The 288,358-nt window shown below is 43.3% G+C and overlaps 8 protein-coding genes across 19 annotated transcripts; 4 read left to right on the top strand and 4 right to left on the bottom strand.

Annotated features, from left to right (window-relative positions):
* Positions 1-100,986: 100,986 nt before the first annotated feature.
* Positions 100,987-117,015, bottom strand: LOC129187911 (ras-related protein Ral-B). 2 transcript variants are annotated; one of them, XM_054787725.1, is made up of 6 exons: positions 116,851-117,009; positions 114,256-114,347; positions 107,269-107,449; positions 105,660-105,868; positions 102,054-102,231; positions 100,987-101,977 (listed from the first exon to the last, which is right to left on the bottom strand). In XM_054787725.1, exons 3-6 carry the CDS (start codon positions 107,380-107,382, stop codon positions 101,855-101,857), a joined length of 624 nt encoding a protein of 207 aa, XP_054643700.1. In that variant the 5' UTR covers positions 107,383-107,449; positions 114,256-114,347; positions 116,851-117,009; the 3' UTR covers positions 100,987-101,854. The 2 variants fall into 2 exon arrangements, with proteins under 2 accessions (XP_054643700.1, XP_054643699.1); XM_054787724.1 differs by lacking the exon at positions 114,256-114,347 and having other exon boundaries at positions 116,851-117,015.
* A 1,074-nt stretch (positions 117,016-118,089) lies between these two features.
* On the bottom strand, positions 118,090-123,240 carry nepro (nucleolus and neural progenitor protein). Of its 2 annotated transcripts, none has more exons than XM_054787301.1 (9): positions 123,135-123,240; positions 122,807-122,961; positions 122,603-122,691; positions 121,178-121,306; positions 120,998-121,072; positions 119,448-119,746; positions 119,207-119,268; positions 118,910-119,121; positions 118,090-118,834 (listed from the first exon to the last, which is right to left on the bottom strand). In XM_054787301.1, the coding sequence occupies exons 1-9, from the start codon at positions 123,217-123,219 to the stop codon at positions 118,507-118,509; spliced, it is 1,434 nt and encodes a 477-aa protein (XP_054643276.1). In that variant the 5' UTR covers positions 123,220-123,240; the 3' UTR covers positions 118,090-118,506. The 2 variants fall into 2 exon arrangements, with proteins under 2 accessions (XP_054643276.1, XP_054643275.1); XM_054787300.1 differs by having other exon boundaries at positions 118,093-118,834; positions 118,910-119,124.
* A 2,151-nt stretch (positions 123,241-125,391) lies between these two features.
* Positions 125,392-166,266, bottom strand: LOC129188078 (transmembrane protein 163-like). The gene is made up of 8 exons (XM_054788086.1): positions 165,725-166,266; positions 159,648-159,767; positions 138,673-138,716; positions 137,613-137,704; positions 135,256-135,352; positions 133,018-133,129; positions 129,725-129,866; positions 125,392-129,241 (listed from the first exon to the last, which is right to left on the bottom strand). Exons 1-8 carry the CDS (start codon positions 165,924-165,926, stop codon positions 129,181-129,183), a joined length of 870 nt encoding a protein of 289 aa, XP_054644061.1. The 5' UTR covers positions 165,927-166,266; the 3' UTR covers positions 125,392-129,180.
* acmsd (aminocarboxymuconate semialdehyde decarboxylase) lies at positions 165,728-179,046 on the top strand. Its single transcript, XM_054788084.1, has 10 exons — positions 165,728-171,536; positions 172,639-172,683; positions 173,356-173,452; positions 173,542-173,591; positions 174,713-174,949; positions 175,067-175,160; positions 176,880-176,975; positions 177,055-177,227; positions 177,447-177,545; positions 178,754-179,046. Exons 1-10 carry the CDS (start codon positions 171,339-171,341, stop codon positions 178,814-178,816), a joined length of 1,152 nt encoding a protein of 383 aa, XP_054644059.1. The 5' UTR covers positions 165,728-171,338; the 3' UTR covers positions 178,817-179,046.
* A 275-nt stretch (positions 179,047-179,321) lies between these two features.
* On the top strand, positions 179,322-185,881 carry LOC129188079 (cyclin-T2-like). 2 transcript variants are annotated; one of them, XM_054788088.1, is made up of 7 exons: positions 179,322-179,586; positions 180,091-180,172; positions 180,245-180,373; positions 180,671-180,731; positions 181,221-181,283; positions 182,820-183,250; positions 185,733-185,881. In XM_054788088.1, the coding sequence occupies exons 1-6, from the start codon at positions 179,429-179,431 to the stop codon at positions 182,897-182,899; spliced, it is 573 nt and encodes a 190-aa protein (XP_054644063.1). In that variant the 5' UTR covers positions 179,322-179,428; the 3' UTR covers positions 182,900-183,250; positions 185,733-185,881. The 2 variants fall into 2 exon arrangements, with proteins under 2 accessions (XP_054644063.1, XP_054644064.1); XM_054788089.1 differs by lacking the exons at positions 180,671-180,731; positions 181,221-181,283.
* LOC129188077 (cyclin-T2-like) lies at positions 185,697-190,731 on the top strand. The gene is made up of 4 exons (XM_054788085.1): positions 185,697-185,896; positions 185,990-186,060; positions 187,523-188,831; positions 189,454-190,731. The coding sequence occupies exons 3-4, from the start codon at positions 187,595-187,597 to the stop codon at positions 189,525-189,527; spliced, it is 1,311 nt and encodes a 436-aa protein (XP_054644060.1). The 5' UTR covers positions 185,697-185,896; positions 185,990-186,060; positions 187,523-187,594; the 3' UTR covers positions 189,528-190,731.
* On the bottom strand, positions 189,865-226,078 carry map3k19 (mitogen-activated protein kinase kinase kinase 19). 9 transcript variants are annotated; one of them, XM_054788078.1, is made up of 18 exons: positions 216,732-217,683; positions 216,582-216,650; positions 214,605-215,020; positions 213,931-214,125; positions 210,070-210,227; positions 207,730-207,845; positions 204,304-204,479; positions 202,208-202,262; positions 200,623-200,719; positions 199,984-200,106; positions 196,923-197,077; positions 196,669-196,703; positions 194,462-196,564; positions 194,287-194,385; positions 192,064-192,302; positions 191,723-191,975; positions 191,306-191,514; positions 189,867-191,193 (listed from the first exon to the last, which is right to left on the bottom strand). In XM_054788078.1, exons 3-18 carry the CDS (start codon positions 214,764-214,766, stop codon positions 191,055-191,057), a joined length of 4,314 nt encoding a protein of 1,437 aa, XP_054644053.1. In that variant the 5' UTR covers positions 214,767-215,020; positions 216,582-216,650; positions 216,732-217,683; the 3' UTR covers positions 189,867-191,054. The 9 variants fall into 9 exon arrangements, with proteins under 9 accessions (XP_054644058.1, XP_054644053.1, XP_054644055.1 ...); XM_054788080.1 differs by lacking the exons at positions 216,582-216,650; positions 216,732-217,683 and adding an exon at positions 225,804-226,078; XM_054788081.1 differs by lacking the exons at positions 216,582-216,650; positions 216,732-217,683 and adding an exon at positions 225,804-226,078 and having other exon boundaries at positions 214,605-214,808.
* LOC129188080 (receptor activity-modifying protein 1-like) lies at positions 219,193-284,330 on the top strand. The gene is made up of 3 exons (XM_054788090.1): positions 219,193-219,600; positions 252,425-252,560; positions 278,751-284,330. Exons 1-3 carry the CDS (start codon positions 219,444-219,446, stop codon positions 279,004-279,006), a joined length of 549 nt encoding a protein of 182 aa, XP_054644065.1. The 5' UTR covers positions 219,193-219,443; the 3' UTR covers positions 279,007-284,330.
* Positions 284,331-288,358: the final 4,028 nt, after the last annotated feature.

Raw genomic sequence — 288,358 nt, 5'->3', positions numbered from 1 at the left:
TCAAGTTGCTGAAACAACACTTTTCCGCCCCGGGAGGTGGGCCAAACCCCCCAAACATTCATCGGGGGTCCCGGCAGGACCCAAAGATGGCAAAAAACCCAACTTTTCCGAGGGGTCGATTTTCACCCGTTTCGACAGTGCCGGCACTGTCGCGAAATCGCATTTTTTCAAGTTGCTGAAACAACACTTTTCCGCCCCGGGAGGTGGGCCAAACCCCCCAAACATTCATCGGGGGTCCCGGCAGGACCCAAAGATGGCAAAAAACCCAACTTTTCCGAGGGGTCGATTTTCACCCGTTTCGACAGTGCCGGCACTGTCGCGAATGCGAAATCGCATTTTTTTCAAGTTGCTGAAACGACACTTTTCCGCCCCGGGAGGTGGGCCAAACCCCCCAAACATTCATCGGGGGTCCCGGCAGGACCCAAAGATGGCAAAAAACCCAACTTTTCCGAGGGGTCGATTTTCACCCGTTTCGACAGTGCCGGCACTGTCGCAAAATCGCATTTTTTCAAGTTGCTGAAACAACACTTTTCTGCCCCGGGAGGTGGGCCAAACCCCCCAAACATTCATCGGGGGTCCCGGCAGGACCCAAAGATGGCAAAAAACCCAACTTTTCCGAGGGGTCGATTTTCACCCGTTTCGACAGTGCCGGCACTGTCGCGAAATCGCATTTTTTCAAGTTGCTGAAACGACACTTTTCCGCCCCGGGAGGTGGGCCAAACCCCCCAAACATTCATCGGGGGTCCCGGCAGGACCCAAAGATGGCAAAAAACCCAACTTTTCCGAGGGGTCGATTTTCACCCGTTTCGACAGTGCCGGCACTGTCGCGAATGCGAAATCGCATTTTTTTCAAGTTGCTGAAACGACACTTTTCCGCCCCGGGAGGTGGGCCAAACCCCCCAAACATTTATGGGGGGTCCCAGCAGGACACAAAGATGGCAAAAAACCCAACTTTTCCGAGGGGTCGATTTTCACCCGTTTCGACAGTGCCGGCACTGTCGCGAAATCGCATTTTTTCAAGTTGCTGAAACAACACTTTTCCGCCCCGGGAGGTGGGCCAAACCCCCCAAACATTCATCGGGGGTCCCGGCAGGACCCAAAGATGGCAAAAAACCCAACTTTTCCGAGGGGTCGATTTTCACCCGTTTCGACAGTGCCGGCACTGTCGCGAAATCGCATTTTTTCAAGTTGCTGAAACAACACTTTTCCGCCCCGGGAGGTGGGCCAAACCCCCCAAACATTCATCGGGGGTCCCGGCAGGACCCAAAGATGGCAAAAAACCCAACTTTTCCGAGGGGTCGATTTTCACCCGTTTCGACAGTGCCGGCACTGTCGCGAATGCGAAATCGCATTTTTTTCATGTTGCTGAAACGACACTTTTCCGCCCCGGGAGGTGGGCCAAACCCCCCAAACATTCATCGGGGGTCCCGGCAGGACACAAAGATGGCAAAAAACCCAACTTTTCCGAGGGGTCGATTTTCACCCGTTTCGACAGTGCCGGCACTGTCGCGAATGCGAAATCGCATTTTTTTCAAGTTGCTGAAACGACACTTTTCCGCCCCGGGAGGTGGGCCAAACCCCCCAAACATTCATCGGGGGTCCCGGCAGGACCCAAAGATGGCAAAAAACCCAACTTTTCCGAGGGGTCGATTTTCACCCGTTTCGACAGTGCCGGCACTGTCGCGAATGCGAAATCGCATTTTTTTCAAGTTGCTGAAACGACACTTTTCCGCCCCGGGAGGTGGGCCAAACCCCCCAAACATTTATGGGGGGTCCCAGCAGGACACAAAGATGGCAAAAAACCCAACTTTTCCGAGGGGTCGATTTTCACCCGTTTCGACAGTGCCGGCACTGTCGCGAAATCGCATTTTTTCAAGTTGCTGAAACAACACTTTTCCGCCCCGGGAGGTGGGCCAAACCCCCCAAACATTCATCGGGGGTCCCGGCAGGACCCAAAGATGGCAAAAAACCCAACTTTTCCGAGGGGTCGATTTTCACCCGTTTCGACAGTGCCGGCACTGTCGCGAAATCGCATTTTTTCAAGTTGCTGAAACAACACTTTTCCGCCCCGGGAGGTGGGCCAAACCCCCCAAACATTCATCGGGGGTCCCGGCAGGACCCAAAGATGGCAAAAAACCCAACTTTTCCGAGGGGTCGATTTTCACCCGTTTCGACAGTGCCGGCACTGTCGCGAATGCGAAATCGCATTTTTTTCAAGTTGCTGAAACGACACTTTTCCGCCCCGGGAGGTGGGCCAAACCCCCCAAACATTTATGGGGGGTCCCGGCAGGACACAAAGATGGCAAAAAACCCAACTTTTCCGAGGGGTCGATTTTCACCCGTTTCGACAGTGCCGGCACTGTCGCGAATGCGAAATCGCATTTTTTTCAAGTTGCTGAAACGACACTTTTCCGCCCCGGGAGGTGGGCCAAACCCCCCAAACATTCATCGGGGGTCCCGGCAGGACCCAAAGATGGCAAAAAACCCAACTTTTCCGAGGGGTCGATTTTCACCCGTTTCAACAGTGCCGGCAGTGTCGCGAATGCGAAATCGCATTTTTTTCAAGTTGCTGAAACGACACTTTTCCGACCCGGGAGGTGGGCCAAACCCCCCAAACATTCATCGGGGGTCCCGGCAGGACCCAAAGATGGCAAAAAACCCAACTTTTCCGAGGGGTCGATTTTCACCCGTTTCGACAGTGCCGGCACTGTCGCGAAATCGCATTTTTTCAAGTTGCTGAAACAACACTTTTCCGCCCCGGGAGGTGGGCCAAACCCCCCAAACATTCATCGGGGGTCCCGGCAGGACCCAAAGATGGCAAAAAACCCAACTTTTCCGAGGGGTCGATTTTCACCCGTTTCGACAGTGCCGGCACTGTCGCGAATGCGAAATCGCATTTTTTTCAAGTTGCTGAAACGACACTTTTCCGCCCCGGGAGGTGGGCCAAACCCCCCAAACATTCATCGGGGGTCCCGGCAGGACCCAAAGATGGCAAAAAACCCAACTTTTCCGAGGGGTCGATTTTCACCCGTTTCGACAGTGCCGGCACTGTCGCGAATGCGAAATCGCATTTTTTTCAAGTTGCTGAAACGACACTTTTCCGCCCCGGGAGGTGGGCCAAACCCCCCAAACATTCATCGGGGGTCCCGGCAGGACCCAAAGATGGCAAAAAACCCAACTTTTCCGAGGGGTCGATTTTCACCCGTTTCGACAGTGCCGGCACTGTCGCGAAATCGCATTTTTTCAAGTTGCTGAAACGACACTTTTCCGCCCCGGGAGGTGGGCCAAACCCCCCAAACATTCATCGGGGGTCCTGGCAGGACCCAAAGATGGCAAAAAACCCAACTTTTCCGAGGGGTCGATTTTCACCCGTTTCGACAGTGCCGGCACTGTCGCGAATGCGAAATCGCATTTTTTTCAAGTTGCTGAAACGACACTTTTCCGCCCCGGGAGGTGGGCCAAACCCCCCAAACATTTATGGGGGGTCCCAGCAGGACACAAAGATGGCAAAAAACCCAACTTTTCCGAGGGGTCGATTTTCACCCGTTTCGACAGTGCCGGCACTGTCGCGAAATCGCATTTTTTCAAGTTGCTGAAACAACACTTTTCCGCCCCGGGAGGTGGGCCAAACCCCCCAAACATTCATCGGGGGTCCCGGCAGGACCCAAAGATGGCAAAAAATCCAACTTTTCCGAGGGGTCGATTTTCACCCGTTTCAACAGTGCCGGCACTGTCGCGAATGCGAAATCGCATTTTTTTCAAGTTGCTGAAACAACACTTTTCCGCCCCGGGAGGTGGGCCAAATCCCCCAAACATTCATCGGGGGTCCCGGCAGGACCCAAAGATGGCAAAAAACCCAACTTTTCCGAGGGGTCGATTTTCACCCGTTTCGACAGTGCCGGCACTGTCGCGAAATCGCATTTTTTCAAGTTGCTGAAACAACACTTTTCCGCCCCGGGAGGTGGGCCAAACCCCCCAAACATTCATCGGGGGTCCCGGCAGGACCCAAAGATGGCAAAAAACCCAACTTTTCCGAGGGGTCGATTTTCACCCGTTTCGACAGTGCCGGCACTGTCGCGAAATCGCATTTTTTCAAGTTGCTGAAACAACACTTTTCCGCCCCGGGAGGTGGGCCAAACCCCCCAAACATTCATCGGGGGTCCCGGCAGGACCCAAAGATGGCAAAAAACCCAACTTTTCCGAGGGGTCGATTTTCACCCGTTTCGACAGTGCCGGCACTGTCGCGAATGCGAAATCGCATTTTTTTCATGTTGCTGAAACGACACTTTTCCGCCCCGGGAGGTGGGCCAAACCCCCCAAACATTCATCGGGGGTCCCGGCAGGACACAAAGATGGCAAAAAACCCAACTTTTCCGAGGGGTCGATTTTCACCCGTTTCGACAGTGCCGGCACTGTCGCGAATGCGAAATCGCATTTTTTTCAAGTTGCTGAAACGACACTTTTCCGCCCCGGGAGGTGGGCCAAACCCCCCAAACATTCATCGGGGGTCCCGGCAGGACCCAAAGATGGCAAAAAACCCAACTTTTCCGAGGGGTCGATTTTCACCCGTTTCGACAGTGCCGGCACTGTCGCGAATGCGAAATCGCATTTTTTTCAAGTTGCTGAAACGACACTTTTCCGCCCCGGGAGGTGGGCCAAACCCCCCAAACATTTATGGGGGGTCCCAGCAGGACACAAAGATGGCAAAAAACCCAACTTTTCCGAGGGGTCGATTTTCACCCGTTTCGACAGTGCCGGCACTGTCGCGAAATCGCATTTTTTCAAGTTGCTGAAACAACACTTTTCCGCCCCGGGAGGTGGGCCAAACCCCCCAAACATTCATCGGGGGTCCCGGCAGGACCCAAAGATGGCAAAAAACCCAACTTTTCCGAGGGGTCGATTTTCACCCGTTTCGACAGTGCCGGCACTGTCGCGAAATCGCATTTTTTCAAGTTGCTGAAACAACACTTTTCCGCCCCGGGAGGTGGGCCAAACCCCCCAAACATTCATCGGGGGTCCCGGCAGGACCCAAAGATGGCAAAAAACCCAACTTTTCCGAGGGGTCGATTTTCACCCGTTTCGACAGTGCCGGCACTGTCGCGAATGCGAAATCGCATTTTTTTCAAGTTGCTGAAACGACACTTTTCCGCCCCGGGAGGTGGGCCAAACCCCCCAAACATTTATGGGGGGTCCCGGCAGGACACAAAGATGGCAAAAAACCCAACTTTTCCGAGGGGTCGATTTTCACCCGTTTCGACAGTGCCGGCACTGTCGCGAATGCGAAATCGCATTTTTTTCAAGTTGCTGAAACGACACTTTTCCGCCCCGGGAGGTGGGCCAAACCCCCCAAACATTCATCGGGGGTCCCGGCAGGACCCAAAGATGGCAAAAAACCCAACTTTTCCGAGGGGTCGATTTTCACCCGTTTCAACAGTGCCGGCAGTGTCGCGAATGCGAAATCGCATTTTTTTCAAGTTGCTGAAACGACACTTTTCCGACCCGGGAGGTGGGCCAAACCCCCCAAACATTCATCGGGGGTCCCGGCAGGACCCAAAGATGGCAAAAAACCCAACTTTTCCGAGGGGTCGATTTTCACCCGTTTCGACAGTGCCGGCACTGTCGCGAAATCGCATTTTTTCAAGTTGCTGAAACAACACTTTTCCGCCCCGGGAGGTGGGCCAAACCCCCCAAACATTCATCGGGGGTCCCGGCAGGACCCAAAGATGGCAAAAAACCCAACTTTTCCGAGGGGTCGATTTTCACCCGTTTCGACAGTGCCGGCACTGTCGCGAATGCGAAATCGCATTTTTTTCAAGTTGCTGAAACGACACTTTTCCGCCCCGGGAGGTGGGCCAAACCCCCCAAACATTCATCGGGGGTCCCGGCAGGACCCAAAGATGGCAAAAAACCCAACTTTTCCGAGGGGTCGATTTTCACCCGTTTCGACAGTGCCGGCACTGTCGCGAATGCGAAATCGCATTTTTTTCAAGTTGCTGAAACGACACTTTTCCGCCCCGGGAGGTGGGCCAAACCCCCCAAACATTCATCGGGGGTCCCGGCAGGACCCAAAGATGGCAAAAAACCCAACTTTTCCGAGGGGTCGATTTTCACCCGTTTCGACAGTGCCGGCACTGTCGCGAAATCGCATTTTTTCAAGTTGCTGAAACGACACTTTTCCGCCCCGGGAGGTGGGCCAAACCCCCCAAACATTCATCGGGGGTCCCGGCAGGACCCAAAGATGGCAAAAAACCCAACTTTTCCGAGGGGTCGATTTTCACCCGTTTCGACAGTGCCGGCACTGTCGCGAATGCGAAATCGCATTTTTTTCAAGTTGCTGAAACGACACTTTTCCGCCCCGGGAGGTGGGCCAAACCCCCCAAACATTTATGGGGGGTCCCAGCAGGACACAAAGATGGCAAAAAACCCAACTTTTCCGAGGGGTCGATTTTCACCCGTTTCGACAGTGCCGGCACTGTCGCGAAATCGCATTTTTTCAAGTTGCTGAAACAACACTTTTCCGCCCCGGGAGGTGGGCCAAACCCCCCAAACATTCATCGGGGGTCCCGGCAGGACCCAAAGATGGCAAAAAATCCAACTTTTCCGAGGGGTCGATTTTCACCCGTTTCAACAGTGCCGGCACTGTCGCGAATGCGAAATCGCATTTTTTTCAAGTTGCTGAAACAACACTTTTCCGCCCCGGGAGGTGGGCCAAATCCCCCAAACATTCATCGGGGGTCCCGGCAGGACCCAAAGATGGCAAAAAACCCAACTTTTCCGAGGGGTCGATTTTCACCCGTTTCGACAGTGCCGGCACTGTCGCGAAATCGCATTTTTTCAAGTTGCTGAAACAACACTTTTCCGCCCCGGGAGGTGGGCCAAACCCCCCAAACATTCATCGGGGGTCCCGGCAGGACCCAAAGATGGCAAAAAACCCAACTTTTCCGAGGGGTCGATTTTCACCCGTTTCGACAGTGCCGGCACTGTCGCGAAATCGCATTTTTTCAAGTTGCTGAAACAACACTTTTCCGCCCCGGGAGGTGGGCCAAACCCCCCAAACATTCATCGGGGGTCCCGGCAGGACCCAAAGATGGCAAAAAACCCAACTTTTCCGAGGGGTCGATTTTCACCCGTTTCGACAGTGCCGGCACTGTCGCGAATGCGAAATCGCATTTTTTTCAAGTTGCTGAAACGACACTTTTCCGCCCCGGGAGGTGGGCCAAACCCCCCAAACATTCATCGGGGGTCCCGGCAGGACCCAAAGATGGCAAAAAACCCAACTTTTCCGAGGGGTCGATTTTCACCCGTTTCAACAGTGCCGGCACTGTCGCGAATGCGAAATCGCATTTTTTTCAAGTTGCTGAAACAACACTTTTCCGCCCCGGGAGGTGGGCCAAACCCCCCAAACATTCATCGGGGGTCCCGGCAGGACCCAAAGATGGCAAAAAACCCAACTTTTCCGAGGGGTCGATTTTCACCCGTTTCGACAGTGCCGGCACTGTCGCGAATGCGAAATCGCATTTTTTTCAAGTTGCTGAAACGACACTTTTCCGCCCCGGGAGGTGGGCCAAACCCCCCAAACATTTATGGGGGGTCCAGGCAGGACACAAAGATGGCAAAAAACCCAACTTTTCCGAGGGGTCGATTTTCACCCGTTTCGACAGTGCCGGCACTGTCGCGAAATCGCATTTTTTCAAGTTGCTGAAACAACACTTTTCCGCCCCGGGAGGTGGGCCAAACCCCCCAAACATTCATCGGGGGTCCCGGCAGGACCCAAAGATGGCAAAAAACCCAACTTTTCCGAGGGGTCGATTTTCACCCGTTTCGACAGTGCCGGCACTGTCGCGAATGCGAAATCGCATTTTTTTCAAGTTGCTGAAACGACACTTTTCCGCCCCGGGAGGTGGGCCAAACCCCCCAAACATTCATCGGGGGTCCCGGCAGGACCCAAAGATGGCAAAAAACCCAACTTTTCCGAGGGGTCGATTTTCACCCGTTTCGACAGTGCCGGCACTGTCGCGAATGCGAAATCGCATTTTTTTCAAGTTGCTAAAACGACACTTTTCCGCCCCGGGAGGTGGGCCAAACCCCCCAAACATTTATGGGGGGTCCCGGCAGGACACAAAGATGGCAAAAAACCCAACTTTTCCGAGGGGTCGATTTTCACCCGTTTCGACAGTGCCGGCACTGTCGCGAATGCGAAATCGCATTTTTTTCAAGTTGCTGAAACGACACTTTTCCGCCCCGGGAGGTGGGCCAAACCCCCCAAACATTCATCGGGGGTCCCGGCAGGACCCAAAGATGGCAAAAAACCCAACTTTTCCGAGGGGTCGATTTTCACCCGTTTCAACAGTGCCGGCAGTGTCGCGAATGCGAAATCGCATTTTTTTCAAGTTGCTGAAACGACACTTTTCCGACCCGGGAGGTGGGCCAAACCCCCCAAACATTCATCGGGGGTCCCGGCAGGACCCAAAGATGGCAAAAAACCCAACTTTTCCGAGGGGTCGATTTTCACCCGTTTCGACAGTGCCGGCACTGTCGCGAAATCGCATTTTTTCAAGTTGCTGAAACAACACTTTTCCGCCCCGGGAGGTGGGCCAAACCCCCCAAACATTCATCGGGGGTCCCGGCAGGACCCAAAGATGGCAAAAAACCCAACTTTTCCGAGGGGTCGATTTTCACCCGTTTCAACAGTGCCTGCACTGTCGCGAATGCGAAATCGCATTTTTTTCAAGTTGCTGAAACAACACTTTTCCGCCCCGGGAGGTGGGCCAAATCCCCCAAACATTCATCGGGGGTCCCGGCAGGACCCAAAGATGGCAAAAAACCCAACTTTTCCGAGGGGTCGATTTTCACCCGTTTCAACAGTGCCGGCACTGTCGCGAATGCGAAATCGCATTTTTTTCAAGTTGCTGAAACAACACTTTTCCGCCCCGGGAGGTGGGCCAAACCCCCCAAATATTCATCGGGGGTCCCGGCAGGACCCAAAGATGGCAAAAAACCCAACTTTTCCGAGGGGTCGATTTTCACCCGTTTCGACAGTGCCGGCACTGTCGCGAATGCGAAATCGCATTTTTTTCAAGTTGCTGAAACGACACTTTTCCGCCCCGGGAGGTGGGCCAAACCCCCCAAACATTTATGGGGGGTCCCGGCAGGACACAAAGATGGCAAAAAACCCAACTTTTCCGAGGGGTCGATTTTCACCCGTTTCGACAGTGCCGGCACTGTCGCGAAATCGCATTTTTTCAAGTTGCTGAAACAACACTTTTCCGCCCCGGGAGGTGGGCCAAACCCCCCAAACATTCATCGGGGGTCCCGGCAGGACCCAAAGATGGCAAAAAACCCAACTTTTCCGAGGGGTCGATTTTCACCCGTTTCGACAGTGCCGGCACTGTCGCGAATGCGAAATCGCATTTTTTTCAAGTTGCTGAAACGACACTTTTCCGCCCCGGGAGGTGGGCCAAACCCCCCAAACATTCATCGGGGGTCCCGGCAGGACCCAAAGATGGCAAAAAACCCAACTTTTCCGAGGGGTCGATTTTCACCCGTTTCAACAGTGCCGGCAGTGTCGCGAATGCGAAATCGCATTTTTTTCAAGTTGCTGAAACGACACTTTTCCGACCCGGGAGGTGGGCCAAACCCCCCAAACATTCATCGGGGGTCCCGGCAGGACCCAAAGATGGCAAAAAACCCAACTTTTCCGAGGGGTCGATTTTCACCCGTTTCGACAGTGCCGGCACTGTCGCGAATGCGAAATCGCATTTTTTTCAAGTTGCTGAAACGACACTTTTCCGCCCCGGGAGGTGGGCCAAACCCCCCAAACATTCATCGGGGGTCCCGGCAGGACCCAAAGATGGCAAAAAACCCAACTTTTCCGAGGGGTCGATTTTCACCCGTTTCGACAGTGCCGACACTGTCGCGAAATCGCATTTTTTCAAGTTGCTGAAACAACACTTTTCCGCCCCGGGAGGTGGGCCAAACCCCCCAAACATTCATCGGGGGTCCCGGCAGGACCCAAAGATGGCAAAAAACCCAACTTTTCCGAGGGGTCGATTTTCACCCGTTTCGACAGTGCCGGCACTGTCGCGAAATCGCATTTTTTCAAGTTGCTGAAACAACACTTTTCCGCCCCGGGAGGTGGGCCAAACCCCCCAAACATTCATCGGGGGTCCCGGCAGGACCCAAAGATGGCAAAAAACCCAACTTTTCCGAGGGGTCGATTTTCACCCGTTTCGACAGTGCCGGCACTGTCGCGAATGCGAAATCGCATTTTTTTCAAGTTGCTGAAACGACACTTTTCCGCCCCGGGAGGTGGGCCAAACCCCCCAAACATTCATCGGGGGTCCCGGCAGGACCCAAAGATGGCAAAAAACCCAACTTTTCCGAGGGGTCGATTTTCACCCGTTTCGACAGTGCCGGCACTGTCGCAAAATCGCATTTTTTCAAGTTGCTGAAACAACACTTTTCTGCCCCGGGAGGTGGGCCAAACCCCCCAAACATTCATCGGGGGTCCCGGCAGGACCCAAAGATGGCAAAAAACCCAACTTTTCCGAGGGGTCGATTTTCACCCGTTTCGACAGTGCCGGCACTGTCGCGAAATCGCATTTTTTCAAGTTGCTGAAACGACACTTTTCCGCCCCGGGAGGTGGGCCAAACCCCCCAAACATTCATCGGGGGTCCCGGCAGGACCCAAAGATGGCAAAAAACCCAACTTTTCCGAGGGGTCGATTTTCACCCGTTTCGACAGTGCCGGCACTGTCGCGAATGCGAAATCGCATTTTTTTCAAGTTGCTGAAACGACACTTTTCCGCCCCGGGAGGTGGGCCAAACCCCCCAAACATTTATGGGGGGTCCCAGCAGGACACAAAGATGGCAAAAAACCCAACTTTTCCGAGGGGTCGATTTTCACCCGTTTCGACAGTGCCGGCACTGTCGCGAAATCGCATTTTTTCAAGTTGCTGAAACAACACTTTTCCGCCCCGGGAGGTGGGCCAAACCCCCCAAACATTCATCGGGGGTCCCGGCAGGACCCAAAGATGGCAAAAAACCCAACTTTTCCGAGGGGTCGATTTTCACCCGTTTCGACAGTGCCGGCACTGTCGCGAAATCGCATTTTTTCAAGTTGCTGAAACAACACTTTTCCGCCCCGGGAGGTGGGCCAAACCCCCCAAACATTCATCGGGGGTCCCGGCAGGACCCAAAGATGGCAAAAAACCCAACTTTTCCGAGGGGTCGATTTTCACCCGTTTCGACAGTGCCGGCACTGTCGCGAATGCGAAATCGCATTTTTTTCATGTTGCTGAAACGACACTTTTCCGCCCCGGGAGGTGGGCCAAACCCCCCAAACATTCATCGGGGGTCCCGGCAGGACACAAAGATGGCAAAAAACCCAACTTTTCCGAGGGGTCGATTTTCACCCGTTTCGACAGTGCCGGCACTGTCGCGAATGCGAAATCGCATTTTTTTCAAGTTGCTGAAACGACACTTTTCCGCCCCGGGAGGTGGGCCAAACCCCCCAAACATTCATCGGGGGTCCCGGCAGGACCCAAAGATGGCAAAAAACCCAACTTTTCCGAGGGGTCGATTTTCACCCGTTTCGACAGTGCCGGCACTGTCGCGAATGCGAAATCGCATTTTTTTCAAGTTGCTGAAACGACACTTTTCCGCCCCGGGAGGTGGGCCAAACCCCCCAAACATTTATGGGGGGTCCCGGCAGGACACAAAGATGGCAAAAAACCCAACTTTTCCGAGGGGTCGATTTTCACCCGTTTCGACAGTGCCGGCAGTGTCGCGAATGCGAAATCGCATTTTTTTCAAGTTGCTGAAACGACACTTTTCCGACCCGGGAGGTGGGCCAAACCCCCCAAACATTCATCGGGGGTCCCGGCAGGACCCAAAGATGGCAAAAAACCCAACTTTTCCGAGGGGTCGATTTTCACCCGTTTCGACAGTGCCGGCACTGTCGCGAATGCGAAATCGCATTTTTTTCAAGTTGCTGAAACGACACTTTTCCGCCCCGGGAGGTGGGCCAAACCCCCCAAACATTCATCGGGGGTCCCGGCAGGACCCAAAGATGGCAAAAAACCCAACTTTTCCGAGGGGTCGATTTTCACCCGTTTCGACAGTGCCGACACTGTCGCGAAATCGCATTTTTTCAAGTTGCTGAAACAACACTTTTCCGCCCCGGGAGGTGGGCCAAACCCCCCAAACATTCATCGGGGGTCCCGGCAGGACCCAAAGATGGCAAAAAACCCAACTTTTCCGAGGGGTCGATTTTCACCCGTTTCGACAGTGCCGGCACTGTCGCGAAATCGCATTTTTTCAAGTTGCTGAAACAACACTTTTCCGCCCCGGGAGGTGGGCCAAACCCCCCAAACATTCATCGGGGGTCCCGGCAGGACCCAAAGATGGCAAAAAACCCAACTTTTCCGAGGGGTCGATTTTCACCCGTTTCGACAGTGCCGGCACTGTCGCGAATGCGAAATCGCATTTTTTTCAAGTTGCTGAAACGACACTTTTCCGCCCCGGGAGGTGGGCCAAACCCCCCAAACATTCATCGGGGGTCCCGGCAGGACCCAAAGATGGCAAAAAACCCAACTTTTCCGAGGGGTCGATTTTCACCCGTTTCGACAGTGCCGGCACTGTCGCAAAATCGCATTTTTTCAAGTTGCTGAAACAACACTTTTCTGCCCCGGGAGGTGGGCCAAACCCCCCAAACATTCATCGGGGGTCCCGGCAGGACCCAAAGATGGCAAAAAACCCAACTTTTCCGAGGGGTCGATTTTCACCCGTTTCGACAGTGCCGGCACTGTCGCGAAATCGCATTTTTTCAAGTTGCTGAAACGACACTTTTCCGCCCCGGGAGGTGGGCCAAACCCCCCAAACATTCATCGGGGGTCCCGGCAGGACCCAAAGATGGCAAAAAACCCAACTTTTCCGAGGGGTCGATTTTCACCCGTTTCGACAGTGCCGGCACTGTCGCGAATGCGAAATCGCATTTTTTTCAAGTTGCTGAAACGACACTTTTCCGCCCCGGGAGGTGGGCCAAACCCCCCAAACATTTATGGGGGGTCCCAGCAGGACACAAAGATGGCAAAAAACCCAACTTTTCCGAGGGGTCGATTTTCACCCGTTTCGACAGTGCCGGCACTGTCGCGAAATCGCATTTTTTCAAGTTGCTGAAACAACACTTTTCCGCCCCGGGAGGTGGGCCAAACCCCCCAAACATTCATCGGGGGTCCCGGCAGGACCCAAAGATGGCAAAAAACCCAACTTTTCCGAGGGGTCGATTTTCACCCGTTTCGACAGTGCCGGCACTGTCGCGAAATCGCATTTTTTCAAGTTGCTGAAACAACACTTTTCCGCCCCGGGAGGTGGGCCAAACCCCCCAAACATTCATCGGGGGTCCCGGCAGGACCCAAAGATGGCAAAAAACCCAACTTTTCCGAGGGGTCGATTTTCACCCGTTTCGACAGTGCCGGCACTGTCGCGAATGCGAAATCGCATTTTTTTCATGTTGCTGAAACGACACTTTTCCGCCCCGGGAGGTGGGCCAAACCCCCCAAACATTCATCGGGGGTCCCGGCAGGACACAAAGATGGCAAAAAACCCAACTTTTCCGAGGGGTCGATTTTCACCCGTTTCGACAGTGCCGGCACTGTCGCGAATGCGAAATCGCATTTTTTTCAAGTTGCTGAAACGACACTTTTCCGCCCCGGGAGGTGGGCCAAACCCCCCAAACATTCATCGGGGGTCCCGGCAGGACCCAAAGATGGCAAAAAACCCAACTTTTCCGAGGGGTCGATTTTCACCCGTTTCGACAGTGCCGGCACTGTCGCGAATGCGAAATCGCATTTTTTTCAAGTTGCTGAAACGACACTTTTCCGCCCCGGGAGGTGGGCCAAACCCCCCAAACATTTATGGGGGGTCCCGGCAGGACACAAAGATGGCAAAAAACCCAACTTTTCCGAGGGGTCGATTTTCACCCGTTTCGACAGTGCCGGCACTGTCGCGAATGCGAAATCGCATTTTTTTCAAGTTGCTGAAACGACACTTTTCCGCCCCGGGAGGTGGGCCAAACCCCCCAAACATTCATCGGGGGTCCCGGCAGGACCCAAAGATGGCAAAAAACCCAACTTTTCCGAGGGGTCGATTTTCACCCGTTTCAACAGTGCCGGCAGTGTCGCGAATGCGAAATCGCATTTTTTTCAAGTTGCTGAAACGACACTTTTCCGACCCGGGAGGTGGGCCAAACCCCCCAAACATTCATCGGGGGTCCCGGCAGGACCCAAAGATGGCAAAAAACCCAACTTTTCCGAGTGGTCGATTTTCACCCGTTTCGACAGTGCCGGCACTGTCGCGAATGCGAAATCGCATTTTTTTCAAGTTGCTGAAACGACACTTTTCCGCCCCGGGAGGTGGGCCAAACCCCCCAAACATTCATCGGGGGTCCCGGCAGGACCCAAAGATGGCAAAAAACCCAACTTTTCCGAGGGGTCGATTTTCACCCGTTTCGACAGTGCCGACACTGTCGCGAAATCGCATTTTTTCAAGTTGCTGAAACAACACTTTTCCGCCCCGGGAGGTGGGCCAAACCCCCCAAACATTCATCGGGGGTCCCGGCAGGACCCAAAGATGGCAAAAAACCCAACTTTTCCGAGGGGTCGATTTTCACCCGTTTCGACAGTGCCGGCACTGTCGCGAATGCGAAATCGCATTTTTTTCAAGTTGCTGAAACGACACTTTTCCGACCCGGGAGGTGGGCCAAACCCCCCAAACATTCATCGGGGGTCCCGGCAGGACCCAAAGATGGCAAAAAACCCAACTTTTCCGAGGGGTCGATTTTCACCCGTTTCGACAGTGCCGGCACTGTCGCGAATGCGAAATCGCATTTTTTTCAAGTTGCTGAAACGACACTTTTCCGCCCCGGGAGGTGGGCCAAACCCCCCAAACATTCATCGGGGGTCCCGGCAGGACCCAAAGATGGCAAAAAACCCAACTTTTCCGAGGGGTCGATTTTCACCCGTTTCAACAGTGCCGGCAGTGTCGCGAATGCGAAATCGCATTTTTTTCAAGTTGCTGAAACGACACTTTTCCGACCCGGGAGGTGGGCCAAACCCCCCAAACATTCATCGGGGGTCCCGGCAGGACCCAAAGATGGCAAAAAACCCAACTTTTCCGAGGGGTCGATTTTCACCCGTTTCGACAGTGCCGGCACTGTCGCGAATGCGAAATCGCATTTTTTTCAAGTTGCTGAAACGACACTTTTCCGCCCCGGGAGGTGGGCCAAACCCCCCAAACATTCATCGGGGGTCCCGGCAGGACCCAAAGATGGCAAAAAACCCAACTTTTCCGAGGGGTCGATTTTCACCCGTTTCGACAGTGCCGACACTGTCGCGAAATCGCATTTTTTCAAGTTGCTGAAACAACACTTTTCCGCCCCGGGAGGTGGGCCAAACCCCCCAAACATTCATCGGGGGTCCCGGCAGGACCCAAAGATGGCAAAAAACCCAACTTTTCCGAGGGGTCGATTTTCACCCGTTTCGACAGTGCCGGCACTGTCGCGAATGCGAAATCGCATTTTTTTCAAGTTGCTGAAACGACACTTTTCCGACCCGGGAGGTGGGCCAAACCCCCCAAACATTCATCGGGGGTCCCGGCAGGACCCAAAGATGGCAAAAAACCCAACTTTTCCGAGGGGTCGATTTTCACCCGTTTCGACAGTGCCGGCACTGTCGCGAATGCGAAATCGCATTTTTTTCAAGTTGCTGAAACGACACTTTTCCGCCCCGGGAGGTGGGCCAAACCCCCCAAACATTCATCGGGGGTCCCGGCAGGACCCAAAGATGGCAAAAAACCCAACTTTTCCGAGGGGTTGATTTTCACCCGTTTCGACAGTGCCGACACTGTCGCGAAATCGCATTTTTTCAAGTTGCTGAAACAACACTTTTCCGCCCCGGGAGGTGGGCCAAACCCCCCAAACATTCATCGGGGGTCCCGGCAGGACCCAAAGATGGCAAAAAACCCAACTTTTCCGAGGGGTCGATTTTCACCCGTTTCAACAGTGCCGGCACTGTCGCGAAATCGCATTTTTTCAAGTTGCTGAAACAACACTTTTCCGCCCCGGGAGGTGGGCCAAACCCCCCAAACATTCATCGGGGGTCCCGGCAGGACCCAAAGATGGCAAAAAACCCAACTTTTCCGAGGGGTCGATTTTCGCCCGTTTCGACAGTGCCGGCACTGTCGCGAATGCGAAATCGCATTTTTTTCAAGTTGCTGAAACGACACTTTTCCGCCCCGGGAGGTGGGCCAAACCCCCCAAACATTTATGGGGGGTCCCAGCAGGACACAAAGATGGCAAAAAACCCAACTTTTCCGAGGGGTCGATTTTCACCCGTTTCGACAGTGCCGGCACTGTCGCGAAATCGCATTTTTTCAAGTTGCTGAAACAACACTTTTCCGCCCCGGGAGGTGGGCCAAACCCCCCAAACATTCATCGGGGGTCCCGGCAGGACCCAAAGATGGCAAAAAACCCAACTTTTCCGAGGGGTCGATTTTCACCCGTTTCGACAGTGCCGGCACTGTCGCGAAATCGCATTTTTTCAAGTTGCTGAAACAACACTTTTCCGCCCCGGGAGGTGGGCCAAACCCCCCAAACATTCATCGGGGGTCCCGGCAGGACCCAAAGATGGCAAAAAACCCAACTTTTCCGAGGGGTCGATTTTCACCCGTTTCGACAGTGCCGGCACTGTCGCGAATGCGAAATCGCATTTTTTTCAAGTTGCTGAAACGACACTTTTCCGCCCCGGGAGGTGGGCCAAACCCCCCAAACATTTATGGGGGGTCCCAGCAGGACACAAAGATGGCAAAAAACCCAACTTTTCCGAGGGGTCGATTTTCACCCGTTTCGACAGTGCCGGCACTGTCGCGAAATCGCATTTTTTCAAGTTGCTGAAACAACACTTTTCCGCCCCGGGAGGTGGGCCAAACCCCCCAAACATTCATCGGGGGTCCCGGCAGGACCCAAAGATGGCAAAAAACCCAACTTTTCCGAGGGGTCGATTTTCACCCGTTTCGACAGTGCCGGCACTGTCGCGAAATCGCATTTTTTCAAGTTGCTGAAACAACACTTTTCCGCCCCGGGAGGTGGGCCAAACCCCCCAAACATTCATCGGGGGTCCCGGCAGGACCCAAAGATGGCAAAAAACCCAACTTTTCCGAGGGGTCGATTTTCACCCGTTTCGACAGTGCCGGCACTGTCGCGAATGCGAAATCGCATTTTTTTCATGTTGCTGAAACGACACTTTTCCGCCCCGGGAGGTGGGCCAAACCCCCCAAACATTCATCGGGGGTCCCGGCAGGACACAAAGATGGCAAAAAACCCAACTTTTCCGAGGGGTCGATTTTCACCCGTTTCGACAGTGCCGGCACTGTCGCGAATGCGAAATCGCATTTTTTTCAAGTTGCTGAAACGACACTTTTCCGCCCCGGGAGGTGGGCCAAACCCCCCAAACATTCATCGGGGGTCCCGGCAGGACCCAAAGATGGCAAAAAACCCAACTTTTCCGAGGGGTCGATTTTCACCCGTTTCGACAGTGCCGGCACTGTCGCGAATGCGAAATCGCATTTTTTTCAAGTTGCTGAAACGACACTTTTCCGCCCCGGGAGGTGGGCCAAACCCCCCAAACATTTATGGGGGGTCCCGGCAGGACACAAAGATGGCAAAAAACCCAACTTTTCCGAGGGGTCGATTTTCACCCGTTTCGACAGTGCCGGCAGTGTCGCGAATGCGAAATCGCATTTTTTTCAAGTTGCTGAAACGACACTTTTCCGACCCGGGAGGTGGGCCAAACCCCCCAAACATTCATCGGGGGTCCCGGCAGGACCCAAAGATGGCAAAAAACCCAACTTTTCCGAGGGGTCGATTTTCACCCGTTTCGACAGTGCCGGCACTGTCGCGAATGCGAAATCGCATTTTTTTCAAGTTGCTGAAACGACACTTTTCCGCCCCGGGAGGTGGGCCAAACCCCCCAAACATTCATCGGGGGTCCCGGCAGGACCCAAAGATGGCAAAAAACCCAACTTTTCCGAGGGGTCGATTTTCACCCGTTTCGACAGTGCCGACACTGTCGCGAAATCGCATTTTTTCAAGTTGCTGAAACAACACTTTTCCGCCCCGGGAGGTGGGCCAAACCCCCCAAACATTCATCGGGGGTCCCGGCAGGACCCAAAGATGGCAAAAAACCCAACTTTTCCGAGGGGTCGATTTTCACCCGTTTCGACAGTGCCGGCACTGTCGCGAAATCGCATTTTTTCAAGTTGCTGAAACAACACTTTTCCGCCCCGGGAGGTGGGCCAAACCCCCCAAACATTCATCGGGGGTCCCGGCAGGACCCAAAGATGGCAAAAAACCCAACTTTTCCGAGGGGTCGATTTTCACCCGTTTCGACAGTGCCGGCACTGTCGCGAATGCGAAATCGCATTTTTTTCAAGTTGCTGAAACGACACTTTTCCGCCCCGGGAGGTGGGCCAAACCCCCCAAACATTCATCGGGGGTCCCGGCAGGACCCAAAGATGGCAAAAAACCCAACTTTTCCGAGGGGTCGATTTTCACCCGTTTCGACAGTGCCGGCACTGTCGCAAAATCGCATTTTTTCAAGTTGCTGAAACAACACTTTTCTGCCCCGGGAGGTGGGCCAAACCCCCCAAACATTCATCGGGGGTCCCGGCAGGACCCAAAGATGGCAAAAAACCCAACTTTTCCGAGGGGTCGATTTTCACCCGTTTCGACAGTGCCGGCACTGTCGCGAAATCGCATTTTTTCAAGTTGCTGAAACGACACTTTTCCGCCCCGGGAGGTGGGCCAAACCCCCCAAACATTCATCGGGGGTCCCGGCAGGACCCAAAGATGGCAAAAAACCCAACTTTTCCGAGGGGTCGATTTTCACCCGTTTCGACAGTGCCGGCACTGTCGCGAATGCGAAATCGCATTTTTTTCAAGTTGCTGAAACGACACTTTTCCGCCCCGGGAGGTGGGCCAAACCCCCCAAACATTTATGGGGGGTCCCAGCAGGACACAAAGATGGCAAAAAACCCAACTTTTCCGAGGGGTCGATTTTCACCCGTTTCGACAGTGCCGGAACTGTCGCGAAATCGCATTTTTTCAAGTTGCTGAAACAACACTTTTCCGCCCCGGGAGGTGGGCCAAACCCCCCAAACATTCATCGGGGGTCCCGGCAGGACCCAAAGATGGCAAAAAACCCAACTTTTCCGAGGGGTCGATTTTCACCCGTTTCGACAGTGCCGGCACTGTCGCGAATGCGAAATCGCATTTTTTTCATGTTGCTGAAACGACACTTTTCCGCCCCGGGAGGTGGGCCAAACCCCCCAAACATTCATCGGGGGTCCCGGCAGGACACAAAGATGGCAAAAAACCCAACTTTTCCGAGGGGTCGATTTTCACCCGTTTCGACAGTGCCGGCACTGTCGCGAATGCGAAATCGCATTTTTTTCAAGTTGCTGAAACGACACTTTTCCGCCCCGGGAGGTGGGCCAAACCCCCCAAACATTCATCGGGGGTCCCGGCAGGACCCAAAGATGGCAAAAAACCCAACTTTTCCGAGGGGTCGATTTTCACCCGTTTCGACAGTGCCGGCACTGTCGCGAATGCGAAATCGCATTTTTTTCAAGTTGCTGAAACGACACTTTTCCGCCCCGGGAGGTGGGCCAAACCCCCCAAACATTTATGGGGGGTCCCGGCAGGACACAAAGATGGCAAAAAACCCAACTTTTCCGAGGGGTCGATTTTCACCCGTTTCGACAGTGCCGGCACTGTCGCGAATGCGAAATCGCATTTTTTTCAAGTTGCTGAAACGACACTTTTCCGCCCCGGGAGGTGGGCCAAACCCCCCAAACATTCATCGGGGGTCCCGGCAGGACCCAAAGATGGCAAAAAACCCAACTTTTCCGAGGGGTCGATTTTCACCCGTTTCAACAGTGCCGGCAGTGTCGCGAATGCGAAATCGCATTTTTTTCAAGTTGCTGAAACGACACTTTTCCGACCCGGGAGGTGGGCCAAACCCCCCAAACATTCATCGGGGGTCCCGGCAGGACCCAAAGATGGCAAAAAACCCAACTTTTCCGAGTGGTCGATTTTCACCCGTTTCGACAGTGCCGGCACTGTCGCGAATGCGAAATCGCATTTTTTTCAAGTTGCTGAAACGACACTTTTCCGCCCCGGGAGGTGGGCCAAACCCCCCAAACATTCATCGGGGGTCCCGGCAGGACCCAAAGATGGCAAAAAACCCAACTTTTCCGAGGGGTCGATTTTCACCCGTTTCGACAGTGCCGACACTGTCGCGAAATCGCATTTTTTCAAGTTGCTGAAACAACACTTTTCCGCCCCGGGAGGTGGGCCAAACCCCCCAAACATTCATCGGGGGTCCCGGCAGGACCCAAAGATGGCAAAAAACCCAACTTTTCCGAGGGGTCGATTTTCACCCGTTTCGACAGTGCCGGCACTGTCGCGAATGCGAAATCGCATTTTTTTCAAGTTGCTGAAACGACACTTTTCCGACCCGGGAGGTGGGCCAAACCCCCCAAACATTCATCGGGGGTCCCGGCAGGACCCAAAGATGGCAAAAAACCCAACTTTTCCGAGGGGTCGATTTTCACCCGTTTCGACAGTGCCGGCACTGTCGCGAATGCGAAATCGCATTTTTTTCAAGTTGCTGAAACGACACTTTTCCGCCCCGGGAGGTGGGCCAAACCCCCCAAACATTCATCGGGGGTCCCGGCAGGACCCAAAGATGGCAAAAAACCCAACTTTTCCGAGGGGTCGATTTTCACCCGTTTCAACAGTGCCGGCAGTGTCGCGAATGCGAAATCGCATTTTTTTCAAGTTGCTGAAACGACACTTTTCCGACCCGGGAGGTGGGCCAAACCCCCCAAACATTCATCGGGGGTCCCGGCAGGACCCAAAGATGGCAAAAAACCCAACTTTTCCGAGGGGTCGATTTTCACCCGTTTCGACAGTGCCGGCACTGTCGCGAATGCGAAATCGCATTTTTTTCAAGTTGCTGAAACGACACTTTTCCGCCCCGGGAGGTGGGCCAAACCCCCCAAACATTCATCGGGGGTCCCGGCAGGACCCAAAGATGGCAAAAAACCCAACTTTTCCGAGGGGTCGATTTTCACCCGTTTCGACAGTGCCGACACTGTCGCGAAATCGCATTTTTTCAAGTTGCTGAAACAACACTTTTCCGCCCCGGGAGGTGGGCCAAACCCCCCAAACATTCATCGGGGGTCCCGGCAGGACCCAAAGATGGCAAAAAACCCAACTTTTCCGAGGGGTCGATTTTCACCCGTTTCGACAGTGCCGGCACTGTCGCGAATGCGAAATCGCATTTTTTTCAAGTTGCTGAAACGACACTTTTCCGACCCGGGAGGTGGGCCAAACCCCCCAAACATTCATCGGGGGTCCCGGCAGGACCCAAAGATGGCAAAAAACCCAACTTTTCCGAGGGGTCGATTTTCACCCGTTTCGACAGTGCCGGCACTGTCGCGAATGCGAAATCGCATTTTTTTCAAGTTGCTGAAACGACACTTTTCCGCCCCGGGAGGTGGGCCAAACCCCCCAAACATTCATCGGGGGTCCCGGCAGGACCCAAAGATGGCAAAAAACCCAACTTTTCCGAGGGGTTGATTTTCACCCGTTTCGACAGTGCCGACACTGTCGCGAAATCGCATTTTTTCAAGTTGCTGAAACAACACTTTTCCGCCCCGGGAGGTGGGCCAAACCCCCCAAACATTCATCGGGGGTCCCGGCAGGACCCAAAGATGGCAAAAAACCCAACTTTTCCGAGGGGTCGATTTTCACCCGTTTCAACAGTGCCGGCACTGTCGCGAAATCGCATTTTTTCAAGTTGCTGAAACAACACTTTTCCGCCCCGGGAGGTGGGCCAAACCCCCCAAACATTCATCGGGGGTCCCGGCAGGACCCAAAGATGGCAAAAAACCCAACTTTTCCGAGGGGTCGATTTTCACCCGTTTCGACAGTGCCGGCACTGTCGCGAATGCGAAATCGCATTTTTTTCAAGTTGCTGAAACGACACTTTTCCGCCCCGGGAGGTGGGCCAAACCCCCCAAACATTTATGGGGGGTCCCAGCAGGACACAAAGATGGCAAAAAACCCAACTTTTCCGAGGGGTCGATTTTCACCCGTTTCGACAGTGCCGGCACTGTCGCGAAATCGCATTTTTTCAAGTTGCTGAAACAACACTTTTCCGCCCCGGGAGGTGGGCCAAACCCCCCAAACATTCATCGGGGGTCCCGGCAGGACCCAAAGATGGCAAAAAACCCAACTTTTCCGAGGGGTCGATTTTCACCCGTTTCGACAGTGCCGGCACTGTCGCGAAATCGCATTTTTTCAAGTTGCTGAAACAACACTTTTCCGCCCCGGGAGGTGGGCCAAACCCCCCAAACATTCATCGGGGGTCCCGGCAGGACCCAAAGATGGCAAAAAACCCAACTTTTCCGAGGGGTCGATTTTCACCCGTTTCGACAGTGCCGGCACTGTCGCGAAATCGCATTTTTTCAAGTTGCTGAAACAACACTTTTCCGCCCCGGGAGGTGGGCCAAACCCCCCAAACATTCATCGGGGGTCCCGGCAGGACCCAAAGATGGCAAAAAACCCAACTTTTCCGAGGGGTCGATTTTCACCCGTTTCGACAGTGCCGGCACTGTCGCGAATGCGAAATCGCATTTTTTTCAAGTTGCTGAAACGACACTTTTCCGCCCCGGGAGGTGGGCCAAACCCCCCAAACATTCATCGGGGGTCCCGGCAGGACCCAAAGATGGCAAAAAACCCAACTTTTCCGAGGGGTCGATTTTCACCCGTTTCGACAGTGCCGACACTGTCGCGAAATCGCATTTTATCAAGTTGCTGAAACAACACTTTTCCGCCCCGGGAGGTGGGCCAAACCCCCCAAACATTCATCGGGGGTCCCGGCAGGACCCAAAGATGGCAAAAAACCCAACTTTTCCGAGGGGTCGATTTTCACCCGTTTCGACAGTGCCGGCACTGTCGCGAAATCGCATTTTTTCAAGTTGCTGAAACAACACTTTTCCGCCCCGGGAGGTGGGCCAAACCCCCCAAACATTCATCGGGGGTCCCGGCAGGACCCAAAGATGGCAAAAAACCCAACTTTTCCGAGGGGTCGATTTTCACCCGTTTCGACAGTGCCGGCACTGTCGCGAATGCGAAATCGCATTTTTTTCAAGTTGCTGAAACGACACTTTTCCGCACCGGGAGGTGGGCCAAACCCCCCAAACATTCATCGGGGGTCCCGGCAGGACCCAAAGATGGCAAAAAACCCAACTTTTCCGAGGGGTCGATTTTCACCCGTTTCGACAGTGCCGGCACTGTCGCAAAATCGCATTTTTTCAAGTTGCTGAAACAACACTTTTCTGCCCCGGGAGGTGGGCCAAACCCCCCAAACATTCATCGGGGGTCCCGGCAGGACCCAAAGATGGCAAAAAACCCAACTTTTCCGAGGGGTCGATTTTCACCCGTTTCGACAGTGCCGGCACTGTCGCGAAATCGCATTTTTTCAAGTTGCTGAAACGACACTTTTCCGCCCCGGGAGGTGGGCCAAACCCCCCAAACATTCATCGGGGGTCCCGGCAGGACCCAAAGATGGCAAAAAACCCAACTTTTCCGAGGGGTCGATTTTCACCCGTTTCGACAGTGCCGGCACTGTCGCGAATGCGAAATCGCATTTTTTTCATGTTGCTGAAACGACACTTTTCCGCCCCGGGAGGTGGGCCAAACCCCCCAAACATTCATCGGGGGTCCCGGCAGGACCCAAAGATGGCAAAAAACCCAACTTTTCCGAGGGGTCGATTTTCACCCGTTTCGACAGTGCCGGCACTGTCGCGAAATCGCATTTTTTCAAGTTGCTGAAACGACACTTTTCCGCCCCGGGAGGTGGGCCAAACCCCCCAAACATTCATCGGGGGTCCCGGCAGGACCCAAAGATGGCAAAAAACCCAACTTTTCCGAGGGGTCGATTTTCACCCGTTTCAACAGTGCCGGCACTGTCGCGAATGCGAAATCGCATTTTTTTCAAGTTGCTGAAACAACACTTTTCCGCCCCGGGAGGTGGGCCAAATCCCCCAAACATTCATCGGGGGTCCCGGCAGGACCCAAAGATGGCAAAAAACCCAACTTTTCCGAGGGGTCGATTTTCACCCGTTTCGACAGTGCCGGCACTGTCGCGAAATCGCATTTTTTCAAGTTGCTGAAACAACACTTTTCCGCCCCGGGAGGTGGGCCAAACCCCCCAAACATTCATCGGGGGTCCCGGCAGGACCCAAAGATGGCAAAAAACCCAACTTTTCCGAGGGGTCGATTTTCACCCGTTTCGACAGTGCCGGCACTGTCGCGAATGCGAAATCGCATTTTTTTCAAGTTGCTGAAACGACACTTTTCCGCCCCGGGAGGTGGGCCAAACCCCCCAAACATTCATCGGGGGTCCCGGCAGGACCCAAAGATGGCAAAAAACCCAACTTTTCCGAGGGGTCGATTTTCACCCGTTTCGACAGTGCCGGCACTGTCGCGAAATCGCATTTTTTCAAGTTGCTGAAACGACACTTTTCCGCCCCGGGAGGTGGGCCAAACCCCCAAACATTCATCGGGGGTCCCGGCAGGACCCAAAGATGGCAAAAAACCCAACTTTTCCGAGGGGTCGATTTTCACCCGTTTCGACAGTGCCGGCACTGTCGCGAAATCGCATTTTTTCAAGTTGCTGAAACGACACTTTTCCGCCCCGGGAGGTGGGCCAAACCCCCAAACATTCATCGGGGGTCCCGGCAGGACCCAAAGATGGCAAAAAACCCAACTTTTCCGAGGGGTCGATTTTCACCCGTTTCGACAGTGCCGGCACTGTCGCGAATGCGAAATCGCATTTTTTTTCAAGTTGCTGAAACGACACTTTTCCGCCCCGGGAGGTGGGCCAAACCCCCCAAACATTCATCGGGGGTCCCGGCAGGACCCAAAGATGGCAAAAAACCCAACTTTTCCGAGGGGTCGATTTTCATCCGTTTCGCGAATGCGAAATCGCATTTTTTTTCAAGTTGCTGAAACGACACTTTTCCGCCCCGGGAGGTGGGCCAAACCCCCCAAACATTCATCGGGTGTCCGGGAGGACCCAAAGATGGCAAAAAACCCAACTTTTCCGAGGGGTCGATTTTCATCCGTTTCGCGAATGCGAAATCGCATTTTTTCAAGTTGCTGAAACGACACTTTTCCGCCCCGGGAGGTGGGCCAAACCCCCCAAACATTCATCGGGGGTCCCGGCAGGACCCAAAGATGGCAAAAAACCCAACTTTTCCGAGGGGTCGATTTTCACCCGTTTCGACAGTGCCGGCACTGTCGCGAATGCGAAATCGCATTTTTTTCAAGTTGCTGAAACGACACTTTTCCGCCCCGGGAGGTGGGCCAAACCCCCCAAACATTTATGGGGGGTCCCAGCAGGACACAAAGATGGCAAAAAACCCAACTTTTCCGAGGGGTCGATTTTCACCCGTTTCGACAGTGCCGGCACTGTCGCGAAATCGCATTTTTTCAAGTTGCTGAAACGACACTTTTCCGCCCCGGGAGGTGGGCCAAACCCCCCAAACATTCATCGGGGGTCCCGGCAGGACCCAAAGATGGCAAAAAACCCAACTTTTCCGAGGGGTCGATTTTCACCCGTTTCGACAGTGCCGGCACTGTCGCGAATGCGAAATCGCATTTTTTTTCAAGTTGCTGAAACGACACTTTTCCGCCCCGGGAGGTGGGCCAAACCCCCCAAACATTCATCGGGGGTCCCGGCAGGACCCAAAGATGGCAAAAAACCCAACTTTTCCGAGGGGTCGATTTTCACCCGTTTCGACAGTGGCGGCACTGTCGCGAAATCGCATTTTTTCAAGTTGCTGAAACGACACTTTTCCGCCCCGGGAGGTGGGCCAAACCCCCCAAACATTCATCGGGGGTCCCGGCAGGACCCAAAGATGGCAAAAAACCCAACTTTTCCGAGGGGTCGATTTTCACCCGTTTCGACAGTGCCGGCACTGTCGCGAATGCGAAATCGCATTTTTTTCAAGTTGCTGAAACGACACTTTTCCGCCCCGGGAGGTGGGCCAAACCCCCCAAACATTCATCGGGGGTCCCGGCAGGACCCAAAGATGGCAAAAAACCCAACTTTTCCGAGGGGTCGATTTTCACACGTTTCGACAGTGCCGGCACTGTCGCGAAATCGCATTTTTTCAAGTTGCTGAAACGACACTTTTTCGCCCCGGGAGGTGGGCCAAACCCCCCAAACATTCATCGGGGGTCCCGGCAGGACCCAAAGATGGCAAAAAACCCAACTTTTCCGAGGGGTCGATTTTCATCCGTTTCGCGAATGCGAAATCGCATTTTTTTTCAAGTTGCTGAAACGACACTTTTCCGCCCCGGGAGGTGGGCCAAACCCCCCAAACATTCATCGGGGGTCCCGGCAGGACCCAAAGATGGCAAAAAACCCAACTTTTCCGAGGGGTCGATTTTCACCCGTTTCGACAGTGCAGACACTGTCGCGAAATCGCATTTTTTCAAGTTGCTGAAACAACACTTTTCCGCCCCGGGAGGTGGGCCAAACCCCCCAAACATTCATCGGGGGTCCCGGCAGGACCCAAAGATGGCAAAAAACCCAACTTTTCCGAGGGGTCGATTTTCACCCGTTTCGACAGTGCCGGCACTGTCGCGAAATCGCATTTTTTCAAGTTGCTGAAACAACACTTTTCCGCCCCGGGAGGTGGGCCAAACCCCCCAAACATTCATCGGGGGTCCCGGCAGGACCCAAAGATGGCAAAAAACCCAACTTTTCCGAGGGGTCGATTTTCACCCGTTTCGACAGTGCCGGCACTGTCGCGAATGCGAAATCGCATTTTTTTCATGTTGCTGAAACGACACTTTTCCGCCCCGGGAGGTGGGCCAAACCCCCCAAACATTCATCGGGGGTCCCGGCAGGACCCAAAGATGGCAAAAAACCCAACTTTTCCGAGGGGTCGATTTTCACCCGTTTCGACAGTGCCGGCACTGTCGCGAATGCGAAATCGCATTTTTTTCAAGTTGCTGAAACGACACTTTTCCGCCCCGGGAGGTGGGCCAAACCCCCCAAACATTCATCGGGGGTCCCGGCAGGACCCAAAGATGGCAAAAAACCCAACTTTTCCGAGGGGTCGATTTTCACCCGTTTCAACAGTGCCGGCACTGTCGCGAATGCGAAATCGCATTTTTTTCAAGTTGCTGAAACAACACTTTTCCGCCCCGGGAGGTGGGCCAAATCCCCCAAACATTCATCGGGGGTCCCGGCAGGACCCAAAGATGGCAAAAAACCCAACTTTTCCGAGGGGTCGATTTTCACCCGTTTCGACAGTGCCGGCACTGTCGCGAAATCGCATTTTTTCAAGTTGCTGAAACAACACTTTTCCGCCCCGGGAGGTGGGCCAAACCCCCCAAACATTCATCGGGGGTCCCGGCAGGACCCAAAGATGGCAAAAAACCCAACTTTTCCGAGGGGTCGATTTTCATCCGTTTCGCGAATGCGAAATCGCATTTTTTTTCAAGTTGCTGAAACGACACTTTTCCGCCCCGGGAGGTGGGCCAAACCCCCCAAACATTCATCGGGGGTCCCGGCAGGACCCAAAGATGGCAAAAAACCCAACTTTTCCGAGGGGTCGATTTTCACCCGTTTCGACAGTGCCGGCACTGTCGCGAATGCGAAATCGCATTTTTTCAAGTTGCTGAAACGACACTTTTCCGCCCCGGGAGGTGGGCCAAACCCCCCAAACATTCATCGGGGGTCCCGGCAGGACCCAAAGATGGCAAAAAACCCAACTTTTCCGAGGGGTCGATTTTCACCCGTTTCGACAGTGCCGGCACTGTCGCGAAATCGCATTTTTTCAAGTTGCTGAAACGACACTTTTCCGCCCCGGGAGGTGGGCCAAACCCCCCAAACATTCATCGGGGGTCCCGGCAGGACCCAAAGATGGCAAAAAACCCAACTTTTCCGAGGGGTCGATTTTCACCCGTTTCGACAGTGCCGGCACTGTCGCGAATGCGAAATCGCATTTTTTTCAAGTTGCTGAAACGACACTTTTCCGCCCCGGGAGGTGGGCCAAACCCCCCAAACATTCATCGGGGGTCCCGGCAGGACCCAAAGATGGCAAAAAACCCAACTTTTCCGAGGGGTCGATTTTCACCCGTTTCGACAGTGCCGGCACTGTCGCGAAATCGCATTTTTTCAAGTTGCTGAAACGACACTTTTCCGCCCCGGGAGGTGGGCCAAACCCCCAAACATTCATCGGGGGTCCCGGCAGGACCCAAAGATGGCAAAAAACCCAACTTTTCCGAGGGGTCGATTTTCACCCGTTTCGACAGTGCCGGCACTGTCGCGAATGCGAAATCGCATTTTTTTTCAAGTTGCTGAAACGACACTTTTCCGCCCCGGGAGGTGGGCCAAACCCCCCAAACATTCATCGGGGGTCCCGGCAGGACCCAAAGATGGCAAAAAACCCAACTTTTCCGAGGGGTCGATTTTCATCCGTTTCGCGAATGCGAAATCGCATTTTTTTTCAAGTTGCTGAAACGACACTTTTCCGCCCCGGGAGGTGGGCCAAACCCCCCAAACATTCATCGGGTGTCCCGGGAGGACCCAAAGATGGCAAAAAACCCAACTTTTCCGAGGGGTCGATTTTCACCCGTTTCGACAGTGCCGGCACTGTCGCGAATGCGAAATCGCATTTTTTTTCAAGTTGCTGAAACGACACTTTTCCGCCCCGGGAGGTGGGCCAAACCCCCCAAACATTCATCGGGGGTCCCGGCAGGACCCAAAGATGGCAAAAAACCCAACTTTTCCGAGGGGTCGATTTTCATCCGTTTCGCGAATGCGAAATCGCATTTTTTTTCAAGTTGCTGAAACGACACTTTTCCGCCCCGGGAGGTGGGCCAAACCCCCCAAACATTCATCGGGTGTCCCGGGAGGACCCAAAGATGGCAAAAAACCCAACTTTTCCGAGGGGTCGATTTTCACCCGTTTCGACAGTGCCGGCACTGTCGCGAATGCGAAATCGCATTTTTTTCAAGTTGCTGAAACGACACTTTTCCGCCCCGGGAGGTGGGCCAAACCCCCCAAACATTCATCGGGGGTCCCGGCAGGACCCAAAGATGGCAAAAAACCCAACTTTTCCGAGGGGTCGATTTTCACCCGTTTCAACAGTGCCGGCACTGTCGCGAATGCGAAATCGCATTTTTTTCAAGTTGCTGAAACAACACTTTTCCGCCCCGGGAGGTGGGCCAAATCCCCCAAACATTCATCGGGGGTCCCGGCAGGACCCAAAGATGGCAAAAAACCCAACTTTTCCGAGGGGTCGATTTTCACCCGTTTCGACAGTGCCGGCACTGTCGCGAAATCGCATTTTTTCAAGTTGCTGAAACAACACTTTTCCGCCCCGGGAGGTGGGCCAAACCCCCCAAACATTCATCGGGGGTCCCGGCAGGACCCAAAGATGGCAAAAAACCCAACTTTTCCGAGGGGTCGATTTTCATCCGTTTCGCGAATGCGAAATCGCATTTTTTTTCAAGTTGCTGAAACGACACTTTTCCGCCCCGGGAGGTGGGCCAAACCCCCCAAACATTCATCGGGGGTCCCGGCAGGACCCAAAGATGGCAAAAAACCCAACTTTTCCGAGGGGTCGATTTTCACCCGTTTCGACAGTGCCGGCACTGTCGCGAATGCGAAATCGCATTTTTTCAAGTTGCTGAAACGACACTTTTCCGCCCCGGGAGGTGGGCCAAACCCCCCAAACATTCATCGGGGGTCCCGGCAGGACCCAAAGATGGCAAAAAACCCAACTTTTCCGAGGGGTCGATTTTCACCCGTTTCGACAGTGCCGGCACTGTCGCGAAATCGCATTTTTTCAAGTTGCTGAAACGACACTTTTCCGCCCCGGGAGGTGGGCCAAACCCCCCAAACATTCATCGGGGGTCCCGGCAGGACCCAAAGATGGCAAAAAACCCAACTTTTCCGAGGGGTCGATTTTCACCCGTTTCGACAGTGCCGGCACTGTCGCGAATGCGAAATCGCATTTTTTTCAAGTTGCTGAAACGACACTTTTCCGCCCCGGGAGGTGGGCCAAACCCCCCAAACATTCATCGGGGGTCCCGGCAGGACCCAAAGATGGCAAAAAACCCAACTTTTCCGAGGGGTCGATTTTCACCCGTTTCGACAGTGCCGGCACTGTCGCGAAATCGCATTTTTTCAAGTTGCTGAAACGACACTTTTCCGCCCCGGGAGGTGGGCCAAACCCCCAAACATTCATCGGGGGTCCCGGCAGGACCCAAAGATGGCAAAAAACCCAACTTTTCCGAGGGGTCGATTTTCACCCGTTTCGACAGTGCCGGCACTGTCGCGAAATCGCATTTTTTCAAGTTGCTGAAACGACACTTTTCCGCCCCGGGAGGTGGGCCAAACCCCCCAAACATTCATCGGGGGTCCCGGCAGGACCCAAAGATGGCAAAAAACCCAACTTTTCCGAGGGGTCGATTTTCACCCGTTTCGACAGTGCCGGCACTGTCGCGAAATCGCATTTTTTCAAGTTGCTGAAACGACACTTTTCCGCCCCGGGAGGTGGGCCAAACCCCCCAAACATTCATCGGGGGTCCCGGCAGGACCCAAAGATGGCAAAAAACCCAACTTTTCCGAGGGGTCGATTTTCACCCGTTTCGACAGTGCCGGCACTGTCGCGAATGCGAAATCGCATTTTTTTCAAGTTGCTGAAACGACACTTTTCCGCCCCGGGAGGTGGGCCAAACCCCCCAAACATTCATCGGGGGTCCCGGCAGGACCCAAAGATGGCAAAAAACCCAACTTTTCCGAGGGGTCGATTTTCACCCGTTTCGACAGTGCCGGCACTGTCGCGAAATCGCATTTTTTCAAGTTGCTGAAACGACACTTTTCCGCCCCGGGAGGTGGGCCAAACCCCCAAACATTCATCGGGGGTCCCGGCAGGACCCAAAGATGGCAAAAAACCCAACTTTTCCGAGGGGTCGATTTTCACCCGTTTCGACAGTGCCGGCACTGTCGCGAATGCGAAATCGCATTTTTTTTCAAGTTGCTGAAACGACACTTTTCCGCCCCGGGAGGTGGGCCAAACCCCCCAAACATTCATCGGGGGTCCCGGCAGGACCCAAAGATGGCAAAAAACCCAACTTTTCCGAGGGGTCGATTTTCATCCGTTTCGCGAATGCGAAATCGCATTTTTTTTCAAGTTGCTGAAACGACACTTTTCCGCCCCGGGAGGTGGGCCAAACCCCCCAAACATTCATCGGGTGTCCCGGGAGGACCCAAAGATGGCAAAAAACCCAACTTTTCCGAGGGGTCGATTTTCACCCGTTTCGACAGTGCCGGCACTGTCGCGAATGCGAAATCGCATTTTTTTTCAAGTTGCTGAAACGACACTTTTCCGCCCCGGGAGGTGGGCCAAACCCCCCAAACATTCATCGGGGGTCCCGGCAGGACCCAAAGATGGCAAAAAACCCAACTTTTCCGAGGGGTCGATTTTCATCCGTTTCGCGAATGCGAAATCGCATTTTTTCAAGTTGCTGAAACGACACTTTTCCGCCCCGGGAGGTGGGCCAAACCCCCCAAACATTCATCGGGGGTCCCGGCAGGACCCAAAGATGGCAAAAAACCCAACTTTTCCGAGGGGTCGATTTTCACCCGTTTCGACAGTGCCGGCACTGTCGCAAAATCGCATTTTTTCAAGTTGCTGAAACAACACTTTTCTGCCCCGGGAGGTGGGCCAAACCCCCCAAACATTCATCGGGGGTCCCGGCAGGACGCAAAGATGGCAAAAAACCCAACTTTTCCGAGGGGTCGATTTTCACCCGTTTCGACAGTGCCGGCACTGTCGCGAAATCGCATTTTTTCAAGTTGCTGAAACGACACTTTTCCGCCCCGGGAGGTGGGCCAAACCCCCCAAACATTCATCGGGGGTCCCGGCAGGACCCAAAGATGGCAAAAAACCCAACTTTTCCGAGGGGTCGATTTTCACCCGTTTCGACAGTGCCGGCACTGTCGCGAATGCGAAATCGCATTTTTTTCAAGTTGCTGAAACGACACTTTTCCGCCCCGGGAGGTGGGCCAAACCCCCCAAACATTTATGGGGGGTCCCGGCAGGACCCAAAGATGGCAAAAAACCCAACTTTTCCGAGGGGTCGATTTTCACCCGTTTCGACAGTGCCGGCACTGTCGCGAAATCGCATTTTTTCAAGTTGCTGAAACGACACTTTTCCGCCCCGGGAGGTGGGCCAAACCCCCCAAACATTCATCGGGGGTCCCGGCAGGACCCAAAGATGGCAAAAAACCCAACTTTTCCGAGGGGTCGATTTTCACCCGTTTCGACAGTGCCGGCACTGTCGCGAATGCGAAATCGCATTTTTTTCAAGTTGCTGAAACGACACTTTTCCGCCCCGGGAGGTGGGCCAAACCCCCCAAACATTTATGGGGGGTCCCAGCAGGACACAAAGATGGCAAAAAACCCAACTTTTCCGAGGGGTCGATTTTCACCCGTTTCGACAGTGCCGGCACTGTCGCGAAATCGCATTTTTTCAAGTTGCTGAAACAACACTTTTCCGCCCCGGGAGGTGGGCCAAACCCCCCAAACATTCATCGGGGGTCCCGGCAGGACCCAAAGATGGCAAAAAACCCAACTTTTCCGAGGGGTCGATTTTCACCCGTTTCGACAGTGCCGGCACTGTCGCGAAATCGCATTTTTTCAAGTTGCTGAAACAACACTTTTCCGCCCCGGGAGGTGGGCCAAACCCCCCAAACATTCATCGGGGGTCCCGGCAGGACCCAAAGATGGCAAAAAACCCAACTTTTCCGAGGGGTCGATTTTCACCCGTTTCGACATTGCCGGCACTGTCGCGAATGCGAAATCGCATTTTTTTCAAGTTGCTGAAACGACACTTTTCCGCCCCGGGAGGTGGGCCAAACCCCCCAAACATTTATGGGGGGTCCCGGCAGGACCCAAAGATGGCAAAAAACCCAACTTTTCCGAGGGGTCGATTTTCACCCGTTTCGACAGTGCCGGCACTGTCGCGAAATCGCATTTTTTCAAGTTGCTGAAACGACACTTTTCCGCCCCGGGAGGTGGGCCAAACCCCCCAAACATTCATCGGGGGTCCCGGCAGGACCCAAAGATGGCAAAAAACCCAACTTTTCCGAGGGGTCGATTTTCACCCGTTTCGACAGTGCCGGCACTGTCGCGAATGCGAAATCGCATTTTTTTCAAGTTGCTGAAACGACACTTTTCCGCCCCGGGAGGTGGGCCAAACCCCCCAAACATTTATGGGGGGTCCCAGCAGGACACAAAGATGGCAAAAAACCCAACTTTTCCGAGGGGTCGATTTTCACCCGTTTCGACAGTGCCGGCACTGTCGCGAAATCGCATTTTTTCAAGTTGCTGAAACAACACTTTTCCGCCCCGGGAGGTGGGCCAAACCCCCCAAACATTCATCGGGGGTCCCGGCAGGACCCAAAGATGGCAAAAAACCCAACTTTTCCGAGGGGTCGATTTTCACCCGTTTCGACAGTGCCGGCACTGTCGCGAAATCGCATTTTTTCAAGTTGCTGAAACAACACTTTTCCGCCCCGGGAGGTGGGCCAAACCCCCCAAACATTCATCGGGGGTCCCGGCAGGACCCAAAGATGGCAAAAAACCCAACTTTTCCGAGGGGTCGATTTTCACCCGTTTCGACAGTGCCGGCACTGTCGCGAAATCGCATTTTTTCAAGTTGCTGAAACAACACTTTTCCGCCCCGGGAGGTGGGCCAAACCCCCCAAACATTCATCGGGGGTCCCGGCAGGACCCAAAGATGGCAAAAAACCCAACTTTTCCGAGGGGTCGATTTTCACCCGTTTCGACAGTGCCGGCACTGTCGCGAATGCGAAATCGCATTTTTCATGTTGCTGAAACGACACTTTTCCGCCCCGGGAGGTGGGCCAAACCCCCCAAACATTCATCGGGGGTCCCGGCAGGACCCAAAGATGGCAAAAAACCCAACTTTTCCGAGGGGTCGATTTTCACCCGTTTCGACAGTGCCGGCACTGTCGCGAAATCGCATTTTTTCAAGTTGCTGAAACAACACTTTTCCGCCCCGGGAGGTGGGCCAAACCCCCCAAACATTCATCGGGGGTCCCGGCAGGACCCAAAGATGGCAAAAAACCCAACTTTTCCGAGGGGTCGATTTTCACCCGTTTCGACAGTGCCGGCACTGTCGCGAATGCGAAATCGCATTTTTTTCAAGTTGCTGAAACGACACTTTTCCGCCCCGGGAGGTGGGCCAAACCCCCCAAACATTTATGGGGGGTCCCAGCAGGACACAAAGATGGCAAAAAACCCAACTTTTCCGAGGGGTCGATTTTCACCCGTTTCGACAGTGCCGGCACTGTCGCAAAATCGCATTTTTTCAAGTTGCTGAAACAACACTTTTCTGCCCCGGGAGGTGGGCCAAACCCCCCAAACATTCATCGGGGGTCCCGGCAGGACGCAAAGATGGCAAAAAACCCAACTTTTCCGAGGGGTCGATTTTCACCCGTTTCGACAGTGCCGGCACTGTCGCGAAATCGCATTTTTTCAAGTTGCTGAAACGACACTTTTCCGCCCCGGGAGGTGGGCCAAACCCCCCAAACATTCATCGGGGGTCCCGGCAGGACCCAAAGATGGCAAAAAACCCAACTTTTCCGAGGGGTCGATTTTCATCCGTTTCGCGAATGCGAAATCGCATTTTTTTTCAAGTTGCTGAAACGACACTTTTCCGCCCCGGGAGGTGGGCCAAACCCCCCAAACATTCATCGGGTGTCCCGGGAGGACCCAAAGATGGCAAAAAACCCAACTTTTCCGAGGGGTCGATTTTCATCCGTTTCGCGAATGCGAAATCGCATTTTTTCAAGTTGCTGAAACGACACTTTTCCGCCCCGGGAGGTGGGCCAAACCCCCCAAACATTCATCGGGGGTCCCGGCAGGACCCAAAGATGGCAAAAAACCCAACTTTTCCGAGGGGTCGATTTTCACCCGTTTCGACAGTGCCGGCACTGTCGCAAAATCGCATTTTTTCAAGTTGCTGAAACAACACTTTTCTGCCCCGGGAGGTGGGCCAAACCCCCCAAACATTCATCGGGGGTCCCGGCAGGACGCAAAGATGGCAAAAAACCCAACTTTTCCGAGGGGTCGATTTTCACCCGTTTCGACAGTGCCGGCACTGTCGCGAAATCGCATTTTTTCAAGTTGCTGAAACGACACTTTTCCGCCCCGGGAGGTGGGCCAAACCCCCCAAACATTCATCGGGGGTCCCGGCAGGACCCAAAGATGGCAAAAAACCCAACTTTTCCGAGGGGTCGATTTTCACCCGTTTCGACAGTGCCGGCACTGTCGCGAATGCGAAATCGCATTTTTTTCAAGTTGCTGAAACGACACTTTTCCGCCCCGGGAGGTGGGCCAAACCCCCCAAACATTTATGGGGGGTCCCGGCAGGACCCAAAGATGGCAAAAAACCCAACTTTTCCGAGGGGTCGATTTTCACCCGTTTCGACAGTGCCGGCACTGTCGCGAAATCGCATTTTTTCAAGTTGCTGAAACGACACTTTTCCGCCCCGGGAGGTGGGCCAAACCCCCCAAACATTCATCGGGGGTCCCGGCAGGACCCAAAGATGGCAAAAAACCCAACTTTTCCGAGGGGTCGATTTTCACCCGTTTCGACAGTGCCGGCACTGTCGCGAATGCGAAATCGCATTTTTTTCAAGTTGCTGAAACGACACTTTTCCGCCCCGGGAGGTGGGCCAAACCCCCCAAACATTTATGGGGGGTCCCAGCAGGACACAAAGATGGCAAAAAACCCAACTTTTCCGAGGGGTCGATTTTCACCCGTTTCGACAGTGCCGGCACTGTCGCGAAATCGCATTTTTTCAAGTTGCTGAAACAACACTTTTCCGCCCCGGGAGGTGGGCCAAACCCCCCAAACATTCATCGGGGGTCCCGGCAGGACCCAAAGATGGCAAAAAACCCAACTTTTCCGAGGGGTCGATTTTCACCCGTTTCGACAGTGCCGGCACTGTCGCGAAATCGCATTTTTTCAAGTTGCTGAAACAACACTTTTCCGCCCCGGGAGGTGGGCCAAACCCCCCAAACATTCATCGGGGGTCCCGGCAGGACCCAAAGATGGCAAAAAACCCAACTTTTCCGAGGGGTCGATTTTCACCCGTTTCGACATTGCCGGCACTGTCGCGAATGCGAAATCGCATTTTTTTCAAGTTGCTGAAACGACACTTTTCCGCCCCGGGAGGTGGGCCAAACCCCCCAAACATTTATGGGGGGTCCCGGCAGGACCCAAAGATGGCAAAAAACCCAACTTTTCCGAGGGGTCGATTTTCACCCGTTTCGACAGTGCCGGCACTGTCGCGAAATCGCATTTTTTCAAGTTGCTGAAACGACACTTTTCCGCCCCGGGAGGTGGGCCAAACCCCCCAAACATTCATCGGGGGTCCCGGCAGGACCCAAAGATGGCAAAAAACCCAACTTTTCCGAGGGGTCGATTTTCACCCGTTTCGACAGTGCCGGCACTGTCGCGAATGCGAAATCGCATTTTTTTCAAGTTGCTGAAACGACACTTTTCCGCCCCGGGAGGTGGGCCAAACCCCCCAAACATTTATGGGGGGTCCCAGCAGGACACAAAGATGGCAAAAAACCCAACTTTTCCGAGGGGTCGATTTTCACCCGTTTCGACAGTGCCGGCACTGTCGCGAAATCGCATTTTTTCAAGTTGCTGAAACAACACTTTTCCGCCCCGGGAGGTGGGCCAAACCCCCCAAACATTCATCGGGGGTCCCGGCAGGACCCAAAGATGGCAAAAAACCCAACTTTTCCGAGGGGTCGATTTTCACCCGTTTCGACAGTGCCGGCACTGTCGCGAAATCGCATTTTTTCAAGTTGCTGAAACAACACTTTTCCGCCCCGGGAGGTGGGCCAAACCCCCCAAACATTCATCGGGGGTCCCGGCAGGACCCAAAGATGGCAAAAAACCCAACTTTTCCGAGGGGTCGATTTTCACCCGTTTCGACAGTGCCGGCACTGTCGCGAAATCGCATTTTTTCAAGTTGCTGAAACAACACTTTTCCGCCCCGGGAGGTGGGCCAAACCCCCCAAACATTCATCGGGGGTCCCGGCAGGACCCAAAGATGGCAAAAAACCCAACTTTTCCGAGGGGTCGATTTTCACCCGTTTCGACAGTGCCGGCACTGTCGCGAATGCGAAATCGCATTTTTCATGTTGCTGAAACGACACTTTTCCGCCCCGGGAGGTGGGCCAAACCCCCCAAACATTCATCGGGGGTCCCGGCAGGACCCAAAGATGGCAAAAAACCCAACTTTTCCGAGGGGTCGATTTTCACCCGTTTCGACAGTGCCGGCACTGTCGCGAATGCGAAATCGCATTTTTTTCAAGTTGCTGAAACGACACTTTTCCGCCCCGGGAGGTGGGCCAAACCCCCCAAACATTCATCGGGGGTCCCGGCAGGACCCAAAGATGGCAAAAAACCCAACTTTTCCGAGGGGTCGATTTTCACCCGTTTCGACAGTGCCGACACTGTCGCGAAATCGCATTTTTTCAAGTTGCTGAAACAACACTTTTCCGCCCCGGGAGGTGGGCCAAACCCCCCAAACATTCATCGGGGGTCCCGGCAGGACCCAAAGATGGCAAAAAACCCAACTTTTCCGAGGGGTCGATTTTCACCCGTTTCGACAGTGCCGGCACTGTCGCGAAATCGCATTTTTTCAAGTTGCTGAAACAACACTTTTCCGCCCCGGGAGGTGGGCCAAACCCCCCAAACATTCATCGGGGGTCCCGGCAGGACCCAAAGATGGCAAAAAACCCAACTTTTCCGAGGGGTCGATTTTCACCCGTTTCGACAGTGCCGGCACTGTCGCGAATGCGAAATCGCATTTTTTTCATGTTGCTGAAACGACACTTTTCCGCCCCGGGAGGTGGGCCAAACCCCCCAAACATTCATCGGGGGTCCCGGCAGGACCCAAAGATGGCAAAAAACCCAACTTTTCCGAGGGGTCGATTTTCACCCGTTTCGACAGTGCCGGCACTGTCGCGAATGCGAAATCGCATTTTTTTCAAGTTGCTGAAACGACACTTTTCCGCCCCGGGAGGTGGGCCAAACCCCCCAAACATTCATCGGGGGTCCCGGCAGGACCCAAAGATGGCAAAAAACCCAACTTTTCCGAGGGGTCGATTTTCACCCGTTTCAACAGTGCCGGCACTGTCGCGAATGCGAAATCGCATTTTTTTCAAGTTGCTGAAACAACACTTTTCCGCCCCGGGAGGTGGGCCAAATCCCCCAAACATTCATCGGGGGTCCCGGCAGGACCCAAAGATGGCAAAAAACCCAACTTTTCCGAGGGGTCGATTTTCACCCGTTTCGACAGTGCCGGCACTGTCGCGAATGCGAAATCGCATTTTTTCAAGTTGCTGAAACGACACTTTTCCGCCCCGGGAGGTGGGCCAAACCCCCCAAACATTCATCGGGGGTCCCGGCAGGACCCAAAGATGGCAAAAAACCCAACTTTTCCGAGGGGTCGATTTTCACCCGTTTCGACAGTGCCGGCACTGTCGCGAAATCGCATTTTTTCAAGTTGCTGAAACGACACTTTTCCGCCCCGGGAGGTGGGCCAAACCCCCCAAACATTCATCGGGGGTCCCGGCAGGACCCAAAGATGGCAAAAAACCCAACTTTTCCGAGGGGTCGATTTTCACCCGTTTCGACAGTGCCGGCACTGTCGCGAATGCGAAATCGCATTTTTTTCAAGTTGCTGAAACGACACTTTTCCGCCCCGGGAGGTGGGCCAAACCCCCCAAACATTCATCGGGGGTCCCGGCAGGACCCAAAGATGGCAAAAAACCCAACTTTTCCGAGGGGTCGATTTTCACCCGTTTCGACAGTGCCGGCACTGTCGCGAAATCGCATTTTTTCAAGTTGCTGAAACGACACTTTTCCGCCCCGGGAGGTGGGCCAAACCCCCAAACATTCATCGGGGGTCCCGGCAGGACCCAAAGATGGCAAAAAACCCAACTTTTCCGAGGGGTCGATTTTCACCCGTTTCGACAGTGCCGGCACTGTCGCGAATGCGAAATCGCATTTTTTTTCAAGTTGCTGAAACGACACTTTTCCGCCCCGGGAGGTGGGCCAAACCCCCCAAACATTCATCGGGGGTCCCGGCAGGACCCAAAGATGGCAAAAAACCCAACTTTTCCGAGGGGTCGATTTTCATCCGTTTCGCGAATGCGAAATCGCATTTTTTTTCAAGTTGCTGAAACGACACTTTTCCGCCCCGGGAGGTGGGCCAAACCCCCCAAACATTCATCGGGTGTCCCGGGAGGACCCAAAGATGGCAAAAAACCCAACTTTTCCGAGGGGTCGATTTTCACCCGTTTCGACAGTGCCGGCACTGTCGCGAATGCGAAATCGCATTTTTTTTCAAGTTGCTGAAACGACACTTTTCCGCCCCGGGAGGTGGGCCAAACCCCCCAAACATTCATCGGGGGTCCCGGCAGGACCCAAAGATGGCAAAAAACCCAACTTTTCCGAGGGGTCGATTTTCATCCGTTTCGCGAATGCGAAATCGCATTTTTTTTCAAGTTGCTGAAACGACACTTTTCCGCCCCGGGAGGTGGGCCAAACCCCCCAAACATTCATCGGGTGTCCCGGGAGGACCCAAAGATGGCAAAAAACCCAACTTTTCCGAGGGGTCGATTTTCACCCGTTTCGACAGTGCCGGCACTGTCGCGAATGCGAAATCGCATTTTTTTCAAGTTGCTGAAACGACACTTTTCCGCCCCGGGAGGTGGGCCAAACCCCCCAAACATTCATCGGGGGTCCCGGCAGGACCCAAAGATGGCAAAAAACCCAACTTTTCCGAGGGGTCGATTTTCACCCGTTTCAACAGTGCCGGCACTGTCGCGAATGCGAAATCGCATTTTTTTCAAGTTGCTGAAACAACACTTTTCCGCCCCGGGAGGTGGGCCAAATCCCCCAAACATTCATCGGGGGTCCCGGCAGGACCCAAAGATGGCAAAAAACCCAACTTTTCCGAGGGGTCGATTTTCACCCGTTTCGACAGTGCCGGCACTGTCGCGAAATCGCATTTTTTCAAGTTGCTGAAACAACACTTTTCCGCCCCGGGAGGTGGGCCAAACCCCCCAAACATTCATCGGGGGTCCCGGCAGGACCCAAAGATGGCAAAAAACCCAACTTTTCCGAGGGGTCGATTTTCACCCGTTTCGACAGTGCCGGCACTGTCGCGAATGCGAAATCGCATTTTTTTCATGTTGCTGAAACGACACTTTTCCGCCCCGGGAGGTGGGCCAAACCCCCCAAACATTCATCGGGGGTCCCGGCAGGACCCAAAGATGGCAAAAAACCCAACTTTTCCGAGGGGTCGATTTTCACCCGTTTCGACAGTGCCGACACTGTCGCGAAATCGCATTTTTTCAAGTTGCTGAAACAACACTTTTCCGCCCCGGGAGGTGGGCCAAACCCCCCAAACATTCATCGGGGGTCCCGGCAGGACCCAAAGATGGCAAAAAACCCAACTTTTCCGAGGGGTCGATTTTCACCCGTTTCGACAGTGCCGGCACTGTCGCGAAATCGCATTTTTTCAAGTTGCTGAAACGACACTTTTCCGCCCCGGGAGGTGGGCCAAACCCCCAAACATTCATCGGGGGTCCCGGCAGGACCCAAAGATGGCAAAAAACCCAACTTTTCCGAGGGGTCGATTTTCACCCGTTTCGACAGTGCCGGCACTGTCGCGAATGCGAAATCGCATTTTTTTTCAAGTTGCTGAAACGACACTTTTCCGCCCCGGGAGGTGGGCCAAACCCCCCAAACATTCATCGGGGGTCCCGGCAGGACCCAAAGATGGCAAAAAACCCAACTTTTCCGAGGGGTCGATTTTCATCCGTTTCGCGAATGCGAAATCGCATTTTTTTTCAAGTTGCTGAAACGACACTTTTCCGCCCCGGGAGGTGGGCCAAACCCCCCAAACATTCATCGGGGGTCCCGGCAGGACCCAAAGATGGCAAAAAACCCAACTTTTCCGAGGGGTCGATTTTCACCCGTTTCGACAGTGCCGGCACTGTCGCGAATGCGAAATCGCATTTTTTTCATGTTGCTGAAACGACACTTTTCCGCCCCGGGAGGTGGGCCAAACCCCCCAAACATTCATCGGGGGTCCCGGCAGGACCCAAAGATGGCAAAAAACCCAACTTTTCCGAGGGGTCGATTTTCACCCGTTTCGACAGTGCCGGCACTGTCGCGAATGCGAAATCGCATTTTTTTCAAGTTGCTGAAACGACACTTTTCCGCCCCGGGAGGTGGGCCAAACCCCCCAAACATTCATCGGGGGTCCCGGCAGGACCCAAAGATGGCAAAAAACCCAACTTTTCCGAGGGGTCGATTTTCACCCGTTTCAACAGTGCCGGCACTGTCGCGAATGCGAAATCGCATTTTTTTCAAGTTGCTGAAACAACACTTTTCCGCCCCGGGAGGTGGGCCAAATCCCCCAAACATTCATCGGGGGTCCCGGCAGGACCCAAAGATGGCAAAAAACCCAACTTTTCCGAGGGGTCGATTTTCACCCGTTTCGACAGTGCCGGCACTGTCGCGAAATCGCATTTTTTCAAGTTGCTGAAACAACACTTTTCCGCCCCGGGAGGTGGGCCAAACCCCCCAAACATTCATCGGGGGTCCCGGCAGGACCCAAAGATGGCAAAAAACCCAACTTTTCCGAGGGGTCGATTTTCATCCGTTTCGCGAATGCGAAATCGCATTTTTTTTCAAGTTGCTGAAACGACACTTTTCCGCCCCGGGAGGTGGGCCAAACCCCCCAAACATTCATCGGGGGTCCCGGCAGGACCCAAAGATGGCAAAAAACCCAACTTTTCCGAGGGGTCGATTTTCACCCGTTTCGACAGTGCCGGCACTGTCGCGAATGCGAAATCGCATTTTTTCAAGTTGCTGAAACGACACTTTTCCGCCCCGGGAGGTGGGCCAAACCCCCCAAACATTCATCGGGGGTCCCGGCAGGACCCAAAGATGGCAAAAAACCCAACTTTTCCGAGGGGTCGATTTTCACCCGTTTCGACAGTGCCGGCACTGTCGCGAAATCGCATTTTTTCAAGTTGCTGAAACGACACTTTTCCGCCCCGGGAGGTGGGCCAAACCCCCCAAACATTCATCGGGGGTCCCGGCAGGACCCAAAGATGGCAAAAAACCCAACTTTTCCGAGGGGTCGATTTTCACCCGTTTCGACAGTGCCGGCACTGTCGCGAATGCGAAATCGCATTTTTTTCAAGTTGCTGAAACGACACTTTTCCGCCCCGGGAGGTGGGCCAAACCCCCCAAACATTCATCGGGGGTCCCGGCAGGACCCAAAGATGGCAAAAAACCCAACTTTTCCGAGGGGTCGATTTTCACCCGTTTCGACAGTGCCGGCACTGTCGCGAAATCGCATTTTTTCAAGTTGCTGAAACGACACTTTTCCGCCCCGGGAGGTGGGCCAAACCCCCAAACATTCATCGGGGGTCCCGGCAGGACCCAAAGATGGCAAAAAACCCAACTTTTCCGAGGGGTCGATTTTCACCCGTTTCGACAGTGCCGGCACTGTCGCGAAATCGCATTTTTTCAAGTTGCTGAAACGACACTTTTCCGCCCCGGGAGGTGGGCCAAACCCCCCAAACATTCATCGGGGGTCCCGGCAGGACCCAAAGATGGCAAAAAACCCAACTTTTCCGAGGGGTCGATTTTCACCCGTTTCGACAGTGCCGGCACTGTCGCGAAATCGCATTTTTTCAAGTTGCTGAAACGACACTTTTCCGCCCCGGGAGGTGGGCCAAACCCCCCAAACATTCATCGGGGGTCCCGGCAGGACCCAAAGATGGCAAAAGACCCAACTTTTCCGAGGGGTCGATTTTCACCCGTTTCGACAGTGCCGGCACTGTCGCGAATGCGAAATCGCATTTTTTTCAAGTTGCTGAAACGACACTTTTCCGCCCCGGGAGGTGGGCCAAACCCCCCAAACATTCATCGGGGGTCCCGGCAGGACCCAAAGATGGCAAAAAACCCAACTTTTCCGAGGGGTCGATTTTCACCCGTTTCGACAGTGCCGGCACTGTCGCGAAATCGCATTTTTTCAAGTTGCTGAAACGACACTTTTCCGCCCCGGGAGGTGGGCCAAACCCCCAAACATTCATCGGGGGTCCCGGCAGGACCCAAAGATGGCAAAAAACCCAACTTTTCCGAGGGGTCGATTTTCACCCGTTTCGACAGTGCCGGCACTGTCGCGAATGCGAAATCGCATTTTTTTTCAAGTTGCTGAAACGACACTTTTCCGCCCCGGGAGGTGGGCCAAACCCCCCAAACATTCATCGGGGGTCCCGGCAGGACCCAAAGATGGCAAAAAACCCAACTTTTCCGAGGGGTCGATTTTCATCCGTTTCGCGAATGCGAAATCGCATTTTTTTTCAAGTTGCTGAAACGACACTTTTCCGCCCCGGGAGGTGGGCCAAACCCCCCAAACATTCATCGGGTGTCCCGGGAGGACCCAAAGATGGCAAAAAACCCAACTTTTCCGAGGGGTCGATTTTCACCCGTTTCGACAGTGCCGGCACTGTCGCGAATGCGAAATCGCATTTTTTTTCAAGTTGCTGAAACGACACTTTTCCGCCCCGGGAGGTGGGCCAAACCCCCCAAACATTCATCGGGGGTCCCGGCAGGACCCAAAGATGGCAAAAAACCCAACTTTTCCGAGGGGTCGATTTTCATCCGTTTCGCGAATGCGAAATCGCATTTTTTTTCAAGTTGCTGAAACGACACTTTTCCGCCCCGGGAGGTGGGCCAAACCCCCCAAACATTCATCGGGTGTCCCGGGAGGACCCAAAGATGGCAAAAAACCCAACTTTTCCGAGGGGTCGATTTTCATCCGTTTCGCGAATGCGAAATCGCATTTTTTCAAGTTGCTGAAACGACACTTTTCCGCCCCGGGAGGTGGGCCAAACCCCCCAAACATTCATCGGGGGTCCCGGCAGGACCCAAAGATGGCAAAAAACCCAACTTTTCCGAGGGGTCGATTTTCACCCGTTTCGACAGTGCCGGCACTGTCGCAAAATCGCATTTTTTCAAGTTGCTGAAACAACACTTTTCTGCCCCGGGAGGTGGGCCAAACCCCCCAAACATTCATCGGGGGTCCCGGCAGGACGCAAAGATGGCAAAAAACCCAACTTTTCCGAGGGGTCGATTTTCACCCGTTTCGACAGTGCCGGCACTGTCGCGAAATCGCATTTTTTCAAGTTGCTGAAACGACACTTTTCCGCCCCGGGAGGTGGGCCAAACCCCCCAAACATTCATCGGGGGTCCCGGCAGGACCCAAAGATGGCAAAAAACCCAACTTTTCCGAGGGGTCGATTTTCACCCGTTTCGACAGTGCCGGCACTGTCGCGAATGCGAAATCGCATTTTTTTCAAGTTGCTGAAACGACACTTTTCCGCCCCGGGAGGTGGGCCAAACCCCCCAAACATTTATGGGGGGTCCCAGCAGGACACAAAGATGGCAAAAAACCCAACTTTTCCGAGGGGTCGATTTTCACCCGTTTCGACAGTGCCGGCACTGTCGCGAAATCGCATTTTTTCAAGTTGCTGAAACAACACTTTTCCGCCCCGGGAGGTGGGCCAAACCCCCCAAACATTCATCGGGGGTCCCGGCAGGACCCAAAGATGGCAAAAAACCCAACTTTTCCGAGGGGTCGATTTTCACCCGTTTCGACAGTGCCGGCACTGTCGCGAATGCGAAATCGCATTTTTTTCAAGTTGCTGAAACGACACTTTTCCGCCCCGGGAGGTGGGCCAAACCCCCCAAACATTCATCGGGGGTCCCGGCAGGACCCAAAGATGGCAAAAAACCCAACTTTTCCGAGGGGTCGATTTTCACCCGTTTCAACAGTGCCGGCACTGTCGCGAATGCGAAATCGCATTTTTTTCAAGTTGCTGAAACAACACTTTTCCGCCCCGGGAGGTGGGCCAAATCCCCCAAACATTCATCGGGGGTCCCGGCAGGACCCAAAGATGGCAAAAAACCCAACTTTTCCGAGGGGTCGATTTTCACCCGTTTCGACAGTGCCGGCACTGTCGCGAAATCGCATTTTTTTCAAGTTGCTGAAACAACACTTTTCCGCCCCGGGAGGTGGGCCAAACCCCCCAAACATTCATCGGGGGTCCCGGCAGGACCCAAAGATGGCAAAAAACCCAACTTTTCCGAGGGGTCGATTTTCACCCGTTTCGACAGTGCCGGCACTGTCGCGAATGCGAAATCGCATTTTTTTCAAGTTGCTGAAACGACACTTTTCCGCCCCGGGAGGTGGGCCAAACCCCCCAAACATTCATCGGGGGTCCCGGCAGGACCCAAAGATGGCAAAAAACCCAACTTTTCCGAGGGGTCGATTTTCACCCGTTTCGACAGTGCCGACACTGTCGCGAAATCGCATTTTTTCAAGTTGCTGAAACAACACTTTTCCGCCCCGGGAGGTGGGCCAAACCCCCCAAACATTCATCGGGGGTCCCGGCAGGACCCAAAGATGGCAAAAAACCCAACTTTTCCGAGGGGTCGATTTTCACCCGTTTCGACAGTGCCGGCACTGTCGCGAAATCGCATTTTTTCAAGTTGCTGAAACAACACTTTTCCGCCCCGGGAGGTGGGCCAAACCCCCCAAACATTCATCGGGGGTCCCGGCAGGACCCAAAGATGGCAAAAAACCCAACTTTTCCGAGGGGTCGATTTTCACCCGTTTCGACAGTGCCGGCACTGTCGCGAATGCGAAATCGCATTTTTTTCATGTTGCTGAAACGACACTTTTCCGCCCCGGGAGGTGGGCCAAACCCCCCAAACATTCATCGGGGGTCCCGGCAGGACCCAAAGATGGCAAAAAACCCAACTTTTCCGAGGGGTCGATTTTCACCCGTTTCGACAGTGCCGGCACTGTCGCGAATGCGAAATCGCATTTTTTTCAAGTTGCTGAAACGACACTTTTCCGCCCCGGGAGGTGGGCCAAACCCCCCAAACATTCATCGGGGGTCCCGGCAGGACCCAAAGATGGCAAAAAACCCAACTTTTCCGAGGGGTCGATTTTCACCCGTTTCAACAGTGCCGGCACTGTCGCGAATGCGAAATCGCATTTTTTTCAAGTTGCTGAAACAACACTTTTCCGCCCCGGGAGGTGGGCCAAATCCCCCAAACATTCATCGGGGGTCCCGGCAGGACCCAAAGATGGCAAAAAACCCAACTTTTCCGAGGGGTCGATTTTCACCCGTTTCGACAGTGCCGGCACTGTCGCGAAATCGCATTTTTTCAAGTTGCTGAAACAACACTTTTCCGCCCCGGGAGGTGGGCCAAACCCCCCAAACATTCATCGGGGGTCCCGGCAGGACCCAAAGATGGCAAAAAACCCAACTTTTCCGAGGGGTCGATTTTCATCCGTTTCGCGAATGCGAAATCGCATTTTTTTTCAAGTTGCTGAAACGACACTTTTCCGCCCCGGGAGGTGGGCCAAACCCCCCAAACATTCATCGGGGGTCCCGGCAGGACCCAAAGATGGCAAAAAACCCAACTTTTCCGAGGGGTCGATTTTCACCCGTTTCGACAGTGCCGGCACTGTCGCGAATGCGAAATCGCATTTTTTTCAAGTTGCTGAAACAACACTTTTCCGCCCCGGGAGGTGGGCCAAATCCCCCAAACATTCATCGGGGGTCCCGGCAGGACCCAAAGATGGCAAAAAACCCAACTTTTCCGAGGGGTCGATTTTCACCCGTTTCGACAGTGCCGGCACTGTCGCGAAATCGCATTTTTTCAAGTTGCTGAAACAACACTTTTCCGCCCCGGGAGGTGGGCCAAACCCCCCAAACATTCATCGGGGGTCCCGGCAGGACCCAAAGATGGCAAAAAACCCAACTTTTCCGAGGGGTCGATTTTCATCCGTTTCGCGAATGCGAAATCGCATTTTTTTTCAAGTTGCTGAAACGACACTTTTCCGCCCCGGGAGGTGGGCCAAACCCCCCAAACATTCATCGGGGGTCCCGGCAGGACCCAAAGATGGCAAAAAACCCAACTTTTCCGAGGGGTCGATTTTCACCCGTTTCGACAGTGCCGGCACTGTCGCGAATGCGAAATCGCATTTTTTCAAGTTGCTGAAACGACACTTTTCCGCCCCGGGAGGTGGGCCAAACCCCCCAAACATTCATCGGGGGTCCCGGCAGGACCCAAAGATGGCAAAAAACCCAACTTTTCCGAGGGGTCGATTTTCACCCGTTTCGACAGTGCCGGCACTGTCGCGAAATCGCATTTTTTCAAGTTGCTGAAACGACACTTTTCCGCCCCGGGAGGTGGGCCAAACCCCCCAAACATTCATCGGGGGTCCCGGCAGGACCCAAAGATGGCAAAAAACCCAACTTTTCCGAGGGGTCGATTTTCACCCGTTTCGACAGTGCCGGCACTGTCGCGAATGCGAAATCGCATTTTTTTCAAGTTGCTGAAACGACACTTTTCCGCCCCGGGAGGTGGGCCAAACCCCCCAAACATTCATCGGGGGTCCCGGCAGGACCCAAAGATGGCAAAAAACCCAACTTTTCCGAGGGGTCGATTTTCACCCGTTTCGACAGTGCCGGCACTGTCGCGAAATCGCATTTTTTCAAGTTGCTGAAACGACACTTTTCCGCCCCGGGAGGTGGGCCAAACCCCCAAACATTCATCGGGGGTCCCGGCAGGACCCAAAGATGGCAAAAAACCCAACTTTTCCGAGGGGTCGATTTTCACCCGTTTCGACAGTGCCGGCACTGTCGCGAATGCGAAATCGCATTTTTTTTCAAGTTGCTGAAACGACACTTTTCCGCCCCGGGAGGTGGGCCAAACCCCCCAAACATTCATCGGGGGTCCCGGCAGGACCCAAAGATGGCAAAAAACCCAACTTTTCCGAGGGGTCGATTTTCATCCGTTTCGCGAATGCGAAATCGCATTTTTTTTCAAGTTGCTGAAACGACACTTTTCCGCCCCGGGAGGTGGGCCAAACCCCCCAAACATTCATCGGGTGTCCCGGGAGGACCCAAAGATGGCAAAAAACCCAACTTTTCCGAGGGGTCGATTTTCACCCGTTTCGACAGTGCCGGCACTGTCGCGAATGCGAAATCGCATTTTTTTTCAAGTTGCTGAAACGACACTTTTCCGCCCCGGGAGGTGGGCCAAACCCCCCAAACATTCATCGGGGGTCCCGGCAGGACCCAAAGATGGCAAAAAACCCAACTTTTCCGAGGGGTCGATTTTCATCCGTTTCGCGAATGCGAAATCGCATTTTTTTTCAAGTTGCTGAAACGACACTTTTCCGCCCCGGGAGGTGGGCCAAACCCCCCAAACATTCATCGGGTGTCCCGGGAGGACCCAAAGATGGCAAAAAACCCAACTTTTCCGAGGGGTCGATTTTCACCCGTTTCGACAGTGCCGGCACTGTCGCGAATGCGAAATCGCATTTTTTTCAAGTTGCTGAAACGACACTTTTCCGCCCCGGGAGGTGGGCCAAACCCCCCAAACATTCATCGGGGGTCCCGGCAGGACCCAAAGATGGCAAAAAACCCAACTTTTCCGAGGGGTCGATTTTCACCCGTTTCAACAGTGCCGGCACTGTCGCGAATGCGAAATCGCATTTTTTTCAAGTTGCTGAAACAACACTTTTCCGCCCCGGGAGGTGGGCCAAATCCCCCAAACATTCATCGGGGGTCCCGGCAGGACCCAAAGATGGCAAAAAACCCAACTTTTCCGAGGGGTCGATTTTCACCCGTTTCGACAGTGCCGGCACTGTCGCGAAATCGCATTTTTTCAAGTTGCTGAAACAACACTTTTCCGCCCCGGGAGGTGGGCCAAACCCCCCAAACATTCATCGGGGGTCCCGGCAGGACCCAAAGATGGCAAAAAACCCAACTTTTCCGAGGGGTCGATTTTCACCCGTTTCGACAGTGCCGGCACTGTCGCGAATGCGAAATCGCATTTTTTTCATGTTGCTGAAACGACACTTTTCCGCCCCGGGAGGTGGGCCAAACCCCCCAAACATTCATCGGGGGTCCCGGCAGGACCCAAAGATGGCAAAAAACCCAACTTTTCCGAGGGGTCGATTTTCACCCGTTTCGACAGTGCCGACACTGTCGCGAAATCGCATTTTTTCAAGTTGCTGAAACAACACTTTTCCGCCCCGGGAGGTGGGCCAAACCCCCCAAACATTCATCGGGGGTCCCGGCAGGACCCAAAGATGGCAAAAAACCCAACTTTTCCGAGGGGTCGATTTTCACCCGTTTCGACAGTGCCGGCACTGTCGCGAAATCGCATTTTTTCAAGTTGCTGAAACGACACTTTTCCGCCCCGGGAGGTGGGCCAAACCCCCCAAACATTCATCGGGGGTCCCGGCAGGACCCAAAGATGGCAAAAAACCCAACTTTTCCGAGGGGTCGATTTTCACCCGTTTCGACAGTGCCGGCACTGTCGCGAATGCGAAATCGCATTTTTTTCAAGTTGCTGAAACGACACTTTTCCGCCCCGGGAGGTGGGCCAAACCCCCCAAACATTCATCGGGGGTCCCGGCAGGACCCAAAGATGGCAAAAAACCCAACTTTTCCGAGGGGTCGATTTTCACCCGTTTCGACAGTGCCGGCACTGTCGCGAAATCGCATTTTTTCAAGTTGCTGAAACAACACTTTTCCGCCCCGGGAGGTGGGCCAAACCCCCCAAACATTCATCGGGGGTCCCGGCAGGACCCAAAGATGGCAAAAAACCCAACTTTTCCGAGGGGTCGATTTTCATCCGTTTCGCGAATGCGAAATCGCATTTTTTTTCAAGTTGCTGAAACGACACTTTTCCGCCCCGGGAGGTGGGCCAAACCCCCCAAACATTCATCGGGGGTCCCGGCAGGACCCAAAGATGGCAAAAAACCCAACTTTTCCGAGGGGTCGATTTTCACCCGTTTCGACAGTGCCGGCACTGTCGCGAATGCGAAATCGCATTTTTTTCAAGTTGCTGAAACAACACTTTTCCGCCCCGGGAGGTGGGCCAAATCCCCCAAACATTCATCGGGGGTCCCGGCAGGACCCAAAGATGGCAAAAAACCCAACTTTTCCGAGGGGTCGATTTTCACCCGTTTCGACAGTGCCGGCACTGTCGCGAAATCGCATTTTTTCAAGTTGCTGAAACAACACTTTTCCGCCCCGGGAGGTGGGCCAAACCCCCCAAACATTCATCGGGGGTCCCGGCAGGACCCAAAGATGGCAAAAAACCCAACTTTTCCGAGGGGTCGATTTTCATCCGTTTCGCGAATGCGAAATCGCATTTTTTTTCAAGTTGCTGAAACGACACTTTTCCGCCCCGGGAGGTGGGCCAAACCCCCCAAACATTCATCGGGGGTCCCGGCAGGACCCAAAGATGGCAAAAAACCCAACTTTTCCGAGGGGTCGATTTTCACCCGTTTCGACAGTGCCGGCACTGTCGCGAATGCGAAATCGCATTTTTTCAAGTTGCTGAAACGACACTTTTCCGCCCCGGGAGGTGGGCCAAACCCCCCAAACATTCATCGGGGGTCCCGGCAGGACCCAAAGATGGCAAAAAACCCAACTTTTCCGAGGGGTCGATTTTCACCCGTTTCGACAGTGCCGGCACTGTCGCGAAATCGCATTTTTTCAAGTTGCTGAAACGACACTTTTCCGCCCCGGGAGGTGGGCCAAACCCCCCAAACATTCATCGGGGGTCCCGGCAGGACCCAAAGATGGCAAAAAACCCAACTTTTCCGAGGGGTCGATTTTCACCCGTTTCGACAGTGCCGGCACTGTCGCGAATGCGAAATCGCATTTTTTTCAAGTTGCTGAAACGACACTTTTCCGCCCCGGGAGGTGGGCCAAACCCCCCAAACATTCATCGGGGGTCCCGGCAGGACCCAAAGATGGCAAAAAACCCAACTTTTCCGAGGGGTCGATTTTCACCCGTTTCGACAGTGCCGGCACTGTCGCGAAATCGCATTTTTTCAAGTTGCTGAAACGACACTTTTCCGCCCCGGGAGGTGGGCCAAACCCCCAAACATTCATCGGGGGTCCCGGCAGGACCCAAAGATGGCAAAAAACCCAACTTTTCCGAGGGGTCGATTTTCACCCGTTTCGACAGTGCCGGCACTGTCGCGAATGCGAAATCGCATTTTTTTTCAAGTTGCTGAAACGACACTTTTCCGCCCCGGGAGGTGGGCCAAACCCCCCAAACATTCATCGGGGGTCCCGGCAGGACCCAAAGATGGCAAAAAACCCAACTTTTCCGAGGGGTCGATTTTCATCCGTTTCGCGAATGCGAAATCGCATTTTTTTTCAAGTTGCTGAAACGACACTTTTCCGCCCCGGGAGGTGGGCCAAACCCCCCAAACATTCATCGGGTGTCCCGGGAGGACCCAAAGATGGCAAAAAACCCAACTTTTCCGAGGGGTCGATTTTCACCCGTTTCGACAGTGCCGGCACTGTCGCGAATGCGAAATCGCATTTTTTTTCAAGTTGCTGAAACGACACTTTTCCGCCCCGGGAGGTGGGCCAAACCCCCCAAACATTCATCGGGGGTCCCGGCAGGACCCAAAGATGGCAAAAAACCCAACTTTTCCGAGGGGTCGATTTTCATCCGTTTCGCGAATGCGAAATCGCATTTTTTTTCAAGTTGCTGAAACGACACTTTTCCGCCCCGGGAGGTGGGCCAAACCCCCCAAACATTCATCGGGTGTCCCGGGAGGACCCAAAGATGGCAAAAAACCCAACTTTTCCGAGGGGTCGATTTTCACCCGTTTCGACAGTGCCGGCACTGTCGCGAATGCGAAATCGCATTTTTTTCAAGTTGCTGAAACGACACTTTTCCGCCCCGGGAGGTGGGCCAAACCCCCCAAACATTCATCGGGGGTCCCGGCAGGACCCAAAGATGGCAAAAAACCCAACTTTTCCGAGGGGTCGATTTTCACCCGTTTCAACAGTGCCGGCACTGTCGCGAATGCGAAATCGCATTTTTTTCAAGTTGCTGAAACAACACTTTTCCGCCCCGGGAGGTGGGCCAAATCCCCCAAACATTCATCGGGGGTCCCGGCAGGACCCAAAGATGGCAAAAAACCCAACTTTTCCGAGGGGTCGATTTTCACCCGTTTCGACAGTGCCGGCACTGTCGCGAAATCGCATTTTTTCAAGTTGCTGAAACAACACTTTTCCGCCCCGGGAGGTGGGCCAAACCCCCCAAACATTCATCGGGGGTCCCGGCAGGACCCAAAGATGGCAAAAAACCCAACTTTTCCGAGGGGTCGATTTTCACCCGTTTCGACAGTGCCGGCACTGTCGCGAATGCGAAATCGCATTTTTTTCATGTTGCTGAAACGACACTTTTCCGCCCCGGGAGGTGGGCCAAACCCCCCAAACATTCATCGGGGGTCCCGGCAGGACCCAAAGATGGCAAAAAACCCAACTTTTCCGAGGGGTCGATTTTCACCCGTTTCGACAGTGCCGACACTGTCGCGAAATCGCATTTTTTCAAGTTGCTGAAACAACACTTTTCCGCCCCGGGAGGTGGGCCAAACCCCCCAAACATTCATCGGGGGTCCCGGCAGGACCCAAAGATGGCAAAAAACCCAACTTTTCCGAGGGGTCGATTTTCACCCGTTTCGACAGTGCCGGCACTGTCGCGAAATCGCATTTTTTCAAGTTGCTGAAACGACACTTTTCCGCCCCGGGAGGTGGGCCAAACCCCCCAAACATTCATCGGGGGTCCCGGCAGGACCCAAAGATGGCAAAAAACCCAACTTTTCCGAGGGGTCGATTTTCACCCGTTTCGACAGTGCCGGCACTGTCGCGAATGCGAAATCGCATTTTTTTCAAGTTGCTGAAACGACACTTTTCCGCCCCGGGAGGTGGGCCAAACCCCCCAAACATTCATCGGGGGTCCCGGCAGGACCCAAAGATGGCAAAAAACCCAACTTTTCCGAGGGGTCGATTTTCACCCGTTTCGACAGTGCCGGCACTGTCGCGAAATCGCATTTTTTCAAGTTGCTGAAACGACACTTTTCCGCCCCGGGAGGTGGGCCAAACCCCCAAACATTCATCGGGGGTCCCGGCAGGACCCAAAGATGGCAAAAAACCCAACTTTTCCGAGGGGTCGATTTTCACCCGTTTCGACAGTGCCGGCACTGTCGCGAATGCGAAATCGCATTTTTTTTCAAGTTGCTGAAACGACACTTTTCCGCCCCGGGAGGTGGGCCAAACCCCCCAAACATTCATCGGGGGTCCCGGCAGGACCCAAAGATGGCAAAAAACCCAACTTTTCCGAGGGGTCGATTTTCATCCGTTTCGCGAATGCGAAATCGCATTTTTTTTCAAGTTGCTGAAACGACACTTTTCCGCCCCGGGAGGTGGGCCAAACCCCCCAAACATTCATCGGGTGTCCCGGGAGGACCCAAAGATGGCAAAAAACCCAACTTTTCCGAGGGGTCGATTTTCACCCGTTTCGACAGTGCCGGCACTGTCGCGAATGCGAAATCGCATTTTTTTTCAAGTTGCTGAAACGACACTTTTCCGCCCCGGGAGGTGGGCCAAACCCCCCAAACATTCATCGGGGGTCCCGGCAGGACCCAAAGATGGCAAAAAACCCAACTTTTCCGAGGGGTCGATTTTCATCCGTTTCGCGAATGCGAAATCGCATTTTTTTTCAAGTTGCTGAAACGACACTTTTCCGCCCCGGGAGGTGGGCCAAACCCCCCAAACATTCATCGGGTGTCCCGGGAGGACCCAAAGATGGCAAAAAACCCAACTTTTCCGAGGGGTCGATTTTCACCCGTTTCGACAGTGCCGGCACTGTCGCGAATGCGAAATCGCATTTTTTTCAAGTTGCTGAAACGACACTTTTCCGCCCCGGGAGGTGGGCCAAACCCCCCAAACATTCATCGGGGGTCCCGGCAGGACCCAAAGATGGCAAAAAACCCAACTTTTCCGAGGGGTCGATTTTCACCCGTTTCAACAGTGCCGGCACTGTCGCGAATGCGAAATCGCATTTTTTTCAAGTTGCTGAAACAACACTTTTCCGCCCCGGGAGGTGGGCCAAATCCCCCAAACATTCATCGGGGGTCCCGGCAGGACCCAAAGATGGCAAAAAACCCAACTTTTCCGAGGGGTCGATTTTCACCCGTTTCGACAGTGCCGGCACTGTCGCGAAATCGCATTTTTTCAAGTTGCTGAAACAACACTTTTCCGCCCCGGGAGGTGGGCCAAACCCCCCAAACATTCATCGGGGGTCCCGGCAGGACCCAAAGATGGCAAAAAACCCAACTTTTCCGAGGGGTCGATTTTCACCCGTTTCGACAGTGCCGGCACTGTCGCGAATGCGAAATCGCATTTTTTTCATGTTGCTGAAACGACACTTTTCCGCCCCGGGAGGTGGGCCAAACCCCCCAAACATTCATCGGGGGTCCCGGCAGGACCCAAAGATGGCAAAAAACCCAACTTTTCCGAGGGGTCGATTTTCACCCGTTTCGACAGTGCCGACACTGTCGCGAAATCGCATTTTTTCAAGTTGCTGAAACAACACTTTTCCGCCCCGGGAGGTGGGCCAAACCCCCCAAACATTCATCGGGGGTCCCGGCAGGACCCAAAGATGGCAAAAAACCCAACTTTTCCGAGGGGTCGATTTTCACCCGTTTCGACAGTGCCGGCACTGTCGCGAAATCGCATTTTTTCAAGTTGCTGAAACAACACTTTTCCGCCCCGGGAGGTGGGCCAAACCCCCCAAACATTCATCGGGGGTCCCGGCAGGACCCAAAGATGGCAAAAAACCCAACTTTTCCGAGGGGTCGATTTTCACCCGTTTCGACAGTGCCGGCACTGTCGCGAATGCGAAATCGCATTTTTTTCATGTTGCTGAAACGACACTTTTCCGCCCCGGGAGGTGGGCCAAACCCCCCAAACATTCATCGGGGGTCCCGGCAGGACCCAAAGATGGCAAAAAACCCAACTTTTCCGAGGGGTCGATTTTCACCCGTTTCGACAGTGCCGGCACTGTCGCGAATGCGAAATCGCATTTTTTTCAAGTTGCTGAAACGACACTTTTCCGCCCCGGGAGGTGGGCCAAACCCCCCAAACATTCATCGGGGGTCCCGGCAGGACCCAAAGATGGCAAAAAACCCAACTTTTCCGAGGGGTCGATTTTCACCCGTTTCAAAAGTGCCGGCACTGTCGCGAATGCGAAATCGCATTTTTTTCAAGTTGCTGAAACAACACTTTTCCGCCCCGGGAGGTGGGCCAAATCCCCCAAACATTCATCGGGGGTCCCGGCAGGACCCAAAGATGGCAAAAAACCCAACTTTTCCGAGGGGTCGATTTTCACCCGTTTCGACAGTGCCGGCACTGTCGCGAAATCGCATTTTTTCAAGTTGCTGAAACAACACTTTTCCGCCCCGGGAGGTGGGCCAAACCCCCCAAACATTCATCGGGGGTCCCGGCAGGACCCAAAGATGGCAAAAAACCCAACTTTTCCGAGGGGTCGATTTTCATCCGTTTCGCGAATGCGAAATCGCATTTTTTTTCAAGTTGCTGAAACGACACTTTTCCGCCCCGGGAGGTGGGCCAAACCCCCCAAACATTCATCGGGGGTCCCGGCAGGACCCAAAGATGGCAAAAAACCCAACTTTTCCGAGGGGTCGATTTTCACCCGTTTCGACAGTGCCGGCACTGTCGCGAATGCGAAATCGCATTTTTTCAAGTTGCTGAAACGACACTTTTCCGCCCCGGGAGGTGGGCCAAACCCCCCAAACATTCATCGGGGGTCCCGGCAGGACCCAAAGATGGCAAAAAACCCAACTTTTCCGAGGGGTCGATTTTCACCCGTTTCGACAGTGCCGGCACTGTCGCGAAATCGCATTTTTTCAAGTTGCTGAAACAACACTTTTCCGCCCCGGGAGGTGGGCCAAACCCCCCAAACATTCATCGGGGGTCCCGGCAGGACCCAAAGATGGCAAAAAACCCAACTTTTCCGAGGGGTCGATTTTCACCCGTTTCGACAGTGCCGGCACTGTCGCGAATGCGAAATCGCATTTTTTTCATGTTGCTGAAACGACACTTTTCCGCCCCGGGAGGTGGGCCAAACCCCCCAAACATTCATCGGGGGTCCCGGCAGGACCCAAAGATGGCAAAAAACCCAACTTTTCCGAGGGGTCGATTTTCACCCGTTTCGACAGTGCCGGCACTGTCGCGAATGCGAAATCGCATTTTTTTCAAGTTGCTGAAACGACACTTTTCCGCCCCGGGAGGTGGGCCAAACCCCCCAAACATTCATCGGGGGTCCCGGCAGGACCCAAAGATGGCAAAAAACCCAACTTTTCCGAGGGGTCGATTTTCACCCGTTTCAACAGTGCCGGCACTGTCGCGAATGCGAAATCGCATTTTTTTCAAGTTGCTGAAACAACACTTTTCCGCCCCGGGAGGTGGGCCAAATCCCCCAAACATTCATCGGGGGTCCCGGCAGGACCCAAAGATGGCAAAAAACCCAACTTTTCCGAGGGGTCGATTTTCACCCGTTTCGACAGTGCCGGCACTGTCGCGAAATCGCATTTTTTCAAGTTGCTGAAACAACACTTTTCCGCCCCGGGAGGTGGGCCAAACCCCCCAAACATTCATCGGGGGTCCCGGCAGGACCCAAAGATGGCAAAAAACCCAACTTTTCCGAGGGGTCGATTTTCACCCGTTTCGACAGTGCCGGCACTGTCGCGAATGCGAAATCGCATTTTTTTCAAGTTGCTGAAACGACACTTTTCCGCCCCGGGAGGTGGGCCAAACCCCCCAAACATTCATCGGGGGTCCCGGCAGGACCCAAAGATGGCAAAAAACCCAACTTTTCCGAGGGGTCGATTTTCACCCGTTTCGACAGTGCCGGCACTGTCGCGAATGCGAAATCGCATTTTTTTCAAGTTGCTGAAACGACACTTTTCCGCCCCGGGAGGTGGGCCAAACCCCCCAAACATTCATCGGGGGTCCCGGCAGGACCCAAAGATGGCAAAAAACCCAACTTTTCCGAGGGGTCGATTTTCACCCGTTTCGACAGTGCCGGCACTGTCGCGAATGCGAAATCGCATTTTTTTCAAGTTGCTGAAACGACACTTTTCCGCCCCGGGAGGTGGGCCAAACCCCCCAAACATTCATCGGGGGTCCCGGCAGGACCCAAAGATGGCAAAAAACCCAACTTTTCCGAGGGGTCGATTTTCACCCGTTTCGACAGTGCCGGCACTGTCGCGAAATCGCATTTTTTCAAGTTGCTGAAACAACACTTTTCCGCCCCGGGAGGTGGGCCAAACCCCCCAAACATTCATCGGGGGTCCCGGCAGGACCCAAAGATGGCAAAAAACCCAACTTTTCCGAGGGGTCGATTTTCACCCGTTTCGACAGTGCCGGCACTGTTGCGAATGCGAAATCGCATTTTTTTTCAAGTTGCTGAAACGACACTTTTCCGCCCCGGGAGGTGGGCCAAACCCCCCAAACATTCATCGGGGGTCCCGGCAGGACCCAAAGATGGCAAAAAACCCAACTTTTCCGAGGGGTCGATTTTCACCCGTTTCGACAGTGCCGGCACTGTCGCGAATGCGAAATCGCATTTTTTTCAAGTTGCTGAAACGACACTTTTCCGCCCCGGGAGGTGGGCCAAACCCCCCAAACATTTATGGGGGGTCCCGGCAGGACACAAAGATGGCAAAAAACCCAACTTTTCCGAGGGGTCGATTTTCACCCGTTTCGACAGTGCCGGCACTGTCGCGAAATCGCATTTTTTCAAGTTGCTGAAACAACACTTTTCCGCCCCGGGAGGTGGGCCAAACCCCCCAAACATTCATCGGGGGTCCCGGCAGGACCCAAAGATGGCAAAAAACCCAACTTTTCCGAGGGGTCGATTTTCACCCGTTTCGACAGTGCAGGCACTGTCGCGAATGCGAAATCGCATTTTTTTCAAGTTGCTGAAACGACACTTTTCCGCCCCGGGAGGTGGGCCAAACCCCCCAAACATTCATCGGGGGTCCCGGCAGGACCCAAAGATGGCAAAAAACCCAACTTTTCCGAGGGGTCGATTTTCACCCGTTTCGACAGTGCCGGCACTGTCGCGAATGCGAAATCGCATTTTTTTCAAGTTGCTGAAACGACACTTTTCCGCCCCGGGAGGTGGGCCAAACCCCCCAAACATTTATGGGGGGTCCCGGCAGGACACAAAGATGGCAAAAAACCCAACTTTTCCGAGGGGTCGATTTTCACCCGTTTCGACAGTGCCGGCACTGTCGCGAATGCGAAATCGCATTTTTTTCAAGTTGCTGAAACGACACTTTTCCGCCCCGGGAGGTGGGCCAAACCCCCCAAACATTCATCGGGGGTCCCGGCAGGACCCAAAGATGGCAAAAAACCCAACTTTTCCGAGGGGTCGATTTTCACCCGTTTCAACAGTGCCGGCACTGTCGCGAAATCGCATTTTTTCAAGTTGCTGAAACAACACTTTTCCGCCCCGGGAGGTGGGCCAAACCCCCCAAACATTCATCGGGGGTCCCGGCAGGACCCAAAGATGGCAAAAAACCCAACTTTTCCGAGGGGTCGATTTTCACCCGTTTCGACAGTGCCGGCACTGTCGCGAATGCGAAATCGCATTTTTTTTCAAGTTGCTGAAACGACACTTTTCCGCCCCGGGAGGTGGGCCAAACCCCCCAAACATTCATCGGGGGTCCCGGCAGGACCCAAAGATGGCAAAAAACCCAACTTTTCCGAGGGGTCGATTTTCACCCGTTTCGACAGTGCCGGCACTGTCGCGAATGCGAAATCGCATTTTTTTCAAGTTGCTGAAACGACACTTTTCCGCCCCGGGAGGTGGGCCAAACCCCCCAAACATTTATGGGGGGTCCCGGCAGGACACAAAGATGGCAAAAAACCCAACTTTTCCGAGGGGTCGATTTTCACCCGTTTCGACAGTGCCGGCACTGTCGCGAAATCGCATTTTTTCAAGTTGCTGAAACAACACTTTTCCGCCCCGGGAGGTGGGCCAAACCCCCCAAACATTCATCGGGGGTCCCGGCAGGACCCAAAGATGGCAAAAAACCCAACTTTTCCGAGGGGTCGATTTTCACCCGTTTCGACAGTGCCGGCACTGTCGCGAATGCGAAATCGCATTTTTTTCAAGTTGCTGAAACGACACTTTTCCGCCCCGGGAGGTGGGCCAAACCCCCCAAACATTCATCGGGGGTCCCGGCAGGACCCAAAGATGGCAAAAAACCCAACTTTTCCGAGGGGTCGATTTTCACCCGTTTCGACAGTGCCGGCACTGTCGCGAAATCGCATTTTTTCAAGTTGCTGAAACAACACTTTTCCGCCCCGGGAGGTGGGCCAAACCCCCCAAACATTCATCGGGGGTCCCGGCAGGACCCAAAGATGGCAAAAAACCCAACTTTTCCGAGGGGTCGATTTTCACCCGTTTCGACAGTGCCGGCACTGTCGCGAATGCGAAATCGCATTTTTTTCAAGTTGCTGAAACGACACTTTTCCGCCCCGGGAGGTGGGCCAAACCCCCCAAACATTCATCGGGGGTCCCGGCAGGACCCAAAGATGGCAAAAAACCCAACTTTTCCGAGGGGTCGATTTTCACCCGTTTCGACAGTGCCGGCACTGTCGCGAATGCGAAATCGCATTTTTTTCAAGTTGCTGAAACGACACTTTTCCGCCCCGGGAGGTGGGCCAAACCCCCCAAACATTCATCGGGGGTCCCGGCAGGACCCAAAGATGGCAAAAAACCCAACTTTTCCGAGGGGTCGATTTTCACCCGTTTCGACAATGCCGGCAATGTCGCGAATGCGAAATCGCATTTTTTTCAAGTTGCTGAAACGACACTTTTCCGCCCCGGGAGGTGGGCCAAACCCCCCAAACATTCATCGGGGGTCCCGGCAGGACCCAAAGATGGCAAAAAACCCAACTTTTCCGAGGGGTCGATTTTCACCCGTTTCGACAGTGCCGGCACTGTCGCGAATGCGAAATCGCATTTTTTTTCAAGTTGCTGAAACGACACTTTTCCGCCCCGGGAGGTGGGCCAAACCCCCCAAACATTCATCGGGGGTCCCGGCAGGACCCAAAGATGGCAAAAAACCCAACTTTTCCGAGGGGTCGAATTTCACCCGTTTCGACAGTGTCGCGAATGCGAAATCGCATTTTTTTCAAGTTGCTGAAACGACACTTTTCCGCCCCGGGAGGTGGGCCAAACCCCCCAAACATTCATCGGGGGTCCCGGCAGGACCCAAAGATGGCAAAAAACCCAACTTTTCCGAGGGGTCGATTTTCACCCGTTTCGACAGTGCCGGCACTGTCGCGAATGCGAAATCGCATTTTTTTTCAAGTTGCTGAAACGACACTTTTCCGCCCCGGGAGGTGGGCCAAACCCCCCAAACATTCATCGGGGGTCCCGGCAGGACCCAAAGATGGCAAAAAACCCAACTTTTCCGAGGGGTCGATTTTCACCCGTTTCGACAGTGTCGCGAATGCGAAATCGCATTTTTTTCAAGTTGCTGAAATGACACTTTTCCGCCCCGGGAGGTGGGCCAAACCCCCCAAACTTTTATGGGGGGTCCCGGCAGGACACAAAGATGGCAAAAAAACAAACTTTTCCAAGGGGTCGATTTTCACCCGTTTCGACAGTGCCGGCACTGTCGCGAAATCGCATTTTTTCAAGTTGCTGAAACAACACTTTTCCGCCCCGGGAGGTGGGCCAAACCCCCCAAACATTCATCGGGGGTCCCGGCAGGACCCAAAGATGGCAAAAAAACCAACTTTTCCGAGGGGTCGATTTTCACCCGTTTCGACAGTGCCGGCACTGTCGCGAAATCGCATTTTTTCAAGTTGCTGAAACAAAACTTTTCCGCCCCGGGAGGTGGGCCAAACCCCCCAAACATTCATCGGGGGTCCCGGCAGGACCCAAAGATGGCAAAAAACCCAACTTTTCCGAGGGGTCGATTTTCACCCGTTTCGACAGTGCCGGCACTGTCGCGAAATCGCATTTTTTCAAGTTGCTGAAACGACACTTTTCCGCCCCGGGAGGTGGGCCAAACCCCCCAAACATTCATCGGGGGTCCCGGCAGGACCCAAAGATGGCAAAAAACCCAACTTTTCCGAGGGGTCGATTTTCACCCGTTTCGACAGTGCCGGCACTGTCGCGAAATCGCATTTTTTCAAGTTGCTGAAACAACACTTTTCCGCCCCGGGAGGTGGGCCAAACCCCCCAAACATTCATCGGGGGTCCCGGCAGGACCCAAAGATGGCAAAAAACCCAACTTTTCCGAGGGGTCGATTTTCACCCGTTTCGACAGTGCCGGCACTGTCGCGAATGCGAAATCGCATTTTTTTCAAGTTGCTGAAACGACACTTTTCCGCCCCGGGAGGTGGGCCAAACCCCCCAAACATTCATCGGGGGTCCCGGCAGGACCCAAAGATGGCAAAAAACCCAACTTTTCCGAGGGGTCGATTTTCACCCGTTTCGACAGTGCCGGCACTGTCGCGAATGCGAAATCGCATTTTTTTCAAGTTGCTGAAACGACACTTTTCCGCCCCGGGAGGTGGGCCAAACCCCCCAAACATTCATCGGGGGTCCCGGCAGGACCCAAAGATGGCAAAAAACCCAACTTTTCCGAGGGGTCGATTTTCACCCGTTTCGACAATGCCGGCAATGTCGCGAATGCGAAATCGCATTTTTTTCAAGTTGCTGAAACGACACTTTTCCGCCCCGGGAGGTGGGCCAAACCCCCCAAACATTCATCGGGGGTCCCGGCAGGACCCAAAGATGGCAAAAAACCCAACTTTTCCGAGGGGTCGATTTTCACCCGTTTCGACAGTGCCGGCACTGTCGCGAATGCGAAATCGCATTTTTTTTCAAGTTGCTGAAACGACACTTTTCCGCCCCGGGAGGTGGGCCAAACCCCCTAAACATTCATCGGGGGTCCCGGCAGGACCCAAAGATGGCAAAAAACCCAACTTTTCCGAGGGGTCGAATTTCACCCGTTTCGACAGTGTCGCGAATGCGAAATCGCATTTTTTTCAAGTTGCTGAAACGACACTTTTCCGCCCCGGGAGGTGGGCCAAACCCCCCAAACATTCATCGGGGGTCCCGGCAGGACCCAAAGATGGCAAAAAACCCAACTTTTCCGAGGGGTCGATTTTCACCCGTTTCGACAGTGCCGGCACTGTCGCGAATGCGAAATCGCATTTTTTTTCAAGTTGCTGAAACGACACTTTTCCGCCCCGGGAGGTGGGCCAAACCCCCCAAACATTCATCGGGGGTCCCGGCAGGACCCAAAGATGGCAAAAAACCCAACTTTTCCGAGGGGTCGATTTTCACCCGTTTCGACAGTGTCGCGAATGCGAAATCGCATTTTTTTCAAGTTGCTGAAATGACACTTTTCCGCCCCGGGAGGTGGGCCAAACCCCCCAAACTTTTATGGGGGGTCCCGGCAGGACACAAAGATGGCAAAAAAACAAACTTTTCCAAGGGGTCGATTTTCACCCGTTTCGACAGTGCCGGCACTGTCGCGAAATCGCATTTTTTCAAGTTGCTGAAACAACACTTTTCCGCCCCGGGAGGTGGGCCAAACCCCCCAAACATTCATCGGGGGTCCCGGCAGGACCCAAAGATGGCAAAAAAACCAACTTTTCCGAGGGGTCGATTTTCACCCGTTTCGACAGTGCCGGCACTGTCGCGAAATCGCATTTTTTCAAGTTGCTGAAACAAAACTTTTCCGCCCCGGGAGGTGGGCCAAACCCCCCAAACATTCATCGGGGGTCCCGGCAGGACCCAAAGATGGCAAAAAACCCAACTTTTCCGAGGGGTCGATTTTCACCCGTTTCGACAGTGCCGGCACTGTCGCGAAATCGCATTTTTTCAAGTTGCTGAAACGACACTTTTCCGCCCCGGGAGGTGGGCCAAACCCCCCTAACATTCATCGGGGGTCCCGGCAGGACCCAAAGATGGCAAAAAACCCAACTTTTCCGAGGGGTCGATTTTCACCCGTTTCGACAGTGCCGGCACTGTCGCGAATGCGAAATCGCATTTTTTTCAAGTTGCTGAAACGACACTTTTCCGCCCCGGGAGGTGGGCCAAACCCCCCAAACATTCATCGGGGGTCCCGGCAGGACCCAAAGATGGCAAAAAATCCAACTTTTCCGAGGGGTCGATTTTCACCCGTTTCGACAGTGCCGGCACTGTCGCGAAATCGCATTTTTTCAAGTTGCTGAAACAACACTTTTCCGCCCCGGGAGGTGGGCCAAACCCCCCAAACATTCATCGGGGGTCCCGGCAGGACCCAAAGATGGCAAAAAAACAAACTTTTCCAAGGGGTCGATTTTCACCCGTTTCGACAGTGTCGCGAATGCGAAATTGCATTTTTTTCAAGTTGCTGAAACGACACTTTTCCGCCCCGGGAGGTGGGCCAAACCCCCCAAACATTCATCGGGGGTCCCGGCAGGACCCAAAGATGGCAAAAAACCCAACTTTTCCGAGGGGTCGATTTTCACCCGTTTCGACAGTGCCGGCACTGTCGCGAAATCGCATTTTTTCAAGTTGCTGAAACAACACTTTTCCGCCCCGGGAGGTGGGCCAAACCCCCCAAACATTCATCGGGGGTCCCGGCAGGACCCAAAGATGGCAAAAAACCCAACTTTTCCGAGGGGTCGATTTTCACCCGTTTCGACAGTGCCGGCACTGTCGCGAATGCGAAATCGCATTTTTTTCAAGTTGCTGAAACGACACTTTTCCGCCCCGGGAGGTGGGCCAAACCCCCCAAACATTCATCGGGGGTCCCGGCAGGACCCAAAGATGGCAAAAAACCCAACTTTTCCGAGGGGTCGATTTTCACCCGTTTCGACAGTGCCGGCACTGTCGCGAAATCGCATTTTTTCAAGTTGCTGAAACAACACTTTTCCGCCCCGGGAGGTGGGCCAAACCCCCCAAACATTCATCGGGGGTCCCGGCAGGACCCAAAGATGGCAAAAAACCCAACTTTTCCGAGGGGTCGATTTTCACCCGTTTCGACAGTGCCGGCACTGTCGCGAATGCGAAATCGCATTTTTTTCAAGTTGCTGAAACGACACTTTTCCGCCCCGGGAGGTGGGCCAAACCCCCCAAACATTCATCGGGGGTCCCGGCAGGACCCAAAGATGGCAAAAAACCCAACTTTTCCGAGGGGTCGATTTTCACCCGTTTCGACAGTGCCGGCACTGTCGCGAATGCGAAATCGCATTTTTTTCAAGTTGCTGAAACGACACTTTTCCGCCCCGGGAGGTGGGCCAAACCCCCCAAACATTCATCGGGGGTCCCGGCAGGACCCAAAGATGGCAAAAAACCCTACTTTTCCGAGGGGTCGATTTTCACCCGTTTCAACAGTGCCGGCACTGTCGCGAATGCGAAATCGCATTTTTTTCAAGTTGCTGAAACGACACTTTTCCGCCCCGGGAGGTGGGCCAAACCCCCCAAACATTCATCGGGGGTCCCGGCAGGACCCAAAGATGGCAAAAAACCCAACTTTTCCGAGGGGTCGATTTTCACCCGTTTCAACAGTGCCGGCACTGTCGCGAATGCGAAATCGCATTTTTTTCAAGTTGCTGAAACAACACTTTTCCGCCCCGGGAGGTGGGCCAAATCCCCCAAACATTCATCGGGGGTCCCGGCAGGACCCAAAGATGGCAAAAAACCCAACTTTTCCGAGGGGTCGATTTTCACCCGTTTCGACAGTGCCGGCACTGTCGCGAAATCGCATTTTTTCAAGTTGCTGAAACAACACTTTTCCGCCCCGGGAGGTGGGCCAAACCCCCCAAACATTCATCGGGGGTCCCGGCAGGACCCAAAGATGGCAAAAAACCCAACTTTTCCGAGGGGTCGATTTTCACCCGTTTCGACAGTGCCGGCACTGTCGCGAATGCGAAATCGCATTTTTTTCAAGTTGCTGAAACGACACTTTTCCGCCCCGGGAGGTGGGCCAAACCCCCCAAACATTCATCGGGGGTCCCGGCAGGACCCAAAGATGGCAAAAAACCCAACTTTTCCGAGGGGTCGATTTTCACCCGTTTCGACAGTGCCGGCACTGTCGCGAATGCGAAATCGCATTTTTTTCAAGTTGCTGAAACGACACTTTTCCGCCCCGGGAGGTGGGCCAAACCCCGCAAACATTCATCGGGGGTCCCGGCAGGACCCAAAGATGGCAAAAAACCCAACTTTTCCGAGGGGTCGATTTTCACCCGTTTCGACAGTGCCGGCACTGTCGCGAATGCGAAATCGCATTTTTTTCAAGTTGCTGAAACAACACTTTTCCGCCCCGGGAGGTGGGCCAAACCCCCCAAACATTCATCGGGGGTCCCGGCAGGACCCAAAGATGGCAAAAAACCCAACTTTTCCGAGGGGTCGATTTTCACCCTTTTCGACAGTGCCGGCACTGTCGCGAAATCGCATTTTTTCAAGTTGCTGAAACAACACTTTTCCGCCCCCGGAGGTGGGCCAAACCCCCCAAACATTCATCGGGGGTCCCGGCAGGACCCAAAGATGGCAAAAAACCCAACTTTTCCGAGGGGTCGATTTTCACCCGTTTCGACAGTGCCGGCACTGTCGCGAATGCGAAATCGCATTTTTTTCAAGTTGCTGAAACGACACTTTTCCGCCCCGGGAGGTGGGCCAAACCCCCCAAACATTCATCGGGGGTCCCGGCAGGACCCAAAGATGGCAAAAAACCCAACTTTTCCGAGGGGTCGATTTTCACCCGTTTCGACAGTGCCGGCACTGTCGCGAAATCGCATTTTTTCAAGTTGCTGAAACAACACTTTTCCGCCCCGGGAGGTGGGCCAAACCCCCCAAACATTCATCGGGGGTCCCGGCAGGACCCAAAGATGGCAAAAAACCCAACTTTTCCGAGGGGTCGATTTTCACCCGTTTCGACAGTGCCGGCACTGTCGCGAATGCGAAATCGCATTTTTTTCAAGTTGCTGAAACGACACTTTTCCGCCCCGGGAGGTGGGCCAAACCCCCCAAACATTCATCGGGGGTCCCGGCAGGACCCAAAGATGGCAAAAAACCCAACTTTTCCGAGGGGTCGATTTTCACCCGTTTCGACAGTGCCGGCACTGTCGCGAATGCGAAATCGCATTTTTTTCAAGTTGCTGAAACGACACTTTTCCGCCCCGGGAGGTGGGCCAAACCCCCCAAACATTCATCGGGGGTCCCGGCAGGACCCAAAGATGGCAAAAAAACAAACTTTTCCAAGGGGTCGATTTTCACCCGTTTCGACAGTGTCGCGAATGCGAAATCGCATTTTTTTCAAGTTGCTGAAACGACACTTTTCCGCCCCGGGAGGTGGGCCAAACCCCCCAAACATTCATCGGGGGTCCCGGCAGGACCCAAAGATGGCAAAAAACCCAACTTTTCCGAGGGGTCGATTTTCACCCGTTTCGACAGTGCCGGCACTGTCGCGAATGCGAAATCGCATTTTTTTCAAGTTGCTGAAACGACACTTTTCCGCCCCGGGAGGTGGGCCAAACCCCCCAAACATTCATCGGGGGTCCCGGCAGGACCCAAAGATGGCAAAAAACCCAACTTTTCCGAGGGGTCGATTTTCACCCGTTTCGACAGTGCCGGCACTGTCGCGAAATCGCATTTTTTCAAGTTGCTGAAACAACACTTTTCCGCCCCGGGAGGTGGGCCAAACCCCCCAAACATTCATCGGGGGTCCCGGCAGGACCCAAAGATGGCAAAAAACCCAACTTTTCCGAGGGGTCGATTTTCACCCGTTTCGACAGTGCCGGCACTGTCGCGAAATCGCATTTTTTCAAGTTGCTGAAACAACACTTTTCCGCCCCGGGAGGTGGGCCAAACCCCCCAAACATTCATCGGGGGTCCCGGCAGGACCCAAAGATGGCAAAAAACCCAACTTTTCCGAGGGGTCGATTTTCACCCGTTTCGACAGTGCCGGCACTGTCGCGAAATCGCATTTTTTCAAGTTGCTGAAACAACACTTTTCCGCCCCGGGAGGTGGGCCAAACCCCCCAAACATTCATCGGGGGTCCCGGCAGGACCCAAAGATGGCAAAAAACCCAACTTTTCCGAGGGGTCGATTTTCACCCGTTTCGACAGTGCCGGCACTGTCGCGAAATCGCATTTTTTCAAGTTGCTGAAACAACACTTTTCCGCCCCGGGAGGTGGGCCAAACCCCCCAAACATTCATCGGGGGTCCCGGCAGGACCCAAAGATGGCAAAAAACCCAACTTTTCCGAGGGGTCGATTTTCACCCGTTTCGACAGTGCCGGCACTGTCGCGAATGCGAAATCGCATTTTTTTCAAGTTGCTGAAACGACACTTTTCCGCCCCGGGAGGTGGGCCAAACCCCCCAAACATTCATCGGGGGTCCCGGCAGGACCCAAAGATGGCAAAAAACCCAACTTTTCCGAGGGGTCGATTTTCACCCGTTTCGACTGTCGCGAAATCGCATTTTTTCAAGTTGCTGAAACAACACTTTTCCGCCCCGGGAGGTGGGCCAAACCCCACAAACATTCATCGGGGGTCCCGGCAGGACCCAAAGATGGCAAAAAACCCAACTTTTCCGAGGGGTCGATTTTCACCCGTTTCGACAGTGCCGGCACTGTCGCGAAATCGCATTTTTTCAATTTGCTGAAACAACACTTTTCCGCCCCGGGAGGTGGGCCAAACCCCCCAAACATTCATCGGGGGTCCCGGCAGGACCCAAAGATGGCAAAAAACCCAACTTTTCCGAGGGGTCGATTTTCACCCGTTTCGACAGTGCCGGCACTGTCGCGAATGCGAAATCTCATTTTTTTCAAGTTGCTGAAACAACACTTTTCCGCCCCGGGAGGTGGGCCAAACCCCCCAAACATTCATCGGGGGTCCCGGCAGGACCCAAAGATGGCAAAAAACCCAACTTTTCCGAGGGGTCGATTTTCACCCGTTTCGACAGTGCCGGCACTGTCGCGAATGCGAAATCGCATTTTTTCAAGTTGCTGAAACGACACTTTTCCGCCCTGGGAGGTGGGCCGAACCCCCCAAACATTCATCGGGGGTCCCGGCAGGACCCAAAGATGGCAAAAAACCCAACTTTTCCGAGGGGTCGATTTTCACCCGTTTCGACAGTGCTGTCGCGAAATCGCATTTTTTCAAGCTGCTCAAACGCCACTTTTCCGCCCCGGGAGGTGGGCCAAACCCCCCAAACATTCATCGGGGGTGCCGGCAGGACTCAAAGATGGCAAAAAACCCAACTTTTCCGAGGGGTCGATTTTCACCCGTTTCGACAGTGTCGGCACTGTCGCGAAATCGCACTTTTTAAAGCTGCTGAAACGCCACTTTTCCGGCCCGGGAGGTGGGCCAAACCCCCCAAACATTCATCGGGGGTCCCGGCAGGACTCAAAGATGGCAAAAAACCCAACTTTTCCGAGGGGTCGATTTTCACCCGTTTCGACAAGCAAGCACTGTCGTGAAATCGCATTTTTTCAAGCTGCTGAAACGCCACTTTTCCGGCCCGGGAGGTGGGCCAAACCCCTCAAATATTCATCGGGGGTCCCGGCAGGACTCAAAGATGGCAAAAAAACCAACTTTTCCGAGGGGTCGATTTTCACCCGTTTCGACAGTGCCGGCACAGTCGCAAAATCGCACTTTTTCAAGCTGCTGAAACGCCACTTTTCCGGCCCGGGAGGTGGGCCAAACCCCCCAAACAATGCGCGAAATCGCATTTTTTTCAAGTTGGTGAAACGCCACTTTTCCACCCCGGGAGGTTGGCCAAACCCTCCAAGCATTCATTCACTTTGGGCCGCACGGTGATGTAGCGGTTAACATGTTGGCCACACAGGCAGGAGATCGGGAAGATATAGGTTCGATTCTCCGTTGGGCATTTCTGTGTGGAGTTTGCATGTTCTCCGCGTGCGTAGGTTTTCTTCTGGTACTCGGACTTCCTCCCACATTCCAAAAACATGCATGTTAGGTTAATTGGTTACTCTACTGTAAATATTCCATAGGTATGAATGTGAGTGTGAATGGTTGTTTGTCTATATGTGCCCTGCGATTGGCGATTGGCTGGCGACCAGTCCAGGTGTACACCGCCTCTCGCCTGAAGTCAGCTGGGATAAGCTCCAGCATGCCCCAGCCACTCTAATGAGGAGAAGCGGTAGAGAAAATGGATGGATGGAAATGAGCAGAAGAGCTGGAGATGGAAGTAAAAGTCTTTCCTCTGTAATCGCATACTTTTCTCTTAAGTGTGTATCGGTAAATGGATATCTCCTATACCTTTGTCATAATTTTGAGGCACTGGCAAGAAGACAGGTGTGCACTCTTTTTCCCAATCAGTTTGGCGATTATCCCTGTAAAGGGCCACCGGCAGAAGACACCCTGACAAGCGACAGGATTAGCCAGAGATGCAATTAAGGCCCCCACAGGGAATCTGTGTCTGACACACACAGATAGGATTGTGGCTTCATCTCGTCACATACTTGCATTATGCTCAAACTGTGAACTACGAAGCTCACCTTGAGTCACATCACATGGCATCACCATCAATTTATTTGTTTGTGTTTAAGAGTTGGTGGAGAACCTGGGTGCATAGTGACTGGCAATTACCTTCTGCATTTGCAGTTTCAAACCAATTATCACATGCAAATTCATAGCACTGGCATGAGATTATATTTGCAATAACGCACTGGAAACTGACAAAGATTAAGTGGTACTGACACCCAGATCCTTCATCATGCATAGGAAATGGAGTAGTTCAACACATCTTCCATATTCCATATTCAATATGCAAAGTATCGTAGGCATAAAATCATTTAAGGTGGAAAATACAGTAGGGTGGTTGCAGCCATACGTCTTCAAGCAAACTTGACACTGACAAAGTAGGGTTTATTTGCCTCAACACTATGTAAACAGGACTTGAAATCATTTGGGGAAGACCACATATATCGGGTGCATTATAAGAAATGTTTATAACTCTAGCAAGCATTCTGCAAACCCAATGAATATGTTCCAGATATCCAAAATATTAACAAACAATACATTTCATCGAGAATAATTATCGTTATTCATGCAGAAAACAATGTAAAATAATTATAAATGGTGAATGAAACAATAAATGATCTCTGTTTGATTAACACTTTTATCCCTTTCGCAACATTAGCTTCCTTGAGTGTAACTTACAGTATTGTTGGTGCGGCAAACTGATGAGTTTGTCAAATGAATGAGCCTTACGGGTTACCGTTGTAGTATGTAAACTAAATATCGCAAGATTTGGTGTTGGGCGTGTGATCCAAGATGGCTGAATAAACAAGCAATGATGGGAGTATTGTCCATCCACATCTTCGACGTGCCAAAGAATAAAATAAAACCAAGACAGTGTACAAGAACCAAGACAAGGCAAAAACTTTATTGAAAACCAAATCATCCAAAAATTGGGGCGTTCCAAAATGGAGGTTAGACTAATTTGTTTTTCCATGATGTTTGAGAAAATAAAAGTATTGGTTTTGTCTGATGGAATCTCACCTTTTTAGGATCCACATAAACATGTGAATTTGACAAAAAAACTTCAAACAAATGTCTCATAGCCTGGATGAAGTGGTTATAGTTACATTCATTACAGCTTGTACACTACAGAGCTCATCAAACCAGACTAAAACTATCTGCACAGGCAAGACCATTCCTTACACCAACTTTGACTTAAAAGTAAAGTACATTTCAAATGCACAGAGCTGTCAAAGAACTTGAAAAGCCAAACACTAAAAGCTTGAAAAGGGGCACCGCGTCACCTCAAGTAGTGAAGGTGGAAATATATCACCAATAAATCTATTCCCTTTAGTTACGTACTAAATGCTTGGACAATGAAAGTAGTTTCAGGTTTTTTTTTTTACACTTTGTCTATTTCAGCTGTCCAAATTAACTAGTCAGCGTTGTTTGTGCATATTTGAACACAGCACACAAACACACACCATTCTGAAACAATTAATTTCAAGTCTACAAAGTCCTTCCAGTCCACGTTGCCCTCTTTCCAACGTACTGTAGTGCTTGCTGCAAGTAAAGGCCATTCTAGCAGCCAGCGGAGCTGTGCACAGCTTTTTATTTTTTTTTTTAGAATTCTTTCAACAATGCTGTCCATTTCAATATAAAAGTCACCACTTCGGAAGGATGCTGCATACAATGCATGGAGAGAGGCTTATCAGCCATCTAATGACCTCCACTGAGACTCAGAGACAGAAACCCCAGTTGCATGTTTGAGGACCCTGCTAAAATAATTAAGAGTTGCGATAACAGTGCAGCGGGCAGCTGAATTGCTTCCATCAGTTTTGCTGCAACCGCGTTCGTGCCTCAGCCAGTTATGATGTCTTCACTACATAACGGTTAAAAGCATTGTTTGTGTATGTGTATGTCTATGTAGAGAATCAAATGGTTGTTACAGATTGCCAGCACAAGTTCATTGAGCATGAAGAGATTTCCAAGTTTAATGGGTAGTTGTAAATGGTGAAACTGAATCTAACCAGAGAAAACCAATTATGGATGTGAAAACAACCAAAGCTTTGACTTGCAAGTAGTCAAAGTCAATCTGAGACAACCTTTGAAATGTTTTTCACGCTTTTTCCATGCTCCCCCGATACACCAGGTGTGGGCAAACTATGGCTCAGGGGCCACATCTGGCCCGCCAAGCATTTGAATCCAGCCCGTGAGTTGCTTACAAAGTATTATTATAAACTTTAACATACAAGCTGGCAAAATGAGTTGCAAGTAGTCAGAGTCAATCTGAGACTACCTTTTCATGGTTTAAGAAGATTTTCACATGCAGTGATTCAGACAACTACCTCACCCATGGTGCCAAACAAACACAAGTCAACAAATATGTGACACGCAACTTAACCTACCCACTGCACTGTCTGGGTATTAATTATCTACTCAGAGATGGGTGGAGTAGCCAACAAAACAGCTGTACTCATTTCAGAATATTGTTACTTTACAACTATTTTACTCAAGAAAAATATGTGTTATTACACATATCTATCGGTTGATATCGGAATTGGAAATTGAGAGTTGGACAATATCGGCATATCGGTTATCTGCAAAAAAGCCAATATCGGACATCCCTAATATATATACAGTATATATATAATACACACACACACACACACATATATATATATATATATATATATAAAATACCCCGCCTGTCGCCCGAAGTCAGCTGGGATAGGCTCCAGCATGCCCCCGCGACCCTAATGAGGATGAAGCGGTATAGAAAATGGATGGATAGATGGATATATAATACACACACACACACACACATATATATATATATATATATATATATATATATATATATATATATATATATATAGTATATATAGTATATATAAATATATATATATATACTGTATATATCCATACATATCTATATAAAACTGGACAAAAGTGATGGTACCTGCCCATAACTAGCAGTACCCTTAACCTAGGATTACCGAAAAACAGGAAATCGGCCCGGCAACAAGGTACTCAAACAATACTCAAAGTTTACTCAAAGATGCCTTATCATTTCAAGACATTTAAAGTATGCCTTCTCTGCATGGATATAAAATTGTTATGTGACAAAATACTATCTATAACCAAACATACAACTTTTAAAGGAAAAACGTTCAATAACCAATAATTTTGGGAAACATTTGCCCTCTAAATTCACGCGAACTTGGGAATTTGAACCGCCGTTGTGCATGACGTCCCCAATTTTACGAGACTTCAACTCAGCAAGAGTCCATTAAAGTCATGCATGCTTTGCTTTCCCTTTGGTGTTTTTTTGCAACACTACTTCAAAAAGCCGCCCGCACGGCAGCCTCTTAGAGATTACGTCACATGCAGCAAAGTGCCCTAATGCCAATCAATTTAAATGGCCCAATGAAAATCAGGACTCTTTCATCACTTCATCACTAAAATAAAAAAAAACAGGATGACTAGGACAGGATTTAAAAACAGGACATATCCTGGGAAAATTTGGTCACCCTATCTTAACCTAATATTTTGTTGCATAATGCAATCAATTGCTTCCTGTCACTCTCAAGGTGGCTCCTACACTTGACAGGTATTTTGCCCCACTGCTCAAGAGCAACTTCTCCAGCTCTCTCAGGTTTGATGGGCGCCTTCTCCAGACTGCATGTTTCAACTTTTTCCACAGATGGATTGAAATCAGGAGTTCATAGAAGACCACGTCATTATAATACGTTTCACCCTTCGCCATTCTTGCGTGTGTTTTAGGTCTTTGTTTTGGGTCATTGTCCTGTTGGAGGGCCCATGACCTGCAACATTTTGTTCCAGAATGCCTGTGTGGACTAGAGATTTCATTATACTCAGATGAAAGGCATCCTGTGTTTAATGCAGCAAGTAGGTATAGTGTTCTTTTCTCTGTATGCTTCATTTTCATCAAAAACTTACTAAAAGCTCCAGATTTGTCTCCCAGAAGATTTGTATCTTATCAATATGTATTTTGGCAAATTAATTAAAAAATAAATTAACCAAATTTTCCACACACTGGTTGCAGTACAAATTCTTCTAAGAGAGTAATTTGTAGGTGTGTCTCAAAAACATCTAATCGTTCATGCAATTTCAATACGTTTAAGGGTGTGTTTTTGTCCTCTGATATTTTGCGCAAAATTGTCAAAATTTCATCTTACAAACTGGTTCTTGAAACGAGTACAGATCGTACAGATACAGAAGATTCGGACGACAAAATTAGTCCAAAAACAGATATTTACAACATGGGGATGAAGAACAACGTATCTAGTACAGTTTCCAAAAGTGCAATGTAAAGTAAGATTTGGTATATTCCTGGGGAGAAACTGTTATAGCTGCTCTCTGACCACACCCCGGGGTGTCTCTATCTGTGCTGCTATCAGTTAATGAAGCCTGCATGGGCCCGAAGCTTGGAGCAGCACTAAACCAATCTGTAGGACACGCATCAGGAGCAAAAGGGATTTGTAAACAGCAAGACGCTCACGCTTGGGGGCACTGAGCATCAATTTATGATCTGATAGCCTATCCTGGACTCGACTGTACATACCAAATGGAGAAGCCTAAATATTGATACAGAGTATATTGCATCAAGAGTTACTGTAAATGCCATCAGTGGACTCCAAGGAGGCATGCAGCCTTCAGTAATTGAGTCGGCAGCAAGACCTTGAAACAAAACAAGCAAAAGCATATCAAAAATTGTAGATGAGGTCTATTCCCTGCAGTTGCCTGCATTGCACCAGTTAGAAGGGAGTCGAAACCGGTGATGGAAGGTACATTCAGGTTCACTAAATTCCCTACAAGCCGATCAGTCTGAATATGACTGGAACCTTCCCACCTCCACACTACACCCAGCTGTCTGCATTGAGCTGTTTTTTCTCTCTGGGGGTAATTTGTGGCAGCACATAGTGAAACATCAATTCTTCGTGACATGTCATGTAGAGAAAATAGGAACATTTAAAGGCCTTTATTTGTCATCATTTTTCCTCAGACAAATTTATTACCATGCAGGTCGCCGTTCTTGGGACACCCGGCCTAGCATAGCTGTATATCTTCTGCTATGCTTGCACGAGTGGCTTTCTCTGAAATTGATTTTTCAATACAATAGTGCTTGCATGCACTCAGTTCCACTGATGCCTTCCGACAAATGTTCTACTTATTAAATTTGTTGACATGCTGCCTACCATACTGACAATTGTGTTAGGAAACTTGCAGGCATTTAATTGCGCATGAGAAGAAAACAAATTCTGAATCCATTCATCTAATTTGGCTTGCAGGAGATTTTCAGCAGGTGGCAGCAGTCTAAAAACTGACTGCCCACTGAATTCAGCACCCATGTTAATTTGACTTTCAAATATCTGAGCGGCCGCACGGTGACCGAGTGATTAGCATGTTTGCGGCACAGTCAGGAGATCGGGAAGATCTGGGTTCGAATCTCCGTTGGGCATCTCCGTGTGGAGTTTGTATGTTCTCCCCGATAGGGGATAGTGTGTGGGGTTTCTCCGGGTACTCCGGTTTCCTCCCACATTCCAAAATTGGAACTTAAATTGTCCATAGGTATGAATGTGAGTGTGAATGATGCCCTGCGATTGGCTGGCGACCAGTTCAAAGGCAGCTGGGAAAAACTCCAGCATACCCCCGCGACCCTAATGAGGATAACCAACATAGAAAGTGGATGGATGGAATATCTGAGCTGATCTCATCACCAATATTGGATTTAATCCTCATCCTTAGACAGCAGAGCGCATGAGCTGAGATGACTCGCTTCCAAGTGGAGTCACATTGTAAGTATCACCAGCCTTCAAAGCCTTCTATCGTGACATTTTCAACATGACTTCTTCTTATTCAAATCAGATTTAACATACGTAACCTCTGTCTCATTTGAAGGAAGGGATATGCACAAGCGACAAACATAATAAAAAAACTATTTTGTAATTGTTCTACAATTGAGAAGGTGGGAAAAAAGCTGGCAAATTCATTTGTCGGTCTTACTGTTGGCTGCTTTGAGTGGTTGTAATTCACCATTAAAAATGCAAGTTAACCAAGCTACCAGTGACGCTAGACCTGAGGGATAACAGTCTTTAAAGACATGAGCGGGATGCCCAGAAGAAAGTTGGCGGAATGAAGGAATACTGTAAAATAGTACCTCTTTAGTCTTTAAAGACAGATAACCCTCAGGTCTGGCACCCCTTGTCTTTTGTTTTGTAAACTTGCAGAATTTATCTTCATGTACAGTAATTCCTCATTTATTGCGGTTAATTGGTTCCAGACACCGACTGTGATGAGTGATGAGTGAATTTCCGAGAAGTAGGTATTTATAAATTGAATATTTTTGTAGTTCGAGCATAAAAAAATCTGTTTACAAACTTCTAAATACAGTATTTAACATTATTAGAGGCCTCTGAACTAACACCCCTATCGGCACCTTTACACTCGTATTACCCAATACAGTAGACGTAATAAGAGTAATTAAGTCAAAAATAATTAAGTAATTAAGTAATTATAGTCGGAGATATAAAGAAGACTGGTGCTCATATGTGTTGCAATAAATGTGTCCCTAGGGGAGCAGAGTGAGTGGCGGACAGGAAGTAATGTCAGGGGTTCAGAGTTGAGTTTATATGTGTATTTATTAGGGCTTTTTAATTGGGATTATTGTGCCTGTTGTGAGATAATACACACCTGCAATAAAAGCCTGTTGTTGCGCCAATCAAGTCTGGCACTTGTCTCACTGAACATTAAAGTAACATTCCTGACACCTAGTGGCCAGTGTAGAATAGTACATTCAGATTTTGAATGTGTCTTCTTAATGCCTTGTGTTTGTATTTTAGTTCTTTTAGACATTTTTATGCTTGAAAATGCTTAATTTCGGCCCAAATAAATACAATTTGCTTAAATATGCATTTTTAATAGGCCTTATTCAACCACAAAATAGTATGATTTATTAATATATTTTTGAAAAATCGTGATTGAGTGACGCCGTAAAATTCGATTCGTGACGTGGCGAGGAACGACTGTAATTGTTTTGGGATAGCACAACATAGTAAAAAATTGTCCACCCAGGAACTGTGCTGATGGAGACATTAGATTTGAGGCACGCCGTTTATGATGCTTGTGTTGGATCACACGTGTATGTGGAGGTGTACCTAATTTTGTGGCCAGTCAGTCAACACTATGTAGTTTGTAAAAACCCCTCCACAAACCTGCTTACATTTGCACTTACATTACACTAAGCACAGCAGGCGTATTGCTACACCAAGTCATATGGATGTGACAATGCATATCCAGTCTCACACACACAAACACATACAGACGTTCCACCCTCTCCAATAAATAAAAGCTCACAAAGGCCTCGGGAAAATGCCAAGTGTCTTATTAGTGGTTTAGTAGAGCTGGCTGGGAATCGATGAGTGACCCTGCTGGTCACAAGACAGAAACACACATCGAGGCACACAGTCTGCTCTATCCATCATAACAAAATAATCATAAAAAAACCCCAAAAACTCCACCACAGATAAGGTCTGTCTTCGTCTAATCCCCCTTCTGTTCTGTGATTTGGGAGAAAGACGACAGAGTGCTGCCAAACAAAGGCACAAACAACGTCAGGACTTCTTTATTTTTTTTTCTAGGTCCGTGGAGATAATGCATTTATTCTACAGTACACCCATAAAGCGCAGACTTTTAAAAAGCTTCCCTTTTTTTTTTTTTTGCTTTTCAGTATCCTGTATTTAGTGACTAATTAATAGGGGTGTAACGATACACAAAATTCATGGTTCGGTTCGGTTCAATACGTTTGCGTTACAGTTTGATATTTTTTCAATACAAAAAAGAAATGACCTTGCCTTTTTTAATTAGAATTTTATTGAAATTGCCAACATTTTTCTCATTTTTCAGCACAGAATCGACAGGCAGATTGGTGTGGCGTCTCAATTTACTGGTTGATCTATGTTCCTATCTATGGTCATGAGCTATGGGTATTGACCAAATGGACAAGATCGCGGGTACAAGCAGCCAAAATGAGTTTTCTCCATCGGGTTGCTGGGCTCTCCCTCAAAGATAAGGTGAGAAGCACTGTCATCCAGAAGCAATTCGGAGTAAACCCTCTGCTTCTCCAGGAGCCAGATGAGGTGGCTCGGGCATCTGGTCTGGAAGCCTCCTGGACGCCTCCTGGACGCCTCCCTGGGGAGGTGTTCAGGGCATGTCCGACCGGTAGGCGGCCTCGGGGAAGACCCAGGACACGTTGGAAAGACAATGTCTCTCAACTGGCCTGGGAATGCCTGGAGATCTGCCGGGAGGAACTGGACGAAGTGGCCGGGGAGAGGGAAGTCTGGGCTTTTATATACATGCTGTACATTCTTGATAACATGTAATACTGACAGTATTTTGGTCATTTTAAGCATTACCAGAACTTCTTTCCTGGGCGAATTGATTTCACAGAGCGCACAGCAACTACGCCACGCTACTTTTGTCAACAACAACAGCACAGAGAGCGCGTTCTGTGTTTGTGACCACTAATAATGGCAGACGTTGTAAGAGATCCTGCTGCCAACTACTTTGGGACAAATGACAATCCACAGCCTTATCTTTTGATTGAGCCTGAATATTGTGTTACCATTGATGGAACAGCTTTGTGTATCTAGCAAGGAGGACACTGCTCCAAGAGACTGCATCACAACGAACAAAGAATTGTTAGCCCTCAAACGATGGGATACTAGTGTTTGCATTTTGTGCTTGTGTATTATAAAAGCAAGATGCATATTTTTACTTTTTAAGGCTATGATTTTAAACAATTGATCAGCAAATAAACAGCCTGTTTGAGTTGAATATAGTTTTTCAGTAAGGTGCAGACTCTCCATTCTTTGTCTATTTATTACTTGTGGTTCAACTTGCATACGACTCATCTTCAGAGTAGCTCTGAAAGTTATATCCTTATCCATTTGCTTCCAGCATTTTTTTTTTTCCATTATCTCTCCTGTATCCCTTCTAAAACCAACCGAACTTCATCAACTAGCGCTTCACACAGATTACGCAAAAGGACGTCTATATGATTAGAAAGGTTAGTGAGGATGTTTTTTCTTGCCTGTGTCGAATCGCCAGGGAAGCTGCTGTGAATTTATTGAAAGAGATTGGATGAACAAGGTTATTCCACATGAAAGTGGTGCAGATTGTGTGGCAGCAGTTTAACAGACTGGGAAACAGCTGGGGGTTGATGGTGTTTTCCAAAGTAGAGCCGCTGTGACGCCAAAAGTTGTCCGTGTTACTCGTGTTCTACAAATACCGGCCTTATCTGAACTTCTGATTTACTGTACCTTATATACGTCTTAGAAAAATCTTAGAATAATTGAACAAATGGAAGACCAGGCTGGAGGAGCTAATGTCTGGCATTGTTGCCCTGCCGAAGGTCATCAATGTATTAAAGTTAAAGCATCCTCTTACTGGTATTTACTAACCAAATTAGCGTGGAAACTTGGTTAGTTTCATTCATTTGTTCCAGAAGGTCCAGCTTTAGCCAAAACAGACGCTAACCGAATCAATTTTTGCCATAACAAATAATGTAAATCCAATTAATCCGTTCCACAAAGCCACAAATGTCAGCACAAAACATATTTTTATGTTTTTACAATAACATTTTTTCAAGCAAATGAGTGAAAAGGATAATTGAGCATTTAAGGTTTTTTCTATATTCATTGAAAATGTGATTTTTGACATGACTGTTCCCAAAGACACGATGTGGCAGCGAGATCAACGCCTTACTCTTCAACTCCACCTTCCTGTTTTGCCATGAGTTATTTGTTCAACAGTGTTTCTCACTTCAGTAACCCAAAATGGAGCCAAACAAAGTCGGAAGTGCCATCATTTTGATAAAGAAGGGTGAGAAACACTGTTGAATTCAATGAAGGTAAAAAGTAACTTTAAATGTCCAATTATCTCTTTCAATAATCATTTACATTCATTTATAATTATTTTATGCATGTAAAACTTAATTGAAAAACTATAAAAAAGTTTTTCATGTTAACATTTTTGAGAGTCAACCGCTGATGACATCACAGACGAGCAACATAGCTCACCCCCAGTTCCAGTTGGCATTTTGTTAGCAAGCTATGGATACTAGCAAGGACGCTTTGTGATAGAACACAGTTGGACTCACGCAGTGTATTAATAACATGACAAGCCACGTGCCATATTGTACGCTAACCGAAAAATGTACACAAACTGAGGCAAAATTTTGGCATACATTTTTTTTATGTTAATCAAAAACAACCTGGGCGAATGTTAACCAAGGTTCCACAGAATGATCAGTCTAGTTTACAAACAACAGCGAGGTCCATTAAGATTATTAGCTTACAGTCAATGTGACTACCAGGCTCAGCATTTAAAGTATATAAGATCCAATAAAAAGCTGTCACAGTCCATACCCAAAGTGAACAATACACATAGGTCAGTAATGCAAAGGCGGCTCACAGAGGACATTGTTAACCGCTACGCAGTAAAGCAAGCTGCCACTGCTGCTCCAGAAAACCTCCTCACATGGGACTTTTGAGAGACTGCTGGCGAATTCAGCTTTGTGTGAGTCTAAAAACCGTTTTACAATGCTGAACAATATTAAACAGAAGAACATAAAGAACGATCCTGCAAATAAAAAGAATATTTATTATGTGTGCAGTTAAAAGTGTTACAAGACTGTTTATAAGGCAAGCAGGGAAACCAGCCAGCCAGCCAATTCCATCTGCTTGTTTAAAGTCAGAGAGCACTCCCAACTTGTAATTGCTATATGTTGTTTGCAGATAGAGCCCGATGAAATTAAATATTCTTACAAGGTATAACTTCTGTTGTTTCTCTGCTCTTTAAATGTATTACCTTTTTGGTTGGGAATCAAATCAAGACGATGGTGAGTGAATAGTTGTCCCTCGCTACATCGCGGTTTGAACATCGCTCCCTCACACTCTCGCAGTTTTTCAAAAATGGATTAATTAATCGCTGTTTCATGGCTGTCTATGGCCAATTATTAGTCAAAAACAAGTCATACATAGTGTTCAAGTCACGATCGCATCAGTGATGATACAAAACATTGATGAGACATGTTACAGTATATCACATTACCTTCACACTGCATGTATTCAGACATGTCTGACAGAGTGGAAAAAAAAAGTGCTCCTCCCATTCCGTGCGGAAGTGGTAGGTTTTTGGCTTCTTACTCCGTCCTTCTTCGCCACTCCATTTGAAACCCTTTCTTAAGTTTACAATAAATACATTGGAGGCCAGCTAATTAGTTCACCAGCATGCTATGCTTAAAGCTGTGGTCGTCTCTTGTGTACCTGAAGTGATACCATAGCCTGCAGTGGTGGCAATGCGGTGTAAACAAAGAATAATAGGAGTGTAAAGGTGACGACAGACCCGTCTGCCGTCACAACATAGAGGCGTGCTTTTTTTAAACTGTTGTATAGTGAAGATAAGGCAAGAGATAATCCCATCTATGTGTCATATTGAGACTTAGTCATGCAATGCAGTCACTCGCTGTACTGTTGATGATGGTGATGATGATGATTTCATTTCTTTGAACATTCTTTTCTCACATTCTTTCACATCAGTATACATCACGTCACCAGTGCACATGTCCAAAAGAAGTAGGATTTCAACTGTTTCTAACTACCCTAACTATAACCTATGTTCCCTTATGAAAGGAGATACATTCCTTTGCTATCATAAAGCATAACAGACAAGTACATGAGCGAGTACATTACTATCTGTATCAGTATCTGTTCACACATCAAAATTATCTGTATCCATATCTGTACTCAGAGTGGGCGGGGCATAAACAAGAAGTGGGCGTGGTTGGCCCAGAAATGTGTGGGACTTAAATCAGTACATTATTTTAAGTCTGAAATTGACATGGACTGATCAAAAGTTGTTATATTTATTGTTTATTGTTGAGCTATATGTGTATGTGTGTAAATGAGCTGTGTGAAGTTGTTGATTCATGCAAACATCCAGTGATGGCAAACAGGGAAATAATCCGTCAGCCTTGTTCACTGTAGTATTCTCAAAAGCACCGCATTCAGTACTACGAGCAAAGTTTTCCAACTGGCTTTATAACGCCAGCCAAATTAGAAGCAAGCAGAAAACAAAACACAGGCAGCAACCGATGCAACACGAGCTGTTTACAGCTGTGTCTCGTCAAATGCACCGCTTACGTAACGAAACATGAAAAAAAAAAACGTCCGGAGTGGAGGCAGTGACCAACACCACATGAACCGTTTTCAACTCTGTTTTGTCAAATGCACCATGTACGTAACAAAACAAATCTACCAACTAACTTCAAATATCATACTAACCGAAATAGAGAGAAATAGAGGACGTGGGCTGAAGTCGAGGCAAGCAAGCAGAGTGTCAATGTCTGTATTGTGTTTGTGTGTCAAAGAGTGAGAGGCATGGCTCCTCTCTCTGGCTGTAGCGGGTCTGCCTAGGGAGGGGCGGTCGCTTTGTGTGACTGGCCAATCACAGAGCGTGAAGAGGGAAGACATAAGTAGTTACCCAATGAGGATTTTCCTTCATCACGATTCCGAATAATGATGATCTGTACTCGTTTCATGCTTATACTCGGCAAAAATGCATTGTCCGTAACGGATACTCGTTTAAAACGAGTATCCGGCTCATCCCTAGTCTTAATGATATTTGACTGCATATTGCCTTTAGTCTAAATCAGGGGTTCCCAACCACCGGGCGGGAAACTTTCAGGCGCAATGATAAAAAAGTACACTTAAAAAATATAGATTTGTAAAATACTACATTGAATTTTATGTAAATGCATATCAATTTTGGATGTATGGGCCACTGTTTTATTCAAAAAAATAATATACAGTTGGAAATCCCACATCTGTTGCATGTTTATGTTGTTTTGTTTCATTGTGTTTCGGTGAGCAGCGACCCCCCCCACTTCGTTCGACAGTCCGTGAACACATCGCAACAAAGTTGTGTGCATGTGCTAACCGTTTTTCTTTCACATCACAGGTGGTCCCTAATGCTGATACTATGTGGGAATGCATAAAGGTAAGATTTGATCACGTAACTGAGTGCTCATGTGCATGTATGTTCAGTGCTCAACCTCAAGTTAATTCATGCTAGTACACTGCCTGTTACCACACACATCAAACAGCAAAGTTATAGTCTTCTCTCTGAAAAACAAACTCCAGGCTTGTACTGTTGAATGGTAGGTCTGTATTAATTTTGGGCTTTAAATATTCCTGTATTACTTTTACACAATACAGATTAAATAAGATAAATTAGATTGCTACAAAAAACTGATTTAAAAAAAAATATATTATATGCATTTGACGACATTGAGTAGGAAACAAGGTTTCCCATATTTGTACAGTATGTTTAGTTTTTTGTTACATAATTGCCACCTAATTTCAAGCAACAGTGGACATGTTATGCAAATGTTATGCACCCCTCAGTCCACTTGAATACCTGAGGGAGATTGCTATTAAGGAGCACAAAAGAACATTCAAGCAGTAGACTGGTTGGAATACAAGCTGCTGCAAAACAAAATTCAAAATAATCCCACAGAGGCTTGTTTTCACCCAAAACTCCACCAACCAAGCATTGCGAGGTTGGGAAAAGGGGATGACTAAAACTGTATGATGATCCCCTCATTTTGACCTTTCTTAATGCAGCAGGACCTGATGCAATTTTTTCTTCAGCACATGCAAAGAAATGTTAGCAGCATTCCAGTATCCTGCTCGTTTTTATTAATAGCCTCTAATGAAAGCCCACCCATGCACCTTTGACATGAGGGAATGTGATTAAGAGAGAATATTGCCAGGGATGATCACGTGAGGCAATTATTGCCTCTCTAAACGTGGTCTAGCTGGTCCGCTGCCCATCAAGGTTGCACTGAGATTGCATAGAAGGATCTTCTAGGAGTTCCACTTGCCTCTCACTTTTGAGACATAGTGGAAAAGTCTAATCCAAAGTTTAACTTCCACTTGCAAATAAACCTGATCGGACCTTGTGCCATGCACAAGAGACCATATTACGCTTTCAACTAGTTGTTATTGATGCTCATTCTCATTGGAGAGTTGACTGTTTAAGCTGATGAATGGAAAGAGTGTTGCAATCACAGCAGCCTTGTTTACTTCAATTCAACCCAACTCCAGAGCAGTCCTCCCCTTGGTACAGTACATGTTTTTTTGGAAGGGTGAGAACACAGGAGTCAAATTGGTGTGGAACAATCAGATGTCCTCAGCTACACTTTGAACACAAGCTAGAAAATTATAGCCTGTGCTGCATTTATATGACAACTTTCTACCTGTATAGATATACAGTATAGACCAGGTCTGTCCAAAGGGTCATTTTAAGGCCGCGGCTATTTTTTTAATTGGCCGCCACACATTCTAAAGATATAATTTAACAAGGAAATTAAAGAAACAAGTTCTGGATGAATGAGATTACACATTCCAAAGTCTATAGATTCCCAAAAGAGTGGAAGCGAACTATTTTCTATGGCCTTTTGTCCCAATAATTATGTTCTTATGGTCTATATAAGATACTGGATAAACAGGTGAATCTCCACAGGTAAACACCAATAAACATATTGTATAGAGAAGGCAGAGGCCAACAAGCAAATGTCCTCCACTGTCACAGGACAAAAACCATATGCAACAAGCCAAGGAGATGAGACAGGCCCTCTTCCTCTAATCTGAAACCAAGGTTGTTTTGACTGACAGAAACTTAAGTGGAACCTGATCCAAAGGTTCAAACAGGGCACATATGATAGGTTGTACAGAAAGAGTGCCTAATTTCCCTTTCGTGCCAAGAAAAATGACACAGACTTGAATCTCTCCGCTCACCTCAGCAAGAATTTCAACAGAGAGTGTCTTAACACTGATCTGTCACCAGAAACCTTATGACATTATAGACGGCAGAATCCTGTCCACCGGCATCAAGAAGAAGAGTGATCTATCCTCTCTATGTCTCTCCATTTACACAGTCACTGATCTGTCAAAAGGTAGCACCTATTCTCAGGATGTTCCTGGGCTTAATCAAAAAGGTGACCAGGTCAGGATCGATGACCAAGTACCCTGATGAAGACCTTCTCTTGAGAGCTATGCACTGCATGCCTTAGTATTTCTTTTACCGTGTTTAGGTGGGAAAAATCAGTGGCGCGTGTTGCATTTGGTACCTGGGACTTCAGTGGGGACTTAATCAGCCAGAATTTTTTTGGGCAGACACTGATTAAAAAAAAAAAAAAAATAATAAAAAAGGCCATGTTGGGGTCTTGAACCACCGTCCCCCCATATTAACCACCAGCAATATTACCATTGCACCATGCTGGCAGACACAATGTAGAAAAACTCCAATGTAATAAGTGTCTGCCCGATCACTATGATACCAATACTGTATTGCTAATAATGTAAGTCCCCTTGTCTTCGAATACATCGTCACTGATACGCCTTACCTGCATTACTGCTTGTAACTTTAAGTTAGTGACTAATTTCCATCAGTGATCAGCGGTACACCAGTGCTTGTAAAGTTGGTGACATGTCAGTTTCTTCTCCTCAGTCAGCCATTGTGGGCGTAACTTTGCTTGGAGAACAGTTTTGCTCTAATCAACCAATCAAAGGACAGAAAAGCACTGATGTCATTGTGGGCCGTCTAGCTGGTCCTGAGAAGCGAATCTGAAGTCTGACAAAAAAAAACAAAAAACTGCCCCTTTGCTAACAGAGTGAATGTGACATGGTCCCGCACTCCTGATTCTCCAGGCCCTGGACGTACAAAAAAGCAAAAGCTGGCAAAAATGTTTAAAAAATTAAAAAAATGAATATCCGGTTAGCCAATTATTCATATTCACAAGACCTGTTGACAGTTCCTTTGAAATTACATGTTACTGAGGCCATGTCCACATGACCACGGATATTTTTAAAAACGCACATTTGCCCCTCTCCAGTGTCAAAAAAATCTAACTATTTCTGTCCACACAACACGCATTCACAGGCTGTCATGTGTATGCCAAAGTAATGGTGGCACTGCAGTAATGAACTGTTAAGGCAATATTAGCCAATCAGAAGTGTCAATTACATCAGTTCCATAGACATCACAATAACAAACATGGCAATTTACAGAAGATACATGTGAATTGCTAGCAAAGTAGCGTTATGTTTCAGTAGTTTATTTCACATTTGTCGTATGTATTGAATATGGAACTGAAAATGTATGAAACATATGTTCTTTATTAAAATGAAGCAGATGTTTATCACTACCATGCTGTGAAGTGTAGTTAATTTTATCAGTGAAGACACAACTCTGAACCGTCTGAAGCCCATAATGGCGCCTTTGTACGTCACTGTGAAGCGAAAGTAGGCGTATGTTTACTCTTCTACACACAAAAAGTCATTTCAGTATGCTTAAAACCAACAATGTAATGTTTGCCATTGCACAAATTAAATGATACTTATCTAGTGTGGAAATGACGGCACATAATTGTGACGTCATCTGTCGGCAGCAAGCCAAAAGCTCCATCTTCGGTGTCCACACACATCCGCTGAAGCCAGAGTTTTTCAAAATCTTCATCATTGCCGGAGTTTTCCAAAAGCTCTGTTTTTAAGAACAAAAACCTACGTTTGACTGTAGACAAAAGGCCGAAGTGCATAGCCAAAATATGCAGTTCAGTTGCAGTCGATGCCGAGAACACAACAACCTGGATGAATGAGAATATTCGCTGGCGTAGAAAAATATGTTTTTAAAAAAATCTGTATTTGTGCGGACATAGCCTAAAATTGGTGTCTTTGCATGACACCATGACACTAAATACATTTACTGCAGGTAGTGTTGCTCTGGAGAAAAAAAATATATATTTATTAATCACTAATATGTGTATTTAAGTAAATGAGTGACCAGAAGCTTAATGAACTAGTAAATTAAGTGCATTTATTTTATGCATGCGTTTTTCATGTCCGTATTTGTTTTTCTGCGATAATATCGCCGCACAAGTGATGACGTCCTCCATACAGCAACAAGCTTAGCATATCTGTGCTCTGGAATTACTTCCAACATTTGCCTTTGGATTATGCAATATTCAATGAAAGCGCTGGTTACACGAGGGGGAGTATGGCGTCCCTTTAACATTACTAATATAATATGTGTTGTTCATGCTGCATTCCTGCGTGACATGCTGAGTGTGCCCAAATTATAATGTCACTTACTGCATTCAAAAAGAGTTTCATACTTTGCACTTTACCGTGTTCTTAAACGGATGTTTGTGCTACATAAAAATGTGCAACTTCAAAATTCCAAAAGACGCATAAGTGTTAATTCATTATAAAAGATATGACCTGACATTAGTTTGAAGGAAGACCTGCTGCGTACGCAGGTATCGGTAATGAAGCACTGGACAATATCAGTATTTCAGATATCGTAAGAAAGTGAATGTAGGGCATCTCTATTAATAATAATAATAATAATAATAATAATAATAATAATAATGAAGACATCATTAGTTTAATATTACTATGACAGTATCAGTAACACTGCGTAGAGTGCACTGGATGTCATTAGATTGTTCAGGTGTATCTAATATTATTGCCGCTGTGTGTTGCGTACATGGCAGCTCTGCATAGACAGACCCCTGTGGACAGGATGCGAGGATTTTTCCAATGATAACAACTAAAAGAAGAGGGGTTATGACACGGAACCTGTTCTAGCAGAGCCGCTCAGGTAAATGTTGCAGCTGTCTCATGTGGAGAAAAACACAGGGGAGTCACCGCATGACTGACTGATGTTATTATGCTCGGTCTAGGAAGGGGGCCAAGGCACAACATGAGGCACTGGTCCTCTTTCTTCCTTCCCCCGGGCATAGTCACACAATGAGGTTTATTTATTTTATCGGTGGCAAAATACAGAAAGGGTCGCCCAGTGGCTCACAAGAAGACGTTTCTGGATTAAAATTTTGATTATTCCCTTTCTGTGTGGAGTTTGCACATTTTCCTCTCTGCTGGTGGCTCCAAAAACACTAATGTTCAAACATGAGTGTTCCCCACATCAAAGTCAGCTGGTGTAGAATCCAGCCTACCCATGACCCTAATGAGGACAAGTGATACAGAAAAGATTGATGGATGGATTAGGGGTGCAACAGTACACTAAAATGTAATTTCGGTTCGATTCAGTTTCTTGAAGTGATTGGTTTGGTTAATTTTTGGTACAAAAAAGGAGGAAAAAATGACTGAAAAAGATTTAATTAAAAAAAATGTTTTAAATAAATAAAAGCGACCCACTTGAGTGATATTTCAAATGAATTAATAAGTAATAATAATCAATCATTTTTTAACAGAAAAAATAAATAATAATAACAAAACACAATTAAAACTGTTCTATTTAAACGATTCTTTAAACATTGTGGCGAAATGTTTCGGACAGTTACAGTTAAAAAGCTGTCTGTTTCGCGTGTGCTAGCTCGTTGACGACATCACTTTTAGCTTTTTCATAAAGTGCTGGTATAACTTTCTGGCTAAAGTGAGGACGCGATGGTATTTCGTAACGAAGTTCAAGAACTTTAATCATATACAGTCATGGAAAAAATGATTAGACCACCCTTGTTTCTTCAGTTTATTGATCCATTTTAATGCCTGGTACAACTAAAGGTACATTTCTTTGGACATATATAATGATGAGTATAATGAAGAGTTTCATTTAAGAGCTGATATCTAGCAACTTCCATGTTTTTTTTTGATAACCAAAATCACTGAAGTTCTAAAATTAATAGCTATGGCATTGTACTGCCAAAAAATGTAACTGTTATGAGCTATTTTTGTTGTCATACTCTTTTTGTTGTCTACTAACTCTTTTCTCATTAGAATGCAACTTTTTCTCTTCATGTTTTAACTTTATTATCATAAAATTACAGCTATTTTTTTTCATTTCTGATGTTTCTTTTAAATTTTCCAACTTTTAAATTTTCTTTTCCGTAATTGTGACTTTATTCCCACAATATTTTTACTTTAGTCTTGTACCGACGTTTTCCGCAACCAAATTTTCCAAATATTACAACTTTATTTGTTGTTTTGTTTGTTAATCATAATATCACAACGTTTTAAAAATAAATTGCTTTTTTCTTTAATATTTCAACTTTATGATACTATCCATCCATCCATCTTCTTCCGCTTATCCGAAGTCAGATCGCGGGTTCATCAGCCTAAGCAGGGATGCCCAGACTTCCCTCTCCCTAGCCACTTCGTCCAGCTCCTCCCGGCAGATCCCGAGGCGTTCCCAGGCCAGTTCAGAGAGATAGTCTCTCCAATGTGTCCTGGGTCTTCCTCGAGGCCTCCACCAGAGTCCAACCCTTGAGAGACACTGGAAACGTGTCCGACTTATTGCCAGCAACGCGAACCAAACTCTGACACCAGTCATACAGGGAACGAACCGCCTGAATTAGGTGGTCCAGTACCCCATATTCCCGGAGTATTCCCCACAGAATTCCTCAAGAAACACAGTCAATTGCCTTCTCCAAGTCCACAAAACACGTGTAGACCGGTTTGGCAAACTCCCATGCACCTTCAAGGATCCTGCTGAGAGTGTAGAGCTGGTCCACAGTTCCACGATCAGGACAAAAACCACACTGCTCCTCCTGAATCCGAGATTCAACTATCCAGCTGAGCCTCCTCTCCAGAACCCCTGAATAAACCTTTCCTTGAAGGCTGAGAAGTGTGATCCCACGACAGTTGGAACACACCCTCCGGTCCCCCTTCTTAAAAAGGGGGCCGACCACCCCGGTCTGCCAATCCAGAAGCAACGCCCTTGATGTCCACGTGATGCTGCAGAGTCGCGTCAACCAAGACGCGCCCACAGCATCCAGGGCCTTAAGGAACTCCGGGTGGATCTCATCCACCCCCGGGGCCCTGGCACCAAGGAGTTTTTTAACCACCTCGGCAACCTCAGCCCCAGACATAGGAGAGCCCATGGCGGAGTCCCCAGACACTGCTTCCTAATAGGAAGACATGTCGGTGGGGTTGAGGAGGTCTTCGAAGTATTCCTTCCACCGGTCCTCAACATCTCGAGTCGAGTTCTGCAGCACACCATCCCCACCATACACGATGTTGACAATGCACGACTTCCCCCTCCTGAGACGGTGGATGGTGGTCCAGAATTTCTTCAAAGCTGTCCTGAAGTCGTTCTCTATAGCTTCTTCGAACTCCTCAGCTGCCTCCGGAGTCCCATGGGCCAAAAAGGCCCAATAGGACTCCTTCGTCAGCTTGACGACATCCCTCACCACTGGTGTCTACGAACGGGTTCTGGGATTACCGCCATGACTGGCACCAACCACCATACGGCCACAGCTCCGATCAGCCGCCTCGACATTGGAGGCACAGAACATGGCCCATTCGGACTCAATGTCTGCCGCCTCCCTTGGAACATGGTTGAAGCTCTCCTGGAGGTGAGAGTTGAAAATCCTTCTGACAGGGGACTCTGCCAGACATTCCCAGCAGACCCTCACAATACGTTTTGGCCTGCCAGGTCTGACCAGCATCCTCCCCCACCATCTGAGCCAACTCACCACCAGCTGGTGATCAGTTGACAGCTCCGCCCCTCTCTTCACCTAAGTGTCCAAAACACGTGGCCGCAAGTCAGACGACACAACCACAAAGTCGATCATCGAACTGCGGCCCAGGGTGTCCTGGTGCCAGGTGCACATGAACACCCTTATGCTTGAACATGGTGTTTGTTATGGACACTCTGTGACGAGCACAGAATGTCGAATAACAAAACACCGCTTGGGTTCAGATCAGGGGGGCCAAACACACCTCTCCAGGTCTCACTGTCGGTGCCAACGTGAGCGCTGAAGACCCCAGCAGAATACAAGGGAATCCCTCGAGGGAGAACTCTAAGGAATCCAAAAAGGGCGGGTATTCTGAACTGCTGTTTGGCGCAAAAGCAGTCAGGACTCGTCCCCCCACTCGAAGGCGATGGGAAATTACCCTCTTGTTCACTGGGTTAAACTCCAACGTACAGGCCCTGAGCCGGGGGGGACAACAACAATTGCCACCCCTGCCCGTCGCCTCTCACTGCTGGCAACGCCAGAGTGGAATAAACCCCTTTCAAGAGGACTGGTTCAAGAGCCCTTGCTGTACGTTGAGGTGAGTCCAACAATATCTAGCCGGAACTTGTCCACCTCACGCACCAGCTCAGGCTCCTTCCCCAACAGAGAGTGACATTCCACGTGCCAAGAGCTAGCTTCTGCAATCGGAGCGCCAAGACCCAGCTCACTCTGCACCCGACCCCTTTGGACCCTCCCACGAGTGGTGAGCTCATCGGAGAGGGGACCCATGTTACCCTTCGGGTTGTGCCCGACCGGGCCCGGCCACCAGATGCTTGCCATCGTACCCCACCTCCAGGCCTGGCTGCAGAGGGGGGCCCCGGTGACCCGCATCCGGCCAAGGGAAATCTCGGTCAAAAGTTGTGTTTCTTCATTGGGGTCTGTTGAGCCACTCTTTGTCTAGTCCCTCCCCTAGGACCTGTTTGTCATGGGTGACCCTACCAGGGGTGTAAAATCCCCCGACAACTTAGCTCCAGGGATCATTGGGACACGCAAACTCCTTCACCACGATAAGGTGGTGGCTCATGATACTAAAATGGCGTTATTTTACCTCATTATATTACGACATTATTCTCATAAAATTACAACTTTTTCTCAATAGATAACAACTTGTTCTTGTTAGATTACTTTTTTCTCTTAATATTTTGACTTTGTTTTTGTAAAATTGTTGCAGATTTTTTTTTTTGTTGTTTTCTTGTTAAATTATATCTTTAGAATGTGCCATGGGCCAATAAAAAAAACAGCCGTGAGCCGCAAATGGCTTTGGTCACCCCTGGTTTAGAGTATCAAAAATAAGTATTTTTAGGGCTTTTTATGGGTGTGTCCATTATGCACATTTTTTTGCCAGGGGTCTATAAAGCAGCCAGTGCACAGCTTGAGTGAGATTTACTATCCACTAAAAATGACTCAACACATCTCACACCATATCACACACCTTGCCGAGGAACCTGAAAGTGATGAAGTTGCCAAGCACTGTATGTCAACAGACCTAAACCCAATTGAGAACCTGTGGGGCATCCTCAAGTGGAAGGTGGAGAAGCAAAAAGCTCTGCAATGGCATTATGGAGGAGTGAGAGAGGATTTCAGAAAGGTTTAAGGCAGGCCAAACATGAAAAAAGAGGGATATCTTACCACAAAATACAGCAGTAAACACACATTCAGCAGCAATAGAGGCTTGGGTCACACTATATAAAATCACACCGCAAATTGATAGCACATCCGCCCTCTGGAGTCCTCTGCTGCTTTTTATAGTATCAGGGCCAAGGATGTGCAGTCACCTCCACCTGTCAATCAATCAAGCACCATGCTGCTGACATGGGTGAGAAACATTAGTCAACACAGCCAGAAATTTTTCACTGAGGTGGCCAAGGTGAGACCGTTACTCACATAGAGGTGGCAATAAGTTGATACCTGAATTGTCTCGATGGCCAGTGGGGTGGCCGGAGAGTGACCATCCCCTGCTTTTGGACCGTCTATTAGAGCAATTAATAGCTGAGCAGTGTGCCGAGGACATGTTTTCAATGAATAGTTTCTGGATTCTGCTCCCCATCATGGCAGCCAAACCCGCTCAGGGCATAATGCGGAATTGGATGCCGATCGTCACTCTGTTTTAACGCTAGAATCCTTGGTTTACATTCCCACTCATGCTGCTACAGAGAGCTTCCAATATTAACCGATTTATGTCCTGAAGGTGGTCAATCACACTTCAGAATTTAAGTAAAACGTGTTTTTTTTTTTATAAAAATAAGCTGTAATTGTGGTTTATGTTGATGCCCTTCAGAGTAGCTAACTGACGTCGACGTAAGTGGTTGCCGACATAAGCAAAATCAAAACCGGAACTTGTTGCTATGGTAGAATCCAGGTTAATACTGCCACACTTTTATTTTGAACCTTACTTTGCATTGACCAGGAAGTCCCTGTGTGCACGCTTTAATGCTGTGTAACTAGAGTAGTAGTAGTCGTGTCATTTCACACCGCTGCTTTGCAATAATAACAATGTCAACAATACATGTTGACAAAAACTGAATGATTTTTCATAGAAATTACCCCTTAGGATCTCAAATTTAAAGTTGAAAAGCGACCATGTATGCTGACGTCAACTTTTCAGTAAAAATAAGAACACAGTAGACCGGGACTTGATGAGTTGGTCGACATAAGCAAATTGCACCGTATTATCTTATTGTCAGTATGAGTGCATCTACGTATTTTTTTCAGTTGTTATTGGTCAGTGGAAGTTGCGTTACGGAACGTTTCACCTTCCCTGACTCCTTATTGATTAAAGTTTATCTATGTACTAAAATAAAAAAATAAATAAAATTGTGAAAAATAAGTATATTGTTGTCCCTCATTTATCATGGTTAATGGTTCCAGACCTGACCGCAATAAGCGAATTTCCACGAAGTAGGGTTCCTTCTTTATAAATGGAATATTTTCGTAATTAGAGCATAGAAAACCTGTTTAAAACCTTCTAAATATGTTTTTTAGCATTATGAAAGACATGAAATAACACTCCTATAGTGACTTGTATTACGCAATATAGTTGACATAATAATAGAAAATATGACATCTTAAACATAAGTAAGACATTACATAGACTCACGTGTTAGCATTGACAGGAAACCTAGTGGCTATTGTCTCATCAATGTAATGTTCCTGACACCTAGTGGCCAGTGTAGAAGAATACTACTGCAATGGCGCAGTGAACATTCACACAGGAGCTGCTGTCACCCACAACTCACATTAGTCACCGCCACTCTCCGCACTGCGAACCATGCTAACACTCAGCAACTCTTCAGTAGCTAGCTGATGTCACATACATCACCCCCCAAGCTATTTTTATAATTGAAAATGCTTAATTTGGGACAAAAATACATACAATTTGCTTATACATGCATATGTTTTGACTAATAATAGGCCGTATTCAAACACAAAACAGTGATCATTAATTAATTCATTTATGAAAAACCTGCGATACAGTGAGGGAGCGATGTTCCAACCGTGATGTAGCGAGGTAGGACGGTAATCGACATAGTCACCTAAAATTGTCATACAGTACAAGCTCAAAGTGGCCAGCTACACATTTACTCAATTTTGTTGTTTTAAATAAAACTATGCCAATAAATTTGAGCATGCTTTTATGTAATTTATACTGTGCTATTTAGACCCACTGTCCAATGCCTTAATGGCTTTGGTTTAATGGACTGCGCCAATTTTATAGAAAATTCATGATGTTCTTAGTCATCAAGATATATGCATGAACTGATAAAAGGTTCTTAATTGAAGGCAAACATTACTTTAAAAGTCTGGCGGTTTGCTCTTAAGTAATCATAAGTATAGCTTTGGTTTCTGTCATTTGGGGAGGCACCAGCTCGGTCGTAAGGACTTGGGCTTTTTGATTTGCAGTCCTGCTGCAGACCTACCTTTTTACAGTTCTTGTATAGGATCTCAATAGACAAGTGCACCCAATGTTGTGGCCAGTGTATCATCAACTAAAAAGGGCTATACTATTTAAAGTGTGCAGTTTAGTACACAGGCATCAAAGGACGCCGTACGGGAATAAACAAAGGCAGCACGTGTTGGATGTAACGGGGGCAATGGTCTCTCTTCTTCTTCCAGCATCGCGGAACTGTCCTGTCATATAGCCCCTGTTGCACAGAGCTCTATGGTGCATGGAGAGTAGTCGTCGGAATCCATTACTCAGAACTTCTGAAACTAGGTCTGTTACATGCAAAGGTACAAATGCAAAAGTCCTCAATAATGTAGAATTTAAATGTGTATGCATTAGAATTGTAACGCTTTAGATTAAAGCTTTAAAAGACCCTTATCTTTTTCATAATAAAGACAATGACAGATAATTGTGCTATTCTTTCCTTAGCAACATTAATAATCTGTACCTATTTTTGTCACGACGACCGTAAATGTAAAAGATGTCTAAAATGTAGCATGTCATGTTATTAAGTGTTGTAAAGAAAATTATGGAAGACGGTCAGATGTCCTCTGAACTGATAGAAACGACAGGAAGTCGTCCCTCGCCACTTTGCAGCTCGAATTCCGCGATTTGAATGCTTGTGTCAATGTGACCGTGACAGAAGACGAGAATAGATGTAAATAGCATTAGCAGCGCTAGCATTAGCAGCGCTAGCGTTAGCAGCGCTAGCGTTAGCAGCGCGCTAGCTAGCCACCGAGAAAGAAAACATACGTACGTATATTGTAGCGATCTAATTTATCATGTATTGTGTAAAACAATGGCAGGAACAACATCAAATTGAAAGCACTAAATGAATACAGACACACCATCCACCAGTGTGAATGAGCCTGGAGTTTGTTTTTCAGAGAGGTGCACTGCACAAATATGCACATTAGCGCTCAATAAGGTAATCGAATCGTACCTTTATGCATTCCCACATAAAGTAGTATCAGCATTTTCGACAACTTGTGAGGTGAAAGAAAAACAGCAAAAATAGTCTTTCATTGCAGCATGGGAGAAAGTCAGAAGGTGCGTTCAAGGACCGTCAGGACAAGTCGCTGCTCACATGCAAAAACTGTGGGATTTCTACCTGTATATTACTTTTTGAATAAAATAATGGTCCATTTCCAAAATTTATAGCACTTTAAATAAAATTTGATGTAGGTATTTACAAACTATTTGTATTTTTTTAAGTGTTTTTTTTTTTATCATTGCGTCCGAATGTTTCCTCAGTGGTTGGGGACCTCTGCTTGACAGCATACTGGGGGATACTGCTGTAAGAATGAAACTTTTATAGAATTGGCTTCTTTATTTTATGTATGTATTAATGTAAGATTAATGTCTACATGAACAAATGTAACCTTTGAATCCTATCGAATCAAATCGTATCGTTTGTACAATGTATCGAATCGTTCTGTCGTTCTGTTTTTAAAATACCGTATATAGTTTTTGAATGATATCTTAACCCGTGCATCGAGATGTTTATCGAATTGTTTACTACACAGATTTACCTCCCTGCTTATTATAGATAACAACTTTTTTCTATCTACGATTATTGAAATTTGTTATCAGTTAACTATGGACAAAATGTGATTAATCACAATTAAATATTTTCATCGATTGGTATATATACAGTATATATATATATACAGTGGCGTGAAACAGTGTCTGCCCCCTTCCTGATTTCTTAACTTAACTGAGATTAATTGAGATCTATCGGTCTGGAAAAGGTTATAAAGCCATTTCTAAAGCTTTGTAAGTCCAGCGAACCACAGCGACAGCCATTATCCACAAATGGCAAAAACATGGAACACTGGTGAACCTTCTCAGGAGTGGCCGGCCAACCAAAATTACCCCAAGAGTGCAGCGACGACTCATTCAAGAGGTCACAAATTACCCCACAATCAAAGAACTGCAGGCCTCACTTGCCTCAGTTAAGGTCAGTGTTCATGACGCCACCATAAGAAAGACACTGGGCAAAAAAGGTCTGCATGGCAGAGTTCCAAGGTAATTTAATGACAAAAAGTCATAAGTTTATGAAAATAACATTGTAATATTATGAGGAAAAAGAATAATTTTGAAACATTAAAGAAAATATTAAAGACTTGATTTCATTAAGTCATAATATTACGAGAAAAAAAGGAAAATTAGTTTAGACAAAACGTTATAATATTATGGAAATAAAGTCAAAATATTATGGGAATAAAGTCATGATATTATGAGAATAAAATATACAAGAAGAAAATTGAAGAAGAAATTTTAAAAAAACAGCAGTAATTGAAAAAACAGCTGTAATTATACAAGAATAATGTCAAAATATTAAGAGAAAAAAAGTGGTATTGTCGTAAAATTACAACTTTTTTGTCATTACAATAAATTATTTAATATTTTGAGGAAAAATAATGTCATTTTAGTAACAGAAAGTTGCAATATTTACAAATATGTATATACATTAATATTTTTATTAGAATATTTTTTACAGTCATAATGAGAAACAAACAAACACAATAAAGCTGTAAATTTTGGAAAATTAGGTTAAGGAAAATGTATACTATTATAGGAACAAAGTCATAATATTACGAGAAGAAAATTTACATGAAGAAACTATGATGAGACATTTGGAAAATAAAAAAAAAGAACAGCAAAAATGGAGGGAAAAAGCAAAGAATAAAGTTCATATTAATAATGCGCTTTTTCACCTATATCACAAAGCTGAGATGCAGTTTTTTCTTGAAATATATATAACTTTCTATCACAGTGACCAAAGCGGACCTTGCATCTTTTCATTTATGAGTATGTGACCCTCGTTGGAAAAAGTTTGGACACGCCTGCTATACGTGAACTGTGAAGTGACTGTCGGAATTTCAAAGGAGATTTCAAAGCTGGAAAGTAACATATTTAGCTTTCTTTGGCAATATTTGTACTTGATGAGAAGCAATTAATCATGCAATTTAGCTCGTCTTTTAATGTATCAATAAGATTGGAAAATACAAGGTTTACACAATGTCATGAGGTTATGCAGGTGCAATTAGGGGGAATGTGTAGTTCAATAAAAGTTAAATATAGAGATTACAACAAAAAAACAAACAAAAAAATCAGTTCAATCTTCAATCTTTGCTTGAAGGCTCAATAACGTTGAATGGCTGAATTTTGGACAGAGCGATGAAGCAGTACTGCCATCTACTGGCCAAGAGGAGAACCGTCTCCCCTCTGACACAACAGGACACATCAGAGCGGCAAAAATAGAAGTTATTCTACGTCCATTGCATTTATCTTATAGGTCGAACGCAATTCCACCGAGTGTGCTTCTCTTTCTGTATAATGAAGGACTGTGATGGTGTTTTATCACTTGAACATCTTCATCTCCAACATTAGCTCAGATATAATGAGGGTTACTCAGAGGACGGGGGCCTTCTCTGCACAATGATTAAAGACCTTGGAGCATGCTGGTGACACTGCATCGGTCATTAGGCTGGCTCGCTTTACCCTTTCATATATTTCTAAATAAGTGCCTTCCTGCGGGTTTAACGGACCACCTAATCTGCCTACTTAGCGGTGAAGGGGAAAGGGTGCAGTGTCAGGCGTGCAGGTAAATACGCCCATCACGGGTGTGACATGTTCAGCTTCTCCAGTGAAATCCTGGTGGGTTTTACTGGAGATTTACATTTGAAGTGGGGATTTAATCATAATCAATACATCTTCCTACTTTCCTTCATTTGGGTGCTACATTTCTGTGTATTTGTCTCCACAGGCCATAGTAATACCCCTGTTGAGTACTAACCCCAAATACAACTGAATGCATAAACTGCACCACTGGTAAGTATTACTGCACATCATAAATAGCTTTCAGAATGAGGTCAGTCTAAATTCCCCTTTGAGTAAAAGACACAAATGGGCCCCTAAGTGACACAAAAGAATGAGTTCTATGTTTGGTTACGGGATATTTGCAGCAATTCTTTAAGTCCGTGGTATTTTCGTTGGGTAACATACCACCAGGGGAAGACAAGTACGCCTCTAGCCTTCATCTATATTTTGGAAATGATGCACAGTCTGTCTTTTCCTGGATATAATATGGTGAGGGTTTTTTTTAAAGGTTTCATTTAGAAATCCACCGCAGGGACAAACAAATCCTTCCATGTTGAGTAAATGTGTGTCAGTTTTTCACTGCCAGGTAAAAGAAAGCGTAGCTGGCCATCTTTTCTGCACAATAGAGCAAAAACTAAAAGTGTTAAAACGCAAAATCTGCATTATGTGGCTAATTGGGAGCATGACATGTCAGCAGCATTATTGGGCAAATTGCTTTAAAGAATTAATTAGTTTTGCCTAAATTAAGCATACTGTATGTGAGCGGCTGAAACTCAACTCTGAGCTCCTGACATCACTTCCTGTGTGCCACTCCCTCAGCCCTCCTATGAGTCTCATTCATGTCTCAATTGTCATATTTACTCTTACTGTGTCTACTATATATATATATATATATATATATATATATATATATATAGTTATAATACAAGTATAAAGGTGACTACAGGGGTGTTGTTTCATGCCGAGAGGTTTGTAATAATGTTGAAAACCTTATTTAGAAGGTTGTAAACAGGTTTTCTATGCTCTAACTGTGAAATTATTCCATTTATAAATAAGGAATACTACTTCACAGAAATTCACTTATCAGGAACCAATTAACCGTGAAGAACGAGGGATTATTGTAATAGAATTAGTCACAGAATTACTCCTTAAATAAAATTACTTACCATGGAAAGTAATATGGTGTTATTTAAAAAAAAAAAAAACTTCAACAATGAAAACAGGGGAAGTAATATGTTGTTATTTAAAAAAAAAAAAACCTTCAAAAATGAAAAAAAAATGGCTTTACAATTGTAATGTGACTTGCAATTCTCTACTAAACCGCTAGGGAGCAATGTTGTCTTGAGCGTGACAAACCACAACTCTTGTTGGCTAGCTATTTCCATTCCTGCGTAGTAGTAGTGAACGATGGCGACACATAGAATAAAAACGTGCCACATTTCACTGTCAGGAACAGTGACGGCACTGTGAAGTTGAAATATAGGTGGTCCTTGGGTTACGACGTTCCGAGTTTCGTGGTTAAGTTAAAACTGATGAATGCAGTGTGTGCCACATTCGCAGCTACACAGAGTATATAATGTCGCTTATTCATTTTTTGCGCTTCATTCTGTCTCCCAAGCATAAGGCAGGCTCTTCTGGTGGAAACGTGCCAAGGAAAAGAAAAGCATCTCCATGGAAGTGAAAATAAACATCATAAACAGGTCTGTAGAGAGGAGAAACACAGTTGTTCTCCTTTCTTTTCAATTATTGTTTCGTTTAATTCTAGTATTTAATGTCCTTCGTGTGTTCTGTGTCCAATGCAGGGGCATAACATTTGGGGGCCCAAGGCAAACCCAGTCATGGGGGCTCTCCACATCCTTGTGCTGCACTGACAAAAGGCGTTTTACTTATTTTAATTTGTCTATGATCTACTAACAAGTGTTTGAACAAGAGAAAATTCTTCTGTTGCTTGAACTAAAGTCCTTAAAATCTTCCTGGGGAATTTCTACCAAACAAGTGAATCATCTCAACACTTTTATTGTAATTGGTAAGAACATTAAGAAACATTAAATATTTTATGACTTTAATACTCACATCTTTGATGAAAAGCGTCACTCTCAGCTTTATCTCTAAAACTAATGCATTCTCCTGGGTGTCTACCATCAAATCTGGTTGTTTTCCTCTCACGTTATTTTGCACGTTTATTTTGCTTCCGTTTTTCGGAATCAATGTGCACATGCGCATTAAGATGGAATAGTCCATTGCTAGGAGCAGCCGAAACGATCATGATACATATTTTGATGTAGTTTTAAGTGCGTTAACTAAGACTAAAATAGTAATATGTACTTTAAATGGAAGGCAGAAATCATTTTTTTATGAGACGTTTGGGGGCCCCTAGCAGTCTTCGAGCCCCAGCCAATTGCCTGTTTGCCTAATGCTAAGTCCGCCCCTTTGCTTTGAATGAGGAGCTGTGACATATTTCAGTCAATAGAGGCCGATGTGCAGCATAAAGAAACATCTGGGGTCTCAAGCACGCGCGCATAGGCACCGACTCAAATGTTATGTTAAATGATATTCAAATCCGTCTAGCTGACGTGACCAGGCAGAACAAACGTCGAACATGGTAACAACTTACAGCAGATGAACACGAACTCCTTGGAAACCAGCAAAACGCCGGTGATTATGGAGTGACAGCAGGGACGACCAATCACGCGCTAGCACAAACGCAGCGCCAATAAATTTTTAAGGTGAACGGCCATTTTCCGCTTGGTCCTAGTGCATGATTTTACATAGTGAAACATTGTTCATAGATGGCAAAAACTACAGCGGACCAAAACTGACTTTTGAAATTGTGCAGGAGATATGTCCTCCTCCAACACACACACACACACCATAAACAACTACATGAGAGAAATGGTACAAGTTCGCAGAACCAAATGGAAGTTAGCCAGGCTACCAGGAAAGTTTTTCAGAATGAAAAGGTATATTTTTCTTTCTCTTTTTTAAACATTTGGCCATAAAAATCAGTTGTTAAAATTACGTCACAGCAAAAATGTAAACGTGTCATGTCCTGAGAGAAACTAATATCCAGTGTATATATAAAAACATTTATTCAGCAACAATCACAGCATAGAAATAAAAGCATAGTCACAGTCATGGAAATATAAGGAACATAGAGAATAAATGACAAAGAATGATTACTACAAGTACTGTATTTCCCGTTAACCTTGATGAAATGGAAGTTGAAACCTATGTATTATCATTGAAGCTCCACTTTAGGTCTTCATCAGTAATATTGCTGGCAGAAACTCTCAAATAAGCAAATAGACCTTGTAGTGCATGCATGGGGACGGTGGGATGGGTCACATGACATCAATATGATGGGGCACCTTATGCAAAAACAAAGTGGGACTTTTTTCTGGAAAACATAATCCCAATGGTAGATATTTAGGCCCCATATCAAAGGCATATCAAGAAAAATCCTGAATAATGTTAATTAAAAAATAGATTTGCTGTAAATTTAGTTGAACGGAGCAACAAATCGAAAAGCTTCAAAGCTTGTAATAAAACAAGACAATAATGTAAATTAAAGCAAAGACAATAAGGGCACCCGCGACCATAGTGAGGATAAACGGCATAGAAAATGGACGGGTGGACAATAAGGGCGCCGCTAAGTTGATGGGTGACGCCCTCTGGGGCGTAGTCAAAGGCAGCCTCTCTGAGTTCCATACAAGAAGAGGATATCTGGAGATAAAGTGTGTCAGTGGCAGTTCATCGGGCAATGCAGTCAGGACAGTGGTCAACTTCCAATTGCACAGCAGCCCAAAAAAATATATATTTAAGACCAAAAATTCATACTGGTGATACAAAAAATATTTTTTTAATGGCAATGGCAGAAATGATCTGCTTGACTCCCCCTTCTTAGCAGTTGTCCTGTGCATTATTAAGGTCCTCGAGGAACTCAGAGTAGACAGCATCTCTCTCTGAAGGTCTTCTTTTTCTTCTTATTCTTTCCTTTTCCGTTTTTGTCTTTGTTTTCTGACATTTTCTTCCCCCGTATGTCACGCATCAGGTCAAAGAATACCTGGAGTGAAAGATGAAGAAAAAAGCTTCGGTATAAAAGCAACAGGAGTCAAAAGGCCGAATGTTTGCGTGTGTACCTTGTCAACGTTGGCCCTGGTTTTCGCGGATGTCTCGACGTACTGGACAGCCCACTCTTCAGCCTTACCGCGGGCCCCGTCCACGGACACCTGCCGACGTTCCTCCAAGTCCGACTTATTTCCAACCAGGAGGAGCGGGATCTTATCCTCCTCTGCTTTCACTCGCAGGATCTGCTCCCTGTAAGCACACAATATACTGGTCATGTTTATTTGTTTCATACTTTGCAGTTTGTTCTTCTATGTGGTATGCCACATAGAAATGTGCACATTACCAAACTGTAAATTACCAGCATTATTTAAATGGATTTTTATTTGTGAATTTATTGTTGCTCGTAGGAGAACATGATATTTTAGATGACTACTGGGCATGGTTTTTTTTGTTGTTGAAACAGATGTTTAAAAAAATATGGCACTTTTTTCTAAAACTTACATTGCATATTGCTTTGTCTTTTTTTGCACAGACAGTGTTTATTTGTGAAATGTATCCAGTGGCATCACAGTAAAAGAAGCATCTGTTCATTCCACGAGATGTGCCCTGACATTAGTTTGAGAGAAGAGGTGCTACCTCATAACTGCTAAGAGTTGCTGTAACGATGTGCAGAACAATATTGGTATAGTTGGTATATCGAATATGAAATCCAATCTCATGCACCTCATTTCAGAGGTTTACATACTCTCACTATGGGCTTGAATGTGCTATTTTGGGCCCTTAATGATCTACAGCAGCGATTCTCAACTGATGGGTCACACCTACAGGTGCGCCGATCGATCGGCCACCAATCAGTATCGGCTGATTTCCGTGAAAACTCATGAGATAGGAATACGCCAGTAAATGCCTTTGAACGCTGATCACAAAAGCAGCTACCTGGGGCTAGCACTATTGCAGCTCGCAGTAATCCTTTCGCGCAGTGTAGTGTCTTAACCTACCTAACGTCTTTGCCGTCATCGTCCTCCCACTTTTCCCACAATAACAATCATGTCTGCCGTGTGGAACTTAACTATCAACGCATCTTGCAGGGGCAGCCTGTTCAAAAAGTTTAATATGGCATTTGAAGAACATTTACGGAGTATGGGGAGTTTGAGGCTCACGGTGTGATCAACAGTCATACGGCAGCTAATGCAGCCATGTGGCTAACACGCGTGCATATGTGTGTGTGACAGTCAGAAGGCTAAGCTAATAACCCGAAAAATAATTGAATTCATGGCACGAGATGACCAGCCTTTCTCAGCAGTGGAAGACACCGAATTTGCCGAGTGCTCTCTAACGTACCTGGAAGTTCCATCAATGTACTCTCACATCCAAAGTCTCCTTAAAGAAGGCGTGTCATCATCTGGAAGTTCCACCATGCAGTGATATATGTTCTCTTCAAAAAGTAAGTAAAATATGTTTTTGTCTAAATTAATGTGATTTTATGCTTCTTGTTTTCATATCTTATGCTTCTTGTTTTCATATCACATAGCCGGTAGCAGGAGTGCAGCCAGGAATTCTGACTTTGAATTCTGAATTGTCCTGACTTTTCCCCTTTATACGGCACCCCTGGCCAATAGCACTATTAATGATATCACTATTACCATTATATTGTTAGCCAATGGCATTATAAATACATTAAAAAATGTACAATTAATCCATGTCATCGGTATCAGCCTATTTCAGTCCTGGATGATCGGAATCGGCAGCATTAAATTCTGATAGGCGCATCCCTAGTCACAACCCAAAAGTGGGTCACAGGTCTTTTCCTGGAGAGAAAAAAAATAATGCGGAATAACCAGATGCCTGTAAATGCACCTTGCACATTTGTGTGTGCTATTCGCTTTCTATAGCGCCATGAGGTGCATGCCATGTTTATGGCCATTGTTGTCAAGCTTGAGTGAGAAGGGAAGGACATCGAGTGGTTGGTCTGGAAATGGTGGGGTGCTACGAGCAGGCATCTCACATCTTACAGTAAAAACTTAAGAGAAAATTCCAAATAAATTCCAACTTGTGAAGCCAATTATTAAAAAAAAAAAAAAAAAAAAACCCTGTACTGTATTATTCAGAGGAATCCAGTGCTCAAACAAAGCACCCTTCATGTTGGTGACTCATGGTTCATGTTTTTTTTTTTTTTATTGTGTCTTTGCCAACAAGAGTCTTTAATGAAGGTAAACATGATGTTAAATGTTCATTTGTCCATTTCCTTCATCATTTACTGTATAATTATTTCACATTGTTGTCTGCCTGTAAAACTAATTATTCACTCAAACTAATCATTCATTCATAGTTTTTTTCTAACCTTTTGGAACAAACTAATAACAAAAAACGAGGTACCGCTGTATAATCCAAGGGTGTCCAAAGGTGACCTCGGGGCAATCTGCAGCCCGCAGCTGTTTTTATTGTTCTTTTTTTTTTTTTTTTTTTTTTTTACTTGCCACACAGCACATTCTAAAATATTTACGAAAGCTAAGAAAGCTAAAAATAAATAGTAAAAATAGAAAAACCAGCAGTAATTTTATAAGAATAAAGTCAAAATATTAAGACAAAAAAAGTTGTAATATACCATGAAAAAGACGTAATTTTGTGAGAATAACTTCATATCATTATGAGGAAAATTAACGACATTTTTGTATCACAAAGTTGAAATATTTAGGAAAATAAAAAAATGTTAAAAGTCGTAATACGCTAAACGAACAAAACAAAACAATAAAAATAAAAATGTTTTGGAAAATAAATTTTCCAAAAGTTACATTTTAAATTATGATAATAAAATTAACGAGAGGACAGTTGAAATAGTTTGAAAAAAATACCAGAAATGCAAAAAAACAGTGCCATTCTAACGAGAACGAAAATCGCAATTTACTAGGATAAACTGGTAGGAAAAATAATGTCATTGCAGTAGCGTAGAGTTTAAATATTAAATAATTTTTCATTTATTATTAATAGTCGCAATATGAAAAACAAAAAAAAGAATGAAGTTGCAAATTTTGGCAAATTAGGTTGGGGAAAAGGTTATAATATTAAGGGAATAAAGTCATAATATTACTAAAAGGAAATCTATAAAGATTATTTAAGAAAAAAGTTGACATATGGACAATTAAAAAAACGGGCGCAAAACTGATAATGACGGGTGTATGTAAACTTCTGACCGTAACAGTATTTAGATGTCAGACAGCAACAGTATCCATATCTGATGTTGGCGTGAGAGATGACACCCTGACTTTTTTTCCCCCACATTCAACACTCAATAAGTCAAGGAGAAGAAAATAAATGCTGGATGCCCTCCATTAGTGTCGTTAGTTTACGGCAGCCTTTCCAAATTTATGGTCAAGGTCCAGAATAGATCTTGGCTTTTTATTGGGCCTATTTGAGAAAAACGCTGTGAGCTTTTTTCATCAAGGCACACTCCACTTTCAGATTCATGCTTCTTGTAATAAATTCATGTCTGCTGTGTTCTTCATCATTTATTTATATGTACTATAAATTTCTAATTTGGATCTTGACATGTTAAAAATTGGGATATCACAGTGGCAGAAAAATTGAGCTATTCCAAGCACAAAGGGGTGTGCAACTGACACCAGCCACGGTTCCCAGGTTTCATACTATACTTGTTCTCCCACACATTGGTACAGTACCTGAACTCTACAGTGGCAGTGAATGACTCATGCTCCGTGATGGAGAATACGAGCAGGAAGCCCTCCCCGCTGCGAAAATAGTTGTCCCTGATGGCGGCGTAGTCCTCCTGGCCGGCTGTGTCCAGGATGTCGATCTGGACCTCTTCTCCATCCAGAACCACTTTCTTTCTGTAGCTGTCAGCCTTGGTGGGCTCGTAGTCCTCCACAAACTGTGAATGATACATTTTATTACCTTAGAGAATAACAAAACCGCGGAAAACAACACCTATTAAAGTAGCTTATGGGATAACAAGTATGATTACTGGGCAAAAAAATTACAAACACATCCTTAAATCGCTGTGTGACTCAGACTGGATGAGTATATATTTTCACCGCGTTGTGTGTTACCGCTTTAATGTAAGTACAATTTTAGAATGTAAGGACCATTTTACAATGTCCATTCACAACATGCAGTATCTGAGTGAAAAAAATACAAGAGGCACGTTTATTCTTGCATCCAGCCCATATCAATGTCACATTTCTGGACGTCAAAATAAATGCGCTCTGTCACATTTGTCTATGTGTGTAAACAAAATAAGGGTGCCATAAGAATTTCTTACATTAATAACACGATTGGAATTACATCTGTGTCTCCATTATCCTTAATCACAAGCACGAGCATTAGTTTGTTGAAGATTTTGTTGCAATATGTGCTGAGGCTGACATCCCATTAGAAAAGTTACATCCATAAAGCTACGTCCATTTCTCAATTACTGAACAAAATCGGCCAATGATGTATTGCATCAATAAATGTAAGGATTTTTGCAGTTAATGGACATTTTATTCCAACCCAAATAGCACACACAAAACAGAATACTAAAAAATGAAAATGGAAAAAACAGAATTGGGGAAAAAATAAAACAGAATTTGGGAAAACGGATTTCATAAAGCCCTAAGAGAGTTTGTTAAAAGAAGAGAGTTTGTTAAAAAAAAAAAAAAAGTCATATTCTAAATCACACCACAAATTGACCTATAACCAAGGCAAATGGTTAATCCTACCCTAAAAGTGTTTGGCACGCTCATTTTTTTCAATTTTATTTTTTATTGGATGGACTTTTATTGGCTCTTTTATTGGATTACGGTAGGGACCTGACTCAGATGTTTCTCACAAAAGCCAAACGATAGTTGGTCAAATTCATGTTTGTAACAAACAAACAAACAAGCTTAGTACTATTAAAAATTATTTTTTTTTAATTATTTTTTAAAAATTATTTTAAAAAAAATAAAAATAAAATCGGATCGGATCGGGAGCCGGGCGTTGTGTTACTCCGCTAGATAAATATAGTTTTTCATGTTAGCTGCTACAATAACAATATCGCTGTACATTGGTTAATATACAGGTTAGTTATGTAAATGGAAAACCGTTGCCGTTTTTTGGAGTTTTTTAGGGCTTTATTGTCGTAATAGGTGCCCCCCATGATGTGTGATGTTAGCTGGCTGATGCTAACTCGTTTTCTCGTTAGAACGCACAGAAAAGAGAAATAAATGTGTTCATGTTTCACATAAGGATTGTGGATTACTGCCAAAAAAAAATTTTTAAGTACAGTTTTCCTTTAAGCTGATGACTCACCTCATCATACATAAACTGTAAGGTGAGAGCGGACTTCCCCACCCCGCCACTGCCCACCATTATGACTTTGTGCAGCGCAAGTGAACTCTGGTTTTTACTTTTACTGGTTGCCATGATTGAAGTGGTCTTTGTTTCCCTCTGGGACGCCTTCAAGCAGACTTCTCAGCACTCTTGACACATCCTGTCAATAACAAGAGGACAGCTCAGAACCACCACACATGAAACCCACTCATAACAAGACAGAGTGTCTTCCCTTTAATTAGCGCCATCTCCCAAATCCTACAACTTTGTGAAGTCCACCATTGTGAGGTTCCTGCAGTTGATTATATGTAATGACACTATCATTGGCTGCCCCGAGACATCCTTATGAAATGGATTATAAGTCATCTTGATTCAGGCTGCTTATGAGGAAGGGAGCAGTTGCTGGTTATCTATTTGCACAGTATGGGTTACAGCCTGTCAGGGTAACAGCTTAGAGTCAATTGCTTTCACCTGACTTCCATATTTTCCACTTAGGTCAGGCATAATTTCCAACAAAGAGCTTCTTTACTGCATTGTATATGCCTGCCTGTTGGTCTGTTCTTAAAAAAAAAAAAAAACAATTAATGTGTGTAAAAAACAATACACTGTAAGTGTCATTAATATAAATATTCCACTGAAAATAAGCTTTAAAATCATGTTGTGACCATTACTTGTGTCAAAACAGAAATTTCAGGGATGTTGGCATTACACCATCACATTACTGGTCACAGTACACAACATTGTCCAAAAGAACATGGGAACACATGGCTTGCATTATGTGAACAAACTATTGTGAACAGATGCTGAGGACGTGGCATCATCGTTCCTCTCTGCCTGACCAGGAAGTAAGTCTACTGTGTGCTCTTCCTGCCTTTGTTATCACAGCAGGTCAGTGAAAGGGTTTATAGACAGGATGCCCACATGAATGAAACACACACTTAAAAGAAAATGTGCCACAATCAGCATTTAAACAGAGGAGGGAGTCTCAACCTAAATTATTTAAATGTAACCCACTTCCATGTACAAATAAATTTGTAACTAAAGCAATCAAAAATACAAAAATGAAGAAAAAAAAATGTACAATGCGTCTAGTGCAGATTTTTCAATGCAAGTTTGAAATACAACACATAGTTGGAGCAATGGCAAAAGTGGAAATCCTATTTAGGCCTGACCCACATATGGGAGATGAGTTTGTTGAGTGCTGATCTGCTTTAGGGGGATTGGGGCTTTGGAATAGGAGGGGCAGTCTAAGAGACCATTTGGGCTGCTGAGCTCCTGAAATATAGATAACACAGTGCAGGACTGACTACAGGATTTAATCAAGACTCGCCTTTGAAAAAAAAAAAAAAATAGGACAGAATTTCCTCCCACTTAGCAAGCAAGATGCAGGACTCCCGCTGATAATGACGAAAGAGGACAGAAACAACAACAGACGCTGTTGCCAAACAAGGCTGCATAAATAGGCGATTCCTTCGATTACATTTCTCAGAAGCACATTATGTACAGTTTTGTGCTAGTACTTCTGTAGATGAGGCAGCAGACAAAGCTGGGCATATTAAATTCCATAACAGTTGACCCCTCTGACATTTTGACAAAAGACAATGAATAATACGTATATAATTGTGAAACTTGGATGACACAACTGTAAAAATTCCAAAACAGTGCCCGAAATTGTAAAACTTTGTGACAAGGTTTGAAGAGGTTTTCCTGGTCTGATAAAAGCCTCCTGGTTTCAATAATTTCAGGAGCATATTAATTAGGGCTGGTCGAGTTTATCAATCTTGTCATATATATCGATATTAATTTGCAAAGAAAGCATCAATCTTTCAGCCGCAAATAGATATTAAGTCCTACTGAAATCCCCCCAAGTTCCGCCTAGAACAGTGATTAGGTCAGCTACTGTCACTATAGAGCATTTCTAGCAAGTTACTGAGACGCTGACGCCTTCCTGTTCCGGTTCCCGTAGTCATGCAAGAGAGATAATGGCAGCTAAATGGTCCAGCACCTCAGTGCTTAAAATCATATGCATGGGAACACTTAAAAACACTTTAAAAAGCACCCTTTTGATAGAAGTATGACGGTTTGCAAGCTGTTCAAATGTAAAATACTCAGGAACAAACCTCTGAGCCCACCTCAAACATCACCCGGACAAGGAACCCAAGAAGAAGCTGCGGCATGATGCAAAACAGACCATGCCTAGCACTTGAAATCACTGCAATTATTGGCTATTTTGGAGAAGCGATGGTACTATGTTTACCGTAATTTCCGGTATATAAGCCACTACCTTTTTTGTCAAACTTTGAACCCTGCGGCTTATACATCGGTGCGGCTAATATATGTTCATGTTCTAATCTCGTGACATCTCAACGTCTGAAGCACGACGTCACACCCATTTCCGTGTGTTTACGGAAGTAAAGATTGCTGCAGTGTGCATGCGCTCCTCGGCACGTTTGTGGCAATTTCAAGGATTTTGTGCAATAGGAGTCAATATTTTCTTAACCAAATGGTCCTGGAGTTTGTGGAGGACTTGCTGTGACGTCTGTTCCAAGGAGCGTGTGGTTGGCAGGAACCATGAGCCGCTTCACTGACACTTAAATTTTTTATTTTTTTTTTCAGACGACAAGAAGAGCTTTTGCCCACACCGGTAAGTCCCTCTAAAGCACATGTGTCAAACTCATTCCTTGGAGGGCCGAGACGCTGCAGGTTTTCTCCCCAACCAGTTTCTTCAGCAGGTGTTTTAATTGATGAGCTCCTTCCCTCAAACTGAAGGTGTTGATCATTGAAATCACCTGCTTTAGTGACTGGCTGGAAAGAAAACCTGCAGTGTCTCGGCCCTCGATGGCACGAGTTTGACACCCCTGCTCTAAAGTCTTGGTAAGCACAGCAATACACGCCTTTTGGTGATGTAAAGGTCGGATATATGCGACCTGACAGTTCATACTGTAGTCAGGTCGCATACTGTACATTTCAGATTTATATCCACATACGAATGAGGCCTGAATCGCATTTGAAAAAAAAAAAATCGGAATTGTGCTGTTTACACTGACTTGAAAAAAAATCAGATACAGGTCACATATGAGAAAAAAAAATCGTAATGACCTGCAGCGTGAACATAGTCCTAGACTCTCAGGGTATCCATCCCCATTGAGGCAAAGGCTTCCCTCTCCTCCATCTGTACCTGTTCACATCCACATGTTTTCTACAGACAGTATGTTACTAACATTACCTGTTCACTTTCATCCATAAAAATGATATGCACATGCGTCATGGCCAGTTTTGCAAATTCTATGGTTACATCATATGTTGAATGCAGCTCTGTGGGAAACACTGCAATGTATAGCGCAATGTGGATTTTAGGCCATTTTGCTTATTCCAAGTCTGCTTTATCTGTTCCAAAATTAGTTTTGATGTGTTTGAGATTTTGGTCCTGTTGGAACACCCAAGTGTGTCCCAGGTTTCAGCAGTCTGGCTGTTGATTTGAGAGGAGCTTGAATAATTTGGAGGTAGTCCTCCTCCTTTATGATTCTATCCACGCAATGCACCAGTACCACTGGCAACAGAACAACCCCAGAGAAAGATTCTACAACATTCAGCTCTTGTATTGTATCTCTTTTGATTGTACTTCATGATGTAGTAATAGCATATTAGTGTCAGATTAATACCTTTTGCAGAAATAGTTTAAAATCCCACAACAAAAATGTAGCAAAAGGACCCCACAATGCATACTAATAAGCCCAGCTAAGGGGCTTACACAGAAGAGTCTTTCAATCCACTGGGATACCACTGCTATCACTACTCCAACAACAAGTGGACCGCATTGTCAAACACTTGCATATCATTCAACATGTTTCTGTGCAAACATAGTACCTGTACGGTCTCATCTGAGGCCATCCATCCATCCATCCATCCATTTTTTATGCCGCTTCTAGGTGTTAAATCACAATGCTGTGTTTTAGGGATGTCCCCATCCGACCTTCTGGATCAGGATCGGCTGCCGATCCACTGTATTTGTGAAGATTAGATAATATCGGCTTCCGCCACAAGATCAGGCCAATCCGGTTGCCATATCACGTTCGCAACTTAAAGCTGGTTGGTACTCGACTCGTGCCACCGCAAGAAGAAGAAAACGCAACACCACCATGCAGACAAGGCCGCGGTGTACCGTTGTACCGGTGAAGTTAGTTTCACTATGGACGTTGGATATTGTGCTCCGTAGCTACAGCGGTAGTTCCCTCTCACTGTGCCCCGACTGTCATGGTGTAGGCAGCTCGAGTGCTGCTCTAACCACTGGTTGCTTATAATAGGGACCGCACAAACACTACTAACCATGTCGAAACGGCGGCAAAAACCTTGGAAACTCCTCTGTTAGCTTAGTTTAGCTAGTGCAGCTGTGTGTGTGTGTGTGTGTGTGTGTGTGTGCGCGTGTGTGCACACGACTCAGGCTAGTTGAGTATATTTTTATTGTGTTGTGTTTACTGCTTTAATGTAAGGACCATTTTACATTTCCCACTGACGACAGTTCTGAGTGAAAAAATATGAGAGGCACGTTTATCTTGCACCCAGCACGTATCAACCGTCAATTGCCATTCTCAACACAAACAACACACTTCCTGGCCTTAAATAAAAAGAGCGCGCTCTTGGCCTTAAAAATAAGAGCGCGCTCTGTCACATTTGTCTAATTGTGTAAACAAAATCAGGGTGTCATTAAAATATCTTACATTAATAACACGATTGGAATTAGTTGGCGAAGCTACATCCATTTCTCAATTACTGGACAAAATGGGCCAATGATGTATTGCATCAATAAATGTAAGGATTTTTGCATTTTATTCCCTAACCCAAATAGAACACACTCTATGCTGGTAAAATAAGTGGAAACAAAATTCTGGAAAAAATAAAACAGATTTCATAGGGCCCTAAGAGAGTTTGTTAAAAAAAAAAAAAAATTCTAAAGCAGTATATTGCACGCCCATTTTTTCCGGTTTTATCTTTTATTGGATGGGACCTGACTCACAGAGGTTTGTTACAAAAGCCAAACAACATTGTTGGTCATGCTGTGTAATAAAAAAGTAAACTCAGCAATACTATGGTTGCATTATTTTTAATGCTTTGAAGAGCTATTTTCAGAACCATATTCAATTCCACAAATTCATGTTTGTAAGAGAAGCTCGTTATTATTAAAAAAAAACAACCAAAAAAAAACGATTGGTAAGACTATTAAAACAAATCGGATGGAATCGGAAGCCAAAAATTGTGGATCGGGACATCCCTACTGTGATAGATCAAAATTACACAACATAATCCTCTTCATATAACAGCACCATCATTCTAGGTACCAAGAATGGACGCCATGCAATCGTTCCTGCAAAACAACAATGGTACATTGTGACCTGGTCAAAAAAAAAAAAAATCCATCTTAGAGACAATATATCCCTAGCTATATCTGTAACAGCCCAACACTGCGAGAGTTGGCTGCAAACTGAGGCAGCTGCGAAGAGCACTGACAGAGAACCAAAAAAACCTGTTCACTTACCAATTGTTTGTCATTGCGGTGCAACGAGATGAGCAGAAAAAAAACTGGAAACTCTGCCATGTCTTCAGGCAATTAACACAATTTACCAGAGGCGAACATCTGCAATTTGATGAAGGCAGTCCTATCAGCAATTACGAGAACATAACAGTGAATTTGTAGGCTGACACAACTTCAGATTCAACCTGCTTGAATGGGCGTGCTTGAAATTGCTCCAACATAATTATCTCTCTATCCATCAGGCCCCAAAGAAACCAAGCCACCACACGTACAGGAACTGTAAGTGAAGAAAATATGGATGGAGGTGGTCTCCTTGAAGGTATAGCCCAATTCACACTACCTGTAAAAACTGGCATTTTTCGACTACCTGCGTGGAAGGGAATGGTGTGCAGTTTATCTCTTCTATCACCTTGTTGACAGTAACTGCTGACAAATCTGACAAATACTCTCGACCTCACATCACATGCTGGCACTGATGTTGTCATGCAACTGAGGCCCTGTGCACACTGCAACATTTTCAGGTGGAAATGGTAACGTTTTGTTGGGGGCAGTAGGGGTTTTATATATGGATGTCCAATATTGTCGGGGCATGTCCAATATTATCGGCAGATACTGGCTTAAAAAGAGATTTTGTCATATCGGAATTGTTTTTTTCTGCCAATAATGATCTCGGCACCCAAAAAGCTTGCTAGCTCAGTGTGTCCGCGTGCTGAAATTATTTTGTTTCGCCTTTGAATTGTAAACACGCTATTTGCAATGAAAGCGCTTGTTATGCAATGAAGGAGTAAGGCGTCTTCCTTGAGTAGTTGTTTTTTTTTTTGTACTGCATTCAAGTGTGACGTGCTGAATGAGCCCAGTTTCATACTTTGCTCTTGTTCGGATGTGTGTGCCACCTAGAAATGAGCAGCTTTCCAAATTGCGTCGTTGCCAGCATTATTGAATTGGAATCTAATGTGTGAATTGATTAAGTCTAACCTGTCTTGCTTACTATTACTATTTTGTTGACACAAAATGTTTAGAGCTGCAACAATTCATCGATTTTCCAATTAATCAACAACTATTTTGGTATTCTATACATCGTTTTTTGATTTACAAATGATAAATGTCCTCTAATTCCAGCCTCTCAAATGTGAAGATTTTTCTGCCTTTATTCATCCATGAAAGCAAACCTATTATCTTTGTGTTCTAGGCTAAACAAGATACTCACAAACATCTTTTTTTTTAATATTTTTGCCTCTTTTCTGATATGTAGCTAACCAAACCACTAACTGTATGTGTTTGATTCATAATGATTTTGTCCATAGGGCAGGGGTCGGCAACCCGTGGCTCTTCAGCCTCCTTGTTGTGGCTCCCTTCGCTGAGCACGGTGATTTAATTTTAACACCAAAGTAAGGGAGATGTGCATTTTTTAAAAGAATGTGAAATATCAGACTAACCTCAAGTCCGTGAATGCATCGAGACTGCGCTCTGACTGCTGATTGGATGAGCAAAGGAGGGGGAGGTAGGCTAGTGTATGCAGTGAGTCTCACTGCTCGGGAGAGAAGAAAAGGTGAGGTAGTTTTGAGTTGAGTCTGAAGCAAGTTACTGCGCAGTAAAATAAAACTATGGAATTAACGAGAGCATAATAATATGTTTTTTAACGAGAAGCGCGCTTTAGCTACGTGCTCAGAGCCCATGACGCGCTAATCGCCGAGGTGGTGACTCCAGGACAGGCAGATAGTGTGCCACGGGAGATGACTGTGCATTGACCGTGACTGCCGTGAGGCGGGGCGGACATTTCGGCAACAACTGCAGAACAATGTGTGCTTTCACTTTTACATCTCCCAATACTGTATGTGTTTATTATTCAATACTGTATTTCTGCCTCTTTATTCAGAAATAGAAGGTTTGAACGGACAGAGCAAATAAGTGCACAAACACCAGGTTGCCGCTTGAATAGTCTGTTAAAAATAATGTTAAATAAAACAAAATCGAAATGTTTGTCAAATAGCTTTAGTAAAACAAACGACCATTTTCTTAGTCGATTAGTTTAAAGCTCGTGGTTTTAATTATTGGAGTAATCGATTAGACCATAGATGGACCAAATGAATATGAAGCACACACCTACACTTAGTGGTTGGGTCCGCAACACATCAGAAATGAGGCAAAAATGCCCATCACTGGACAGGCACAGCCATAGCTATTTGTAGCTTCACTGTTCTACCACTGGGTTTTGTGTGTATGCATGGGATGAGTCGTCAATAATTGTACGCATTTTCCTACGCACAAGTACGAGTGGATAAATCCCATACTTTGCGTGGGAATGTTCTTGCGCATGCTCTACGTACACATCTCCGCAGCGGTTTGCTTTGCAAAGATATCAATGGCAAAAATGTCGATTGCTCTTATCCAAACTCAAAGCTGATATGTGTGAATATCTTGTTTTGGCTAAAACACCAAGATAATAGACCTGCTTTCATGGATGACTAAGGAAGGTATAAAAGTAAGGTATCAAGATAGATTCCTTACGTACCCTAAAGTGACATGCACGTTTGATAGCTCAGCACAAGAATGAATTTTCACCTACTAGCTTGGTGGCGTCCAAACTTTTTCCACTGAGGGCCACATACAAATGAAAGGATGCATGCTAAGAAGTTACATACACTGTATATTCAGGAAAAAATGCATCTCAGCTTTGTGATATACTGTAGGTGAAAAAGCGTATTATTTATATGAACTTCAATCTTTGTCCTTTCTCTCCCATTTTTGCTGTTTATTAATTTTCCTAATAGTTCAACTTTCTTCTTAAACAATCTTTGTAAACTATCTTCTCAATATTATGACTTTATGCACATATTGTTTTTTATTTTATTTTAATCATAATGTTATAACTTTTTACCCAACCTACTCTTCCAAAAATGGCAAACTTTATTTTGTTTTGGTTGTTTCTCATCATATTACAACTTTTACAAAAAATAACATTTCTCATTTCAACTTTATGCCTCTAAAATGACATTATTTTTTTCTCATCATGTTACAAGTATACATACAATTGCAGCTTTTTTTTCTTGCTAGAAAAAATTCCAGTTATTTCTACTTTCTACTTTATTTTGGTAAATTTTCTCTTGTATCATTATGACTTTATTCCTATAGTATTTTGACTTTGTTCTCATATCATCATATAACTTTTTCTGCAACCTTATTTTCCCAAATTTACAACTTCATTGGTTTAATATTTCTACTTTGGGCTACTAAAATTACATAATTGTTCCTCATAATATTACAACATTATTATCATAAAATGATGACATTTTCTCATTAGATTACAACGTTTTTTATTTCAATAATTTGACTTTCATCTGTGCCAGGGGCCAATAAAAAAAGCCACGGGCCGCACTATTTGTCCAGACTTAACTGAGAGTGAGAACATCATATGAGGTCATAAAGCCAGAGCAGGGTTGGGTGTGCCACCTACTAAGCAGAAAAACTTTTCAACAATAAACATCTAACTAATTGAAAAATAAAATGTAAATACACAAAAATAAACGTAACCACCCCCACATTCTATTTTTACCTTGCAAATTTCTAAATAATACGTGAATTCAAGATTAGCGCGAGCTAAGGCTGTTAATAAGGCTATACTACCTGAGTGTCGGATTCTACGTCAACTGAACTAAAAGATGAATATCGGCATATTTGGTATTTAAAAAAAAAACTTATAGCAATATTAATGCAAAATCGTCAACATGTCATCACCGTAGTTTCTATAAGTGAGTAAACTTGCCACTAACAAGACATTAATGCTATTAAGTGGTAATACAACCAAGGCAATCGTACCTGGAAACTCCCACAACAAGAACGGCAAGTAAACACGAGCTACAATACTTAATTTAGTCAATTCTGGTCATGTTTATTAGTGTATTTTCAATCGTTCACGTAACGTTCAATAAACCAACGCTGTGCTGTCAGCTGGTTGCTCGTTTGTCTTTAAAAACAGTTGTTTGTTCACCAACACCACATCCAACACAATTCGTACAATTTTCTATGCTTACCAATACAGGATATGTATTTCTGCCAGTGGCTGATGTTATCTGGAAGCTTGCGTTAATTGACCATATCGATGCATTGGGTCCCTAAAAACGCTAACCCGCTTGAGCGACAAAAGCCCCACCTTCCGGATGTAAAAACTGATGGTTTTCTATCAAGGACACTACAAATGGGACCGCCCAGTTGCCGCAAAAGAATCGGACAGATTGTAGTACACTCTGGCATACAAAGTCCGCCATGATGGTGAGCAAGAGAGGTGGGCGGGGCTAGGCGGACAACCGCGTACACTGTATCAATGTGTCAATGTGTCAATAAAAACCTGAGCAGCAATATGAAATCAGCTTTTTCCTTCTTTGAGTTTTTTCCTTCCTTATAGTGTTACGCTTAACACTCAACATACAAAATAATACTTTTATTATATGGATAATTAACTGCAAGTGTTTACATAATGCAACATTTATTTCAGTAATGGCATTGTTAATACATTTGACAGACTATAGCCTAAATCATCATCTTGTCACGACTTCAACTAATCACCCAGATAAACAAATTAGCTTTAGGCTATATTGTGTGGGGGTCCCACACAATATACACTTTAGGTTTTGTCCACTGTTGTTATTTACAACAACCAATGTTATAAATCTACAACATTTTTATGACACATACCTGTCTTTGTTTTTGGGGAACTTGAAAAATGACAAATCTGGACTTTTGGACTGTCTATTAGAGCAATTAATGGCTGAGCAGTGTGCTGAAGAAACGTTTACGATGCAATTTTTCTGAATTCTGCTCACCATCATGGCGGCCAAACCCGCGCAGGGGATACTACGGAAGTGGATACCCATTAGCATTAAAATGTATTGGTCTTACTGACCATCGTCGTCGTATGGTCGTTGTCACTGAGCAATACGTACCCGGAACGCAATCGGTTCAACTGGGTTCTACGCACGTGCACAACGCGTGACGGCCGGTGACGTCGCAGAAGCGCTGTAGCAAAAATTAGCTAAAGAACAAAGTGACGTAGGACTTGCGCATGCGCGGGACCGATGCGTTGTCATGCCTTTTCTTCCTCGTGTCTTTTGTCAAGGCACAGTACTGCCATCTAGTAGCTGGGGGGCTAGAGTTGCTCATTCAGACTTTTTTTTTTTTTCATTCAGACATTTCTAAGGCTTTGTATGCAAAGTTACGACTGATATTTTATTTAGCATTGCAGTTTATATGTTGCTGCATTACATATAATACATAATCTTGCATTCTTAAGATGTTCTCGGATCTGTCTAGTAGCTCTTAAGCAATAAGCAAACTTGACACATTTATACACCGGGTCCATCAATAAAAACAGAAGGATCTACTCTCTGGAACAGAATGTGTTGCAATTGGCTGCTTTATTATATACACATGAGTCACAGTTAAAAAAAAAATGTCACCCATCACACTTTAAGCATACAAATAGCGTTTCTTGCATTAAAAACAGGCAGCACAGTTAGATTGTTCTGTGTTTGCACCTTTGTTGGCATGGGCCTTCCTTTGTTGAGTATGCATGTTTCCCCTGCTCTTGCATGGGGGCTTTTCCACATGTGAGAATGGTCACCCATCTAGGCTCCATCTACCCACAAGGTTGCACATGATAAGCGACACAGAAATGTGTGGATTAAAAACAGTCAGAGTCCTGCAGAGGTAAATATATCATCTATGTCGTCATGATTTCCAGTGTTAAGCGTCCATGCTGTTGCTTTGCCTATTCTGCTTAACCAGTCATCCTTCTTCAACAGTTCCGACAACACACATTTCTTTTGCTTGTGTTTATTTCTAACATCAGTTCTCATTTTAGAGGACCTCAATTGCGTCTTGAGCGTACATAAACGTGTTCTCAGGCGACCATGTGTCCTGCAAGCAGCAGCAGACTGGCATGTCTTCTGCACTGGTCCTTGGGTACTACAGAAAGCCTGGCAAGCTTCTTGTTTGAAGGTCTGCAACTTCTTCTTCACACTGCAAATGAAGATGGGGAGCACACTTAACTTTATCCTCTGTTGTCAAAGTAACCCAACAATTTGATGTCCTTACTTGTAACCTGCAGCCTCTATTCCTCTCAGTCGACGGCACTTTAATCGAAGAAAGGTTAAGAGGCGTTTGCGCTTATTCATTTTCTGGGATGTGCACCACAGGATCATTTCGTCGAGACTGGAGGTCATATCTTTAAATGTAGAGGCTTGTCTCACTTGTCTCTGGAACATCTGTTTCTTCTCAGCCTTGTGTTTTTCCTTTGGGAGGATGCTCTTCTTGGATACCAGAATGATATATTGATGAGATAAACAGCAGCACTACATATCAACATACCAGAAAAAAGTGTAAGCTACATACCTTCTTTGCTACATTCCTGAAAAAGGTTTCAATAGGTTTTATGTCTGAGTCAAAATCCAGCCCTGCAATAAAATATGTTAAATTAAAGTATTCAGGTTCTTTTGGTTGGAGAGATGCTAAAAAGTAATGCTAAGAAAATAATTGTTAAATTGAAACAACAAACTGATTAAACACTAAACGGTATACTTGAAAACTGAGCAGTTTATTTATAAAAACAAAAAAATACATATATATGGCCCACCTCTTTGTACTGCAACACCAAGGTCTTCTTTAATCTTCTTCCCCTGTCCCACTTTGTTTGCTTTCATGGCAGGCTTGTGTTTTTCAACTTTTGCCTTGTGACCTTTGACCTGGACATTAGATTTTGGTTTTGCGGGGAGTAAAGATGCATCAGAAGGACCGAGGAAGTGAGCTATATCTGCTGGCAGGCAGAAGTCCGTGAGGAAGGGCATGGGCTGAGCATGGGCTACTTCTCCACGGAAATCATAGAGCTGCTTATAGAGAGTGGACAGGTTGGCCAGGACCCCTCTGAAAATCACCCTGATGGAGCACAAACAAACATGCACATTGGTGTTTAATTGACAAAGGCAGATCCTACAACACCAACATGGTAAATGGAAGCAACCAACATGTCATCCCACGAACTGAAAAATTAAAGGATGAAAGGGCTACTTTGATATTTTGTAAACCAACACATGTAGATAATACAGTGTTCTAAGAAGTTCTCTATATTTCATAATAAAAAAAATATCTCAGCTTTGTGATATAGGTTAAAAAGTGTATTATTAGTATAAACTTCAGCCATTGCTCTCTCTTATCCGATTTTTCCTGTTTTTTTTGTTGTTTTTTTTCCCAAATATGTAAACTTTCTTATTAAATAATCTTTGGAAATTTTATTTTTCGATCGGGAAGCTCTGGGTTCGAATCTCCGTTGGGCAACTCTGTGTGGAGTTTGCATGTTCGCCCCGTGCGTGACGTGGGTTCTCTCTGGGTCCTCCGGTTTCCTCCCACATTCCAAAAACATGCATGTTAGTTTAATTGGTGACTCTCAATTGTCCATAGGTATGAATGTGAGAGTGAATGGTTGTTTGTCTATATGTGCCCTGCCATTGGCTGGCGACCAGTCCAGGGTGTACCCCGCCTGAAGTCAGCTGAGATAGGCTCCAGCATACCCGTGACCCTAGTGAGGATAAGCGGCATAGAAGATGGATGGAATTTTTTTTTTGTATATTATGACTTTATTCATGTAATATTATAACTTTTTCCATAACCTAATTTCCCAAAAATTACAACTTTATTTTGTTTCTCATAATGTTACAACTTTTAAAAACCCGCTTATTTTGTCTTTAATATTACAATTCTGTTACTAAAATGGCATTATTTCTCCTCATAATATTACACGTTTATTCTCATAAAATTGCAACTTTTTTACTTGTTAGAATATGACTTTTTTCTCGGAAAATTCAAGCTGTTTGCTGCATTTCTGCTGATTTTTTTTTTTTTTTCTCCCCCAACTATTTCAACTTTCTTCTTGTAAATTTTTAGATTTGGATTATTTCCGGACTAGATTACAACTTTTTTCTCTTAACATTTTGACTTTACTTTTGTAAAATTACTGCTGATTTTTCCATTTTTGCTGTTGTTGTTGTTTTTTTTTATAATATATACAAATATTATATACTGAAATTATATTTTTAGAACTTGGCTGCCAATAGCCCCCAGGCCGCACTCTGGACACCCATGATGATGTGAAGTGATGCATCTATCAATAAAAAGTAAACAATGACTCACCAGAGACGACTAAGCATGCTGGTTATCACCATATTCAAGATGATGAACTCATGCTTCATGTGCTGCTTTGATAAACTGGAGAACATGTTAAGGGAGGGAATGTAAATACACAATGCAAACAAAGGGAACCACCAGTTCCAACATTGATAATATGTTCAGCACCAGATCTGGAAAGGATACACAAAAGCTGTGCTGCACCGTTTCAGCGTGCAGCTCATCAGTTGCGCTGCTCCCAGCACTTTGAGACAAAGCCACTCCAACATGGGCTGGCTGGGAACTTCACACTTCTGACCTTCAATGCTCAACTTCCTGAAAGTACACACATACTCTTGTAACAACAACTATGACGTTGCTTATTTTTCACGGTTGCAGTATGTGTCCTTAAACTTCATACCCACATTCAATTAGCGCAGATATCACAAGAGTGAATGATGACGTCTCACAACCCTCAAAATTGTCTCCTTCGTTCAAATCGCCTCCATAATCTGTATATCACTGTATATGCTGGCAACTACACAATTTGGAAAGCTGCACATTTCTATGCGGCACAAACACCGGTATAAGATCAAAGTAAATTTTAATTGTTTGCAAATTGCATACAGTAATCCCTCGTTTATTACGGCTAATTGGTAACAGACTCGACCCTGATAAGTGAATTTCCACAAAGTAGGATTACTTTTTCATAAATGGAATATTTTTGTTGTTAGAGCAGAGACAACTTGTTTACAACCTTCTAAAGGTTTTTTTTTTTTTTTTACATTAGAGCCCTCTAGACATGAAATAACACCCCTATGACCATCTGTACACTTGTATTACCCAATTTGGTAGGCATAATAATAGAATATAAGGCATAACATGGACTCACACGTTAGCATTGGGAGAGTTGCTTGTTGGTTCTTTTAAACTTCTGGTTTCTCATCAATGTAACATAATGTAACATTACTGACCCTTAGTGACCGGTGTAGAATAATACATATCACAACGTGTTGGAATGAGTCTTCTGAATGCCTTACATTTGTGTTTTAGTTCATTTAACCACTTCTATGCTTGAAAATGCTTAATTTAGGCAGAAATACGTGAAATTTGTAATAATGGGCCATAACAGCAAACAGCAATTTATTAATTAATATATTTTGAAAGCGAAATTTTGATAGAATGAAGCCGCAAAATTCGAAGCGCGATGTCGCGAGGGACGACCGTATTTGCCAGCCTAAAGCGAAACTTGGAAATAATCCAAACTGCGGACATACTGAGCTAGCAAGCTTGTTGCTGTGTGGGGCATGAAGCATCACTCGAGCGCCGATACCAGTATGAACCGATATCTCATTGTGATGCCATCGGCATCTATATCCCTAATTAATATATATTCATACATAAATACATAGCCTTAATCTGTTTATTATAATCTGTACAGTACATTTATAGTCTCCCAATTAGCTGTATATCATATCTATATACACCTACTGTATATATATATTGAATCCATTTGTACAACATGTTAATTGAGCCTGAATTTGTATATTATAATCTATGTAGTATATTTATAGCATCTGTATAATCTATATCCATTCATTGACGAATGGGTGAATGGTTTTCTGTGCCTACCTTTGAAACCTATTAGGACATAAATCAACCAGATTCTGAAGAGCAACGTCCAGCTTCATATTTCTCAGTCTGTTAATGCATTGTTCAACCTATAAGACATGTAAGAGGCAAGTGAAATTCACAATCAGGTTATTGTTTTGAGTTTTGTAAGTGTAATACAGTATTGCTGTTTAGCAGTCAAGCGGCTTTTACTTGTCATCTCACCTGCTTCAAAACGCGAAAGGTCTTGTTGCCTCTGGAACTGTTGTTAAGATTGTAGAGCAAACCGTATAAAACTCGAACTTCCGTCTGAAGAAAAGTACTTCGAAGTAATTTGAGGACTTTGTCGTTTTCCGCCAGCAGAGTCTTTACAGTCAAATCTGTACAAAGCAAACACCAACAGTTGTTATTCTAGGACACATTCAACATGCTCTCAAACGTCCACAGCGGCTCTCCCACGTGTCACGAGGATAGCATTCGCAATGCCTTTTGACACTTAGTTTTGCCTTAAACAGTACACGGTCTCCAGAAAATACGCATTTTTGTGTCTTACCTGTTTTTGGAGTGAAATATACGGGCACACACGAGACAGCACTCGGAACGGGAAGATTTAGCCTGTTCCATCGTTCTCGTGCCATTTTGTGTTGAGAAAACACGGAAGTCCGTCAGCCAATAGCAAACGATGTGGAGAAAACAAGGAAGTCCGTTAGCCAATAGGAAACGAATAGATTTAACGTCACTAAAGAAACGTTAAAAGAACAAGACCGTGCAAGTGAAAAGGTTTACCTGTACAGTGTGCGTCATTATTAGACAGATAATATGGTAATATAATATAATATACAGCACAGCTTTCAGTGTTTTGTCTGCTTAAATTACCCCATATTTACATTTTATTGCTAATTATTATTGTTGTTATTTTATTATTTTATCTGACGTCATATTGCATTTGTATTGCATTTTGTTTTATAAATATACTGTTCCGTTTTCAAAAAGTATCTAAAATAATAAGTAAAATCCAAACATTTCGCTAGATTATAATTTTTATTATTTGTTTTTTTAAATAATGTATTGATTTATAAATAATGGCACATTATTATTTGATTTCGTACCTCCAAAAATAGGCTGTTTTTCTCGCAAAAAACACGTGTCATTCACCATAAGTGAGTAATCATTTATAAATGTGATCATACAGCTAAAATGTACAGCATACACGTACCACAATTTTTACATGTTTATATTACATTATATTATGTTGTCTTTATGCTTAACTTGCAAACTTGTAAACACACCAATTTCTAAATGTAGCTGTAATGAATTACGTGAGTCTTGAGTTCATCATATATGGCATCATTTTCTGATTCTGAGTGCGTCAGCTCATCTAACAGTAAAGTCAAGGAGAGTCACACAAACTGACATAGATCATAGTATTTCCATGTCACTCAGTTTCACCCTCCACATACTCTGCAATTGTAGCGACCGGATGCACTTCATCACATATGCAATTTGGACAATATTTACCCCTGGATTGGAAGTTTGCAAAAGATGACTCTAGAATGGTAAAATTCAGTGTTGCTGGTGTTGGCTGACATCATGCGGTCAAAATGAAGAAGTGCATGACTTTAGCCGAAAGAGAGTTCCACATACTGAAATGCAGGTTATTTCTTACAGTTACATTATTCTTTGAACTCCAGCGGTAGTTAGCAGGATATGTGGAAAATATGACATATTATTTAACATAATAGCTTCCTGGCTCCTTTGACCACCTTTCTGCCTGCACAACTCCTACCTGCCAGCTCTTCACCTCCTCCCCCAGCTTCTGTATAGAATAAATCTTCCATTTATTCTCCAACCGATCTGTCATTCTATTAAAGCCATAATTCCAATTTGTCTTCTATCGTACTGAACGTCAGATGTTGCCTCTTTAATACAGCGGAGTAAAATTAACATCAGGAACATCTCTCTGTATGTAATGAAGTTGCGTGGATCGATACCAAGGGTAGTGTCAGTATCGAATCCATACGTGTGTGTTTTGCTGTAAATGTGTTGCCTCAGACAGGAAGTGACATCGGGGGTTCAGAGTTGAGTTTTAGCTTGGCGTGGGTTATGGCCGCAGCAGTAGCTCATATTAGGGATTATTGTGCCTGTTGTCAGATATTTTAAATTTGCAGTAAAAGCCTGTTATTCCGGCAATCAAATCTGGTGCTTGTGTGTCTCACTGAACATTACAGTTACATTACTGATACCTGCTGACCAGTGTGGAATACGAAATATGATCCCAGCGTCTTTGATTGCGTCTTTTGAACGCCTTATGTTTGTATTAGAGTTCAACCATTTTTATGCTTGAAAATACTTAATTTAGACAAAAAATTTGTAAAATGTTCTTAAATATGCTTTTTTTTTTACTGGTAATAGGCCATATTCAAACACAAAATAGCATGATTTATTAATTAATATATTTCTAAAACACTGTGACTGATTGAAGCCGTGAAATTCAAAGCACAAAGTGGCGACGGACGACTGTACATCCATATTGCCCAGCCACCCCCCTATATCTGAATGAAATGGTCTTGCCTGAGCACGCTTATACTGCTCAAGACGCTTAGCGGCAGTCAGTAGCTACAATGCTGTCTAGTACTAAAACAAAAACCCTGTTTTTAAAACAGGAAATAGGAAAAACTGTTTACAGCAAGCACAAAAAATTCGAACTGACAAAATGTTTAACAAATACAAATAAAATAGAAATAAAAAAAAACTATGTATAAATTTAAAAATGTCTTTTTAAAAAAAGAGCTGCAATTTGTTGATGGATAAGCAGGATAGAACTTTATTAATCAATACAACTTTTTTTTTTAAAACAAAGAAATATTTCATTGTTGATTTTCATGATAAATGAAATACACATCATAATATGGATCTTATTACTGTACAAACAGAATACTGTTACACAGCAAAATCTAAGAGAAATGTATTTACATTTTTCATCATATGTGAAATTTGTATTACTTAGGAGAAAGGTGTCAAAACTTTTTCCACTGAGGGTTGCATACAGAAAAACTAAAGGACGCATTTTGTACATCAAAGATGCTAAAACCACCCCAATGTAGGTCACTATAATGTACTTTATGTGAATAAACGACATCTTAGCTTTGTGTTATCGGTGACCAAACAAATTTGAGTAATAGCTAATAATATATCTCATTAATAATGTATTCATTATATTTTTACAACATCCCGAGCATAAAATTAGCTGCAGGCCGAAAGCAGCCTGCGGGCCACACTTTGGACACTCCTGACTTAGGGACTACTTTTTAAAGTCCATGCAAAGCATATGGAGACACGCACGGGTGATACTGTATTAATCAGTGCAAGTACAATCAAATATTTGCTACTGTCAGAAAACAATTCAGATTGAGGAAACAAATACAGCAAATGAGGTCAACTTTATACAATAGGTCACTAAAATATCACAGAAAACATGTTTATAGTTTTGAAAACTATGCTATGCTTATGAGAATGAATTGGGAGGATCACAGAAAAATGACACATTCATGAATGAAAGGTTAGACAAAGACATTTACATATTTTTGGTAATTACCCATCTTAGAAGATGACTTATTATAAGGTAGGTGAGAAGAGATGTCAATTAAGAAGCATGAAATGGGTACAAGAAGAATTGGAGAACAAAACAGTGCAAAAAGAGAGGTAGAAAAGTCAATGCAAAGTCTCTAGCCAAACCAAAATAGTAATGACCACTGACAAATGCAGACGTTTGTTCTGTTCTATGCCTTACAGTATGTATTGCTTTGAATTATGCCTTCTAAAGATTGTCAATAATGCTTTAGAGCAGGGGTGTCCAAACTTTCTCCACCGAGGGCCACGTACTGAATAAGAAGTTCCACTTTGATATTTTGTATGCCAACACATGTAGATATGCAAGAAAGTTGTATATACTGCATCTCAGCTTTGTGGTGTAGGTGAAAAAGTGTATTAGTATGAACTTTGCTCTTTTTTCCCCTCGTTTTTTTTTTTACTTTTCCAAATATTTTAACTTTCTTCTTAAATAATGTTCATACATTTTCTTTTTGTAATAATTTGACTTTATTTCTATAATAATATAACTTTTCCCCCAACCTAATCTTCCAAACATTACAACTACCAACATTTTGTTTTGTTGGACCTTTTTATGATAAAAAAAAAAAAAATTCAACTGAAAATGGCATTATTTTTCCTCATATTACAAGTTTATTCTTGTAAATATGACTTTTTGCCTCGTTAGAATATGACTTTTCTCTTAATAGTTTGACTTTATTCTCGGAAAATGACAGTTGTTTTTTGCATTTCTACTGTTGATTGTTTTTTTCCAACTATACTCTCTTCTTATAAATTTTCTTCTTGTAATTATAACTTTATTCCCATAATATTTAGACTTTATTCTTGTAACATTCTAAGTTTTTCCACAACCTAATTTCCCAAAAATGACAGCTTTATTCATTGTCTTGTTTGTTTCTCATAATATTACGACTTAAAAAACGGCAACGAGGCCAGTGTGTATTCTGCCTCTCTCCCAAAAACAGCTGGGAGAGGCTCCTGCATATCCGCGACCCTAGTGAGGACACGAAGTATTGAAAATGGATGGACATGATAATATAAAATATTTCAACATTATTATACTAAAGTGATGTTATTTTTCCATATAATATTACAACGCCATTCCGGTAAAATATTTTTTTTTAATTAAATTACAACTTTCTTCTCTTAACATTTTGCTGTATTCAAGTAAAATTACTGGTGATTTTTCCATTTTTGCAAGTTTTCTTGATATAATGATATATAATGATATACCAGTATTCAGAATGTGCCATGTGCCAATATAAAAGCTGCTGTGAGCCGCAAAAGGCCTCCGGGCCTCAGTTTGGACACCCCAGCGTTAGCGAGAAAGGGGTGTTGACGTTACAAACCATTGGTGAACTGAAGAGGTGGCTGTTGCCTCCTACCTTCCGTTTATTGTTATTTTTTGCACAAAACACGACACCAATTCTTGTACTTTACCCCCATGGAACTTAATTGTTAATAATTCCCATAAGTGGTAGAGATAGGCCCCATAAGGAAAACCGTACAAAGCAGTGATTTATTTTATGGTATGATCTGCTCTGCCTCACCTGCCTCTCCTGACCGCACTTCACTGGTACAAAGGTTTACAATTTAAGATGGCAGAGCTTTAATTCTGTCAACTGATGGAAACCGTTGTCATGTGGTTTACTAACCAGAAGGGGGCTCACACGTATTCTACATCCAAATACAAAACCCACCTCACGTCAAATACTGGTGATAATTCGGTCATAGATTGTGAGTACTCTGAACTGTTATGCACATATCACATCATCTATGAAGTATGTATGTATAACATCATTCACATTCTCAGTGTCTCATCCCACTGTTCAGTGAGAAAACGTGTCACTTTATTTAAGTCTATCACTAATATGTAAAACAATATTTACAGAATATAAACACTATAGAGTAAACATTTTACCAAAGCAACACTTTGAAAATAATCTTTCTAGTCCACAAGGTTTACTGTTTTGGCTTAATAGTACTACAGCTACGATGTTTGCTATGGATGGACCCACACAGACCGACAAATATTCAACGTGTTTGTGCGTTTGGATTTACATTCTGTTCACCGCACATCATTGCAAAGTCTAATAATGATGGGAACATGCACAACATATGCTGGTGACAAAATACAGTGTGGTCGTATGGTAGACTGTATCTGCAAAGTCGTAATGTTATTATTGGAGTCATTGTGCGTGGTTTCCAGTTTTCCAGATGAATGTTGACACGAAAAGAGGTAACAAATAACAACAAAATGATGGCACAGGAATGAATATTTCTTCAGAGTTCAGTGCTTTCACATTCATGATCAAAACCTGAGAACGTGCTACAAAACAAACATAATAGTATTGATTTAACCCTTTCAAACACTCGAGATGTTACAGTTTTGGAGAGAGTTACCCTAATTATTTTGAGTAAGATCCACTTCCTGTTGTAAGATCCACTTACTGTTTGTAAACAGGTATAAATAAATAAATAAATATGATTTTAACAAATTAGTTAAACGTCTGCATACCCTGAAAAAAACAGCAGATTGTAAGATATGAATGTGTGAAAAACGGGACTATTGAATGCATGCTTGTGTTTGACAAGTCACATTTAAAGAATGTTAGGGTCGTGCCGCTACAGGTTGTCTAAGCCTTTTGTGTACGTATTGTTTGATAACAACGAAGAATAGCAGGAACGACAACGGAGAACACATTTTTTTATCTTATTTAGTTGTTATCTGTCAATTTTGTTGTTTCTTTCTACAGCACAGATATTTTTTTTGTGCCTGTGTGTGCATGTGTGTGCATATGAAAATCTGAGAATGCGTGAATGCAGCATATACAGTACAAGTGTATAAACATATGTGTGTAATGGCAATGGCGTATGTATTTCGCGCCCATGTGTGTGCAAGAAAGCACTATATAAGTGCCGGGGAAGGTCAAGGAGTCCACAGCAGCGGAGCAGCCGGTCAAAGGCGCGAACCTGCTGGCTGAGGAAGCTCACTCAAATCGCTCGTAGTTCCTTGTTTGTCTCACACGGGGCACCATATCCTTCAAAAGTCTGTGGAGACAGAACTAAGATCTTAAGCAAATACACTACAGTATACCCGTAGTATGATGCTGTAATGTATGTACATAGTACACATTTTACAGTGACGAGTGGGTAGGTTCATGGCTGGTGAGGTGCTGACTGCTTTGGAGGGTTTTTTTTAATGTGGAATTACAAGCAAAAGGGTTATCCATGCACCCTATCCTCCACAAAACGCTGTGAACTTTGTTGTAAAAGTCTCAACCTTCTGTTGAGCTTGGCAATATAATCGTCCATCTTGGCAGTCAGATTCATTCAGCAGAGCATACAAATACCTTTAATGCACTGATTTGTTGACAAATCTAGCTCAATGTAGCTACATCTACAACAGTTCAATAGACGTATAAATATTTATTTCATGCTATGCCTCACCTGCCTCCCTGACTGACATTGTAAAAGTGATACTGATAGGTCAAACGAAGGTAGACAGCAGGTGATTGTTAGTTTATGCCTTACTTGACCCCATATGCCAAAATGATGAGTCCAATGAGAACGCCAATGACACCATCCAGGAACCAGACATCAGGATGGTCCTTGAAGACTTGGGCACTGATCAGAATAGTAAATCCCATGATGCCACCGACCAGAGAGTTGAACCCTAAAACAACACAAGACATGTAACAAATAGTATGTTGGATGTCTACGTATTCCAATTAAATCAAATAATAAAATTTACATACAATCATCATAGGCATTAATGCTTTATTAATTCTGGGCCCAGTATTTCTTTCTCTGTTCTTTTTCCAGGCTGGTATTTTAATACAATATACAGCATAAGTGATTTCAAGTTAGATTTTTTAAATTTTTTTACACGTTCTCCCAACCTGCTGACTAAAATCCTGACAACATTTTGAGTTGAGGTTGCTTATTTTTGGCAGTGTTCAATCATCGCCATATCATAAAAAACATGCATAAAGATAGCTGTACAATGTTAAGTTCATGAAAAATAGTGGCAACTAAAACCTTACACTCACAAAACATTCATGCCAGTGATAACAATCATGACAATTGGACACCACATGATTATTTTTAGATATCAATACATAATTTATGTAACAAATCACTCAAGTGCAGTGATTTGGTCCTGTAGCTTCTTGCTTGGCGGCTGGTGTGTGTTAGGAGTAATGCGCTAATTAACGCGAGTGATGCCAGTGGACACGAAAGGTAACACGTTATTGGGTTAAGTTCTCGTACTTGATCAATTTTAATCTGTGTAGCAGAAATTGTTTGTGTATTTTGCAAACAGCACATAATTAATGACTTCCACTGCAAATCATTTTACAGAATACAATTACAGTTTATATCAGAGCCACTCAATAAAACCATGATATTCCTGTCAGGCTTTTGTGTCCTTTTTTTTCCCAATATCCAGGATTAAATCATCACTCAAGAAAAGACCAAATGTTATCAAACATTAATTTTATCGTCACTATACCTCAATAATGTACTAAAACTACAACCATGAAATGTCACGACTTCTCTGGCATCCTTCTGTCTCGATAGACAATGGTTGGTCAATAATCAGACTTGTTGAGAGCAGCGTCTGGTGTGGCTCAGCAGTGCGATTCTGGCATGACAGTCTCTGCCGCAGGTGTGGCTGACAACGGCTGTGCAGAGGCCTGGCTCTGCTGTCTGTTTCCTTCGTTCTCTCTTGCTTTCCAGCTGAAGGTTCCTCTTCTGCTCACCTCTCCTGACCCCCTCATGCACAGTGCGGCGCCAGCAGCTGCGATCAGCAGCCACTAGTTTCCAACTGTTTGGGTCAATGTCTGTCAGCTTCATGTCTCTTTTGCAGAAATCCTTGAGGCGTAATGCTGGGCGGCCTATTGGACGGCGTCCCGAGGCTAGCTCGCCATACAGAATGTCCTTGGGGATGCGACCATCTTCCATGCGGTACACATGGCCAAGCCAGCGGATTCGGCGCTGGCACAGCATGAAGTGCATGATGAGGGAGCCTGCTTTCTCTAGCACTGCCTTGTTAGGGACCTTACCCTGCCATGTGATTCCCAGGATGCGTTGTAGACAGCGAAGGTGGAAGCCTTCCAGGTGGTTTTCCTGTCTGGCATACTGTATGTGGTCTCAGATTCACTGCCATATAGCAAAGTGTTAAGAACACACGCCTGGTACACTTTGAGCTTGGTGTTCACCGTCAGCTGTTTGTTGCCCCAAACTCTCTTGCTCAGCTTCATCATGACGGCTGCAGCTTTTGCGATGCGTTTGGAGATTTCGGCATCAAGTGACTGATTACTGGCAAGTGTTGAGGCTAGGTATGTGAAGTGGTCGGTGACCTCATGGACCTGATTGTTGATGCTGATTGATGGTGGTGCAGGGACGTCCTGGCCCATGACTTTTGTTTTCTTGATGCTGATTGTCAGCCCAAACACCTTGCAGGCATGGGCAACCCTGTCCATCAGCCGCTGGAGATCGTCTTCCATGTGTGAGATCAGGGCTGTATCATCTGCAAACAGTAACTCTCTGATGAGAGCTGTGCGGACCTTGGTGTTGGCCTTCAGGCGGGACAGATTGCACAGCTTCCTGTCGCTTCTGGTATGTAGGTAGACACCTTCTTCGGACTCCCTGAATGCAAAGTGCAGCACTTGAGAGAAGAAGATGCCCAACAATGTTGGCGTGAGGACACAACACTGCTTTACACCGCTCCTGATTGTGAAGGGTTCTGATGATGCGCCATCAAAGCTGACAGTGTCCCTCATACCATCGTAGAAGGAGGCAACTATGCTGAGCAGCTGAGGAGGGCAGCCAATCTTCTTCAGCAGCTGGTATAGACCACTTCTACCCACAAGGTCGAAAGCCTTGGTGAGGTCTATCAATGCAATATACAGCGGCATTCGTTGCTCACGACATTCACAACTAACAATTTTAAAATATACATAGAATAAAAGATCCTTGTAAAGATGTGTGCAGGTTTGGAGAACGTGTCATATACATAAAGTACCCTAAATCTTATATTTTCTTAGGCTAAAAGCTTCCAAAACATATTTTAACGTGACAAGACTGAGACCTATTAGAAGAAGTCCCTGCTCTGAAATCAACATCGTAAAGCTCGACTGAAATTTGCAGCTGCCCACATGGACGAGGCGAATGCCTTCTGGAGTAGTTTTATGGTCAGACGAGACAGACAGGGAGCTGTTTGGCCACAATGACAAGAAGTATACTTCTCCTTGGAGGAGTCAAGGTGAGTTCAAATGTAATAACATGGCGGTAGTAGCGTCATGCTCTGGGGTTGTTTTTCTGCCAGTGGTATTGGTGCACTGCATGAAGGACTACCTTCCTCAATTTTACCTCAAATCAACAGCTAGATGGCTGAAGCTTAGACACAATGATCCCAAACACGCATCAAAACTGGCTTTGGGATGGAAAAGTCCTGACGGAACATTTGTGGACGATCCTTAAAAGTAAGGTAACTGGCAGGAAACCAGCCAATTTAAACAAACTACCAGTTTTACACAGAAGAATCTAAAGGTGTAATCATTATATCTAAAATCAGCAACCTCAAGTCTATTGGACTGACACAAAGGATTGCAGTATACCATTCTAAATGTGTGCAGGATTTTTATTTGCATGTGCACTTCGCTTCAACTGTGAGTGCATCTGTCTCATGCACGCAGACAGATGGCTGCAGACAATTTTCTGTGATTATTGTAATTTGCATTCTGTTCAATTGCTACATTAATCTAAAATCTATTTTATTGGCCTTTTATGCAATTATCAACATTTAGCCATGTGTGTCCTACCATCAGTGATGAGAGCACGGCTAGTCAGCACTCTTCCCAGCATGAACTTGGCAATAGCCAGCACAGTACACACAAATCCGCTCAAAATGGACACACTGAAGAGGAAGTCATCCTATAAAACAAAAGGGAAAAAGTCTGATTATTTATTCGTCTGCAGTCTATCACATTAATCTATAGCACTGGCTCGCAATGAAAAATGGACATCAGTTCCAGACAGTGGACACCCTAGGTCAGGGGTGTCCATCACAAGGTGAAAGAGGCCACTTTAATATTTTTATAAATGTTTTAAAAAGGCAAAAACATTTTTTATATCCATCTTTATCTATCTATTTTAGGACAAAGCCTTGTGTTATTATTAATTAGTATCAACATTTCAGCGTTTTCTCTTCACATTCTCCATTTTTGCTCTATTACTCCAAATTGACTTTTTTTTTCATTTTATTTGTACATTTTGCCGCGGGCCAATAAAAAATAAGCCACAGGTCGAAAATGGCCCCTGGGCCACACTTTGGACACCACAGCCCAAGGCGAAGCCACCTTCCCCACTTGGAGCAACATTCTCAAACACCACATGACAACATCTGCATCAAGCATACCTACACATTTTTTTATAAATGAGCAACAAGAACAGTGTTGAAAGTTCTCCTCCCATTCTGTGTGGAAGTGGTAAGTTTTGGGCTTTTTACTTTGTCCTTCTTCCCCGCTCTGTTTGAAACCCTTTCTTAAGTTTAGAATAAATAAATTGGAGTCTAAGTAGTTAGCTTAATAGCATGCTATGGTTAAAGCAGAAGCCGTTGCTTGTGTCCCTGCAGTGATCCCGTAGCCCGAGCATAAGAGCTGTGCAATGTGGTGTGACTATGGGGTGTTATTTCTTGTCTACAGGGCTCTCGTAACAGTAAGAAAACTGATTTTAAAAGTCATAAACAGGTTTTCTATGCTCTAACTACAAAAATATTCTTTTTATTAACATTGAATCCTGCTGTCGGGTCTGGAACCAATTAACTGCAATAAACGAGGGACGACTGTACCTCGATTTTCGTAGGCCCCACTTTTCATATGATTCAATTCTCAAACAATGCAGCCAAAATTTTGCCCTACTATTTGTATACAGTCTCGGTTTCCGTACGGCAAAACATTGCACTTAACAATCTAGTACCTTTAGTACATTTGAATGAGTGGCCAAACAAAGCCTACCACGCGTTGGTGAGTAAGTCTCTGTCCTTTTTTAAAAATTATTGCTTATTTTATTCTTGTTTAATAAAGACAAACTTGAGAAACTCACACGGCCAAATGAGCTGAAATCGCCCCCTGGTGTGTCAGAGGCACACAGCATTTGCCCTACAATTGAATATGAGCTTGTTCATGTAAACGGGGACTTCACATTTCATAGAGAAATGTGATAAGACAAAGACAAACTACAGCAGCAATCGACTAATGTGTGCATTTACAAGTACCCTGTGTGTGTGTGTGTGTGTGTGTGTGTGTGTGTGTGTGTGTGTGTGTGTGCGTGTGGCCCTTCTGTCTCTCTCTGACACAGTAGCAGCATGGAGCACAATCTCAACTTTCTGTATTTAATCAGGCACTGGATGCAGACAGCTCGCAACGAGAGCACTGAACCAGCACGTGAAGTGAATAAGGATTCCCGATCTTCTGCACTCTGTATCCTCTCAATGCAATTTAGCTGCCTGAAGAAGAAAAACGATTCTTCACAACTGTTTTTTAATGGTTACAGTTATGATTTGGACCTTGACTGCATTAAACTACGGGGAGCACACAAAGAGCCAAAAGGTTATACCTAAACCATAAAACATTTTTTTTCAGATTTTTATGCTTTTGAAATGGGTATCTGGAACATTCCATCATGCACGCTTGGTGCTAAAGACAGCAAACACAAACATGTCACTGCAAGTATTGTAAATCTGGAAGTATTTTGATGACATTGTCCTGAAGAAAGCCTTAAAATGTCCAAAAGTGGCCACAAAGGAATGAATGCCATGAAACAGAAAAATAAGAAAACTGACACCTCGAACTTGCAGAGAGCGTAATAAATACAGTAGATGCCTAGGTGAGTAAATGAAATGACATTCAGGTGGAACAACAGGGTCTAGCCCAACCCCTGAGAGATGAATCATTTGACTGATTAATAGGGGGCAAGACTTTAGTCTGTAATTGTCTAGGCCAAATCAATATGTTCTAAACTATGTGCGTGTGTTTGCTCAAAAGTATGTGTTATCTTACCACTTCCGGGGGCATCCTGGTGACCAGATTATGAATGGCTTTTCCAAGAATGCAAAGGGAGCAGAGCAGAAACAAAACACCAAGGACTACACATGCTCTGCAGAAAAAGAACGAGACACTGGACTTCAGCAAGTATGATCTGAGTGCGTCAAATTCATAGTTTAACATGGATTAGTTATTGTGTTGTTTGGAACAGGATTCAAGAAAACCTGCTATGATCCTATACCTACAATAGACTCTGGATATTCACCAAGTAAATAAACTAGACTCCCGGTGCAATAAGACAGCTCAGAGGAGAAGTTATTAGTGATGAACAAATCGTCTTGTCAATAACTCTGATGAACAGTGACATCTGCTGAGTAACACTTTGTTAGTAATAGCCATTTTTCCATTCCCACAAGGAGGCTATAGACTAATACACATTTAATATAATCTTGACTGCATTGGTGTGCTGCTGCTGCTTTGGTTTTTCATCTATCAGTTTATGAAGAAAAATACTATATCTTGGCTTTTTTGAGATCTAAACCAAGGTTTATCCTGGAGACAAGGAAAGCACTTTTTTCAAGTTAATTCCAGCAACAGTAGCACTTTAAAGGGTCCCTGACATGATTTATCAGCTTTGCTTAAATATGTTGTATATATTGTTTGTAATTGTGTTCTATACTCTTCAGTTTTTGAAAGAGAACAGAAAATTAGCAAAAAATTACCTTTATAGTTCATGGTGACACCCATGAAGAACTAGCTCTCCCAGTTCAGTCTCATTTCCGGAAGTGACGCGATCGGAATACTATCACTCAGGTACACTAACATAGCGGTGTTCGAGACAGAGGATGTTTACAGTGATTACAGCAAAGATTTGAGCAATGTGTCAATAGTTTTTGAGGAGAAAATAAAGGAGAAACATTTGGAGATGAAATAGAGAACATGGACTTAAGACAAGGAGATGAAGATTGGTCGCCTTCAAAACACAGGATGGTAAGTGTAAATTACGTTGGAGTTGCTTATCCTTCAATAAATTGTTTTAAATCGTCTTAATAATGAGCGTAAAGGAGTGTTTATAGCCTGATTTATTTAATATTTAGTCGCCACTAAATATGTCAACATCCATCCATCCGTTTTCTATACCGCTTATCCTCAATAGGGTCCACTGTCAACATGTCACTGTGAAAAGAAGGTGATGCACTGTATAATGCTTTGCAGCCTTGTCTGCCTCACTTTATCGTGATTTTTCAAACATTAATTAATAAATGATCGCTGTTTCGTGGTTGCCTATGGCCTGGTATTAGTCAGCAAATATTCATATTTAAGCAAATTGTATATATTCTTTGCCCAAATGAACCATTTTCAAGCAGAAATGGCTAAATTAACTAATTAAATGAACTAAAATACAATGTCAAAGGCAGAGTAAGCATTCTAATTGTGAATGTATTGCTGTATTCTACATTGGCCACTAGGTGTCTGTGTTGGGTGAGACAAGCGCCAGACGTGATCGCTAGAAAAGGCATTTACTGTATTGCAAGTTTTAATTACCTCACAGGCACAGGCACAATAATAATAACATAATAATCATCAATCATCAATAATGATCACCAATCAAACGAACAGGAGTTTTATTTATGTCTTAAATGTTTTTTTACTCTTATTATGTCTACTATATTGGGCAATACGAGTGTAAAGCCATTTAAAGCCACCATTACAATACATTGACGAGACAATAACCACCGCGGGAAGTACGCTGCCCAGGAAAACAAGGAACTGTTAGCGTGTGAGTCTATGTTATGTTAGTTATGTCTAATATGTCTTATTTTCTCGAATTATATTTACTTTATTGGGTAATACAAATGTTTTAGGACAAATTTAAATACTGTACATTTCACTGTAAAACAACAAACCACTCTGGCTTAACTGTTGTAACACGCATGGTTAAAACACGCTTGTAACTGCTTTGAGGGAATGTGCTTAGTTACTCAAATATCAAGTATATGATCTTATTCTCTTCTGGCCCTTTGTTTTGGCTCAAGTGTAAAAAAAAAAATCAAGTCACAAAAAGCAACGCACACACGGAAAGTCCTTTGATGATTGCTGAAGTTAGCGGAGTTCTCGTAAGCATGGCTGATCTGTCTCATGTATGACTATCGTTTCTCGCTGAACTGAAGTCTAAGGTGAGGGCTTGCGTGATGAAATGCTTAAAGAATTTGGGGAAAAAATCGGAATAGTTTGATTTAATAGTCATTCAACTTTGGAGGTTGCAGTTTATATACAAAATCAACCCAGGTCTAAGAATAATCTAATGCAGAAGTGTAATACAGACATTTGATAGCATAAAATGGTATTAACGCCATTCATTTTAGACTCACATGTACTCCCGGTGTGCTGAATGCACAGCAGCTGCATTGCTGTAGCGCCACAGGACAATGACTGATGACAGAACATCCAAGGTGGCATCGAACTAGATGGACAATGTCGGAGAGATGAAGATAAAGGAGAGGAAAGAATGTTTAGATGTGAGAGTTGCAGCATCGAACAACACACTGGAGTATTAACTCGCACTCTAACAGTTTCAGTTCTTTTGCAATATTGCATCTGTGTAAAATTCATTTAAATACGACTGGTGTTGAAGGAAGTCAGTGGAGTGTAGGGAAAATTGGGATAATTCTACATCTACACATCTATCTACAGTAGAAATCTGCCTATTAGACACAAGAATTAAAGGACTTGTTAAATGACTGAAGATGTAAAACATGACCTTCCTAAACAACGGGGTCTTTGAACAGTGTTCCATTTCACTTAAGTGTGAAATTTTTCAAATGGCATCCACAATTATCTCAGACTGAGGGCAATATGATTATCAACGTCAATGCTTCCTTCTTTTGCCATGACATGTTTGATAATCACAACTTCTTTTCACTTGTATTTCACATCTGTTTACTGGCAGATGATAGTAGTATGACAAAAGTGTTTTATTAAGTGAATGCTTTTTTTATTGCTTTTTTCAAAAATGTTTGTGTCATGTGCACTTTGAGGGTTTCCTTGGGGGTACAGCTCCTCTTTAGTTATTTCACACCCAATATTTCACTGCAGCACAAATGGACTGTGAATTCGCCTGTTAATCAAAACAGAAATTTAAATGTTTTTTGGCCACTTGTTTTGACTGAGACTCAATATTTTCTTAATTTGTTTGGACCTATAGGCTACAATGGAGTCTTTATTGTACCTAAAACAAGATATCTGATACGATGACACCTGTTCAGCAGACACAAAAGCGCTGGAATCTCAGTCCTGCCCTTTCTGTCCTGTTACCTTGGAGACAAGGGGGCCAATAAAACTTGGTTCTGGGACTCATTAATAAATCACCGAGACCAAAGTTATGACTAATTGATCAATGCAAATGCAGGGAACAAGGACGGAGGAACTCACGGCAAATCCAAAGGCTGATGCGCTGTGCCTCATGAAGGAAACAGCTGTGGAGACAAACACACACAGACAAGCAGACTTTAGTTAGTGTTGGTGGAATCAGTTTCGATTCAATTTCTGAGCTAAATAAAACATTTACGTGCCTATATGGCATGGCAATAATACCATTACCTCCCTTTCTGTTTGTCTGTCTGTGTGTGTTGGACCCCCTTCTAAAAATAATTGTTCTCTTTCTGTAATGATGACGCCTTGTTTGACCCTAATTGGATGCAACTAGAATCTTCTACGTGTGACTGTCTACATTCCTACAATGAGCATTCTGAGCTGAGAGGCGCTGACCCATACACTGTCATGGGCTTAGCCTAATTTCTAGTTTTCATCCCATTTAATGCGCTGGCACACCTCAAACCTATGTTAAACTTCAAGTGCTTCCTGTGTAGCAAATCCCAACACAAACCGTATAAGCCATGTATCAGAACACGCTCTCTCAGCACACATCCTGCGCCTCGTCATCCCTCGCCACTTTGCAGTTTGAATTTCACGGCTTCGCTCTATCACAGTTTTTAAAAAATATATTAATTAATAAATCATGCTGTTTCGTAGTTGAATAAAGGCTATTATCACTCAAAAAATATGCATATTGAAGCACATTTTATTTTTGCCTAAATTAAGCCTTTTCAAGCATAACAATGGCTAAATGAAATAAAATTCAAATAGAAGGCATTCAGAAGACTCATTCAAAGATGCTGTGAATGATATGTATTCTACACTGGTCACTAGGTGTGAGTAATGTTACTGTAACGTGCAGTGAGACACATAAACACCAGACTTGATCGCCGGAGCAACAGCCTTTATTGCAGATTTGAATTAACTCCCAACAGGCACAGTTATCCCTAATAAAAACAGAGGCGACTGTTGCAGGCGTAACCGAAGCCAAGCTAAAACTCAACACTGAACCCCCGACACCACTTCCTGTCCGCCCTCTACTCAGCTCCCATAGGGAACGTATTTAAAGTAACACACACGAGCACGAGTGTTATTTATGTCTTAAATTGTTTATTTACACTTATTATATCTACTATTTATTATATTGGGTAATACAAGCACAGTATAAAGGTGACTATGAGGGTCTTAGTTCATGTCTAGAGGGCTCTAATACGGTGATGTTAAAAAACATATTCAGAAGGCTGTAAACCAGTTTTCTACTCTCTGTGAAAATATTCCATTTATATGTAAGGAATCAAACAATTAACAGCGATAAACGATGAATTACTGTATGTCATATCATAACTGAGGTTATGAGTTCATGTAATGGTCACATTAGATATTACAGTCTAACAGTTAAACTGCATATGAAGACAAACTGACTTGTTTCATAGGCACGCTGTTAGGCTGTATGATAACCAGATATATTTTGGTTGAAAACAGCATCCTCGTAAAACCGTGGCTTACAAAAACTGAGGTTGCACAATATGAGAGTTTTTTTTTCTATTGCAAGCAGATCAGTGCTTCTCTCTCTTTTTGCAGACTTTTTATATCCACATCCACTAACTGCTAATTGATATTTCAAGGGTAACCTTGAAGACAACACAACTTTGACGACAGTTTGCTTGTGGTGGCTACATTAATATTCTACAGTAACTGTCAGCAAGTTGCCCATGGAGTACTGTTTTGCATAAAGGTGAGGGGGGAATCAAATTTTAGATGAAGATTGCGGAGGCACCAGTGTGCCGCTTGGGCTACGTTCATACTGCAGGTTATGATGATCTTTTATGTGGTCACATTATCCAAAACTGTGATTTGTAATGCGCAAAAACATGCATGCGCAAAGACACGACGTCACAAGCGAAGTACACGTTGTGGTCTCCTTGCCACCTTTGTGGAAATTTCAAGGGTTTTGTGCAACGGGAATCAGCATTTTCTTAACCAAATGTTACCAAAGGCAAGACTTTTGGCCATGCTGCGACGTCTGTTCCGAGGAGCGTGTGGGTGGAAGTTGGCACCAGGAGTGGTGGCCAGGACATGAGCTGCTTTACTGTATTGACACTTTTTTAAAATAATTTTTGGATGACAGTAATAACTTTTGCCTACATGTGTGAGTCCCGTTTATCCAAGACCGTTCAGACTGCAGTAGCTCGGACACATATTGGATTTAAATTTACATACAAAAGAGCCCTCAGTTGCATTTGACAAAATTAGAATTGTACTGTTCACGCTGACATAAAAAAAATCCCATATGCACCAAAAAATATCTGACTCGACCTCCAGTGCGAACGCAGCCGTGTACACAAACACCTGAACATGGAAACACAACAATAATAACAAAAAATACATACATACAGTACATAGAGCAACACAGATTCCTTAATCCCAGTCCATACTTCCTACCTCTTAGCAGACTACCAACATGACTGCAGCCGTTTGCTCAGCTGCAAAATATCGTGTTAAATAATTCAGGACCTACTGCTCTGCACTGCTGTGTCTGTAGTTCCCCACTCCCTCCTTCTCTTTAACCTCCATTTTTTTGCTTCCTTTTTTACTTGGTCCCTTGTGGAAGACAATCTTACGTCTATCTGTCTTCTTAAAGAGAAAAAAAATGTCTCTCTCGCCATAGCAAAACGAGCCTGAGCTCCTTCACCCCAGCCCTAAACCTATCTATACCCCCTGATCTTATTGTACCCACCAGCCACATCTATTACCAGCCCATGTCATTTGTCTCTTACGGTATAGCGCTCCACTTTCACCACATTAGCATACTCTCACAACCCAAACCCATATTTGATTTATACCGTCTCTAATATCTTGGTACCTATAACTCTAGCTTCAACTATTTTGTCCAGATGAAAATTAATTAAGCATTAAGTGCCTGAATCTGCAACAATCCAAATCAGCAGCAACTATACAGTGGAACCTGGGTTAGCCTACGTTGTGGGTTGCGTTGAAAATTAACGTAAGCGATATGCCTCGGTTCGCGTACACTGTCTCGGTTGTCGTACAATATAGCACACGTGTCGACATGTTATTAGTACACTGCGTGAGTCCAGCTGTGTTAAAAAAAACAAAACGTGCCTGTTAGCGTGCTCAGCTGGAAACCAGAATGGGAAGTCATTGTCCCTCAGCTCCGTCGCCTGTTTATGAGGTCATCAGCGGTTGACTGTGTAGTTCTTTGCTAACTAACACGGTTACGACACAAGTCTCTACTTTTCTTTTGATCATGCGTGCAAAATAACCCACAATAGAGCCAAAGAGATTTGAAAAAACTCTGTACTACAGACACGTCAACAGGTAGGTTAATCGAGGTAACAGCTCCGGTGAGGAAACGAGGAACATCGACAATGAACCAGCGCCGCAAGACTGACGACGCTGGCCTTTTAACTGCCACTAATGTTAATTGCCGGCAGCTGCGCGGCCACCAGCAGTGAAGTGGCTGCCTCCTCCTCCCCGCAGGAAGTACAGCCCGCCAAAACAAGAGCGCAGGACAGGGAGTTCTCCTGTCCTGCGGAACATGACATGACCCTAACCAAGGTTCCACTGTAATGCATTCCTTCTTGGCCCTTGCACCACCGCTCTACAAAGGAATACAGTGAAATATGGTTTAATATTTCTTGCATAATCTTTCTAACTGTCTCTGTCATTTATTAGTTCAAAATAACTACAGTGAAAAAAGGCCTAATGCATTTACAGAGGACTGCATTAAATTTCTCATCAATAAAACACTTCGCCAACATGGATTAGTTATGGATTTGTGATCCAGAACAGTTCTGAGCATGTTATTTTGATATAAATGGTTGTTTTGTTGGCTGTGCTTTCTTCACAGCATTGGACAATTACTATGACGACGCTCACTACAGCATGATGCTATTGCAGGGAAATTCATTAGCAACACAGCAAATACTTTACACTGCCTAAAAAGCCAAACCACCCTAAAAATAACTAGATTAACTAGATCTTCTCCAAAACAGTCACAAGCACACACGCACGCACACGCAAACACACACACACACACACACAGTAACAGTTGTCTGGGCTTTGTTGAAGACATTCAACTTGAATTTGAGCATATTCTTAAATACATACACTTGAACTTAGCCCCACCCTTTTCACTCTGTCATCACATATACAAATCGCTAATTAAATTGGATATTAAATTTGATCATTTGGTACCATGAAAAGCGGTTGCCTTAGCTGCAGTATCGTCCCATACTGCAGAAGATGCTGTGAAATGTGATACACTTGCTCTGAACATGAGCACCCCTGACCTTGAGGAGCTGCTGAATCAAAGATACTGGAGGTCGGAATAAAACTAGCATCTTGTTCATTATATTGTGAATAAATAAAACCCCGTCTGGCATGCTCATGTTTCAATGACAGACAGCTGAATGAACTCTGATGTTGTCAATACCTACATGGGAGCATTAGACATTGAAGAATGACGTCAACGCCTCAAAAACATGGTATTATGGTTCCAAAGTTCTCACAAAAATATGTGGTAGAGGTGTTGGACTGTTACATGCTGTACAATTAATGTAGTAGTAAGTGGTGGCTCACATGACAGGATTGATCTTGCAGTATCACAGACATGTAGCAGTCTGCCTTCCCAACGCTAAGCAATAATGAATCATTACAAAGCTGACAGGCTACAAGGTGCCAGGTGCCATCATACAACGACTAAGGGTCGGAGCTACAGAGCAAAAAGGCAAATAGAAAACAGCAGGGACATGTCCCATGGTTGCCGCATCTTTAGTTGGGAAAACACTAGTTCCCATTACTGGAAAAAATGGCGATTGCAAGATTGCAGTGTAATATAATGAATCACACCTTCCTGTAAGTGCATAACAAGGCGCCTTTATTTTTAGCCTCAGTTAACACATTTAAACATCTTTTCTTCGTGTTGAAGGCGGAACATCTGCCATCGACCATTTAAAAATGCCTGTACTGCGTTGGAAATAGAGAATGCTTGATATTGGCTTTCTTACCAATATCCAATATTGCCCAGCACTTCATTTCCGACACCGATATCGACTAATACTGAGATAGGAGGCAGATCTTCCCTCTAACTAATCTCATTGAGAATTAACACATTAACACTTCTTTTACTGTGATGCCACTGGAAAAACTCAAATATATAATGCTTGTGCACAAATAAAGACACACACTGCAATATGCAATACAATATAGGTTAATAGCCTATTTTCCACTACAGGATCATTTTCAGGAACTTTCCTATTTTCCCTGGTATTTCAAAATACCCCCTGGTTTTCCACCAAAAACTACTAGGGTTGGGTAAGATCTGCGCAATGTGGTGTAAACAAAGACAGTAGTGCAGCAGTCCCCAATATTTTACAGATGTACGTGTATGTATGCCAAATGCATGTCAGAATGGCTGCCCTGTAGTGGAAAAGGTCATAGTGAGGATGGACGATATGCTGACGCCTATCTTTTTTTTATGCCATGCAATCAACCCACATTATGTTCGAGATACTCCAACAAGGAACTTTTCCAATGCTACCGTGTGAGTTATGACTTATTATTATAATATTCTCTATTAATATTAATATCAGTGAATGTTATTATTGTGTTATTGTGGTGAATATGTCAGTTTCTTGGCTTTGCTGTGCGTTCATGGCTGTATTTGTTTAAATCTGGTTCCCAGAACGTGTTCTCATCGTGATGTCACAGCCAAGATGGCGGCGGTTCACAATACTGGCTGGGGGACGTGTCAAAATCACAATTTATTGGCAGATGACAGCAGTATGACAAAAACTTTTTCAAGGGACTACTTTAATTTTGTTATTGTTTTTCTCTTTTTTTTCGGTGTCATGAGCACTTTAAGGTACAAATGAGTGCTTGGTTGATTATGACCTATTCTTGCATTTTCACAGTGAATGGATTCCATCTCATCCCATCTGATCCATCTGCTTGGACTGATCACAGAGATTAACTTTTCCAAACTAGCACATGCTTCCAGAGTGATTTTTAATGCCCTGCTTGTTGTCTTCAACCCGAGACAACCCACAATCATGAGGAGCAGCTGCAGCGTTCGGCGTAAACTCCATGACTGCAAGGCTCCAAACCCAGTGCTGTTTCATCTTACTAAAAAATGAATGAGCCATGAGTCATGACCAGGAACTATTTTAATCTTTTTTTTGGATTGGGTGCTGTCTTATTTCCGCAATGGATCCACATATTTCCATATAAAAAAAATAATAACTATATACTGTTCAGTTGATCGCAGCTATTTGCAGAGTCACATCTGAGACCACCTACCGCACTCTATTGATACGCCCATGAATTGTCAATTTTTGACACATTTGGCTCCTCCCCCTCTAAACACTCCTGCTGGCTTGATGTTGAAGTTCTCCTCCAATTTCTGATCAACATTTGCAATAAAATTGACTGTTGTAATAATTAGATTAGACCCTCCGCGTCTCTCTTCAATTGCCATTGTTCGCTCCAGGTTCAAGCTTATTAAATGTATTTTAAATTATAAAATGTACTAATGATCAACTAATGATTGATAAGTAAGATGATCAACAGAACAGATGCAATCACAGTTTGTTCACAGTGTAATGTTTAGCTTGGTAACGCTTCCTTCTTTTTAATGGGGCTAGCGGAGACATGCAGCTCCGTAGTTAACTGTGGAAGCTAATGCTATTGTAGCCACACAAGCAGGGCGCTGCCATCGTGCACTGAATAAGTAAACATTTTTGACCAAAAATCTGCGAATTAGCGGGGTTGCAAATGCTGAATGTGAATGTGCTGTATACCACAATCCACAGTATATGCACTCCTGCTAAAAAAATTTAAGACCAGTTTAAAAAAATTGCAAGAATTTACATTTTGCACTGTTGGATCTTAAGGAGTTTCTAATCTCAGCTTCAAAATGCAAAAAGAATAAATGGGAGTGAGACAAAAAAATGTTTTGAGTAAGCAATTTATTGCATACAACCATTAAACTGAACTTTTCATCATCAGCTGATGAAAAGTTTACGACCACAGCCTTTGTCATGATCTCTTGATGGCAAGATCAAAGAAGCTTTCTCTCTCTGAACAGGTCCGATTGTTGAGCTGCATAAGCAAGGCCTCATTGTTGCTGTGGTTGGAGGCAGTAAGACACTCACGTCTTGAAAGATCATGAGGGTTATGGAACAAAAAAGGCAAGTGGTAGACCAAAAAGCTCTCACCGGCCCTGAGTCCAGGGTGCGATATTTTTTTGTCATATCGCCCAACCCTAACTCCTATTAGCACTTTTACACCCATATTACCCAATGTAATAGACATAATAAGAGAAGATAAGCCATTTAAGACATAAATAAGACTCATGCTCGTGTGTGTTGCTGTAAATGTGTTCCCTAGGGAAGCCGAGTGAGAGGACAGGAAGTGGTGTTGAGAGTTCAGAGTTGAGTTTTAGCTTTGAGTGGGTTACAGCCACAACAGTAGCCTGTGTTAAGGTTTTATTGTGTCTGTTGTGAGATAATTCAAACCTGCAAGAAAAGTCAAGTCGAGTGCTTGTGTGTCTCATCGAAAATTACAGAAACATTACTGACCAGTGTAGAATACTACATATTATCACAAAGTCTTCGAATGTGTCTTGTGAATGCCTTATATTTGTATTTTAATTCATTTAGACATTTTTATGCTTGAAAATGCTTCATTTAGGCAAAAAATATTTCCTGATTTTCTTTACTTGTTTGTTCTGCCGAGACTGCTGGCATTTTCTCCGACTTCTCCTGTGCCGAGCCCTTCATCATTTGGCAATTCATCTGCTCCCTCGCCACGTTCCTCTGCATTTATTGGAATCCTTCCTTTCTCTGAGCCCTAGGCTTAACACCACCGTGCGCTGGGTGAATGGAACGAATAATGGATAAACAAGCTGAATAAATACATCACATGGAAAAACAATCAACACTATCAATACTTGCCTCTGCTATTTCATATTTTCGAAACATAGAAAAGAGTAAGCATCCAAAACATCTTTTTGGGGTTTGTTTGCTTTTTAGCTTTCATTCTGTCATCCTATTACTAGCTTCCTGTATGCTATTTACATTTTCCATTCGCCCCAAAGTATTGGTTCAATGAAAAATTCATGATGGTAGAGAAACCTAGCTTTTACAGTCCCTTTTTCCTGAACACTCCCTCCCCAGCATGTAATTTGCACCACGATATTGAAGTACGAGAAAGCCCAGGCCTCTTGGTAATGAATCCAGCAATCCTCAGTTTACCATTGATCACAAAGAATCAAGGTACGCTCTCTGCCTTTCACTTGTACCTCTTTTGTGCTCCAGCAGAGGAAAAGCCACTGGCATGTTACAAAAAAAAAAAATATATATATATATATATATATATAGTTTGTTTGTTTTTTTTTTTAACAAATTACAGCTCCCTCTTGCCTTGGCTTGACTAAAAAAAATAATTTTATGTCATGACAGTCAGTTCGATGTGAGACTGGAGAGCTCACATCAATTAGTACGCCAGTAGGATGACCCTGGGGAGGTCCTGTCAGCCATAAGATCTTAGGGAAACAGCGTCAACCTGAGTTGACAGATCTGCTGTGACTCTGCATTAAGGCAGGGGACAGTGCTCCATGAAATATCTCAACAACTGATGAACGGTCTGCATTTAAATATCAAGCAGCTTCTTCATGGATTTATCATAAGCAGTTGCACGGCTGTGAAAAACAACTAGGTTACTGTCTAAAAATAGACTGCTCTCTTTACTTTTATGTCTGTCTAGACAACAAGAATAAGAACAACAATTTCAGTGGCTGTTAATATTTAAGAAGCATAGACAGAACACTAACTACCATCACAGTGTGAACACAAAAATGAATGTATCAGGTAACAGGTAAGTAAACAAACATATGGCAACTACTGTACTACTTTGGGGAACAATAAACAAAAACAGAGACAAAGTGATGCCTTGCGGTACCTTTTTGTACTGTAGATAGTTGCCCAAAGTACATGGTTAGAATTAACATGGTTGTTGTTTATTATCCTCCACTTGTAGTAGTTGCTCTGTGTATGTGTTCACTACCTGTTGCTATGTGAAGGTTGTAGCGTTGTTTGTTATTTATGATGGCCTACAGTACCATAGCTCATGCCCGTAAGAGTTCCCGGTGGTGTTTGTTATGAAGTTAGTCACTTGGTGGAAATGCAATTTTGGAGTGAATACTTGGCGCGACCCAGCCTCACCCAGACTCCACGGCTGAGTTTGAGACACCTGGTATAGGTAGAGCAGACACTGTGTGATCTATAAGGAAACGTCCTGATCTCACATTCTCTGCTGACAAGTCCATCTTATTGCGTCGCATCACCTCCCTTCCTTGGTGGCGTGTAATAAAAATAGTCACGTGGTGTTGACTGTAAAAAGATGGTGTGAGGCTGACAGCCTAGAGAGGCCATCCTGTAATTATGCTGCAGATGGTAAGTTTTTGACAGCCAAGTGAACACACTGATAAAACACAGTCGATCCTCTGATAAAAATGCTTACCAGCAGCAAACTGACTCCACTTATGAGTGTGCAACGTTTGCAAACTAAATTCTCTAAAGAAGAGAACCAATATGTTGTTTTAATGCTGTTCTCTAAGGTTTCCTTTTTGACTTCATCTTAAAGCATACAAGTCAGTAGGTGAAAATTCATATTGAAGAAACACCCTTAGGGGTTAAATCTGAAGGTGGTCTAAATTAATAACAATCAAACATGGATTTCACTATCATAACATTGTGACCTTGAGCTTCATGAACATGGCAAATGTTTAAAGGTTCTTCTCATATGAGAAGTAAATCCATCCTGGCCAATCTGTCAGAAGTGCCAAGATAATAACTCTAAGAAAGACGCCTAATCCATTCTCAAACATTGCCCGGCAGCTCCTTGACCTTCATTGGCGTGAAATGCTTTGAGAGGCTTGACATGAGTCACACAACGTTATGCCTCCAAACAGATCTCGATCAGTTGCAGTTTCTTTACAGAGAAAACCAGTCTACAGGGGATGCCTTCTCCACCCATATACCTCACTCAGACCCATCTTGAAGCCAAGAACAAGTATGCCAGGTTCCTGCTACTCGACTTCAGCTCAGCTCGGCTCATTGAAAGGTTGTTGCTGCTGGGGATGGATCCTGGCGTGTGCAGATGTGTGTCCTGTTCATGACTTTTTGTTTTGAAACCCTGGGAATAGGTAGTGTTGATTTTTGTCATTATGGTCAGAGTCCATGGCATTAGATTGGTCTCTGGCATCACAGAAGTTGGCCATCCTTGATCTAGACTGATGTCTTGTGTATGCAATGTGAAGGACTGTAAGATTTTAGCTTGTTAACCACATCAGAACTTAGCAGCTTAGTTCATATAAACTACATTGATATATAGTGTCAAAGCAAAAAAAACCCCAGAAAATCCATTTAGCAGGTGCAGTCATGGACACAGTGATTCAATCAAGCAAAAGAAAACAAGGTTCAATCATGATCAAAACTCGCAATTTGAGTTCAGTTGTCCCTTGCCACTTTGTGCTTTAAATTTTGCGCCTTCATTCTATTAGTATATTAATAAATACATCATGCTCTTTGGGGGTTGAATATAGCCTATTATTATTATTAAAATGGATAAATGCACTAAAATAAAAATATAAGGCATTCAAAAGATGCATTCAAAGCTGTTGATGTGGTATTCTGGTCACTAGGTGTCAGTAATGTAACTGTAATGTTCGGCGAGACATACAAGAACCAGACTTGATCGCTGCAACAACAGGCTTTTACAGGCACAATGATCCCTACTAAGAGTCCCTAATAAAAACACGGGCTACTGTTGCGGCCGTTACCCGCGCAAAGTAGAAACTCAACTTTCTGTACACCTGTCACTCAGCTCCCCTTGGGAACACATTTATAGGAAGACGCATGGGCACAAGTCTTATTTATGTCTTAAATGGCTTATTTACTCTTATTATGCCTACTATATGAGTAATATGAGTGTAAAGGTGACTTATTTCATGTCAAGAGGGCTCTAATAATGTTGGAAACTGTAATTTGTAATTTTTTTAGGTTGTAAACAGGTTTTCTATGTTCTTACTATGAAAATATTTATTTTAGAAATAAGGAATCCTACAACATGGAAACTCACTTATCACGGTTGGTTCTTGAACTAATTAACCGTAATAAATGAGGGATCACTGTACTGTACACTCAAATAGGGCTACAACTAACAATAATTTTCGATTAATAGGAAGCCTTTTGTTTCAGCAATTTTTAAGTCCCTACACCAGTGGTCCTCAAGACGTGGCCAGAGCCAGCCCGCCAAAGCTTTCCATTTAGCCCGCCAAACTTCAGCCGAATAATGTAACGCGCATGTGTCACACTCTTGGGCTGCAGGCCAAAAAACAGTATAATATCTGCCCATACTGTGGTGGTGCTAACAAAGTGCTTGCAACTAACTACTCAGTGATGTCCTTATTTCAGTCACAACCACTCCTATATCTTAGATCTCCAGACTGTGAGGCTGGCGTCCTAATCACTTAGTCACCGTGCAGCCATCAATGCTTTTTTTAGATCTCACAACCAACCATGTTGACAATTGATGACCACAAAGCTCAAGATGCGTTCTTATGCTGCCCTCCACCAGACAACCACAGTAATATGCAGAAAAATACAATTAAACTTATTTGATTTGCTTCAAACACATGATCAACTAGCCCCAAAGCACATATTCTTGCTAGTATTTGTTTGCTCGTATTGCGTTTTACTAGTAATGAAATTTACTATTTACTAAATTACTATTTGATTGAGTTAATTATCCCTCTATCCATAAGCGGGATGTCCAAAGTGGGGTCACTGCGGCCGGCGGCTGTTTATTTAATTCTCTCTAAAAAAATATTATTTTATTAATTTAAACAAAAAAAAAACAATAGCAAAAATGGAAAACGCAGCAGTAAAGTAAAAACACAGTCAAAGTATTATGAGAAAAATGTTGTAAATGCACTAGAAAAAATTTTGACTTTACGAGAATAACATTGTGATATCATAAGGAAAAAGAATGTCATTTTAGTAACAAACAGCTGAAATATTAAAGAAAAAAGATGTTCTTTTTTAAAAATTGTAATATTATAAGAAACAAACAAAACAAAATAAAGTAATTTTTTTTTAATTTGGGGGAAAAGTTATAATATTACAGGAATGAAGTCATAATATTATGAAAAGAAATTTTACCAAGACTATTTAAGAAGACAGTTGACAAATAATATTATGAAAAAAAAATGTGAAGATTATTTAAGAAGTAAGTTCACATAACTGGAAAAAAAAAACACAAATGGGGACAAAAGCGGACAGAACCAAGTTCATACTAATAATAAACATTTTCACCTATCTCACAAAATTGAGATCCTCCTTGAATGTATATATGTATACCAGGAGTGCACCATAAATATCGAAAAGATATGAGGAATTATGACGTCATACCGATAAATTTGTAAAATCCCAACATTAAAAAATACTTCTGTTCAAAAAACGGTACATTCAGGTGAGGCTAACTGTACTGTGCTGTCGGTGAGTTAGGATTAAAAAATTGAGAGCTCCTTTTCTCGTGCCTGTGACGCACGGCCCTGTCGTGACTTCCCCTGAGCTCACTTGTAAACAAACATTCACTGTTTTAGAGGAAGACATTTCGCGTGCTAGTTGTACCAAATACTCTGCAAACCTTTCGCGATGAGGGAAAAAACATGGAGCTTCAACACATCTAACTTTATCCTGAAAAGCCAGCATCACTACAACGCCCAGGACCCAGGGCTTGTTCCTATTGCCGCGGCGTTTCAAAAGTGCAGAAAGTTTGCCAGAGACGACCAGCAGAGGGCTAAAGCGATCTGTGACTTCATCATGGAAATTATGGTGCTGGATGACCAGCCCTTTATCATCGTTGAAGATATCGGGTTTGTCGGCTAATAACCCCTTGGAGCCACGGTTTGTACTTCTGAGCAGCTGCTATTTTAAATAATAGTTCTAAAAAGTTGTCGGTTATTGGTATCTGTCTTGAGATGCAGGATGTTATCTTTATCAGCTTGAAAAAATATATATCATGCATCCCTAATGTATATTGTACACTTCATCTACGCATGTGCCCGTCTCCGTAGAGCAGGGATTCTACAGAACACTTGCGTTTTGGAGGGTTTTTAGGCAATACATTATATTATTAAAAAGTCTATGGTACCTAAAAGTTTGAGAACCCCTGCCGCAGAGGACTAAAGCCGGAATTTTGCTCCAGATAGCGTAAGCGCTGCCGGCTGGCTCCAGCCCCTACAAACAGACGAAGTTTGTCTTGCAACCTCAAAAAAACGTAAGCGCCCATTATTGTGTGACATGACAAAGGACCTCTGTGGCCAGTCTGCGGCCAGTCTTCGGCTCGAAACTCAGCGCATCTCAAGCGCGCCCTCCGTGCATTAAAAGATTATGGTCTGTTTCTAACCTGCAGTAAGTCATTCGGTCTGCCTGTATTATGTCAACAGTAACACACTATTGTTATGGTGCTTCTTCCTTAGGTCAGTCACCCTTCCACACAGCATTTGCTGTTTAGCAAATAATTGGTAGTAAGTGGCATCAACACAATACAGTTTCAGCACCAGCTATTGAATGGGAGAAGGTGAAAGGGAGCACTATCGTCTCCACTTCGTGACACAATGCTCACATAGTATATAATGCTCCTAACCACCCAAGATTAACATACCAGGGCACAGCCAGTCTGTGGATTCATTCTGCTTGAGTATTCTACATTGTCTGCTACTGTGGCTGTCAATAAATAATCCAAGGAATGACTGGCAACCGGCAATCGAAGCAAGTATGTGAGGCACCATTAGAATGTAATGTATCATCATTGATTATTTTATGCAATACAAATTGGACACGCTCATGGAAAATAAGTCTCATGCACATCAAATAAAGACTGAGTGCAATGTCTTACTTTACGTAGTTTGTGCAGACAGCTGTCAGAAAAAAACGTGGTACCGTATATCATAATTCCACATGACATGTATAAATTAACGTATGAAACGCATGAAAACCGAAACAAGTACAAATACCATATGTTTTCTTTAATAGTTCAACTCTATGCTACTATTATCATTAATATTACAAATTTATTATTATCTTGATATTTTGACTTTTTTCATCAAAATACACCTGTTTTTTCCATTTTTTGTTGTTTTTTTTTCCAACTATTTCAGCTTTATTCTTGTACATTTCTATTCGTGTAAAACTCCTAATTATGACTTTATTCCTAGAATATTTGGACTTTAGTCTTGCAACATTTTTCCGCAACCAAATTTTCCAACAATTACAACTTTATCCGTTGTTTTGTTTGTTTTTCAGAAAATTGGAACTTTAAAAAAAACATATTTTTCTTTATTTCACCTTTATGCTACTAAAATGAGATGTTATCTTTCCTCATATTTTTTCATATAATGTTATTGTCATAAAATTATGACTTTTTCTTGTTAGACTACAACTTTTTGCTCTTAATATTTTGACTTTATTTTTGTAAATTACTGCAGATTTTTCCTTTTTTGCTGTTGTTGGGTTATTTTTTTGTTAAATTATGTTTTTAGAATGTGCCGTGGGCCAAAACAGCCGCACTTTAGACACCTCTGCCCTAGTCTACACCATTCCTTGATCAATTAATCGATTGATTGAGAGGTGTGTCGATGTGTCTGTTTCCATATAGTGAATGTCACCTTCCAAAATGGAAAGAAAAATCTATGAATCAACAATGATGTTAGACATTAATAAGATCTATAGCAGGAAACCATTATCTATTAAAAGACTTTGCGTCATCAAACATGACCTTTTGGCTGCAAAGTCTGCACTTTTGCATCCACCTGCAGAATCCTCACTTACTACGTTGCTTCCACGCAGTCACTTGCACATGCTGCTAAAAACAGACCAAACAGAGAGGGAGATCAAAAGAATAAATTATTGCATTTTCATCTGTGAGACAGACAGTAGGTTATGAAGAAGGTGGAACTCGGTGTGCGAGTAAAGCAGAGTGAGGGAAAATGAAGATAACAAGGCTTGGAAGAAAAAGAATAGGAGGGAGGGGGAGTGGGTGTGACTGAGGACCCATGGGAGTTCGGTGTAGGGAGGCAGAACTGGAGCAAGACATGCAAATATTTCTTCAGCCTCTGCCTGCATGTGATGAATGTTCCACTGACACCAGTGTTGTTACCCTGCCACGGCCAGCAGATGAATTAAACACGCTACAGTCAGCTAACGTCCGATTAGCTACCACAAGAACACATAATGGTAAGCCTTTCATCAGTGATGAAAAGCTTCACATCAGTCTTTTTGAGCATATGACTACTGAGATGCAATGGCACAACACACAAATATGCTCATTCGGTAATAATAATTATAATAATGTACAGCAAACTTTGTCTTCTACATTTCCATCCATCCATCACCTACGCCGCTTACTCTCATTAGAGTCGTGGGGGCATGCTGGAGCCTATCCCAGCGGACTTTAGGCGAGAGGCAGGGTACACCCTGGACTGGTTATCAGCCAATGGCAGGGCACATATAGACAAACAACCATTCACACTCACATTCATACCTATGGACAATTTAGAGTCACCAATTAACCTAACATGCAAGCTCCACTCAGAGATGCCCAAGCAAAGATTCAAACCCAGGTCTTCCCGATCTCCTGACTGTGTGGCCATCATGCTGACCACTCACCTGCCGTGCGGTGTCTTCTACAGGTAACCCATCCATCCAACCCGTCCAGCCCATGCCTAGACAATAGGGGTGTTTTTTCATGTCTAGATGGCTCTAATTATGTAAAAATCCGTATTTAGAAGATCATAAACAGGTTTTCTATGCTCTAAATACAAAATTATTCCATTTATAAATCAGGAAATCATCTTTGCAAAAACTCACTATTACGGTCAGGTATGGAAACAAGTAACCGTGATAAACAAGGGATTACTGTAATGAACAACAACTTCACGAACACTAAACACATAACTTTAGCAACTTTTTACAAAACCAACGTCGCAATGTCTCCCAGTGACGGGAGTGATGCCGGCTCCCAGCATGCCTTGTGGCAACTTTTTGTCAGTAGGTGCTCAAAGTTAGTCACTCAGTTGAATTTTAAACACTTCAGCCCTGATCTACAGTATGTATTCAGGCAAAACAATTAAATGCTCTTCCACTAGATGGCAGGAAGTATATAACTGACCTATCTATCCAACTGTTACCATCCGTAAAACATATGTGTTTGGTGATGTGCGTGAGATGTTTGTAATGTAAATTATGTGCACTGGCTCAATAAAGGTTGGGATTAATCTGTGGCTTCCAACCAAGTTTTTGTCCTTGCGATGTTTTGCACATCGTAGAGGAAAATCATGCTTTAATTATAACTATGTCGTCTTTGACTTTATGTATCTGGGTTGAATCTCAATAATTACAGCACTTCTGCAGGGAGCTGAAAATGAGGGAACCATATTTGAAAAGGAAGCTGTGTTTTGCTGTCCCACTCAAGGGCACTGATGACATAATACCACAAAACGAACTATGAGGTGAAATTATTTGAATTTTTTCACGCACTAGTTTGGTGGTCGATGAAGGTGACTGACCAGGATGCATTTAATGTTATGAAGTTCACTGCAATTTCAAATATACTAATGAGAGCATCCGCTATTTAAGGGACAACCTGATCCACATCCTCCTAAAATTAAATAAAAATGATGAAGAAGGTTGCAATGAGAACGAACATTAAGTAGCATGCAGCAAAGAGAAACAAGCTGATGAGACATAAAAGACACAAGATGGCTAAATAATGAGCAGAAACTAGGGCACAGGCAGGGGTGGTGTTGTTTAAAGTTGAGCCATCACAACCCTTCTGCTGTCTGCCAAGATTGAACCGGCTTCATCCCTATGGTATCATCTCACTTTGGGGAGCTTCATGGCATCTCCATATTCATCTGTGTTTCCAATCTCTCATCCATCTCTCACACTCATCACTCCTTTGTTTTCTGTCCACCTCAACATGGAAGATCACTGCTTTCAGTGATTGATTTCTCAACCAAGAACCTGTGACATCCCCTCTGACTGCAGACAGTCATGCTGCAAGCGTCCTTCCCTTTAGTCCTTGTTGCCTTTGGTCAGACTAAATCTAAGTTTAGGTGTTGATGGTCACGACTGTACTGTGGGCCAGCAAAATTTATGAAAAATGACCTTAATTCTTCTCCTGAACAAAGATTTAATGTATTTATGATTTTTGTATATTTATGAAGAAATGAATAGACATTGATTATGTTCAGTTGTTTTGTAGAAGAGTATAATCAAGTAATAAATGGACAATATTACTTATGTAAATCTGACTGATGACACTGATGTCTTACATACGTAAACATCTTGATATGATGTATAAAAAATGGGCTTAATGTGTAAATTAGGTGTGACTCTTTGGATATTTTGAGAACAGTAATGTGTTCACCACTGAATATCACACGACACATTGTGACTTGAATGATGCTTAGCCAAGATGACCAAGCAACATCCTGCATCACGCTCATAACATTATATTACATGAGGAACACCCTATGTGTCATAAGACAACAGCAACAACAACTACAAAAAGTGTTGCTTCTATATGTTCAGTTTTTTTTAAGTAGGCTATATTAGATGGAGTTTTTTTTACCTTGACAAGTTTTGACTGTCATCTGCAGTCTTCTTCAGAGGGGTCGCCTGACCACTTAGCTGTACTTCCTAGGCGTCGTAACTCTAATATATCTAATATACCCAAAAAACGCGTCTGATTATAAGAGCATATGACACATTCTCTGAACCTGCAGAGACCTTTACAAGGATCTGTTCCATTTATATTTTGAAATTGTTTGTCATAGGTGAAATGGAAATTCTACAGTTGTATTTGAGGTATAGTGATGATAAAAATTAATCTTGGATAACGTTTGGTCTTTTCTTCATTGATGATTCAATCCTGGAAATTGGGGGGAAAAGGACACAAAAACCTGAGAGGAATGCCGTGGTTCTGATACTCACTGTAATTCCATCATGTAACAGGATTTGAAGCGGAAGTCATTATTGATGTGCTATTTGCAAAATATACACAATTTCTGCTGCACATATAATAACGACCAAGTACAGCATCTTTGGAAATCCAATAACAATTATTACCTGCTTCCATCACAGTGTTAAATTTTGTGGGAAGCTTCTTGAAGGCCCTCTGTTTTGTACAGAACAGCTGCAAAGCAAGAAGCTAGGCTACAGTTATGGGGCCAAATTACTCCATGTGAATAAACCGTTAAGTTAATTACATATTTATATCTAAAAATCATGTGGTGTCCAATTATCATGAGTGTTATCGCTGACATATTTGGTCAGTGCGAGGTTTTATGTGTCACTATTTTTCAGTTATCTTTTTACATGTTTTTTTATGACGTGGTGATTGAACACTGAAAAAAATAAGCAAGTTTTGAGTGCACCTCAACTTATATTATTATTATTACTATTATTACTATTCTCAGGTTTTTCATCATCGGGTGCAGAGAACGTGTCTGAGCTTTATTAGAACATCAGAGGGATTTCTAGCATAAATGCCAGGGTAAGAAATGCAGCTGGTGTTTGACCCTAAGATTTAGATGTACAATAATAACAATGCATCAAAAGACAGAAACCACAAAAAAAAACAAAAAAACATTGAGACTCCAGTGACCAGAAACTCTCTGGAAAACTTGATTTTGTACACTGACACAATCTAATCTAATTAAGTAAGTAAGATCAACTACAAGAACTGCATCAAAACCAACTCATTAAAATGGTGTTGGTGTCAAGCAAGGCAATGGAATCAAAACTGACTAATAACTAACTACTGTGTCTTATGTGTAAGTGTATCTAATGCAGTGTCTTGTCGTGTTCTGAACATCTCTCTGAGTTTGACAACGACAGCAGTGTTTTCACAGTGTTTGTTCACATTTCTAGACAGAAAAACATGTTTAGTGTTGTGTTACGCATCAAAAATGCATGTACTGTGTAATTTGTCTAATAGGCTGAAATGTATTTATTCGCACATTTCAGTATTTAGATTGATTGCTTTTTGATAGCTAACTACAAAGACTTAAACACTGCACATGCAATGTGCTACCAATTGATCATACGGGAAGAATGCATTAAAAATGTGACCTTGCAATTTATTTTCTATGTCCTTTCATTTGAATTTTTCCACATAACATCTTTATACTGTACTAGACAACAGCAAAACAGCAAAAGTCCCTTCCAGGGCAGCCAAGTTTCATAATTCAGAATCCTTTTACACCTAAAACAGTATTCTCACGACCAGTGTCTTTTGATTTGTATTTGCAGTTGCAGCCCTGCTAGGGTCCAAAAGGTGTAACGGCTCACCAGATCAAACCTATAGTGTTATTTTCTGGATGTAGTTACAGTACTTCCATAATAATTCTGTCTGTGAACTAGCTCTGCTATGCCATCAGCCCCTAGTTTGGCATTAGTGGTTGTAGGGGGCATATGCACATTTTTAACTGGCCTACTGGGGACAAATAATTGATGCAGACAATATTAAATTCTGCTGATGTGTTGTTGCAGCTGCTACAAAGGTAACAGCATCACATTTTTTTATTAATACATACAGTAGGAGTGCAATCCTCAGACTTTTATAATCATTTTTATAATACAAATGTACTTGTATACAAATGAAATTTGGATATCATTTAGAGTAATCAGTGTACAGTCAGTGTACAACTGAAAATGACTCACACACAGCCATTATTGTCTAAATAGCTGGCAACATAAGATGTTGCTAAGTGCCAAGAGGATTGTGTATTGCCTTCAGTCAGGCATGTTGGTGGTAGCTGCATGATTGCTGCCAGCGCTAGGGTGCTCCGGTTCATTCATGGAAACATTAATTCCAACATGTACCGTGGCATTCTGAAGCAGAGCATGATCTCCTCTCTTAAGAGGACAATTTGTACCAACCTAACCAAACTAAAATGGAGACCACTGAACTGCCGCACAACCCCATAACATTTCCCTCAGGCAACGTGTCATCCTTCCACTGCGTCTTTATGTCACAAACTGTGTTGCTGCTTTGTTGCCGCCTGTCTGCTATCTGTAGCAGCACACTGCTGACTGGCATGGGAGGAGCTACCGGCACACACCTGCAGCCTATTGTCAGTAATTTTGACTCCCTTCCTGGCTTCCTCCTCCAACAGCAGCAATTTTTTGCATTCTTGCATTAGACTCTACCTGCTTGGTATTCAGCAGCGTTTTGTGTTAATGGTTAGTATTTTTCCCTGCTTGGTTTTCAGCAGCACCTTTAGTTCTAGTGATATTTTTTCCTGCTTGGTTTTCAGCAGCGCTTTTAGTTGTAGTAAAAATGTTTTCCTTTAATCTCCGTGTCTAGCAGCCCTTTTTGTTCTTTAGATATTTCTCCGTGGCTCCGTGTTTGTGTTGTGCTTTTGTATTTTTGTTGTTTGACTTTTTAAGTTCTTGTGAGGACACTTTTTGTAATAAACTTTTGTTACACGGATTGACTTGCCTCTGCATTTTGGGATCCGAACACTGGCCTTGGCCACTCGTGACACCTTATTGTAAATTGCAATTAATCAGGTGGCCCCACAACCTTCTTGCTGCCCACAGTAGTAAATCCCTATGACAAAATGTCACCAACATCTTACTGGGCTGCAAATCTGCTCTGATGTTATGCTTGCAGAAACAAAATGATCTGAAAAAATTAAATAGTGATTCACAGAAGGGATTAAAAATCCTTACAGCATATCTGTGACAGTATTTCGACAGATGTTTCCATGTTTCTTATTGCAAAAGGAAGTAAGAAATAAACCGTCCCAGTCAGCATTATTGCTACTGCTTGTGATACTCACGCACTTTACACCACTTTATCACATTAAGTTCACTGTATTCGTATGACTGTTCCTGTATAATAAAATCATATTTGTAAGAATATCAAGTGCTTACTGAATGCCGTCACAGCCAGTATGAGGGTGACCACGATGGAGGTCCATGAGACCCAGAGGGCTTTCTTCCTGTAGTTCTGAGCCTCGTGAGGCTTCAGGCGCAAACTGCTCTCGAGGAGGCCTGTAATAAAACACAAGGAAAGTGTCAGGCTAAATTCAGTGTATAAAAAAAGTGTCTTGTCCAAGACTTAGAGAGCATCTTTATCAAGTTACTTATGGTCTATTGACACTTCTGAAGTAGTTTTTCAAGCTAATGTGAAGAAACAATCATCTTAAACTGCAGTAAACAAACCCACACAAATCAACACTTATGTACATATTTATTGCGGAGGAAGAGGTGAGAAAATTTGCCTTCATAAGCCTTTTGGTCTATAAGTCTCTGTAGATTCTTAGTCCTCCAGATCATGGTACTCCTATAAGCTTGAATCAAGGCAAATGGACTCTTCTTGTTGTTGAAGATGTTTCACCTTTCATCCAAAAGGCTTCTTCAGTTCTAAGATTGTAGGTGTAGAGCTTCCTTATTTATGTTTCTGGTGGGTTTGTACCCTGGGGGTGGTCACAAGATGATTGCTATTGTGCTTGTTGCCAGGCATGGCTGGTGAACGACTGTCCTGCATAACAATAGGCCGTTCGCTTACCTGGTGTCAAAATATCTCTTTAGTGGCCCCTCTTCTTGTTGAATGAGACTATCTTTGGGGAGAGATGTTCGGACATTGTTGTAAGAAGACAATATATAATGCTGCAGACCTCCTCCTCTGTTTAAAAACCTGCCTACATGAACCAGTACTTTACTCTTTGACTCCCATCACCCACTAGGACACAAGCTAGAGGTTATATCAGAGCCCTTCAGGACAGAAAAAAGAAAATCCCTACCACCAACAACGGAAAGCAGAAGAAGCAGACACACATCAGGAAGGCTCTTTGTAACTATGGGTTCCCTAACTGGGCCTTTGTCAAATCCGCCAGGAGAAGAAGGGCTGACAGGCAGGTTTTGATGCACCATAAAATACTTTTATCTTGCCTATGCTCTTGTTAATGCATGTTTGACTGTCATGTACACCCCAGCCTGAGGATAGAAACAGGAAACAAAATGTGGTGGTCCCATACATGAATGGTTTGTCAGAATTCAGAAGGATTTGCTCCAAACATAACGTACCGCTACATTTCAAACCCACTAACACCCTCAAGACAAAAAGCTGGTTCACCCCAAAGACAAAATTCCAAGAAGCAATCTCAGCTATGTTGTTTACGCAGCGCAGTGTAGTGAAGAGTGCAATGACCTCTACATTGGAGAGCCCAAACAAACCTTACCTAAGGGTATGGCACAATACAGAAAGGCAGTTTCTTTGGGCCCAAAGTCAGCAGTTAATTTGCTACTCAAAAAGAAGGGACACTCCTTTGAGGAAAATTGTGTCCAAATTCTTAATAGTGAGGACCGCTGGTTTGAAAGAGGTGTGAAGGAAGCCATCTACAGTATGTCAAACTAGAAAGGCCCTCACTAAACAGCGAAGGAGGTTTGCACCGTCACCTTACAAACATCTCTCCCCCAAAGACTGTTTCATTCCATGGGAGGAGTGGCTCATTCAACCTCATTCACTGTTGCTCATTCAACCCAACAAAGTTTCCTTGGGAATGTCATCGTCACCTGTGGCTAGTTTGAGGCAGATGTGGTATGTGGTCGTACAGCAAGCTGATAACAAACTTCATCATGATATAATTTGCCAGTAAATGATATCTTAACACTGTGCAATGTGAAGGTCATGAAGGTCGTGATTGCAACAGTAAAGTCTGTTTTACATTTGTTGTCACAATGTGGATTATGTCCACCATTTTTCACTATTTAACTTATCAGATTGTTTCTTTTTTCACTGACAGAAGTCACACTTTCGTCATAGCAAATCAGCAGATTAACTTCGAAATCATAAAAATGCTATTAACGAAGGATGTCCCAATCCAAAATTTCTGGCTTTCGATCCGATCCGATTTTTTTTACAGTCTTGCCGATCCAATACTTATCTTTTTTTTTTTTTAACAATAAGCTTTTCTTACAAATATGAATTTCTGGAATTGAATATGGCTATGAAAATAGCTCTTCAAATAAAAATTACTGCAACCAAAGTATTGCCGAATTTACTTTCTTGTTACACAACATGGCCAACAATATTGTCTGGCCTCTGTGCGTCAGGTCCCTAATCCAATAAAAACTAAATCAAATAAAAGAAGTCCGTCCAATAAAGGATAAAATTTGAAAAAAATCGGTGTGCAAAATACTTTTAGAGTAGGACTAATAATTTTACATGGTTATAGATAAAGTTGTGGTGTGATTTAGAATATATTACATTTTTTAACAAACTCTCTTCAGCACAATAGTAATTTATTGATGGTCCCGAGTGTAAACAACCAGCGGTTAGAGCAGCACTTCCCATGCGAGCAGGGGCGGACCCAGAAATTTTTCATTGGGTGGCCAAGGTGAGACCATTACTCATATAGGGGTGGCAATACGTGGATACCTGAAATGTCTAGATGGCCAGTGAGGTGGCCGGAAAGTGACCAAGGGTGGCCACGGCCACCATTGGCCACCGTGTAGCTCCGCCACTGCGTGTGAGCTCACCGTACAATAACACAGCAGTCATAGGCACAGTGAGGGGGAACTACTGCTGTAGCTACGGAGCTGAATGTCCAACGTCCAACATGAAACTAACTTCACCGCAGTACACCGTGGAAATGTCTGCATGGTGGTGTTGCATTTTTTTCTTCTTGTGGATGGCGGGAGTCAAGGGACAACCAGCTTTGAGGCGGATTACTGCACCTACCATGTTGGAGGGTGGCTCGGAGTTACAAACGTGGTACAGCAACCAGATCGGCCCTACAGCAAATAGCCGCCAATCCTGATCCTGAAGATCGGACTACCATTAACCTAAATCGGACTTTGCTGGCCTTAAACCAAACCAATGGATAGCATAGATATTCATAAGCAATCATTTTTATTATCATACATTTGCAGGGCATGCCATCAGAGCCTTCAGAATCCTGTCTCTATTCACACAGTAGAGCTTATTTCATCAAGAAAAATATACTATATGCCAAAAGAACAAAATTATTCAATATTTTGAGTGTGGCAGAAGGGGAAGTGTGTGGTTGTAAGCGTGCATGTATGTGTGGCAGAGGGGGAAGTATGACAGCATGCTTTAAAATCACATGACCCATAGCTGGGTGATCAGACTCAAGACATGTTTCCACAGGTTTTGTCTGAGTGCATGCTTGCATGTGTATGCAGGGGTGTGTGTGTCACATATCTTAAAAAAATTATCTTGCTGCAAAGGTTAATTACACACTTTGAGTGACCCACAACACATGACATGATATTCCAAAAGTCTCTCAGGGCAAGAATTCGCCATTTACTGATTCTGCTGCATATTTACTTTCCCAATTACTTGAATTCAACAGTTGGCACACTTGATGTCACATAACTTTGATTTTATCCCCAATTCATGGGAAAAGTAGACCTCGATTTGCCTGACACTTCAAGGAAACTGATCATTTTTGACGTTTTAACACTAGAACTACCATGGCCCCTTTAGGCCCCTTCTTGGTAGTTCTAGTGTTAAATCATCAGTGCTGACCCAATGTGGGCCTTGAATGTGCTGAATGCTGCACTGCTATTTACTGCCTTTAATAAATATCTGATTTTAAAGAATGTAAGTAATTTTTTGCCATGAAGCTGTTTAATTAGGCAAGCAATAGCCATCACGGAACTTGCAGTGAGCTTGTCACACAGGGAAATGAACCGGGGGTCACTAGACAGAACAGTAATTACAATCACGGTGCAAACACAAAAATGACAACACAACATGTAAACACACATGGGACAACTACTACTAGAAAGGGAAATAACAAACAACAAACACAAAAATTACAACACAACGTGTAAGCACACATGGGGCAACTACTACTAAGGGAAATAATAACTAATAAACGACAACTATGTTAACTCTAAACAGGTATTTTTAGCTTTTTACAAAACAAGTGTAGCAAGGCATGCGGGGAGCGGCTCCCTGCATGCCTTGGGCATTTTTTTTACCTGGGTGATCTGGGAACTGGAACTTTAGGTTGTGCAGGGGCGTCAAATGGCTGCTGGCTATGTGAAGATGTTGCAGAGGGCATCCCTCATGACTGAAGGCCCTCGTCTGTGTGGTAACGACTGGATTTTTGATCAGGAGTGTATAAGGTGTATAACCTCTCACCTCAGTCAAAGTGATTACATTTTGTTATTGTTGTTGGTTAAACAAACAAACAAACATGCAACAAACATGCAAACATGCAACATCCAACTCACTATGTTTAATAAACATAGTGAGTGTCTATATCAGCCATCACTAAAAGGCGGACCTTGCGTCTGTATCCCGTCCCAGTGATGGCCCTTTACGGACCAGTCACCAATTAAAGTGAATGTGAAATATAAAACATATAATCATGCTCGTGGGTTGATCACAGCAGCAGTTTGCGTGATTACTTCAGTTATCACGGTTAACGTGACAGCAAACGCTGTGACGTCACTCAGAATGAGCCATTGAAATGGTTTGTTTACCTGCCGAGCGAATGACAACAATCCATCCATCCATTTTCTTTGCCGCTTAATCGTCGACTAGAACCATGACTTGCTCAAAAGTAACAACAGTTGATCGAGAAAACCGAACATTTATAAGTGAAAGGACAGACCAATATGTGTTCATTCTTCCAGAATCCAGAGCCAAAACGCTGTGTCTCATGTGCTCTGAAACTGTAGCGCCCAGTATGAAAAATCTTCGAGAGTCATAGCACATGAATTTACAGCACAACAACGTGCAATGAGTCTTCACTACGGATTGTATGGATATTGGAGCAAAACAAAACATCTTTCGCTGACGGCATAGCGGTGGAGGAGTGCTTACTCAAAGGTAAACAATGTACTGTCACAGCTTTTCTGTTAAAGACACACTTATTAAATGATTATTGATTTTTTTTCCCGAGAAACCGGTGCAGTTTTATTTAACTTAAAAATAAGCCTCTGGTGTTCATTCATTGCTTGTACAGTCAAACTTTTTATTGTTTATGTGAAATTTTGTCCTGTTTCGTTTTAAATGCAATTTAGGTGTCAAAATAAGTGTGTGTATGTCAGTGCTTCTCAGTTATTTTCTGTCATGCCCCCACTGGGGGACAGAAATATTTCCTCACCCCACAATTTGAAATACTATTGAGAAACTGATAATATCTATTTACTTATCTGTATTGCACAGACTGAAACCGGCAAAATGTAACAAAATGGAGCGCAGTGAAGCTTACAAGCATATTCAAATTGGATGCTGAGTACAACAAATTCATACATGTTGGCAGGTCTGCACTAATATTGAAAGTCCTCTCTGCCTCACGTCACCCTGACAGTTCACCGAGATCCCACCCCCCACCTCCACAATTTGAATAGCACTGGTTGTAGTGTGTTGTGCATGGTTTCATTACATTTGATATGTATATGAGCTAGTCTGTTTAAAGCAATATAACGTTCGGAGCCTCGCTGTGAAAAAATTGCATAAGCGGACATTACTCAATTTTAATTGAAGACCCCTGGTCTACATAAACTGAGTTACAGGCTTATGACTGATTGAATAACACAGGGCAACTTATCCAGTATGGTATGTTTAGTTCCACTAGTGCATATAATGAATGGGATTATAATAGTAGGGGGAAAAAAATAATCATACACGATCCCACCCCCAAATCCCCACCCCAACACACACACACACACACACACACAGAGTCAAACTAAAGGGCTTAGGCAGATGCAAATTCACACTTAAACCCCCATGCATGTGACTGGTATGGTACCAAGGTGGCTTCAAAGCAGACTGTCTGAGGGCCCCAGGCTCCAAGTTAATTTAGGAAGTGTTTCTTAAATCACTATTCTGATTTTAAATTGTGCTTTCACCAGAATCCTGCTGATGTATTACCTATAAATTATTAAAATCTGTGCTAAAAAAAAAACATTTCTCCAGGGTCCCACCCGCGCACACGCACGCACAAAGACCCAAAAGAAACAGTTACCTTCGCCCTCCACGCTGTCGGTGATTTTCATCTCCTGGCCGGAGGTGAGAGTCTCAGGCTGGATAGGGCTCTTTGCATGCTGATGGTGGTTGTTACTGAAGCCATCCGGGGCGCACTGGCCGTTCCGCACAGCGCCTGAAGACGGATCCACAATGGTCAAGTCCGGGACTGGGTAGGGGTTCGGTGTCGCCGGGTCTGTCATTGCCGCTGTTAGTTATTTTGTATTTTCAAACTCAGCAGCAGACGAAGTGGAGGGTGTTGTTAATGATGAAGAAAGATTCGCTGAGTAGAGCGGACGTCCAAGCGCCACCGTTAGAACGCCACCAGTGGCGGCCCGATTGCGCAGGAGGGGTGGAGAGGTGAGAGATGATGATAAGGTAAGATCTATCGTCCGATTACAGGGAGCAGAGAGACTTGTGCCCTTTAGTAAACAGCAGCCTGTCTATCGAAGCTGGAGACAGTTTGGACTTGGATGCAGTGATGCATGCATGGCTGAGATGTGCTGAGAATGTGGCGGGCGGGTCCAGCACATTGTTTCCTCCTCCCATTTTCAGCAGCGCACTTTAGGGAAATGCATCCCCAATCAAGATAGATGCTAGTATCTGCATTTCAACACTGTTCATCTAACAATTCCATAATAAAATAATACAGTGATCTAGAATGACCAATGCCTTTATTATATAAAACCTGTTTAAGAATGTGTTGCCACCTTTTATCTGTATATGAAGTACATGCACCCTACAGTATCCTTCTCCAGGAAAAGCTCTGATACTTTGCTGTAAAAGTGTAATCACCTCCGGGTGAGCTTGGGTATATAATCCTCCATCTTGGCAGTCAAATTCATTCATTCATTGCAAAGATGGCAGTGACGAGCACTTTCCAGCTCACGCACACCCCTACCCCTTGAGGATGAAGTGAGTACTGCCAGCGCCTCCTCGTATAACATTTCAGTGTATTTTATTGTCCGATTATGTAACACTTACATTAAAGACATTACACAAGCTGTAGACGGTGATGCTTTATGATGAATGTTTTTGCAACATTATATTATTGGCGACATGCAGACAAACACAAGCTGGCAGGCCCCATGATCCAACTCAGTTCCCTGACTGAGTGCACTCAGAGGCAGGGCTTTCTCTCGTTTTAGGCTTCTGCCCTGTATTTCATCAGGAAATGTACAAATTCAGCAATTTTTGCTTAACAAAATGTTAAAAATGTAATCATACAGAAAATACATTAATAATACATTTCTGTGTGATGCTTTTAGTGTTTCTTTTATGATACCGTAACTGTATTTTGCGTTTTGTAGTGACCCCCCTGCTGTTCCATTGTGTTGTTAAGCTTATTGTGAAGTCAGTTCTTCTACTGCATCCCTAAAAAGGAGCAACTATCTATTAAGCAAGCTGAAGCACCTCTGACCATCTCATAGGCAATTCTATAGCACCAAAATATAAGTCCTTTGACATAGTAGGGCTTTGGGGCCAAAAAGCTAAGGCATTTGAATGCAAGCGAATAGTAGTTTTTGCTTTTGTATACTTATTTTTAACTGGTGACATTATTTTGCTCAAAATTGTGCAGTGTCTAAGAAACATGAATGAGAGAATAATTGTATTGTTTTCTTGATATTGTGACATTGTATTGTTGGATTTATATATTAAGTTATTCACATATTGATAAAAATACATTTTAGTTTGCCTAAAATATTTGGATTATCCTCATTCGTTTTACTAGGATATATTGAAGCCCATCCCAGCTGTCTTTGGGCAAGTTGATCAAGAAATTAAAAACAAAATCTTTGTGTGTGTAAAGTAAGTAAGTGTTAGTATCGGTATTGGCAATACTGGCCCTGTATTTACTTGAAATAGGAGCGATACCAACATTTGCTGTATTGCCCATACAGGTATTTGTGAAAAACACACATAAAAGACAACAGTCCTGAAATAGAAACAATACAACAAATAATAACAATGTGTCATGCTGGGTCCAAGGCCAGGGTGCAAAAAAGTGGCTTTTAAGACAAGTTATGAAAATAGACATTAAAGGGGCCTCTCTACAGATGCTTGATATTGGCAAAAGAAATTGTAGGAAAAAGTGGCTCGCTCGGAGTAATGAGGCAGACTAAAAAGACATGACAAGGAACAAATTGGAAAGAGTCTAAGGAGAGGATGGCTAACAGGACTAAAATGACTGAGACAGTATCTCCATTCTCCCTCAATGGACGCCAAGAGCTGTAGAAGCCCGTTGAGGATCATAATATAGTTTGGTATAGAGTAATATCTCACTTTCTTCTCACACAGGCATAATGGGATCCTGCTGAGCCTCATCTGGGAGTGGGTTGAACAGTCTGGAGCAGTGGTGTCCAAAGTCTGGCCGGGGGGTTATTTGCGGCCCACTGCTGTTTTTTATTGGCCCGCAGGACATTCTTTGAATGAAAAAAATGAAAAATAAAAACAATAACAGCAGCAACAATGGAAAAAACAGCAGTAATTTTACTAAAATAAAGTCAAAATATGAAGAACATTTTTTTGTAATCTTAACAAGAAAAAGCCATGATTTTATGTCGTAATATTATGAGGAAAAATAACCTAATATTAGTATCATAAAGTTGGCATAGTAAAGAAAGAAGACGTTATTTTTAAAATATATTATTTAACCTTAAAGGCCAATATACTGTACTTGCAGTCGAGGCACATACAGACAGGCACATACAGACAGGAGCAACAATGCTAGCCAAATTAAGAGAAGGAGTATGAATTAAGAGGTGTTCCTCATATCAGTCGTACTTTTCTTCTTGCTGCAAGATTTGCAACAGTAGTTTGCAACAGTAAAGGGGTTTTGTTTCCACATATCCTCTTGTAAAAACTGCAACCAAGTCAGTGCAGTTTCAGTCTCCTCACACCAGACGCTTCCACAATGTATCTGCAAAATACCACAGACCTGGTATTTTTATAAGGGCTGTGAAAATAAGCTCATAATATGCATCTCCCATGCTATATTTCTGCATCAGTGGAACATGCAAGGTCTGAGGAACTGTGTCAACAAGACGCACTCACAGTGAAATCCTGGGTGAAGAAATAGGATACAGTTGTCCCTCGCTACAGCGCAGTTCAAACATTGCTCCCTCAATCTATCACAGTTTTTCAAAAATTAATTAATAAATTGTAGCTGTTTTGTGGTTGACTATGACCTATTATTAGTCAAAAAAATATTGAAAGACAAGCTATATGTCGTATTCTGGTCATTAGGTGTCAGTAATGTTACATTGATGAGACATGACATTATATTACATTATCTTCACAATGCATGGAGTCAGCCATGGCATGTCCGACATGACAAACGTTTTTTTCCCGATGGACGAAGTGACAGGTTTTTGGCTTCTTAGTCTGTCCTTCTTCCCCACTCCGTTTGAAACACTGTCTTAAAGGGATAGTTTGGATTTTTTGACAAGTTGTATGACATCCCCCATCAGCAGTGTAGTCCACCAACAGCGACTCACCCCCCACTTTGTCTTCTAAGTCCAGTTCTGGTCAGGTTTTGGTGATGAAGAACATAGTTGCAGGGAGTCGCTGGGGTTTCACAAGTAAGGGGTTTGGCTTCTCAAAACAATATGCGTTCCAACGAGTAATACGTTTGCATCACAAAAACGCCTACTTGCAAAAATCCGGCCTGCACAAATCGCTCTGTGTTATATTTGCCTCCCGCTGTATCCCTGCGCGCTGTCGCCTCTCCATTCGTGTGTATGTGATGAAGACGCTTCCACGACGAAGCGCAGTGGCCACCTTGTTTATGTGTGTTCCACAGCGGAAAAAGATGCAAGCTAGTTGAGAGGCTAACTAGTTGACTCGGTAGTTTGCTATGCTACTGGTGGCTGTCTCTTATGCCCCTGCAGTGATCCCGTAGCCTGCGCAATGTGGTGTAAACAAAAAATAATAGGAGTGTAAAGGTGACTGTAGGGGTGTTATTTTATGTCTACAGGGCTCTAATAATATTAAAAATCATAAATGGGTTTTCTATGCTGTAACTGCCAAAATATATTCTATTTATTAATATTGAATCCTACTTTCGTCTGGAAACAATTAACCGCGATAAACGAAAGACGACTGTATACGGTATTGGCCTGATCTAAGACCATGTCCACACAAACATGGATATTAAAAAAATAAATAAATTTTAATATAGTCAAACCCCAGTTTTTCACCAAAATGTTTCTTTGTTTCTCATGCACTGTCTCAGACTTTCATAGGTGAATGTTGTGGTATTAATAAAGATGTGGACGGATTACTCCCATTATGGCATTTTTATTCAACCATCCTGGATCACACACCCAACACCAAATCTTGCGATACTTACCTAACACAATACCACGGTATGCTATAAGGCACATTCAGGTTTTTGTCCTTAAAAACAGAGGTCAGAGAGGATAAACTCAGGCTTCAGTGTTTGTGTATAGACAGGTAAAACATAGAAATGTGCAACATTGTCTCCATACCTCTTGTGTGAATTCTCATATTCCCCTATTTTCTGGAAAATGTCCCTTATTTTCAAATGCAAATGTTTTTTAAGCCTTTTTTACCAACAGAACGCGAGTAATAAAGTTATCGCCATTAGTGAAGTGTACGTCTTAACACATGCAGGAGATTAAAAAAACATTTAGGATGTTTCCTTCATGTAAGTGAGCGCTGATTTAAATGACTTTTTAATGTACCCGGCATTGTACATCTACTATATCACTGTATTGATGAACGGAGGTGTTACAGTGTACGACGAAATCCAAATAACAGCCTGTGAATGTGTTTTTATGTGGACAGGGAATTTTTTTTTTTTAACTCCGCTGCTATTGAAAGAGATTTTATTGTAACACCGGAGTAGGGTTTTTTTTTTCATAATATAATGATATTTGTGTGGACATGGCCTAATTTGCACTTGTCACCACAAGGTCTGAGCTAAATGAAATAATAATATTAATAACAGGGAGGCTTTATTTGTGCACCGGGGCACAGTCATACTACAACATAAAAGGCTCTCTCAAACTTTCTCCAAAAGTTGTAATCATATAATTTTGGGATAGGATAAAACCGAACACATGCACATGATAGTCAAAGTGTCTTATTCTTCATCACAGTCTTAAATGTTGTTCGGTGTATTTGTGTTGTGTACCTTATGCTTTCCCAAAAAATGTTAGGTATGAGGATTACTACTTATCAAAGTAGTGTCTGCAGAAGTATTCAAGATTAACTTTATTGTCTCACGGAGAGATTGTCTTGGGTCATTCCACCATCTGTCTCCTCCACAAGCACTGAATTGACTGTTAGGCCTGAGTTTGGATAGGCCGTTGTTGCAAAATGTGTTTCCTGCTATGAACTGGACAAAACTAAGCATGTGCGATGCATGTAATTGCTTCCTCTGTTGCACTTTTTCCCTTACTTTATTATTGTGGGAGTAGTAATACTAGTGAGGATAAGCGGCATAGAAAATTGATGGATGGATGGATAGTAATAGGGATAATAATAGAGGGGTACACTTCTTTGTCTAAGAGTTATTCAAATAAAAGTTTCATCATTATGGAATAACAATGAACCACAAAAAAAGAATTGGCTCTGAGCTTCGTTAATAAATGACAGGGTGCGTGGCAGCAGTAGTTATTCACCTGACGGTCATCGCTTTCAAGAAGAGTGACTTTGCCGGATTTCCTCACGGTTATTGCATGAAAAACGCTGCAGGCAGACCTCCACGCGTCCCCAGGGCAATCAAAAAGATGAAGCTTGATATACACAATCATATTTTACCAAAGGAATGGCCCAATTTGAAGCAGGTAGGCAAACAGACGACACATTCACATGACACGCATTGGAGCAAATACTGTATGTAAGAATAAGCCTGGAGTGGAGAATCAGTCCACACAGTCCATAGGGCAGACTGATATGATTCTATTATAAAATCATATTTCAAGGTCTGTAGGAGTTTTTGTGTGTTCTAGAGGACATAAAAACACATTCAGACAATCCCCAGTGGAGTCTTAACAAGACAGCTCACTCCCACTCCAAACATCAGTGTGTTCTGTAAGTGGTTAAACTTTAATCAATATGAAGGACAGGCGTTGCTTAGTTTTCGCTAATGATTGGTCAGTTTATTGCTGGAAAAAAAGGCAAGGTCTTTATTTCTTTATATCCTCTCTTATTTCAGAGTTCTTGCTTCCTTATTCCTCTTTTTATGTTTTGGCCAGAGCTAGCAAAGCCTTCTCTGCTACCCTGAGCATTTGTTCTATGAAATTGTACTCGAGTCTATTATCTTCACTTCATAGCGTCTCTCTTGGCTGCTTGGCTGTACTCCTGTACAAATCTTAACCAGAACCAGAAGAAAAGATCATATCTCACCTGTATTAGCCCCACTGCACTGGTTACCTGTCAAATTTAGAATTGAATTTAAAATTCTTCTTGCGTATAAAGTACTACACGGTCAGGTGCCGGTACATCTTAAAGAGCTCCTAGAACCCTATCAACTCAGGAGAACACTGCGCTCCCAGAATTTACAATCCTAGAATTTTTAGAAGTAGAATGGGAGGCAGAGCATTTAGTTTTATTTAGGCTCCTCTGTTGTGGAACCATCTCCTCCACTCGATCCGGGGGTCAGACACCCTCTCTCTATTTAAAAGTCTCTGTTTTTCATTTATGAATGTGACCTCCATGTGTAAAGTGCCATGAGATAACTGCTGTTGTGATTTGGCGCTATATAAATAAATTGATTGATTGCTGACTACCTGAAGGTTTAGCACAAAGGGGAAAAGGTGCGTATCACATCTACAAAATACATATCATTGTTGTAATGCATTTAAATCCAATTGACAATTGGAATGTATTTTCTGACACATTTGTTACATCAATAACACATTCATTTATACTTTATATTTGATGCAGAGGTATGGATACGATGGGTTTGTCCAGCTTCACCATCACTGCAAGGTCAGTCGAGTTTATTTTCTTTGTGTGTTCACATAATGAATGACATCATGCTTTTACAAGTGCTCTGGATCCAACTTAAAAAGATGGATGAGCTTGCAACTACCTATAGGTTTAAAGATGAGAGACCAAGTTATGGGTCATCGTCTTAAGCAACCCATTCTCTGTGAACGTAGGCGTCTTTTAGCATCATATGCTCACCTTCTCGTGACAACTTTTCCCTACTAAGACTGGTTTGGAATCAACAGTCATAAGCGGGCTGCTGCCATCATGTGGTTGGAAGTTATTATGCAGTCAAATGCTTGCGGCATTAGCCAACTGCACTCAGAACATAGTGGTTGCTGGGGTGCTACGTCACTGCAGGCTATTGATGAGCACTCAATAAATGATCACAAGTTCAGTTTTCGATTACAAGGAAATACAGGGGCAGTTTGTCCAATACTGATACTGACACCTTTTACTTGGACATTTTCCAAGATCACTGAATGGTTTTAGCCAGCCAAAAAAAAATTATTAAAAGATTTATTTGTGACAAATTCCACTATATTTAATGACACAATTTATATTTGTTTTTTCCAATCTTATTTTTTGCTTGTTTTAAATGTAATTACTGCTAAATAACCATCTCTTGTGCTGAAAAATGTTCAAGTAACTTTCACAAATGTTTCATTTCAGGGTGAAGCAAACATGATGAAGGATGGTAAGCTGTTTCGTGTGATACAAGAGAACTGCTGGGATGCAGACACACGAATACGAGACATGGATAAATACGGTAAATGCTCAGACGTCAGTGTCACACAGCCACAACAAAACAATTGTCTCATGAATGAAACGAGTCGTGCTTGTGATTATGACATTCAGGTGTCACAGTTCAAGCCCTTTCGACTGTTCCTGTGATGTTCAGCTACTGGGTAAGAAGCACCAATTATGTTTGGAAAGGAAACTAGATTTGGGGCTTTGTTTTGCGTGGTAAGGTAGTGGCAATGCTCAAAAAACTGTTAGTTATAGTATTTGACGTACAGTGGATCGCCGCACATTGGCAATTCAGCACTCAGGGCACTGCAAATTATTGGATACATCATCCAAACATTTTTTAAAATTTATTTCTTTTTCCAAAAATAGGCAGTTTTTTTCACAGAAAACACATTCCAATCACCCAATCACCATGAATCAGTAATACTTTTTAAATACGTGATAATACAGGTCAAATGTACAACGTACATTTAAGCAATCCCTCAACTTTTACGTTTGTATCTTTATGCTACACTGATAATTTTGGTTGGCGGTTCTTGAATGCACCACAGTTGTTAGCTGTGACTTGCTACAACACGACTCCACTTTTATCGTTTTACATTATCACTCATTAATGGTGAGTACCGAAGCGTTTTATGTACAGGTAGTTATATTTTAAAAATGTGCTTAATAAGCGTGTGAGGCATATTTACGGTTGAAACATGGACTGTGTTACGAGTGAACAATGGCAGTTGAAGCGAGAAGGGGAGCGTTCTGGAGTTGACTTTAATCTAATAAATGCAATAATCACTTTTTTTTTGCAAATGTTGATCCCAATTTCCAAGGAAAACATAGAGAAACAGCGAAAATTGTGGATCTCTACTACATATACTGCATAGTGCCGACTGAATCGGGGGCAGTGTTTTTTTTCTAATATGCATTTTATTTTTAATACATAAAAGTGATTATTGTGTATAAATGAGCTTCCCATGTAGTTCTTGGTGTGCTGTTTTTTTCATTTATTTTTATTTGCTGTATTAATATTATCATTAGCCTATGTGACAGTTACAGTATGAATGAGTTTGCGACTGACAGCTGACCAGTCCAGGGTGTACCCACGTCTCTCCCAAAGTCAGCTGGGGTAGGCTCCAGCGTACCCCGGTAACCCTAGTGAAAATAAGCCATCTTCATTGCTGTGTCTGCTATAGTTAACATTTTATTTCAGTTCAGTTTTTTTACTGACTCATGAAAAAATTACATTGCTGTTGTTAATGTGTTAATCCATTTGTTTTATTTTCAGGCCAAACCTCATGACACACTGGATCTTTGTGTCCTTTTAAATGATGATTTGGCCCAAACAGTGCGCAGCCATCCCAAAAGGTTTGTGGGTCTGGGAACGCTGCCCATGCAAGCCCCCGACTTGGCTATTATGGAGATGAGGCGTTGTGTCAAGGAATTGGGTTTCCCTGGTGTGCAGATTGGCTCACACATAAACGACTGGGACCTCAATGCGGCTGACCTTGATCCATTCTATGCTGTAAGAATTTTGATTACAACAGTACGTGTTTGGATACTCCTGGTGAAATGCTGTGTGATTTGTAAATGATTCTTTGCTGTTTAAGAAATACTTACCTGCAGTATCTTGCTTATACAGGCAGCTGAAGAGCTGAATTGCTCCATTTTTGTACACCCTTGGGACATGCAGACAGATGGGAGGATGGCTAAGTATTGGCTGCCCTGGCTGGTGGGTAAGGGAAATGGAATAGGAACAGGATATATTCAATATTGCCCCACGTGCACTGAATGAAGATGTCTGTGTATGTATCCATCCACCCATTTTCTATGCTGCTTATTATCCTCATTATCGTCGCGGGGGTATGCTGGAGCCTATCCCAGCTGCCTTCGGGCAAGAGGCGGGGTACACCCTGGACTGGTTGTCTGTGTATGTATGTTTGTGTTTTTACTTAGTTTGAGTGTATGAGAGAGAATGTGAGTATGTGAGACCACACTGCTTGTTAATCATACATGTTGATGAATGAAATATTCCAAATAAAAATCTTTCATGTTTACCAAGGTTCGAATCTGCTTTGGGCATCTCTGTGTTGCATTTGTATGTTCTCCCTGTGCGTGCGTAGGTTTTCTCCGGGTACTCCTCTTTCCTCCCAGATTCTAAAAACATGCATGTGAGGTTAATTGGCGACTCTAAATTGTCCGTAGGTAGGAATGTGAGTGTGAATGGTTGTTTGTCTATATGATTGATGGGCGACCAGTCCAGGATGTACCCCGCCTCTCGCCCGAAGTCAGCTGGGATAGGCTCCAGCATACTGGAGACCCTAGTGGGGATAGAAGGTGGATGGATGGATGATTATATAGTGTAATTGAGGAATCGGGTACATTTATCCAAGTCACCAGTCACATGTGCAAAAACTCTTACATGCGCAACAAGTTGCAGGCGCTAATCAATAAAACTTTGTCAAGTAAGTCTTCGTCTGAGTTTATGAAACTCGAGTCTTTGTCAACCCGTTCATCAATGATACTCTCGTCTTTGTCGAGCACCCGTGGAGCAGCAAGAGTGGAGCCTCCGTCAACCGGCGAGTCAGTGAAAGTCGAGTTTTCGTCGAACACCCGTTAGTCCGTGAAATTTGATTCTTTGTCAACTCATGATTCAGTGAAATTTGAGTTCTTTATCGAGTACCCGTGAATCAGTGAAAGTCAAGTTTTCATTGAGCGCCGTGAATCAGAGAAACTTAAGTCTCTGTCAAACCGTGAGTGAGTAAAACTCAAGTCTTCGCCTAGCACACGAGTCAGTGAAATTCAAGTCTCGGCTAACCTGTGAATCAGTGAAACTCAGAGTTTTTGTTGAGTACCTGTGAGTCAATTTATCGTACTCAGCATGCAATTTGACTCTTGAATACGCTTGTATGCTTCACTGCTCTCCATTTTGTTGCATTTCAATGGTTTCAGTCCCCCGAAGGGGGCATGACAAGAAATAATTGAGAAGCACTGAGTTAGGGTAACAGTTGCACACTTAGTGACAACTCGTTTAACTTGTTAACTCCTTTCCTTTTTTAATTTAGCTAACGATAGCAGGGGTGAGTGAACGGAAACGGGTACCTGTGATTCTGATTCAGAAAAACAAATTGTGAGTTTTGATCAACTGCTTCGTGACTAGAACATCTCTAGTCTGAATCATAGTGGAAAAAACAGGTCACAGGCTGATACAACCGTGAATTTGCAAGGTAACTCAAAATATATTGCGTATGGCCTCTGCACATCTGCAAACTGTATATTTTGTCACGTTTGTCAAGTTAGGAATTTGGAATAGGTAATATTTGGTTGTAAAATTCAAGAAAACTAAGTATATTGTAAATACATATTCCAGTGCATTACTACGTTATGTGTACAAAAATTCACAGGCCCAATGGACCGCCATATCATTTACATGACTTTCTCATATCCCTCAAAAGGTATGCCAACAGAGACAACGATGGCTATTTGCTCAATGCTTTTTGGAGGTGTCTTTGACAGATTCCCAAAACTAAAGGTTTGCTTTGCTCATGGAGGTAAATCATAAACTGTCGGCCAACACATTTTATCTTTGACAATACAGTATATAGAAATTCCTTCCCAACCTTTCTCCAGGTGGCTCTTTCCCATTCACCATTGGTAGAATTGAACATGGCCACAAAGTTCGGCCTGACTTGTGCGCTGTGGACAACACAACCAATCCTCGGAAATACCTTGGTTCTTTTTACACGGACTCCCTTGTTCATGATCCTATCTCCCTGAAGCTGCTTATTGATGTCATTGGAAAGGTGAGCTGCCATGTCTTGTAGGTGGTCTGAGAAGACTCCTGCTCTGCACAGCCCATTTGAACAAATCAATGAGACGTTAGTTTGGGAGAACATACAAGCCCAAAACAGTGTTTATGTTAGATGCTTGTCACAGAAAGAAGGGTTTTGGGCGAACAAATCTTTGAAGTTTTGTAGTAAAGTTTGAACATTGTTACGTTGTATAATGTATTATCTCTTAAGGATAAAGTGATGCTTGGAACTGATTACCCATTCCCACTGGGTGAGCTCCAACCCGGATCCCTGATTGAGTCAATGGAAGAATTTGATCAAACACTAAAGGTATATTTTTTTCCTCCAATTTATGATGTGGAAGTTGCGTCAGTCAAAAAATGTGTCATGAAGAGGACAAAAAACAGATATAGGTCCCACTGGACTATAAGTCGCATTTATTTAGACACATTTGTTTCATTTAAGATGGAGAACAGTAATTCAACTGCATAATAACATACAGAACAAGAGACTAAATGGGGGGAGCAGACAGGAAGTGACGGTGTGGGCTCCGAGTTGAGTTTTATCTTGCCGTGGGTAATGGCTGTTCCTACAAGGGTTATAGTGCCTGTTGTGAGATAATTCAAACCTGCAAAAAAAGCCTGTTGTTCTGGCGATCAAGTCTGATGCTTGTGTGTCTCACCAGTTACAGTAACATTACTGGCACCTAGTGACCAGTGTAGAGTACTACATATCATGACATCATCTTTGAATACATCTTCTGAATGCCTCATATTTGTTTTAGTTAATTTAAAAAAATTTTATGCACGAAATGCTTAATTTAGGCACATAATACATAAAATTTTCTTCAATATGCATGTTTTTTAAATTAATAATAGGCCATATTCTAACATGAAACAGCATGCTTTGTTAATTAATATATTTCTGAAAAACCGTGATTTAGTGAAGAAACTAGGAAACTATAAAACTATGAAAAAAAGTGTGATTTATAGTTTGGAAAATATGGTACTCACAATAAGCACACCTGAACAATCTAATTAAAATGTAAATATAATTTTTGTAGCCTTAAACCTTAAACCCTACATCAGCATGGCCGTTCAGTGCCATGCTGAAGGGCACCTCAGGGGAAAAAAGGAAGAACTACAAAGACACATGATATGATGGGTGATACTCCACTCCAGTATATACTGTAATATACAGTAGATCCCCGCTATTAGCTGGAGTTACACCGGTGCATAGCAAATAATAGTAATTAAGAGGTCCACGTCCACCTTTGGCACTCTCGTAATGTTTGGGTTATGCTGCTGTATTGACGCACCACCATACACAACACCAGCTTACTCCTGCCCCTTCAAATCCTCCTGCTAGCTTGAGGTTGACGTCATCTCTGATTTTGGATCAGCATTTGCAGTAAAAGTGACAATTGTAATTATGAGATTACATTCAGATGCAAAAACCGTTCCCATTGCATGTTGTTGTGCTATGTATTATTATTTTTTGACAAACAACATTTTAAGTACTGCTTTTTTGTGTTACAGGATAGGCTGCTGGCAGAAAATGCACTGGAATTTTTGGGCCTTAAAAAAGATCAATTTCAGTGACAGGGTGATTGACTCTCGCCTGTGCTTAAGCGTGAATACTTATATTTGAACGATTCTGTATTGGAAGTGAAATATTTTAAAATTTCATAACTTGTTAATTGTTTTACATGATTCAAAAGAGTGAAACAAACTACAGGTGACCTTTGTACGAATGTGCAAGAATTCTTCTAGGCATAATGAATTATGGAGGTGTTTTTCAAACAGACTTTCGAATGCAGTCAATCCTAAATAATAAAACTGTATAAAGAACTATTCGTAACAATTTCTGTTTATTTGATCCCAAAGTTTCATTCTGAAATATTGATTATCAATGAAGCACTCAAAAACAGAAAAAAAACTGGACAAAATACACATTGCCAAGAAATAAGCAGTAAAACGTTCTATAACATTTTTTAATCGCTTAATCAGGCCTGGTGCTGGCCAGGGCAACTGGACAACTAAAACACGACAACAAAAATCACAAAATAATTAACATAATATAAATACAGTATAATTCTGCATGTAATATAATACAATAATATACATTTTTATTTAAAACAATAGGCGAAGGGGTTGGCATGGCCGAGATTTTGATGACGTCACATCCGCTTTCCCCATGACCATCGCAGAGCAATGGCGACGAGCCGGGGATCTACTTCGAGATGGTTTTTCACCCGGGAGCAGCTGGAAAATACACCGTCTCGCCGATATGGCGTAGAACCCGACCGGGAGCTTTCTTACCGGCAACAAGCGGCAAATCTGATCCAAGACATGGGTCAGAGGCTAAATGTGTATCCTTATTTAACAAGACGAGACATGAAGGGAGGTAACAAGAGTCGGACATAATGCTAACGCTAGCCTAACTTGGACTGAACAACGGAATAAATACAATTTAAACGTCATTGCTTTACGTATAGTGTCATACTTTAATGCTGTTTTTTAATTTGCAGCTAAACTATCAAAAACGTTTTGCTTAGCCACGCGTCAATGAATGTAGCATGCTAACTAGCTAGGCCGTAGCTTCTTGACGATTAGGCCCGTGAATCATCGTTTGCAGCTATTTCAACCACCCGTTCTCCAAATATATAACCTTGTAATTTTGACAGTGACGTGATTTATATGAAGAAAGTCAGCCTGATTTGACATTTCATCGTCCCGATTGTTAGTCAATTCAGAAGCGTAATTTTCCTATCATTGTGCGGTCCTCACTTGTTTTCATCGGGAGTCTTGGGCTGAAAACGATTAGATGTTTTATTGACTTAACAATGCTAATATTTCCTTGACCCACATTCCAGCTCTCAATTAACCATAAATACAGCAATTGTTTACATGCATAGATTTTATATGCACCACTCTTTCACCAAGTTTCACAGGAATGTAAGTACCTCCTTATCCTTTAATACACATAATATATTAGGTGTACATTTTCAGTGTGTTTGTTTGTTACAGACAATATCTCCTACCACGCTGTTTTTGGCTGCCAAGGTGGAAGAGCAGCCACGAAAACTCGAATACGTGATTAAAGTAGCACACGCCTGCCTCAACTCTCAAGAATCTCCTCTTGACACTAAGAGTAATGTAAGTTTGGGGTCTCTATGTGAAGTATCGTGTTTTTTTTTTTTTCACACGAATCTTGTCTTTCCAGTTCATTCGTTGGCCATGGTTTCCAAATGTATAACCTGTGCCGTCCCCTTTATGGTGGGATAATTTTTCATACTCTGGCCTGCTGTTGGTGTGGTCCAAACAGCTACAAATTCTTCCACTGAAAGAATTAATGGCCTCTCTGGTTTCAGTTTTGGTCATTTAAACGCAGTTGTTAGGTGACCTAATAGACTCATTACAATTGTTATGTAATGACTGTCTATCAAACTTCAGGCATACCTCCAGCAAGCTCAAGAGCTGGTGATACTTGAATCCATAGTGCTGCAGACCCTTGGTAAGTAGTGGTGTCCAGAGTGGATGATGCTATGAGAGAGCACTATGTATATCATAACCATTACTGGCTTATCATACTTGAGGGTTTTTTAAGATTGATGACTGAGTTTGATAGTCACTGCCTGTGTTGTTTTATGCTCTACTTTACCCTTTGACTGTATAAATTGTTAACAAGGTGACATGTCATTCTCCTTTTCCATTAAGAATGGCTTGATTTGACTATAATATTCCCATAATTTGTGAAATCTAGTCACAGTATTCAGACTGTTACTTCTTTCAGTAGTGTGACATTGAATTGTTAGTTCACAGAGAAAACTATTAACAGCTGTGATTTTACTATTTTTATTCATATTACTGAAATTATTAGAAACATCTTATATCTCAGTCTTTCCAGTGTTGTCACGTTCTAAAAAAAAAAAATGGGGAAAAAAATGACATGTCACTTCCCAACTGTCTCTGTTGAACTCACCTGTCATGTATTTTGTTCCAGGCTTTGAAATTACTATTGATCACCCACACACTGATGTGGTGAAATGTTCCCAGCTAGTGCGAGGTAGAGGCTTCTTTCTTTGTCTTTGTGCCCTGTACTCTACCCTGCACCTAATAAATAGGTGGGGAGGGTGGTGAAACCCCGATGACTTATGTTTGTATGACCGTACAATATTACCTTTCTCTTTTTATTAGCGTTTGAGTTTGATTTGTGGTTGTTGGTCACTTGAGCCCTGCAAAGTACTTACTTGACCAAGACGATCACTGAATTGTAAACGTTGGGTGAAAGCAACAATTGAAAACCTCAAAGTATGATATGTTAGGAAGAATGAGAGTTTCCCCTGCAATTATAGTTGATCTTTATTTTTAAATTTTAGTTTTCTGATGGTCCGCCACAAATAGATCTGCAGCTACTCGCTCACCCTCGCACATAAACACTTTAGGCACCTGGTCTGCCATAGAATAAAAACATGCACTAGGACCAACTTGCAGAATAATCAGAACCCTCCAGATACCTTGTTTAAAAAAAAAAAAAAAAAAAAAGCCACTCGTGACAAATCTAGAGAAGACACTTTTGGCAATTCTGACATGAAAGAGCTTACAGTCATCCCTCGCCACTTTGTTTTGAATTTTGCGGCTTCACTGATTTTCAAAATATACTAATTAAATCAGTGCTGTTTCTTGTTTGACCACAACCTTTTATTACTCCAAAAATATGCATATTTAAGCAAATTTTGCCTATTTCGGTCATAAACATATAAACATAAACATTTCAAAATGAAATAAAATACAGGGTGTCTCAAAAGATTTACATCATTTTAAAAGCAATTAAACTACTAAGTCCAGCTCAATGAAATGGAACAGTTCAGGCGTTGAACATCATAAGTTTATTATGGGACAGATTTCATAAGTGCTTATTATGTGCACTGCCTGTGACACGGCTGCGCAGTCTTGGATGACTGTGTGCCAGCATATTCCAAGATGCAAAATGACTTCTCTTTGGGAGTGAACGGCATGGCTCAACCTGAAAACGTAACAAAAAGAAAACATTACATATAAAATCTTGACCTGTTTCTCTACTTTCTGTGAGGTTATTTCAACAACAATTGCCAAAATTATGGGCCTGCGAAATGTGAAATTTTTTGGGACACGTAAGGCATTCAGAAGACATTCATATATTTGTTATATTGTATTCTACGCTGGTCACTAGATGTCATAATGAGACAGTAGCCACCGCAGGAAGTAAAGGCGTATAATGCAACTCTCCCAATGCTAACATGTCTTATTTATGTCTGAGGATTTACTTCATGTCTAGAGGGCTCTGATAATGTTAACCGCATTTAGAAGGTTGTAAACTAGGTGTTCTATTAACAACAAAATGGGGGGAGTTTATTAGGAAAGTACTGAATAGGAATACAAACTGAATACAAATAGCTCACAAATAGATATTCTGTTGTTGTGGGCAATTAGAAGATTTTGCAAGTGTTTGTTTCCTATTGGTTTCCATTCCTAAATGTACCAATGAACTAATTATAAATAAGGCTTTTGATAATTATAATAATTTGTCCTTTCCTATCTTTTGTGTTCCTTTCTCTCACAGCAAGCAAGGATCTGGCACAGACATCCTATTTCATGGCTACCAACAGGTTGTTATCCTGCCCCTCCTTTGTTGCACTTTGACTGCACACCATTGCTTCCTGTAATGCAGGGTACCCTTTCAGTGTCCAACGGGTCCCTCTTGCACTGGTGGTTGTTGGGACGCTTGCCTACTCAGTTCCCCTCCTTTGATTAAAGGGAGCGGGACAAGGGTGGCTTGTGGCGTTACCGGCCCCAGTCGCAGTGCGGTGTATTGTACAAGGGACCATGTGTTGGCACCGATGGGTTGAATGCAAGATGCGAAGTGTAGTGGTGCGCTTGAAACCCACATATTTTCGGTTGCGAAAAAGTGCAGAATTCTAAAAGACACTTTGGTAGCCTGAATAGCCGCTAAAGATTTCACAGATGTAAACATTTCTCATAGAGGTCCTTTCGGTAAGTACAGCAAAATATTTTTCTTAATTATCTTTCATATTTTTTTGCTATGCATACATTGTTGTATGATTGTTTGTAGATGCACATGGTTTTCTGACTGTTATGCAAAAACTTTGATAAAAGTTGTTGCATTCAAATGTAAAAACCTTTCTTAGAGGCAATACCCATTAAGGACCTGCATGCTAAGAATGGTTATATGCTGTATTCTTTAGGCATGTTTCGAGCATCTCTTGGTGTATATGAACATTTCATGGGTAATTAGGTTAATTTTTATGAAAGCATGACACTTGATATATCTGAAAGTGGGTCCTTAAAGGGTTTGTTTACAGTTGTCTTTGGTGGAAGAAAATTGTAATCTCTTCAAATTAATCAACTTCACTTCATTTGCAATAATTCAGTGCTGACTGAGTAATCTTTCTCCACATTTTACTCTGAGCTAAGATTCTTTAAAGGAAAACTGCACTTTTTTTGGAATTTTGACGATCATCCACACTCCTTATTTGAGACAAGAACACACGTCTTTCTCTTTTCTGTACGTTGTAAAGATATAAAAAGAGACAGCTCATCACTGCATGTAATGGGACCCACCTATGCCGCCTACAAAGACCGTTATTAAAACACCTGCAAAAACCTCGAACAAGGTTTTATGGTTTTATATACAAGTACATGCTGTGACAATGTAGTAACAGGCACATTCATGCTAACATGTAATACTTACAGTATTGCATATTTTGGCCATTTTTAAGCATTACAGGAACTTCCGTCCTCGTCGCATTGATATCACATAGCAATATAGAAACGAAGGCCTACAACTAGCGTTAACTTTTCCCAGCTCAGAAATAAAAACACAGCAGCAGTGGCGTCAGTGCACATATGTAGCCTTTTTTGTAGTGGTCTGATGTACTGCAGGCGAGTCTGGTGACGCTAGCCGGCTAGTAGCTAGCCAGTGTGTTCTAAGTGTCAGTGCTCCATTCACGTAGTTTGGCATAACAATGTCAATAATTGTTAATAATTATCTGGTTTTATGTTTGGAACACACAGAAAAGAGAAACACATGTGTTTGTCTCACATAAGGATTGTGGATGATGGGCAAAATTTAAAAAAGGTGCAGTTTTCCTTTTAAGGCTATCCTGATTTTACAGGTCAGAATCATTGTTGCGCTTTTTAATGCGCAGCCAAATGCTATATATTTTCTTCCAAGATGCATGTTGCTGTACGAGAGTCTTGAGTTTTTCAATTATACAGTTAAAGGGATAGTTCAGATTTTTTGACATGAAGTTTTAGGACATCCCCATCAGCAGTACATCAACAGTGACTTACCCCCACTTGGTCCTTTAAGTCCAGTTCTGTTCGGATTTTGTTGATTAAGAACGTAGTTCCAGTTAGTTGCTGGAGTTACACAAGTAAAGAGTTTGGCTTCTCAAAACAATATGTGTTCAGAAGAGTAACACATTTGCGTGACAAAAATGCCTCCTCGAAAAAATCAGAAGATGGCTGCCACGCTCGCATCTTCTTTCGCTGTGGAACACACACGTAAACAAGATGGTGGCACTGCGGAAGAAGATTTGAACGTCTTCACACAAGAATGGACAGGCGACAGTGTTCATGGATACGGCAGGAGACAAATATAACTCTGAGCGATTTGTGAGGTCTGATTTTTTTTATTTTTTTATAGGAGGCATTTTTGTCATGCAAATGTATTACTCTGACTGTATAAATAGTACGCATATTGTATGCATATTGTTTTGACAAGCCAAACTCCTTACTTGTGTAACCACAGCGACTAACTGGAACTACGTTCATCATTACCGAAATGCGTCCAGCACTGGACTTAGGGGACTAAGTGGGGGGGTAACACTCTGTTGATGTACTACACTGCTGATGGAGATGTCATACCGCATCATGTCCGAACCATCCCTTTAAGCACATTTGCCATCACAATGGCGTTAGCCATTTGTTAATGTTTTGCTTGAGATATACTATTAGATATTTCTGCTTGAGATATTACTGTACTATGCTCTTTGCATGGGATATAACAATTTTGCCAAATTATGGCCATTTTTACCTTTGTGTCAGAAATTCAATTCCACAACTGTGGGTATACATTTTATGTATTGTATATAACTATTGCAGCAGTGGAGCAATACGGTTAAAGGTGCCAGTTGGGTCTGGTCAGTTAATAATCCAGTTCATTAATCAAGTTAATTAATGAATTAATCATTTCTTTACTGGTTGAGATTTGATGTTAAAATTTGTTTTGCAGTTAGTTTTCCAGAATTAAATCACAGCTGAAAACAAAGCTTTTTTGTTTCCATGAATTAACACAATTTGCGCCTTCTGTCCTCATCTCTTTGTTTACATGTGGGACCAATCCTGACCATGCCTGGAATGCCTCAATCATCTAAATGACACACAATACAAATATATACATAAACTAAATTTGTCACACACTTCAATTATGGCATACCTTCACACACCACAGTCTCCACCTCACAACATTTTGCCTCCAGTACAAGCCCACAGTGATAGCCTGTGTGTGTATCCACCTGGCGTGCAAGTGGTCCAACTGGGAGATACCAGTGTCTACTGATGGAAAACACTGGTGGGAGTACGTAGACAGCTCTGTTACTCATGAGCTACTTGATGGTAAGACAAGGCACTTTACGATTTATATCATGAAAAAGGAATTTCAAGGCGTGAGTAGAGATCTACCACAGTAATGCAAATTTTTTTTTATAGAGTTGACCCATGACTTTCTACAGATTCTGGAGAAGACGCCCAGCCGGTTAAAGAGAATTCGCAACTGGAGAGTAAGACAAATCACTTGTGACTTGTGTGGGTGTAATGACAGACGTCAAATCTTATTCGGTATTCTTTTTCATCTTCTAGTATGTTTTGTTACTCAGGAAAGCGAAGAAACAATGTTTGTAGGAAGCAAAACATTTCTTTTTTAGTACTGAGTAAAGCAGGGGTCTCTGATCAGATCGCAGAGAATGTGAGATCATTCTTATGCTGCAAATTCAACAAATGACCATTTTCGGTTCTTTAACAACCAGTGAATGCTTTGAAACTCTGTTGTGCATAATAATGTGGAATAGTGCATTTTAAGTTTTTATTAAAAAAAAAAAAAATACTGTTATCATTGGGAAGTTTGTTCAATAACATTCAAATTGTACTCTAAAGGTTGATGACTTAAAATTATGACTATAATTTATATAGACTAGCAAAATCAGAAAAATGTAATTTGCATAATAATTTTGACAGTGTACACAGGACAACTACTACTACTAGTGGAGTATAATGAACAACTACTGAATGTTAGCTCTAAACATGTATTTTAAGCAACTGTTTACAAAAAAGATGCCGAAAGAGACAGACGGCTGCTCCACGGAGCCTGGATTTTCCAAGGTTTCTTCCCCATAGGGAGTTTTTCCTTGCCTCCATCACCAAGTGCTTGCTTATGTTGGGTTTCAGTTGGTTCTCTGTTTTCATTTATGACTGTGATCTTCATGTGTAAAGTGCCATGAGATAACTGCTGTTGTGATTTGGCGCTATATAAATGGGACTACTTCTGGCTTCTCAGCATGCCTTGCGGCACTTAAAAAAAAGTTGCTGAAGTTACATGTTTAGCGTTAACGTAGTTGTTTGTTATTCACAGTAGTAGTAGTTGCCCTGTGTGTGTTTACTTACCCGTTACATATTGTGCTGTCATTTTTGTGTTCTGTCTAGTGACCCCCTTGTTCATATCAGTGGCAAACTCATTGGGAGTTCAGTGTTGGCCATTGCTTGCTCAATAAAGAGCCTCTGACCATCTCTTGTGGGATTCAGGATTGCCACAATATTGACACCCAGAATGAAAGTAAGGGGCCACAAAATATGGTTTGTGAGTTTGAGCCCCCTAGAGCAATGCACTTGAAAATTAATACAGGAGGGTGTGTTCCATCTCTAGGGATATCACGTTTGTCAGCCTCCCTGAGAAAATCTATGGTAGTATGGCTCTTGTTAGTCATTCAAGGATAGTTAGAGCAGCAGCTAGATTACCATTGCTTGTAAGTCATTCATGGTGCACTGTGGTAAGGTTGCACATGTTTAATATAATAGTAGTTACAGTTCTGTTTATGGACAAAATTCCAAAGTGCAGCCAAGGTGGAAAATGGGAATTGCAACATAATCAGTGATACAATATTGTGATATTTAAACAATAAGGTGACGATACAAATATGCAAAAATTTACGACTTACTTCCAGTAATTATTTGTTTTTTCCATTGTAGGCAATCCAGGCTGCTAAAAAGCCCAAATCTGAGAGCATCCAGCTGTCTGATACCTCCTTAGCTGGCCCTTCCATGCTCCAGGACCATTCCCTGTGTGACAACTCACTTGCTGGAATACCCCCCTCAAGTTTTTCTAAAGCAGGTGCCACCTTCACTATGTCTATGTCTGCTCAGTCTGGTGGGGCACCATTGTCACTGGACTCCATGACTGGCACCTTCAACCCGCCGAGCCACAGTGAATGGCCCCAGAGCAACCAGAGTCAAGCAGGTTACACATCTGACTGTATAAAGCAGGAACCCCTCAACACCTCTCATCAAGAGCAGGGACTGTCCTTGCAGCATTCTCTGCATCATAATTCCTCAGCATCCAAGACTGATAAAACTGTAGATCTTAACATTGTCAAACATGACCTAAAAGGAGCCAATGTGAGTGGAACTGGCAAGCATCAGTCACCTACTTCATACTCTTATCCTCAGTCAGCTCAACCTACACCAACACAACTCTCTTTAACCCCCAAACTGTCGTTGGACAAACACAGAGAAAAACACACTGTAGAGGTTGCTGTTACTGGCCAGAAAGTCAGACAAGAACAGCATGCCGTACTCATTGAGAACAACACACGGGGGAATGTACTGTTGTCGTCTTCAAACTATGCACCGTCTTTGAGCCATGTCCATCATAAAAATTCACACACAGACCAGATTTCCCAGAGTGCACAGGGTTTAGGTAGCAGTAGCAGCAGAACTGCCTCACCAATGAAGAATAGAATTCCTGTCACAATGGACAGATGTCATCACAGTGACAAATGGGACAAAAGCTCACTCAATCTCCATTTGGCAATTCCTGGCTCTGGAGGAAGCTCAAAGATGGACAGAAACAAAGAGGAATTTAAGATGAAGATTAAGGTTTCCTCATCAGAGCGTCACAGTTCATCTGATGAAGGAATGGCTACCAACAAGAGTAAGCATTCCAGCCCGCTGGTGAACAAGGAGAAACAGCATAGAAGTGTGGATCACAACGTTCATCGCCATCACAAGTACAGTCACCCTAACCTGCACTCTCACAGCGGAAATGGGCAAGGAGGCTCAGAGGGCCCCAATAGTGGAGGAGGCGTACTTCGTGGTGCTCCAGGACTGATTACCATAGAAGGAATAGCGCTTCCTCATAGCGGATCCACATCTTTGACTTCTTCCTCGTCACGAAAGAGGGCATACCTTGAGGCTAATCACAATCAACACCATTCCGCCTGGTCCTCTACTTCTAGTTCCAAACTGAGCAAAATCTCCAAGGGTGGCACTAGTGCTGCAGGTACTTTACCCTCATTTTCACCTTCTTGCTCCTCTCCTATACTGCAGTGCAGTGTTTCCCCTACCGCTATCCCCTTTCCCCTCCCCCTATATTAGGCGCAACGCCCTGCTCATCATAGAGCACACCTGCCCTCCATACCAGGTCAAGATAGTGCCAGATCACAACAGAAGTCATGGTACCTTTTTATATAGAACCTATCTTTACCTTGTTTTGTTCTTTTATTAAACTAAATGGCCTCAGCTTATTTATCTATGTCTGTACACGGTCACGTGCTTAAATTCTATACTCTCTGTATCCCAGACGGAGGAGCGAATGCATTCATTATTTCACAAAGTTTTATTAATGTGCGCAAATGTGGACTCTCGAGGGAATGAATGAACCTTGTGTTTGACTTTGTAATTATTTTGGTTTTATTGATTTACGTAATGAAAGGTGGCTTCTATTGATTTACGAAATGAAAGGTAGCTGTTATCAAATGTGCCGACAAACAATCACCTAATAGTCAGCTGCACACATGTTTGTAGGTGTTCAAGCGAGGGGAAATACTGCAGTGTAGCTATTCCTGTTGCTACTCTCCCTCTTCTGCATTCTCATTTCTCCAACCCCCTCCTGTTACACTCAGGTGGGCTGCGGACCTCACAACAGTACCTTCCTCCTAATGAATCACCCCATGAAGTGGGAGACCAGAGACACTGAGTGGACCATTCTACAGCCTTGGTCTTCAAATGGAAAGGGCAGAAAATTTCCCACAGTTGAAACTACTATGCCCACTTCATTGTTAAGTGCCCTCGGAGAAGTAGGCGATGATAAATCCTAAATGTAGACGTTTTATCTGCAAAAAATGAAGAATGTTTGGGCCTTTGATGAAAAAAATGAACTTAATGCTTCCATACAGACCTCTGGGCTGTGATCCTCAGTCCCATCTTTTTCTTGGTGTCAAATTGCTTTTGGGCTCTCCTTCCTCAAACAGCAAAGAAGTCACAAAGTTTTGTGTAGATGGGGTGTGTATTTACATGGAGGTGGAGTTTCTCCCAGAATTTCAAATCTCCATTTTGAAAAGCTAATACAGTATATCACATTCTCTCAATAAGTAATGCAATATGCACTGCACTCATTTTGTTTTTTATTTTTAATTACACTTTGTATGAAGTATGGTCATGACCAGCTGGAAAGGAGTTAAGCTTCAGTTTGTTGGCATTCCATATGGTAATCTTGGTGGATGCCTTTTGAGTTTCATCTTCTTAGTGGCTTTTCTTGATTTATTTTTACACTTCAGTACTGAGTTTGTAAGTCTTCATCAAAGGGATGAGAAGTTGGAACATACTATTCACAGGAAGTGGAGACAAATGTACATACGTTTTTGTATGGTAAGATAATTATATCAAATACTCAGGTTTGGGTCTGCTTGTAATTATGACGGAGTAGTTGTAAAAAGTTTAAAATGCTCTTTTTTGTTAAACAGATTGGGCACTATTGGTGGAATGCAGTGTTCCAGAGGCATGTACTGAAACAGCCCTCCTACAGCGGGTGCTGCTTTTTGTCGTACTACCCATGTGGTATGAGTTGCACCAAAAAAGCATACAAGTATGGTTCAAACTTAATATTAACACACAAAATTGACAATTGTAGTGTGCCATGTAAGTCTGAATATCCTTTGAAGTGTTGTACATTAGTAAGGCACTGAAGCCTTTTACTTGTCAGCCATGTTTACATACCCAATAGTACTATTCAAAAGAAAGTAATTTATGTAAAATGCCCTTCTGTTTTTATTTTTTCATTTTGAGAAGTGCAGATATTTTGGACAGAAATTGATAGGTTGTTGTCATCCTCTTGATATATCTACAACTATTGTCTTCACAACAGCTCTGTACATTAAACTTCAACCCTAACTCTTACCATGGCCAAGGCTAAGTTTGCTGATTACTGTACTTTTAAACATGATGAAAGGGAAAATGTGGTAGTTTTTCTTTTTAGACTCAAGCAATGTGGAAAAACGTCATAGAATGCCCTTAAATTGGAATTTAGTATCAAGTTTATTAGCGCCACTGCTGAGAATGTATGTTTTTTTTTATCACATAACTGAAGAGTTGGTTTACATTTTTTGATTTTTACATTTTTTAAATTTGGCACTAACTGCAGTGTTAAACATTTCTATGTGTATATAACCGGTATATTTGCATATGGTAGATAGGAGCATTAATGCATTACTCCAAAAACAAAGAATCAGATAAAACCACAAAGTCCATCTGAGTGACCACAGAAGTTCTTTTGCTGTGTGCTCCAAGACGTAACACCGTTCCTGTGTTTTGGGATAAATGAATGCTGGAGCAGTTGGTCCGCAGAGGGGCGTAATCTCTGGTCACTTGAGAGGAAATAAAATCCCATTAGGACATTTAAAGACATGCCATGAAAAGGAATTTGCATGTTAAATTCCAAATACCTATTGAGCTGGTACACAGCAGAATCACCCTCACCTTGTCAAGCAGATGTTCACAAAGTCTTTGGCGCTCTCTGAGAATCCCTCAGGTAAAGAAGGCATCAATCCTTGTTTGGCCCCAATATAGAACAAGGCGGCGATTTTGTCCATGTGTGCTAGAGGGGGTTTTCCTGTGGCCATCTCAAAAACAGTGCAACCCACACTCCAGACATCGGACTTCCTGCCATATCCTGTCTCAGTGATAACCTGGGGCGTGGAAAGGAATTTGTCACTATTATGTTAAACCATTGGAGTACTATAAATTGACCTGAATAATTGACTTTTTAATGGTCTTTTTCACGTGAAAAAAATGACCGTACCAACTTAATAAAGCCCTTTTACATTTGGGGTCTACAAATTTACACATGCAAACCAAAAGGTGGCGCCAAATAACTTAGCATCCCATCAAATCTACCTCTGGTGCCATCCAGTAAGGTGTGCCATGGACAGACTTGAGCAGGTCCCCACTGCTGTTAGTGGTGTGGGTTATGCAGCTGAGGCGACGTGCACAGCCAAAATCTATAAGCTTGATGACACCAGTGGGCATCAGCATGACATTGTTCCCCTTCAAGTCACGGTGAATGACCCTGTTGAAGTGAAGATAGGCCACCCCTTCCAGGATCTGATGGGTGTATAGTGCCAAAACACGCTCTGGCAGTGGACCAAATCTGAGCACAGAAAAGACGGTGAGTTCTTTCAAAAAAAAAGTTGCTCTTGGTTAAAAAAGCTTGAAGGGACAATTTATTTTGTTCTAACCTATGAAGGATGCTAGCGATGGATCCTCCTGGGATGTACTCCATGAAGATGGAAACCATGTGCTGATATAGGGAGGTCCCGAGGAAGCCTACAATATTGGTGTGCCTCAGGGTTTTCAGAAGTTCTACTTCCCCCTGCAAACGACTATACTCGCTCTCTGCAGCCTCTGGGTCAGAGGTGTCCAAAGTCACCTGTTTCACAGCTATCAACTGGCCCTGACTGGTCAGTCCACAGTATACCTGGTGAGAAAGATGTTTGAAATGCATTATAGGCAATAAGTATTTGGACATCTGGCTGTAGTAGCTTCCATCCATCCATCCATTTTCTATACCTCTTCTCCCCATTCGGGTCACGGAGGTATGCTAGAGCCTATCCCAGCTGACTTCGGACAAGAGGTGGGGTACACCCTGGACTGGTCGCCAGCCAATCACAGGGCACATATAGACAAACAACCATTCACACTCACATTCATACATATGGACAATTTAGAGTAGCCAATTAACCTAACATGCATGTTTTTGGAATGTGGGAGGAAACCACAGTACCCGGAGAAAACCCGCGCACGCACGGGGAGAACATGCAAACTCCACACAGAAATGCCCAATGGAGATTCAAACCCAGGTCTTCCCGATCTCCAGGCTATCTTAATAGCTTCCACTCTTCAGTAAAAAGTTGTTTTTTTTTTAACAAGATTTTGGGGTGTGTCTGTAGGGAGGTCACTAATGGATGACACTGCATGGCTCACATAGGCATTTGATGGGTTTCAAGTTTGGCCTCTAAGCAGCACACTAACATGTTCTTTTGCACCAATTTAGTCAACTATGGGCCTCCCCGTATATAAGTATACTGAGAGCCATGATGTCCAATATATTTTAGTAATTTTTTAAATTACATCTGAGGAGTAATGGGTATATTAGAGCCTTGATTTGTTATGTGTATGTTTATTATATATGTATTCTATTTGTTTTTTTGTTTTTTGCATGTTTGTCACACTTACTGTAAATCATCATCACTCAGATCATCAAACAAATTAAAAAATTAGTCAAATACAACGCAACTAAACAAAAAATGCATTTCTTTAATGAAACTTTTTCATTTAAAGGGAAAAAAAATCCAAACCTACCTGGCCCTGTATGAAAAAGTGATTGCCCCTAAGCCTAATAACTGGTTGGGCCACCCTTAGCAGCAACAAATGCAATCAAGTGTTGGCGATCTCTCGCAGTGAGTCTTTTACAGCGCTGTGGAGGAATTTCGCCCCACTCATCTTTGCAGAATTGTTGTAGTTCAGCCACATTGAACCGCCTTTTTACATCATCTCAATAGGATTCAGTTCAGGACTTAGACTAGGCCACTGAATCCAAAGTCTTCATTTTGTTTTTCTTCAGCCACTCAGAGGTGGACTTGCTGGTGTGTTTTGGATCATTGTCCTGCTGCGGAAATTCGTTTCAGCTTGGTCACGAACAGATGGATGGACATTCTCCTTCTTTTTCTGAAATTCGGCTTTACTTTTACACCAGATGTGTGATGGGACACACACCTTCCATAAAAGTTAAACTTTTGTCTCTTCAGACCACAGAGTATTTTCCCAAAAGGTCTTGGGGATCATCAAGATGTTTTCTGGCAAAATTGAGACAAGCCTTAATGTTCTTTTTGTTTAGCAATGGTTTTGGTCTTGGAACTCAGCTATGCAGGCCATTTTTGCCCAGTGACTTTCTTGGTGGAGTCATGAACACAGACCTCAACTGAGTGAGGCGTGCAGTTCTTTGGATGTTGTTGTGGGGTCTTTTGTGACCTCTTGGATGACTTGTCGCTGCACTCTATTTTGGTTGGCCAGCCACTCCTGTGAAGGTTCACCGCTGTTCCATGTTTTCGCCATTTGCGGATAATGGCTCTCACTGTGGTTCGCTGGAGTCCCAAAGCTTTAAAAATGTCATAATAACGTTTTCCAGACGGACAGATCTCAATTACTTTCTTTCTGCGTGGGGCAATCATTTTTTCACACAGAGCCAAGTCAGTTTGGATTTTTTTTCTCCATTAATAATAAAAAGTGTCATTTAAAAACTGCATTTTGTGTTCAGTTGTGTTGTCCTTGACTAATATTTTAATTTGTTTGATGATCTGAAACATCTAAGTGTGACAAACATGCGAAAAAATAAGAAATCAGGAAGGAAAAACACATTTTCACACTACTGTGTTTTGATTTTTGCATCTTGATGTACTTACTGTCCCATAGGCTCCACGGCCAAGTACTTCACCCTTTGTCCAAGAAATTGTGTCATCAGACCTAAATCCATGTAAGGCTGCCAAGTTCATTGAAGTAACCTGTCAAAAAAAATGAAGTTTTATGAGTTGTAATGCGTTGACAAACAGGGCAGATTATATATTTTTTAAAGTTTACCCCTGCATTCTCCTTCTTTCTTGATGCAGGATTGTCTCCTTCGTTGCGCTCCATTTCACGGTTTTGGGGACATGGGGCAATGGAAACGTCTTTCTCATCCAGTGAGATCAACTCCTCAGCAAGACATTGCAACAAGTCATCTGTAAGTGGTCCATCCCCAACCTCATCCAGAAACTTCTGATACACTGGTGACATCACAGTGTGGCCACTATTGTGACAAGTTGTCCAAGTGTCGACCATTGGCATTTGGGGGCTTATTGATAATGCTGGCTCAGGACCCATTTTATTTGTATTTCCTGTGCGTGTTTTGATGTTTGTTGAACTTAAAGCTGTTTCTTCCATATTTGTATGAAAGCGACTATAACCTTTATCTGTTATTGGCATACATTTGCCACCTGTTTTTAATGTTTCAGACTTAAATCCAGTAAGAACCTCATCAATAGTCGATAACGTAGGCTCTTCATTCTTTCCTACAGCGTTATGACCCATCTCGCCGTCTTTAATGAGAACTACCTTAGCCTCGGGTTTACTTATACACTTCATTTTGTGTGGGTCCTTTGGTGTGTGTATGAGGTGAGGTTTCACCCTGGAAGATAAAGGTTTTGCTTTGCCTTTAGTTGAAATCACTATTGTCTCTGTCGGGCTTCTCCTTAGCTTAGTCTGCACTTGTTTCAAGGGTCTTTGTTTGACTTTATGGATCTCTTGTAACTTTTTGGAATAGGTGGCTCGTGGTTGTTTGTCCTCAAAGTTGACTGGATTTCGAAGGTTATCATAAATTGGACCAGCAAACATCTCATAGATCGCAGGCCCTTTGCCTTCACTCTGAATTGTCTTAAACATGTCTTTGTATGTGATGAAGTCCACGGCAGATTTAGATCTTTGTGTCCCAGCTACATCTGGATTCTTTAACTGGTGGGTGCTCTTCGTCTCCCTGCCTTTCTGGAGTTGTTGTGTACAGAGGTAGCTTACCTTGTCAGGATTTGCTCTTCTACAGTGTGCACTAACAGCTCCCTTCTTTCGCGGTGCTGGGGTGTCAGAGGTCCAACTAGCAACCTTACCAGAGGTAAGGTTCGATTTAACCAAAGAGACAGGTACTTCTTTGCCAACAATTTGAGCAGGGCTTCTTTTAGGGTTATCTATGGACTGGTTGGAAATACAGAGGTGCGTTAGAGTTTTCGGGGCCTGAGTCAGGTTTAGTATGCTTCTGTCTTTGTGCTTGAGTCGGGTGACGGACGACTTTGTTCTCAAGTCACAATTTGGATTTAGTTCTTTTGCCTCGTTTTGAGTAGGCTTTAAATCTTTCTTCAGTTTTACACTCTTAGGATCCACGACTTGACTGTTACTTGAACAATTTAATGACATTTCTTCAAAAGCTGAGCTAGTATTTAACTTGGCACCCTCTATTGCACAATAGGTCCCTTCTCCTACTTTGAAATCCTTTGTGGTTGCAGGTTTATCCACCAAGTAACCCTTAATGATTGTATCTGCCTGTCTTGCAGTCTTATTGCAGTCATTTTTAATATTAAAATTATACGTTGATGGGAATGATGTTTCATGTTTCACTGTGTCTCTACTGCTTATGCAGTAATCCTGATTTGCATTGTTGCCATTTATAAAAGTCTGACAGTCAACAGGCTCTTGTTTCTGTATTTGTGTTGACTTATGGAGTGGTGATGTGGAACAGATTTTTGAAAGAGCTTTTAAACTCTGCACTGTCTTCCCATCACCAAAATCACTGTCTTCCTCAGTGTAGCTCATGCCTTTTTGATGCTTTGAAACCTTGGCCCCTGCACACATCCAGTGAATGTCTTCATGTATATTCCTTTCATAATCCTCGTCTTCTAGGTCAGTAGAACTCTGGCTGCTGGTGCTGGACCCGCTGTCCTCACTGCCACACCTGATGGTGAGGGGGCCGGTACGAGGGTTGCCCCCTAAACATCTTTTAAAGTGGGTCATGGAACGAAGGCTCTTGGTGATTGGCTTCAGGGGAAAACTGTGCTTTAATGCCGGTGTAGCAGCATTGTCTTTTAGCCTGAGGTCCAGTGGTTCCAGCTGTTTGGGTGTCCGGAGAAGGGCAGCGGGTTGCAGAGTCAATTTGGGACCCTGTTGTAACACCACAGAATACGTCAATTTATAATCCAAGTATGTGGCTACAAATAGGAAATACTTTAATGGTAATTAATGGTAATTTATTGTTTGAACTATACCTTTTGCTCACTGATCGGTTCATGAGAGCCCAATCCTGCCGACACAGATTGGCATTTTCATATTACAATTCACTGCATAGTACTTCCAATGATTTATTAACACAGGAAATGTATGTGTGTAATCTGTATTTGTATCACGGGACAGTATTAAAATGCAGGTATAAAAATATAGGTTGTATTTCGCTATGGTGTAGAACTCCGAAAACTTTCTTCACCTTAACAAAAATAAATAAATAAGCGTGCATAGTGCGTACGTGTCTGGATGTGTGCCCTGGCCTGAAGTACATAGTTTGAACACAGGAGTGGTTCCAGGATGCTGGGAGCTGATTGGCTGAGCTTGGTAGGTTCTGCAATAGACAGCAGGCCTAAGGACGATGGAGCCGCTTCGACCAAACTTCTTGTTCTTTGCCTGTGAAGGACACATGCATTCAACTTTAAATGAATATTATATGTTTTGATTTGTTTCTGTTTTCAAAAGCCACACACTACAACTGGTGTCCTGCGGGCCACATCCAGCCCACCAGAACTTTCCATCCAGCCCCCAGAATAAAATGACTGAATTCAGGATTCCTGTGCTTTTAAATAAGTAAAACAAAAAATCATATGGTTTTCTGAGCAGTATAAAGACAATAAACGCTATCTAAAAAATATACTGTAGTGTAAAATCACGGAGGAGCTCAAGTATATGAGGGTGATTCTCCTGAAAGGGGTGTCGTTTTGAAGGGCATGGCGCACAGACAACAGTGATTTGAGGCTATAACCATATATAATATACTGCAAACACATTGAATAAACAGGGGAAGCACTGTCCATCCATCTATCCATCCATCCATCCATCCATCCCTCCATCCATCTTCTACCGCTTATCTGAGGTCGAGTCGTGGGGGCAGCAGCCTAAGCAGGGAAGCCCAGACTTCCCTCTCCACGGCTTCCTCTTCCAGCTCCTCCCGGCACATGCCGAGGCGTTCCCAGGCCAGTTGAGAGACGTAGTCTCTGCAACGTATCCCGGGTCTTCCCCGAGGCCTACTACCGGTCGGATATGCCCTAAACACCTCTCCAGGGAGGCGTCCGGGAGGCATCCTTACCAGATGCCTGAGCCACCTCATCAGGTTCCTCTCAATGCGGAGGAGCAGTGGTTCAACTCAGAGTTTCCCCCGGATGACAGTGCTTCTTACCTTATCTCTTCGGAAGAGCCTAGCTACCCTACAGAGGAAACTCATTTTGGCTGCTTGTACTTGCTATCTTGTCCTTTGGTCTCTACCCAAAGCTCATGACCATAGGTGAGGGTAGAAACATAGTTCGACCAGTAAATTGAGAGCTTTGCCTTTTGGCTCAGCTCCTTCTTCACCAAAACGGACCCATGCAGAGTCCACATCACTGCAGACGCCGCACCAATCCGCCTGTCCCTCAGTGGTGAACAACCGATCTTGTGAGAGTTGAAGATCACGGCCCAATGAAGCCAGAAGAACCACATCATCTGCAAAAAGCAGAGACCCAATCCTGCAGCCACCAAACTGGATCCCTTCAACGCCCTGGCTGCGCCTAGGAATTGTATCTATAAAAGTAATGAACAGAATTGTTTACAAAAAGCAGCCCTGGCGGAGTCCAACCCTCACTGGGAATGAGTCTGACTTATTGCCAGCAATGCGGGCCAAGCTCTGACACCAGTCATACAGGGAGCGAACAGTCTGAATTAGGTGATCCGGTACCCCATACTCTCGGAGTACTCCCCACAGGTTTCCTCGAGGAACACGGCCGAATGCCTTCTCCAAGTCCATAAAACACATGGTGGACTAGTTGGGCAAACTCCCATGCAACCTCAAGGATCCTGCTGAGAGCGTATAGTTGGTCCACAGTTCCACGACCAGGACGAAAATCACACTGCTCCTCCAGATTCTGAGATTCAACTATCCAACAGATCCTCTTCCCAAGAAAGCCTGAATAGACTTTACCAGGAAGGCTGAGGAGTGTGATCCCACAATCCCACGATAGGTGGAACACACCCTATGGTCCCCCCAGACCACCACCTCAGTCTGCCAATCCAGAGGCACCGCCCCCGATGTCCACACAATGCTGCAGAGTTGTGTCAACCACGACAACCCCCACAGCATCCAGGGCCTTAAGGAACTCTGGGCAGATCTCATCCACTCCCTGGGTTCTGCCACCAAGAAGCTTTTTGACCACCTCGGCAACCTCAGCCCCAGCGATAGGAGAGCCCACCGTGGAGTCCCCATGCGATGCTTCCTCATTGGAATACGTGTCAGTGGGATTGTGGAGGTCTTCGATGTATTCCTTCCACCGATCCACATTTCGAGTCGAGGTCAGCAGCACACCATCCCCGCCATACATGGTGTTCACAGTGTACTGCTTCCCCCTCCTGAGACGGCAAGTGCGCATATGAACACCCTTATGTTTGAACATGGTTCGTCATGGCCAATCTGTGACGGGCACAGAAGTCCCACAACAAAGCACCGCTCGGGTTCAGATCAGGGGGACCGTTCCTGTCAATCACACCTTTCCAGGTCTCACTGTCGCTGTCGATTTCCGCAATCAATTGATTTAAAACAAGAGTTGGCTTATGAGTTTGGAAATTGAACTGGAAGTGGAATAATTGCGGTACAATAAGTAGGACGTGTTTAACTGATTGTACGAGAGCACAAGTAGATTAGGTTAGGGTTGATCCAAAGTGATTTATGTGTGTGTGTGTCATGTGACTTCATTTATCATATCCACAGTAGTGATGGCGAACTCGATTCCTTTTACTGGCTTGAGTTCTTATCAGTCAGTCACTGAAGTGAATCGGGCACTTGACTAATTGTTACTCTCACATGCAAAGCAGGCGAGGATTTCGACTGACATGAAGGGCGCAACATCTACTTCACACGAGCATGCTCTGTAGTGCTGTCTTTTGAAAGGTTTTTATGACCTCGCTGTGGTTTATTTGTATGTGTTGCTCAATGGCAAGCAGGAGAAGGTCGGCGAGTCTGTCTTCCCCACAGAGACTCCCAAGTCTGTTCTTTATGATCTTTAGTTTTGAAAATGGTCTTTCCACTAAACTGTTGTGACTGACAGTTTTGCTAAGATTTTAGGCTTTGAGTTGTTGAGGAAAATATTCCCTTAACACTCAAGTGGTTACATTTTAATTAAAAAACAAAAAATTACATCACAGTGCATTAGGTTAAATGAGCTCCAATGACAAGAGGTCAGTGTTACTTTGTAGTTAGATTTTTCTAAAGACAGAGAAAAGAGACAAGGCCAGGTAGTTAGTACAGTACTGAATATCAATTTGTCGCATTCCATCCCTCTGCTATGTACCTGTGTTTTGGGGGTACCGGATGGCGGTTGCTTTTCTGAGTCAGCTGTCCTGATGAAGGAACACGGTCTAAATAACTCGGCTGTCTGCAATTGTTGCTCAGGCTTGGCAAAGGCAAAGTTCCTCTGAAAAAGATGGGAAACACAACTGAAAACAACTGTTTGTCAACATTAGACATACAGACTATAAAACCAAAGACTCATCTCTTCCAACTCGCTTTCTCTACTTCTAAACATTAGAAACCTGCTCAAAGACCTAATTTTGTCCTTGGATAACTTGGACTTCATTCAATAGTGAGGCTCCCATGTAAAAAGACAATGGGCTGATTCACCAAACCCCTCCTCACTCCCTGTCTTTCTGTTTCTAACCAGTTTGAGGAGAACAGGTTGTCCTCCGGCCACAGCGACAGGTGGCCGCATACAGGTCTGGTGTTGTAACCGGAGAGCAAACCATTCACATGCTGATGTCAAAGTAAGATGCACTTGTTGACAATTCCAGTCAGGGGGCAGCATGCACACTGTGTCACTGTGTGTCAACTGTACGCACATTTGCTTGTGTGTACACGAGTGTTTTTAATTACGTATAAACAGATGTTAAAGGACAAAGAGGGTATAAACATAAGGATATTTCACTCTGCCAACCTGCTTCCTGACATGGTGTCCTGGTAGGCTTGGACCATGTCTGTCAGTGTTTCCATGGCATTTTGTTCACTGTAAGGACTCTCTTCATGTTCCTTATCTGCTACAAACAGACACTTATATCAACCAGAAGATTATTTCCATTGTATGAGACAATACAAGTGCACATTCAGTTGAACATACAGTGGTTTAACAGATGTCCACACACTACTCTATTATTTAAACACAAACACTAAACTTACTTACTACTGTTGTTACTATTAACAAGTAATTTGTGTTTTATGTAATTGTTATTACCTTTTTAAGCGCTCTTCTCCCTGATGATCAACCCTTTTACTGCATTTATCATTTCATGTAATTTTTACATCTCCGTTCGTGACCAAACTTGTTTCCTTTTTCTTCTCTTTTAGCTTTGCTTTTGTTTTCTCCTTGTGTGTGACTAGGGCTGCTATATCTGAGGCAAGCTGCTCTGCAAGAAGGTTGTACTGCCAGTGAGACCCCACCCATGCACCTTAGTCCATCCCACCGTGTCCTATCTTAATCATTCCCTGTCACTCCTCCTTTCTCTCCCATTTGAAGGAGATTTTCCCTGACTGTTTGTATAGTTCAGTGTCACTGTTAAAAACTGGAACTGAATTGAGTTGTAATGATTTGTCGACCGATAGTCACATGCTGCACATGGACGTTTCAATACTGGATACGTCTATGGAAAATCAGTCCATGTAAACAAAATGCTATTTTCCCCTAATATGGTAAACTGACAAGAGCTCATCACAGTCATATGCACAAGAACAGACATCTCCAGGAAAGGCAATCAGAAGACAACCTGATTTCTAAAAGGGAAGGGACTTAATGTTAATCCATGTTAGTTGTGTATCCTCTAATTGTGCAACATGCGGCCTCATAGCCGTATGCTCAGCTTCCTTATTATGGCTCCCTTTGGCCTTGAAATTATGATTTGGCTATTAAAATATGTATCACATCCATATCTATAGCCCTTGTCTTAACGACAGGTGGCCTCTTGAGTGTGTGACCGCCGCGCTAAGTTAACAATGAATACATTGCAAAAAAGAAAAATCTCAGAAAAAAATAGAGATCTTAATTCTGCATGGACGGGTCCCTCTGCCTTCACTGCCAACAACATGGGTACAAGTGCTGAACCGCTTCACTGCTTGTCTTGAACGTGTGACAACCTTCCTGGAAAGCCAAGGCCTCAGCTATCCCGAACTGGGAGACCTCAATTGGCTGGAAAAGTTATATTTCATGGTGGATATTCTGGCGTTTGAGCACATGATGACAGTGTTTGCCAAAAGTGTGAGAGGTATGCTCACTCACTTTCCCTCCCTGGCAGAGACTTCAAAGAATAGAACAATGACATGAATTTTAATTATTTACCCCATGCAATCATGGCAATGCAAGCTGCATTTGGAGAATTATTCAACTAATTCAGAAAGGAAAAAAAGTCTTGCCATTGTTTCCACTGGATCACGATGGCACATATTTGCCCTCACATAAAAACTGTCCTCCATCCATAGCTCACTATGAAACCTGCAGCTGTCAAGAAAATGGTAATCGAAATACCCCATACCCTGCCTGGAGAATTTATCATGGTCAAGTTGACATTCTGAAGATTCCAATGTTTCCTGCAAAACAAGTAGAGAATATTATTTAAGCCAATAAATGCATTAATCCCCTCAAAGTAATTCAAAGGACCGCCTCCAGTTATTGGAAAACGGATGTGGGTGTACTTGCAGACGACACTCGGATCTACGTGTCACTGACAGCAGGTGAACATGGTCCTGCAGATCTACTTTGTCACTGCATCAAACAGGTCAGTGTGTGGACGCAAAACAACAGCTCAACTCAGACAAAACTGAAATCATTGTCTTTGGCCCACAGAAACAAAGAGAAAGTGTTATTAGACACCCTGAGACTCTTTCTCTAAAACCTAATCATCAGGTTGGAAATGTAGGGGTAATAATAGACTCAGATCTGAATTTTAACAGCCACATTAAATCCATAACATCATCAGCTTTTTACCACCTAAAAACATTGCCAAAATCAAGGGAATAGTGTCTAAACTTGATTTCAAGAGGCGAATCCATGCCTTTTTCTCCAGCAGGCCAGACTACTGTAACCGCCTTCTCACCGGGCTCTCTAAACAAGCTGTAAAGCAGCTGCAGTACATCCAGAATGCTGCTGCTCAAGTCCTGACTAGAACCAGGAAATTTGACCATATTAGTCCAGTGCTCAGGTCTCTGCACTGGCTTCCTGTCGCTCAGAGAACAGACTTTAAAACAGCCTTGCTTGTGTACAAGTCTTTTCATGGTCTTGTGCCAAAGTACATCTCTGACATGTTAGAGCCACACAAACCATCTTGGGCTCTGAGAAGGTCAGGGAGTGGTCTCCTGCGGGTACCCAGAGTCAGGACTAAACACGTTTCAGTTTTATACTGCCAAAATCTGGAAGTCTTCCAGAAGATGTGCGCCAACCCTCAACTTTGGCAATGTTCAAATCCAGGCTGAAAACACTTATATTCAACTGTGCATATGACAACTGAAAGTATTTTATCTGCACTCTTCAAATGTAACTTTTTTGTTTTGTTTTGTTGAATGATTTATGGAATTTTATGTAATGATTTCAGAATGGGGCCGCACGGTGATCTAGTGGTTAGCACGTTGGCCAATAGAGGAACAGCCTGGAAATCGGGAAGACCTGGGTTCGATTCTCCCCGGGGCATTTCTGTGTGGAGTTTGCATGTTCTCCCCGTGTGCGCGTGGGTTTTCTCTGGGCACTCCGGCTTCCTCCCACATTCCCCAAAACATGCAGGTGAGGTTAATTGGCGACTCTAAATTGTCCATAGGTGTGACTTTGACTGTGAGTGTGAATGGTTGTTTGTCTATATGTGCCCTGCGATTGGCTGGCGACCAGTCCAGGGTGTACCCCGCCTGTCGCCCGAAGTCAGCTGGGATAGGCTCCAGCATGCACCCGCGACCCTAAGGAGGATGAAGCGGTATAGAAAATGGATGGATGGATGGATTTCAGAATGCGATCAGTCCAGGGTGTACCCCGCCTGTCGCCCGAAGTCAGCTGGGATAGGCTCCAGCGTACCCCCGCGACCCTAATGAGTAGACACGGTATAGAAAAGGGATGGATGAATGGAAATGATTATGAAGTGATTTTACCCTTCTTTTCTGTTTTGAATTATCTTGTGTACGAATTGTGCTGTATAAATTTAAAAAAATCACATTTTAAATGAAAAAGCCTCTTATGATACATTAATAAAATGTCACGGTTTTATGTTCTCATATACAAATATAGTACAAGTAGATTTTGCAACGGTTTTCGCATAAACCAGATGCTGCTCCACCTGCCCTCCCTATGTACTCCTTCAGTGGCAGCCCCAACAATAAAACAATAGGAAAATAACACGCACAATGTAAGCAGTCAGCATTCATCATCTCCACGTATTTGTTATTGTGGCCATCACTAAACTGTCATTTTTTCCTGTTTATCTGTCGGTTAACAGCAGTAAAAGACCCTACACCAGTCTGTACGCTCACCCAAGTGTGCTTGTTTACAATACAAATCACAACTCAGATCTATCCTAGTCTACAGTATACTATGTCCTAGTTTATTAAATGAAACTCAAAGCATGTTTTATGGATTTTCCATGTCGCTTACCTCAATCTGGCTATATGGTTGAAAGTGGTCGTGATGGGCTGCTGTCAGAGTGAAGGAACTTGTGGGACACTGATCTGTGAGGCTTTCAATGTCCAACTCTATGTCCAAATATCCAAACTCTGTGTCCTGGCAAGAAGTGTGTTTGCCTGGAGGCAGGGATGACCCTGGGTTGGCATCTGCAGCAGAAAGAAGAGAAAAAATGAGAAATCTTTTTCATTTGGCACTGTGAACCATTCTGCTTCTACTTGCAAAGAGAGTCAGTGGTCCGAACAGGTCAAGCCTTGAAAAACTTTAAATCCACATTTGGGTAGAAAACAGCCCCACCCACTTCAACACAAAGTTGTTTAGACAAGGCGGGAGGAAAAGTTGTAAAACAACAAAAAAGAGAAGGTATCTTCTTGGACCTTACTCATTTTGTCATCTCTTTCCACTCATTCCATCATTATTAACATTGGAAGCCACCATAATTTCATTCATCCTCTCCTGTTTCTTTTTTATATACTTGACACAGACACACACTCTCAAATTAAAGGCTCTTAGTGGCATTAGTACCTCACGTGCGCACACACAAACAAGCTTTTCTTATTCATAAATCCCACATGAGAGGAGGCTTTGAGTGCAATTGCGGAGGTTTTTGCTCTGAAAAACAGGATTATGAATGAACTTGGAATGTTGTGTGAGAGGAGGGAAAGCTCACTTTCACATAATCATGAATAGAAGAATATTCAGAGGTGTGTGAATGTGCATGCAGACGCCCCTAAAAATAATTAGTTAGACTTGCACCATCAAATGACATCCAGAACAAAAGGTGTTTCATAGGTTTTGCCTTTACAAAGAAAATAATGCTCAGTTCTGATTGACACTGTTAGGTATTAACTGAACCATACTGTTACTGCCACATGTGGTGTAGAACTGCACTACTTCAAACTGAGAGCTTTTTGTAACACTGACGTGCTGCCAGGGAGATGGGTAAGGCAGAAAACAAAAAAAAGAAGAGGAAAAAAATAAATATTGATATTTGTGCATATAACTGTGTTCCAAATGTATTTTCTGTACTATTCTAATCGTCTTAAACATTTTGTTACGAAAAAAAGGCTGAATTTGAACATTCCCTGATTAAAAACAGGGCAGAAACATAAGATAAGGCTGCCGCGAGCATCTTCTCTGGTGTTAGTGTGCAAGCCCTGCCTACCGTCTGAGTGCACTCAGTGAGTGCACTGAGTTGGATCATGGCACTTTTTTTGTCAGCATGTCGCCAATAATACAGAGTGTCCCAAAAAAATATAGGGGTAATAATAGACTAATAGACTCATGTACTTCATATACAAATTAAAGGTAAGACATACATATTTTTCACTTTATAAAAAAATAAATAAATGGGACTAACAAGTTTTTGATAACATTTTTAACAAAAGGGAATTGTTCTCTTTTTTCGTGTCATCCTCTTAATGAGGAGACTGTATTAAAATTAAATCTAGTGTTTATGTAATTATGTTCATAAAGGCATCCCTTTTGATACAGGTCTTGTGTTGGCTCTCATTGGCTGTGCCTAATGATGTTTCTGGTGAGGATATATCCATGCCATACCTTCCAACAGCCAACCTTTAAGAGACAAGTTTTTTTTATTTTTAAGCCATTTTGGCTGTGTTCAATAATTCATCCATTTGCCAAAATATATTCTTTTTTTTAATTTTAGATGTGTCACCGCTTCGTTAAATTAGCCTAATATGTCAAAGCTACACAAAAAAACAACATGTTTGTTTCTTGTGACAAATCACCAAAAATGACATCTTAACAGGTGTGTCACGAGACACCCACGAGACAATTCTGAAACTGATTCACAAAACAAGGCAGGTGCGTTTTAGAAATGATTATTGTACCACAAATTAACGCTAAACGACATTATTGTCTACATTTTTTGAGACACTGTTATAATAATATATAATAATGAGGGATTTCCGATAATATCGGCCCACTGATATTATATTATATATAATATTATAATATTATATTATATTATATTACCTCTCTAATAATAATTATATATAGTATTTATTATTGTATATTATTATGTACTGTATATTATTCTATAATATATAATAATAAAAAACTAATACTGTAATGCAATATTTCCTTTAATTAGTCATCTTTCACTCTGTAAAGTTGCGGAATTGATGTTTTTGACATGTATTTTCTCACAGGCAATTCATCAGTCAAACTTAAAGACAAATCTTTGTGTTTTTATTAGTTGTTAGTATCAAGTATAGTATAGTATATTATAGTAAGTATAGCAAGTATAGTATAGTATATTGTATCTTTTTCTAGGTACATGCATTGAGCCACACTCCACAGATGGCCCCGGGGCCACACTTTGGACAACCAAACCAATCCACTTCTAAAAAGAAAAGAATAAAAAAAACAAAGGCCTAACTCACGCCGAGTTAAAAGCCAGAGAATAAAATTTGGATTTAAGACGAGACTTAAAGCATCCCCTGTGGGGACTGTTTTTGCATGAGGGGGGAGAGTGTTCCACAGCCTGTCCATCACACAGCAACGTAATAGGTAGATAACAACAGACAAGATACTACCAACGAATAATGTAGAATAATCAACAACTATGAGAGCTCTAACCATGTAACATTATACATGGGTGAAGTAGCCAACAAAACTATTGTTGAGTATTGTTACTTTAGAACTATTTTACTCAAGAAAAAGATATGTGATGTTACAGAGTATCGGTATCGGTTGATATCGGAATTGGAAATTGAGAGTTGGACAATATCGGCATATCGGTTATGGGCAAAAAAGCCAATATCGGACATCCCTTATATCATGATTTTACATTTTTTGGGGGGAACGAGACATTTTTACTGTTAGGGACAAATGTGTGACTCACTTTTAAAGACCTCCTAAGTGTTAATAAGTAACTGAGGAATGAATTATTAACCCCAAAACAAGCCAAAAACACAAGGAAGTGGGCAAATGTCAGCAAGTGTCACAAAAGACCATTCCTCAAAAAATCACCTGCATAAAAGATGTATTTTGTCACAATCTCTAAATTGCATCCCAAAGTCACATTAGATAATTACATTACAGAGACTGTGATGAGCGCTTACATTTGACAAAAGCCTTTGTTGAACGCACAATCATCACCATCTTATTTTTTTTACTTTGAATCATGTTTTTTTTTAAACTGTAACAACATTTTCTTCAAATGCTAATACTATTGCATAAAAGCTGTGTGTGTGTGTGTGTGTGTGTGTGTGTGCGTGTGTGTGTGTGTGTGTGTGTGTGTATGCGTGTGTTCATGACCTCACTGTGCCTAACATTACATTGTGAGGACTCACTTTGGAACAGAAAGCTTTGCCACAGGCAAATCTTGTATTGTTTTTTTTTGTGTGTATTCAAGTGCATGTTTGAGTGTACCTGAGAGACTTATGGCCTCGAGTATCATGCGAACAATCTCTTCCTTCAGAGGGCTGTTGATGTTTGCAGCATAGGTGAGAGCAGAGCAGCCGCTGTCATCTTGTACCCACAAGTCTCTGAACACACATTTTAAAAACTGATTAGTTTAGACATGTCCTAAATTGTCAAACTAGGAACATTTGCACTACCTGGACAAAAAATGAAAACTGTATTACCGTTTCCTTGATGTTTGAATGCAGCTCATTTGTTTTCTTTCAAAGTTGCATTCATTTTCCGCAAATGGCTTTCACTGATTGAGTATTTATGTCTTAATTGACTTATTTTCTTCTGATTATATCTACTATATTGGGTATTACGAGTGTAAAGGTGACTATAGGGGTGTTATTTCAAGTCTAGAGCGCTCTAATAATGTTAATACCTGTATTTAGAAGGTCATAAACAAGTTTTTTTATGCTCTAACTTCAAAAGTATTTATAAATAAGGAATCCCACTTCACTTATCACGGTCGAGTCTGGAGCCAATTAACCACGATGATGAGGGAATACTGAATATTGACTCACTCCCTATCTTCATATCCAGACTCCTGGGCTTGACCTTGAAGTACTGGTTTTCACAAAGTTTGCTTCTTCAGTGTTTTCAGATCTTTTTGTCAGATGTTACTATGATACACTGATGTATAATTACAAGGATTTCATGTGTGTCAAAGGCTTTTATTGACACTTACATTAAATTTATGTAGAGAGTTAATATTTGCAGTGTCATGCTCTCAATTCACTTCTGGGCCACATCCTGACTGACGGCAGCCCAGTCTTGCATAATCAATGCTTGGAGTTTATCAGAATTTACAAGTTTTTGTTTGTCCATCTGCCTCTTGAAGACTGAGCACAAGACCTCAAAGGGATTAAGGTCTGAGGAGTTTCCTGGCATGGACCCGTAATGTCATTGTTTTGTTCCCTGAGACAGTTTTCACTTTTGCTTCATGGGAAGGTGCTCCGTCATGCTGGAAAAAGCATTGGTTGTCACCGAACTCTTCTTGGGCGTGTGAGAAGTTGCTCTTGGAGGTTGTTTTGTTCCCATTCTTTATTCACAGCTGTGTTCTTTTTAAATATCTTATCTTATCCAAATTGTGAGTGGGCTCACTCCCTTGTCTGAGAAGCAACCCCTGAGAAGAATGATTTCAGGATGCTTTACTGTCGGCATGACATAGGACTGATGGTAGCGCTCACCTTTTTTTCTCCTGACAAGCTATTTCAAGATGCCCCAAAGAAAAGGGATTTTTCAGAAAAAGTGACTTTACCCCAATCCCTGTACCTTTAGCAAATACCAATCTGTCCCTGATGTTTTTCCTGGAGAGACGTGGCTTTTTCTTGACACCAGGCCATCTTCCAAAAGTCTTTGCCTCACTGTGTGTGCATATGCACTCACACCTGACTGCTACCATTCCTGAGCAAGCATCGCATTGTTGGTGCCCCGATCCCGCAGCTAAATCAACTTTTGGAGACAGTCCTGACACTCGCTGGACTTTCTCAATTGAACATCTCTCCCGATGATCCTGATGATCTCTCTTGATGATCTGATTAATGGTCGATTTAGTTGCAATCTTACTAGCAGCAATCCTTGTCCATGCCCATGAAGCCCTTTTCGTGCAAAGCAATGATAACTGCATCTGTTTCCTTGCAGGTAAACATGATTAACAGAGGAAAAGCAATTATTTGAAGCACAGCCCTCCTTTTAAAGCTGCTATTCCGACTCAATCAGGGTAACAGTCATCTTCAGCTTTTGTCCTTGTCAACACTTTCACCTGTGTTAACCAGAGAATCACTAAATTGATGCCAGCTGGTCCTTTTGTGGCAGGGCTGAAATACAGTGGAAATGGTGTTTTTGGTTCATTTTCATTTTCATGACTAAGAGGGATTTTGCAATTCATTGTCGTTTTTTATTGTGCATGAGTCAGTGTTCATATTTTTACACAGCTATAAGTTTTGTTGAATATTTTTTACAATATGATTTCACCAAAGTTTCTCAATCATTCACCTTTTTTTCCCCACATTTATTTTTTGAGTTCTTTTACCACCATCCGATTTTAAATATTTTAAACCGTTCTTAATCAAATTTTACTAGTTCAAGTCACCTTCTTGTGGCGTACTCACAGCGTCCATGGTTGTGTATATTGTTTGTATAGAAGAATCTTTGTTTAATACGCCTGGCAGCATTTTTTGTTCAGCAGCTCAAGGTCATTTTCATTCCAAAATGCAAAAACAATTCAAATGAAAGTCATGAAAATGTACTGTGCATGCATTCGTTTATGAGGTATTTATGAAGGAGCGTGTGTTGTCTTACACCAAGAGCCTCAGCAGTTCTTTGACCACTTCCACGGGCCTGTGTTGCCATGGCAACAAAGCCATGCCTTCAAACAGGTCAATGTCTCTGATGGCCAGCATGACTGCAGTCAGACCATCGCTGTTGGGGATGTTAACATCCACTTTGTCTGTCTGAGCCTGACACATAAAAACAAACATTTGAAATGTAATCAGTACACAATATCAGATATAACTTAGTAGCCATAAAGTGATGGCACTAGGATGAATTTAGGCCTGCTTTGTCTGCAGGATGGAATTGTCAAGTGATTTATTCATCTAGTATACATTGTTGTGAAAAGTATTTGCCCCCTCCCTGGTTTCTTACTTTTTTGCATGTTTGTGACACTTAAAATGTGGATCACGAAGGGATGATTAGAACACATCCTTAACTGCTGCTCAAAAGGCCTTGGGAGAGGGTCGGTTATCGTTGGCGCCACAACCAGGTGTCGCGGGCTGCAGTGGAATTCACATGAGCAAGTGGCAACACCTCTCCAAGTGTACCATCACCTTTATGCGAACAGGCAAGAAAAGCCAGCCCCCAAAGGAGCAGAACCAGGGAGGCCTGCTGGCAACCACACAGGAATGGCAACTAGTGGTGGACCTTGGAAAACAGTAAAAAACCTGGTTTCAGACAGTGGAATGGGTGGAGGGGAACCCATTGAAGTGGGTTGCAGGGGTTTTAAAGGCCAATCTCTAGACTGAGTCCTGGGAGTCCTTGGAATCTGTGGGTTGCACAGGCAGAGCCATGGAAAACATGTAAGCTGCTGAAAAAGCTCAAGTTGAGGAGGGGAGTTCACTACCTGGACACAAGTCGGGGCCTGATCACCCCCAGCTGGGTCACCTGTCTGATGACGAAGACCCAAAACACACCGTGACCCCAGGTATAATCACTGAAGATGTTTCCAGGTTGCACCACAAGGAGTATCTTAGAAGTTTTAATTCAGCCACATTGTAGGGTTTATGAGCATGAACCGCATTTTTAAGGTCATGCCACATCATCTCAATAGGATTCAAGTCTGGACTTTGCTAGGCCACTCCAAAACCTCCATTTAACAGTACAGCAGCTCCAGATCAACACGTAGCGGGACCCCTGAATGAGTCGTTGCTGAGCTCTTTTTGTTGTAGGCCGGCCACTCCTCGGAAGGTTCACCACTGTTCCGTGTTTTCTCCATTTGTGGAAAATGACCCTCAGCCTTGTTTGCAAGAGCTGATATATGACTTTGTTTCTCATTTGTTTACCTGAATTTCTTTGAAACAATGTCTTTCTTTAAGGGGATCTTTTCGTCTTTGCCAGAAAGGTTCTTTTTAAGTGATCTTTGCTGCGACGGGTCTGACACTCATTAAGGCTGCGTGTGGCCAGCAAAAATTAACTCAGTTTTCAAAAAAATGTTATTTAATGATTTAATAAGGGGGGGAAATTATTCTTTCACATAGGGTCATGTAGGTTTGGATAGTTGGTTTTCCTTAATAAATAAAATAATCACTTAAAAACTGCATTTTGTGTTTACTTGGATTATGTTGGTCTAATATTTAAGGCTGTTTGATGATCTGAAACATTTGGGTGTGACAAACATGCAAAAAGGAAGAAATCAGGAAGGGAGCAAATGCTTTTTTACAGAACTGTATGTCTTAAGAGTTTATGGCTTTTGAATGATAGCCAATCATCAGTCTTGGCAGAATTGTCATCGTCAGAGTAAGAAGTTATTGATTTGATAAACAGGCACTGATCTCTTACACCAGGGGTCACCAACGTTTTTCCTCGTGAGAGCTACTTTTACAAAATGAAAATGGCCAAGAGCTACTCATTTTTGTAACATTTATTTTCAGAGCTTATTTTAAACCCAAACAAAGCGAATATGCTTGTTTTACCAGAACATTAACAAAATGCTGGTGTCCACAATTCACATTTTGTATTTCCGAATGCATTTCTTTCTACTGTTCTTTCATTATTAACTGAAAACCTGAATGAAAAGCAGGCTTGCGGGCACCTCATGTGGTCGTGGGAGGCTACCTGGTGCCCGTGGGCACCACATTGGTGACCCCTGTCTTACACCATTTTCGAGTTGCTAAAACGGAGATAAAGATGGAAGCAGTACTTATCGAAAACAAGATTTGGGTTGGTCTATAATAGGGGTGTCCAAATTTCTTCACCAAGGGGCACATACTGAAAAATGAACGGGAACAAGGCCCACTTTGATATTTTGTAAACCAACACATGTAGATCTGCTAAAAAGTTATATATATTTCGAGAAAAAATTGCAACTCAGGTTTGTGATATCAGTGAAAAAGCGTATTATTATGAAATTTAATTGTGAAATTTAATTTAGTATAAACTTCAGCCTTTGCTTTTTTTTCCCCATTTTTTTTCCCAACTATTTAAACTTTATTCGTAAATAAATTTCTTTTCGGAATATAATATTATTCCCATAATATTTACACTTTATTCTTGTTAGATAATAATTTTTAGCACAACCTAATTTTCCAAAAATTGCAGCTTTATTCATTGTTTTGTTTGTTTTCCATAATATTACGACTTTTAAAAAGTCACAATCAAATGTAACCAATAATTGCCATGGAAGCTCTTTGGCTTTTCGCTATTATAGGCCTGTTATTTTACAAGGATAGCTAAGTATTATTAATTATTGTTCATGCTTTTACATCTTATGCCAAAAGGAAATTCTAATTTTACAGTACTGACTCACCACATTGTGGTTTGAATTTCGTGGTTTCACTCTATAACGGTTTTTCAAAACTATTAATGAATAAATCATGCCGTTTCATGGTTGACTATGACCTATTGGTTTAAAGAAAATGCATATTTAAGCACATTTTACGTCCTTTTTTGTCTAAATCAATTCTTTTTGAGCACAAAAATGGCCGAATGAACTCCATCCATCTTCTATGCCGCTTATCCTAATTAGGGTTGCGGGTATGCTGGAGCCTATGCCAGCCAAACGCAGGGTACATATAGATAAACAACCATTCACACTCACATTCATACCTATGGATAATTTAGAGTCACCAATTAACCTAACATGAATGTTTGTGGAATGTGGGAGGAAACCGGAGTACCCGGAGAGAACCCACCCCATACAAACTCCACACAGAGATGCCCAACGGAGATTCAAACCCAGGTCAACATGCTAACCACTAGGTCACCGTGCGGCCTGGCCAAATGAACTAAAATACAAATATAGGGCATTAAGAAGGCACATTCAAATTGTGATATGCAGTATTCTACACTGGTCACAAGGTGCCAGTAATGTTACTTTCATGTTTGGTGAAACATAGAAGCGCCAGGCTTGATCGCCGGAACAACAGGCTTTTATAGTAGATTTGAATTATCTCACAACAGGCACAATAATAACAATAACATAATAATCATAATCATAACACGGGCTACTGTTGCGGCCGTAACCTTTGCCAAGCTAAAACTAAACTTTGAACAACTGATGTCACTTCCTGTCCACACATCCAGAAAACATTTATTTTTACACACACCAGCACAAATTTGATCTAAAATGGCTTATTTTTTCAGATTTTATCTACTGTCTTGCATGTAAAGTGACTGTATGGGTGCTATTTTATGTCTAGAGGGCTCTAATAATGTTAAAACCGCTATTTAGAAGGTCATAAACAGGTTTTCTATGCTGTAACTACAAAATTATTTAATTTATTAATAAGGAATCCTACTTTGTGGAAATTGACTTAGCACGGTTGGCTCTGGAACCAAATAACTGCAATAAACGAGGGATTACTGTAATGGACTCTAACAATGAGCCATGATGAGAACATGGTTTTATTTGTGAATAATTTAGCTTTTCTTCTGTGTGTGTCTTACCAGCAGGTGCTGTACTGTGTGCAGGTCTCCCTGCCAGGCGGCCTGCAGCAGCCTGGTCTGAGGGGGCAAATGTGGCCTCGACATCCAGCTCAGCATTCTCTCCTGGAGCTCAGGAGAGCTGACATGCAGTGCTGTCTGCTTGGCGCGGTTACACAGAGTCATATCAACCCTGGTCTGCAGCAGGCGCTCCACCACCTGTATGCAAGACAAATCAAATGTGAACTTGATGACATAACATATTCAGATGCTGTCCTGGTTTCAGCCATAAACTTCCCCAGTTGGTACAGCAACTGCATCCTAATTGTCCTAAATGTCCAGTTGGATACATCGTGGTCATCTGTTACAATTGACTTTGAGGACGGTGTGATTGGTAGAGTATATGTTATTTCACTACACTTATCAATCAGAGGGGACTATTATCCCTGTGGTCTGACGCATGTCAAGTCACGTGTTGGTTTTGAAAGACTCCAAGGGCGTGTCCCCAGGAGTCAGGTAATGAGCAAAGTCACATGCCTTCCTGATAAACAACATCTGCCATTGTTATGCTAGGAAAGTTAGAAAGTAGCCTGCCATGTGCACACACACTAACATAAAACGTATCAACCTGTCAGATTAGTCGTAATAGACATAATGTATATATTTTTATGGCGTGTTAAGCACTATACACACCTTACCTCAGTCATTCCATCACAACAGGCACTGATAAGAGGATTGCAGTCTTGCTCCTCTTGATCATCAGCCTTGTAGAATTGCATGTCCTCCTCATCCTCCACTTTTTGCTCAACGCTCACAATGAAACCCGCCAAATATTCCTCCTCTTGCTCTCCTTGCAGCATTGTATCCACGACCAGCAGCCACGTTTTCTGCTCACTCCTCCTCTTCAAGTGAAGGAATAAAGTTAATGACAAAAGACCGTCAAACAAAAAAAGGAACCACAAGCTTCACGTCTGAGTACGACTGCATGTTGGTGTTTGTGTTTTCCCAGTGATTTAAATCTCTCATGATCAAGTTGTATCCACAGAGACGGCACAGGAGGCGTGACTGGAATGACTGTGTGTTGCATTATTACTGCCACAGGTTGTCCCTAAATCTGGACACATAAGCAAAAATGCATATATTATTAAATGATTTTAAGAAACATTTAAAATTATTAATTCAACAAAAAATGTATACAGTACAGGCCAAAAGTTTGGTCACACACAACACAACCCCATGGTCCCAACCCCATTAATAAGGTGAGAAACTCCACTAAGTAACACTGGCAAATGGTGACTTGTATGCATGTTCAGGATGAATTAAACCATTACCATTACCATTACCATTATTTCATTTGTTATTTTACCCATTATTTATTACATTTAACCCTTTGCGTAGTATATATATGTTATATTGTTCTATATTTGTATATTATATGTCCAGACCTTAGGAACAAATGTACATATGTAACAAACAGTGGTGTCCAAAGTGAGGCCCGGGAGCCATTTGTGGGGGAAAATGGCCTGCGGAACATTTGAAAAATATAATTTAACAAGAAAATTAAAAACAAAATAGACAATAAAAAAAAGGAAAAATCTGCAGTAATTTTACAAGACTGACGTCAAAATATTAAGAGAAAAAAGTTGCCATCTAACGAGGAAAAAGTAGTAATTTTTTAAACGAAAAAACATAATAACAAACAAAATATTACAAGACCAAAATTCACGAAGATCATTTGCGAAGAAAGTTGAAGTGTTTGGAAAAAAGTATAAAAAAAACAGCAAAAATGAAGCGCAAAGACCGAGCTTCATGCTAATAATACACTTTTTCACCGATATCCCAAAGCTGAAATGCACTTTTTTCTTGAAAGATACAGTATGTAACCTCTTTGCATATCTACATGTGTTGGTTTAGAAACTATCAAAGTGGCCCTTGCATCCTTTCATTTCTCAGTATGTGGTCCTCGGTGGAAAACGTTTGGACACCCCTGCTGTAAAACAAACTTTGTTGACTTACTTACTGAGATGTCGTTTCCCTTGTAATTCCCCTGTGGACATCATGTGACCATGAAACAAACTTTACGTCCCTCTTTTCTCAGCCCTGGTACAAGCTTCCACTCTTACACTTTTGTTTGCACACCTTCTGCTGTATGTTTTCATCTAGTTGCCTTGGTAACGCACAGACAGACTGACAGGTTTTAAATAAGGGGAGGTTGTTTGGAGCCTAACACAACAAGACAAAGGTTATACAGTATCAAGGTTTTATTATGTCACCATCAACACAACATTATTACAGTACGTAATAGAGCTGTTGTATGTAGTAAGAAAAATAATACACCGCACTTGACACTTTTTTTAAACTTTTGTAGACCCTGTTTTAGGACACTGATTTCCCCCAAGGTATGGATCCTTATAAAGTAGGAGTATCCAAACTTTTTCCGCCAAGGAATGCATAATAAAAAATGTCTAAAGTTATATATAGAGTATCTATCTAAGCTATCGGCCTCATTTCGGTGCTAAATTAATGCAGACTCATCCACATGCAACAAGCGCTTGAAGGTGATGTTGTGCAAGTAACGTCTTGTAAGTAATGCATCGTCCCCACAGAGACGCACAGAGTCTGACGCTCTTTTTTAACTTTGAAAGAGCAGCGCTCAGTTCCAACAATAAACTCACCCACGTTTCTCCATCGTTATCCACACATACCACAACACCTCATTATCCACCAACGTGGAAGTACCGGTCCTAATGGGAAAAGCCCAAAATAAAGTAAGAAATTAATAAATTATTTACCAATAATGTAAGGTTGTTGATAAAATACAGTACCTTGGTTTGCGTCATTAATTTGTTCCAGAAGGTCCAACTCTAACCAAAATGGACGTAAACCTTATGAACGCAATTGGTTCCAGACGACCATTCTTAAGTTGTTTCGTTCTTAAGTAGGGGAAAAGGTAGTATTACCAATGATATAGGTACTACATGTACGTGTATACATATACATTATATGCGTATGTATGTAATTATGAGTTTGGATGCAGTAGTAATATTAAACGAGGATAATTCATGAAAAAAACAAGAATAAAAATGATATAATAATACGTACTGATAAATGTTGTTTACCTTTGAAGAGGAGTGGCCGAGCATACGTCGTTGTGGAGGAGTTGGAGGAGGAGTTATTGAAAAAAAGGACAAATGGTCGTCGTCGTTAGACTCTTCTAAAAGAGGTAGTGTTCTGTGGGTGGTGTAGAATTAAGCAGGCCTATTAACTCTTCATAAACTTTAATCACACGCTCTGTCCGGGTTGTATAATTTAGCTTTCCATTACCTTTATCTCCCCAGCGTCTAACTTCTCCTCTGTTGGTCCCATTAGTGCTAGCTGCCTCAGTTGGTCCCATTAGCAGTGTCACAGTGCCCTCTACTGGTCAAGCATGTACAGTAGCAGTGTAAATACTGATTGAGCGACTACAAGGCAAAATGAAATAAAATATAGACCAGTCGGCTTGTGTTCGTATCCGCGAATGTTCGCTTGTCGGGGTGTTTGTAAGTTGGGTACCTAGTGTAATGTAAGTCCAATTAATCCATTACCAAAAGCCAAAAATGCTGACACAAAAGACATTTTTATCGTTGTACAATTATAGTTTTACATGCAGAAAAAAATCAGAATGCGTATAAATGATGAATGAAAGGGATAAATGAACACCTGACATTTGACGTGGTTGTTAAAACAGGAAGGTGTCGGCGCTTGATTTCGCTGCCACATTGTGTCTTTGGGAACAGTCACATCTTCAGTGAAAGTAAAAGTAACCTTAAATGTTCATTTATCCCTTTCATTTGTCAAGTATATGCATTTGGAATTGTCTCATGCATGTAAAACTATAATTGTGAAATGATAAAAAGGTGTTTTGCGTTAACATTTTTGAGAGTCAAACGCAGATGACATCATAGATGAGCGACGTCACTTCTGGTTCCAGTTGCCATTTTGTTCAGCTAGGATGACACCAAGGAAGGATGTTTTGTGATGAAAAAAATATAGATTAAGAACACAGTTGGACTCACTCAGTGTATTAAGAACACGACAAAACGAGCACCATATTGTACGCTAACCGAAGAATGCATGCGAACCGAGGCAAAATTGTTGCATAAATTGTTTACCTTAACCCGAGAAACCCACTACGCTAACCGAGGTCCCACTGTATATTTTTTTGTTTGCCTGAAATCTTTTCCCAGTGTTTCATTCTGATTATGTTCATGAACAACAAATAAAAGGCAAAAATACAAAAAGTCATTTGTAGACCTTGAAATCGATACCAACATTTTGAGCACGGGCGTCCAAAGTGTGGCCCGCGGCTGACTTTTTAATCGACCCTTGGCACATTTTAAAAATACAGCCAAACAAGAAAACAAAAACAACAATAAAAGTGGAAAGAAGGGCAGTAATTTTAGGAAATATTAGAATAAAGTCAAAATATTTAGAGAAAAAAAATAAAATACTATGACAACAAATTTGTTTAAAGCTCAAAGTTGAATTAAACAAATTTGAATGAAACACATTTTAAAGTCGTAATATTAGAAACAAAAAAATGAATAAAGTTGCATTAAAAATAAATTAAGTAAAAAAAATTGTTACATTTCAAAAACAAAGTCAAAATAAAATTAAAGGAAGAAAGTTTAAATATTAGTAAAACTGAAAAACAACAGCAAAATTTGAAAACGAGCAGCGGAGAAAAAATTCATCGTAATAATACACTTTGTGTACTTATAAGTTGAGATGCAGGCTGTTTTTTCTTTAAATATTCATAACTCGTTAGCGTATCTACATGGGTTGGTTTACGAAATGTAAAATACCAAATTAGCCCCCGTATCTTTTGTTTTTACCGCAAGCGGCTCTCGCTGGGAAAGGTTTTGTCACCCCTGATTTGGTGTATCGCCCACACCTTCCACTACACTTCTCCATACGGCCAGTAGAGGGCACTGACTAACAATGCAATTTCAATACACCATGCACCTGTTTTTAACCTGCAAGTGTTCAGCGTTGTTGTGCACAAACCCATACCGGACTCCACTTTACTCAGATCGTCTTTTTGTGAAGTTTAACATCCACAGATATTAACGCAACAGCGAAAACAGGAATACTTGTAAAGTTGACAGTCTGTGTGGGTGGAATCCACCAGCTCCCTCACCAGTCCCCCCTCACCCCGCTCCCTGTGCAATAATTGCTATGTTTGGGTCTCCCCTGTGTCCCCTCCGCCCACCCAGCGCCGTGTCCTCACGGAAGGGACACACACACACACACACACACATACACGGCGACACTCTGTAGCAGTACCAGCGGTCTGAGGTGCGTCCCACGGCGCAGTGCACACTTTCCAACACCTCATGAAGCTTCCATGGGGTGGAAGCGGTAGCCAAGACCGCACCAACTTCATCCACCATTCTTGACTGCATGACCGGGATCACTTTCACTCACATCGGCTTGGGGCACGACGAAGAGTTTGCGCTCCAGGCAGAAGGAAGCTCTCACTGTAGTGGCACAACTCGATGGACCTGGCCGTGTCTTCATTGGTGTCCACCAGCACTCTGAGCGCCAGTGAGTTGTCCTGCCCTCCACTAAGTTGTGTCAGGAGATCTTGCAGGAGGATGGTTGCGCAGATCAGGGCAGCCCAGCAGAGACAGGCGCTCCTGTGGCTCATTGTGGGTGAGTCTCCGACACAGCACAACACTGTCACTGCACTCCGGTGTGTCGTGACTAATTGCACGCAAACAACAAAAGACATGCACAACTTCCGCTAGCCATACATTTTGATGTAATGCATTCTATTGCACATCATACACTTCACTTTACACTGCACTTTTGTATTTAGTATGGATTGTTTGTGCACATTTTGTTTGTACGATGCATGGAAATGCGCGTTTTTATGCATATTTAACTGCAGAATACCATGTCCTTTTCAAAAAATAACTTCAACCCCATAAACTGCATATTTTGATAGTCATGTAACGTTTCATATAGGCCAACATAAGTGAATCCATTTCAGTGCAGCTGCCTATATGGATTTTAAAAAATGACATAGAATAAAGGATCAAATGAAAGTGCACATTGCGATGGAAAGAAAAGAAATGTATGCAGCTGCTTTACTTCTTACTGGTTGAGATATCGGCAGATGCAATTCAGAATGACATTTCAAAGAAAAGTGCAACCAATGTTCTCGTAAAAAGACGTCTAATAAGATCTTTATGTGCCTCCTAATGACTTTGACTCTGCCAAGCAGCAACGCCTTAATTCTTCATCAAAGGGAGTAAGAGGGATTATGCCCACCACAGAAAATCCTGCTTTTACATATTTGTAGCCCCCCCCCGCCAAGAGGTACGTCTTTGCTACAAAGTGCAGTAATCCCTCGCCACTTCACTCTTCGAATTTCACGACTACACTCTCGCACGTCTTTTCAAAAATAGATTAATTCATAAATCATGCTGTTTTGTGGTTGAATACGGCCTATTATTAGTCGAAGAATATGTCTATTTAAGCAAATATTATGTATTTATGGCCTAAATTAAGCATTTTCCAGGATAAAAATGTCCAAATGAACTAAAATATGAACATAATCAGAAGACAGACACATTTAAAGATGTTGTAATGATATGTAATATTCTAAACTGGTCACTAGGTGTCAGTAATGTTACTATAATGTCCAGCGAGACGCACAAGCACCAGTCTTGATGGTCGGAACGATAGGCTTTTATTGCTGGTTTGAAGTATCTCACAACAGGCACAAGAATCCCTAACACGAGCTACTGTTATGGCCGTAACCAACAGCAAGGTAAATTTCAACTCTGAACCCCCGACATCACTTTCTGTCCACCCCCCACTCAGCTCCCCTACACATTTATAGCAACGCACACCAGCACGAGTGTTATTTATGGCTTAAATTGTTTATTTTCTGTTATTATGTCTACTATCTTGGTTAAAACGTGTAAAGAAGACGATAGGGGTGCTTTTTCATGTTTAGGTACCGTAAATTCCAGTGTATAAGCCGCACCCACTAAATTTAAAGGAAAAAACACACTTGTTCTTATATAAGCCACACCGGTGTATAAGCCGTAGCTGTACACGTCATTAAAAGGGATATTTAGTGCACAGAAAGACGTTACACAGAAAAATTTTAAATACATGTTTTTTTTCCCCAAACAGTGCTTGCCAAACAGTGCAAAACACGGCTAAGTACAAGTACATGGCTAATTAAACATTGCGGCTAGAAGCATACAAAAGAGTACACGGCTATGGTAGTTAAACAGTGCCTTGTGCGTGTAACATAAATAACAGTAGCCTGCCAGAAAAGTCATTCATCGCCATCGTCTTGGGAACTTAAACCACTAAAGTCTTTCTCTTCCTGCCAAAGAAAGAGCTACCGCTTCCTCACTAACTTGCGAACAACACAGTATTTCAACAATCAGTAGTAATTCTGAAGTAAAGGAGCTGTCACGAGGTTAGAATTTTGCCATAAATTAGCTGCACCGCTGTACAAGCGGAGATTCACACCAGATTCACACGGAAATTCACTTGTCACGGTTGTAACAGGGACAAACGGGGACTGCTGCATGAGGAAAGTATGTAAAGTGAGGATGTGAACTTGATTATATTTGGATAATTTAGTGGAGGTCTAAACCTGCGTGTATTCTCTGAGTTAAGCTTCGTCATGGTTATGCAGTGGACCCCGTTTAAGTCGACCACCTCATCAAGTCCCGGTCCATGCATGTTCTTCTTATTACCAAAAAGTGCCCGCTTCAGCTGATATCGACATACATGGTCGAGCGCATTTCTTGACATAAAATTTGAAGGCCATCTATAGGCCGACATGGATAAGTTTGTATAATAAGAACTGGGAAACTTTGATGGTTATTGAGATGTCACATTGTTTGGGGTCCCAAATTAGCACAAAAAACAGTATCAGATTATATCCGCCTATATCGACAATCTCCAGTATAAACAGTCCGATACAAGCAGTCCATTACCGACTTCACTCCAACTCCACCCTAATGTGCTAAAAAAAACATTTTAGAAGCATAAGATTGAAAAGAAAAGAAGAAAAAGATGTTTTTTTTTTGTTTTTTTTTTAAGTTGTAATGTTATGAGAAATGAGTAAAACTGAGAATAAAGTTATACAATTATGAGAATGATAATAATTAATAACTGGTAAATTTGTAAATTACAACACAAAAACCCCACAGCAAAAATAGACGAATGAGCAAGACATATGCCTTGTCACTTATAACAGAAATCATAAAAAAAAATTATTTTTATTTTTTTACATCAAGATAACAATTTATTTACAAATATAACAACATGAACTATTTACAATTTTCACATTTGGAACTAAACTGTGCGTGCGTGCGTATGCGTTAAAATAGTTTTGCACACGACACTCCTCTATGCTCTTCCACTTCCTCCTTGCTGTCGACTGTGTTTTTACATGGAAAAGATTCATTCCGAGCTCTTATCAAATGCACTTCTGCCACCTTGTGGCTGTTTTTATGGCTTAAAATTGCTCTCAAAGTGACATCTTTCAGTGTGCAGTTGCATCATCACCTCTTTTTGCCTTGTGCAAAACAAACATAAAATACGTGTATATAGTACATCTTTGGGATCAGGCACTCGGGTTTATAAAAACTTCTAAATACGTCTTTGGTACTGAAGGAGTTAATAATATGTAGGTATTAGGATAACAAATTTTGCTGGTCGATAATTGTGCTATAAATTATCGACGATAATCGATCATTTCAACTTTTTTTTTTTTTTTAGATCTTATCATCATTAAGTTTATCATTCAATGATCACTGTGTCATGTCACATTTGAGCCCCTAGTCACATTTGAGCCTCCTTTGATTTTTCAGTATGTGGCTCGAGGAGGCAAAAGTTCCCCTGGTGTAAAACCTCATTCACAACTGGTCTCCTACGGCCGGTCAACCAGCAAAAAAATGCAAGAAACGCACAGAGCGCATGCATGTGACGTGCTGATTTGTGTGCTGTAGACTAGCCGCAGCCTCTGACTGGTACCCTCGCTTTCCTCTACGTAGCTATGATTGATTGAGCCATGATTGAGGGTGGATAGCCTTCATCACTTCACACTCACCATATCATCTGGAAGTGTGCAAATTATGAGGCACAGCCAAAGTTTGTTGCTGAAGTCGTACGAGTTTATGAAAACATGAATGACATACTGTATGCTGGTCATCATTTTCATTTCTTGTACATCTGAAATGATTGATAGCAAATGCTAACTGGACGTAATACAGGAACTGTGTGTATAATGAACGCTACGTAGCTATTTTGATTGACGTATTACTCAGTTTATGTACACATCTATAGAGGAATTACAGTATGTGTAATTATCTTTTTTGCCATACTGAATATCAACTATTTTGATAAGCCGTAAACTTTGAAACTGTGAATGTAAAACAGTAGTCATTATTAGTATTTAGTATGGTAGTTTCAAAATTGACCATTTTTTATATGTTATATGTTTTATAGTAAGCAGTAGATCATTTTCACTTGTAACTTGCATGCTGAAAAAGTGTGTGCACCCCTGATATACATGGACAACATGCATAAATACTCATATTTATGAATATACTAAACATACTATATACAGTATATTCTCTATGTTTATTTGTTTCTTTGGGAATTGGTCATTATAACAGTAGTTCTCCGGCTGAAAAAGTGTGAGTGCCCCTGCCCTAGACACACCAAATCAATATAAATCAAACACAAACAGTTAGTAGTGTATTAGAAAAGAGGCAATGTTGATCACTCTTTTCCAAAGTCAAAGCTGATGTGTGAGAATACCTTGGTTTGCCTAAAACACAAAGATAATAGGTTTGGTTTCATGGATGACGAAGAAAATTAAAAAATATTCACACTTGAGAGGCTGAAATCAGATGACATTTACATTTTTGACACCAAAATACTTGATTAATTGGATAAGTGATTAATCATCGATTCATCGATTAATTGCTGCGGCTCTGGTTTCGGTACAATAAAAATAATAGGTAGATGATAGAGTGGTATTTTATTCATCTCTAAGAGAAATTCACAATAAACAATAAATGATTGTACAAAATGACCTCTTATAGGTCCTGTGAGGTTATGTTCCTGCAATGTTTGATGAATTTTACAGATGTGCGACGTTACTCTCTTACGCAGAGAAAAGGAGTCATCTCATGAATAATGTCCATTCATAAGTGAAGATGTAGCAGCAGGACAAAAGAGAGAAAGAGATTAGGTGAAAGTTTTCATAGTGTGTGTGTATGCGTGCGTTCATTTGTGTAAAGAAGAGAGCTGCCCACAGGACACTGGGTGATTAGATATTGTAGGTGTGAACAAGGTGTGAAATATTAAATAATCCCTCCTGTCATCTCTTATCTCTTTCATCCTGCCAACAAAGTGTTTCCCCTGAGGACGCATCATCCATCCAGTGAGAGCATTAGCACACATTTACGTGGTGTACACGTTCATCACTGGACTCAAATCGGAATGTGTAAACGTGCTAGTCCAGGTTTTTCCAAACCGTTTCAGCTCAACAAGCAGGTTTTTAGGTTCCTCCTCAGATTTAAAGTGCTCATGACACCAAAAATGTTTGGAAAAAGCAATACCAAAATGAAAGTACTCGCTTAATAGAACGTTTTTGTCATACTGGTGTCATCCACCGGGAAACAACTATAAAATACGAGTGAAATGAACTTGTGCTTGACTTTTTTTGTTCCATATCCCCTCAGGATCTTTTAAGAAGTTTAAAATGACTGTCTTGGTGCGTCCAACCTCAGCAGCAAGGGCGCGCTGCGGGAGGCCTTGCTTATGCAGCTCAAAGATCGACCGTGTTTCAAAAAGAAAGCTTTTTTGCCTTTGCCATCAAGAAATCTTTTGCCAAGATTTTGGATTTTTCTTAAACTTTTGATCAGCTGACGAACAGCCTATTTCACCTCAATGCTTGTTTGCAATAAATTACTTACCCCCCAAAAATGGTCTCACTCCCATTTCTTCTTTTTGCATTTTGAAGCTCTACTTAGAACCTCCTTAAGAGCCAACAGTGCAACATATAAATGATCGCAGTTTTTCAACTGGTCTTAAAATTTTGATCAGGAGTGTACGTCAACATCCGAGCGCGCATCTAACACGGGAAATGTGCCTTTCAGTGTTATTTTGCATGGCGAAAATAACAAGAGTGACGCGTTTTGCTGTCATGAGCACTTTAAATACAACTATCATGCAAAAAAATAGGACACCCTTGGCGATATAGACGGGCCACGATGGGTTGTCATCATTTTTTAACAGGACTTTTTTCTTAACTCATGATAAACAACAGTAATGTATTAAAAAACACACTTTACCACTTAAATGTGTGCCTTTAATGATGAGTAGTTTACAGCATTTTACTACAACAGTTAAAATGATCTAGTATACTGTATATGCCAGGCTTTATGTAGCGCTGTAATCCTGCCATAGAAGATGCTCTGTGTGCAAGATCTCCAACAAAATGCTAACTGTGACTGTAAATGATGTAGTGGTGGAACGTGTGGATGGATGGATGGATGGTGATGGGGTGTCCCAATACAACTTTTCCACTTCTGATCCGATACCGGTTGCAGCCTTGAATATCGGCCAGTACGGATATCAATCTAATATCAGCGTGAAGCATACGTACTTATTTTGTAGTGTGGAATGTTAGAGAAGGCAAAAAACCCAAACCGAAACCAACAATCAGCAACAGTAAGTATGAGAAAAACTGACCAATTTACTTCTTTAAGCATCCGGGCCATAGTTTTATTCACAATTTAGTGGCAGCTAAGTGTGATATAGCGAGTTTCGAGGTGCTCAATTGAGCGTTTAAACACGACTTTACTCACCACTGACAGGCGCTGGTCATCTTTTCTCGAGCTAATGATGTCTTGTCGTCCAGTGGGTGTTTCCCGTGTAGTGCTGCTTCAAATGCGTAATGAGTTTGGGCGGCATGAAACTTCCCTGGTTCTGTGCCACCACGGGAAACGTGTGCACAACAATTGTGGCACTCGGCTGCAACATCTTTTTCAGACTTTAACTAAAAATACACATGGCCGACATCACTCCTGCTCCAGTCTTAACACGTTAGCACATGCTGTTGTTTTGATCACGTGGGCTCGTTCTGGCTGCTGCTGGATAGACGTGCTGGGGCGCAGTCTGGAATCGACTGCTTGTATCGGAGAGATGTTAGATGCAGGCCGATACAGTCCTTTTTTTGATGATATTGGCCCGATATCAATGTTGGGTTACTTTGCATGTTTGTTCTACAAGTACAATGTCTGCATGGCACACTGCTACTTTAAAAAATGTCAACTATGGACGCACAAAACGCTAGCACAAGCCTGACATAATAGAAAACCTCTGCGGATGTGAGGATTGGGCCTAACCAGTAGCGGTTCTGGACAGCTGCGGACCATAAGATTGGCCAGGAATGGGGACGATCCGATGCAGTGTCGGTGTCGGTTTCCAATGCCAGCGTGATTCATGTATTGGACATTGCTGATACCACCTGTCGAGTTTTCCGATCTATGAGCCACATCAGTTAATGTTGTCAGCTTGTTGTAGGCAAACATAGCGAGAAGAATATCAGCAAACATAGCCAAAAGAGTATCAGCAAACTTAGCTTTCTCCGCACATGCACTGCAGCAGTCATCACTCCGCACACACACACACACACACAAGCGCTCCACCTGACGCATTCACGGCCACAAAAACACAAAACTTCTGCTATTGTACTTTTTTATTACAGCCTCATGTACTATCAACAATAAGATAATTTAGCGACTCAGAAGTAGAATGCCTTATTTAGTCTTATTTTACTACAATGTTGCATAGTACAAGTGTAAAGGTAAATATGGGGGTGGGGGGGTCATGTCTAGATGGCTATTTAGAAGGTCATAAGCAGGTTTTCTCTGCTGTAACTATGGCAATATTCTTTTTATAAATAAGGAATCCTACTTCTCAGAACATCACTTGGCTGGTAACAGCGCTAAACGAGGGATTACTGTATTAAGGAGTAATTCTGTTTGATGACTTTTTTTTTTAAGAAGCTAGGTAACTAAACTAAGAAACTTTTTAAAAGTAATTTGCCTAACAATGGACATTATTAATAATAAAACTCCCCAAAAAGTTATTTTACTTCAGTTATCCGGGTTGTTGCTCTCACAGCCATTAAAGGTTTTATTAACAGCAAACTTAATAAATAGTGAGTCTGCTGCCGCTGTGGCTCAGTCCAATAGGGAGGTTGGACATGTTTTTGATGGATTTCTTTTGAGGTGTTTCTGCTGACAAAGTGGGCTAAATTCAAGGTAGAAACGTCAAAAAAAACAACAACACAGTATGGAGCCTCCTACACACATTTATCGAACCGGACTGGTAATGATATAAAAAAATAGAAGGGAGTAGGAGAGGAAGCTATCATAAGAGCATTATGTTTATTTATGGTACATTTACTTGTTTTTTGTAGCTTGTAAAGTTTTCCCATTGAATCAGCATCAGTTTACGAGAGGGGATTTTCATGTGAGCAGGGACAAATTCATCCTGCACGATGTCAAATAGGATGAGCAGTTTTATGATATTTACAGTGACGGGTTTAATCATCACAATGCATGTTGAAAAAAAAAAGATGTTGATTCTTTGTGTGTACTTTTGCGAGGTGTTTTGCTACTCGGTGTATTTGCAGTCCAGTGGCAGGAAGACGAATAATCCACTCTTCTATTTAAACCGAGATCGAGCTCAGCCATCGTCAGTCTTGTTAGCGTGAGATAAATTTAATCTCCGCCGCCACTGGCGAATCTGGACAGTTTAACACTCATATCGGTGATTACCTCAGGCTGGTGTGTGATGGTCCTACACCGTATATCACTTTCCCCTCGAGTAATAGGGGAGCAGTCTCCTCAGGCTGCAAGTCAAAATGTAAGCGTTTTCATCATTCCCTTACACACCCTTGATCTCACAGAACTTGTGTTCCTGATTAGCAATATCAAGGTGAATAGCCTCTGAGCTCGCTTTATTTTCAGCCGTGCTTCCCCTTCTCTTTCCATTAATCCGTTCGTGATTGTTTCTGTGTGAATGCCAACAATGTGTGTATGTATACTTCTGCTCTTTTGTTGTGTACGTGTGTGTGTTTGTGCACAACAGTCGCCCTGTTTTTCATTATCACGCCTGAGCAGCTAATGAGCGGGGCTGAGGCTCTGTTGTTTAGTGAAGCATGTGCATGTTTGGGACTCTTTTTGTATGGATGTGTGTGTGTGTGTGTGTGTGTGTGTGTGTGTGTGTGTGTGTGAAGGAGAGAAATGTGTGTTTGGTTCCCGTGTTGGTGTCCGTAGTGTAATAACCGTTGAGTAAAACTGCACTTTGGCAGGGGACATTTCAATTGTGTTACAAATACACATGTGCTGCCCTTTCGGTGCGAAATAAGAGCCCGTCACACACACACACACACACTAATGTCCAACAAATATGTGCTAGTATTAGTAGTATGTATTCAGTCTAACCTGCCTTACTTGTTGATAGTAGGCAGTGACGTGCGATCAGGGGAGGCAGGTGAACATAAGTTGAGGCCGCAGTCAGCGTGGTTTCTCAGCTTAGTGCACGAGCCACACCTACTAGAGATGGTCGCGTATTGACCGAGCCGTTCAAAGCTCGCAAGTTTTTACCGAACCGGGACTCGCGTGTATTCGTCTCTGTTAACTCGTTCACTTACCCTGCCCAAATCCAAAAGGAAACCAGGTAACACGGCGTTAATGGCGCAACTGTTGCTCCCGCTGCATTTGTATAAATGTATTAATCCCGTGGGAAAAGCAACATATTTGTTCCTTGCCTCAAATAAACTCTCCTTTCCACTTCCTGTTCCTGTCTGAGCCTGTCTGGAGATCTGCCGCATCCAGATGTACACCTGCACGGGGCCATATATACTGTATACGTCTATGGGAGTCTCCGTCTGAGCTTTTTTTTTTTTAAGTGAATTGAGTACTTGATTCACTTTAGTGAGTGACTCATACAAACTCGAGTCAGTAAAAGGAATCGAGCTTACCATCGCTACCGCCTATTGTCTGAGTGCCCACTGAGATGGCCTATGGCACCTGCAAGTTTCAGTTTGTCAGCATGTCACGAATAATGTAACGTTGCAGAAACATTTATTATCGCCCATGACTTTCTGCAGCCTGTGGAATGTCTTTAATGTAAGTGTGACATCATTATTCTCTCTAACCAGACAATAAAATAATAAAAATGCAGCACCGCTGAACCTGAAGGGGTGGCAGTGTGCTTGAGCTGGAAGGTTCTTGTCACTGCCGTATTTCCACAGAGGAAAAGCCAGCGTCCCCCTCCCCCATTCAAAATGCATTCAGTATATTTCTATGCTGGACGAATGAATGAATTTGACTGCCATGATGGAGGATTATATACCCAAACTTACCTGAAGGTGATCGGACTTTTACAACAAAAGAGAGAAGAGTAGGAAAGAATTCATCCTGGATCCTCAACTCTGTGTGCTGTGCCTGGTTCTTCCAGACTGTAGTCATGATGCCGTCTGGGTCGATCCCTCCATATCCTGTGAGGGGGTCTCTCCTGCTCACTAATTCCCCTAAACAAATACAACAGTGTAGCGTTACGTTATACCACTTATTCCTGACACACAATACAGTTGTTTTTGTGACTTGCGCAGTTAGTGAAGGAATATTAGTCACATATTTGCATGCCAACATATGATACATTTGATCAAATAAATATATTGATTTTTGTCCACCATATTTGTGCATCTCAAGTCAAGCATTAAAATGCTCAAGGAATGGGATGCTTTTATTGCCATGGTGACACAACAGCGTCTATTTTATCATCTTTGTATTTGTATTTGCACATGAGTTTTCAACTCCACGCGGACGTTTTCGACGAAGCAAAATGCAAACATACAGCAATGATGCATGCCGTTAGAAGCTTGATTGGCTTGAAACCACACGTTTTCTGTATGAAAGCCACGGCAGCTGCAGTTAATTACAACTGCTGCCATTTTCTTTTGTTTGCCACTTCTGTTGCTGCCTCTCGCCTGTTCTGACGGGAGGCTAATAATCGTCAATGAACTGTCACTACTGCTGTCACAGAGCAATAGCCTTTTGACCACATGATAACCTCTTTGTCCACATCTAGTGTACAGTACATACACACACCATACATTCATTTGACATTATTTATTACATCATGCATTTGTTAGTACTGTAGTTGGTGGTGAATCCCTGCCACTCTCTACATGATATTGTTTAAGAAATATTAACAATGTTGTCCCTGCAAAGGGCCACAGTGACAGGTAGAAAAGGACATCGATCCATCTTTGCATGTTCTACAGACTGGACTGGTCGCCAGTCAATCCCAGGGCCCATAGAGGCAGCCAATCATTCACACTCTCATCCACACTGTCACTGAAACCCACGCTGATTGCATCAGAGTCAGCCAAGTGAATTTAAGGATACCTTTCATAAAAAACAAGCCTATACTTCTTTATTTTATTAAATAAAGTAAATAGTGTTAGATTATTTAGCTTATGTAATTTCTGTCTCTACATGGTTGCCCATTTACAATGTATCATTTGCTGTCTGTATCTTGTGTGGAGGAGCGATCGCATTATTTAAATGTATTTTTCATTCTTATTCTATTATTTGTGAAATGTAACTGTGGAAGAGTGATTGCAATTTTGTTAGCTTTGTGTGTGGGCGAAGCTAAAAACCCAGGGGAAACTGTGTACAGTCTTGCTAAGCACATTGAACGAGGTTGAATCCAGATCAAAGTCCTTGAGGTCGTACTTTTGTGATACAGACAAATTAAACGTTATTCACACTGTAATAACTGGTTCAAGCTGGGAGTTTTGTAAGGTATATACAGTATATTAAATCTATATTTTCATTACTGAAAACCAAGACACTCGGCCCAGACCCACCCTTGACAAATTTCCCCAAAGTAGGATTCAATATTAAACAAAATAAAACCTGTTTATGATTTTCTAAATATGTTTTTTAGCATTATAGAGCACTGTAGACATGAAATAACACACCTGTCATCCCCTTTGCGTTATTATTCTTTGTTTGCACCACATTGTGCAACTGTTATATGCAGAGTACGGGATCACGGCAGGGACACAGGAGACGGCAAAGCATGTTGCCGACCTAACTAGCTAGTCTCCTATTTATTTTGGAAGAAGGACAAAGTAAGAACCCACTTCCACTCGGAATTGGGGGAGAACTTGTTTTCACTGTGTCGTGTCGGACATGCCATGGCTGACTGCATGCAGTGTTAAGGTGTAATGTCATGTAATGTAAATCTACGATTCATCAATGCAACATCGGTAAGGGAAATTGCAAGGGATGACTGTATTACAAAATATTATCTATAACCATAGACACAATTTCCAAAAGAACGTGCAAAAAGCAGCACTAAAAGTATTCCAAAAACAGAACGATCCAGGAACCTGAGGCCAAATCCTTGTTGAGTTTTGGAATGTACCGTAAATTCCGGACTATATATTTACTACAGCTCCCATGATGCCTCGAGTGCAGATTCAGGAAGTAGTGAAGTGGATGCTAACATCACGTTTTGCAGTCTAAAGCAGTGATTGTGTTTTGAGCTGACAAATTTTAAGTAAGTTTGATCAAGCGTAGAAGTACTACAGCTTCTGCTTGGACTGCTTGCACGGCAGCAGCTGTTGAACTCAGATGGAAAAAAAGCATCTCGTGTCTCACTTGGCGGCGCTAACGGGTGATGCTACACTGAATGTCAGTAGGATTGCAAGGTTTATGGTGTGTCTCTCTGTGTAAATATTGTGTGTAATATATGTTACAACGTGGACACCTGCGGCTGATAGACAAGTGTGGGATATATATCTACAATATTTTTTTTGTCTTTAAATTTGGTGGGTGCAGCTTATATTCAGGCGCGCTTACTTTAACCAATGTTTTTTGGGAAAAATGTGCCTCTAAAATCACAAGAACTTGTCCATGATGTCTATTTTACAAGACTTTAACTTGACAAGCTTCATAGGATCAACGCCATGCTTTTGTTTTGCTTTTTCTTTGGCTTTTAGGCAACATTTCAAAGAACCATCCACATAGTGTTGTTGAGTGCGGTCCGTTTAATGTCCCAATGAAAAACCAGGACATCTTTATTACTTTCTAAAAAACACCCCAGGATAGCCAGGACTGGACATGCAAACAGGGCATGTCCTGGGAAAAGAGGATGTTTGGTCACTCTAATTTATGTTACTTTTAATTTTGGAATTAAGACTGCTGAAAACTTGTTGTTTTTGCTTTTTTTTCTACCAAACCTTTGGCACCTCGTTGTTTACCATCTGTTTTTGAGAGGACTGAAGCACTTTTCCACTTTAGATGATCCCAAACCCCTTGCCATCTGGTCACATCAGATGGTCGAGGGCTTGACTCCAGTCAGCACTGCAGTTTAATTAGAGATGCTCCATATTGGGTTTCGTACCGATATCCGATATACTGGTATTGTCCATCACTTCATTACCGATACCGTTATCAACCGAAATGTCAGGCCACATCTTGTGTCATGAATGAACATATAATGCTTCTTTTACTGCGATGCAACTGGATGCATTTAGTACAAAAAACAAAAACTGTAGACAAATACTATAAAATGCATTGTACGTTACAGAAAAAGTGCCATATTTATGTTAAACATTTTGTCTCAACAAAATAGTCATTAAGGAAATCATGACCAATAGTCAACTTAAATAATATAACAATGATAATATTTGGAAAGCTGCACTTTTTTATGTTGCACAAACATCCATATAAGAACAAAGTGCAAAGTATGGAACTTGGACATGCAGTCTACCATGAGTGAAATTATAAACTGGTCTTATTCAGCACATCACGCGTGAATGTAGCGCGCCGATATCATTATCAGCAGAAAAAACATCCAAATTACATATGATGCAGTATGGAATGAAGCAAAGATGCATCGAAGAAACACGTATAAAGAAAGCGAGGGTCGTACACATCATAGAACTGGAGATCTGTGATATTGTGAGATCAGTTAGATACAGCCACATTTTCTCAAATCCTTGCTTGTTGCACACTGCAGAAAGAATGTTCTGCATGGATGCGGAGAAGCAAACACAGCACACACACTATACTGAAAATTGGACTAATTATACAGTACGGCTATTAGGTTGTTTAAAGCCGTGAGAAAATAATCATGTGTGGCACCAGCAGCACAGTAGAAGTCAGAGAACACATACAGTTTAAATATTATAACAGAAAGCAATTATTTAAAAAAAACATCCGCGTGTTGTTTTCAGTCATTTTTCATTCCACAGTGAAAAGTAATGAGTTGTGATCATCTTAAGAAGAAGCCCGTTAAATGTATTTTCTGGTACTGAAAACATTTTTCCTGTTGAGAAATGATACAGCAAGTAAATAGGATAAATAAAAAATAGAATAATCCATATGTATCTCTGCTTGAGGAAACCCTCCACACTTTCCCAAGCATGTAATGGGAATCACTGTGTGAACAGATTAAGGTTGTAATCTGAGTATGTGAGGAAAATGTGACACTGGATTCGACACTCGACAGGAGGGAGCAGCGGTGCAAAGAGGAAGCACACAACTCCCATGATTGCCATGAGAGAGTGATGCGTGGAGAGACGAAATATTAGTAAGAAAATAAATGGCCAGGGACAGGAAGTATTTTAAAATGAGTTCATTGGATTGGGTTAACTCTGGGTTATACAAGACAGATTTTTCTTTACCCTAGCTGTGCATTATGTGTCTTACAATCAGCAGCTGTGATATCATGTTGATTTATGGATGAAGAATGGGACAGGATTAATTTGGCCCTCCCTGTGTTCACTCCTTACGCTCCCACTGTGTCCTCACCACGGATTTTCAATTATACGTCAAACACAGTATTGTTGCAAAGTATGCCAGTGTTATTACTGGGTCCAATCAGACGTTGGCGATACCTTCCTGAAAGTAACTATCTCTCCCCCTCCAAATACAAGAGATGCAAGAACTGTCTTCTTTTCATTTTTAGAAGGCTTACAGAAAACACAAAACGATCCCTGTCTACATGAGCTGCAAAAATGACAGAATATTGTCATTCGTGTGCAATGCGAGGAGGGCTGCAACTAATGATTATTTTTTTAATCGATTAATCTGAAATGTATTGTTTCAATTAATCATGTAATTGGCTAGGCCCTCGACGGACCAAATCAATATGAACCAAACACAAACAGTTAGTGGTTTGGTCCGCAACATATCAGAAAAGAGTCAAAATGTCAATCAGTCTTTTCCAAAGTCAAACTTGATGTCTGTGAATATTTTGTTTTGCCTAAAACACAAAGATAACGGGTCTGCTTTCATGGATGACTAAGGAAAATAAAAAAGTATTCAAATTTGAGAGGTTGAAATCAGAGGATATTTCCATTTTTAAATAAAAAAAAAATAGCCGGTGTGGTGTGATGAGGTGGCACTACACCACTAATGTAGTTCTTTGGCGTAACAATGTTAATAATAATAGTAATAACAATGTTGCTATAGATTGGTTAATACGCACGTCACATTACGTAAATGAAGCTAAAGACTTGATGTGCAAATGCTGTTTATAATTTAGTCCAAATGAAAACAAACCCAACAGCATTAGCTCGTTAATGCCCAATTTTGGCCACTTACTGTAGTAAATCCTTCACCACAGAATTTGAGTTAATGAGGATATTGGTTTGGGTAGCTGTGGGCAGTCCTGTGACATTTTGGACACTGCTAACTCACTCCCTTCCAGAAAATCGAATCTGTCCTTCAATTAAGTATGGCGGTTTCAAATTGTGTCCAAAACATGACCCGGCAGGCAAAAACATGAGTATATCTGTGAGGCTTCAGCGATATTAATGATCATCATCATGAGTTTGATATCAACCAATACCGATATAGGCAGCAGCTCTTGCCTCAAACTAGTGTCAGGTCACATCTCAGGTGATGAATGAACGCATAATGCTTCTTTTACTGTGATGCCACTGGATGCATTTCACAAATAAACCCTGTTTGTGCAAAATAAGGCAAATACCGCAATATGCAATATAACTCTTAGAAAAAATGCCATATTTATTTTAAACATTTAGTTTCAACAAGTCATTTAAAACCATGACCTCGCCAACTAAGATAATATGTTCTCCTACTATTAACTATTCACTCACTTGTCAAGCATTAATGAAACATTTTAGATTAGCAGTATTAAAGGAAGACGCATAAACAGCGCTTTCATTGCAAATTGCACATTTCCACTTCAAAGGCGAAACTTGGAAATAATTCCAGACTGCGGACATACTGAGCTATATCATTTTTCTGCTAATATATCAGACATCCCCAGTCTTGTAGTTGACTTGCCTGACTTCCATGCTGGCAGCATGTGTTCAGTCCATGTGTATAGTTTAATGCCGTGTGGTTTGTTGCACAAAATTTGTTTCATAAAGCCATTTGGGTAATCTGTTGTTAATCTGCTGATGTTCCGCCTTGCCACGCTCTTAATGTGCCCCCAAAAAGCACAACATAATGTGACAAGGATTAGTCTGCAGGTAACCTGCCATTGATAGTCTAGTTGTGAACAAATGTGAGACTAAATGCGATTATGCCAGCAGTAACACTGCCAGACGGTCTTACCTTGTATTTTTTGTATACAAAGCCGTTTGTCCTTTTAATTTACGTCGCCATGACCAAAATTTCCAAAGCCCTGTAAATGAGAAAATGGAACACAAAGACTTTACAATTGGTTGCCATGAATTGTAGTTTGTTTCTAGCATCCATAAAGACATGCACGCATATGGACAGCTGATAAGGAAGGTAATTTATTTTCTGTCCAAATCATCCCATCCTCTTCTTCCCTATGCAGTGATTCACTTACTTTCTCTTCTTTCCTGACATCAACTCCTTTTCCACTAGGATCCCACCTAAGAAGATCTGGGCAAGCTGATCAGTAAATTTCAAATGTTTGCTGCTTTGTAGGCATACATCCTCTTTTTGTGTCGCATCTTTAGACCAGATTCCTCTGGAGGCTGAAACCATCGATTGACACTCCACAAGTCCATCCTCACACGCTCCCTGTCCTTGTTAGACATTTATAGACGTGCTCCTGTGCGCCTGAGTGCATCCTTGTCTTTGTCAAAAAGAAATAATCCCCTTAAAAGAGCGCTCGTCTACGAATACAGCTTCGACCTTTAAGAATCCGGTGAAGTTATTGTATTTCTCTCAGCGTACAGACACTTTCAAATGATATTATCCGTCTTCATGGTGGTGCAGCTACAACAGACAGTTGGAGTTGGACAGCTACTGTACATTCAAAGACAAAATGTACTTGTGTAAAGCCTGTCGGCCCATCTTCTACAACTTAAAATCTTCATATCCATATGCATGCGTAGTTTGTGGTTGCAAATTTCACGCAACTATGCAAAAGCTGGTTGAAAACTGTGTTTGATTTTGAAGGCACAAACGAAGAGACAAAAAGAGTCAGTAATCTGAAGCTGTCGAAGTAAAATATTGTCCCAAACTAGTCTGGAAGGATAACCTCCTCCTCTCCCGCCATATCTCTTGGTAATAGCGCACAGAATCTATGACATTCATTAGCATTCAATAACCTTTATCTTAATCATGGTCACGATAGTGATAGCTGTATGCCGTGTTCTCTTCATCCAGGGGTGTCCAGACTTTTTCCACCGATACTCACACACAGAATAATTTATTTAACATTCTTTAGCTTTTTTTTTTAAAAAAAAAAAACTTAATTACATGCTAAATCCAATGGTCAAAATTTGAAGTGGGACCTTGGTTAACATCATTAATCCATTCCAGACGGGCCGACTCCAAAACATACTCTAACCGAATCAGTTTTTCTCATTTGTCATTTATATGCATTAAGAATTGTTTCATGCATGTAAAATGCAAATGCATGTAAAAATGTGTTTTGTGTGAACATTTTTGAGACTTGTGTCGTAGCTGTGTTAGTTAGCAAAGAACTACAGAATCAACCGTGGATGACATCATAGACGGGCGACGGAGCTGACTTCCAGTTCTTGTTTCCAATTATTAGCAAGCTAATATAACGAAGACGTTTTGTGATAAAAATACATTGGGACCACAGTTGGACTCTCGCAGTGTATTAATAACACGACAAAATGCCTGGCATATTGTACGGTAACCGGAAAATGTACACAAACCGAGGCAGAATTTTGCCGCAATTGTGTTTAGGAATTGCCACTGGCCAGGAAAAAAATGAGCTGCGGGCCATAAATGGCCCTCTGGCCAGACTTTGGACACACCTGTCTTAAGCTATCGTTGTTGGTGTGTGCAATGCAAGTTCTTCTTAGAAACATCATTTTTTTTTAAGATTATATGCCTGAAAACCTCACACTTTTTCGTACGATCTCACTAACACGGCTTCACACAAAAAAGTTGATTAACTGTTCGTGTTTTTAAATACCAATGGAATTCTAAATAGTCTGACAGCCAGGCTGCAATAGCACCCAATTCCCATTTCCTACCATAATGAGCTGTTCAGTTTGCTCTCAAATGAAGCCAGTTGTTGATCAGTACTTCTGTCAAAGTTGGTTTCTGATGAAATGCAAAATAATAAATTAAATCCATGCTTTGTAATGGAAGATCGCGGTGCATAATTGCTTGATATCGAAGCAAGGAAATAGCTTTTTCCACCAGTCCCTGTCAGAAATAGTCCTGTTCTCGACCCTCCAGTATTTTCACAGTGCTGTAGGGCTTTGCCTTTTCATCCCTGCTAATTGTATGGTATTACCTGCGAGTGGCAGACCTCTGCTGAAAGCCCTGCTGACTTTAATAAGCAACTGCTGATAGATGTGATCAACTTGACACACACACGCTAGCTGCCAAAATGTCACAGTGTAGTGTGTGCTAGTGTGAGTTGCCTGAAGTGTGTATTCATTTGGGCAGTGCGTCATCGATAGGGCACATGTGAAATATAAGAGACTGTCAGAAAAACATAACAAAAAGCAGGCGTAAGGAAGTATAACCTGTATCGACAGCGATATATCGATATTTTTAAAAATATCGATATTTACTTTAAGCACGATATCATACCATCATCATACCATCCGTGCAGGAGGGGCGGAGCAGAAGCCCAGCGGCTCCAGTCGAAGCGACAAGAATTAGTCAGCAAAGTGGTGTGCTATTATAAAGAGGTGTTCTATCACATTGCTAAAGATATGGTCTCCGTTGCAACAGCGGAAAAAATGGCTTTAAAAACCTGCTGAAAACCATGGACTCGGGATGTCCAGAGGGCTTCGCAGTCGCAATTATTTAGCACAACAAGCTTTACCACAAATGTACAAGGAAGTCAGACAGACAGTTGCTAAGCCTGATGCATTTGACAGGTTGGTATTCCTGGCACAAAATAAGGACATGCTTGTATCTTCTAAAAATGTTTACCATCAAAATATTTCTGTTCAATTTAAAGTATTTTTGAGTTGCTGACGTTTTAAAAACCTGGCACTTGTTCATATTTTCTTCTTTTGTTATTAGCTGAGGATTTGAGCATAGCTAAAGGTTTGCTATAAAAAGATTGTACTTGACTTTTTCTATATTTATTTCAAAAAGATACCGGCCTACTTTATTTTAGAGGCTATTTTTAGATATGATTTTTTTATGGGCATCTTTAAAATCTTTAAAAAAACATCCTCATGTTAAGTATGTATTTTAGTAAAACAACTTGACACACATATTTGGCTTTGGTTTTGTCTAAACTCACTTTGCTTAAAAAATATTGGAATATATAATGTACAGTATATCAATATTCAACCTAAATATATCGGAATATAAGTTTTGGTCCATACGTATCTCCCAGCCTATTATCTAGGCATATTTATACAGGTGATCCTCAAGTTGCAAAAAAGTTCTGCTTCTTCGACATGTTGTAAGCTAAATTTAGTAACACTTAAGCCAGAGGCTACGTCCATCAAATTTTATGTGTTGTTTAAAAATATTTTTTATGAGGTTTGTTGGAACGCAAACCAGTCCTTGGGCGAAAAAAAGTTTGGGTACCACAGACTTAAGCCACTCAAATTGTACACAAAACACATGTAGAACATAAAACACACTGATAAATACAGTAAATACAAGAATAAATGAAAGAGTAATAGTTGCTGTCGCTTTCATAGGAGCAGATGCTTTCATATGCCAGGGATACTGTAACTACCTGGCAGTTGTTTAGTGTAGAGTTGTGTGATTTCCGACACTCCGTGAAGTCATGAACGTGACATGAGTCCTGACTGTGTGTGTATGGATACGTGCAGACAGAACAGTCGAGTTTGCTGATGTTGTTTTGGCCGACAGTAGCCTGCAGCCTGTCGATATTACAATACCATCTTTATCCTTAATAGAGTTCACGACAATTCAGACAAGAACGGCCAATATTGAGCACATAGTGTATTCTTCCACCACCGACACGCACTGTAACTACTTCTCGAGCGAGTCTCATGTTTAATGACCAAAGTCATGTTTTTTATTTACTTATGGGAGCAAGTTTGAACCTCAATTAGCGACATAAAAGGCAAACTATAAGAATCAATCCAATGCAGTGCAGTCATCTGTTTTGTTTATTGACCCGCGGCATATTCTAAAAATATAATTTAACAAGAAATGTAAAAAAAGAAAGAAATGGGCAGTAATTTTAGTATAAAATCAAAATATTAAGAGAAAAAACTTTTAATCTAACAAGAAAAATGTAGTAATAGTATAAATAATGTCATTTTAGTAGCATGAAAAGCCGTATTATTAAGAGAAACAAACAAATTAAACAAATTAAAGTTAAGATTTTGTAAAAACTTGGGTTGGGGAAAAAGTTATAATATTATGGGAATAAAGTCAAAATACTACAAAAAGAAATGCACAAGAATAAAGTTGAAATAATTCGAAAATAAAAAAAATAAAACCCCAGTAGAAATGGACAAAACAGTTCTTATTTTACGAGAATAAAGTGAAAATATTAAGAGAAAAAACGGGAATAAGCTCCTAATATTTCGAAGAAAAATGTCATTTTCGTAGCACAGAGCTGAAATATTAAACAAAAACATCTGTTCTTTTTTTAAATTAATTTTGGGAAAATTAGGTTGGGAAAAAGTTATAATATTATGGGAATAAAGTTAAGATTTTATGGGAATTAAGTCAGTATATTATGACAAGAAAATTTACCAGAAGAAAGTTGGAAATTGTAAAATTAATCATAAAAAAACTGCTGTAATTTTACAAGAATATTAAGAGGAAAAAAGTCACATTCCAACGAGAAATAAAGATTGCACTTTATGGGAATAAACTCGTAATATTATGAAGAAAAATAATGTCATTTTAGCCGCATGCAGTTTTTCATACCTGACAGTTTTGACTGCGCACTTGCAGTCTGGTCTGTCTCTGTGACAGTCGCCCTTGCATCCTTTCATTTTTCAGTATGTGGCCCTTGCTGGAAAAGGTTTGGACACCCTCGGCATACAGCGTGGATGATGTACTTGAAGGGATTTTATCATGAGCAAAGCATTGTACCATGTGCCAGACTGGCCTCAGTTCTTGTTTATGGCCCTTCAAGTACACATTTTTGTCCTGAGGGTTGTGCCAGTTTGTCAAATGACAACCCTTCAGCCTCTCTTCTTTTCCTCACCCTTTTTATTTGCACTGGTCAATTAAGGTGGTTTTAAATCACAGCGAACATTCTCTGGAACATGATCCGCCTGATAAAAAGCTCACCTCCGTTCACAGATCATGTCAACAGGAGGGCCTTGATGTGATATTTTATTCCTCGATCTTAATGTGAAGCGTCCATTCTGGTTTATTATTTGGGGTCTATTCCAGCAGCCCAACCAAAACTTATTTTATTGTTTCTCTTGCAGCACCATGCCCAGTGTGTTATTTATAGCCACTGCTATAATACTTGGATTATATAATCCCACAAAAATACATTCTGGGGATTATTTTAGGCGGGCAGTTTCAGTTTGATGTCACAGGCTATTTGTTTGTGTCACATCATTTTAACCTAGATAACACTGAATTATTCATGCATGCATCATCACATTTTTTGCAGTTCTCTATACCAGGCCACACTCTTTTTCTGCTCTTAGCATGAAACGGGCCCCATCTACTGGAGCTCATCAGTGGCCTTACGGCAGGGGTGTCACAATCATTTCAGTTCTGCGGCCACACACAATCTAATTTGATTAGAATGGGCCGGACCAGTAAAATCATAGCATAACTACTTATGTTTTTCCCCATTGTTCCCCATTGCAGAGAGCTTGACAAGGATCTTCTATTCTTTGTGCACATTGAAATCGGTAGTCGTAGGTGAAATGGAAATGCCATGCTTCTAAGTGATACATTTTTGAGGTATAGTGATGATAAAATGAATGTTGGATAACGTTTGGGTCGCAATTGATGATTTAATCCTGGATATTGGGGGCGCAAAGGACAGAAAAACCTAACAGGAATAACATAGTTTTATTGAGTGGCTCTGATATTAGATGTAATTGCATCCCGTAAAATGATTTGCAGTTGAAGTCGTTACTGATGTGGGCCGCATGGTTAGCATGTTGGCCACACAGTCAGGACATCAGGAAGATCTGGGTTTGAATCTCCATTGGGCATCTCTGTGCGGAGTTTGCATGTTCTCCCCGTGCGTGCGTGGGTTTTCTCCGGGTGCTTCGGTTTCCTCCCACATTCCAAAAACATGCATGTTAGGTTAATTGGTGACTCTAAATTGTCCATAGGTATGAATGTGAGTGTGAATGATTGTTTGTCTATATGTGCCCTGCCATTGGCTGGCGCCCAGTCCAGGGTGCCTGAAGTCAGCTGGGACGGGCTCCAGCATACCCCCGCGACCCTAATGAGGAGAAGCGTCTGAGGTCAATGAAAACGGAATCTTAGTAGAGGTGAGACTCATCAAAGGTTCTGCAACACAACTGTATACATTTAGCAAAGCCCAGGAAACTTTGAAGGTGCTTCCTTCATGTCGGAGCGGGCAACTCGACCAGCTGGAAGTTGGTAACAGGAGCAGATACTTTAATATGCCAAGGATACTGTCCTGTGTAAAAAGTAATCTTTCTTAAATGTTACCTGTTACAGCAACAAAATTCAACAAATGAGTGCAGCAAACATGTGCCGGCCTACTATGAAGTCATTTAAACACATTTTTCAGTGGCTCCCGTATTTGTTTAAAATGAAAACAAAATGTAGCCAACTTTAACATAAAAAATCGCATCAGAGCTCACATTTTTGCATATGAGTGTTGTCTGATCAATAGTGTTTACGTTTGTGCTGAATTGCCATCAATAACCATTCTATTGATCCTGCCCTTCACTGTCTTTTCCGAAGAATTTCTTGTTTATTTTTCAATTCAAAGAATAGATGCTCTGGTATATTTAACGATTATTTCACGTATCTTCCATCTGTGAACGGCTTCCCCCTCCTTACGATCTCATGTGCATGTGATCTCGGTAAATGTGGTGACTTTCCAAACCCTCTTGGTGATTTATCTTCCCAAAAGCGACTGGCGACAAATGCAGGGACTGGTATTTTGAGACGTGCAGTGAAAAAAGATATTGTTCTGCCCGCCTCCAGCAGTCACAAACGGGGTGACCCCGTCAGCTCTCGCAGCACACTATCCGCCTCTCCCGGAGTCACCACCTCGGCGATTAGCGTGTCACATCGCTACAGCGCGCTTCTCGTTATAAAACATATTGCTATGCTCTCGTAAACTCTATAGTTTTATTTTACTGTGCAGTAACTTGCCTCAGACTCAACTCCAAACTTGGTCAACTTTTTTCTCTCCAGTGAGACTCACCGCATGCACTAGCCTGCCTCCCCTTCCCTTGCTCATCCAATCAGCAGTCAGAACTAGAGTAGATACATTCACGGACTTACGGTTGGTCGGATAGTTCAAATTCTTTTCAAAAATGCACTTGCACCTACTTCGGTGTTAAAATTTGTGTGTGAAAATTTTGGCTGAGTGGGGAGAGTTGAAAGCGTAACCTAATAATGGAAAAGTGTACTTGTTTTAACTGTGATGTCATTCAGGGCTTCACAACAATCACTGCAGGAGTGAAGAAATGTATCCATCTTCTCTGCAAAAAAAATAAATAAAAAAATAAATAAATCCTGCTGCCAATGAAAAGGAGGAGGGCCGAATAAGCCCAGACTCTCTGGTTTGGACACGTTGTAGAGATACTGTATGAGGACGGTAGAGCTGGTGGTAGCCAGATATTTTGAGACAAAGGCTTAAAACGTTAAATCACGGGTATTTGTGTTATTTTGGGAATGTGGGAAGAAACCGGAGTACTCGGAGAAAACCCACACATGCACGGGGAGAACACGCGAACTCCACACGGATGCCCAAAATGAGATTCTAACCCAGATCTTCCCGATCTCCTGACTGTGAGGCCAACATGCTAACCACAAGGCCCATAAAAAAACATTCACCCTAAGTTAGTAGTAATGTATAAATATGTGATAATACAGGTCAAATGTACAGCTTACATGGACCACTGTTGGTAAAGAGCTCACAACTTTTACATGTTTAGTTCTTTAAGACGCAAAAGTGAAACTTATATACTGTATATCAATACTTATATATATACTTTAAAATGTGATGAATGGATGGATTGTGCATCTAGCATTTAGCTTGCGAATGAACAATGGCAATTGAAGAGAGAGGGTTCCGGAGTTGAATCTAATCCAGTGATTCCCTCAAAAATCAGGGGAAAACACCAAAGTCAAGCTACCTGGTGGGTTTGGAGGAGTAGAAGCAAAGAAAAATAGACATTTTTATGTGCGTATCAATTACTTGCGGCTCTTCGTCATTCACTGGTAGGCGTGGAACGTAACTCCTCCGAAAAGCGGGGACCTACTGTATTGCAATTCAAGATTAAATGGATTTATCGAAAATTTTTTACTGTCAAATTGATCCCGTGAGCCATATGGAAACCCCTTTTGGCCTGCAGGCCGTGCGTCTGAAACCCATGCTTCACACCCTCAGTCGCGCCACACCGTTGCTTATAGAGTACTTGCAATTTATTTTACACCACAATTTGCAATACCTCAGACTTCCTATAAAAACAAGCCTGTAAATAGTTAAGGGCTGCGTGTGTGGCTCCTATTTAACTTTAGCAAGTCAGACAGGTTGTAGTTGCAGCGATCTATTTATTCTCACCACAGCAAAGCCAATCTTGTATAAAATGATAACGTGTGCTTCTGCTGTCGGCAAAATGGACATACACTAAGGGCACAGAATGGAAACAAAACCCCACATTGTCTTTTCTGCTATAGTCTTCCCTCTTATCTAACTTGCTGACAGCAACACACCTCTTCCAAACAAACAATCTGCTAACAGCAGTTTGCAGGCAAGATACGGTAGCTAATTAGCTGCTTAACTGCTGCCCATTAAACAGCCTGTTAGTATAACCACGAATGGCACTTTGGACTCATTAGATATCGGCGTGCTTGTTACTCTTCAAAATCCCTGCTCACACATGCTGGGTTTGTTATTAGAGCTTATTCTCTTACAGTTAAATTGATATTTTTCATCACATCAAATGCAGCGGCTTTTTCATGATGAAAAACGCCACCGCTGTCTGTGTGCTGTGTTTCAATGCAAATTGACATATATGTATTTTTCATGTACAACAGGTCTATAGAAACTAAAATGCCTCATTTTATTTATCCTATTTACACCAGAGTATCATTTCTGTTTGTGTTTTCTATTGACCGATCTCTATCGTGTGTGGAGGAGCAGTCGCATTCATTAAATGACATGTCTTTGTTTCCTTACGTTTGTAGAGTACGTTTGTGGACTCTTTCTGTCGCTTCCTATTAGAAAAGTTATCGAAATGTGAAAGTAATATGGAAGAGCGTGCAATGTGCGTGTTGCATATCGATTGTCAGCCCAATCACACTCATGCGCACCAAATATGTGACCGAAAATGAGCGCCGATTGCAAAATCGACATCAAATTAAATGGAGAACCGGAGGAAGCCAAAGTACTCGTTGGCAAAGCTGTCAAGGAACTGGACAAATATTGAAGATATTAGAGACACATGACGTGGCTGGAAGTCAACAACAATCGACATTAGCAACGTCGCAATAACAGACGTTATGCCCACTTCAACAATATTAAGAAAAACATTTAATTTGCTGATTACCGGCCGCATGGTGGTCGAGTGGTTAGCGTGTTGGCCACACAACCAGGAGATCGGGAAGACATGGGTTCGAATCTTCACCGAGCACAGTTGGCATCCCGCAGTGTATTAATAGCAAGACTCACGCTTTATTGTATGCTAACTGGGAAATGTACATTTTTGCATACATTCCGGCAGGCTAACAGGTGAAAGCTTGCCGTACGCTAAGCGAGGTTCCACTGTACAGTATGGAAGCTGCAGGTTGGTTCTAGGCCTGGGAGTGACCACACATGTGTGATACACAATATTGACAAAAGCATTGAGCATGCCTCCTCATCAATAGATAAATTAATCCCTGGGTGGGAAAGTCCCCGCAGCTCCCACCAAATCGTAATTGTTGGTGGAATGGCTGGGTGTACTGTGTGTATTTCCATAGCGAGTATCACAGCCTCGGTCCCAACACAGCATCACTTAGCGATACAAACAGATAAAGCCATTGATGTTACACATGATGGCTTACTATACGTCTCCTCTGATGTGGAGCTCAACCAGATCGCTCCAGGTTGTATTCTAAGATCGTAGATTATTTTTGTTGCTACTTTTTTTTTTTTTTTTTACAAAACATTGCAATGCTGCAGTGAAGCACACTTGAGGGGTTTAATATTCACAGTCAGGGGACCCAAGAGGAAGAGAGCAGCTTGTGAAGCTTCATGGCAATTTAAAGTTATGGAGTCACTGGTGAGAAGCTGGATTGTGTGTGTGTGTGTGTGTGTGTGTGTGTGTGTGTATTCTAGGGGGGGCATCGGGTGCAATAGATTTTTGACAAGGCCTGAGAGACTAAAGGGATAAATTGCTCATTTCTAAATGTCTTTGAAGAAAATCTGTCCTCGATCCACCTCTCTAGTTCGCAATGTTAGAGATGTTAATATTAAATTCACCCCCTGGTGAACATTCCTGCACCTTTATATATATATGAAGTCTTCCTTACATACAGAGATACCTGTACATATGCACACTCACAGTACATACGTACTTCCCCACATTACTCACTGAGTTATCCAGGGTGTTATTATGTTGTTGGTTTTATTACAGCGACGGTGATTTCAGCAGTATGACTATATATATATATGTGTGTATGTGCGGTATATATGTGTATATATATATATATATATATATATATATATATATATGTATATATGTATTTATGTATGTGTATGTATGTATATATGTGTGTATATGTATTTTTTTTTTTTTTACAATGATGTGCATTACAGTAACTTTGATTCTATTCACTATCATGGATAATCATTTCATTACTACAGTTATGTGTGACTGTTTCAATGCGGTATTATCATGGTGATCACTATCATAATTCATCATTTCATGACTGCTATTGTGTGCGACTGTTTCAATGCAGTATTGTCATTGTGATCACTGTCATAGGTCATCATTTCATGACTGCTATTATGTCTGATTGTCATTGACAGCTTTGTCATTGTGGTTGTTGATATTGATTTGTCCTTTATCCTTGTTCGTCTTTATAGTTGTCACGGACATTTATTTGCTGATGTCGTTCGGTATGTTTCTGTTGTTCTGTCACAATTGTTGTTGTTGCTGCTGTTGTCCTTGTCTCTTGTCTCTCTTTTTTTTGTTTTTGTCCCCTCTCGCCCCCCCCCCCCCCCCCCCCCCCGGTTTCCTTTTCTCTTCTTCTCTGTCCCCTCCTGCTCCGGTCCGGGCGCTCCAAATTTGCTTTATAACAAGCATCAAGGTCGAATAAATTTTGTATGACAGGGGAAGTGTATATCACACTTCTCTCTGGCAGAGTAAATCTGTTGAGCACTTGACGGCATTTAGGTATACAATTCTATCTGCTTTAAAGGCTGGACAGGACAGGGGAAAAAAAAAAAAAAAAAAAAAAAAAAAAAAAAAAAAAAAAAAAAAAAAAAAAATAAAAAATAAATTCACCCCCTGGGTCTCCAACTGCCTGATTAGATGTCAGCTGAGGTATGCGTGCATGTGTGTGTGCGTGTGCATGTGTGTGTGTGTTAGCTAGTGAGTGACAAGGCCTGAGTTCAAACTGAAAAAGAGTGACACCAGCAGCCGATGCGCTGCTCTCCTCCTCACTTCCTCTCCTCTAATCCAACAGATATATGCACCGCTTGTCTGATGGAGAAGAGAAAAGATCCCGTGCTCATTCAGCTCATTGACGCCAGCCAACCTTTTGACCTCTCGTCCCATGCGCAGGAATAAAGCAAATGAGGAGGGCCCACCCTTTAATGGTCACGACCATGGTTTATTTGTTTCAGACCTGCTTAAGTGATAAATTAGAAGTAAACAAATCAAATATTAATATGAAATGCATAAAAATGAATACAAATATGAAATAAAATCAAATGAATTAGAATAAGACTGAAACTAAAGCATAAATAAGTGCGGAAAATACAGTATATTAAGTGGCATTAAGTTTAAAGCGGCATACATGTGGGGATGAGTAGTGATCATTTTCTGTCAAATCTAATGTTTTGCTAGAATATTCCTCAGTTGGGCTGCAGTTGACTGATCATCAAAAGTTTTCCCGCTTCCTTGATGTCTTTGACAACAACTACTTCTTCCAGCTTCTTCCAGTTCTCCATTTAACTCGATGTAGATTTTGCAACTGAGCCTTGAATTTTCCCCTGCCTATTTTAATGCGCTTAAAACATTTGAGAAAGAAGCGCCTACGGTGGCCAACAGAGGCAAAAGCGCAGCAACGTCCAAATGCTCCAAACAGAAAAAATAAAAATAAAAACATAACCGGGATGCCGAGAATAGTTACAGTCTGCGAAGTTCTGTTTCCAATCCCGACAGACTGCGGCCTGCTGGTCAGGAAGTTCAGTGGTGCGGTACAAGTTCAGATAGTTTGTGGGGGATGACAGCGTTAAAAGCGGAACTGTAGTCTATAAAGAGCAATCTCATGCTGGTGTCTTTATTTTCCAGGTGGAAAGCAATTGACGTTCATTTTCAACAATATATGACACAAGTTGGTCAAGAGTACCTTAAACTTATTTCTATTTCCATATGAAACACTTCTAACATTTTTTTACAGGAAATGTTGGATTGTGTGGGGGTTTAAAAATATGTATAAACCTGTGGAAAGTCTGAAGTGAGCTGTGGTGAAAGCAACAGTTGCGTTCTCGTCTATGAGCGGTGACTAAAAAGGGTTTAAAAGTCACGCTGGTGGGTGGTCTGCTGCTATATTGGATAATAAGGGTGGAGGCGGTCAAACACAATTTAGAGATGAAAAGCCAAAAATGGAGATTTCCATCATGATGCAGCATCAGATGTAAAAAAAAAAGAAAAATGGTGGAAGCGAGCTAGAAAGTGAAGGGACTTTGGGAGAAAATAGCTGCAGTTTCTTTGTGTGCATCAGGTCTGGCAGCCTAATTAGTCTTGGCCTATGAGTGGAAAAATATGTCTGCCCTGTGTAGCCTATTTGACACTTTCCAACTCGGAGGAGTCAAAGGCTGCACACTGTGTTAACAATGTCAGACGACCCACGACCAACACACTGCTGATACTCATCTCAAATGTAAATTCGCTGACACAGACGGCACACAGAGAGACACTACGATGGAGTAGACTACTTTACTCGTTAAGACTTTGTACTGTAATAATATTGTCATCAAAAGTGTTCAAGTCCGTCATAATTAGCCTGGTTGCTTGTCCTGACATTGAGCATTGAGGATCACGGGCTTAGACCAAGCGTGCGGCCAATGTTGGTCGCCATTTCTCTCCTTTCTGAGCATTTTACATCTAATTCCACTTCCATACTGATGACTTTCCTTTTCTTTGAGGCACTGCAATTAGGAGAGTATGCCTTATGCTTGGAGACATGATGACATAATGAAGGGCAAAACATTTAGGGGTGGTTTTCACATCCGTTACGATATCGATATTGATATTGCAGCCTTGAGTATAAATCAATACTGATATTAATGCAATGTCAGCATGAAAGATACATGCTTCTATTACTTATTTTGTAGTGTGGAACGCTAGCGAAGGCTTGATCAAGCAAACAGAGAACAATGGTCAGCAGCAACAACAAGCATGAGAAAAACCGACCCATTTACTTCTACGTGCATCTGGGGTAAAGTTTTATTGACAATGTAGTGGCAGCCAGGCATAATGTAGCAAGGCTCGAGTTGTTCAATTAAGCGTTTAAACCCGGCATTACTCACCACTGAGATCTGCTGGCTCTCTGCTGCTGTAGCTAATGACTTTTTTTTTGTCCAGTGGGAGTCTCTCATACTTTGCAGATGTTTTAAACAGCATTTGTTTGAGGGCGAGCCGTGGTCTTGCGAAAATCCTCATGCCGTTTTCTGTGATGCCGTTGCAAATGCATGATGAGGATGGGCCGTATTAAACTTCCCCGGTTTTGCGCCACCAAGGGAAATTTGTGCATGACAAGTTTTGGACTCAGCTGTAACGTTTTTCTTCGGACTTTAAGGAAAAATGGCTCCTATCCTTGCTAATCACATTAGCACACACTGTTGTTGTGATCACGTGGGCTATGCATGCTGGATGTGGCAAGTGCCTGAGCTGAGTCAGGAATGGACTGCACGTATCAGAGTGTTAATATTGGAGATTTTAGTTGCAGGCTGTTATAATCTAATCATTTTTTTTGTTGATATCGGATTGATATTTGAAATCACTATTGTATCGGGACAGTGTAGCGACGCGTGACTACTTATTATTCTGCCTGTGTATTATTTCATCTACATATTCTTCCCCATACGTATCAATTCAATACTTTGTCATTGTAATAACAACAACAATTATACGTAATCGCAGAATTTTGTTAAAGCTTAGCACACCTGCAAAGTAGCAAAAGTGCAAATGGGGTGCACCTAAGTTTAATTGTGAAATACACAATTAAACACAGATAATATAACAACATGAAGGTCCAACAGAAGGATATAAACAGTCAGATGTTTGAGGAGTGTTACGAAGTTGCTGCAGCAATGCAATGTCCAGATCACACTTATTGCAGTTATGGGATGTTAAGATGGCAGTCCATTTAGCAGTCTCACAGCCTGAGGATATACTGTAGATTGTGATCCATGCTGGTGGTACTGGTGCGGGTGGTGTGGGTGGTACTCATCTACGGAAGTCTTGTTCCAATGATTTTCCCTGCTCATTTAACCACTCACTGGAGTGCCTGCTGCTCAGCCTTAGTGCGGCTGGAAAACCACACTAACTGGGAGACTTGTAAAAGTTCACCATGAGTCGGGCCTTTCCTCGTTAATGCCCCAGGACAGGTCATCTATCACAGTCGCAGCCAGGAATTGAATTTTGGGACTCCATCTACAACCTTGATGCCAATGGTGCATGCTTGTTTTACACAAAATCACGTTTCTTTGGTTTTCTTGATGTTAAGGACCAGGTTGTGGTCAGCTGTGATGCCAGCTATCTCGTTGCTGCTGTTAATTAGCCCTAGCATTGTGGTGTCATTGGAATAAACTGTGCAGTCATGTAGACTGAACATTTTTATATATGAATAGTTGATATATTAGAAGAATAAATGTTTATAAATGCCATAAGTCTAATAAGTGGGATTTCAAAATGTAACACAGCTGTCCAATCCAGGATATAAAATGCACCTCTGATATCGTTCTGTTTTATTATTATTTCCTCTCATTATTCTTGTAACTGCATGTGTTATTAGTCATCTCCATGTGGCTAGAATAATGCTTGTCATGATTAGATAGCAAAACAAACATTTTACATTTATTACTCGAGAACATTTACAAATACTGATGAGCTTCTGAGTGGGCATTCACACATGGATCACTGATTTCCACGAGTCCCATCAACAGTGAGGAGAGATTAAGCATGGAAATGCCAGGTCGAAGGTCATCTGTTTATGCTCCAGCACGCTTCCAAAATTTGACAGAGAGCATTTGCATTCAAAGGATCAAAATGCCTCTACACACAGTGGCCCCGTGATGCTGTCCCCATGCTGGTGGGCTGCTATGACAGAGGGAGCGGCGGAGCTGGAGGAATATGCATCATCGGTCCTCGGGTTTATCTCCAAATGCGTAGAGCACTTGTGTCAAACTCTTGCCATGGAGGACCGAGACACTGCAGCTTTTCTCTCCAACCAGTTTCTCCAGCAGGTGATTTCAGTGATGCGCTCCTTCACTCAAATGTTGATCATTAAAATCACTTGTTTAGCGGAAAGAAAACCTGCAGTGTCTCGGCCCTCCATGGCAAGAGTTTGACACCTTGGGCGTAGAGGATGTACCAACACCAAGACTTCCATCACCCACCGAAAGCAGAAAGCAGACTGGAAAATCTCGTCTGAAACCCAGGCCTCCTGCATTCACGTGCTCTCAGAACATCTAGGAGGCAGCTGACTTCAGACATCAAGCTAAGGAGGTGCAGTATATGCTCGTGGAATCCAGCATCATTTCACCGATAGTGTCACACCGATAGTCACAAGCTGCTTTGAGGGGACTGCCATGAACTATATCAGAGATATAATCGAGGGGAAGAACTGCTCAACTGATGACACCATCTCTTCAGAAGTCCACACCACCCTCACACATCTGGAGAGGAAGCATGAAGCAGCTCTGCACAGGGTGGTGAAGGCAGGTTCATTCTACCACTGATGTCTTCACTTCCAGACGTAGGAAGAGGGCCACTTGCACCACCACACATCCATCACACAGACAGTCTGACCTGCTTCCATCAGGGAGAAGGTTTCGGGGCATCTGAGCAGTAGTTTCTCCCCTAGTACTGAACTGTGGGGATGCTCCCTGGACAACACACAAACACACATATACACAACCAAACCTGCCTGTGCACGAAGGCATGTTGTATTTCTTCTTCCTATATTGCGTTATTCGCTGTACCGATGTTGCACTATTCTTCTTCGGAATTTTGCTTACACTATTTACCAGTATTATTTATTGCTGGCTGCTACCAGACCTTCAGTAACCAATTTTGTTCCAACCACGTAAATGTCTTTATTGGAATGAAAAATGAACACCTTGAATCGACGTGGTTGAAGTGTTGTTTACTGACATTTCATGTCTGAGTGAGCTTTTTTTCTATAGCGCCTCTGTACTTATTAATGCATCAGGACAAAAATAACAACTCAGCTCCAGAAGAGAACAAAAAGTGTACTGGAACCTAAACAAATACTCCAATCAAACTGTTTTTCATTGTTTCTGCAACACTGACAACACATTCCTATTCCATGTTATTCTATTTGATGATCCTCATGCTTTTCCCTTGTCTTTCTGTCAACAGTTACTCAGTGTATGTCAGCACTTGGTTGTGGACCCCATTACGAATATGCCATCGAGGAGTTCTGTCTGGCCAAATTCAGGCTGGACATGCAAGAGCTGGAGCAGAAAAACTGGTGCAGCTGGGAAGACACCGTCGAGTGAGTGCAGGAAAGCCAACATTTACTTATAAACAAATCCATCACACTGTCACATTAATGTTCAGTATTTGCATGGGGCTTTGAATAGGCAGTCTGACCTTTCAGTTTAGTGGATTAGAGCACGTTAGCCACAAGGTTGGCTGGATGGAGGACGTACTGGAACTTTGTCACCACAATTTCCACCGAACAGTAAACAAAACCACAAATAAAGTTGTAATTTATGGAAAATGATGCTGTGGAATAAGTTATAATGTTACAAGAATAAAGTCAAAATATTCTGGGAATAAAGTCAGAATTACAAGAGGAAAATTTACAGGAAGAAAATTTAAATAGTTGGAAATAAAAAAAAAACAACAGTATAAATGCAAAAAACACCTGTAATGTTGCTGGAATAAAGTCAAAATATTAAGTGAAAAAAGAAAGAAAGAAAAAAGTCCCAATTTTACAAGAATAAACTTGTAATATAACTTGTAATATGTAATGTAATAAAACTTGTAATAACCCTCGGCGCATGTGGGCGGGGCTCCAGCACATCACAGACTATCGACAGCAGAGTAGCGTAGCCACGTCCAGCCAAACCACACTTCCAGATGAGCTGAACGAGTTCTATGCCCGCTTTGACACCCAAACTTCTGATGAGCAGAGAGGGTGGCTGAACCTGGGGAGCACACAGGACGCACCTCTCATGGTGACATCAGCTGATGTGCGCAGGGTTCTAAACAAAACAAACCCACGAAAAGCAGCAGGCCCAGACAACATCTCAGGACGTGCACTTCGGGTTTGCTCATCAGAGCTAGCTGATGTGCTTGCTGACATATTTAACCTGTCGCTTGCACAAGCATCTGTACCGACCTGCTTTAAGTCCACCACCATAGTGCCCGTACCCAAGAAGAGCAACGTGACCTGCTTGAATGACTATCGCCCTATAGCACTCACTCCTATTGTTATGAAGTGCTTTGAAAGAATAGTCATGACCCACATCAAAAAGAGCATCCCGGCGGCAACTGTGGACCCTCTACAGTTTGCATATCGCCAGAACCGGTCCACGGATGATGCAGTCAACACTGCCATCCACACAGCCCTTTCTCACCTACAGGGCCAGGACACATACGTCAGAATGCTATTTATAGACTATAGCTCCGCTTTTAATACAGTCAGCCCCCACAAACTCACAAATAAGCTCCTCACACTTGGCCTGTCTCCCTCCCTCTGTAACTGGGTGTTTAACTTTCTCACAGGCAGACCCCAGTCAGTCAGAGTCCACAACCGCACATCCAGCTCAAGAATTGTGAGCACTGGGACCCCACAGGGGTGTGTGCTGAGTCCACTCCTCTACACGCTCTTCACCTACGATTGCGTGGCCTCCCAGAACAACACCAGCATCATTAAATTTGCGGATGACACTACAGTCATCGGACTGATCACTGGTGGTGTTGAAACATCATACAGAAGAGAGGTGGCGGACCTCATAGCTTGGTGTCGTGATAACAATCTCCTTCTCAATACAGATAAGACTAAAGAGATGATCATCGACCCAAGAACAAGGGAAAAGGAGCCACATAGACCCCTGTTTATTGGTGAGACTGAGGTGGAGAGGGTGAAAACCTTCAAGTTCCTTGGCACACACATCAGCGAGGACCTCACCTGGTCTCACAACACCCAACAAATTCTGAAGAAGTCCCAAAGGAGACTGTACTTCCTGAGAAGACTGAGGAAATTTGGCATGTCCACCACAATCCTGAGTTGCTTCTACAGATGCACCATCGAAAGTGTCCTTACCGCCTCCATCACTGTTTGGTACGGTAACTGTACAACACGTGATAGGAAGGCACTCCAGCGGGTGATCAAGACCTCACAGAACATTGTTGGGGCAGCCCTCCCCTCACTGCAAGACATTTATACATCTAGAGTCCTACGCAGAACACACAACCTCATCAAGGACAGCACACATCCACAACACTCATTATTCACACTCCTGCCATCAGGCAGACGCTACAGGAGTTTGAAGTCCAGGACCACAAGGCTGGCAAACAGCTTTTACCCACAGGCCATCAGGCTTCTCAATGAAGCACTCAGACACGCCACACGCAACACACACTCATAGCACTTATTTATTTATTTATTTATTTGTATTATTTACTTGCATTAATGTCTCTTCTGTTGTTGTTGCTTAATTTCTTGGTATTTATGTATATGTGTTTATGTTTCTTATGTTCTTATTCTTTCTTGTGTTTTTCTTTCTTTTCCTTGGGAGAATGAACAGAATAAGATTTTCATTGCATGGTATAACTGCTGTTTTACCATGCACATGACAATAAAACTCTCTTGAATCTCTTGAATCTTGAATCTCTTGAATATTGAGGAAAATATTATCATTTTAGTAACATAGAGAGGAAATATGAATGAAAAAAACATGTTATTTTTTAAAAGATTTGATATTATGAGAAACAAACAAAACAAAATAAATTCATCATTCAAAAATATTAATTTGGTTGGGGGAAAAGTTATATTAAGTAGGGATGACTGACTGATCAGGTTTTTATGATGCCAATAACGATACTGATCATCCACGAGTGAAGTTGGCTGATACCGATAACAATCACATAGATTCAGTGTAAATGTTTTAATAAAAATCATTAAAAAAAAACATTTATTTCCATAGCTTATTTCAAGCCAAACAAAGCGAATATTTTTTTTTAGCAGAACATTCAGAAACTGCTGGTATCCACAACTCACATTTTGTATTTCAGAATACATTACTATCTAGTGTTCTCACAATATTAACTGAAAACCTGAATGAAAAGCAGGCTTGCGGGTGCCTCGTGGTCCTGCGGGGCTCCCTGGTGCCCACAGGCCCCACGTTGGTGACCGCTGGGCTGTATGATATGAAAGGGGAACCATAACATTTTGACAAATCCATATTTGGTTTACTTTTCAAAATCACTGGTCAAGCTTAGAGGACCAGGCGCCTTCTTTAAGCAGACCTTGGATGCAAGAGCATCCAGCAGGACACCGGGCAGTCGGCAAACCCGGTATCCTCCACTGCGGACGACATGCGGCCATACAGTCCGACGAATTCAACCAGTGCGTGTCCCGCGTTTTGGCTAATTAGCCGCCCCCCGACCGACCATCACATCACGAGCTGCGAAAACTCACCATACCCTGCCAAGTGCTTGCCCCCCAAATGCCGCACCAAACTAAAGCTTTTTAAGGCGTGTTTTGCAGGGTGCAAAACTTATATCACTCACAGCAACAGGAAGTCCCACACGGCAGACATGCATGTTTTGGCTCTGTGACGGGAAAGTGGGCGGGAGATGGTCGCTATAGGCTGGCTGCAGCAATAGGGGCGGAGCTGATCAGCGAAGGGGATTGGCGTTTCAAAGGTATCGGCATACATTATGCTGATACTGTGCTTTTTCACGGAAATCGGCCAATAGTGAGCGGTGCCCGATCTACCGGAGCACCCCTAATATTAAGGGAATAAAGTCAAAATATCATGAGAATAAAGTCATAATATTACAGTACGAAAGGAAAATTGACAAAGATTATTTAAGAAGAAAAAAGAGCAAAGACCAAAGTTCATTTTTCAGTATGTGGCCCTATCTGGAAAAAGTTTGGACACCCCTGTTTTAGACAGTCAAAAGGATAGGAAAATAGATGGATGGATAATAAAAGTAATAAGTTTGTTATACACATATGACACTATTATAATTACTGACAACGATCATAACCTTTGAATAAAATTACTAAAAGTCATGTGATTTATTGCAATACTTTTCTGGAGTTTTGTTTGAATTGTTGAATTTCCAAGTATCTCAACAAAGTCCCTGTAAAGGGCTGATGAAGTTACTAAAATTAATGCCACACTCAAGTGTAGTGTTGGGCCCTTTGAGGGGGGGAAATGTTTTATAATTCTTTATCAGATATCAAATTAAACCATTAATGGAAGTTTGTGTGGTGTAATTCAGACGCCAAAATTGTTTTCACTCATACTGTTTTTTCAAATATAACGTATTGTATATGAAATTGAGAACCTTTGATTGTGTCTCCAGATAGCTCAGTAGTTCTAAAAATAACCCAATTTTTGCTGCTTTTGAGGTTTTTCTAATTGTGCTCCAAGCAAATGTGCTGATCTTCAAAGGTCAGCATCAAGAGGAAGTCCGTCTTTAAATAATCAAATACACCGCGATATGATGGTGCGCTGGCTTGCAATTTTTATATGTAGTCTTTTTTAAATTAGGCTTCCAAATTTGACACACCCGAAGCGAGTCAAACATGGTTGGTATTTCAATGTATGTATTCCAATTTCCAATTCCAATTCGGATGTATTCCAATTTAGTCTTCTAATTTGCAAGTATACTGCATACTTAGTTCCTAAGGGTGAGAATTTTGACAATGTAGTGCTGTCCCAAATTGGAAATGTTAATTCAGAATATTGACTATTTACGGTACTTCATTGTCTTCTTTTTCTCTCCTATTTAATTGTGCATTGCAACCACTTGAGTTAGACGGTCAGGTCCCGCTACGCAACCAAGATGGTGATGATTGAGTGTGATTAGCCTCCATTGCTGCTCTCTTATTATGTCTACTGTATTGAGTACTGTATATACGACTTTAAAGGTGCCTATAGAGGTGTGAGTTCATGTCTAGAGGGCTCTAATAATGTTAAAAACCATATTTAGAAGGCCGTAAAAAAGGTTTTCTTTGCTCTCACTGCAAAAATGTTTGATTTACAAACACAAAATCCTACTTGGCAGAAATTTGCTTATCATGGTCATGCCTGCAGATCAATTATCCACGATAAACAAGGGATTACTGCATAATGAACTGACTGTACAATTCAAGGACCGATCTACTACTACTGTATATACCTGTACTGTACTACTGCAGGACTCTAGTCCACCTTTCACTTAACATAGTTCTAGAATACATATTTCCCTCTTCTGATGATGTCATGTTTTCCATGCTTGTGGTGCGTGACCCAGACAGTCACATTACTATTGTGCGTTTTTGGTGATCATGATTTCAACCTCACAATCCGTTGGAAACTTGAGAATCATGTTCATCATCAATGTTGTATAGTTGGATAGCCATTGTGTGTGCTGTAACATAATATCAGGGCTCTGAGCAATTGTCACCCCTCGTCGTTGCCACCCAAAGTTATTCAAAAATAACAGTAAATGAGGCAAGAATCCCAATGTAATTTCAATAAAACAAAATCTGTAGCAAGACCTACTTCTCTCTTTATATGCTTGCTTTATACATTTTCAGTGTGGTCCTCAGTGTGGTCCTGAACACTTCTGGAGCGTAGTATGCTATCTGTTACACCCATCCAGTGCAGACAAAAGTTTGGTTTCTCATTTATTATTTCTATCACTGGAGGATTTGGACTCGAATAAAAAAAAAAAAAAAAAAAGCTTAGCACAGCACCATCACTGCTCAATATGTACTCACGGAGCACAGCCATGGGAACATGATCCAAGCTGTATCAAAGTTATTTCACCACTCTCTTGTAGTTAAATCATGTACCCAATGTAGAAGCATTGTATTGAATCGAAATAGCAAGTTATATGAATAAGTAAACGGACAATTTAAAAAAAATCATAACTGTAGAAAAGAAGCAGTACTTTTGAATATCTCTCTCCAGTTGTTTGGGTTTGGCTAAACTATTTAGTTCGCTTTTACATAACCCAGACATGTGGGCTGTCGAGGGGACGTGAGAGGCAGGGATGACTATACTCGTAAAACTTCTTCAAGGTTGGAAGATCTGTTAGTGTCTTTATTCATACTTTTTATGTGTGTTTCACAAAGGCAGAAACCAAGAGGTTTTGATATTATAGAACTTAGCGCTTTAGCACTTAGGCATTTTAGCACCCAAGTATTGAACACCTCAACAATTTGGCACTCAAGGACTTTATGTCTCCCCAAATTCATGTTTTTTTTTTTCAAGCGCACATGATTTTAATGTTTTTATTTATTCTTTTTTCTTATGTCTTATGTTGTTATTGTATTAACATCATTAAGCCGTCAGGAAATGAAGATGGAAATTAGCCACTGGCTATAGTCAGTGATAAAAACCTATTTCAGTTGTTGTTGTTTTTTGTTTAAATTACAAGTTCCAAATGTTTTTTGTCTCACTCCCCCTTCTTGCTTTTGCATATGGTAGCTCTACTTAAAACCTCATTAAGATCCAAATGTGCAAAATGCTAATTCTAGCAATACTGGCCGTCCACTTACTGGATTTCGACTCAATACCACAAGTTGAAGAATCGCCCAATGTAACAATACCGACAAAATAATACAATTATTCCCTTTTTCCCTTATTTTACATACAATTTTTTAAATGTAATAACTACCGGTAACTAAAAAAAAAAACCTAAATGAAAGCAGTTGGCTCTCATTCAGATCCTTTGGCTTTTTGCCCCCAAAGCTCTGCTCTATTCAAGGACATATTGTGTGAGTTTGTAAGCAATATAACAATATAATATCAACATAACAATGTGAACAACTGAACAAAAAAACACATATATTTGTGAAAATAAACATAGAAAAAAACAGAAAAATATCGATTTTCTTGTGCTAGTGTCAAGCTGATACTGATACCCCCCCTGCCATTGATACTATATACAGTATTTGGATCGATCCGCCTACCCCTTCTGGTTGTAATGTAAAATAATGTTCCTATACGGTTACCATTTTTAATGAGGCCTTGCATTTTTCATATGCATTCCTCCTATGTCTATTCTGGGGAACTGTCAATGGTAGTGTACATTATTAACTGCATGTGTGCATTTTCCTCATATCCCAGAGTGCACTTGCTTCCATTATACTACACAAATGTCACGAGGACTGCACATGACTTTTGTTTAATGTCAAAAGAGAATTGGATAAGCGCTGTCATCCTGATTGAAAAACAAAACGCTGTGTTTTTAGTCCAAAGTACATTGTCCTTCATCTTCTACTTCCCAAGAGCAGACACACACATACTGCACTTCTCTCACTTTTTACTCTTTGTGGCACATTTAGTTTAGTTTATACACTGTATATACGTCTACGTCATCACGTTCCATCTATTTTCTTTCTGTTTTGGAAGATAACAATTTATGGATGCAATTACTGCAAAAGAGATCGGTGAGGATAATTCACACATAGACAAACAACCATTCACACTCACATTCATACCTACAGACAGATTTAGAGTCTCCAACCGATTAACCAATTAACCACTATAAACGAGGAACGAGTGTATTTGTGGCAATCATTTTCGTCAAAAATTGAAATCGAAAACAGAGGTTCTACCGTAGTAGCATGTATGTTTACACAGGTTGTAAACAGGCTCTCATAACATTATGAATATGTACCCAATGTGTGTATTTTTATTTTTAATATCGCATCTCCCCAGCTACTTATTACTCATGTTATTTTTCACTGTATGTTTGTTCCCAGCATGCAATAAGAGAAGTTCAGGGAGATGGCATGGCCAGGTCACCTTATTGTTATCCACAAGTCAATACACAGCTGTCTCATCTCACAGCCCTTCAGCATGCAATAGAAAACTTGACACTTTAAGGCTTCAGACGGTGGGAGGACACCCATCGGGATGCTTGGGAAATTGCTTACGCACTTCTGAATCGGTGACTCATTTTCAGAATGAGCCACAAAGCACAAAAACTATGAATGTAAAGCTGAAGCAACACTGTGATTTGCTTAACTGAAAACACTGCGAAGAAAATCCTATCAGGAGGAGAATGCTTTCGGGGTGTGATTTGGGAGCGAGGAGTGTGATTTGAATATCAATGTTGCAGTCAAATCATATGAAAATATCAATTGATGAAGATGGTACCATTCTGACTGCACGGGGGTGCCCACGGCTGCGGCTGAGCATACGTTTTTACATAGGATATATGTGTTTTTGTTGTAAATAGCCTATTCTGATGCAAATTCAGCCTCATTTGTGTTATTAAAGAATTGACAATGATGTCGCATACACTCAGCGAAGCCCAGCTTCTCTTCCAGATTTGCAGTTTTGCAGTTCTTATTTTGTTCATATTGGGTGTAACATCTTACACTCGACAAGAGCTTTTGTGTGTATATATATGTATGTATATGTATTTATATATGTGTGTGGATATATAAGTATGTGTGTATATATACATACAGCAATCATAAGCAATCATATATGTATGTATATATATATATCTATATACATTTAGCGGAATTCTGTCTGCTATGCTAAATGTAACAGCTGGAACAATGCAGCAGGTCACTGAAAGCGCTAAGGCAATTTATACAGCTTCTTTACATAATCCAGCAATTGTAAATCAATGTACACTCTAGGGACGTAGTTGGCCAGCTGAACAGAAGGAGCTGTGGGCATGTTGCTTTCCATCGCTGTTGACAATTATGCAGTTGAACAACGGCAGTGTGGCAAATACATCCTGATTATTATCTACTGCTCCTAATCAACGTATCCTTTTTTTTTACAATACAGGTATAAAAACATCATGCCTAAATATAAATATTCCTACAGTATGTCCGAAAAAAAGAAAACTTTTTTTTTTAAACAGCAAAAACAGAAAAAATCTGTAGTAATTTTACAATAAAGTAAAAACATGAAGAGAAAAAAGTTGTAATCAAACAAGAAAATGTCTGAAGAGTATATTTTTGCATATTATGAAAAAAACAACGTCATTTTAGAAGCATAAAGTTGAAATGTTAAAGAAAAAAGATGTTACTTTTAAGTCGTAATATTATGAGAAACAAACAAAATAATAAATAAAGTTGTCATTTTTTGAAAATGTGATTATGGAAAATGTATTATGGGAATAAAGTCATAATTACAAGAAGAAAATGTACAAGAACAAAATAGAAATTGTTGGAAAATTAAATAAAGACCACAATAGAAATGGAAAAAAAACAGCTGTAATTTTAGAAGAATAAAGTCAAAATATTAAAGGAAAAACTTGTATTCTAAGGAGAAAAAAAGTTGCAATTTTTCATTTTTCAGTATGTGGCACTCTGTACCCCTACCTCTTAAAACCGAGCGTCAAGGGGAAGAAGCCACTAAGAAAAAAAAAGTGATACCTGCAATAAAAGCCTGTTGTTCTGGCAATCAAGTCTGGTGCTTGTACGTCTCACCCAACATTAGAGTAACATTACACCCAGTGACCAGTGTACTACATACCATCACAACGTCTTTGTACGTGTCTTCTGAATGCCTCATATTTGTACGTTAGTTCATTTAACCATTTTTATGCTTGAAATTCTTAATTTAGGCAAAAAGTATATAAAATGTGCTTAAATATGTATGTTTTTTGACTCACAATAGGCCGTATTCAACCACGCAACAGCATGATTTATTCATTTATTTTTGAAAAACTGTGATAGAATGAAGCCGCAAAATTGGAAGCGTTAAGCGGGGAGGGATTACTGTACCTGGAAAATATTCTAGTCAACCGTAGGGGAGAAAATGCAAATTCCACACAGAGATGGTCCAACCGGAATCTCCTGACTGAGGCAGATATGCTAACCGCTGCAACCGCCGTGCTGCCACGACCTACATAACAATGAAAATGAAAGCTTAAAAAGCTTTAGGAGATAATTACTTTATTAATAGCTGATCTGTACAGAGAAGCAGGATGATCATAAGTCCTGACTTTGAGGTCATTAAAAGGTAAAGGTCAGCTGCTTTTCAACCTCCCGATAACCTTCAAACTCTATTAGGATTGATAAACATAATCAAGTACATGTGAAATCTAAAGAAAGTATATGCAAATAAAACAAATGTTTGTTGGAAAGGAGTAATTTAATTTTTGACTTTACCTTTTTTTAACGACTTCAGCTGTGTTTCTAATGTGAATTTATAATGGCTCAGGTCTCGCTGCCCTTTGTCCCTTCGTAAAGGTTTGAACATCAACAACTTGACATAATGTGTCGTTTTTTAATATGTATGCTTTCTATTAGCTATGATTTTGTTAAACTGTTGAACTTCCCATCCATCTGCCTGGTGTGTGTTTGCACTAATTGTCGCAATTATTCCTGAAATTACTTGATTTGATATGCAAGCACTCTGCTTAAATCCTCTCAATGAATGCCTTTGGTAAACTTGAATTTTCTCACTTTCAGTGGCAGAAATAATGTTTCCATTTAATTCAGAATTATAGTGTGTGAAGAACCGTGAAAGAAATCCGGCACACTGAGACCGGGTGATATACTGTAATTATATACAATCACAGATGAATTTAATCATCATTACACCATCATTCTTTCACTTTGGCCTGGTCGCTGTTTGTCCTTCTCCTGGCTCTAACTGTAAAAATAGCTCAGTTTCCAAGAGCTTTTTTTTTTTTGAGGCTGTTTTGGTCAGTCAGCCGTGCATGCCTGTCAGCTATCTGTAATAATTTAAGTCTTTTGTGCCCACGATCACATTCGATTACGTACAAAGGCAGGCCAAAGACACATTGTGCACTCAGCAGTGTGGAAAGCTAAGTGACGTTTCCATTCTTGGATGCTCTCCAATTAAGTGTCTCATTCGTCATTGATTTGGAATGGATTACTGGATGTCTTTACAGTGCTAACAACTTGATATCATACAGTATAGTCAGGATTGCCATGCTCGTGCAGATTTTATGAGGCTTTAATAGTTACTGGAGTAGGATGTGACTATTTGGCCGCTTAAAATACTTGATATTTTTGGGACTCTTTGTATTAATGTACATCATGTGACATCATTTTCTTTATTATGATGTATTAAGCTATTTATAAAATCTTGTTTATTTACAGAATACCATGGTTGATACCAGACATTAGGGTGGACAGATCGATCCAAATATCAATACTGTATCAAGGGTAGTAAAAGTATTGGATAGGGGTGAAACGGTACACCATAATCACTGTTGATGCTCGATATTGGCTTTCTTACCGATAATCTGATATCCGACATTGTCCAGCACTTGATTACCGATGGTGTGTGTGGTGGGACATTGACGTGAACTACTTCACTGAAACAGAAAAATAACATTTACTTTTTGCTTTTACGTTTCCCTAACGCTCACACGGCAAAACACAATGACATATAGGTCGGATTTACGAAACGCAAAGGTTCAGACTGAAGTAGCATCGGACACATCACAGATTTTTATCTACATGCGGAAAAATCGGAATTGAACTGAGTAGGGGTGTCTGAGAAGAGTCGATTATTCGACGATTTGATTCGGAGGAGTCTGATTTGACTATCAATCTGGCCGTCGAATCACATAAAAATGTCACGTAATCATGATTGTACCATTCTGGGTACAATGGTTGCTGCTGAGCACACGTTTTTACAAAGAATGTCTGTTTTTGTTGCAAAACAAGCTATTTTGATTCAAAAACAGCCTCATTTGTGTTAATGAAGAATTAAAAATGACATGTGTGTGTAACAGAAGACCTATACTTACTTAAAATCACCCGCTTCAGTGGTACAATGCAGAGGAGCAGAGGTGAGTACTAGCTTTGAATGCTTGGAAGACGTATTGGCTCATAATGCCGACTAATAAAATCATTCAAAGTGTGGAAGTATTTTGAGGTTAAAGATGGCTCCAGAAAGTGAAGTGCAACTTGTGTCAGCAGCTTCTAACATATGACATCATTTAAAACAGGTAAGTCTGCTACGCCAACTTCCTTTTATATCCCGACAGTGAATTTTAACGCAAGAAATGAGGCTGCTAGCTGAGAATTTTGCCAAGTTGTTGTTTTTCAAGCCATGTTGTTCCTATTCTATGTGTCGACAGCAACTGTTTCATCTTGCTCTCTGTGTCAGTTATATAAATTAAGATGCTGTTTTTGCTGATTTGTTTATCTGAGTGTTTTAGCCTGTTTCTTTCATGTGGAAAAAGTCGCAAATGAGATCTGTTTATTTGTCAGGATCGCCATTAGCTCTGCTCTTAAAAAAAACAAAAAAACAGTTGCGGTCGTTGGAAAGCGCGTGCAGCAGTACCTCTTTCTCACTACTAACATTTTGTAACATTTATCATATATCATATCATATATAGATATATTATATACAAGATAGTTCCACAAAAAGTACAAAGTATAAAAAGTCAGCTGTATGCATAAGGTTTAGTGACGCTATAGCCCTATCGTCACTTTTTAGAAATATATACCCTTGTCTTTATTTTATGTCAAGGGAGCCAAAATGTTCTGTTCCTTCCCTTCCGGCTACGAAAGCCATTTTAATTTCACAATCTTCCACCTTGGGTCTTATCAGCTCAAAATGAATACAAGTTTACTGAATCTCCTTGGGGTGCACACATGTCTGGTAGCTTTAATTAAGTGAGACTTCTAACGTGAAGCCTTCATTTTGTGCACCAACATTGGAATTATTCAATTTAATGATTCATTGGTCCATGAAAATAGTTGAGGGAAGATTGGAAATTAAGCTACTAAGAATATAAAAATATCTGTGCGTGGAGTCAGTTGTCTAAATGTCATGGTGCTTTTATACAATAGATGTGTCAGGGTCTCACTATTGACAGCGTGGGTGTGATGATAACATGGCAATGTTTCAGGTCATTCTTTTAAAATGACACGCAGTGCATGTGGTTCATAACCCGATGCACTTCTTTTTTTGTTGGAGATAATTAAAACATTCAAGTACTGCCGACCTGCGTGGTGCAAAAGTAGCCACCATCCACTAATAACGTAATAGAAATATGAATATTTTTCTCGTGATCTGTGTTATCTTTATTTTCTTCATGAGTCCCATCATTTTTAACGTTTTTTTCAGTAAAAATTGTAGAATTTGCGCATTTCCAAATCAAATGCATGGCAAAAAGACAGCGGTGAGGCTACCCAGAAGTGTAACCCCTTACAGGCTGGGTTGCAGGGCTGTTTCCCAGCATGTTTCCAATTTAATGCTTGCAGAAATATTTATTATACACCATGACCTTCTATAGCCTGTTATGTCTTTCACAGGGCCGCCCATCTCTACACGCGCGTAGGGCCACACAATCCATGGGCGGCCCCATTTTGCGCAAGGGGGCGCCTTCTTTGCAAATGTGCAAAGGACACCTCACTCGTTGCCACAGTGACTGACAGCACGCTGACTGACTGTAGCCAACATGCTAACCACTTGGTCACCGTGCGTCCTATATCCCGGAAGTTATTGAATAGATTATCTCTCTTTTGTGGTTGACTACAGCCTAGTATTCGTATAAAAATGTGCATATTTAAGCAAGTTTGACGTGTTGGCAGAAATTATGCATTTTCAATAAAAATGTCTAAATGAATGAAAATACAAATCTAAGGCGTTCAGAAGACGCATTTAAAGACTTGATATGTATTATGTAGACTTTATATGTAGCATACTACACTGGCTAATATACATACAGTATCAGTGGTTACAAGGTGTCACATTGATGAGCCACCGTAGAAAGTATGCTGTCCAGAAAAAAACCCAAGAAACTCTCCCAATGCTAATGTGTGGGACTATTTTATGTCTTATTTATGTCTAACATGTCTACTGTATTGGGTAATATGAGTGTAAAGGTGACTATAGGGGTGTTATTTCATGTCTAGAGGGCTCTAATAATGTTAAAACCATTTTTAGAAGGTCATAAACAGGTTTTCTATTCCCGAACTATGAAAATATTCCATTCATGAACAAGGAATCGTACTTCGGGGAAATTCACTTATCACGGTCGTGTCTGGAGCCAATAACTGCATTAAACAAGGGATTACTGTATACAGTAAATAATTCCTAAAAGATGATATGTAAAACGGCTGACAAAACTTGATCAATGAATATGTTATTGTCGTTGCAAGCAGAGGAAAACACTTTCATCGGGGTAAGGAAGAGGTACTCGAGGCAGGAACAATACAGACATCCTGGGCAGTGCATCCGACCAGTCTTTGTCTAAGTGTGGGAATGTCCTATTGTTTTGTCCCACAAATGTAGAAGATGTAGAAGAGTTTATTCCCTCTATTTGTCTCTGGGCACAATTTGATTATGCAGGTCAGGTCATCCAGAAAATAAATGAGCCGTTGTATTGTTGCCAATTACCACGTTGACAATAGCAATTTGCAGGACATTTGAAAATATCTGCCTCCTGCAACCTTCATCTAAGAGGAAAACACAGAGCAATTAATATAGAGTGCATCATTTAAACAATGCTGAAGCTCCTTGTCGAGGTTTTTGCATGAACACAACACCCATCCTTCATTTTAGCTTTAATTGGCAACGTCACAAACATCCAAATTCAAAAAGAGGGGGGAGAGGGTGGGGGTGAGTTTTTATCCCCTTGATTCATGGGACTTTTTATTGGGTAACTTCTATCTTTGAAATGTGAGATCCATACATGGACTTGCAATTTGTAAGGTAATGTCACATTACCTTAGTGATGCAGTTCCAGTGTCTACTACTACAGTACTACAGAACTACGACTACAGTATCTACTACTGTAGTACACAGAACACAAGTTGTCAAACAATTGCCACTAGAGATTTAATGTGTTGATACAGAATATTCCCATGTGCCCCATAGGAATGTTCCAAAAATATGTTTATTACATTCTAAACAGGAAATGCCAAACAGGGGTGTCCAAACCTTTTCTCTAGCAGTCCGCATGTACAGTAGAAAAATTGATGATATTCCTCACATACAAATTAATAATACTTATAAAAACTATGAAATATCCCAATGATAAGTAATAATTATGAGATAAAAAGTCAAAATTATGCTGTAGGAAAGTCATAATTATAAGTATAAAGGTCCGAATTACGAGATAAAATGTCGTCATTATGAGATAAAAAGTCAAAATTATGAGGTAAAGTTCTAATTAGGATATAAAAAGTCATAACCATGAGAGAGGAAAATCAGAATTATAAGATTAAAATTCTAAACTATGAGATAAAAAGTCATAATTATGAGATAGGAAAGTAATGGGGGGGATTTCCAGGTGTTCTTTGTTTTCTGTGTAATGTTTTAAGGTGGCTGTGTTTTATTTTGTTGTGGAATGTCTCATAGGCCAATACAAAGCAATTTATGGGCTGCCAATGATGCACTTTGGACACTTTTTCTATATAATCTTCAATGTGTTAGGTCGTACCAAACTGTTAAGCAGGTTTTACATCATCAGATGTTGCTCTCTTGAGATAAACAAAATGTTTGGTTTGTGGTTTTTCTCAGAGTGGTGCTTTAAAGATTGCCCTCCTTTTTTTGTCTTTTTAGCAGTTTGATTAAGGGAATTAATAATAAATTAAAAACTTTAAGGAAATTGTTGACCTGTATAATGTCATTGAAAATCAGCAAGGCTGTGGATAATAGAGTCAAGCTCCCCGCAAGGCATACGATTTGGACCTCAACCAACATTTTCAGGAAAAATATGCCGTGATTATGCATGATTTCAGTAAGTCTTCAGCATCTAAAGCATCCATTAAGGCAGAAAGTTGTTGGACCAAAGTGCCTCAGTTGCCCATTTTGTTACCTTTATAGGTTGAATGGGATAAATTGTTTCTTCACTTTACGAGCTGCTGTCTATGACTTGCTGCATGACAGCATAACAAAAGATTGCTTTGCCATAATGACAGCAATGACGAGGTGGAACATTTCTCTGTCTCCTGCCTTGAAAGTGTGTCCTCTTGACAGGGTGAATTCCGCCTGCCATTGACTTCATAAACAACTGTCAAACACATCAAGTAACAATCAACACCACACAGCTCAGGAACATTGTGAGAAAAAAACGGTATTTTGTCGTAGAATGAATGAATTCGACTCACTAGGTGTCCAAAGTGCAGCCATTTGCGGCCTGTGGCTGTTTTTTATTGGCCGGCGGCACATTCTAAAAATATAATTGAACTTATTCAATGCCAAAGATGTAGCTATATGTTTTTATAAAACCGAACACTCGATCCCAACAAAGTATGTATACGTCTTTTACGTTTATTCGAGCAAGATTCTACAAGAGGTGATGACGCAACTCTCCACAAATGCATTTGGCTTCAGAGCAATTTCAAGCCATAAAAACGGCCACTAGATGGCAGAAGTGCATTTGATAAGAACTCGGCATAGATCATGTGGACAGAAGAATCACGCATGTCATGAAGGAGGAAGTGGGAGAGCGTGGAGTGTAGTAGCGTGCAGAAGGTTACGCATTGTAGGGACATTTTAATGCATGCACATGTTGCCCCTCCCGCCTGAAGAGGGGTGGGAATTATAATCCTGTGGTATAGAATAAGGAAGACAATCCACAATGAGTTGTTGTATCTTCACCAGCAGGATTTATTCTTCCTCTGTCGCTTTAATACCTCCTCTATACCACTATCGCTACCAGCACCCCCTAGTGGACTTGCGGTATTACACCTGAACACCAACAATGGGGATTTGAATTATTTTAGAGACAAACATATTTTTAAAATAGTGGGGTGTCTGTTTTTAACAACTGAATTTTACATATCCAACATCTTTATGAATTATTACCACTTTTAACTACTTTAAGCATATTTATGCATTTTAAACTGTTTTTAGCCATGTTAACTTATTGTATCCTTTTTTATGTACCTTACACTCTCCCCTGCTTTTAGAAATGTCTCCTGACATTTATCAACATACCTGAGTGTAACCATAACACAGGTTAGGGATATAAGGCAAGAGAACAGTACTTGTAATTGGGTATCCTGGCAGCACAGAGTTCACTCCTGCAGTCCACTGGTGGTACGAAGGCTGTCCTAGTGCTTCATAAGTGAGCATTTCTCTGGGCTTGATGGTCCTCTGGGACCTCCTGAGGAGACTCCCTGGCTGCTCTACCTCCTGTGACACCTGTACCTCAAGGGGTCTCTCCTGCAACTGTTCCTCTTCTGACTGATGTCCATCTACGGGTTCTCCATTGTCACAACTGCAGTCCTCTATCTGATGCACATCCTCCCCGTGACCGGAATCCTGCGGGACTTGTGGTACGGGTGGATGAAACTCTCTGGCAGCAACTCGTAGTCTCTTATCAGCCGCATTACTGTGGTCTGGCTTCTGTTGATGAGTATGTTGATTTCGCACTAACTGGTAGCACGGGACCCGCGTGTATGTGTAGTCTTCCTCCGCCGAGTCAGAGCTCTCTTCACTCTGCTCTTGTTCTTTCGACTTTGTTTGTTGTTTATTTGGCTTTTTCTGACGACTTTGAGCGGGGATGTTCTCTTCAAGGGGCAGTTCGTTAACCGGCAGTAGTAAGTTTCTATGGAGCACCCGAAGTGTCTTGGAGCCTCTTTCAGGTTGCACCTTGTAGACTGGTCCATCATTAACTCTGTCCACAACACGATGTACTACCTGCTCCCAGTATGCTCGCAGCTTGCCAGGTCCACCTCTCTCTGACATGTTCCTCACCAACACCCTGTCACCTGGTTGGAGAATTACACCCCTGACAGCTTTGTCGTATTGTCTTTTGCTCTTAGCAGATGTTTTCTCACTGTTCCTTTCAGCAATGTCATACGCAGCTCGCATTCTGTCAGCCCATTTTTGTGCATATGTCTGCCGGTCAGTCGTCCCAGAGTCAGAGCTCTTTGGGGGAAACAGTAAGTCAACAGGTAATCGAGGAGGGCGACCATATAAGAGGAAGAATGGCGAAAACCCAGTGGAATCGTGTCTTGTGCAGTTATAGGCGTGCACTACGTGATTAAGATGATCTTTCCATTGCCTCTTTTTTTCTTCCTCTAAGGTGCGCAGCATCTGCAGTAGTGTGCGATTGAGTCTCTCTACCGGATTACACTGCGGATGGTACGGCGTTGTCCGGGAGTGCCCAATACCAGCCAACTGCTCGAGTCTGCTGAATAAACTGTTCTCAAATTCCTTGCCCTGGTCGTGATGAATCTTATCAGGGTAACCAAAGCGAGGGATAAAGTCGTGGAAAATCTTGTCAGCTGCGGTTTTCCCAGATTTATTCCGTGTTGGGTAAGCTTGAGCAAATCTTGTAAAATGATCTACAAGCACAAGTATGTACTCATAGCCTTGGCTTTGCTCTAAGTGGAGATAGTCTATGGACAGAAGTTCAAAAGGGCTGCTTGTGGAAATGTGGCCCATTGGAGCTCTTTGGGGCAGATTGGGACGTTTCTGTTTGATACAGGAGCATTTCTTATTAACGTAATCTTCAATCTCCCGCTGCATATTTGGCCAATAAAACCTTTCTCTGGCGAGATGGGTAACTTTTTCTGCTCCAATGTGTGCCAGATCATTGTGCAGTGTCTTCAGGATTAAAGGTTTTAACTTCTCTGGGACGACAAGCTGTTTGTGTCTGTCAGTCCTCCTGTATAGAATCCCATCTTCCACCTCTAACTTTGTCCATTCGTACAATAGCCTTTTTGTCTCTTTGGTCATGTTTCGTTTGTCTTTGTCATTCGGGGTCCAGTTCCTCATTCTCAATGAAGCAACTTCCTGAATGACCTTGTCTTCTTGTTGCGCTGTTTGTATGTCTGCTTGCTTGACGCTGTGCACATTCTGCGGTGGTCCGTCATCCTTACGGGTCTCATCCAATTGTAGTGCTGCAGCCCAGGGTACATTGTCTTCTTGAACAGCTTTGCTGCCTTGCCAAACAGCAGATACAACTTCAGCTGGGATGCTGTCTGTGTGGTCCCTCATACAGTCCTGTAATCTTAAGGGGTAACGTGATAACGTGTCTGCGTCCGTATTGAGTCTACCTGGTCTGTACTTAATGTCAAAATGAAAATCGGCCAATTCTCCCACCCATCTATGACCAACTGCGTTCAGCCTGGCAGTGCTGAGAATGTACGTCAGTGGGTTGTTGTCTGTGTATACGGTAAATGTGGGTGCATAGTATAAGTAATCTCTAAATTTATCACATATGGCCCACTTTAACGCCAAGAACTCGAGTTTGCCAGAGTGAAGATGGTAATTTCGCTCGGCTGGTGTTAATGTTCTAGACCCATACCCAATAACACGTAGCTTGTTGTTCTGTCGTTGATATAACACTGCACCTAACCCTTCATTGGATGCATCAGTGTGGAGAATGAATGGTAAGTCAAAGTTTGGGTAAGCCAGTACAGGGGGATTTGTCAGAATGTCTATGAGCGTAGTCACCACCCTCTTGTGCTCATCAGTCCATGTGATAGGTGTTGTTGATGGTAACTGTCCTTTATCTGCCTTCTTTTGTCCACCTTTGACTGTCTTGTTTCGACTAGTAATACGGTCTGTTTCTGGTTTTTGTAACAGTTCAAATAACGGTTTGGCCACACGGGAAAAGTCTTGGATGAAGGAGCGATAGTAGCCCAGGAAGCCTAACAGTGACTTCACATCTCCAACAGTCTGAGGCTTTTTGTCCCCGAGTGCCAAGACAGCGTCCAAGTCCTGTGGGTCCATTTTTACTCCTTCTCCAGACACCAGGCGTCCAAGATAACGAACCTCACGTTTGAAGAGTTCACACTTGGTGGGTCTCAGCTTGATTCCATGGTCTCGGATGCGGCTTAGAACAAGTCTTAGGTGGTTTACATGGTCCTCAAATGTCTTGGAATAGCATAGCACATCGTCAAGATAAGGAGCGCAGCACTCATCGCGAATACCCTCAAGCACACCCTCAATACACCTCTGAAATGCTGCCGGTGCATTTGTGAGTCCAAACGGTATTCTTATCCATTCATACAGCCCCCACGGTGTGCTGAAGGCTGTGAAGTGCCTGGATTCTTCACTTACAAATCCTTGGTGGTATGCGCTTCCTTGATCTAGAATGGAGAACCATGAGTTGCCACCCAAACTGTCAAGCAAGTCCTGTATTCTTGGTAGTGGGTGGCGATCTGCAACAGTCTTTTTGTTGAGTCCTCGGAAGTCGACACACAGGCGTAAACTTTGGTCTTTCTTCCTCACGCATACCACTGGGGAGGAATAGGATGAGACTGATTTGCGGATCCACCCTCGGTCCAAAAGATTTTGCACATAGTCTTTGACTTCTTTGTAGAGAGGTTTAGGGATCGAGTTGTAGCACTTCTGGACTGGGTTGTTGTCAACTACACTGATTTTTAACTGCAAGTTTGGTATACAACCTATGTCTCCTTCCTCTTTGGCAAATACATCGGATTCCTCAAAGAGCATCTCACGCACTACCTTCTGCTGTTCAGCATCTAAATGGTCTAGGTTAACAGGGGGATGCCACTTTTCAGAGGCCTTTGACACTCCTTCCCTGTTAGTCTGGTCGACCTGTGCCATACACATTAGTGTGTCTCTATCGGACTTTCTAGGCTGCTGAAAATGATCCAACTTCACAGGTCTACACTCAGTCGTCTCTTCAATGTGACCTAAGATGGTGCGAGTTGGTAGAAAAATATCATGTTTACTCTGATTACAGACTGGGACTTTAACTGCTCTGGATGAGCCTTTGGGTGCATTAACTAAAGCAGGAAACAACTGCAATCCCTCTGGTAAGTCTGGTTTTAAGGTAGGTTCAAATAAAACGGTGTCACCTTGTGGTCTTGACTTGACATGACACCTAATCTCACAAACTTGGCCACTGTGAATAGTAAGACCTTTTTTTCCAACTTTGAGTGTGTCATTCACAATGCTCTCTTCAATTGAATTGTCACGTATGACATATACAATTGTCTCAGCCGTGTGCTTCTGTAGCTTTAACGCTTCAGCAAGCAAATCACTCAAACTGACACTGCCTGGCTTTTCAAGACTCTCTAAGATGATCTCTTCTATAACATTAAATCCCAACAGCAGTCCACTAACGCAGTCCTGAGTAATGAGGACAGGTACCTGTATAGCAACTTGACCATGTGTGGGGCTCTTAATCTCAACTAGTATTTCAGCCCACCCCTCAAAAGGTACATTTGTCCCATTAGCTGCTGTTACTTTGAGTGGATCATCTGGCAGAAGGTCTTCCAGGGACAGGATCTCAATGTTAGGGAGATGTCTTTGGAGCCATGACTTGGTTAGTATGGTTACTTGGGCCCCACTGTCCAACAACATGTCAGTTTCTACGCCATTCAGGTAGCAAGTAAGCATACATCTTTTCCCAATCAGTTGTGCTACTCGGTTACCTTGTCTTTTTCTTTGCTTTGCAGGTGATTGGTGTGCAGCTGTAATCATTTCTTTGTGACTTACTGCTTTGCTATGGGACACTGGCTTGGATGTGGTCACTGGTGGTCCCTCCCCGGTGACCCCTCCCCGTTTCCCGCTGGATTCCTTCTGAGCAGGCAACCAACGGCTCGGTGTCCCTCCTTGCCACACCTAAAGCAGTGGTTGCAAATATCAAGTCCTTGTGTTGTGCATACTTGACATTTCCGCAGCTTTGTTGATTTGAGTGGTGGCGTGGCATTCACTGACATTGTCGGTACTGGTTCTGGAGTTTTTGTTGCTTGTGTGAATGCCTTTTCTAGAGTCTTTGCCAAAGCAGACACATTGGCTGTCAGTTCATGTATGGCTGTACGCTGTGCTTGGACTTCAGCTTGGGTCTGGAGAACAGTGGCTTGGACTTCAGCGACAGGCTGGGCTACTTGTTCTCTTTCCCCTTGATGTGTGGCATTAACAGTGACTACTTTGGTTTTATTTGTTGTCTGACCTATTCGTGTCTGTCTCTCAACTTCTTCATGAACTGACTTAGTGATCACCTCTAGGATATAGTCATCAGTCACCTCGTTGTCACTCATGAGCGCTTTTAAGTCTCTCCTGACATATGTATATTTTTCGCTTATTCCTTGGTACAGAGAGTGAAGAAATGCACCTTGGACTAGCCTTCCGTCATACTGAAAACCTGAGCTGTTGTGCTGTGCGGAAAACAGTACACGCTGCTTAAGTCCCATCAACCGGTACATAAATTGTTGTGGGCTTTCACGGTCAAGTTGTCTTGCATTACTGAGTTCCTGAAATAACTCGGAATTACTTTTGTCTTTCAAATGTGTTCTGAGAAACCGCTTCAGCTCAGTTACCGTTAAGTCATATTTTGTCAACAGCATATCTTTAAATGTGCCTGGTCTGATGATTCTTAACACAGCACGGATGATCTCATTTTCAGTAAAGTTCTCGGCTAACCCCTCATCGATCTGTTTGCATAGGGCACCATAACTAACATCAGAGTCTGAATCAGATATTTGTCCGCTGTGAATTTTGAATTCCCTTCTTGGTAAGAAAGCTGCTACATCTGATAGCTTGACAATATCAGAAGCCTGGCTACTTAGGGATGGCTGTTTATCCACCCTAACATGCACAACTGGTGATCCTGTTGCTAATACAGCCTCCGCCTGTAGCTCTTGCTCCTCCACACTGGCTGTTGGCTGCTGAAGCTCCGTAAGGAGGTCGTTGAAGAGCAGGAGCCGTGACATACCTTGGTCCTCTAGACTTGCCAACTGGTCACTTCTCACAAAGTCCACAATGAAGTCATAAAGTTCTACCTCGGTTGCGTCGTCACCTGGCGCGTCCTCCCTCGCCTCTCCCTCGATGGAAGCCGTCAACTTGTGGAGCACGTCGGTGTTTGAAGAGCTGATCAGCTGGTGCAGTTTCTTCTGAATGCCTCGCTGCAACTCGCGTAGTGCTGACATCTTGGATCACGGTGATGGTGCGTCTGTCCAGGTACTGATGACAGGTTCAATGGATTGATGATTAACTGCGCTCTAGGACACAGAAATCATCCCGGACGAGCCCCCAAAATGTTGCCCCTCCCGCCTGAAGAGGGGTGGGAATTATAATCCTGTGGTATAGAATAAGGAAGACAATCCACAATGAGTTGTTGTATCTTCACCAGCAGGATTTATTCTTCCTCTGTCGCTTTAATACCTCCTCTATACCACTATCGCTACCAGCACCCCCTAGTGGACTTGCGGTATTACACCTGAACACCAACAATGGGGATTTGAATTATTTTAGAGACAAACATATTTTTAAAATAGTGGGGTGTCTGTTTTTAACAACTGAATTTTACATATCCAACATCTTTATGAATTATTACCACTTTTAACTACTTTAAGCATATTTATGCATTTTAAACTGTTTTTAGCCATGTTAACTTATTGTATCCTTTTTTATGTACCTTACACACACGCACACAAAGCATTTCTTTTTCTGTTGAAAGATGGGAGTCGAATCTTTCTTTGGGTAGGTTACATGTTTATATAGTCATAAAACACAATATTTTGTGTGCCTTGAAAGATCAGTCAAAATCTTCTAAAATGGCTGGCACTGAAGGGGGTTGGCTGTTGAAAAATGGCTGAGATTGAATGAGTTAAAAAGAAAACGAAAAAAATAACAACAGCAAAAATGAAAAAAAAATCAGCAATCATTTTACAAGACTAAAGTCAAAATATTAAGCGAAATAAGTTGTAATCTTACGAGAAAAAGTCGTAATTTTACGAGAATAACAGGAAAATAATGTCATTTCAGTAGCATGAAGTTGAAATATTAAAGAAAGACGTTTTTTGTTTTTTTTACTTGTGATGTTATGAGAAACAAACAACGAATAAAGTTGTAATTTTTGGAAAATTATGTTGCGGAGAAAGTTATAATCTTACGAGAATAAGGTCCAAATATTATGAGAATAAAGTCAGAATTCCGAGAAGAAAATTTAAAAGAAGAAAGTTGAAATAGTTGGGGTAAAAAACAACAACAGAAATGGAAGAACTGTTTTAATTGGATGAGAATAAAGTCAAAATATGAAGAGAAAAAAGTTGCACTCTATCGAAAAAATAAGTCGAAATTTCACAAGAATAAATTTGTAATATTTTGAGGAAAAATAATGTATTTTTAGTAGCATAGATTTTAAATACCTCCAAGTCCGAGTCCATGGTTTTCCACCCGAAAAGGGTGGAGTGCAGGGTTGGTGCAGCATCTGTATCAGTCCGTTGTGGTGAAAAGGGAGCTGAGCTGAAAGGCAAAGCTCTCAATTTACCAGTCGATCTCCGTTCCTACCCTCACCTATGGTCATTAGCTTTGGGTCGTGACCGAAAGGACAAAAAAAAAAGTGACCGAAGTGACCGAGCACAAGCAGCCGAAGTGAGTTTCTTCCAAAGGGTGGCTGGACTCTCCCGTAGAGATAAGGTGAGAAGCATTGTCATTTGGGAGAAAAACCTGGAGTAGAACTGCTGCTCCTCTGCTTTGAGAGGAGCCAGATGAGGTGGCTCAGTTATCTGGTCAGGGCGCCTCCCGGAGGCCTCCCTGGGGAGGTGTTCTGGGCACGTCAGTCCGGTAGGAGGCCTTGGGGAAGACCCGGGACACGTTGGAGAGACTATGTCTCTCAACTGGCCTGGGAATGCCTCAGGATTCACCGGGAGGAACTAGACAAAGTAGGCGGGGAGAGGGAAGTCTGGGTTTTCCTGGTTAAGCTGCTGCCCCCGCGACCCGTTCTTGGATATGCAGAAGAAGATGGATGGATGGATGGATGGATGAACACGAGTATGAGTCTTATTTATGTCTTAAATGGCTTATTTACTCTTATTAAACGTCTACTATATTGGGTAATTCGAGTGTAGGGGAGTTATTTCATGTTTAGAGGGCTCTGATAAAAATGTATTTAGAAGGTCTTAACAGGTTGTCTATCCTCTAACTATGAAAATATTGGATTTATAAATAAGGAATCCTACTTTGCGGAAATTCACAGGTCTGGAACCATTTAACACAGTAATTTCATATACCCTTTTAATTGTCAAAATCAGGGGTTCTCTGGGTCAGGGGCGGACTGGCCATTGGGAGTATTAGTGTACTATTTGTGTAATGGGTACACGCTGCTCCCTTTCGAGGCAGAAGGTTCTGGTTCCATCCTATGGCTGGACGGTTTTTTCCCAGTCCACCCCTGTCCTCGACCCAAACACGGCCCACCAGTTGAGAACAAGTCTAAATAATGGTACAACTTCTTCAACTGGAGTTTTATTAGCATTACCTGTACTTCACACCACCTGCTGTGTGTTTATACTGCAACTGAATAAATATGTGGTCTCTGGTCATGGAGAGTTTAGACTTTTCAACATCCTCTCTGTGCACCGGGCACATTGCAGACATCATGACATCATCAACAGCACAACCATCTGCATTCATGACTAATTGATTTTCTTAGTGAGAATGTAGCTGTCTATATTTGGAGCTGTATCAACCATTTGTCTCTACACGGGTGACATACAGTCCCAATGTCACGGTCTTGACGGCTATAATTGCAGTGGTGATCGTTATGAGAGCGAGAACGCAAGAGAGAGTGAGAGAGCACATTAGAGTAAGGGGATGGGCAAAATAACTGAAATTGCCCGTCTACCATACATTGAAACCTTGTGAATTTCTCACACTGCACCTTTTCCTCTACCTGCCATCCCTCTCTCCTCTAAATACATCCACTGACAACACATGCATTATAAATGTTCCTTCTGCCTCAAACACATTCTCCTCGTGGCCTCACCCAACCAGTATGGGTTGAATAGGTGCAAAGAATCAGCAAAGCACGAGTCAAAGGTTGTGTAAGATTGAGCGTCATACTGGGAAGAGTACAAACACAGTGGTGACATGTGCAGATATGGTGGAGCAATGTGAGCATGTATTCATCATGTGGAAGTCAAAGGGGAGTTCTGGGTTTGAATCTCAGCTTGGACCTATCTGTGGAGAGTTTGCATGTTCTCCTGCTTGGGTGTTTTTTTGGGGTATGCCAGTTTCCTCCCATAGTCCAAAAACATGCACGTTAGGTTAAATCAGTGCGTCTCGAATAGCGGGGCGCAAACGTTTGATCTGTACTTGTTAGCTCAGCATATACATAACAATTTCTAAATAAAGACTGCAGCTGAGTTCCATTTTAGAACCTTCACTTTCAAGCACTATGCAACTGAACATATAGAAATAAGGCATGTCAATTACGATTTACTGTAAATCATTCCTGTGTGACATTCTTAACTTAAACAAAATGCATTTAGCCTGATGCTGATTTACATTGGAAACCATTGGATACATGCTAGTGAGAGATTCACATGGCGATTTCGAACACCGCAAAATCCATCCATCCATTTTCTATGCCTCTTATCCTCACTAGTGTTGCGGGTATGCTGGAGCCTATCCCAGCTGACGTCGGGCGAGAGGCGTAGCAGTAGTTATTTCCTGGCTACGGCAATGCCCTGAGGGTAAATAATGTGGACGTAAATGCATACTTGCAAATGAAACTCATCGGTCAATATTGTTGCATTACAGTACTTGTGTGGCATTAGTGTGTCCTATCGTCTACCATCTTTTCTTACCACGTTTCCCTGTCACCAATACAGACTCTACGGAGAGCTGACAAACTGCACGTACCTGGTGGCGCTAAAGATGGAGTGCTTCTGGCCCAACCGGCTGGTGGATGAGTTCTTCATCCGAGTGCACAAGCAATACTTCTACAATTGCTCGCTGTCAGGGCGGCTGCTGAGGGACCCCCCCAACCGCATCTTAGGGCCTTTCATCGTGATGCCCATCCTGGTCACCCTGCTCATGACTGCCCTCGTGGTGTGGAGGAGCAAGCGCAGCGAAGGCATTGTGTAGTCGAGAAAAGGAAGGTGGGATTCTTTGGACCGGTTTCCCCATCCTCCGTGGTGCTGGAGCATCACTTTGATGCTGTCATCGCAATGACACTCCAAATGAAATCATTTCTTTGAGGCGAATATGGACTGGCCTTCTTTCCTGGACTTCAAACCCTTGCTGTGAATGGTGGATGTGGTTGTAGTGACAACAATAAATATCAAACAGCTATTTATATGAACTGAAACCATGTGCACAGTAAACCGCAACACTGGAAAATAACAGGACGCAACTTTCTCAGTGAAATCTGTCTGTCTGTTCATGTTAATGTACATCTACGTGACATATCTACGTACATAGGCAAAATAGGCAGTGTTTGTAAGAAGGCAAAGTTATGTTATTACCACCAGTGTTCTACAACCACTACCAATTTAAAATGTGTTGTCTAATTTGGCACAGTCGTTCTGTATTTGAGCCCTCAATTTGCAGTGGATTATTTTCCCAAATCAGTGGTTTCCAAACTTTCCCCTTCAGACATCTGACTGGAAGTCATGTACCCCCTACTCCTGCACACTTAAAAAAGCATAAACCACACGATGAAACATTTTTATATGTTATTAAATATATTGTATATTATGACATATTTTAAAAAATCATGTGTCTTATTTTTTAACTACACACATAGGCTACTCATTTCAAACGGAGAGGGTTTTAGAGGGGTAAGATATCTCCTGGCAGGCTTGTCTTCTGTTTGGTGAATTTATTTATAACAAGTGGTGACGAGCTGTGGTATGATGCGGTGAACTGTGATCTTTGTGCTCTTTTGCTGTGCTTTGGTCTGCAATAACATGGAAATAATCAGTACAATGCAACTAATGTTCTACATAAACGTAATAATTATCAATAATAATTCTGAAAACAAAGACACATAACGTAAAGAAATCAATTAGGAAATTAATTCAATACGAGGCTTATTACTGAGCCAAATGGACATATGAGCACATGTAGCATAAAATTATGCACCAAGCAAAAATGCACAGAGCTGACATTATTAAAGCTCACTTCTGTGCATTTAGACACAGCATTAACATTTGTGAACAAGGACGAGGTGAAAGCAAGAATGGAAAACACACTTTTGTCTGTGCAGCGTCCGAGAAATTCATACACATAAGTCTCAATCTGCGTCACGCATGGCGTGTTCGAGGACCACTGGACCATTTACTTGACATGCAAAAAAGGAGCCAGGTGAGGTAGCTTTGGAAGACGATGATGTTATCTCCAAAAATTAAAGCAAAACGCACCAGCAGTCACGCTAACGTTTCTAAGTACGGCTTTCAAAAGCACTGGAGAAAGGCAAATTAACCCCTACTTTTTCGCTTGTTTGCACTATTTGGAAAGTCCAAATTACACATATTTTTTATGGTATGCGACTGACTTAGAACTATAGTTTAAATTGTTAGAAGAATGATGAAAAGAGCATAGAAGAAAGCACAACAACAAAAGGAATTAAGTGTTGGATTAAGTTAACCGGTGCACATCTCTGCTAACTGTTGCCAATGCCGAAAGCACATCTTCTGTATCATGCACCTCAGCTTTGTATTGATGTATGATCTCCCAGTGTGGTGGAGTGTGCAATGTGAACTGTTTCCTCATTGATATTTTTGAATGCTCTCTTTCCTCTAAAGGTTCATTGAGCTGTAACCTTCCTGTCAGCACAACACACACAAACACACCCACTCCTCTCTAAAAGGATCTGACTTTGTACTTTGTGCCAAAAGCTCTTGGAAAATGGAAGTCAGCATAAGGAATATTTTTTAAAAAGTCAATGATTGAATTGTACTACATGATCAGGAAGAAAACCTTTAATAAAGTCTCTTTTTGGCGTGTCAGGCATAATCAGAACTGGTGTTTCGGTTTCTTACGAGGGACAGTCGTCCCTCGCTTATCGCGGTTAAGTGGTCCCACGCACGACCGTGTTAAGCGAACTTCCGCGAAGCAGGATTCAATAATAATAAACCGAATATTTTCGTAGTTAGAGCAACGAAAACATGTTTATGACTTTCTAAATATGCAGGGTTTTTTTTTTTTTTACCATTATTAGAGCCCTGTAGACATGAAATAACACCCCTATAGTAACCTTTACACTCCTATTATTTGTTGTTTACACCCACATTGCTCAACACTAATGTGCAGGCTACGGGATCACTGCACGGACATGAGAGACGGCCACCATTCATAGCATATGGCGAGCTACCAAACTAACTAGTTAGCCTCCAATTTATTTGTTCCAAACTTAAGAAAGTGTTGCACATGAAATGGGGAAGAAGGACAAAATAAGAAGCCAAAAACATACCACTTCCAGGATGGGAGGAAAACTTTTTTTCGCTATGTCATGTCGGTCATGCCAGGGCTGACCCATGCAGAGTGTTAAGGTAATCTATGCAACATCAGTGTAACCTAATGACCAGAATACTGCATATGACATATGACTAAAAATAGGCCATAATCAACCCCAAAACACCGATCCTTTATGAATTAATTTTTGAAAAACCGCAATGGAGCGACGTTCGAACCGTGATGTAGCGAGGGATGACGGTACACAAAGGATGTGACAGAGGTATGTCGTAAACTGATTTTTCTTAGATTACAATAAACAGAACAATTTTCATCTTACTGGTTAGTTCTTGCGAGAAAAAAAAAATGCAGGACCGATCTATTAAAAATTGAGGCAAAACTACCCGTGCTTTGCCGTAGGTGGGTTAGCGTGAGAAAATCAAGCGCTCCTCTTCTGTGACATGCTGCAAACAGCCTTTCGTACCCTCCCCTATCGATGTCATGATATTGGATAAGTCCACAAGTACAGTTGGCAGTTAAGCCAATCCAACATTGCTTGAGTCGTTCTTACCTCCATGCGTGCACCAACTACAGTCACAAATAAATTAAAAAATAATGGATATAAAACTTTATCAGTATCGGCCTTGAAAAGCAGGAAGTCACCGTATCAGCTTGAAAAAAAAGTATTGTGCATCCCAAAAAAAATAAATGCTCTATAATAACGACATATAATTAACAGGTTTTCAAGAATATCTGCTAATTAAAATGAAAATGCAACCCCTCTTACTTAGGTCCATTGTCCCAGGTGGGGCACAGGCCATCGACACTTGTCCAGATATTCTTGAGCGTGGCCAAAGCTGTTCTTGTCTTGCCGATTTATAACGGGAAGACTGCGTACAGGTGTGCTTTGCATGGTTTTATGGACCTGAACATTCTCTTAAGTCCATAGATTCTGAGGTTTGTGGGTACACAGTATTTTGGGATTGAATCCACGTGCAGTTTTATAGATGAGGCCCCTGGTTCCACACAACCAAGACCTTCTGGCTACTCTGAGACATCTGTGATTTAAATACTGCCCTGCTGCTATGACGTCGTATTATTTGCAGAGCTCCTGGTGCCGAATCTGCGACAGTATGTTAATCTGTCATCAGATGCACACCCACGCTGGAGATGCTAACCTAATCAATGGCAACGTCACACAAATATCTTGTGGGAACATGATTATAGTTAATGTAATTACAGCTGCATATTGGAATCAGAAGGGGAAAAAGGAGGGCTATATTTGGGTATTTGGGGACCAGACACAGAACAAACAAGGGCAAGATTTACTGTAGATACAGATCCCAACCCCAACCCTTCTTACTAAATAATCAGAATGGTGCGAAAAAAGCCTGAAATAATCCACGAAGTCTGGTAAATTGCAGTAATACGGTCCAGTAGAAGTGATGGGACAAGCAAACAAGCACTGGCATTTAAATAACTTTTGTTTTTCAAAATATGTAATCATACACCCTGATTTTCCTATGATTCGGTTTTCATCGAAAATGCTTAACGTTGATTTATTTCAGTGGTTCTCAGTGGACAGAAATGTTTTCGCGGCCCCCTGATTTGAAAACTCTTGAGAAACTGATAATATCTATTTCTTTATCTGTACTGTACAGACTGAACTCGAAACTGACACCACCGAAATGCAACAAAATGGAGAGCAGTGAAGCATACAAGCGTATTCAACAAAGTAGATATACTCAAAGCAAATAATATATAATATATCATTTAAAACAGTTTAGACTTGGTGGGGAGAAGAATCCGTGGCGGACAGGAAGTGACATCAGGGGTTCAGAGTTGACTTTTAGCTTGTCGTCCGCTATGGCCACAACAGTAACCTGTGTTATTATTCTTATTTATTCTGATTATTTGATTATTGTACCTGTTGTGACATAATTTAAACCTGCAATAAAAGCCGGTTGTTCAAGTGTGGTGCTTCGGTGGTGTTTTCACCGAACAACTACCGACACCTAGTGACCAGTTCTGATCCTAATGGCTTATACAGTCATCCCTCGTTTATCGCGGTTAATTGCTTTCAGACCCAAGTGAGTGAATTTCCACCATATTGGATTCAATGTTAATAAATTGAAAACTTTCAGAGTTACAGCATAGAAAACCTGTTTAAGACTTTCTAAATATGTTTTTAATATTATTAGAGCCCTGTAGATGTGAAATAACACCCATATAGTCACCTTTACACTCCTATTATTCTTAGTTTACAACACATTGCTCAACTCTTATGCCACAGGGACTCGCTAGCTAGCTAATAAGCTAGCAAGTTAGAGCGCTAACCAGTTAGCCTTCCATTTTTTTTTTTTCTAAACTTAAGATGCCCAAGACTTACCACTTCGACACGGAATGGGTGGAGAATCTTTTTTCACTCTATCATGTCGGACACGCCATGGCTGACTTCATGCAGTGTTAAAGTATGACGTGTCATGTAAGTTCTCAGTGTTTTGTGTCATTACTGCCCCCCAGTGACCACAATACTCCATATCACTTGTATTTCAATATGTTTTGACAACAGTCTACCATGAAACAGCAATAATTTATTAATCAATCTGAAAAAAACACAATATAGAGAGGGACTAGTAATCGAACCGCAATATTGCGAGGGATGACTATACCGTGTAAGTGTTTTCTGCATGTAAAACTATCATTATAAAGCTATAAAAGCTATTAAAAAAAATGGGCTTTGTGCTTAAGATTCTTGCCTTTGTGGAACGGATTAATTGGATTTGCATTATTTTTTAAGGAAAAAGACCATTTTGGATCGAGTCAGACATTCTGGAATGGATTCATGTTGCTAACCAAGGGTCCCCTGTAGTTGCGTTCCTTTGATTGCTGTCAATACAGGAACCATTTTACACGTAAAATATATTCACTGATTTCTAGATTCACTTGAGTTTTCACAATGACACATTTGCGTTGACGTGTATGACAAGTACTGTACATGCCTCACAGCACAAGAGTAAGATAATGTAGTTACATAATAGAGAAAAACAACAGCCTTAAGGGAAAAAAAGGCATCTGCAGTGAAGTAGTGTTTGTTGACTTTGGTCCTACGTGAATTAATTAAACAAAACGCAGAAAAATTAATTGTTGGAGTTTGAAATGGATGTTTTTGCAACGCCTCTGCAGTTGCGTCACTGTGTGAGTATTGACCTTGTGAAAGTGTTTGCTGTAAAATGCTTCAGATGGCACTTGATGGGAGCCAGGGCACCCACGTGTACACGCAGCCGCTTTCACTGATTTGTTTGGAAGAGGAGAGCAGCCAAACACACACGTACATCACCGTCTCGTACGACGGCAGCTTCTTCTTCCAGACCAATGTTTTGTCTTTTAGTGCACACGGCGTGACCTGACATTTCCTGTGTTTTGAATACCTGTCGTCGCTTTATTGATACCCTGCAATGACACTTAGTGGGGTTATGAAGGGAAGCCAGTCAGCTATCTTGGGACTTCACTGAGGTCTTCCAGTGTTACTAAGCTGGTTTACTTCTAACCCGACATTGTGGATCACCATGGCAACTTCAGTCGGGTTCAAATGCTCCAAAAGAGTTCAACTTCCAAGGGAGGAGAAGAAGGAGAAGACCAGTGCCTTGTAAAAGCCTGGCTATTCTATCTATCATCTATTTTATAACAATATGAATTTGAAACCGGTAACTACGACTTTTTGAAGACAAAGAAATTAAATAGCCTTAAAAAAGACCCTATTGCCAACCCATTAGAGCAAACAGTAGACCCGTGCACTACCAAATAAACATGAGTAATTGAGGGTTATTATGTTGCTGCATCGAGCGAGGCGTATCCTACGCTGTCTCACTCCTCCCCCCTCAAATCCCTCCTATTAGCTCGACATTGATATTCTCCTCCGATTTCGGATCAACATTCGCTATAGAAGTGACTGTTGTCATTATTAGATTAGATTCATCCCCAGAACCCTGCCTAGCATTGCTTTGCTCACGACGAAGGAAGCTAACAAACTAAATGCCTAAAGACATAAGCCAGCCTTAAACTGTATTTTCATCATTTTTTGCTGTTTTTTTTTTTATTTTATTTTGTTTCTGCAGTGACGCAATGACAAATGAGCCACGCTCCTCACCCCCACTTTTGTGGGTCTTGGCCCGGGTTGGGGTTGCGGCGTCGGCTTCAGGAGCAAACCTGCTGCTGCCTGTGGACAAAATGCGTGCCTGTCGGTCGCTCTCCGCGAGGTGAGGGCACTGATATGATAATACACTTTTTTCAAAATGTTCTCGCGATCGACCGGCAAAGTCCCAAAAATCGACTAGTAGCTCACGATCAAAAACTAAAAGAATCATTTTTTGACCAATAATCTGTGAATTTGAGGGGACCCGAATGCTGAACCGTGAATATGTAAGGACTCACTGTACTTCTCACTTGAAAACAAAAATAAGGGCACCCAAATTCAAAAGCAGCACACGAAGGTGGCTGCAATTTATTGGCACGTGTCTGCTTTTGACGTTACTTTGTTTTTTCACTGCTGTGTGACATTACAGTATAATAAATACTTTGTGTTATATTACTCAAAGCTTTACATATGAATCGTGCTTCACGCTGGACAACATAATGTCATTCACAGATGTCTGCATTGACTGTTGATGCGTGTTATTTTCAGCATCCTCACATTCCCAGGCAGTGTATTTCTGTCGTTTTCAACATTTCCCATTGGAACCTCCGCTGGATGAGATTGTAACAAGACGTCGCCGGAAAAACGGTCATCGAACACCGGACACAAAACCTATCAAGTGGGTTATTTGTTCTGAAATTAGAATTTGGACGGTCGCCCTCATTCTCATAAAATACTGTGGCTTGTCTGAGTATCCTTGAAAAATACAAAATACCGTCTATCAGAAGTGCAATATTCAGACAGCTCTGGCTTTCACCCGGCTCTCGTCCAACCCTCACTTCTTTGCACTTCCACCATTCCCCAAAGATACCACAAACAGCACACTGATCCCCAGTGGTGCCATCTGGGACTGCATTGAAGCCAAGCTTTTCCCACTGGGCTACAAGAACTTGAATGTTTGGTCCATATGTGAGCTGGCGCCAGCGTATCTTGTCAGTCATATAAAGTCGCATCATGAGAGCGGTCTCATGCAGTGCACTTCCTGTTCTTGCTGTGGCCTCGTCACAGAGTGATGGGAGAAGGCATTTTGCAGTGAGGGACCACAGTAGAGTCAAACAGAATTTTGGCTGAATTGATCAGCACTAGTATTGGACATCATTAAATTGTGCAGGTGTACCTAATCTTGCTGGTGAGTGCACTGTAAAACAGAGATACTGACAAGTTCAAGATATGTGTATTTTTATGTGATTTGATTTAATTTTGATCACTAATTTTAAAGATAATGTACAGCATGTCATGTTCTGTGGTGCTGCTCTGCTGCTGCCTGTCTGCTCTGTGTTGCAGCACACCTATCATGCCCTGGGAGGAGTCACCTGGTCACACCTGCAGCCAAATAACCGCGGACTACTTTAGCTGTGCCTTTGTGTTAGCTCATTGCCAGATTGTTCCCTGCTTCATGCCTGACTCGTGCTATTCCTTGCCTCGTGTTGTTACCTTACCCTACTTTCTGGTCCATCTTGTTATTGCCATGAGTACGTGTACCTCTGTGGCTACTCAACACCTGCTTGGTTTTCAGCAGCGTCTCCTTTTGTTTTATTGTCTAGTTTTTTCCATCTCTGTGTTAGCTGTGATTTTTGTGTTAGTTTTTTTCCGCCGGCCTAGTCCTGCAGCGTGTTGTGTTTTCCTCTGCTATCGTGGTTTTTGTTGTACTTTTGTATTTTGCTCTGTCTAGAGTCTCTTGTTGTTAATAAATTTCTTGGACACGGACTGTCTCCTCTCTGTATTCTGGGATCCTGTACTCTGGCCTGTCGGTGCAGTACTACTTTGGTGGCTTCCTCGATCTCATCAATGTATCATTACTGACACCTACTGACAAGTGTAGAATAATACATATTATTCACAACATCTTTGAATGCGTCTTATGAATGCCTTACATTTGTATTTTAGTTAGTCATTTTTATGCGTGAAAATGTCATGCTGTGTTCCTGCTCTGCTGCCGCCTGTTTGCCGTCTTTTGCAGCACACTGTTGGCCCAGCAGCGGCGGAGCAAGACAAGAAGGCCAGACTTCCCTCTCCTCAGCTACTTCATCCAGATCCTCCCTCCTGAGGCGTTCCCAGGCCAGTTGAGAAACATAGTTTCTCCGTGTCCTGGGTCTTCCCCGAGGCATCCTACTGGTCAGACGTGTCCTAAACACCTCCCCAGGAAGGCGTCCGGGAGGCATCCTGACCAGATGCCTCAGCCACCTCATCTGGATCATCTCGATGCAGGGGAGCAGCGGCTCTACTCCATGTGTCTCCCGGATGACCGTGCTTCTCACCTTGTCTCTGAGAGCCCAGCCACCCTAAGGGGGAAACTCATGTTAGCCGCTTGTACCAGCGATCCTTTCGGTCACAACCCAAAGCTCATGACCATAGGTGAGGGTAGCAACGTACGTAGATCAACCGGTAAATTGAGAGCTTTGTCTTTTGGCTCAGCCACTTCTTCACCACAACGGACCGATGCAGAGGCCGCATTACAGACGTCGCACCAACGGGTTCTTGGATTACTGCAATGACAGGTACCAATCTTAAGGCCACTTCGATGAGCTACGACGCTGACAATGGAGGCATTGAATTTGGCCCACTTAAGACTCAATGTCTGCTGCCTCAATTGAAACATGGTCAAAGCTCTCCCGGAAGTGGGAGTCCTTCTGACAGGGTACTTTGCTAGACGTTCAGAGCAGAACCTCATAATGAGTTTGGGCCTGCCAATTCTAACCGGCATCCTCCTCCGCCAACTGAGCCGACTCACCACCTGCTGGTAATGTGTTGAGAGCTCCATCCCTCTCTTCACCCGACTGTCCAAAACACAACCGATGACACAACCACAATGTCGGTCACTGAAATGCAGCCGAGGGTGTTCTGGTG

This window comes from Dunckerocampus dactyliophorus, chromosome 9, assembly GCF_027744805.1.
Source record: "Dunckerocampus dactyliophorus isolate RoL2022-P2 chromosome 9, RoL_Ddac_1.1, whole genome shotgun sequence".
Lineage (NCBI taxonomy): Eukaryota > Metazoa > Chordata > Actinopteri > Syngnathiformes > Syngnathidae > Dunckerocampus > Dunckerocampus dactyliophorus.
The sequence above is the reverse complement of the archived record's forward strand: the minus strand, read 5'-3'. Positions and strand labels throughout refer to the sequence as shown.

Coding starts and splice junctions, on each gene's coding strand:
- LOC129187911 (XM_054787724.1), bottom strand. CDS start 107,382: ATGGCAACCAGTAAAAGTAAAAACCAGAGTTCACTTGCGCTGCACAAA. Junction 105,869..107,268: donor TACAGTTTATGTATGATGAG/GTGAGTCATCAG, acceptor TATCATTCACAG/TTTGTGGAGGACTACGAGCC. Junction 102,232..105,659: donor ACTGCCACTGTAGAGTTCAG/GTACTGTACCAA, acceptor GTGTGCTTACAG/GGAGCAGATCCTGCGAGTGA.
- map3k19 (XM_054788080.1), bottom strand. CDS start 214,766: ATGCTGCAAGGAGAGCAAGAGGAGGAATATTTGGCGGGTTTCATTGTG. Junction 207,846..210,069: donor GAACTGCTGAGGCTCTTGGT/GTAAGACAACAC, acceptor ATGTGTGTTCAG/AGACTTGTGGGTACAAGATG. Junction 200,107..200,622: donor GACACCATGTCAGGAAGCAG/GTTGGCAGAGTG, acceptor CATCTTTTTCAG/AGGAACTTTGCCTTTGCCAA.
- LOC129188077 (XM_054788085.1), top strand. CDS start 187,595: ATGCTCCAGGACCATTCCCTGTGTGACAACTCACTTGCTGGAATACCC. Junction 188,832..189,453: donor GGGTGGCACTAGTGCTGCAG/GTACTTTACCCT, acceptor TGTTACACTCAG/GTGGGCTGCGGACCTCACAA.
- nepro (XM_054787300.1), bottom strand. CDS start 123,219: ATGGCACGAGAACGATGGAACAGGCTAAATCTTCCCGTTCCGAGTGCT. Junction 119,269..119,447: donor TGGTGTTGCAGTACAAAGAG/GTGGGCCATATA, acceptor ATTTTATTGCAG/GGCTGGATTTTGACTCAGAC. Junction 119,125..119,206: donor TCAGGAATGTAGCAAAGAAG/GTATGTAGCTTA, acceptor CTGGTATCCAAG/AAGAGCATCCTCCCAAAGGA.
- LOC129188078 (XM_054788086.1), bottom strand. CDS start 165,926: ATGACAGACCCGGCGACACCGAACCCCTACCCAGTCCCGGACTTGACC. Junction 133,130..135,255: donor CCAGGATGCCCCCGGAAGTG/GTAAGATAACAC, acceptor TTTGTTTTATAG/GATGACTTCCTCTTCAGTGT. Junction 129,867..133,017: donor CCGTGCTCTCATCACTGATG/GTAGGACACACA, acceptor GTGTTGTTTTAG/GGTTCAACTCTCTGGTCGGT.
- acmsd (XM_054788084.1), top strand. CDS start 171,339: ATGACAGGGTGCGTGGCAGCAGTAGTTATTCACCTGACGGTCATCGCT. Junction 173,592..174,712: donor CTGTGATGTTCAGCTACTGG/GTAAGAAGCACC, acceptor TTTTATTTTCAG/GCCAAACCTCATGACACACT. Junction 174,950..175,066: donor ACCTTGATCCATTCTATGCT/GTAAGAATTTTG, acceptor TTGCTTATACAG/GCAGCTGAAGAGCTGAATTG.
- LOC129188079 (XM_054788088.1), top strand. CDS start 179,429: ATGGCGACGAGCCGGGGATCTACTTCGAGATGGTTTTTCACCCGGGAG. Junction 180,173..180,244: donor TCACCAAGTTTCACAGGAAT/GTAAGTACCTCC, acceptor TGTTTGTTACAG/ACAATATCTCCTACCACGCT. Junction 181,284..182,819: donor ATGTTCCCAGCTAGTGCGAG/GTAGAGGCTTCT, acceptor TTTCTCTCACAG/CAAGCAAGGATCTGGCACAG.
- LOC129188080 (XM_054788090.1), top strand. CDS start 219,444: ATGGACCTGGCCGTGTCTTCATTGGTGTCCACCAGCACTCTGAGCGCC. Junction 219,601..252,424: donor GCTCCTGTGGCTCATTGTGG/GTGAGTCTCCGA, acceptor TTCTGTCAACAG/TTACTCAGTGTATGTCAGCA. Junction 252,561..278,750: donor AGCTGGGAAGACACCGTCGA/GTGAGTGCAGGA, acceptor TCACCAATACAG/ACTCTACGGAGAGCTGACAA.